The sequence below is a fragment of the Callospermophilus lateralis genome, chromosome 3, assembly GCF_048772815.1.
Source record: "Callospermophilus lateralis isolate mCalLat2 chromosome 3, mCalLat2.hap1, whole genome shotgun sequence".
In the NCBI taxonomy this organism is placed as follows: domain Eukaryota; kingdom Metazoa; phylum Chordata; class Mammalia; order Rodentia; family Sciuridae; genus Callospermophilus; species Callospermophilus lateralis.
The window spans coordinates 111,905,951-112,194,308 of record NC_135307.1 but is presented as its reverse complement, the minus strand read 5'-3'; the positions used below and the strand labels follow the sequence as shown (position 1 = coordinate 112,194,308).

Here is a 288,358-nt window from a genome sequence, read left to right as displayed (position 1 = left end):
ATTCTTCCTGGCCTCTCTGTGCAGCATTCCTTCCTTCCGGGTGTGGGGCAGGGCTCCTCTGGAATGAGGTCTTCAAGGGACAAGGAAGAGTGTGAGCTTTCTAGGTTTTGTGGCTTGATGTCGAGGGAAGGGCTCTAGTTTCTATGGCTTGCCTTGGGGAGGAGGAATTATGGTTCTGTTTCACTTCCAGGGAGAAAGAAGAATGGGAGAGAGGAGGACAGGAGAAGAGCAGGCGTTTGTTTGTGAGGGCTTCCAATCGTCTTTAGTTCAAAGTACTCAGCAAGCTAAAGTGGTTCTTTGGGGTAATATGTGAAGAGCTCCAACACTACCATCCCATAGAACAGCTATTACTACACCCGTTTTACAGATAAGGAAGCTTGAGCTCAGAGAAGTTAAATAATTTGCTCAGGGGCACACACATCCACAAATATAGCCAGGTCAGACAAACCTGGGCTTGAATCTCAACTATTCCACTGACAGGCTGGACAAGCCCTGTAATCTTCTGAGGCCCACTTCTTCATCTGTAGGCTAGATCACTATGGAAATCAACAGTACACATGATGACATAAGAGACCTGAACACAGAAGGCCCATAAAAATATGGAGGCCTCCCTGTGCCTCAGTTCATCTTTCCTTCCCCTCTTATTCTTTCCAGCTAGAGCAAAGTGGGCATCAGATGTTAGCTCTGAGGGCTTGGGATGTAGATTAGTGGTAGAGCACTTGCGTAGCATGCTCAAGGCCTGGGTTTAATCCCCAGCACCACACACACACACACACACACGTGCACATATGTTAACTCTGGGCTGGAGCATGGGCCACCATGCTGTCTCTGAACACTGACAGCTCTGGGCATTCATTGTCACATGCCCCCACTTCTTTCCTAGGTGGACAATAAAGTTTTTCATTGGATTCCTCTTGTTTTCCATTTAAAGCATATATGTTTATCTTCAACAGTCAATAATTGTAACTTTTTTTTCCTTTCAACTCAGAATTTTGTGTAAAAATATGTCTTTATGGTCAAAGACTTTATTTTATTTTATTTTACTGATTACCCTGTCACCTTATCTGTAACTAAAGTAGGCATCAGATGTTAGCTCTGAGAGGGGGTCAGCATTGGGCTTAAAACCTTTTCATTTCACATGACCATGAATCTCTAAATCTCTAACAACTTCTAGATTGGGTTATAGTTGCAGTTAATTATATCATTAATATATAATTAATTAAAATATCCTAATTATAAATTCTTATATTTATTCAACATAAAATGCTGAATTATGCTAACTACATTTTATTTAAATTAAATTATCTTAATGAGATGAGATGGGCTTGTTTTTCAGTTAGTTCATTTATCTATGGTAAATATTACCAATTATTAGAATCCCCCAATTAGGTGGGATTCAACACAGATTTTTATCCCTATTTTCCTTTCTGTATGTGTAAATATTTAGGAAACATTTACACACATCAGTAAGTGGAAATGGAAGGAATTTTATGTAATAACATTCAACTTTTGAAATCTTCTGAGTTACATTGTCAAAAGAACCATAAAGATCTACCGCCATGCTACATCCTTAATACACATATGTTTAGACAATAAAAACCATAAGCCCATGGCTTCAGTTCATGGTGTCTTTTTTTTTTCATGGTGTCTTGATTCATATTAATCATGAATATTTCAGAGTACCCTTTTTTTGGTGCTCCAGAAACCAAGAAGCATAGTAAGATGTGAAATGGGTGAGAAAGCTTCCTTTTATACAGGAGAGTACCAAGATTATAAAAGGGGAACAATACAAGAGCCTCGTGTAACTTGGGCTGCATCAGGCATATACAGGGGCTTCCTGTCTCCTGTGATGGCAAAATTAATAACATGGTCTTATAATACCCAAAGCAAAAGTGGACAGAATTTCAGTGATAGACAAATTCATAATTAGAATGGGAAATATTAATATCTTCATCTCTAGTTAATAGGACAAGCAGAACAAAAACTCAATAAAGGATATGGGTTTAAACAATATGGATAACACACTTATCATAATCAATAGTTAGGGGCCTGCAATAACCATTTGCAAAATATAAATCTTTCATGTCACATATGGAATAGGTACAAAAATTTACTGCGAACCCTATAGAAACAATAATAAAATCATCATGGGAAAATTCATTCTTCCCAGGGACATGTTGAAGAAGCACGGCTGATTACTTCCAAGATCATATCCAAGCTAACTTTTTCCCACTGGATGGTGTTGAGATGTCCCTGGGTATCTGTTCACTCAGATATATCCCAGAATTCTTAAGCTGTCCCCAATCCACATCAATAAGAAAAGGAGAATCCAGTAGAGAAATGGGCAAAGTCTTGAGGAAGTCTTCACAAAGGAGGAAATCATAAGGTCAATAAACACATCAAAAGGTTCCCAGCAAAATGCAAAGTAAAACCTCAATGAAATAGTCAAAACATCGCAGTTAGACTGGCAAACGTACAAACATCAACTCCAAATGCAAGTGGTAACATGGACTTCATATCTCATGCTGTTGGTGGGAAGGCCAACTGTAGTAACTACTTCATAAAACAGGGTAGCTCTGTGCTGTGATCTGAATGCCTATGTCTCCTCAATTCTGGGTTAAAAGCTTTATCCTCAAGGTGATGGTATTAGAAGGTAAAGCCTTTGGAAAGTGATTAGGTCATGGGGGGTGAAGTCCTCATTGATGGTAGTAATTCTTGAGAGAATCCCCTCTTCCCCTGCACTATGTGAGGACATCAAGAAGGTATCATTCATGAGCCAGAGAGTTGACCCTCACCAAATATTAAACTTAACAGTACCTTCATCTTAGACTTCTCAGCCTTCAGAATGTGATAATAAATTTCTGTTCTCTATAAACTACCCAGTTTATGGTATTTTGTTATAGCAGCCTGAATGGACTAAGACATACTATATAATAAATTTGTAATAACCAATGACTGCACTGCTTCCCTTCCAGAGACTCTCAACCTTATGTATCCCAGAATACACATACAAAGATATTCTGAACAGCCTAGTTCACAACTGCTCCATACTAGAAACAACCTAAATGCCCATTACTGGAGAAATGTGCAGATAAATTGTGATGTTTTCACATGACAAAATACTATGCTACATTCCTATCTCTGAAAATGTTCTTACAAACATAGGTTAAAAATGAATTCAATTTACAATGAATTTTCTGTAAACTCTTCATTGAACCTAGGACATATACAGAATAACACATATTCCACTGAATAGCTAGATGGAGTTCCATAAAGTGAGCATACCCATGAAATCAGCACCCAAGACTCTAATTCCTTATCTCACCAGGTCATGAGTTTCTTTAGTGCAGGGATCACCAGGTCTTTGTATCTTTCACACAGTTTAGTGGAAAGATTAGCTCTCTTGAGTCTGTTCAATTATATGCAGAGCTCTTGACTGGTGCCACCAAATAAGAAGAGAGGTGACTTTGGGTCTAGAGGACTTCAGTAGTATGTTTACTAATAATTCCTATGGTTTCATTATCTTTTGGCTTTACTAATACCTTTCATACCTTCTATCTTATTTCATCCTTGGGTGAAATAATTATCACAATTATGAAACTGGAGTTTCAAAACTGGTGGAAGTCTGGGCTAGTCAGCTGGGATACTGAATGGGCTAAGACAAGGGTGCACAGGTTTCCATTATCTGAACTCAGTATCATTTCTCTCTCATGATGATGGAACTGAACTCATCAGCCTCTATTATAGAAAACTGGATGGAGGCTCTTCAAACAATTCCAAATAGAACTATCATATTAAGCAGCATTCCACCATTGAGTCCATTATCCAAAAGTTAATGAAATCAGTATGTCAAAGAGATATCTACCCCTCCCATGTTTAATACAGAAATATTTGCAAGAACCAAGATATGGAATCCATCTAAGTGCTTCTTAGGGTTTGGGTCTTAAATGTCCTCCAAAGCCCATGTGTTGAAAGCTGGGTTGCCACCTGATGGCACTATTGAGAGGTGATGAAATATTTAGGATATGGGGCCTAGTGAAAGTAAGTTAGATCATTGGAGGTAGTCCCTTCCTGGGAGTACTGGGACTCCCTCCCCTTCCTCTCTCTCTCTTTTTTTTTTTTTTCTTTTTTTGTTTCCCAGCCATCAAGAGGTGAGCAGCTTTGCTCCACCACATGTTCCCTGCCATGATATCCTGCCTCACCACAGGCCCAAAGCAACCATGGACTGAGACCTCTGAATCATGAGCCAAAATAAACCTTTCCTCCTTCTAAATTATTTACCTCAGTGATCATGTCACAGCAACAGAAAGCTAACACAGTATGTGTCAACAGGTGAACAGATTTCAAAATGTGATCTGTATATACAATAGAATATTATTCCATCTCAAAAAGAAAGGAAATCCTGTCATTGGTAAAAACATGGGTGAAACTGGAGGTCATTATGTTAAGTGAAATTAGCCAGGTACAGAAGTAGGTACCACATCACCTCACATGTATGTGGAGTCTAAAAATGGCAAACTCACAGAAGAGGGGGTAGGATAGTCATTGCTAAGAGGAGGGAAGAGGGGAAGGCAGATTGAGCAGATGTTGGTCAAAGGATACAAAATTTCAGTTATAGTTGAGGAATGAGTTCAAGGGACCGATTGTACAACGTGGTGACTGTAGTTAATAAAATGTATTCCATTATTTAGTAAAGAGCTAAGAGTAGATTCTAAGTGTCCTTACCACACACACAAAAAGTTCATGAGGTAATACAGGTGCTGTGTAGCTCAGTTTAACTATTCCACAATGTATACATTTTCAAGATATCATGATATACAATTTTTTTTTGTCAAATTAAAAAAGAAATGTTAAAAAATGGACCAAAGACCTTGACAGACACCTGACTGAAGAAGATACACAGATGGAAATCAGCAAATGACAATGCTTAGCAACACACGTCATCAAAGAAATGCAAATAAAAATAGCAACAAGATACTGCCACACATCTACTAGAATGGCTGAAATCCAGAACTCTGAGACCAAATGCCAGCAAAGGTGTGGAGCAACAGGAACCCTCCCTCTCTCACTGGGAATGCAAAATGGCCTAGCCACTTTGGAAGATGGTGTGGTGGTTTCTTACAAATCTGAACATGCTCCTGCTCTACTCCAGCAATCACACTCCTTGGTACCGTTCCAAGAGTTGAAAATATGTCCACATAGAAACCTGCACACAGTTGTTTATTATTGCAGTTTTGTTTAAAGTTGCCAGAACTTGGAAACAACCAAGATGTCGTTCAGTAGGTGAATAAACAAATAAACTGTGGCACATCCAGACAATGGTATATTATTCTGTGCTAAAAAGAAATGTGCTGGCCAGGCATGAAAGTACCAGAAGGAACCTTAAGTGCACATTACTTGGTGAGAGAAGTCAGTCTAAAATGGCATGTACTGCGTGATTCCAACTATATGACTTTCTGGAAAAGGCAAAATGTATGGAGACAGTAAAAAGATCAGTGATTGCCAGGGGGTTGTCAGGGACAAGGTGAACAGACAGATCACACAGGCTTTTTTTAGGGCAGGGAAAATACTCTGTACAATACTGTAATGGTGAGCACATGTTATTATGCCTTTGGCCAAACCCATAGATTAGGAAACACCATGAGTGAAACTCTAATGAAAACCATGGATTTTGAGTGATAATGATGTGTTGATGGAGGTTCATCAGTTATAACAAATACTACATGGTAGGAGATGTGGATAATGAGGGAGGCTGTATATGCCGGTGGCTTGGGTGGCAGGGGGCATCTATGGACAAATCTCTGTACCTTCTTCTCAATGTTGCTGAGAACCTAACACTGTTCTAAAAATAGAATTTAAAAAAAAATCAGTTCTTCAAAGTTTATTTTTACTCCTTATTATGCTAATGAAATTTATCCATGTTGCTGATATCATTGTGATACATTTGTTGTCTCTGTTTTTTGGAGTCTTCACAATTATTGAGGCTCCTAGTGGCTTTTGCTTATGGAATTTATTTCTATCAATTCTTATATATTAAATCTGAGAATTTTGCTTATAGAAGTTATCTCTATCAATTCTTATATATTAAATCTGAGAATTTAGAAAACGTTTGTTAATTTGCTCTAAAATAACAAGAAACTGGGGCTGGAGATGTGGCTCAAGTGGTAGCGCGCTCGCCTGGCATGCGTGCGGCCCCGGTTCGATCCTCAGCACCACATACAGACAAAGATGTTGTGTCCGCCAAATACTAAAAAATAAATATTAAAATTCTCTCTCTCTCTCCCTCTTTCTCACTCTTTAAAAAAAAAATAAATAAATAAAATAACAAGAAACCATTAAATGTTAACATAAAAACACCTCTTACGGGAAATAACTTTATTTTTTGAAACACACAAAAAAATTCAGTAGGAAAACAAAACCATCACTTTGTCTTTTTACAAATATTCTTCATGTCTGGCCTAACAGAAGACAACCAGACAGCCTGTCCTGCATGCCATTTGTTGTGATCTGTTGTTTGGTAAGTAGGTGAAGATAATTCAATCTCACTTAGATGTGGAACTGAAAACAGGAGGAATATTTCAACAGCTTTTCCAGATGATGATGGCCAGTTTCGAAGCGTAATTGCAGGTAGAATCTGAAACTATAACAATAAACTTTCAGTACACTATAACATTAAAACCCTTCGGTCTATGTTGCAGTTTGAGTAAGTTTTAACCATGCGTGATTTTGTATAATCAAATTGACCCTCAAACTCATCCCACTATTCGATGACCACATGCTACCTGCGAAAAGCCCAGGAAGTTGAGGAACCAGAGGTGACTCCACGACTTGGAGGAGCTGACAAATGAGTTTCTGAGCTTTTTCTCTCCTCTTGCTGTGGCAATGCACTGAATGAGGTTCATGGGCACTAGATTATGAGAATTAACAGATGAAATTGAACTCTTTTTTTTTTTTTTTTGCAGGACTGGGGATTGAACCTGAGGGCATTCTATGGAGCCGCTGGGATTACAGATGTGCACCACCGCACCCAGATAAATTATCTCCTTTTAACTGAAGATATACAAATGTTATAAAATTGGACCTTCAAAGGGACCTTGGATCAAAGATAACACTAATAAAGCAAGCACAAGTGAACATGAAAATGGCCAGCTTGACACATCTCCTGCCAATTTACAAGGTTAGAAACAGCAACCATCAAATAATCAGGTCTGACAGGAAGTCAGCTAGAAAGACCTGAAAATATCAAGAAGACTATGGAGATACAGTACTTAACTCCCACTATCATTAACCATCAACAGCACCCCAAGTATCTGCGCAGCCTTAGCCTAAGACAGCAGCGAGGATTTAATAAGGGGTGTGTGTGTGTGTGTGTGTGTGTGTGTGTGAGAGAGAGAGAGAGAGAGAGAGAGAGAGAGAGTGAGTGAGTGTTTAGAAAGGAGGCAATTCCTTTTTTGTAAAATAAGTCCAAAATAGTCTTCCCTGTCAACAGGAAAATATAAATTATGCAGTCTTAATAGTATTTGACCTAAGTGTATACAAGACGTACAGAGATTGTTCTCCCAAGTAGCTGAACATTCCCTACTTTATTTCTAAGCATATATCTTGGTTTAAAATTCTTTTAAAAAAGCATTAGGAATTAATGCTAGGGTTTTCTGAGTATCTTGCATCTGATTAAGCAATAAAAACAACAAAAGGCTGTAGTTGTCTCTCAAAACTTGGTGCCAACATTATGTTTTCAATAATATACCTAGTATGCAGAAATTAGCACATAATTTATCATTAAGTATATAGCTGTTTATCACTGTTTGACAATAGGCTGTGAGCAGAAGGTGATGACAGGGACAATGATATGGTTGCTATTTTGAAAGCAATCAGGAATTATCTGAGATATATATATATATATATATATATATATATATATATATATATATATATATATTTTTTTTTTTTTTTTTTTTTTTTGTGGTTCCAGGGATTGAACCCAGGGCCTTGGGTGTGCAAGGAAAACACTCCACCAACTGAGCTTCCATCCCCAACCTCCTGTTATATTCTTTTTTAATTCCCCTTTTGCAAATGAGCAGAAAGTCATTCTATTGAATTTTTTTAGGATCAAACCCAGAAAAAAATGTATCTAATACATAAATTGCACACTTAGATGTTCCTAAGGGTCATGACATCCCAGAATAAAGAAATAGCTTAACATCTTTCATAGTTGGCCTGAATAAAATATTTCGGTTATTAAACTGACCAGTTGGCAGTTTCATACAATCCACTGGTGCTGACTCCTCCCGTCCAGCCCGGCAGGGGAAGGATGATTGCTCCCCACTTCTCCTTCACGGAGCCTCATTCATAAATACAATGTGGCACTGTTCACAAAGTGTCTGGCCCCTGTTTATGTTGCTATGTAGCTGAACAAACCAAATTTTTCAAAGAGTGAACTCATTTCTCATTTTCTCCATGCTTCTCCTGGAGTGACTAACATACAGTAGACATCAGTGTTTGTGGAACTAATGTGTTGATTGAACTATCGGTACAATCGCTGAGCTTCTTTGGACCTCAGAGGCTGCATATGGGCTGTGCTGCTCCATTCTATCTACCAACGAGACTGAGTTTTAAGTGGGGTCCACAGCAAGGCAGGTTCTGTAGTGGGTCCAGATTATGGTACAGGTCACCCTGCCCATGGCTCAGTCCTATATGCCCCAAGAGATCCAATGGCATTCAGAGCTATTTAGAACAGGGAAGTCCCCAAAAGAGAACCACGGCATAGTCCCACAGGGTCTTGAAGCAAAGCTGCGTGTTCCTGAGCTGACTATTCTTCCTTTGCAAAGTAGCGCCTGGCTTGCTATAAGGACTTTGTAGAGTCTCAACACTTGATTATTTGGTTGGTTCCCCAAGAAAGCTGACTCTGAGATGGGGTTCAGTGTACTGAGGACTGGATTTGGGAGCAACAATTTGTGAGAGAGTAAGAAAGTCAGGACTGGTGGAGAGGACGGTTGCACCATGATGCTGTTTCACTGAGGCCTCTGCTGCTGGCTCGAGGAGCTCTGCAGTTGGGATGTCCTACAGAGTTGTCCTGCCTTAAGAAGAAAAAGGCACCGGTATTGGCACAGTAGGCAGGTATGGGGTATAAGTTTCTCCCAAAGAGAAGGGGAAACCTTGGCAAAGCTGTCCACACGGGTTTTGAGAAATTTCCAGAGGAGGCTCAGCTGTGATGGTGCTCCTGCCAAAGGGGGTAATGAGAGGCTTAGTCCTGGATTGGAGGACATGAGCAGAGCGCCACAGTGTCCACTATACCATAGGGCTCCAAGTGATGATGTAGCTGCAGTTTCCCACCATGAGGAGAGGGTCCTCTGGTCCTTGAGCTATATGGATTGGTGTATGCAGAAACAGTCTCTTACTGCATGGAGGCGGGATCTCTGCAGTAAGTGTGGAAGCAGATGCAAGTTCATCTGCCACTTCCTGCTGCAGGTCTTAGCCTCCCTCGATTCAGCCCTTAGGAGCGCCTCCCATTGTCCAGTTGATAGAAGAAGACAGAACCTGAGTCTGGTCTACAAATGTTCTGTGTGACATGCTGGCTCTCCACCCTGCTTTAGTACCAGGGATTAAACCCAGGGCCTCATCCATGCTAGACAAGTCCTCATCCATGCTAGGCAAGTCCTCATCCATGCTAGGCAAGTCCTCTGCCAATAAGCTACATCCTCTGCCCTTTTTAAATTTGAGACAGATTCTCTTGCCTCAGTCCCCTGAGTAACTTGGATTATAGGCATTGCCACCATGCCCAGATGATATGCTGGCTTTTGCCAGAAGCAGATGCTGCCACATGATAGCCCCACTCAGGCATCATCCTGAAGGACAGTGGTGAAGGAATTCCAACCAGCATTATAGAACTGGTTGTAGGAATCCATCTGGTTGTCCATTGTTGATGAAAGAACCTGAAAAATGATTCTACACTGAGTTGTGGGCAGTGACTAATAATTTGGCCACCTAGTTAGGGACTTAGAACAGGATTTTGAGATTAGTGATAAGAAAGTCTAGGTGAGAGGAGAATGGATATCTAAAATAGACACAGAGTGTGGGAATATTTGTGTCCCATACAAACACATTATAGGCATCCATTGTAGTAGAGGCTCTTAAAATATGGTGGACATAGCAAGCAAACACAATCACAAATCAAGATTGGATCACCCAACAGCGGAAACTATGACTCAACACTAGTTTAAGGTGGACCTGTCAACTACCCACTTGTAGCTTTCTTACCTTGGACTCATCAATTTGTCCTAATTCAAACAGATACCTACTGGGGGTGGGGAAGTATTGGTTTATCTTCCTTGTGGAATTAGAGAAAACCATATTTACCATTATTAGATCTCATATAAAATTTAGTTTTTCTGTTACTGCAAGGAAACATCTGAGATTATCAACTTTTTTATTAACAAAAGAAGAAAGGTTCAGGATGCGAAGGCTGTCTGACTGTCAGCCTATTGATTACCAGCATTGATTTGGCTGATCTGGTGGCTAGACAGGTGTCCCCTTCCTCTCTCTCTGTTCTACATGCATCCCCCCTGAAGCTGTACTCTTCAGTCAGAGAAGACAACCTTTCCCTATACAGAGGGACTGCTCTTCAATCGAGGGTTTACAGTAGCTGCGCTCCCTGTTGGAACCTCCAGACAAACTCCCCAGAGGAAAGGGTTATTTTGAGGTTATCCCTGGTTGGTGGGCCCCATTGCTTTAGGGTCTGCGTGGTGAGGAGGGCTCGGAAGCAAGGCTGTTCACTGGCTGCTCATCAGGACAGGACAACGAGAGAGGAAGGGACCAGGGTCCCAGGATCCTCTTCAAAGACACATTCCTGATGACTTAAAGCCTCCCACTGGGCTCCACATCTTAAAATTTCCACTTCCTCCAGATAGCGCCAAGCTGGGGACCAACCCTGTGACACGTGGGCCTTTGGAGGACATTCTAGATCCAAACTATACCACCAACCAAAGAATGACCCCCTGAAGGCTTTCTGTGCTATCGTCCAGAAGATGATTTCTACAAAGTTAAAGTGGGTGGTGCAATAACAAAGTGATGAATGTCCATCATGGCCTTATGGCCAGTCGTGGAAATGAGAACTAAGGATCTTTGCATAGTTGTATGTACCATAGCCACTGACATCTTCTTTCTCCTCCCCCTCCCCTGGCCTTTCCCATGAGGACTGCTGTTGGGGCTTCACTTTACAAGTTCACCAAGGAGTAAAATTAGGAGTGGTCTCTCATTACACCTAATAAAATCACTGGAAGAAGTCTTGCTTCCCATCCCCCAAACATGGGCCCTACTGGTTGTGAAATCTAGATCAAGAGAGGTGTTATACTTCCTGGAGACACAAAAAACGGTTCCATGAAACTTAGAGTTGAGCCCTCCACCTGACCATTTAGGATTCTCCTATCACTAAATTGACAAGCTGAGGGAGGATAACCGTACTGTCTGGAAGTGGTGGTACTTATTATCAAGAGAAAAGTTTTACTGTTACCTTTTGGTGCAGAAAGGATCACCATATATAGAACCAAAGGAGTCACTGGGGTGCCACTTTGATTAGGAAAATGTTTAAAGGATAGTAATTGCTTGTCCAATATTAAAAGTCAATTAAAGTTGGATGCAGGGGCACACACCTGTAATTGCAGCTACTCGGGAGGCTGAGGCAGAAGGATCACAAATTGGAGGCAGGTTGGGCAATATAGTGAGATATTTGTCTCAAAATAAAATTTTTAAAGGGATGGGGATGTAGCTCAATAGTGAAGTGCTTGCTTAGCATGTGTGAAGCCCAAGGTTCAATCCCCAGTGCTGCAAAAAAACAAGTATAATAACAACAACAAAAAAAAAATAACAAAATGTTTAATCAATGCAATTAAAGACTAAAGGAACCCAATAGAGTCAAAGAACACCAAAGACAGATCATTCAGGAAATTTCTCACCAAGTAAATAACCCCAACTAGCCACGGTGCTGCCAAAAAGCCTGAGTAACAGAATGGGCAGTGGAATAACAAAGTGATGAGTGTCCATCATGGCCTTATGGCCAGTCGTGGAAGCGAGAACTGAAGGATCTTTGCATAGCTGTGTATACCATAACCATTGACATCTTCTTTCTCCTCCCCTCCCCCTGGCCTCTCCCATGAGGACTGCTGTTGGGGCTTCACTTTACAAGTTCACTAGACCGTGAGAAGCAACATTCACGCTAGATGGGAGGGACTGACAATCACCTAGAAGTCTTAGACCTGAGATGGATGAGATGACTGCTGGGATTTGCTCTTTCTCTTATTGGAGGGAAGAAGAAAACATCTTCATCTGTGTTGTTAGGTAGAGGTGGAAGGAGGAGAAGGAATCCGAATGGTAAAGGGTGGACTGTGCCATTCCGGTCTGTTTCTGTCAGATCCATCCCATTCAGCTCTAGTTCCCCTGCTCTGCTCTCTATCTCAAGGAGGCTGCTCCTAAAGACCCTCTCCCAGGATCCTGGATGGGTTTGGCTAATGGGAGATTCTGGGGATAGATAACAAAGTGGGAGGAAGGGACAACCAGAGTATTCTCCCCAGCCCCCTTTACCTTAAGGTGGCATTTCCAGAAGTAGTGGGACTTCCTGCAAGGTGTTATCTCTATCTGGAAAGGTCTGTCTGACTCTAGCTTCCCTCTAACTTGCCCTGGACTTGAGTTACATCAGTCCCCCTCCCCACACAAACCTAATGTGCTGGTGCTTTCTTGCTGTTGCTAATCTTTGGGCTGTTTATTTTTCCCTATTTAATTTCCCAGCTTTTCTATCATCTTTGTAACCAATTCTCTACAAAATTCCTTCCATTCTAAATAGTAACTCATGTGGTTCCTTTCTTTTCTTTTTCTTTTTCTTTTTTGATACTGGGAATTGACCTGAGGGACATTTTGCCACTGAGTTGAGTCTCCCTCTTTTTATTTTTTATTTTGAGATAGGGTCTCACTAAGTTGCTAAGGCTGCCTTGAACTTGGGATTCTCCTGCCTCAGCCTCCCAAGCCACAGGGATTATAGGTGTGTGCCTGGCTTGTTGTTTCTCGTTGACCTTGACATTAACTATTTAAGAATAGGGAAATTGATAAAGGATGTTAACAATCACAATAGTTTACATTTACTAAGTATGAACTGACTGTGATCCAGGCCCTATGCTAGAGATTTTATATGCAATAATTCATTTAATTCTCTCAAGGAGTCTAAAAGTTAAGTCCTTTCTTTATCTCCATTTTATGAAGAATTGGACAACTTGCCTGAAGTCACACAGCCAGTCAATGGCCCAAATGGGACTTGAATGCAGTTCTGTGTGACACCAAACTCATGCTCATCCTAGTCTTTCATCACCATAAAGCATTTTACACAAACATCAAATCAATATTTTAAAAAATATAGTATAAAAGTACCCATGGTATAATGACAAGTTTTAAAAGTAAAATACAAAAGCTTTTTATTAATCTCATATATATCTGTTTATCTCATTGATGTTACTGGATATGTCCAAACTAGCGACTTCTAGGTGACAGAAGTATGGGTCATTCTCATTTTCTTCCATATACACTTATATGCTTTACTGAATTGTCCAGTTTTTAAAAATGGATATGTGTGATCCTGTGTCAAACAAGATTAAATATGTGCTCTCCAGCTTCGTGGAAGACCCAGGCTTCCTCGCTAGTTGCTCAGTCAGTCACCAGTGACCCTTCCACCTTCACATCAGCCAGCAGGAGACAGGAGGGGTAGGGGTGTGCCCACTCTTTTAGGACACCTCTTGGAGATGTCCTATACTTCCTTTCCCTGGCAATGACCAGAGGCTAGGCACAGTGTCCCCCAGCTTCAAGGGAGGTAGGTACATGTAATCCTCTAGTGCCAACGGGGGTCCCGTTACTGAGAAATGGTCAGGGGCAAGTAATTGGCATTCTTTGCACAGACTATACAATTAACATAAAATAAAAATAAATTACATTGCTTTTAACTACTCAGTTCTACTACTGCTCAGCTCTACTACATAGAATTTATGTAATAAATTTTATTTGTATCCAGGTAGAGATGTTTGATCTTTTGGCCTTTACAGAGGGTGTAGTATCAGGGAGACTGTTTTTGTTTTTGTTTTTTAAATAAACTTTTCATTTGGGGATAATTTTAGGCTTACAGAAAAGTTTTAAATAAATACAGAGCATTCCCTCACCCAGTTTCAGTTTTCCCAAATATTATTTAAATTACCACAATGCGTTTGTCAAAGCTAAAAAGCCAACACTGTACATTGTTATTAACAAAACTCCCAACTTTACTCAGGTTTCACCAGTTTTTCCATTGCTGTCCTTTTGCTGTCCCAGGATCCAATCCAAGATCTCACATTACTTCCAGTGATCATGTCTCCATAGTCTTCTCAGTGTGTGGCAGTTTCTCAGTCTTTCCTTGGTCTATTTGTTTTGTTTTGTTTGTATTGTTTTGTTTTGTTTTTCTTAATGACCTCGACTGAGTGCTGGCATGTATGTGTAGAGTGTCCCTCCTTTGGGGCTGGTCAGATGTTTCCACATGGCTGTGGGTTTGGGGAAGAAGGCCACAGAGGCGAAGTTCCTTTCTCGTCCCATCATGCTGGGGCACGTGAAGTCTCTGTGACATCCCAGAAGACACTAACTCTCTTCACTGAAGGGAGTGTTGGCTGGGTTTCCGTCGCATAGGGCTATCATTTTCTTTTTCTATACTCTGGTCTTTGGAAGTGAGTTCTCCTCTGTCCCATACTTGAGATAGGGAGTGGCGGTATCTTCCTGTGCTATTTGGTATCTTAGGGACAGATCTACCTCTGCTCGGTGAGGGAGGAAAATCTTAAAACTCAAAATGCATTGTTTTTGCTTCAAGACAAACAACAAGTGATGAGAACATTTTATAAGCATTGTGGTCAGTGCTAGGGATACCCGGATATTGCCCTGGTTTTGAAGAACATACCATCTTGTCAGGGACACAAATATGTAAGCAAACAGTCATGATCCCAAGTCAGAGGTGCTGTGTGTTTCGGGGCCAGGGAGCCTCAACGGCCCTGGAAGAGAGCTTTATTTGCTGGAAGAGAGACAGGGGTTCAGGAAAGGCTTAGAGGAAGTGACATGTGAGAGCAGCTGTGTACACCTGTCTGAGTATATATCTGGAGATCATATTAACCATTACCAGAAAAAAAAAAAAAAAAACAGGGGGTGGGGGGTTTAAAAGCCGTAGGCTGTGAAGCTCTCAGAGTTGGCTGTGATGGGTTTGCTGGATTTGAGGGAACATCCAGTAGACATTTGGGTACTCTGGTCTGGGTCCTGGGAGACCAAGGAGTTTAAGAGGCAAATTTGGAAATCTACTCTCTGGAGGGATAGGGGAGGCCTCAGAGGGATTAGTCTTCATGTGGGGAGTGAGAAGGGCAGAACCTGAAAGCACAGAGTCCCCCCTCTTACTGCCTCTCTCTAGACACTCGCTCCCCTAGGCTCACACCTCTGAGCGCAAAGCAAGAGCTCAAGACCTACTCCTGGGCAGGAACCAAGCCTGTACCCAGCCTCAGAGAGAGCATCAGGAGTTCCCTAAGTGAAGATGCCTTGACTGAACTCCTCTAAGAAAGGGGTTTTGTTTTGTTTTGTTTTAATGGCTTGATGGCTGTGCTGATGGATAATTCTGAGAATGCCTTCTTTCTCTCTCCCTGAGCACTTCCGGTAAGTTCTCCATGGAGGATTTCTAAAAGGGAAAAACATCTTTTTCGTGACTTTAAAATGCTCAAGGTATGTTTGTTCTGTCTATGTGAGTCATCTCTGTTCAACAAAGCAAATAGATAAAATTAAGAAACAAATAGTAACAACTAGTTATAATCCCACCCCATGAAATAATTAACTACAATTAAAATTTATGTATGTGAATAGGTATTCGCATGAATAGACATCAAAACATAACAGATGAACATGATGGAAAATTACGAATTATAGATAACTATACAGAAAAATTATAGTCACCTATATAGCCTCCTGGAGATTTAAAAAATATGTTTGCATCTTTCTTTCTTTCTATGTCAACCAAAAAACGGGATTATACTGTGCACATTATTCTGTAACACTCCTTTAAAATAAGCTATTATTACCACTATCATTAGTGCTATTAATTATTGAAACATATACTTTTAGGGAGGTATCATTATTTCTATTTTACAGATGAAAAAATTGAGCATGACAGATGCTAAGTAAGTTGTGTTCTGAAGCAATTTTGGAGTCTTATACATGCTAAGCCCATGCAGTTAATCTATATCAATAAATACTCATTTAGAATGTTGGTTTTAAATTAATTGTTCAATTTACTAAAATTACAAATGCAAAACCTTGGCTCAATTTAAAATATTAATCGTTCTTTTATTCTCCTTATAAATCTAAAGAATTTTAATAATCATTGATAAGGAGCTTGGATTACTTTTGGTCCCATTTGCAAATTTAATTAAATGCTTTAATTATTTCAAATTGAATTTTGAAATTTAATATAGTCAGTTTCTTTTTTAAGTATTTCAATTATCTCATTAACAAAGAGACCCTTCCAGAGTATTTAAGTAATACTTGTAAATTTAATCAGCTAAATATAAATATGTCCCCAATGTCTTTAATTATTCCCCTGTTTATAAAATAAGGAAGATTCAGACATTAAATAACAAGTTTAAACCAATTACTTATTTACACAGTATAAGGTAGATGTGTAAACCTAACACACTAAATCCTATCAAACATTAGGAATATCTAAAGTACTAACCACAAACACATTTATTAACACGTAAATATTAATACTGGTTGCTTGATTTACCTCTTCATCATTTATACTTAATTCTAAGTATTTTGAATGAAAACATATTTCTCCAGTCCCGTTCATGTAATGAGGAGTAGCCTATATTAGATTAACTCTTCTACTAATAGCAAGGATGATGGAAAAAATATTTAAAAAACAACTGTGTGAAGCACTAGAGGGCAACTGAAACTAGGGAGCAGTGGGAGTGGGTTCTGTTCCTGAAGCAGGGAAGCTCAGTGGGCGTGGGCCACACTCATCAGCATGTCTCTCCAGCTGCAATGCCTGGGAACATTAGACCAAAGTAGAGAGTGGCATCTTTACTAAGCTGAGAAGACAAAAGTCAGAGTTTTAAAACAACCCAGAGGCTATGGAAATTGAGGAGTGCGGGGTACCTAGAAAGGAGACAAGCCTCAGATGAAAGAGATTCAATATATTCATATAAATTTCCCTTCTACCCTTGACTGGTTCATAATTTGTACAGGCACTGGGCAAGACACCAAGGAAGCCAGCAAAAAGAAGGAGTCTAAAGACTGAGATGCACTCAGGAGATAACATTTAAGTCCAACCAAAATAGCAGAATTTGCTAAGTGTGCTGGGCTTTCCGTTGATGGTGAAGAGCCCACACCTCGGGGTCAGAAGGCAGAGAACACATGTAGAGCCCAGAGCAATACTCAAGGCAACCGCGGAACAAAGCCCAAAACCAAGCACAATAAGCTGGTCTGCCAGTACTTTAGCTGCTGCTACAATACAATGCTGTCTTTCAGAAGAATATAACATAACCTAGGATTTCAACAACAAACTCTTCAGAACAACCAGCACAGGATTTTTAAAAAATACTGGACTTTCAAAGGAACAAAAAACAAATATGGCCCGTGATCAAATGGTCAGCAGAAATAAACCCACAAATGACTCAGATGTCAGAATTAGCTGAAAAGGACTTTAAAGTGTAAATGAATAATTTAAATAATCTCTAGAAAAAGATGCACAAAATAAACAAACAAGTTTGGAACAAGTATGGAATAGTGAAATGGGAAAACATTTTTAAGAACTAAACAGAAATTCTAGAATACTAGAAATCATACATGAAAAACCTAAACAAATCACAAGGAACTATTACTTAAAACCAGTTGAGTAACAAAGTATTAGAGCCACGGAAGTCAAAGAAACCTAAGAGACTGTTTTCTAATATCCAGCATGCATGTCCTGTACATTTTGTTTCATTTTTTCCATAGTCACTTATCACCACAATGCATTTGCACACACATTAAAACAATATTTTCAAAAAACAAATACATTGTAAAGTGCTCATGATATAATATTGTGTAAATGTAAGATGAAAAGCTCAAAGAATATGATCCTAAGAGCTTTATTTTTTAATCTAATATATATTCTCTGTCTGCCTCATAAATGATAATAGGAAAGCCCTTCTTTACACAAAAAGGCATGTACTTTGCCACTAACAAATGTAAAAGTAATTATAGAGAATTACCATTTTACTATGACTGGAAAACTATTGAAATGGAGTCAGCATTTGAAAAAAAATTGGTGGGGAACTGGCTATTCACATGTGCTATGTTTTGGATGGGTATCCCTCAAATGTCCACCTCGTAAAGGCCTGGTCCCAGGTTGGTACTATTGGGAGCTGCATATTTCTAAGAGGTAGGACCTAGTAGGAAGTTATTAAGTATTTGGAAGTATGCTCTTGAAAGAGATTATGGGATCCTAATCTCTTCCTCTCTGCCTCTCTGTTTTCTGATTCATGACATTAGCAGTCTCCTCCAACATGGGCTCCTCACGATTGCTAACTATTGTCCTCACTAGGGATCTAAACTAAGAGAGCCATTCAATCCTGAACTGTGACCTCTAGGGCTGTGAACTAAATAAATCTTTTCTCTTTATAAATTAATTGCCTCAGGTATTTCACTATAGTAACATGAAATAGACTAATACAACATAGTTCACAAGTCTCACATAACAGGTTACTTGATGATTACAAGAGGAAAAATAACCCCTTTTACATTGGAAGAATCAAGTTGTCAACACTTGAACTCAATAATCAATCTTATTATTCTTTATGGTAGATAAGAAATGTGCCTCCAAGTGTGCTGTAATTTAAACAATGCAGTATTTCCTGTTAATATTCTTGCCAAAAATGTTTAACCTGGTTTAAAATTGTGATTAATTTAAAATGCCAGTTGATATGGATTATGGGAGATGGAGGAACAGATTAAATGACAATAACCAGAAAAACCCAGAAGGTGGGAAATGTTACAGCACAGTTAGCCTAGTCTCTTTAAAAAAGCTACAATGAAAAAATGAAGGCTCTTGACCATCTTCAACTCAAAAAGACTTTCAGACAGGTAGCTATATTACATTGTTCCTTGATTAAATCCTGGAATAAAATAGATTTTAAATAGTGCTGGGGTTGTGGCTCAGTGACAGAGTGCTTGCCTCACATGTGTGAGACACTGGGTTCGATTCTCAGCACCACATATAAATAAATGAATAAAATAAAGGTCTATCAACAACTTAAAAGATATTTTTAAAAATATATTTTAAATAAATTTGAGGATAATTGGAAAATTTGAATATAGATTAGGTATTAAATAATATTAAGGAATTACTAGTAATTATGTCAGAGAGGACAATGAATTATGGAAGGATTATTTATTCTTGCCTCCCTTCATAATTTTGCCATAGGATTTACAGGGTTTCCTACAGGAGTGTATTTCCACACCCCACTGACATCGTGCTGGTTTTTGGTCAGTGAAATATGAGCAGAAGTGATAGTATACCAGTCCTGGCAGAAACTCGAGGTTAACACTGAAAGTTTCTGTTTGCTTTCTTATTCTTTTCCTCTTCCATGAGGATGGTATGGCCCGGATAGGGAATGCTTTTTTAGCCTGGGTCTCGGTATGAAGAGACAGGTGGAGTAGTCCACGGCCTATTCATAGGAAAAGTGTGAGCAGCAGCTTACATGAAGGTGAGGGGAAATAAAACTTGGTCTTAAAAGCTGCTAAGATTTGAGGATTACTTTTCGAAGCAGCATCACTTATGAAAGCTGACTAATACAGAAGTATATTATAGTATTAGGGGATGAAATGTTTTAAATGTTTAGCAAAAAAATAAAGAAATATGAGATGTAATAAAGAACCAAATGGAAATTTTAGAATTTGAAAGTGCGACAACCTAAATTAAAAAGAATAATAATAATAATAGAAGAAAGAACCAGTGAACCTAAAGTGAGAAGGATAGAAACATGCTAACCTAAGCAGCAGAAGAAAAATGGGCTGGAAAAAAAGAGAGAGAGAGAGAGAGAGAGAGAGAGAGAGAGAGAGAGACAGACTCAGGAACCTATAGTACAAAAACAAGATATTTAATGTGACATTATTAATGACCTAAATGGAGAGGAACAAAAAAGGTAGAGTTGAAAAACAATTTAAAATATGTTGGCTGAAAAATGTCCAAATTTAACAAAAGATATAAATGTACAGATTTTAAAAGGTGACAAAAATCCAAGCAGGATAAACCCATAGAATCCCACACAAGGCATATCATAGTGATATTTCTGAAAGTAAAGATCAAAAACGTCTCAAAAGTAGCAAGAGAGAAATGATCCATTAATTATAGAGGGATAGCAATTTGACTGACAATCAATTTTTCATCAGAAATTGTGGAAGCCAGAGGAAAGTGGAACAACTTTTTTTCAGAGCTGAAAGATAAGAATTGTCAACTAGAATTTTATACCTACCAACAATATCCTTTAGAAAAGAGGAGGAAATCAAGACATTCTTAAGTGGAAGGAAATTAACTGAATTTGATGCCTATGCTAAAGAAATGGACAGTCTGGACAACTTAGTGAGTTCCTGCCTCAAAACAAAACATAAGGGGCTGGGGCATGGCTAAGTGGCAGAACAGTTGCCTAGACTTACAAGGCCCTGGGTCCAATCCCAGTACCAGTAATAAACTACCCTCCTGCTGAGTTTTCTAAATTATATGTGATAATTGAAGCAAAAGTTATAATACTATACAACATGGCTCTCAATGTACATGTGTAAATATTTAACACAGTTATGAGGAGGGAGGAAACAAACCTGTAGGTTTCTACACTTGACTCAAAAGTGATAAAATAGTTGGTATTAGTGAGCACTGTTAAGTGATGCATGTATAATGCACTGAGCTACAGCGCATCTTCTCTCAGCCTTGTGCCAAGGAGATTTGGGTCTGGCATTGCACGGCTGTTTTGTGGCCCCTCCCACTTGATGGATTTCCCAATACATGTGGCCTCTACCTTCCACCTTCCAAGGCCAAGAAGTCTGCTTTCTCCTGGCTCTGGACCTGGGCGTTACCCATTGGGGCTTGGACAGCCCACCCCCGCCTTATTTCGAGAAGAACATTCTGTCGGAAAATCTTTTGTTAATCCCCCTATAAATAAAGGAAACACAGGTTCTCACTCTCTCTCTCCCCTTTCAGTGTGGAAGCAGGACCTTTAAGGTAGCCAAGGTGTCCCACTCTCCATTTAAAAATTATTTCTGTGTTGTGTGATTATTCATCTTTATGTACGGCCAGCACATTTCAAGCCAGGGAAACCCCAAATTCATAGCTTGCCTTGGAAGTGAGTAATGTAAAAATCGGCATGATACAACACCTAGAGCAACCTATGAAAGAGATCCCTTTAAAAAAACACTTAGATAAGTCATATGGAACTCTAAATATGTTTAAGTAGCACACAGGAAGGCAGGTAAGTTGAAAAGAGAGAGAGAGAGAGAGAGAGAGAGAGAGAGAAACCCAGGCTGAACAAGCAGAAGACAAACAATAAAATGGCAATCCTGCATTCTAACATATCAATAATCTCATTAAAGATAAATTATCTAAGTATACAAACTAAAAGAAAAAAATTAGCAGAATGGATTTTAGAAAAAACACTACCCTGGTATATTCTGTCTATAGAGATAATGATAGGTTAAAGAATGGAAAAGAAGATATCGTCCAAGTATCAATCAAAAGAAGCCAAGTGTGGCAATATTAATACCAGATAGAGTATTTTTTAGATTAAAGAATTTTACCGGGCTGGGGATGTGGCTCAAGCGGTAGCGCGCTCGCCTGGCATGCATGCGGACCGGGTTCGATTCTCAGCACCACATACAAACAAAGATGTTGTATCCGCCGATAACTAAAAAATAAATATTAAAAAAAAAATTCTCTCTCTCTCTCTCTCTCTCTCACACACTCTCTCTTAAAAAAAAAAAAAAAAAAAAAAAAAAAGAATTTTACCAGCGAAAAATGGTCATTACACAATGATAAAGGGGTCTAGCTACCAAGCAGCTATGGCAATCCTAAATGTTGATGCACACAACAATGGAGCTTCACACTTTTTACAAAGTAAAAATTTATCAAACTAAAAAAGTAAAAGGGAGAGAGGAAGAGAGAAGTCTACAATTACAGTTGAAGACATCAACACCCGTCTCTTAACAATTGGTAGAGCATCTGGATGGAAAAGCAGCAAAAGTAGAGAAGAGCTAAACCCCATTGACCAGCAGGATCTAGTTGACACTTACACAATATTCTAATCATGGAAACAGAATACACATCCTTTCAACAAGCCCATGAAACATTCACCAAAATAGACTATGTTCTGGGTCATAATACAGACCTCAACAAAATTTTTAAAAATTAAAATCAGAATATGTTCATGAACCACAAGGAATCAAACTAGAAATCAAAAATAGAAATGACAGGCAAAGATAGAGAATATATGAAATATAAAATTAAACCTAGAAAGTAAACACCACACTTTAATCCATAGATCAAGAAGATCTCAAGAGGAAATATAAACATGCATTGAACTTGAAAATAGAGCATATTAAAATGTGCAGGATGCAACATAAGTAGTAGATTTTAATTCTAATAAATCCCACATGAACAGAAAGAAAGATAATAAAAATAACATCAGAAAAGCAATAGAAAAAAGTGGTGAAACAAAGTCTAGTTCTTTGAAAAGATCAGTAGGTTGAGAACATTTAGTAGATTAGCAAAGAAAAAATTAGTGAAGGCACAAATGATTAATCTCAGGAATTAAACAGGACTATCACTACAAACCCTGCAGATGTAGAAAGGATAAAAGAGGGATACTGTGAACAACTCTATACACATACATAGATCTGACAGTTTAGAAGAAATGGACTAATTCATTGAAAAGGACCACTACTACAACTCATCCAGTATCAGGTCATTTAAATAGGTCCAAAACTAATAAGGAGATTGAATTTATACCTTTGTTATTGTTGTTGTTGTTGTTGAAGTCTGAGAAATCTTCAGGTCCAGATGGTGTCAAAGGATGATCCTACTGAAAGATGATTCTACTAAAGTATTAACACCAATTTCATAAATCTCTTATGGAAAACAGGAGAGGAAGGAACACTTTTCAGTTAATTTGTATCTGGCTAGCATCATCTGGATACCAAAAACAGACCCCCCAAAAAGTACCAAGGAGTGAAACAGCTGGATGCAGTGGTGCACACCTGTAATCCCAGCATTTTGGGAGGCTAAGGAAGGAGGTTCACAAGTTGGAGGCCAGCCTTAGCAATTTACCAAGACCCTGTCTCAAAATATGAAATAAAAAGTGTTAGGAATGTTGCTCAGTGATAGAGTGACCCTGGGTGCAATCCCCAGTACAAGTTAAAAAAAAAAAGTAAAACAGATCAATATCTCTCATGAACACACAAGCAAAAATTCTCAACAAAATATTAGCAAAGTGAATCTAAATATAAACACAGTATATAAAAGGGTTTTGTTCCAAGAATGCAAAGCTGGTTTAATATATAAAACTAATCGGTATAACCTACCCCATTAACAAGATGAAGATTAAATGTCACTTCATTTTATCAATCAGTTCAGAAAAAAACTCATTTGACAAAATCCAATATTCATTCATGAAAGAATCTGAGAAACAACAACAAAACACCTAAAAGCTTTCCCAGATTAAGAATAGAGGACTTTCTCAACTTGACAGCATCTGCTAAAAACCCACTGATCACACTGAGCTTATTTGCGAAAGTTTGAATGCTTTTTCCTTAAGATCTGGATCAAACAAGGGTGTCCCCTCTCACCACCGTTACTTTTTCTTTTTTTTAATTATTATTTTTTAAATTTATCACCACCCTTATTCAGTAGTACTGGAAATCCTCGCCAGAGCAAGGAGGAAGAGAATGAAACAAAAAATGTACAGATGGGAACGGTAAAAATAAAACTGTCTTATGAAATCTCATGATTGTCTATGTAGAAAATACCAAGGAGTCATTTAAAAAGAAAGAAAATGTCCTGGAATTAATAAGCAAGTTCAGAAAAACTTCAAAATAAAATATCAACACACAAAAATCACTCATATTTCTATATACTAGCAACAGGCATGCGGCAATTTAAAACACAATACTATTTAAATCACTCTCAAAAAATTCAGATATAAATCTAACAAAATATGCTGAAAAATTACAAAAGAATTCCTTGGCTTCCTGGCTTTGATACAAAATACCTGGCAGGTATTTTGTGGAATGTAGGTCAATTTGGGCTTGTCTGATGATTCCCCATGATTAGCTTCAGGGTATGCATCTTTGTCAGGAATGTCACTGTGATGGTTATCTTGATTGTCAACTTGATTAGATTGAGAGATGCCTAGGAAATTAGTAAAGCACATTTCTGGGAGTGTCTGTGAGGACGTTTCCAGACACGATCTCCATGAGGAACAGCAAATCAAGAGGGGAAAACCCACCCTGACTGTGGGTGGCACCATCCAGTAGGGGCCTGGGTGGAACAGAAGCAGAAGGAGGGAGACTGTTACTCTGTGTGAGCTCAGTTCTTCTAGAGTTCCTGTCTTTTGCTGCTGCTGTCGCGTATGGGCATGGGACTCCTCCACCTCCTTCAGGTTTTCAGTGTGGACTCATACCAGCATCTCTCCAGGGAGCATCCAGGCCTAGGACAGGGCTGTGACATTGCTACCTCTTGTTCTGAGACTGCTGCCTTCTTATACTGACCAACTGCTGGTTTCTCTGGCTCTCCAACTTGCAGATTGCTACTGTGGACCATCTGGCTTTAGATTGTGCAAGACAATCTAATAAATCTCCTTTATAATTATAAATACATTGTATTGGTTCTGTTCCTCTAGAGAACCCTGGCTGGTACAATCAGAGAAGCCAGCACTTTGCATGCTCTCAGCACAGTTACTAATGGTGTCCACTTTGATCATTTGGTTGAGCTATTGCTTAGCCTTTTCCACTATAAAGTTAAAAACAATTTTTTAAAAATTTACATATAGAGCTGGGGCTGTAGCTCAGTGGTAGAGCGTTTGCCTAACACATGTGATGCCCTGGGTTCAATCCTCAGCACCACATATAAATAAATAAATAAATAAATAAATAAATAAATAAAGGTAATGTGTTCGTGCACAACTAAAAAAAATTTTTTTAAAAAATTCACATGTAGGGCTGGGGATGTGGCTCAAGCGGTAGTGCGCTCGTCTGGCATGCGTGTGGCCCGGGTTCGATCCTCAGCACCACATACCAACAAAGATGTTGTGTCTGCCGATAACTAAAAAAATAAATAAATATTTTTTTTAAAAAAATTCACATATAATAAAATTCACTCTTTTTTGGTGTACAGTTCTATAAGTTTTGACAAATTTTGGAGAACCATGTTACCACCACTGCAGTTCAGATAAGGAACAATTCCATCCCCCCAGGATATATTCCTTCATGCTGCCCCTCTGTAGCCAAGCCCTCCCACTTCACCATCACCAAACCACCACTGATCTCCATCCCTATGGTTTTGCCTTTTCCAAAACATCTTTATGCTTTGGAGCAAAATGTTATATAAATAGAATTATTCAGCAGGAGCTAAAGTATGTATGTAAAATTGCCCATTGCAATCAATAAATTGCAAATTTATAGGAAAATAATTTTAAATCATGTCTATATCCTTACTCATCAAACTTAGAATTTATTTACCTTTTTAGATCAGTATGGACTCATGGCTTTCTATTTAGTTTAGTAGTCATAATCCATTACTATCATTAAATATTATTATGCTCAAATTATCCTGGATTTGGCTAGCAGGAGTCCCTTCAAGTTTGCTTCTGCGTCTTTTTGACATATTCCCATCATTTTTTGTTTGTTTGTTTTTGAGCACTTCCTGCCATTCACAAACAACAAGATGTCTCAGGCTTCCCTGCGGCTTTTCACTATTGGGTTGTTTCCTCTCCCAGGCCCTTCCAGTAGATGCAGCAAGGAAATAAGTCTGCATGCGAGTATATATATATATATATATATATATATATATATATATATATATATATATATATATATAGAGAGAGAGAGAGAGAGAGAGAGAGAGAGACATATATGTATATGTGCACACACATGTACACACATATGTTTTTCTACCTTCCACCTCTATGGTGAGAATTGTGCAAATGCCCTGACGTGAAAAACTATCAAGAATCTGGAAAACAACTCAGTGCAACTCCTCTTTCTCCAGGTTTTTGGTCCTTCAGGTCCCAGCAGCCTTGCTTACTCTTTCTCCACGGCTTTCAAACAACTTTTGTGAGACGAGAGCTCTTTAACCTAGTTTCATAATGGTTCCCACGAGGAGAGTAAATCTCATATCAACCACTCTGTCATAACTGAAAGCAGAAGTCATTTGAGGTTGGTTTTTTTTTTCCCCTGTTGTTAAACATTTCTCTGAGTTGGTAAGTCAACAGGGTCACTGTCAGGTTTGGGGAAGGGGGTATGATTGAAGTATGTGTGGACAACTCTTCTTCTAGAGTAATAGTCTATTTTGGTACAAGAAGAAATTAAGTATATTTGGTTCCTTTCTAGGAGCAGGAAACCAAACATCCTTATAGGGTCCTCTGCGCCTTGAGTAACTCAGGTGTGAATGGAAACTGTTTTCTCTCCATAGATAGCCCATTTCCTCCTTTTATCAAGCACATATTGTAAAATATAGGAATTTAAAGCAAGAGTTACAAAAGCTGGAATAGATTTATTTAAAGGTTTATATGCAATGAATGCGCCCCATTTGAAAAATACAAAAGAAACACAACCTTAACATATTACTAGAGAATTATAAGGATATTAATTCATAGTGCACTGGTGTCCAATAAAGGGCCACAAGTTTAAAACTGTAGGAACATCTTTTTCCTCCCCTTGCCTGTGCACCTTATGAATAGGGGTAGAACCTTATTTTCACACAACACTAACATTCCAAATGTGAATATTCTTCTGTGAAATGTGAGTCCCTGACCATGAAACACTCTAACTGGGAGATCTGTCACAAGTAAATAGAGTTCGAAGAAAGCCTTGATTGTGGGCTTGCCTCCAAGCATAAATTCAGAAGGAATAAAATTAAAGTATAAGAAATCACTAGTTTTTCAAGCATGTTGTAGGTTATTTTCATGCCAGAATGCATGTAGGTGATTAAATTAGCCTCTGGGCCTCACTATGAGCCATCCCAGTGGTTTCAGGACAAGGTAATCTAATGGGAAGGACATGAACTCTGGACAGACCAGGGTCTAACACCCAGCCTCACCCACCATCCACTAACTGTGTGACCCAAGATGGTTCTTTAACCTGAATGGGTTTGTTTACCCCAAAGTGACTTTCTAGACATCTCCTCGCCAGACTGTGGGGAAGCTTTGGAAGGGTCTGTAGTATTTACCAAGTAGGTGCCTAGTGTGAGCTCAGCACTACTGTGGGGCTGAGGAGAGAACACAGCAGGAACCTGCAGGGATCAGTGACCTGGCCCGGCAGACTCACAAGCAAGATAAGATAGATACGTATGGGCATAATCAACGAGGCAGGGAATGGCACTGGAAGACAAGTGACCCAACCTGGGCAGAAGGAGGTGACAGCAGCCTGCCAAGTCAGGACAGCAAAGATTTCTTGAAGGAGATGCAATTGACACCAGTCAGGGAAAGGCAAATGGGACTTCAATAGCCAGGCAAAAGAGGGGAGAACATTCTGAGAACGGCATGATGGGAAGTGCAAAGTAGGGGACTGAGGCGGGGTTGCTGCAGAAAGGTGGGAAAGTGGGGTTCAGCCTCGTAACAGAAAATACCCCCCCATAAAGCCCCAGCTCTATCAGGGCCTGAGTGGCAGGGAGAGCAAAAGGGGACTAATCTGGTCGTGTCTCAGAGGAAGGGCTGGGACACTTCAGGAGCAGAGATGACAGAACAGCCTTCCCTACAAGCCCAGGTGCTGTGGAAGTGGATGGCGTAGGTCTTTTCACGTTGCAAAGGCCAACGTGAAGGGAGGATCAGCAGGATCAGGGACATGCATGTCCCCTGCACACAAACACCTGAAGCAAATTGTATTATAAGCCAGTTCTGTGTTTAAGGATTTTTGACAAATATGAATAAAATTAGATTTTTTCCCCCAGTCTTAGCTCCACTCTCTTAACCTAAAGGCAAAAGTATCAGTTGCTTGATAGGTAAACAGAATTTTTCAGCCCTGGAAAAATTCCAGAATAAATGCAAATCAAAAGTACATATTAGGACAGTTCACTTTTTTAAATGTCACATTTGACACTGCTTATCCACGGCACCCTAACTTAATTTGATTTAGGTCCAGAATTTTTAGAGCCTCGCTGTTTAACATGACAGCCACAACCAAGCACTTGAAATGTGCCTGGTCCAGGTTGAGACCCACTGGAAGGGAAAATACATGATTTCAAAGACATAATGCAATAAAAGAATGTAAAATATTTCTATGGTCACTTTATATTGATTACTTATTCAAGTCATAATTTTTTGATATTTTGGCAAAAGTGAAATATTCAAATTAACTTTACCTTATTCCTTTTCTAGGTTTTTGTTGTTGTTGTTTTAGCATTTAACCTTTATTTATTTGTTTTTATATGGTGCTGAGGATCAAACCCAGTGCCTCACCCACACTAGGCAAGTGTTGTACCACTGAGTTGCAACCCCAGTCCTTTTTCCATGTTTGTACAATGACTGCTAAACTGATGTGTGGGAAATTGTATGTGGATCTGTGTTTGTGGCTCCTGCACCTCTGTTGGACAGTGCAATTTTAAAAGTTCCATTTTCTTTAGAAATATGGTATTACAGTTGCCTATACCACAGTTAATGCCATTAACAGGTGAAACGATTTTGCATGCCCAGTGAAATGAAAAATTGTTCCATACATTTCTATTTTCTTCCTAGGCTGAATCTGTGATTTAGTGATAAATCATATGTATATCTTGAAGCATGTGCTATACTGTTGGCTTTCAAGGACAGCCATTTATGTGATCATGGTCTCTTTTCCCACAGGGGAGGGAATATGAAAGAAAATGGCAATAAAAATCTCCATTCATTAAAAAGTTTTAATAATCAATATTTCAGGCGATCACTAAAGCATGACAAATTAACGTGCCCCCATTGTTTCAGCATTACTTTATAACATCTAAGTGCAGCTGGCAGGAGCGCTCACTGGACACGTGTGTTTGGTTGTTTCTGCTCTTTAATTAGGTCTCTCAAGTGTCTTCTTATCTACAGCAGCACCTCTGCTGCTCCTTCCTCTTCTCTTTCATGACATTGACTTTTCCAAGATTCCAGGTCAGTTGCCTAAACCTCCTGTGTGTGTGTTTAGGACATGTCCACTATTCCCCAAATTCCTGAAAAAATGGAGTTTAGTCCTAGAGAAGCTTGTTTGCTCACAGGGAACACATTTAGTCAGAGGTGGTGTTGTGTACTTGGTACACTGTCCTGGGAAACATGCACACCAAGGTTTCTACAATTCACAATGCTGAGTTTGACCATTTATTTAAGGTGGTGATTACAAGATTACTTCATTGCAAAAAAATGTATGTTTCCATTCGCAATTGGTAAATAACCTGTGGGATCACACCATGTAAATATTCGGTTTTCTAGTAATTGCTCATCTAATAGCTGTAACGTCTATTGCCAATCCTTACTTGAATCAAGTATGATATTAGGAGTTAGTTGCAAAGTGGTGATTTTTAAAGTCTATAATTCCTTTTACATTTACTAGCTAGCATTCTTCCATAACAAAATTGCATTTTTCCTCTCTGTCTCTCTCTTTTTATTACATCAAATCATGGATTGTAATTCATGCAAAGCTTCTAAGGTCATCATTCATTTGGATGTTCGAATTATCCCATATTTGGTGAGTGTTCTTTTAGTCATGCCTCACCGTTTGAGCACTTCCTTGGCTTTGTGGCACAGTGAAACATCCCAAGCTCTCCTTGAACTTTCTCTGCCCCAAATTGAAATCTCTTTCATAAAGAAAGATACTTAGAACCAAAATCTGGACACTAGGTGTGCTCAGTCTTTCAATGAATAGTTTTTTTTAAAAAAATATCTATTTCACATATAAAATTTACCCTTATAAATGTTCAATTCAAAGCCTAATCAAAACCACAATGAAATACCACTTCAGACCCATTAGGATCGTTATTATAAAGAACAACAATAGCAACAAATAACAAGTGCTGATGAAGATGTAGAGAAATCAGAGCTCTGTGTCCTGCCAGTGGAATGTAAAATGATACAGCTGCTATGGAAAACTGTGGTGGTTCCTCAAATAATTTAGTGAGACCCTGTCTCAAATCAAAATTCTAAAAAGGTCTGGAGATGTAGTTCAGTGGTACAGTGCTTGCCTAGCATGTGTGAGATCCTAGGATCAACCCTAAGTACTATAAAATTAAATAATATAAAGCAAATTCCTCTTCTGGGTATATAACTCAAAGAACTGAAACCAGACTTGCATGAATATCTGTGCATTCACATTCATAGCAACATTATTTACAATAGCCAAAAGGTGGAAGCAACCCAAGTGTCCATTAAGAGATGAATGGATAAACAAGACATGATTATATATATATATATAAAATATATATACACATTTATATATATATATTATATATATGCAATATAATGTTATTCAGCCTTAAGAAAGAAGGAAATCTGTCACCTCTCACAACACGGATGAACCTTGAAGACATTATGCTAAGTGAAAGAAGCCAGTTGTAAAAGCCTAAGTATTACAGGATTCAATTTCATGAGGTTCTGGAATAGTCCAACTCATTCTGCTCTGAAAGAGGAATGGTGGCTGCCAGGGAGACAGGGAGGCAGTTACTACTCAATGGTGTGGAGTTTTATTTGGGAAGATAAAATAGTTATGGAGGTGGGTAGTGACAACGGCACTATAACAAGTGAATATACTTCATGCCACTGACCTGTCAACAAAATGGATGTTTTATGCAGTGTACACTTTACCACAATAAAAAAATTTCAATGGTTTTTATATATTCAGAGTTGTGTAACCACTATCACTATCTAATTTGAGGGCAGTTTCATTCCCTACCCCAAGAGGCTGACTAGCAACCACTCTCTGTTTTCCCTCATCCAACCCTTGACAACCATTAGTCCACTTACTTTCTATGTATTTGCCTATTCTGGAGATTTCTTAAAATGAAATCATAAAATATGTAGCCCTGTGTCTTTCACTTAGCATAATGTTCTCAAGGGTCACCCACGTTACATCATACATCATTACTTTATTTTTCCTAGCCAAATAATATTTCATTAGACTATTTTGCTTATTCATTAGTTGGTGGAAATTTGTGTTGTATCACATTTCAACTCTTATGAATAATGCTGCCATAAACATTACCGTACAAGATTTTGTGTAAAGCAGTGTTTACCATCTTCCTGGATACATACTTAGGAGTAGAATTGCTAGGTTATATGATAACTCTACATTTAACCTTTTGAGGTACAGCCAAACTGTTTCCATGGTTGTTACACCATATTACATTCCCACCAATTTGTGAGTTTCATGTAAACAGTTTTTGAATGCTGTCATCTTCTAAACTTCTAAAAAGTTATATAACCTATATAGTTTTGTCTTGCTTTGCATATTTATAATAAGGTAAGCCGAGAATGTCACACATGAAAAATGAATGATTTCAGTAATAAAACGTAGAGTACAACTTCTGTTATCTATAATCCAGATTATTTTTCTGCTCAACCTGCCTCTGACAGGTAGGGATGGGGTCGGTTTCCAGACAGACCTGTTATGACTCGTTGGATGGACTGCTGTGGCTCTCACCACCATTCCCACCCCTCCTCGTCCATGCCCACAATGCCCTCCTCCAGGTTGGAATTCGCCTTCAGAAGAACCTGGGGAAATTTGGAAGGCAAAAGGGAAGGGGAGCCTGTTACTCTCCAGAGGCTGAGACATCCAGATGCTGAACAGATGTGAGATGAACCAGGCTTCCCAGCAAGTTCTCGTGCACCACCTGCTTCAGGCTGACATCTTCAGGGTCCACTTCTGTCTTCACAGCAGCTGTCCTGAGCGCCACTCTCCCCACTCTTCCAACAATCCCATAAGCCCCTTATGCTAGTTTAAACCCCTCAATTCCCAAAATACATAAAATGATCTGTTTTCCTGATCACACCTGGAAGGATACATAGGCATATATGCCTATGGGGGGAGGTGTTAAAACCCAACAAAGGAGGGGGAATGTAGTGTGCCTACAGATAGAGTTTTTCACCATCAGGAAATTTCTGTTTGGGAGCTAAACTGAAGTTCAGCCTTGCTATCCTTTATTTATCTTGAACATTTAAAAAATAAAGTAAAAGGATTTAAAAAAACATGTCATTAAAGTCTCATTGTAAACACTGTTTAATAGTATAATCATAATCCACCAGAGAGATATAACTTAATGAATTAATTCCACAATGATGACATTTAGGTTATTTTTATTATTTTGACTATCATGAATAATTCTGAAAATAGTGATTTTTCTTAGTATTTCCTTCAGACAGATTCCCAAAAGTAACATTTCTAGTTAAAAAATAAAAACCAGAGTTTAGCTATTGTGAATTGTGCTGCTATAAACATTGATGTGGCTGTGTCCCTGTAGTATGATGTTTTAAGTCCTTTGGGTACTAACCAAGGAGAGGATAGCTGTGTTGAATGGTAGTTCCATTCCCAGATTTCTAAGGAATCTCCATACTGCTTTCCATATTGGCTGCACTAATTTGCAGTCCCACCAGCAATGTGTGTGTGTTTCCCCCACATCCTCACCAACACTTATTGTTGTTTGTATTCTTAATAGCTGCCATTCTGACTGGAGTGAGATGAAATCTTAGGGTAGTAGTATTGGTTTGCATTTCTCTAATTGCTATAGATGTTGAACATTTTTTCATATTTTGTTCATTGATTATACATCATCTTCTGAGAACTGTCTGTTAATTTCCTTGGCCCATTTATTGATTGGATTATTTGTTTTTATGGTGTTAAGATTTTTCTCTGGAAACAACCTAGATCCCCTTCAGTAGATGAATAGATACAGAAACTGTGGGGTATATATACACAATTGAATATTCCTCAGCATTAAAAGAGAATAAAATCATGGCATTTGCAGGTAAATGATGGAGTTGAAGAATATCATGATAAGTGAAGTTAACCAAAGGCCAAATGTTTTCTCTTATTTAAGTATGCTGATTCATAATGTGGTTGAGGGGAGCATGGGAGGATTAGATGAACTCCAGATAGGGCAAAGGGGAGGGAGGGGAAGGGAGGGGGAACGGGGGTAGGAAAGGTGGGGGAATGAGATGGACATCATTACCCTAAGTACATGTATGAAGACATGTATGGTGTGACTCTACTTGGTGTACAACCAGAGACATGAAAAATTGTGCTCTGTATGTGTAATATGAGTTGTAATGCCTTTTCTGTCATGTATAACAAATTAAAATTAAAAATAGAAACTGTATTAAAGAATATCAATACACATACCAGTTTCCAGATATATAGCCATTTGCTCTCCTGCTCCTAGTGAACAAAAAAATCGTCTTGCAGCCCTGTGAACACTGTCATTTAACAATAATGCTGCCTAATTTGCTAGGAATTGTTTTTGTTTAAAAACCCAGGCTCCATTGTTGGTCACCTGATGGTTAGTCCTTCAGGTTTTCTCCCTTCCTTCCTTTCCTGCCTAACTCCTTTGCCTTTTTTTCCTTTCTTTCCTTTTTTTTCTCTCCCTCCCTCCTTTCCCTTCTTTCTTTCTAAAATTCATATCCTTTACCTAAAAGTCTGTCATATGCTGTTGGTTTTGCAAATTCTAACTTCTTGTTGTATTTAATTTGTGTATTTTATTATGTACTTTAACATTCTTATATAGCAAAAGTCTATTCCTTTATGGTTCCTAACATTGCTTTAATCTTTGTAAGTTTCTTTGTCATTTAGAAAACTGAGACATTTAACCTCTATTTTCCGCTATTTATGACTTGATTTAAAATTTATGGTTTGATTTTATACATAAACTCTGACTTATTTGAACACTTTGGGTGTATGTTAAAAGAGAATCTAACATAATCTCCGCTCCTTGAACTAACTAGTTGTTTGAGCATCTTTTGGACAAATCCTATCTTCATGTAATTATGTTTTTAAGTCCTCAGTGTGTTGAGGACTTGTGAAGAAAGCTCAATGTCTCAGAACTATAATATGGAAAGTGAAAAAAATTTCACCCACTGCTGGTGATTTGATGAATCTAAACTTTTGTCTTAAATATTCAGGTATGTTTTAGAAAAATAATATTCCTAGATTTTTAAGTGTTCAGCTTGATGAATTTTGACATATATATAATCAAGATGTGAAACATTTCTGCATTCAGAAACTTCCCTTCTATCCATCTACTCAATACCCATTCCCTCTCAGTAACAGTTATTCAATTTAAATAATTATCATTTAGTTTTGACTCCTCTTGAACTTCGTATCAATGGGATCATAAGCATGAACTCATTTGGGTCTGGCTTCTTTCCCTCAACGTGCTTTTGAGATCATCCAGGTTGTTCTGTGTGTATGCAGTTTACTCCTCTTTGTTGCTGAATAGCATTCCATTGGGTGGAATAACCACAACTTCTTAATCCATTTGAGCTCTTTCCCATTTGAGGCCATGTTGTCTAAGCCTGCTAAGAACATACAGACCTTTTGTGAGTCCTTCTAGGAGTAGAATTTCTAGATCCTAGGGTGAGTGAGAATACAGTTTCCCAAAGTGGCTGTTCCATTTAACTACCTACCTGTGTGATAGCACAGCTGCTCTGTGTCCTCATCAACACTTAGTATTATCTTTTTAGCCTATGAATATAATTTTAATAGGTTTTTAAAAGCTCAGCATAAGCACAAATCAAGAGCAAGTTGCAAGCACAATACAAAGAACATTTTTCCTGGACTATGTGATAATAGTTGCCAACCTGATGTTTCATTTTCCCCTAACTCATTAGTGTGCATTTCATACAATCAAGGACATTCTCACACATAAACACCCCACCACCATCAAAATTAGGAAACTAACACAACCATCTAATACTTAGACCTTGGTCAAACTTTAAAATTATCCCAAGACTCTTTTTCCCTATAATGATCTCTCTTATCAAAGGATACAGTTTAAAAGATACATGTTGTTAGGCTGGGGATGTGGCTCAAGCGGTAGCGCGCCCACCTGCCATGCATGGGTCACTGGGTTCAATCCTCAACACCACATAAAAAATAAAATTAAGATATTGTGTCCACCTAAAAAAACTAAAAAATAAATATTAAAAAAAAATACATGTTGTATTTAGCTGTCAAATCTCTTCAGTCTTGGGGTTGGGGCTGTGGCTCAGCAGTAGCGTACTTGCCTGGCATGTGTGAGGCACTGGGTTCAATTCTCAGCACCACATATAAAAATAAACAAATAAAGGTCTATCAACAACTATATATATATATATATATATATATATATATATATAGATAGATAGATAGATAGATCAGATCTTCAAAATATATTTTTAAAAAAATCTCTTCAGTCTCCATCAACCTGGAACCATCCTCAGGTTTCCTTGACTTTCATGATCTTGACACTTTTGAAGTTTACAGGCCAAACATTTTGCAGAACAGCCCCAAATTTGGGTTTGTCTAACCTTTATATTCAGATTTTACAGCTTTGGCAAGATTATCATAGAAAGCACATGACTTTAGTTTGATCCTTTATTGATCTATGTTGCAAATGCATTGGGTTATTTCTGGGAACTCTATTTTGTTTTATTTATCTATGTGTCTATTTTCATGCCAATACCATACCCTTTTGGTTATTATAGCTTTGCAGTCTATTTTGAAGTCAAAAATTATGATTCCTCCAGCTTCATTCTTTTTGCTCAAGATTGCTTTGGTTATTTGTGGTCTTTTGTTCTTTCATATGAATTTTAGGATTTTTTTTTCTGACTCTGCAAAGAATGTCATTATAACCCATCATTTTGGGTAGTAAAGACATTTTAACAATATTAAATCTTCTGGGGCTGGGGATGTGGCTCAAGCGGTAGCGCGCTCGCCTGGCATGCATGCGGCCCGGGTTCGATCCTCAGCACCACATGTAAAACAGAGATGTTGTGTCTGCTGAAAACTAAAAAATAAATATTAAAAATTCTCTCTCTCTCTCTCTCTCTCTCTCTCTCTCTGTCTCTGTCTCTCTCACCTCTCTCTTTAAAAAAAAAGAAAGAAAAGAAAGTTTAAAAAAAATATTAAATCTTCTAATTCATAAACTTAGGAGGTCTTCCATTTTTTTTTATGTCCTCTTTAATTTGTATCAACTTTGTAGTTTTCATTGTAGAGCGCTTCCACTTCCTTGGTTAAATTTATTCCTAGGTTTTTAAAATTTACTTATTTATTTATTTTTATATTTTATTAAATTTCAATAAATTAATAAAAACAGTATAATCATATTTTATTTAATTTTTATATTTAATTTGCTTATTTTTTAATATTTTTATTTGTTTTATAGCTAAATGGATGGGATTCCTTTCATGATTTTTTTTCTCAGCAATCTTGTCATTGGTGTATAAAATGCTACTGACTTTTGTGTGTTTATCTTTTTTTCCCACAGCTTTATTGAGGTAAAATTGAAATACAATAAAGTGCACATATTTGAAGTAGGCAATTTGATCAGTTTTGTAATGTATGTAACTAATACAATCAATATAAAATGCATTTCTATTAGTTTTTTTTTATTTGAAATCATGCAGACTGTTTCCTGCACAATTCATTACATTAGAAATCAATCACCTTAAGATATATAGAACCCCACCCCCACATGTCAACGATTTCAAAATCAAATGGCACACTTATAAATATCTCCAAGATCAAGGAAGAAAGCACAAGAAAAGTAAATAAAAAGTACTTTGAACTAAGTGACAATAAAAGCTTAAAATATCAGGATCTCTGGGATGAAACAGAACTCAGATGAACATTTATAACTTAAAGTACTTGTATCAGAAAGCAGCTAGAATAGCAATCAAATTAGTTTCAAATTATGTAGTAGAAAGGAAAAAATAAGAGTAGGAACAGAAATATATGAAATAGAAAAATAATACAGCTAAAATTTGATAAAAATCAAACAAGTTTAATCAAGAAAAAAGGAAGAACACAAAAATTAGTTTCAATGGAAAGGAAACTGTCAAAATAACCCTATAGATGCTAAAAATATATTAAGATAATATTACAACTGTATGCCAACATATGTGATAGCTTACATCACATGGTCTATATTAGAGAAGGATCCATGTGCTGTTGCGAAGAAAGCCTATTCAGTCATTGATGGATGAAATAGTCTATATATGTCTGTTAAGTGTGAATCATCAATTGTATTTTTTACTTCTATAGCTTCTTCATTTAGTTTTTGTTTGGAGGATTTATCCAGTGTTGACAAATGCATGTTAAAGTCACCCAGTATTATTGTGTTGTGGTCTATTTGATTCTTGAAATTGAGAAGGGTTTGTTTGATGTACATAGATGCTCCATTATTGGGGGCATTAATATTTACGATCATTACGTCTTGTTGATGCATGATTCCCTTAAGCAGTATGAAATGGCCTTCTTGGTCCCTTCTGATTAACTTTGGCTTGAAGTTCACTTTATCTGATATGAGAATAGACACTTCTGCTTGTGGATTCAAGATGACAGGCTAGAAGGAGGCTGCATTCTGTGTCACTCCATGACCTGGGATTTTAGCAGTGGAATGCTGTTTCTCTGCTAGTTTTTAGAGGACCCCTGACAGCTGCTCCCATGCAGAAATTCTGATTGCAGTGCCCAAACAGGTCTCCAGGCCTCCGTGTCAGCGTGGGACTCCTGGCTGCTGGCCCATGCAGGACCACTGGCCGCCATGCCAAGCAGGACCACTGGCATCAGCATCCACATGGAACCCCCAGCCACTGCTCCCCACACGCTGCCACTCCCTTGCAGACCCCTATCTACCAACGTGGGGCTCCCCCAGTTGCCTCCTTCTTGGGACACTGCAACCACTGCCATAGTTCCCTACATGTGGAGGCCTGCACCTGGGGAATACTGCACTGGGTCTGGAGACAGCCACCAGCCACAACACAGCATGCTACAGAGCTGTAGCTCTGAACACTCCACCCAACACCACCACCTGGCCCAACCTGAGCCGACATGCGATCTCTGAGAGAAGCTGCCTCCATCTTGGGACACCTTTGTCACCATCTTTAGTTGGGGCAACTCCCAGCTTGGGGCACCTGCTGGGACCTAGAAGCAATATCAAGGTACCTATAGTCTCCAACTCCCCCCTCTCCCCTGCAGCCACTAACCTGCAAGGTGCTTGTGGCTATGGAGCCGGTCCATAGTTCACAAAGCCTGGCCCTGAACTTCTCAATACAAAACAGCTCTACATGACAGGGGCACAGCTCACAAGTCCTCCAGAGAGAAAGAGAGAGAGATTCCTGATTGGGAAATAAAACGGGAAGGGGTGAGTGAGATACAGTTTATAGACTAAATTAGAGACCAGGAATTGTAAGGGCTATAGGCAATATAAGGAGATAAGACCAGGTGCCCACATCACACAAGCAGGCACCAAAGTAGATCCTTGGAGTACAGTCTCCCACTGGGGACTGGCAAGTGCTATACCCCACCTCCAGGAGCTCTGCCCCCAAGACCAACCCTCCCATTCTAATAACCTTCACTATCCTGAGGGTGGAGATACCAGCAAACAATAGACAACCCCACCTATTTGATGAGAAGGAAAGCAGGAAAGATGCTGAACTCCAACAAAAGTAATTCTTGTATTTTCCTTTGAGATTTTTATTTTATTTTATTCTTCTTTTATCTCTCTTTTTTCTCCTGCCCTCACATTCCCAACATTTGTGAAACCAAGTACTTTTCCTGGATTAGGCTACTGAGGACTGGGATATCTGAATAGTACATTGCAGTTGTGTTGTATATTCTTTTATCGTCTATTTTTATACTTTTATTTTTCTTAATTTTTATGTTTGTTTGTTTTGTACTCTAATTTCTTCCCATTTACTTGTCTCCCCCAAATCTCTCTTTTCTCCTGCTACTAACCAATTTCTTTAGGTCCCTCTTTCACACTTCCTAAGCTCTAATAACTTTATATGGTCACCTCCTACCTCCTTAAAATCTCATCCTACACCCCACCCCCAGTTCTCTTTTGTCCACCATCAGAAACTGTAGAACCTTTTGCAAACCTACTGATTATATTGTAGATAATAATTGACCTCACCATTTCTGTATATTATGACAAAATCATCAATATCTTAATAGGAGCTATTTGGTTTAAGGCTGCATATTGTTTGATTTGGGATCTGTTAATAGTATTCTCCACCTTAAAGGAGAGGTATTGGAACCCTACAGGGACACTATATGCCAATAGGATAAAAACTGGAAGACACACAAACAGCATGAAAAAAACTAGGGAAAAAAGTACCCCAAACAAATCAACATGCTACATTATTAGAGTCCATAGCCATCACAGCAGAAGAAATGATAGAGAAGGAGTTCAGGATGTATGTAATTAAAATGTTCTGTGAATTAAAGGATGACATAAGAAAGCAAATACAGAAAACAAAATATCATTTTGATAAAGAACTAAATAAGCAAGTACAGGAAGCAAAAGATTATTTCAATAAGGAGATAGAGGTTCTGAAAAAAAAAAAAAAAAACAACCAAAAACAGAAATCTTTGAAATAAAGGGAACAATAAACCAAATTAAAAACTCAATAGAAAGCATCACCAACAGATTAGATCACTTGGAAGACAGAGCTGAAGAAAAAATATATTATCTTGAAAATAAAGTTGACCACACAGTGAAGATGATAAGAAACTGTGAGCAGAACATTCAAGAATTATGGGATAACATGAAAAGACCAAATTTAAGAATTATTGGGATAGAGGAAGGCATACAGTTATAAACCAAAGGAATGAACATTTTATTCAATGAAGTAATGTCAGAAAACTTTCCAAATATGAAGAATAAATTGGAAAATCAAATACAAGAGGCTTACAGGACACCAAATGTACAAAATCACAACAGCTCTACACCAAGGCACATTATAATGAAAAGGCCCCCAGCATACAGAATAAGGAGAGAATTTTAAAAGCTACAAGAGAAAGGAATCAGTTTATATATAGGGGGAAACCAATTAGGATCTTTGCAGATTTTTGAACCCAGACCCTGAAAGCTAGAAGATTCTGGAACAACATAAAAGCTCTAAGAGAAAATGAATGCCAACCAAGAATCTTATATCCAGGAAAATTAAGCTTTAGATTTGATGAAAGATAAAAACCTTCCATGATAAACAAAAGTTAAATGAATTCTGCAACCAAAAAGCCTGCACTACAGAACATCCTTAGCAAAATATTCCATGAGGAGGAAATGAAAAACAACAAAGAAAATCAGCAAAGGGAGGTATTACATTAAAGGAAAAACTAATCAAAGGAGAAACTAAGTCAAGTTAAATTACCAAAATTAAACAAAAATTACCCAGAATACAAATCATGTCTCAATAATAACCCTGAATATTAATGGTCTAAACTTACCAAACAAAAGACATAGACTGGCAAGTTGGATTTAAAAACAAACAAAAGACCCAATAATATGCTGCATTAAAGAGACTCATTTCATAGGAAAAGACATCCAGAGACTGAAGGTGAAAGGTTGGGAAAAAACATACCATTCACATGGACTGTGGAAACACGCAGGAGTTTCCATTCTCATATCAAATAAAGTAGACTTTAAGCCAAAGTTAATCAAAGGAGATAAAGACAGATATTTAATACTGCTTAAAGGAATCATACACCAACAAGAAATAACAGTTATAAATATATATGCCCCAAACAATGGAGCATCTACATACATCAAACAAACTTTACTCAGGTTCAAGAGTCAAATAGATCACAACACAATAATTCTGAGAGACTTTAACACATTTCTTTCACCACTGGATAGATTTTCCAAACAAAAGCTAAACAGAGAAATTATGGAAATCAATAATACAATCAATAACTTACACTTAACAGACATCTATAGAATATTTCATCCATCAATGAGTGAATATACTTTCTTCTCAGCAGCACATGGATCCTTCTCTAAAATAGATCATATATTATGCCAAAAAGGACCTCTTAGCAAATTAAATAAGTAGAGATACTACCCTGCATTCTATAAGATAATAATAAAATGAAATTAGAATCAATGATAAAATAAAAAATAGAAGCTACTCCAACACCTGGAGACTAAATAATATGCTATTAAATGAACAATGGATTAAAGAAGACATTAAAGAGGAGATTAAAAAGTTCTTAGAGGTGAATGAGAACACTGATACAACATGTCAAAATCTCCGGGACACTAAGAAAGCAGTACTAAGAGGAAAGTTCATTGCATGGAGTTCATTCTTTAAAAGAAGAAAAATCAACAAATAAATGACCTAACATTACATCTCAAAGCCCTAGAAAAAGAAGAACAAATCAACACCAAAAACAGAAGACAGGAAATAATTAAATTCATAGCTGAAATCAATGAAATTGACACACACAAAAAATTGAAAAAATTGACAAAACAAAAACTGGTTCTTTGAAAAAAATAATAAAATTGATAAACACTTAGCCATGCTAACAAAGAGAAGGGGAGAGAAAACTCAAATTACTAACATCTGTGACAGATATACAGATAATTAGAAATTATTTTGAAAATTCGTACTCTAATAAAATAGAAAATATCAAAGGCATCAACAAATTTCTCGAGTCATATGATTTGCCCAAACTGAATCAGGATGATATAAACAACATAAACAGATCAGTTTTAAGCAATGAAATAGAAGACACCACCAGAAGATTACCAACCACAAAAAGCCCAGGACCAGATGGATACACAGCTGAGTTCTATAAGACCTTCAAAGAAAAACTAATACCAATACTCCTAAAATTATTCCATGAAATAGAAAAAGAGGGAACACTTCAAAACTCATTCTATGAGGCCAATATTGTTCTGATTCCAAAATCAGACAAAGACACATCAAAGAAAGAAAACTTCAGATAAATACTTCTAATGAACATAGATGCAAAAATTCCCAATACAATTCTGGCAAATTGAATACAAAAACATATTAAAAAGATAATGCACCCCAATCAAGTGGGGTTCATCCCAGGGATGCAAGGTTGGTTCAACATATGGAAATCAATAAATGGAATTCATCACACTAATAGATTTAAAGGTAAGAATCATATGATCATCTCAATAGATGCATAAAAAGCATTCAATGCAATAGAGCATGCCTTCATGTTCAAAACACTAGAAAAACTATGGATTACAGAAACACATCTCATCATTTAAAAGCTATCTATGCTAAGACCCAGGCCAACATCATTCTAAATGGAGAAAAAATGAAACATTCCCTCTAAAAACTGGAAGAAGACAGGATACCCTCTTTTTGTCACTTCTATTTAACATAGTTCTTGAAACTCTAACCAGAACAATCAGACAGATGAAAGAAATTAAAGGGATATGGGAAAAAAAAAAAAAAGAACTCAAACTATCACTATTTCCTGACAACATGAATCTGGAAAACAGTATGGAGATTCCTTGGAAAACTTGGAATGGAACCACCATCTGACCCAGTTGTCCCACTCCTTGGTTTATACCCAAGGACTTAAAAACAACATACTACAGTGACACAGCTACATCAATGTTTATAGCAGCAAAATTCACAATAGCTAAATTGTGGAACCAACCTAGATGCCCTTCAATAGTTAAGTGGATAAAGAAACTGTGGTATACATACACAATTGAATATCAACATTAAAAGAGAATAAAATCATGTAATTTGAGGTAAATGGATGGAGTTGTGGAGAATATCATGCTAAGTGAAGTAAGCCAATCCCATAAAACCAAAGGCCAAATGTTTTCTCTGATATGTGGATGTTGATCCATAATGGAGTTTGGGGGGAGCATGGGAGGAATGAAGGAACTTTAGATGGGGCAAAGGGGAGGGAGGGAAAGGGAGGGGGCATGGGAGTTAGGAAAGATGGAGGAATTAAATGGACATCGTTATCCTAAGTACATGTATGAAGACACTAATGGTGTGACTATTTTGTGTACAACCAGAGACAGGAAAAATTGTGTTCTATATATGTACTATAAATTGAAATGTATTTTGCTGTCATGTATAACAAATTAGAATAAATACATAATTTTTTTAAAAAAAGAAAAGAAACTGCTTCTTGCTTATGTGATCCATGTAATATGTTTTTTCCCATCCTTTCACCTTCAGTTTGTGGATGTCTCTGTCCATGAGGTGAGTCTCTTGGATTCAGCATATTGTTAGATCTTGTTTTTTAATCCAATACACTTGTCTGTGTCTTTTGATCAGTGAGTTTAGGCCATTAATGTTCAAGGTTATTATTGAGATATGATTTGTATTCCCAGTCATTTGGGTTTATTTCTAGATTTTAATTTGAATTAATTTCTCCTTTGAGGGACTATTCCTTTAGTGTAGTTCCTCTCTTTGCTGGTTTTTTCTTTTTTCATTTCATCTTCATGAAATATTTTGTTGAGAATGTTCTGTAGTATAGGCTTTCTAGTTGCATATTCTTTTAACTTTTATTTAGCATGGAAGATTTTTATTTCATCTTCAAATCTGAAGCTTAATTTTGCTGGACATAGAATTCTTGGTTGGCATCCATTTTCTTTCAGAGTTTGGTATATGTTATTCCAAGACCTCCTAGCTTTGAGGGTCTGGATTGAGAAATCAGTTGAGTTCTGAATTGGTTTTCTCCCATACATAGTCTGCTATTTTTCTCTCAGCCTTTAAAATTCTATCCTTATTCTGTATGTTACGCATTTTCATTATAATGTTCCTTGGTGTACGTCGGTTTTAATTTTGTACATTTGGGGTCCTGTAATTCTCTTGTATTTGATTTTCCATTTCATTCTTTAGGATTGGGAAATTTTCTGATATAATTTCATTGAAAATATTGGGCATTCCTTTGGTTTTTATCTCTGTGTCTTCATTTATCCCAATAAATCTTAAATTTTTTTTTTCATGTTATCCCATAGTTCTTGGAAGTTCTGTTCATGGATTCTTTTTTTTTTTTTTAGTTTTGTTTTTAGTTGTAGTTGGACACAATACCTTTTTATTTTATTTATTTATTTTTATGTGGTGCTGTGGATTGAACCCAGGGCCTTGTGTGTACTAGGCGAGTGCTCTATCACTGAGCCACAACCCCAGCCCTGTTCATGGATTCGTAACATCTCTCCATGGCCGCTCATTTTCAAGGTTTATATATTTTGTTTTCATTGCCTGAGATTCTGTCTTCCAAGTGGACTAGTCTGTTGGTGATGATTTCTATGGAATTCTATTGGTTTATTTCATTTTGAGGATTTCTGCTTGTTTTTGTTTTCTTTTTTTTTTTTTTTTCAGAATCTCTGCCTCTTTTTTAATATTTATTTTTTAGTTGTTGGACACACTGTCTTTATTTTATTTATTTATTTTTATGTGGTGCTGAGGATCAAACCCAGGGCCTCACACATGCTAGGCAAGCACTCTACCACTGAGCCACAGCCCCAACCCTTTGCCTCTTTATCGAAGTGATCTTTCACTTCCCATATTTTCTCTCTGATTTCATTTCTTATACCATCCTTTACTTCTCAGATCAGTTTAACTGTGTACATTCTGAAGACCTTCTCTTACATTTCTTCCACTGTGGTATCAGTGGATTCTGTTATTGGAGTATCTTGGTTGGTTTGGGATGATTTTTTTCCCTTGATTTTTCATGTTGTTTGTGTGTCTATCATCTAACAGTATGGATGTGAGGTAACAGAGTTTCTACCCTGTGGACTTATAGTGTCCCTAAAGGTTTTCAGTACCTCACTGTTTAGGGGGAGACAAATAATAACAACAACCAATGCAAACAATATACAACATTAATCCAAACAGTTCCTCCTATGATGTCTACAATGTTATCTATCACAATAAATGGAAATTATATGATTAGTTATTGCCTATAATAAAACAGCAAGTTTGCAAAAGTGTTTATAATATCAAATGGTAGACAAGGAGAGAACAGAAGTGATACAGGATGTGATGATTATGTGATGATTATTAAGGAGGAGAAGAAAAGAAAAAGTAAAAAAAAATAAAGGAAGAGTGAAAGAGAGAACAATAGAGATTGGCTATAAGCAGAAGAAAAGAGAGATCAAGAGAAACAGGTAGGAGAAAAATATATACAAAGAAAATTTTTTTTAGAATTTTTTTTAGTTGTCAATGGACCTTTATTTTATTTATTTATATGCAGTGCTGAGAATCAAACCCAGTGCCTCACACATTCTACACATGTGCTCTACCACTGAGTCACAATTCCAGTCCCTAAAGTAAAACATTTTAAAAAATTAAAAATAGTGGCTGGGGTTGTGGCTCAGTGGTAGAGCACGTGTCTAGCATGTGTGAGGCACTGGCTTCAATCCTCAGCATCACATATAATAAATAAATAAAATTAAAGTCCTTTGACAACTACAATAATATTTAAAAAGGGCTGGGAATGTGGCACAAGTGATTGAGTACCCCCAAGTTCAATTCCTGGTACAAAAAAAAAATTAAATTAAAAATAAAAACAAAAGAATATAAACCACAACTAAAGTATACTAATCAAACATCCTAATTCACAAATAATCCATGAAAAATAACTGGCTTCAAAAATGCTAGAAATGAGAAAAAACAAATATGAATATATATAAATGTCCATGTACCATTAAAGTCAAAATTAAATAGAGAAAAAGAATTTAAAAAAAAAAAAAGATCTTGATGAAAAGTTAAAGAATTCTTTCTGTTGGAGTTCAAAAGATTCTCAGTTTCTCTCCTCAGCAGTTTTAGGTGGGATCGTCTAGAGCATGATGCTCCACCCTCCAGATTGCTGGAGTGGGAGAGGTGATCCCATCCTAGGCAGAGTTCCTGGAGGCAGGGTTCAGACTTGGGTGAGCTCCATGTTCTCTGTTGAATGCCAGTTGGTCTGGAGATTTTAAATCAGCCCACCTTTTAGTGCCCATTACTTGCTGGTCCATGCTGAAAGTCTTTACCCCAGGAATCTCCACTGGGTTCCACTCATGTGGTGGGGGGGAACCTAATACTTAGTTCCCTGTGTCACATTTGGACCCCATGTTTCCTGGTCTCAGGTTCAGTATCCAAACAATCTGTCCCACCTGCCCGTCCTAGTCTCCAACTGGTCCTGCAAGCAGTCAGATTGGAGGGGGAGGGGTAGAGCTGGGTGGGTTTCCATGACCAGTTGTCCCCTGTGTAAACCTCTCTCCACATTTGATTTTCTCCTGGTCACGTAAGCACAATCTGTGGTGTGGTGTGTGTTTACTGGGCCTATATTTCAGCCAAACACAGGTTTGCCAAGATTTGGCCCCCTCAGCTGCCAGACCCTTCACAGCGGCTGCAAAATTGTTCCTTCTTTTGTCCTCTGCAGGCCACCTGGATAGATGGCAACTTCTTTCCCTGCACACGAATATTGTGCAGGGAGTCTTTCAGGTTTGCTAGGCAATTACCTTGATCTCTAAACACTCTGTACCCAGACATGCCTGGTGCCTTCCAAAAATGTGGGTTTCCTTAATTCCCTTATCCTCTACTGTGCTCAGGGGAGGATCACTCTGGCTGGTGCTTCCGACCCCTCTGTGGCAATGGCTGTGCCACTGGGGATTTCTTCCATATTTTATTATATCCAACCTACTGAGTCCCCAGTCTGTTTTGAATGTAGATTTAAATTCCAGTAAAGTCCCCTAGCTTTTTTTTTTTTAACCCACCTTGCTGAGAAGCTGCCTGTTTTCTATGTTGGTTTCACTCCATGGATAAGCCAAGAAAGCAGCCTCCTCTATTCTGCCATCTTGAAAACTCTATTGTCTTTCATTTTAATATTCAGATTATACCAGATTTGGCCCTGCATAATGGATTGTGTCATTTTGCATGTGTGTGTGTGATTGAACCCAGAGGTACTTTACCACTTCTCCAACCCTTTTTATTTTATTTTTTTGTTTTGAGACAGGTCTCACTAAGTTTCTGACACTGGCCTTAAACTTGTGATCCTCTTGCCTCAGCCTCCCAAGTCTCTGGGACTACAGATGTGGGTCACCACACCTGGCCTTTCCCTATTATTCCCGAATATCCAGAATCATCTTTGGTTTTCCTGTCCAGTTCTTGAGTCAGTCAATTCTCTGAAGAGCCTCCCTTTCTCTTTGTACAGAATGATATTTAGAAGCCAAAGTTTAGGCATTTGGTGTGCTCATTGTTTCTGACATATCCTTGCTTCTAGAGTCTCTCTCAGGACAGAGCAATGGAATGTACAGATTCACACGTGTACATGTGCTCACACACACCACACATACATTTACACCATCTATTTATATCTATACCTACCTATCTGTATTTTTAAAAGCCATGAGTCTACACTAGTATGTTCATTTCCAATCTAACTATATGATTCACTTTAGTTTCCCTCCTTTCCATATTTTTATCTCCTGTCTCTGATATGTTATCCTTATGTTTACTTATTTGTGTCAACATACTCAATGTCTGTTTTTCTTTCTTCCTTCCTTCCTTTCTTCTCTTGTGGCACTTGGGATTGAACCCTGGGCACTCTATCACTAAGCTGCATCTTCAGTTGGTTTTTTGTTTGTAGTTTTTTTTTTTTCTTTGAGACTTGTCAAGTTGTCAAGACTGGTCTCAAACATGTGATGCTCTGGCTTTAGCCTCTTGAGTAGCTGGGTTTACAGGTGTGTAAAACCATACCTGGCAATTCATTCAGTGTATCTAACGTCCCATGTTCATGGTCATTCACTCCCTGATGTGGTCACCCTTTACTATACTCACCTTCTGAGCCTCCACTCTAGGTCATTCCTCCACCAGGACACCCTCCTTAGCTTGCTCGGACTCTGAACTCTTCTTTGGGTTTCCTGTACAGTGGATGCCCTCCTTACTCCACCTGGGCTCTGACTCCCCACATGCGGCCATCCTCACATGGACACCCTTTCCACCCAGTTCAGGCCCTAACTCTCTACACTGAGCTGCCTCCAGCGTGGCCTCTGCTCTCTCAGCTCAGGCTCTGACATCTATTGCTGGGCTTCCCCTATTTGGACACCTATCTCACCCTTGGAAACATCTTTCTTTTCTGGAACAAAAATTTCCAGAATCATCTGTGTTTCTCCTGCTTAGCCCTGGAATAAGCCATTTCTCCCAGGAATCCTAGTTTTAGCATAGTTTTTAGAAATCAAGATTGAGGCACTTAGTGTACACATTGGAATACACCATGTTGGACTATCCCTGGTCATGTCTGCTTCCTTCCCTCTGCTCTAACCCACCATGTGCTCCTTCCACATAGGTGGCCTCTCACCATGCTTGGGTTCTGACACCCCATGTGGGGCTGCCTCCACAATGTCCCTCACCCTCCTCAGGCTCTGATACCCATGCAGGACCTCCCACCATGGATATGCTTTCCTTGCCCAGTTCAAATTCTGATTCATTGTTCTAACCCATGTGGCTGCCTCCCAATTCCCAGATCTCCCTGTGTGGCATGTTTTTATTGGCCAGTTATACATCTTTTATCAAGTGTCTATGTGAGGGTTTTTCCCCCCATTTATAACACTGTTTTTCTTGGCTCGTTGATTTGTAGAGGTGTTTTTTTTTAATATATTCTGGATGGAATTCCTTGTATTATTTTTTAATATATTTATTTTTTATTTAAGATAGAAGCTTTTAGAACTTTATAGTCATGTATAATAGTGGAATTCTTCTCAACAAAAGTACTTTTTCATTGGTTCTTTTTAGTTGTAAATAATAGTAGAATCCATTTTGATATAATTATACAAGCATGGACTATGTCTTATTTCTAGTTAGGATCTCACTCTTGTAGATACACATGATGGTGAGATTCACTGTAGTGTATTCATGTATGTACATAGGAAAGTTATGTGACATTTATTCTACTGTCTTTCCATTTGCTATCCCCCACACCTTCCTTTCATTCCCTAATGTCTAATCTACTGAATTTCTATTCTTCGTCTGTCCCTCATTGTGGGTTAGCCTCCACATGTCAGAAAACATTCAACCTTTGGCTTTTGGGATTGGCTTATTTCACTTAGCATGATAGTCTCCAAATCTATCCCCTTACTGGCAAATATCATAAAGTCATTCTCATTCTCCTTTATGTCCGAGTAATACTCCATTGGGTGTATGAATGAACAAATGAATATATATATATATCACATTTTCCTTAACCATTCATTTGTTCAAGGGCATCTAGGTTGTTTTCATAGCTTAGCTATTGTGAATTGAGCTCCTATAAACCTTGATGTGGCTGCATCACTGTAGTATGCTGATTTTAAATCCTTTAAATATATACTGAGGAGTGGGATAACTGGGTCAAATGGTGGTTCCATTCCTAGTTTTTTGAGTAATATCCATACTGCTTTCCAGAGTGGTTGCACCAGTTTGCAGTGCTATCATCAATGGATGAGTATACTTTTTACCCACATCCTCACCCCCATTTATTGTTACTTATATCCTTGATAATTGCCATTCTGACTGGAGAAAGATGGAATCTCAGTGTAGTTTTAATCTGTATTTCTCACATTGCTAGAAATGTTGAACATTTTTTTTCTTATATTTGTTGACCGATTGTATTTCTTCTGTGAAGTGTCTATTCAGTTCCTTTGCCCATTTATTAACCGGATTATTTGGGTTTTTTGTTTGTTTGTTTGTTTTTGGTGTTAAGTTTTTTGAGTTCTTTATATATCCTGGATATTGATGCTCTATCTAGGTGCAGGTAGCACAGATTTTCTCCCATTCTGTTGGCTCTCTTTTCATGCTCTTGATTATTTTCTTTGCTATGAAGAAGTTTTTTAGTTTGATGCCATTCATCTATTGATCACTGGTTTTAATTCTTGTGATTTAAGAGTCTTGTTAAGGAACTCAGTTCCCAAGCTGATATGTTAGGGTACTGGGCCTACATTTTCTTTTACTAGGTACAGGGTTTCTGGTCTACTGCCTAGGTCCTTGATCCACCTTGAGTTGAGTTTCGTGCAGGGTGAGAGATAGGGGTTAAACCTCATTCTACTACATATGGATTTCCAGTTTTCCCAGCACCATTTGTTGGAGAGGCTATCTTTTATCCAATGTATATTTTTGGCACCTTTGTCTAGTATGAGGTAACTATTTTGGAGGGATTTTTCTCTGTGTCTTCTATTCTGTTCCATTGGTCTTCCTTGCCTGTTTTGGTGCCAATACTGTGCTTTTTTTTTTTTTTTTTTTTTTTTTTTTGAGAGAGAGAGAGAGAGAGAGAGAATTTTTTAATATTTATTTATTTTTTTTAGTATTCGGTGGACACAACATCTTTGTTTGTATATGGTGCTGAGGATCGAACCCGGGCCGCACACATGCCAGGCGAGCACGCTACTGCTTGAGCCACATCTCCAGCCCAACTGTGCTATTTTTGTTACTATAGCTCTACACTATAATTTAAGGGCTGGTATTGTGATGCCTCCTGCTTTGCTTTTCCAAGGATTATTTTGGTTATTCTGGGTTTCTTGTTTTTCCAATGAATTTCATCCCTGCTTTTTCTATTTCCATGAAGAATGTCATTGAAATTTTGATGCAAATTGCATTGAATTTGTATAGTATTTTGGTAGTATGGCCATTTTGACAATACTAATTCTGCCTATCCAAAAACAAGGGAGATAGTTCCATCTTCTAAAGTCTTCCTCAATTCTCTCTTTAGTGTCTGTAGTTTTCATTGTAGAGGTCCTTCATCTCTTTTGTTAGATTGATTCTCAGGTTTTATTTATTTATTTATTTTTGAGACTATTGTGAATGGGATGGTTTTTCTAATTTCTCTTTTGGCATATTTTCATTGAAGTAAGGAATGCAATTAATTTATGAATGTTAATTTTGTATTCTTCTACTTTGCTGAATTCATCTATGAGTTCTATAAGTTTCCTGGTGGAGTTTTTTGGTTCTCCTAAATATAGAATCTTGTGGTTGGCAAACAGTTTAAGCTCTTCTTTTCTTATTTGTATCCCATACTTTCTTTTCCCTAAAGTGCTCTGGCTAGAGAGTCAAGGACTATGTTGAATAGAAGTTTTGTGAAATAGAGTATTCCTGTCTTGTTCTTGTCTTTAGAGGGAATATTCAGTTTTTGTTTAGAATGGTGTTGGCCTTGGGTTTATTGTATAAAGCTTTCACAGTGTTGAGATATGTTCCTTTTATCCCTATTTTTTTCTAAATGTATGCTGTATTTTGTCAGATGCTTTTCTTTATCTATTGAGATAATCATGTGATTCTTTAAGTCTATTTATGTGAATTACATTTATTGATTTCCACATGTTGAACCAACCTTGCATCCCTGGGATGAACCCCACTTGATTATGGTGAACTCTCTTTTTAATGTGCTTTTGGATGTGATTTGCCAGTATTTTATTGAGAATAGAAGTTGTGAAATAGGGAATATGTTCAGTTTTTCTGAACTATCTATGTTTGTTAAGGATATTGGTCTGAAGTTTTCTTTCTTTGGTGTGTCTTATCTGTTTTGGGTATCAGGGTGATATTAGCTTCATAGAATGTGTTTAGAAGAGTTCTTTCCTACAAAAGTTCTTTTAAAATACATGTGTTGAGAATGTTTTAGTCACCTGGGGTCTTGCCTTTTATTATCTTAATGGTACTGAGGAACAAACATTTTTACTTTTTTTTTTTTTTTTTTTGAGACAGGGTCTAAGTTGCTTAGCAGCTTACTAAGTTGCTGAGGCTGGCCTCAAACTTGCAATTTTGTTGGAATTATAGGCATGTGCCACCACACCTGGCATTTTTGCCCTTTATGAAGTCTAATTTTTGAATTTTTAATTTTATGGATAGTGTTTTTTGTGTCCCCTTAGAAATGTTTGCCTACCCCAAATTTGGGAAGATATTTTCCTATTTTTAAAAAAGAGCTTTAAAAGTTTAGATCTTTAAGAGTGGGTGTATGATTCATCTCAACTTAATTTTTGTGCACGCTGTGAAACAGAAGTCTAGGTTTTTCTCCATATAGTTTTCTAATGCCATTTTTTGAAAAAGTTATACATTTCTTAATAAATGACCTTGGATCTTTTATCAACCATCAACTGCCATATATTGGGGAATTATTTCTAGACTCTTTGCTGTTCCATTGATCTATGATCTGTCAATAGGCCAATACTCCACTGTACTTGTTTACGATAGCATAAGTCCAGTTGAATAAGTCCTCCAACTTTGTCCTTTTTTAAGATTGTTTTTTATTAGCCCTTCAAATTTCCATATGAATTTTAGTATCAGTTTGTTGATTCACTTCAGTAAATTCTCTTGGTTCTTTGAGATAATATTGAATCTATAGATCAAATTGGAGATATCCCCTTTCTCCTCAGCTGCAGATATTTTCATTATGAACTGATATTTACTTTTACCAAATATTTTTAAAGAATCTACAGAGAGAATGATATGGGGATTGATTCTTCATTATTGTGACAAAATTTTTAAATTGATTTTCTAATATCAACCTGCTCTTGCTATTGGATAAATCCCATTTGCTAAATTTTGTTTAAGATTGTACACCATATATTTTTAAAACTTTTGAAATTTGTTGAGATAGGCTTTATGAACTGAAGTAAATGTTATATGATAAATGTTACATGTATACTTAGGAAGAATGTATATTCTATGTTTGAGGGTGTGATAGTCTATAATTAACAACTAGATAAGTTGGTGGATAGTATTTACTTATGCAATATCTTGGGTTTTTCCCATTACTGAAAAAACTGAGCTGAATTTTCCAAATATGATTGTGAATTTGTCTATGATTTTATTCTGTTAACTTCTGATTTATGGATTTGGAACTAGGTTCTTAGCTGCATATAAATTTAGATAGCTTTATGGTGAATTATTAATATGAAAATTTGTTATTAATATGAAATCTCCCTTTTTAAGTAATACTCCTTGCCTTAAAGTCTGCCTTCTCTGATAATAATATAATCTATATGCTTTGTTTGGTTAGTTGTTTGCATGACGTAGTTAATCAAACTTCTCATACTATACTTACTTTTGCTCTCATATCTTTGTGTGTATCTTATAAGCAGTATATAATTGGATCATTTTTTTAAAAAAAATCTGACAGTCTATGTTTTTTAATAAGTGGTTTCATTTACCCAAAATAAGAAATAATTAAGTTGAGTTGAAGTCTATCATATTGCTATCTGTATTCTTTTTCCTTTCTTTTCTTCTTCCCTTCATGCCTTCATTTTTTTTAATTAATGATGAGTTTTAATATTCCATTTACCTTTTTTAATTTTCTTTTTACTATCAGACCTTTCAGTTAATAATAGAATTTACAAAATGTATAAATATCACTTTCACAAATAATACAAGAATCTTATAACAGCTAATATCCACTTAGCTCCACAAACATATTTCATTACTTTTACATATTTTATTTCCTACCTTTGTTACAAAGGTAAACATCTGTCATGATAGAAAAGACTAGAAAAAGTAGTTTTTTGTATTTACTCAGTACGATAACATGGGATTATTTTCTTTCACCCTGAATAAATCACTTTAGGATTTCTTACCATGTTGGTTTGCTAAGGATGAACTTCACAGTTCTTGTTTATCTGAGGATTTTCATATTTTCTCACTTTCATATTTTGAGGTGCTTTTTGTTGTTATTTTGTTTTTGTGCAGAATGCTAGGTGGATGGGATTTTTTGTCAGCTTTTAAAAAAATTTTCTTTCGGCAATTTAAAGATGTTAGTTATCCCATTGGCTTTCACTGTCCATAGAATTTTCAGAGATCAACTATCAACTTTATTGTTATTCACCAAGAGATATTAAATTCTTTTTTTCTAGCTGTTTTTAAGATTTTCTTCATATCTCGGGTTTTTAGAAGTTTGCTTATGATACATTTAGATATGGTTTTATTGTCCTGCTTGTGATTTGTGAAGCTTTTTGAATTTTAACTTTATTATTCATTAAATTAAGAAAATTCTCAGTTATTATTCTGGGGATTTTGCTTATCTCTTTTCTCTTTCTCTTCTCCTTCAAAAATACCCAATTGTACATATGTTAGACCTTTTGCCTGTGCCCCATATCTCTTACTGTGTTTTTTGCCTTTCTATTATTTTCCCCTTTTGAATTCAGTTTAAATATTTTCTATGACTATCTTTGAATCTAGATTGAATCCAATAGTTCTTAATTTCAGATATTTCAACTTGCAGCTATAGAATGTCCGTATGATTCATATTTGTAGATTCAAATTCTCTACTGAAGTACTCTTTTCATGTATTTTGTCTATCTTTTCCTCTAATTTAAAAACCATAATCATTAGAGTTATCTTGAAGTCCTTTCTCCAATATCTGGTAATCTCTGGGTCTGCTTCATTTATTGTTTTTTCTCATGGTTACTGGTAGTTTTTTTCTTTTTCTTTTCCTTATTATATGCATGTCCAGTGGGTTTTTGTTGTTATTTGTTTTGCTTTTGTCTACCAGATATGGTGGATAACACAGTGAAAGGGCTCCATATGATATTTCTCTGAGTGTTGAATCTTGTTCTGGTAATGTCTACTTAAATTTGTCCCTTCTCATATTGTGCAATGATAGGAGTTCATGGTCCTTAATCCTACTATTTGACCTTTTTGGAGTCTCCATTAAGTTCCTAGGCAGTCCTAAAGGTTTGTAATTCTACATTTGGCTAGGCCTAACTCTGTATCCCTATTCCTGGGCAAACTCTGTGATCTCTGACCAGTTCTCAGCCTTTCAGAAACTCATCTCAGCCTAATCTTTGCTGGAGTCTTCCCCGTATTTATATCAGGCTGCAGCACTGTGGGCTTTGGGCGCCCTGCAGGTTGGTCACACCTGCCTGGTGGCTGCTTGTCATGCCCAGCACCAGCTGGGGGAGAGGCTGTCTGGTTTGTGCATGGCTGCAGCAGGCGGCTGGGCTGGGCGGTCTGGGCCCTGGGCTGGGCACCAGCTGCTGTTTTTTCTCATGGTTACTGGTAGTTTTTTTTCCCCTCCTGAGGGAGGGGAAACAGCTTTGAGGCTGAGACTAAGGATGAGCTGCAGGTGCTCACAAGGAGGAAAACAACAGAGAGTTGGGAAAAACTAAAAGGGTTGTGAAGAGTGGAATAGCATATTGTTCACATCATTTAATTTTGACACATGCTTATGTTCACCATAAGTGAAAATGAGAATCGAAGTGCTTGGAATAAGTAGAGCTTATAGCAAAAACTCATTTAGTAAAAATCTTATTAAAATGTTATCAAAAGCTGGGGATGCTTTAAAATCTGATTAAGAAAGTTTGAACGATAATAATTAGGAGTGAAGTCCCAGAGATATTCTGTGTTGGTGCCCCTTCCCTTAAGGAAAGGGCCAAAATGAATTCCAGTGAAGTTGGTCCTTTTGTCTCCAAAATAAGAGCGGAAATTAATGACTTTGCCAATCTGCCATTGCCAACCACTGCAGCAATAGATGGACTTGCACAAGGTGGTGATCTTAAATTGGCTCAAGCCTGTGATACAGGAGTAGCAGCTTCCTCTGCAAAAATGGGCCTTGTTAAAACAAAATTGGCAATTATTCCTGGTGGAGGGGGAACTCAGCAATGATCACATGCCATCAGAATGTCCCTGGCCAAGGAGCTCACCTTCTTTGTGGGAGTCTTTGATGGCCAGGAACAGAACCAGGAGGCGGATGCTGTCTACAGAAAGACTCTGGACCTGGCAAGAGAGTTTCTACCTCAGGAACCTGTTGCAATGAGAGAGGCAAAATTAGCAATTAATCAAGGAATGGAAGTTTATTTAGTAACAGGATTAGCCATAGAATAAGCATGTTACGCTCAAACCATTCCAACAAAAGACAAACTTGAAGGTCTTCTTTCTTCTAAAGAGGAAAGGCCCCCTCACTATAAAGGAAAACAGAAAAAAAAACATTAGTTTTTACAATGTCACTGTGATAAAAGTACTTCTGAAAGTATCTTTCAGATCCACTCTGATGCTTCAGCACATGGAATCTCAATGACCAAAGTGAAGAGCAAGTAACTCATATAGTGTGTTAAGCATCTGGAATGGACCCATATGTGTACTTCATGCCAATGTGTATCGTGTTATATTCACTCAGATTTATAAAACTAGCAGTATATATTGTCAAAAACAAATTTAAAGTTTAGATAGATGGGGCCGGGGCTATAGCTCAGTTGGTAGAGTGCTTGCCCAGCATGTACAAGGCCCTGGGTTCAATCCCCAGCACCACCAAAAATAAATAAATAAAAAATTAGATGAATGTTTTAAAATAGTTCCTGCATATGAGGTTTTCCATTCTTAATTTTTTAATGTGAATAACGTATATATTGCACATTGTAGGGAATAATATTGATTATTGATTGTATGTCTATCTACTATACTGCATTAAGAAAATAAAATAACTTCCACATATCAAAAAATAATAAATTCACAAATTGATTTTCAGATTAATAGACTATTTCAGTGTGTGTGTTGGGGGGAGATCCCCTAGGTCAAAGACAGCATGAAAACACAAATGCTCAGATTTTCTTCAAATGTTAATTAAGAGTGGAATAGATAAGCCTTGTCATCTCATTCCTCCTTGAGTTTGTTTTGTTTTGTTTTCGGTACTGGAGATTGAACCCAGGGGTGCTTACCACTGAGCTATATCCCAGATCTTTTTATTTTTTATTTTGACCCATGCTGTTTACAGAAAGACCCTGGACCTGGCAAGAGAGTTTCTACCTCAGTTGTCCAGGCTGCTTTTGAACTAGTGATCCTCCTGCCTGAGCCTTCCATACAGGAATGTGCCCTGTGCCCAGCTCCTTCTTGTTTTTTGATGAATGTGAAAAACTAAAGGAATAAAAATTAGGTACCTTCACGAAAATGGACATACACATAAAATTAAAGTTAAGGAGTCCTATAATTCCTGTTTCTCCTACAAATTACCTTAAAAGCAATTCAAATATGAAGTAGGAAACTAAAATAAAATAAGACAATTCCTGGGTAGGAGCCTAAATTGAAATTTTCATGGTAGAAAAGCTGTTTTATGGTCTTAGAACCACAATTTATTTTTGTTTCCCTCATGTTAGAAGGAACAAAGAAGTTTTTAGCAAACTCTGATTCCCTAATACTTTATTGCTATTCACTTGACATTGAAGATAAAGTTATTAAAAAGTTTCTAAAGTACATGCATGTGGCGGGGGGAGTGCTGAGAATCTGTGAGGTACTTTTAAAATTGGGCTTATTATGGCCAAAACATTTATTACATCATTAAACATATATTGAATATTTAATGTTCAAATAATGGAGGGGTGATGAAAATCATTGTTCTTATATTCAAGGATTTATTTTAATTTTGTGGGAGGGGTAAATAAACATAATCATGAAAGAAAGCAGCCACTTGCTCCACTACAGTGTTAGGAAAGTTCAAGGAGAGGGATGATTTTATTTGTGTGGGTAGAATGAATCAAAGTTTTCAAGAAGGCAGTGGTGTCAAATTTGGTCTTAAATTTTAGGTAGAATTTTGACTATTGGAAGAAACAAAAGGATAGAGTGTACAAGATAGAAGAATCACATAGTCAAAGAAAAGGAAATAGAATAATAGAGGCCCAGTTTGCCTGGAAATTAGAAATAATATTGGGAAGGTAGTGTCAGTCTGTTTTTTGTGTCTGTAACAAAATACCCAAGACTTGGTAATTTACAAAGAATGAAAGTTTATTTAGCTCATGGTTCTGGAGGCCAGGAAGTCCAAAACATAATTCTGGCAACTACTCAGGGTCTGGTGGGGACTTCTCACTGCATCGTAAGATGGCAGAGGACACTACATGATAAGAAAGAGATAGCATGGTAGCTAGGGCCTCTCTCCCTCTTTTATAAAGCCACTAATCCAATCAAGGGGCCCTACCCTGATGACCTTATCTAATCCTAATAACAACCCAAAAATCCCATCTTCCCATGGGTCCCCATAAACACATTAATTTGGGGATTGTTTCCAACACATGAACTTTGGGGAGACACATTCAAAGCAGAGCAGTTATTGTGTGGGGTCTCCCTTTTGAGAACTTAATGCCAGATGGAGAATAAGCCAGAGGGGACCTATTGTTGATCAGAAAAGCACTGTAACTGGAGCTCAGGAGTATTCACCTGGCTGTAAAAGAAAATATCGAGACCTGAGGGTCAATACCACATGAGAGCTTCCAAACACCTGATCTTGGACAATGTAATAAGTTCTTGTAAAATTGTTTATTTAATCTAAAAGATTGTCCTGAATTCTGAAGTTGAGTACCTTACACATTATTACCATTGTTTAAATAGTCCACAGAAAAAAATATAAAGTTAAGGTGTGACTCAGCTGTCGAGTGCCTGCCCAGCACACATGAGGCCTGCCCAGCACACACACAGTGTTAGGTTTGATTCCTAACATTGAAAAATAAACAAATAAACAAATAAAAACCTTAAAATGTCTATAGAAAAATGAGTGATACTTGTGATCCTCCTGCCTTCAACCTCCTAAGTAGCTGGAATTTACAGGCATGTGCCACTGTGTCCACTCTGTCATCGATATTTTTTTTTAAAGAATGTTTTTGTCTGGCAAAATTTGAAGTTAGCAATCCCATATTGGTCCTCAAACCCTTTTTTTTTTTCTTCTTTTTTTTTTTTTTTTGAGAGAGTGAGAGAGAGAGAATTTTTAATATCTATTTTTTAGTTTTCGGCGGACACAACATCTTTGTTTGTATGTGGTGTTGAGGATTGAACCCGGGCAACACGCATGCCAGGCGAGCGCGCTACCGCTTGAGCCACATCCCCAGCCCTCAAACCCTTTTCTGAAATACCACAGGTGAGAAAACCAGAAACCTAGGAACTACTAGCACGGGGTAGGGATTTGGACATGGGGGGGATTGGAAATAATGTGAATAGTCTTAGATAGAGTGGTAAAAAGGGGGCTGAAAGGAGGAAAGATACTGGGAGGGAAATTAGAAGAAGAATAGAAGTTCATTGGATTAGACAAAGGGGAAGGAAGGAAGGGAACGATGGGAATAGGAAATACAGTAGATTGAATTGGACATAACTTTCCTCTGTTCATATATGAATACATCACCAGTGAAACTCCACATCCTGTATAATCACAAGAATGGGATCTTAATTAGAATAATTTATGCACCATGTATGTGTACTATGTAAAAATATGCTCTACTGTCATGTATGTCTAAAAAGAACAAGTTTTAAAAAATAGGAACAACCATTTGGCTATGGGAGTCAATGAAGGACAATTTCAAGGGTGCCACTGATAAAAAGAGGGAAATTGGGAGGATCATAGTCTGGTGGAGGCAGAATGGGCAGAGGCTGGTAAGGAAGATTAGTTTTGGAAATATCATGTGGATGACCCTGCAGGACAGCTATTTAGAAATGTCCAACAAGCAACCAAGCTACTAAATTGTTAGTCTAGAACTCATTAGGAGGAATCATTTATTAATAAAATAACAGACATTTATTTTATACTTCTATGAGCCAAGCACTAATTTTATGGTAAAGAGATATATTTACATGTCATTTCTATAGACTCCCTTAGAACTGTCTTCATTAAATATGTGTTATTTAATATTTTCATTAGATTATATTTTGTTTTGTGATGCTTTAAGCCTGTAATTCAAAGCAATACATTGCAGATTCAACAGTATTCAAATTTACAATTTATCCATAAGATTGCAAATGGAAGGAAAACAAAGGTTAAAAAAATAAGTTTATTAGTGTATTAGTTAGCAGAAGCTACAGTAACAAATAGACCAAATGTGTAATGGCACAGCACCATGAAAGTTTCTGTCTTGGTCACAGTTTCTCTCTTGATGGACACGTTAATAAGCTGGTGAGATGGCTCTCCTAAGGGACACAGGCTGAGAGAGTTTCCACCTCATGATTTCTAAGGTCATTCTGTCACATCCATCTCAACTGGCAAGCATGGGTGATTTGGGGCCTTGAAGTGCAACACATTTTTACTCACACTCTATTTGCTAGGACTCAGTCACATGAACAAATATAACTGCAATGGCAAGTGGGAAGCACTGCCAAGCTTTGTGTTCAGGAAGAAGAGGAAATGGATTTTGTTGAATAATTAGCAGTCTGACATAATTTGCATTAAATAATCTGAGAAAACAATTAAGTTCTACTCCATAAGACACTTAGTAATGAAGAACATTTTGATATCAATGAATAGAATCTTTAGCACTGCTCCTCTGGAAAGTAGTAATGGGCACTTAAAAAGAATTTCTATTCAAGTAACCAGTTGTGCCATGCTTTAATAGAAACAGAAAACTGTTGAACTCCTATAACATTGTTTAGAGTCCTTGCAAGGATATGATTTTTTTTTTTTTCCTAGCTGAAAAGCAATCTCAGCTAACTGACCTGAAATGGTGGGAGAGAGGAAACTATTCCAGTATTGATATGTTTTCTGTAAGCAAATCCTTGATGACCTTCATCTTTGTTTCTAGGAATATGTTCCTCTTTTATGTGTTTGTGGTCCTGAATTTCTTTTACTATCAGTTCTTTTTTCTTCAAAATGGTCCTAAAGTGACTGCATCCTTCCTTTAACCCTTACTTAGCCTAGGAATACTCATCTATTTCCAAAGACTTAGACTGTAAATCTCATACCCTTTAGCTGAGTTCTGCATTTGAGCCTGAATTGTGTACTTAGAGTAGCACATAGGAACTCATTTTCAGTAATACATCACTTGATATTTATATTTTATGCATGAAATATAACAAGTTGGTTATTCCTATCTTTTGATTACCCATTAAGACTAAATTCTTTTCAATTTAAGATCAAATATCTTTAGTGGGGATATTTTCCTCAAAGTCTTACGGTTATCAACAGCTCTGCTTTGATATTTCATTAAAACCAATATATTGTTTACTCTGACATAGGACTGGGAGAGGGATACCTTCAAAAAAAAACATTAGGATTCCATATTTTAGCTCTGCTTTAGGTTGTTCCTAGGTAAGTGGTGTAGTCTCTCCAGTAAGTAGTAGCAATCAGGAGAGAAGCTGAGGTGGAGGTAATAGGGATCATTAGAAAACTTTCACAGTGATACTGAATTAGCTCACTTTTGTGGAATTTTTTGCTTTGGTCTCCTAGCATCAGAACACTCTTTGGGCAGAATCCTAGAATAGCTAGGAGGCAGGGTTACACATCCCACTGTGGAAACTAAAGGGGGCACATAATCTTTTTCTCTGACAGCTGGGCCATCTGCAAATATTCTTGCTAAGGGCTTCCAACCTTAAGGGAGTGACACAAAAATGCAGGATGCATTTGCAGCAGTGGGGTTGGTGTAGGGGGCTATCCACCGTTTAGAAATGACTTCTCAGATGGGGGTCTCTGCAGAGTATCCTATAGTGTCCTCTTGGCTGTGCTCCAGGGTGCCCAGCATTCCATTTACTGCTCATTTTTTGGACCTTGTTCTTTGGTTCTGTAGTAGCCTTATTTAAAAACTGCTTTCTGCTTATCGGTCGGGGTAAATTTCTGTTGTTTTCATCCAAGAATTATGACTAACACAGACATCAACTACACCTAGATATTTCCATTAAAAACAACTGTTTTTCTTTTGAAAAAAAATTATTTGTCAACCAGAACACTTCAAAAATTAAGAAAAGCAACCCTCCCCCCTCAAAAAAATTATAACTTCATCACCCGTAATAAAACCATTGTAAAAACAATTTTAAAAAAACCATTTTGTTTGGGTACATACCCTCTGGCCTTTTTCATGGGCATATGAATATATTCTTTCTTTCTTTAGCTATAAAAAAGTAACATGATACTATGGTCAACGTGCTTGTCACACATGTTCACACACTTGCATCCTGAACTTGCCTGCTCTTCGGCTTTACCCTCAGCAGTACTTTCTCACATCAGCTCAGACATAGTGAGCTGGCCAGCTGAGTGAAAAGTATTTGTCACACTTTGTTTCTTTTCCTTTGAACTCTTTTCCTTTTTTTTTTTTTTTTTTTTTTTTTGGTGATACTGGGGATTGAACCCAGGGCTTTGTGCATGTGAGGCAACTGTTCCTCCACTGAGCTACATCCCAGCCTATTTATCACATTTATTAAAATTGCCTTGAGTAAGTAAATATATGTGAAAGTCATATAATTCTCAAACACAAGAATTTATGTAGAATGAGTTCAGGTAAATTATTGGGCCAGAACACCAATCTAGCAGAGTAAAACATATTCCTCTGCTGGGTAAGAGTCCTCAAACACCTACCAAGGCTATCTCATTTGGTCATATGCAAATAAATTAAAAATATTTATGTTAAAAGTGCTAGAATCCAGAATTTCCAGAGAAAGTTTAAGGTGGTGCATACTCTTCCAAAGGAACTCAACATTTGACTAGAAATACAATAATAATACTAATTCATGAAGAATTATAGAATATATGTTTGAAAATAGATCAATATATGTAAGAACAAAGGACAACTGCCATTACAAAGCAAAGAATCTGAGGGGACAATTTTGCATGCATGCTAAAGATTATGAATATCATTTGCAAATAGCAAATACATTGGAAATTCTTATAAAGTCTGATCTCTACCCTTCTATCCAAATATATTTAGTACCCTTTCTTTATAGAGGTGCAATACAACCCCAGATGAATTAAAACAAATTAGTACACTCTAAATTAATTGCTTTTTTTTCAATCTAAATTGTCTTTAGTCACATTCTTATTCTATGGCTCCTCATCCCATTATTTATCTTGAAGGCATTTTTTTAATACAGCTATATCTTAATACTAAAAATAAGACCTATACCTCTGGTTTTATTCCTGGTAAACTATAAACAAATTTTCCTCTTATTGCTACCTCCAAATTATTTTTAATAAATATATTTAAGGAGCTGACTCACAGAATTTTTAGTGATTCAAAACAAGTGTACAGGTGATACATTTATTTTCTCTTTCAAAATAAATCACCTTCATGCTGCTTTTAAGATTTCTGCGATTAGCTTAATTTTTAAAGTCACATATTATGGACATCTTCATCTGTCTTTTCTCTAAGACCAATCTATTGATATGGTACTATTCAATCAATATGTTTTTTAAAAAACGTTCAATGTTTTATTAAGGAAAAGAAAATTAGGAATAACTTTTTAGATCCTGGGTCTCAACATTCCTTTGCTCTTCAAATCAAAATTCATAGTATTCACATTTGTTACCATGGATTTCAAAAGAATAATCTACATTTCTAAAAGCTATTTATATAGGAGACAAAAGAGAGTATAATTAAGCTGGAGTCTTTCCATATCATTGTCTTTGGGGTCCAAGCAGCAGATCCATAGTGTAGGTGAAAGAGTACTATGGCTAGGCTCCAGTATATGTGCTTCAATTGAAGAACAAAAAAGTTGAACTATGAATACATTAGCTTGACTTATGAGAAAGTTGCTAACCAAAGGGTCTCCATCATTAGAGACCAGACAAGAGAAAACCATCTAAAATGGCAGTAGCAATAATGTCCATATTTATAAAAGAGTACTTTTCAACACATATCAAAAGAGACTAAGAACACACATTGCTTGTGTCTTTGAGAACAAAATGAGCTGCTCATTTGTCTGGAATGATTCTTGATGGAAAATATTTTGGAACATTTCCTTACTTGAAAGCCATCTTTTTTTTTTTTTTGAATTGTATCTCATTTATTCTCCTCAGTGGAAATCAAGCCATTTCAGAAGTTAGAGACTATATCTTTTATAATCTAACCTTCTATAATCTATATAGGGTCACTCATTGAGGAACTCCACCTGTTCCTATTACATATCAAAATTCTACCAAGATTCCTTGATATAGGGCTTCTTTTCTTACTATATTTTTTAAAATGCAGACTCACTCAGGACATTTGTTGACTACCATAGTATGCAATAGAATTTAATTTAAAAACTGTAAATTAAAGAGCACTTTTTTTTTGTTTAGTCAAGTCTTGTAGGACAATCAGTTAACTTTAGCTAATCTATATTACTATTTCTTTCTGATAATAAAAAATAGACAAAAAATCATATTAAAACTTTCTTAGGAATAAACAAGAAAATTTCTTCTTTCAAAATATGTTGGAAAATGGTCAGTACTCAAAAAATAATTTTGTGGCAGGGGGTGGGTAGGTGGGAACTTGATCAGAAGGACTTGACCACTGAGCCACAACCCCATCCTTATTTTGTATTTTATTTAGACACAGGGTCTCAGTTGCTTAGTGCTTTGCTTTTGCTAAGGCTGACTTTGAACTCACAATCCTCCTGCCTTAGCCTCCTGAGGCAAAAAATACTTTTGATGGTTCAGCTTCTGTGATGATTGACATTTAAGGAAGCCTTCCTTCAAATTTTCTAACACTAATACAAAAGCTGTTATCAAAATGTATAAAGATGCTTCTAAAACAAGTTAGATTTAATATTTTGATTTGGTGATCAGTTTATGATATTTTTTACAATTTTGTTTCCATACAATGTTCTTAATGAGGGTTTGGGCTTCCAAGTCATTCTCTTCACTCCTGGTACACCAATGTGAGCTCTTTGCTTCTGTTTAGCAATGCTGGAAGCCTGCACATCTCTGTACTTGATTGGTTGGCTTTAAAGGGGTTACTCCTCTGGAAAGGCACTGTCTCACATCATGTTGCCAGCAGTGTGGTCTCAACTGTGATTAAAAGTTTAGGTTGAAGATGAGCATTTATCCTGAAAAACTTTAGGATTCTTGTATTGTAGGGATTTCACACACCATATTGACTTAAAGTGTTTCTGTCATTAAAACCATCTTAAACATCATATCCAGAAATAACAACTGACTCAATGGCAAAGATGTAATTCCCTCTTGTTTTAAAAGAAGCGAATACAATTAAAAATTTTCAACTACACAAATAGCCTTCATCAAAATTAACAATATCTGAGGATGAGATGTCAGCTAATCCAAGAAATCATCCTATTTATACTTAGATGAAATAAAACAATGACTTTTAATTTTTATTTTGCATTTCCCAGCTACTCAAACATTTGTCAATTTTCAAATTCATTATTTTACCTGAATTTACTGAATAAAATGCTTGGTTGCAGTTTCATCAGCTTGCAATTATTAGTTACTACAGATTCTTCCCCAGTGTAAGGATTCTGTTTTATTTATGTTCGGTAGCTCTTTATTTCCTCCTAAACTTTTTGTTTGAGATCGACACTATATCAGTGTTATATAACCATATTTTAAATTTGTAACATGCATACATACATACACGTTTATCTCTCCCTTGAACCCATGATCCTGAAAATTAAACACAATGTGTCTAAAAAGAAAAAAGTACCTCGGTGTGTAGGGAAAGTGTAGACCTGTAGAAAGACACTAAAATAACAGTTGTATGGCATAAGAAGGTAAAGATGTTATCTGTCCTTGTTGATAACAATCCCCGTGATTTATTAACAGCACAGGCAGCCAATTTAGCAGACAAACCAGGTCCTAGGGTTGGCCATTAAGAAGCTGGCAACCCAAAGGAAATTAGGACTATTTTAGTTTCCTAAATTTAAATTTTAGTTTCCTAAAGCGTAAGGTGATTTAAAAAACAAAGCAACACCCCCCCCCCCACACACACACACACAAAAAATGGTAAACCGAAAAACCTGGAGAAAATACTCCAATTAGAGTCTCCTTGGCAACTCAGATGGAACCAAATGACTCAGGTGGACTATTAGAATAAACTGTGCGCCGTTCCCTTTCACTAAACCTATGAAGCCCATAAATTATGTTTGGCCCATAAAACTAAGAGTTACTAGCACCTTCCTTTTCTCCTTTTTAATATTCCATACATTCATCAACAGTTCTTAATCCGTGGTCTTCATTCATTTTTGCCTAAACGAGATCCTGAGTGACTTTGGTGACCACTCCTTTTAAGCTGGCCTTATCTGACAACGAAATTAAATGCCCTCGGCGGAGAGAGGGTCAAGACCAAGCGGTAAGTCATCCAAAGGTGGAAGCATCTTGCTCTTATTTACTTATTTATTCAAGAGGCGGCGATGGCGGCGACCAGGACTAGGACGGGGGGCGGGGGGAAGGGGTGCGCGGGCTGTAAGCTGCACCCGTGGGGTAGGTCTCTGCGGAGTGGGGTCAGCCACACTCCCCCAGCTAGACCCGCCGGACCCTGAAGACGACCAGCCCCTCCCCCACTGCACCCTTGACCCCTCCCCCTCTTTCCTGGGCCTTTCATCAGCCCGCCAGCTGCCCCCAGACCTCACTCCGCCCGCCTCCTTCCGCAGCTCCCGCCTACAGCGCGGGCAGGCCAGGGCAGCCCACCAAGCCCTCAGCCGGGCGGGGACCCTAACCCGACCCCTCCGGCCGCGCCTCCCCCTTGTATAATGCACCTGCGGCCCCGCCCCCGGCCAAACACTGAGGTGGCGGCGGATAGGCGAGATCCGGCAGCGGAGCCCTCGAGGTGCAATCACCTTCCCTTCCCCCGCCATTCCGCCCACCCCGCTGGCTCAGCCACCGAGCAGCCGCCGCGCTCCTCAGCCGCCCCGAAACCTAAAGGGGTCCGTCTCCGGCACCACAACCAAATGGCTGAGCCTCCCTGGCCGGCTGCGCAGCCCGCCCATTGGGCCCTTCCCCCCCCCATGCCGCCACAATTGGCTGTTGCCCGGAGACTCTCAGCAGCGATTGGCTCAAGCTGCTGCCCCTCATCCGCGAAGCCGCAGATCCCGCCTCCATGGTGATCAGGTTAGTGTGCGCCGCGGGTGCTGGGGGCTCGAGAACCGAGCGGAGCTGGTTGAGCCTTCAAAGTCCTAAAACGCGCGGCCGTGGGTTCGGGGTTTATTGATTGAATTCCGCCGGCGCGGGATCCTCTGCAGAGAGAGAGCGCGAGAGATGGACATGGACAAACGGATCCATTTAGAGCTGCGGAACAGGACGCCCTCTGATGTGAGCATTTGCCAAAAATATCTCTGTCGGTCCATTCTCCTACTTTGTGTGTGTATGTGTATGTGTGTGTGTGTGTGTGTGTGTGTGTGTACGCGCGCGCGCGCGTATTGGGGGGAGGCACTTTTTTTTGAGGAGGGCGACCCGGAGGTGTAGGCTTGGGGGTCCGACTGCAAATGAATTGCAGGATTGGGGGTTGCGATGCCATCCGAGCATGTTCCGGCTGCCGCCGCCGCTGCCCTTGGTGTGTGACTACCTGTGCGTGTGCGAGTGTGGGTTCGAGTGTGTGCGTGCGAGTGTGCACCCATCGGGGGCCAGCAGGCGCACGCGTTTGGGTCGGAGAGAATGGGGCGAAATAGCCCTTGGGGCTCCCTGCTCCCATGACTTCGTCTGGGGGAAAGATTAACAAGGGAGGAGGGAGGAGGAGGAGGAGAGGGGCTGCCTCCTGGATTTAACAACAAAAAGGGGGGGTGTTATATTTTATACATGTATCCCCTCCTTCCGCCCCCTCCCGCGCCTGCCCCCTCCCTTTCTCCCTCGCTCGCGCACACAATAAGTTTTGGGTTTCGCGAGTCCAGTTTAGTTTCTGATAAATGTGGGCCGAGGCCCCCAGGGAAAGCGCGTGGGGAGGGGGCTGCAGTGGAGTTGGGAATGGCTCGAGTTTAAAGTGCGTCTTCATTTCTTTGCAGTGATGAGGCGAGAGACGGGGGAGCCATATTTGTAACTTTGTAGTGTTCGTGAACGCGCCCTTTCTCTCCCTCCCTCCCTTTCTCTGCCTTCCTTCCTCTCCTCCTCTTTCTCCCTCACTCTTTCCACCCCACCTTTGGGCCAGATGCTGATGTTTCTTCCTTTCCTAACGAAAGGAGGATAAATTGGAGGGAGGGGGAGGGATTTTCGAACGTGCAAAGGCACAGATAATCCCCGCGCCTCCCCACCCGGAGCGATCGTTAGTGCAAGTTGCCCAAAGGCTACGTCCCGGTCCCCCTCGCCCAGCTCCCTCCTAAGATGCCAGCCTTTGGGCCCTGGTGCCCCTCAGCATTAGCCCCTGGCCCGTCCTTCTCCCGGGTGGGCTCCCTGGCAGCCATTCGGCACTTGGTTAATAAAGGGGCACGAGAAACTTTGTCAGGACGCGAGCTGCCCAGAGCCGGTGCCCGGGGTGGGTATTGGCTGGGTCCACATTTATGCGGGCATGGCAGACGCGCAGCTTCAGGATGGGAGTTTGCCCTCCCGTCGCCGTTATTGATTGGGCAGCGGCGGGAGTCCGGCCCGAGGAAACTTACACGGTTGGGAACTAGAAGGCTCGGGCGAAAGCCCACCTCCGAGGAGGAAGGTGAGGCTGGGTGACTTGAACACTCGTTTTTATTTGTTTCCCTCTTCCCCTTAAAACACCAGTGTTTTCTGCGAGTTGGCGCTCAGCGGAGGAAACCCCTGGGCCTGGGGCGGAGACGCTAGCTGACTCCCCTCTGGGCCCTCGGGGGCGCCAGGGGCGCGCAGGCAGGAAGACCCCACGTCCAGCCTCGGTGCCCGGGGTTGCGCGGAGTTGGGAGTCCGGGCAGCACCGACTTGTCGCCCCTCAGCGTGTTAGACCCGAGTCCTTGGCGGAGGCAGGCCTGGCTTCCTCTTTTCCCTAGTTCCTCCCCCAAACCTGAGTGAGACTTTTGAAAACAAGATCCTTTTTGTCCCCCCACCCCCAGCATAACGCAGCTGCGGACTGTAGACGTGCGAGTGCCTTATGGCGCGCAGGGCGGGGAGGAAGGGGTGCCGCCACAGAAGGCAGGAGTTTCCGCGAACAATTTGCCGGCAGCCCGCTTCTTCCCGGCTGGGACCCCGGGCCGAGCTTTCGGGGGCTGGGTGTGGTGATGGGGGAGGGGGCTCGAGCCGCGGTCTTCCCGCGTACTTTCCGGAAGCCCCCTGTGCGGAGGGGGAAGGGCGCCTAGTAGGGGGCCGGGGTCGTGGCCGGTGGGTGTGGAGGCGCGGTGGCGGGACCAACCCGACCAACGCTGCTGGCCAACTGGGAACGACGTCGAAAGCGGGTCGAACCGGCTCTTTAAACTTCCCCGAGTGTGTGCTGGGGGAGGGGAGCGCTCCGCGCCGAACTGGGAGCGATTTCTCACGCTTCGCCCCCTCGCCTCCGAGTCTCCGGCCCACACGCCTGCCCCCTGCCTCGAGGCGGGGTGGGGCGCGGGTGGCGGGGGAGGGGGCACTTTCTGCACATTTGGGGGGGGGAGGGAGAGAAAGCTCGCGGAAGAGGGACAAAAGGGGTGGGGGAGGAGGAACTGTTTTTTAAAAATAAACGTTTTTAAGACGAATAGCTCCCGGAGAGCGCCCCCTGCGCCCCTCCCCGCCGCGCTCCCACCCGGGCCCCCACACACCCACCTTTGGCACCTCTCCCAACTCGGATCCGGGGGCTGGTGGCCACGCCGCGACGCCGAACTAGGACGAGCAGCCATGTTTCCCGGGTCTCTCGCGGCCGCCCCGCCCCTCCCCCATGGCGCGGCCGGCGCGCGGCGCGGGGCTCGGAATGCGGGCTCGGGCTCGGGCTCCGGCTCCATGCGGCGCGGAGCGGCGGCTGGGCGGCGGGCGCGCGGGCCGGGAGGGTGCGCCGGCGGCCTGCGGCTTCCCGAGCTGGCTCCGAGCTCCAGTGTTTTGTTTGTGATTAGTATTTTAACGGCCAGGCCCGCCCGGGGCCGAGCTCGAGGACGCCAAGGCGTTATTGGGGGGCGGGGGCAGTCGCCAGGGCCCTGCGCGCCTGTGGCACGACTGCCGGGCGCCGGGCTGCCATTTTGTCACCGTGGCTGTTGTCGCTGGGGGCGGGGGGGAAGCGGAGTCTTGCGCCATTGCCCCGACGGCCTCTGGCTTGGGGAGCTGGCTCCAGGGACCCCCGTTGTGCTCTGCTCGCCTCTGGGGGTTTCCACCCCCCGCCCACAGCCTGAGGTCTGCTGGAGCGTTGCAGGGCGACGATCCTCTTCCGAGCCCCCCCCCACCACACACACCCAGTCGGGCTCCCTGTCCCCCGCCCTCTTCTCTGGTATTTCGCTGTTCCTCCTGCAGGCAGGCGTTCTAGACGTAGTTAAATGTGGCCTTGAGGACGAACCGATCGTCCTGGCGTTTGCTCCTTCAGCGGAAGTGATAGGGTGAGGGGAAATTAAACATGAGGTTTCTTTTGGCGGGCGGGAGGGTTTTGAGCGCGCGACTCTAGTGGCCCTGACTGAAGCCAAGGACAGCAAGCAGCCTCTTACCCGGGAGGGACGAGGTGTCGGGGATGCGCTGGGGAAACGCCCTCCGGGGCTGGGCTCTCCGGGAAGGTAGGTCGAGCTTCGTGTTTCAGGTGGGTGTCGCAGCACCCTACCGGCTGGCAGAGCCCCCTCGCTCTTTTTCCTCCCCTCATTTTTGCCGGGATAATGAAGTTAGCTACCATACCGAACATGACCCTAAACCGAAAGAAGAGTAAGGTTTGTTTTGCAAAAAGTAAACTGCCTTTCTCTGGCTGTTAAAGCCCAGGCAGTTTATATCTTCTAATGCTGTTGTCTCTGAGACTTTTAAAAAAGCAATGTAGACTCTGATGTCTGCCTAGATACTAACTTTCATGGCAGTGTCTGGCAAGAGCTGCCCTGGAAGCCAGCTTTGACCTTTGGAGTACATCGCATGATGTTTTCCAAGCTGACTATATACTGCCTAATTGGGTCTAAGTAGCTCGATATTAACTTCAGTGTATGCAGGCTAATCTGGGATTCATAGGCAGAAAATTGAGATCTCCTTATAGTTGTGATCAGTTGAATTTTGTTACTGGTGCTGTTGATGATGGCAGTTTGATTCTGGAGTATCCATGATGAAATTAAGCTGGGCTTTGGAAGCCCAGAGACCTGGGTTTGAATCCCCTGACATTGAGGTTGGAGGAGCAGTTACCCACCTTTCTGAAGCTTGATTTCTTGTAAAATGGGAATTGTAATCCTGTTTAATCAGTAAGTGGCAAAATTGGTTTGATCTAGCCCTCAGTAGGTGCTCAGTATATGATAATGTTATTCTCAGAAAGATATTGGGGTGCAGTGAGGCATAACTTGGTTTCTTCTTAGTTTAGAATAATAACAATAGTAATAGCTTATGTTTATATACCCCCACATGCTGGGTCTGACACATTGCTAAGTGGATTAGAGGTAGCAATTAATCTATCCCCACAACAGCACTATGAGATAGATACTTTGTTATCTTTACATTATGCTTAAGGAAATTGAAGCAGAGAGCAGTTATCATGTGACTAATAAGTGTCAGAATCAGGACTCAAAGTCAGCTAGTCAGTACTCAGCCTCAACCTTCTATAGCCTCCCTTGAAGCACCATTTTTACTTTTGTGTGTGTGTGTGGAGGGGGGTAAGGCACTATGGGGAAGAGCTTTTTCTTCTCCACCTTTGGAATGGTGCCACCTTATGAAGAGTTGAGTTTCTTGTTACTGAGGTATTGAAATGAAGACCATGTAGTCTCCTGGTTCTAGATACTGGGTATGAGGGGGTGTTCAACCATAGACCCTGTGCATTGACATTTTAAGTGAAGCCATTCAGAATTTGGTTTAGCACATCACATCTACTTAGGCTCAAATGAATCTGGCATTTTAGGTGTCAGGAGACACATTTTAGGTAACAAGATAAGCAGGAACCACTCTTAGGCAGTGGCTTATATGGGATCTTGCATGTAATGCATGAACAGAATTGGTATGTCCTTAGTATCTGGGACAGTATACTAATAACACCTCATGGATCATCTCACTTAATCCTCCCAACAACCCCTTAAGGGTAGGCCAAGCAGTGCAGCATCATCTGGCTGTCAGGATGAATCATCTAGGGTTTGGAAAGGTTAAATTGTGGCAGACAGCAGAGCTTGGTTCTCCACTATAAAACCAGAAATTAGGTGGACAACAACTTTGAGGGTTGTGTAGTCCTTTGGGACCCAACATTCTATTGCCAGAATCATTTGGAGAGCAAATGCAGATTTCCCAAACTCTACCCCTGGATGTAGGTTTACCATGGGGTCACCAAACCACAGCTGAGCTGCCTGGTTTAATAACTGCCATGAACTAAGAATAATTTGTACATGTAAACATTGTAATCAGTTTTATGATAAGGAGCACTGACTTTGAATCCCAGTTAAGCAAAATGTTATCTACCCTCCCAATTGTACCTGTCTCATTAGCAGAACTGTGTCCCCCCCCCAAAAAAAAAAATTGTATCCAATATATTTTGAATTTTATCAATAAAGGAATTGTGGAAATTTGTTTTCACGCTTGTTATAAAAGTGCCTGTGTATAGTCTTTTTAATTTTGCTTCCTGATTAAGTTTGTTATCTAGCCTTTTGCAGAAATCTGGCTTAATAGATTGAGGGGGTGACCCCAGGGATCTGGTGCTTGTTTCTTTAAACATATGGAAAGTCGTATATGTGGATCTTTCCAAGACCTTTTGTATGTGCCCTGAGCTAGTTTGAGCTTAGTTCTTGATCCAAGACCTTTGTAGGATGAGAAGTTGTCCAAGTACCACTCTTTGTCAAGATTCCCAGAGACAGGTGGAAGGAACTTTGCACTGCAAAGATGGTTTGAGGCCCAGTGGCTGGCATCAGGCTCAGGTCAGAGATTGCTGAAAACCACAAGTCATTTTGGGATCCTAGCTTGGGTTTCAGAGCCCTTATTTTTCCCACCAGCCTCTTGTGCCTGAGGTACTGAGAAGGAATGGATAGAAGATGCCAGGCTGAGGGGAGGAGGAAGTAAATTCAAGGGGACAAATCCTCATTCCTGTAAGGGCATCCTGTACTTTAAAGATGGCAAAACACAGACCCAGTTTCCTCGCTGTGCTGCTGCTGCACCACCAGCCTCTCAAGGCAATTTTCTTCTAGTCTTGGGGTGTTGATTTTTTTTTTCTGGAAATTGCGCACAACACTCATGAGATGTCTGCTATTCTGTCCTCTTTGTCTTGGTGTAGTCATTTCATAAAAGAACCAAGAGCTATTGCTCAGTGGAGATTGGGCCTTGGTTGAATGAACTTGGTAGAACTTTGGCCTGACTTCGTTTAAGAGGCAGCTCCTCACTTTGGTGTGCAGAAGGGGCACTATTAGAGACATTTGCTACTACATCTCCATTGTGGCCTGCTCACCCCTGCAGGACTAGCTAGCATTCTGGTCTTTGGGACCTATGTTCCACCAGTACCTAGCACACAGCAACACTGCTTCCCTTTCACAGGCAGGTAGAGAAATGTGGAGCTGACTCAGAATCTTATGTTACATTGGAATGTAACTATTTGGCAAATACTAAATGCCCAACAATGATGTTTTCATTAAAGAGTCTGGCAGGGATAGAGATTTGTGAAGGCGTCTGTTATTCAATTTAATAAAATTGGTTGAAACTAGATGAGCAAAGCACCCATGGCCCTGAGCCACCTTCCAAGACATGATAGTAGCCTTCTTGTATAGAAGCAGTTGTTCTGATGGTATTGGTAATTCAAAGTCCTAAAGGTAAGGTAAAATGTCTTTTTTCCTGCACTCTAATCCCTGCTCTGTACCGTGCCCTGCAATCCATGTGTTTTTTCCCAAATTGATTTTATTTTAGCTTCATGACTGCCCCCCTGCTTTTTCCTATCATTTCCTTTACCAAAACTTGCTCCAGGGAGCAGATCTAAAAGATCAGCTTACTCTACTATTACTCTGATGTGGATTAAAGTCCAGGCTGTGTTTCCCAGAGGTATTTACTTTTGGAGATTCCGGTTTGGTGAGGAAATTACCAGAGAACTATTAAAGACTTGAGTGCTGTTTTCAGCTTTGCTATTAACTAAGTTGGACAAGTTCTTCAACCTCTTGTTTTCTCCACATCTAAAGTGGGGGTGTTGTTGAATTAGATCAGTAGCATCCAAATCTTTTTTTTTTTTTTTTTTTTTAAAGAGTGTGAGAGAGAGAATTTTTTTAATATTTATTTTTTAGTTATCGGCAGGCACAACATCTTTGTATGTGGTGCTGAGAATCGAACCCGGGCCACACGCATGCCAGGCGAGCGCGCTACCGCTTGAGCCACATCCTCAGCCCCAGCATCCAAATCTTGATCCTAATAATAACATATGTTTAGCACTAACATGCATATATAGCATTAAAAAGAAAATGTGCTGGTTTGGGTGCATAAATTGATTTCATACCCTGTTGCTGTTGAAAGACATTTAAAAGATGGATATTAAGGTATTCTCAGATATTGTTGATTTAGTTTGGGGAAGAGAGTGCTTTTTTATAGCAGTCTTGTGAAATCTCCCTTACTTTAAACCAGCCCATCTCTTGGTCCCCTCTTCTCCTTACTTCTAGCTCTTTCCCACCCCAAATAGTCGCAGAATAAGGAATCATTGTAGCTTTCTACACCAGACAGATGCCTTCCAATATTCTTGGTTGTGCTAGTGGCCCTCAGCCAACCATATCCCCCCACCCCCTCCTGTATGTTCATCCCCTCTTGTCCCCCATTTTTAAGTGTGCCTTCACTATGGAGGTTTCTTGAGGGCCCCCGACACTTTGTAGCACCAAGTCAGAGGATTGTAGAGGGGTTATTGCCTAGGTGTACATTCTGTCTCCCCCACTTCCACCTGGGATGTCTGGGCAAATCCCTTCACCTCGTAGCACCTTCCCTTTTTGTCTCTATAAGATGAGGGTGTTATAATACTGATCAACAGTCTGGTACACTGTAAGCACTCAGGAAATGCTGGCTGTTATTGTTACAGTCTGTTCTGCTAGAAACCTTAGTTGGCATTCATTTAAAATTTTTTACATTATCAACAGGCACATTATATTAAAAGGTAGCATTTGTTCCCCTGGGAAAAGAGGTTGTAAGCTGGAGATTCAAATTTGCAGGAAGTTATATTTCCCTGGGAGCAGTTTAATGGTCGGTGTGCTGTTGTTTCTAGATCTGGGAATAGCTGGAGCATCCAGACAACTGGAGCAGCCCCAGTACTGTATCCAGGGTAGTTGCCATTTGAGATTCAGCTGCAGCTCCTTTTCTCCCTGCTGCTGCAGCTATTTCAAAGATATCCGTCCGCTCTGCAGACTTCCCACTGGCCTTACACCCTTCCCCTCCCAGCCTGGGACATCCTTCTCATGGAAAACTGAAATCTGCTTTCCTAAGAAATGCCTCATTCAAATATGCCCAAATCCCTTCCCAGCTCAGAGCTGATAGAGTACATGGGTAGCTTATTTCTACTTGAGTCTGGGCATAAGTAGGACGCAGCAGGATCTGCTGGGCTAGGAGAGTTGGGAGAGGGGCATAGTGAAGCTCAGGAGAGGAGAGACCTGCCAGCCCTGCTGTGCTCAGGTCTGGATTTCTGGATTCTGCTACCTTCTGCAGACATTATGAGAAGGGTTGAAGGGGATGAGAGTTTGTGTAGGAGGGATAGCAGGAGGGTGGAGGCAAGGACCTATGATAGTAAATTTAGAGGGCTCTTGCCTCTAGGGGAGGGACTCATCCCCACCTTATGTAACTAGCTCTCACCTTACCATTTATGATTGGCTTTCCTGGCAGGCAAAGCAGTATGATTGTGAGGGGAAGAATAAAGAGAGTGAGGGAACCACTTCCACTGACCTGTTTATCAGCCATAGCCTGTGCACAGCCTGGGCCCCAGCATCCAGAATGAAGCAGGGATTCTACTTAAATGAACTACTCTACTAAAGTATTTGTGTAGCAAATTTAATTGTTTGAGTTCAATACAAGTGAGAGAAGGACATGACAGGAATGGATTGCACAGGCTTGATATTATCTGGTTCCCATGTAGGAGTTGGAGTGATAAACAGGAGGAAGGAAGGGTGCGTAGTTAGTAAAGCAGATTTCAACCCCAGCTCTACATTAGAGCCACCAGGGAAGCATTTGAAGAGATTCCCAGGCTCTGCCCCAACTACTGAATCTGTTTCCAGGTGGTACCCCAGTGTGTGTATTTTTAGAAAGCTCAAAAGAGGACTCTAAAGCACAGTTGGAAACCTCCACATGGAGGGAGGGTGCAGAACTTCACAGCAGGTAGGAAGAATTATACTAAATCGATGTAAAAGAAGAGGAAGTGGAGCAAGGAAATAGAGAAAGGTAGGATGCGGAGTCTACTCCTTGGCCTGTCCCCCCATGCCACACAGAGCACACAGAATCTCCCCCTCACACGTCTACTCAACTGCATTTATAATCTCTCATGTACCCCTATTTCCTCAAGCTGTGGCTGGAAGTGTAATCAATTGGACTTGGCCCATCCTCAGTCTGAAGGGTTTGAGAGGCAGTGGGCCTTTTATGGAGCAGGAAGGCCATCAGGTGTAGTGGGTAGTGCCCTAGGACTGCTGAGTTTGAGGTTACTGGCAGATCTGAGCCTTGGTTGTTACCTTCATAAAATTGTAAATAACAGTAATGCTTTTTCTCCAGGAGTTGTGGCTTTTAAAGCAAGTGGGAAGCCTGGGCAGAGGACAGAGCCCTCGGCTTTTTGTTGAAGTGGGGCTGGAGGAACATTAGGCAAGCTGCTGGTGTCCTCTTCCCCAGGGCTTCCCTCGAGGTGGCACGTCCTCTGCCTGACTTGCCTTCCTGTGCTCTTGTCCTATGGCATCGGCCCTCCTGCCTCTCCACTCCTGGTCTGGCTGCCAAACTCTGGGTTTGCGACTTCCAGTCTTTCAAAGGGCTCTAAGAGGTTCCTTTTCCATGAAGTCCTCTTGGACCCACCAGGAGAAAAGGACTCAGCCAACTTATCAGGTGGTGTCCAGGTCATGCAGCAGCAATCTCCTTAGCTAATTCCAGTAGCACCTCATTTGGGTGTGTGTTTGTGGTTCCTTTCTCTTGACCTGGTCAATCAATGTCTCTTTGTATTCTAGCCAGAGGGCACATTAAGGGTATGTGGAGCCCTGGGTGACTCTTCCACAGCTGGGGACAAAGAAGTGCTCTGGTGACTACAGAGTTGTTTCTCAGGCTTCCCACCTGCTTACCTGTGGGAAGGGCCTGTTTGTTCTGGCCTAGGGGCCTGTTCTATGTGGATGGAAAGGCACTGGCCAGGATGGCCTCTTAGGCATCCCTTCCACTTTTGCATGTTTCCCCTTCGCTGTGGAGTTTGGGTGTACTCTAGAAGAGTGGGCTGTATGTACTCTGACGCCTCCTAGCTGTCTCCGGTAGGCCTGATGAAGCCTATCTGCAGAGGTTGGCCTGAAGCCATAATGAGCGGTTCTGCTCCTCTGAGCCCCAGTCTAGTTTGCAGCTCTGCAGACGTGCTTTTATGTATCTTGGTTGAGAACTAGTCTGTGAATCTAGAGAGGTTTCCTCTAGAGGAGAGCCCTCTGGGTCTGCTGTTGTGGGTAGGGGTAGCAGCAGCTGAAATGGAATGCTGATTGTCCTCTTAAAGCTACAGGGTACTTAATTCATTGCAAGTGTTTGGCCTATGTGGGTACTCAGGAACCTTCTGCCAATTCTAGTGCCAAGTGTGATCATTGTCAGGACACGGTCACATGTGGAAATGAGGATGTGCCTCTAAGTTTGATCAGTAGCCATAGGCCCCAGTGAAGTGTGGCTCTTGGTCTGAGAGGTGCCCACCATACCAGAAAGCAGACTTGAATTGGATTTAGTGTCATGTTAGCACCGGAGGCTTATTATGGACCTGGATGTCCTGATGAGGAACAGGGAGTGACTGATAAACTAGGGTTATAGGGATGGTTTTTTTCAAATAGAAAATACTGCAGAGGGCTACATAGCTTGACCAGAGTTATCTAGATGGTAAATTCAGGTAAGAATTAAAATCCTACCTTTCTGGCTGACCCCCAGCTTGGCTAACTCTTTTCATTCATTGTTTACAAACATTGATTGAATGCTTGCTGTGTAGTGGGTTCTGTTCTAGATATAGCAGTGAACTAGATAAGCACATCACCTGTGCTGCCCACTTGGGCCCTCCCTTCTTTGGAGGAAGCATCCATTAAATCACCAAACAAGGTGGTGCGGTAAGTACTATGAAGATTACAGAATATGACTATCCAGGAAAGCTTCTGGGGGCCTGAGATTTGAGCAGTATTGGTAACCTAAGCTGGGCTTGCATTGCTGTTAGCCAGAACCTTAAAATACCTATCTAAAAGTACCGTCTTCCCATTGAGCAAAGCTGAGGTCCAGCAAGATTAAGATGTGAACTCATGAGACCATTAATAGGATGCAAAACAGGGAGAAGTTGTAACAGTTGGCCAGAACTCTGCTCATCAACCTTAGGCACTGACCTCTGCCTCGTCATCCCAGAATGTCTTTTATTATCCTCTTGGGACTCATGCTTTAAACAATTTGGACTTCTAAATTGCATTTATTAACAATAGTAGATTTGAGACAGGGTCTCACTGAGTTGCTTAGCATCTGATTTTGCTGAGGCTGGCTTTGAACTCGTGATCCTACTGCCTCAGCCTCCCTAGCTGTTGGGATTATAGACATGTGCCACTGCACCCACTGCGTTTTTGATTCACTTGGACTTTTTCTGTCCTCCAGCCCTGGTTTGGAGGTCCAGGTGCTTTGGGTGGGCTGGGTAAGAACTTACCAATGCCTCTGATCCTAGAGTTTGTGAGGCAGAACTCAGGCCCAGGGCTTATTTTAGTGGGGGAAACAAGCTGCTCATCGTTAGGTAGAGATCACACATATGGCTGTTGACTCGCCTCTTCCAAGGAGCTGGATGAGCCATGGTTGGCTGATGGGTTCACATCTAGTAGCCGCCCACCTTGAGACTGTGAAAAGGGGGCTCTGGTTGAAGTTCATGAGGGCACTGCTTCCCAGTATGTGTTTTGTTTTTGACTGTTCTGTTCCTTTGTGCCAGGTAACATATTCTTATTTAATTTATATAGAAATGATGCAGGATGAATGAGATTGTTCCCATCGAGCAAATGAGAGAGAGCTGAGGCTCAGAAAGGTTGAGTAACTACCCCAGAGTCATGTACTGAGGAACTATGCTGGAGTGCAAAACCAGGTTTTCAGCCTCAGAGATAACGCATGGAATCTGGAACCTTAGCTCTGATCACCAAATCTCCTCCCAGCTACTGGGTGGTATATGCAAATACTCTAGATTCTTGACTTCTATTTCTTTCTCCTCTACATCCAAATCTGCTACCATTGTTTTCCTAGGAAAGTGAAGCAGGTTGAACCAAAATTTCTGGTTTAAAAAAAAAAAAAAGTTTTATTGCGGAATGGAACACATAAAAGTAAACAAAATGGTAAGGTTTAATGATTTTTTTCATTTAAGTGATTATTTTACACTTTCACAGATATCCCTATAAAATCAACTTTCCATATGCTTGCCCAGGTCTTTCTATGTAAGAGTCTTAAAAAATGCCTGGGTTTCCCCTCATGGCTCTGACATACTTCAGATACTAGGGCTTGTGCCTGCAGATGAAAAAACGTACCCTAGGGTCCTTAGAGATACTGAACTGGTCTGGAAAGTGGGAGAAGGGTGAATCACTTTCCAATAAAAGTAGGCTGACACAATTAGGGGCCTAGGTTTTACCTCAAAAAGGAAGTAGCTGTGTGTTCTAGCCTTCTGTAAGGAAAGAATGTGTGGTAGAATGAATGGGCATGGTGATGCTGCTTGATTTACTCAGGGCTCCTCCCTACCCTTGCCACAAGGAAGACCCCTCTGAGACTTGAGAGGGTTTGGAACCTCTTATTGAGCACCTAAAATGAGTTTTGCCTGGTACCTGCATGCTAGTACTTGGCAATCATTACTTTTTTGATTCATTAGAAAACCCCTAGGTGTAGGTACCCCATTTTGAGACAGGGAGACAGGCCCAGAGGTCAAATGCTTTCAAGGCCCAGCAGACTGCCTTTGTTTATTATAAAGGTCCCTTTGATTATCCTTCCCAGATGGGACAGACACTCTGGGGGCAGAAGACAAGGACACCTTCATCATTGCATCCCCAGAACCTGGAGTGGTACCTGGTATTTAGTAAGTTCTGAGTAGCATTTAATGAATGAAGGGAGGTTGACTTATTTATCCACACAGGTGGGCAGTGGTAAGCCCATTATATATTCACCCTATAATCAGAAGTGCGATCTGATTTCAGCACTTCTTTCAATAGTCTGGGTGAGTGCAAAATGACATGTTCCAGTTTACCTACATTGCAAATTATTTATTATAATAAAAAATAGAAGTAACCCAAATACCCATCATAAGGGACTGGATGAGAAGAATGATGGCACATCCACACAATGGAACACAACCAGTAGTTGCAAGTAAGAAACATGGGAGGTTTTTATGTGTCCTATTACATGAACTTCATGAAAAAACAAAGACAAGTAAAGATCAGTATGATATGTTGATTGGGTAAAAGGAGACAAAAGATTCTGTATTGCTTGTGCATGTCATGTATGAACAAACTTTGGCTCAGTAAGTAGTTAACTGGGCCAACAAATAATGGGATAGCAGAGAGGAATAACTGTATGTAGTCATCATCATCTCTGCTGATGCTGCTTCCTCTTCTCCCTCCTCTCTTTCTACCTCTTCCTCTTTATCTTCCTCCTCATCCCCTCCCCACTTCAGTACTGGAGAATGGGTTCAGGCGCACTTTGCCACTGAGCTACATCCCCAGCCCTTTTTATTTTAAATTAGAGTATTGCTAAATTGCCTAGTCTGGCCTGGAACTTATGATCCTCCTCCCTCAGCCTCCCAAACAGATCACTTGCAGACATGTGTTAATATAAGATTACAGTCACTGCCCTTACTGGGCTCAACCATTAACTCCATATCTGCTTGTACTTTCTGATTTAAAAACCTCAGTTTAAAAAAAAAAAATGGGAAACAACAAAACACAAAAGTGACTTTGAACTATCTATCCTACTTAATTTTCTGGACTTTGGACCAGATCAAGTCATCTTAATCTGGAAAGGAATGTTGTATACTCTGTGTATTTCCCTGGCTCTCATGGGCTTTCCCAGAATACTCCTGGCCATGTCCTAGGCAGATCTGTGGTCCCTTGTATTGATCTGGTCTGGCACTCTTGGGATGTTTGAGCAAGGAGCTGACCCCGAGGTGTGAGACCTTGTCCCCATTCCCATTTCTGGGTGTTTGTCCCCTGAACATACTGCCTTGATATGGCTCAGTTGATTCTTCTCTGAAAGTGAAGGATACAGTGAAGAGGGACTTCTGGAGCAGTGTGGCTGCGTGTAACAGGAAGGAAAAATGGCGGAACATTGTCCCAGGTTATTTTTAATGCTTTTCAATTCAGCAAACATTCACTGAAAGCTAAGTGCAAGGCAATATGGGGGAATTGGTGTTGTATAATACCTGGTCTCTGCTTTCTGGGTTGCAAAGTCCTGAGTAAGAAATACACTCATAAAATTTATTACGGTAACCTCCAGGACAGCAAGCTTACCAGGTGGTTTCATACCCATCTGGTCCCATGGAGATGTGGGGTTGGTGTGGTTTCTTCCCATTTTATAGATGAAGAAACTGGTTTCAGTGAAGTCTTGGCCAAAGACACCTGGTTCCTAAGTGGTAAAGCCTGGAACCAAACCATATTTTCTAATTTCTTCACAGGTGCCTACACAAAATTAAAACATTCTTCCATAGGATTTTCCCAAGTGTGTAGCTTAGGCCCATTTCTACCTAGAAGCATGGGATGGAAACAGTTCTTTCATCCCCCTCACCCCCCCCATACCCCGCTTTAGGGCAAGGCAAAGGAAATCTTGGGTAATCTCCTTTGTGGTGGTCCAAACAATTCTGTCTTCTGTTGCCTATGGATCCCCTGCTCTACCACGTGCTTGTGGAATGTGCTGTGGGTGTGTAAGAGTATGTTGCAGACAGCACCCTTTTCCATACCTCAGTCTCTTGCTACTGTCTCCTTTCCTTCCGTCCTCAAGTTTTGTTATAGCTACCTGGTTTCCTAGCTCTTCCCAAATAGGGTCAAGCGCGCTTTCTGCTCAGAGTCTGTGTGGTGGCTCTTCCTTTCCCCTTCCCAGATATTCATTTGGGTTCAAGTCTCTGCAGAAACCTTGCCTTGAATAGGCCTTTCCTGGTCACCCTTTTCTCTGTTATCTCTTGTCACATTTGCTTTTCTCCCATTTTCTTTCTTTGTAGCATTAATATTATAATATTAATATTATTTACATTAACTTATTTATTATCTGGTGCTCCCACTAGAATATAAACCTATGAGGGCAGAAGCCTAGTTTGTTTTGTATCTCTAATGCCTAGCTCAGTGCCTGGCATATAATGGCTACTCCACACAGCTTGTTGAATGGGTAAATTGAGCCTTTGGGCCAAGCAAGTAAGGTTGCTTTAAGAGAGAATCAAATCCTAGAGGTGAAAAGAGGGGCTGGGGTTGTAACTCAGTGGTGGAGCTCTTGCCTAGCACGAGTGAAGCACTGGGTTCGATTCTTGGCACCACTTTAAAAAAAATTTAATAAAATAAAGCTATTGTGTCCATCCGCAACTAAGAGAAATATTTAAAAAAAAAAAAAAAAAAGGGAAAAGACCCAGGACTGTCTCTTTGCAGAGCTTCATTATATAATATCATTTCATGTGATAATTGTTCCGCACTGTTTATGCATAATGCTTTGCAGACAGTCATTTAGCAGCCTCTGGTTCATGTTTACAGGACCAGGGAGTTCACCAGTTTTCAGAACAGCCCATTCTTCATGAGACAGCCACTGTGATCAAAAGACCCTCTTGGGTTTTACATTAGGCAGAAAACCTACCTCTTTATAAATCCTGCACATTGATTAATGGAACTGTTGGGGTAATGCAGAAAACTTAAATATACCTCTGTTTGCACATGACACTCCTTCAAATAGTTGGGGAAAGATAACTGTCGTGGTCTCCCCCACCCTCTGACCTAAACATCACTAGTTCCTTCAGTTGTTCTTTAATTGAAATTGCCTTTCCACCCTGGTTACCTTCTTCAAGTTTGCTCTTCAAGTTTCAGAATTTAAAGTTTGGGCTCGTCAGTGCAGAGTGTTTTGGGACCTTGGACCAAGGAACCTGCCCATCCCACTTGTTTCTGTCAACACAGTCTAGGATGACCTTCCTGGCTGCCATGGCAGAGGCCTTCTTAGGAGCTGTTAATGAGGACAATTTAGGGCCATTTCTACAGTCATCTAGCCCTTCCCAGACTCTTAAAATTCAAGAGTCAAAAATTGTAAGGTTTTTTTTTTTTCTCCTCCTGTTTTGTTTTTTAGCACTTTGAGATTAAAGCAGTGGTAGACCTGTGAACAATTAACTCAATCTATATTCTATTAAAAAGAGAGAATAAATCTAGTTGTATCACCAAAACCCAGGGGAACAGGTGGAACTCTAGAACTTAGGCAAAACATGTAACTTTTTCCTTTTCTTCCTTTTTTTTTCCTGCCTGTCTTAGTGTCAGTCTCTCCCTCTCTGCCATCTCCACATTGCTTTCTTGCTCTCCCTCAATCAATTGCTTAACTTATTCCCCTTCCAGTTAATAGAAATATGGAACTAATATTTACTTCCAGAATTTTTTGCACTTGATAGAAGTTAGGCAAGTTGTGCATTTTACATTTGTCTGAAGGAGAAAAAACTAAGATTAAATTGCTTCTTATTTGTAACCCTGGGCTACTTTGTTTTGTCGTCTTTGGAGGAAAAGAACTTTCAGCCCCAGTCTTAGGTTCTGCGAAATTGGTTCCCATTTCTGCCCAAATCAGTGGTTTCCCATTCGTGATTGGACACTAGGGCTTCAATGTCAAGAGATTTGCTTTGCTTCTGTCATTGCTGAGGTTAGTGTCATTTAGGGTAGAGGTGGCTAGGAAGGAAGAGCCAAGTTCAAGGAGGTTCGATTCTGAGGTCATTTGGGCTTCCCTGCCTCTTTGTACTCTTAACCCCCTGGGGGCTGAGGCTGGATGGAGGGCTGCACTCAAGCCTAGGGTCCTTCCCTGGCAGCCCTTTGTATTTGCCTCCTGTGTTGACTCTTTCTTAGAGGAGTTAGTTCATCAGGACAGACTTTGGGATGTGGGCCTTAGGCTAGGAGTTTGACTTCAGTGGCCACTCTAACCTTGGGTGAACCACTGCTTGTTTTCACCCAACTTTATAAACTGCTCAGAGCTGGATTAAGCACAGCAGTCCCTAGAGGTAGCACTGATGGGGTTCGTTAGTTATTTGAAACTTTTTTTTTTTTTTGGTATCAGGGATCGAACCCAGGAGCCCTTAATCCCTGAGCCATATCCCCAGCCCTTTTTTATTTTTATTTATTTATTTTTTTTAATTTTCAGACAGTCTCACTAAGTTGCTGAGGCTGGCTTTGAATTTGTGATCCTCTTGCCTCAGTCTCCCAAGTTTCTGGGGTTACAGGAGTGGCAATGAGCCCAGTTCGAAGCATTTTTTAAAAGCCAGTTGGGGCTGAGCATGCCTGTAATCCCAGCAATTCCAGAGGCTGAGACAGGAGAATTGCAAGTTGAAGGCCAGCCTCTGTATTTTAATAGACCCTGTCTCAAAGTAAAAAATGAAAAGTGCTGAGAATGTGACTCAGTGGTAAAAGTGTTTAATTCCCAGTAGGGGTGGAAGGGGGGCAGGGGGAGCCAACTGGAGGGCCTGGGGGTGTGTGGCTCAGTGGTAGTGTTGCATGGCATGTATGAGGCCCTGGGTTCTACCTCTAGCACTGCCCACCCCCTCCAAAAAAAAGCCAAATAGAAATGGGGCAAATGCCCACAGCAAGGCTGTGAGAAGTGTCCTGCCTGAGTCTGAATGGCTTGGTGCCTTCATAGCCACTGTGGGCTGGGCTGAACAACAACGGAATTGCCAGCTGAGTACTAAAACTGGGGAAATGAGTTCACTTCTGTTTTGCAGTCACGATCTAAACAAGGCAGAGAACCTAGGCCCTGGGCCCCAAGGTCTGTAGTGGGATTTCCTCAGCAGTTAGTTTCTGTAGTCCACAAGTGGGCCCAGCCCAGCTCTGCTTAAATGTCCTCAACTGGTTTCTAGAGCTAGTGTCAACCTGATCAGTCACTGGAGCAGTTGACTTACTTAAGAGTTGTTTTAGTGGGCTGCTTCGCCTCAGAAAGTGGAAAAAAGTGTTGGTTTTCTAGAAGCTGGATGGTTCTGCAGGGTCCCTGCCCACCTGCACCTTGACCCTTCCTCCAGCCTGACTGGCTTGTTCCATGTGACCGCTCAGTAAGCCATTACCGAGAGCCAGCTCCTCTGGGCAGGGGACCTGCGGGGACTCTGAGACCTGAAACCTTAGCAAGGCTGTGTTTGGAGAGAAGGAAGAAAGAAAGGCCTTGTAGCATTTATCAGGGCACTTGATGGGCATCGGCAATTTGCCTGGGAGGGTGGAAGGAGTGTTATTCCTGTTGACTGCTAACAGAGAGCTGAGAAGAGACTGACTGTCTGGGGGGGGGGGTGCCAGGTTTTTATGAGGGGGCATTAATGGATGGGGGGACATGGGAATCCTACTTTTTTACTTATCACCCAGGATACCAGCTCTGGGTTCGTTAGCCCTTGAAATCACCTCCTTTGGGGACTGAATTTGATGTGAAGTGGACACTCATAGATTCAAAGTATTTGGACCCACAGAATTTTGGAACTAGAAGTGGCCTCATCTCTACTCAAGCTCCATTGTCCAATATATGGGCTAGAGAACAGACAGAAGCCCAGAGAGTGTAGTGACTTCACACAGGGCACACAGCAAACTAGTGGCACAGAGAGGAGACTAGAGGCAGGTCATCAGACTGCTTGAGAAGCATCCTTTGCAGTGTACCTGAGTGCTGCTTGTCCCCCTTTCCTTCTCTGCTTACTTGCCTATTCACTTACACACACATCCCTGCTCAGACTAGTTGGGTGGATTCTTGCCTCATCTGGTATTCTGGCACCACCCCCCTAAGATAGGAAGGGAGGAGAGGCCACTTGTCTGTACCTGAACCCTGTCTCCTCATTACATCCCCCTCCCCCAGCAAATTCAGAACCCAGGCCCCCTCCTCTTCTTCAAAGCCCCCAAACTGCCCTCTGGGCCCTTTTCCTGTAACTCTAGAAAGGTTTTCCTGTACAGGCTCTTAAAATGCAGGAAATGCAGAGGCTGGGCAGTTGGGGAAGGCTTCCCACAGGAGGTGGTACCCATCAGGTCAGTGAAGTAGCATCATCTAGATTGGCTGAAATGAGGTTTAAGGGGAGGAAAGCAACAAAAGTACCACGTAGGGGGTGGGGCCCAGCAACGGTGCCTTAACTAGACAGGTACAAAGTGAGGTCCTACAACTACCGGCATCAAAATACTGCCCCAGCCTATCTGTAACTGGAGGGAGCTTTCGCAGTGGAACCAGCTCCCTCTGCTCAGGCAAAGCCGAGCCAAGTCCTCCCCACGCCCTGGGGAGGAGAGAGGAGCGGGTTCCAGTTCCCGGTGGCGCGAGCGAGTCACAGGGTTTATGTTAATGTGGGCCCTCCCCCGCCGCGGCTCAGCCTATGAGCCGGCCTGGCCGACAGCTTAATTACCGCTGCGGCGCCCTGGGCTCCCGAAAATAATAAGGATGGCGTCACCACTTTCTACGCCATGTGCTCCTCGCTGCCTTCCTAGCTCTATTGTAGGAACAACAACAAAAAAAATGCTTTTTTCTTGGAGAGATTTTTGTTTGTTTTTAAAGTAGCGTGGGGCCCTGCCCCTAGTTAAGATTTTGAAAGATCTTCGAGAAGTGTGGAGACCTAAAGCTTGGCTACCATGGAGGCTGCAGAATAGCCTCCTCCTGTTAGCAGAAGCTGGGAAGCTCCCTGGGTGATCCGTTAATTCCATGGCTTTCCACTAGGGACTGCAGTTTCTAATCCAGGGTGGCCATGTGTGTTGTAGTGAAAAAAAGAAAGGAAAAAAAAATCACCCGGCTATGGGGTCTGGGGCACTGGGTGCAACTCTGGACCTCACTGCTGCTTCTGGGAAAAAGTGATCTGAGCGGAATCAGTGTTTTGCAAACCGGGTCGTGTTTTTGTCTTGTTTTGCAATGCTGGGAATCAAGTCCAAGGCTTCATGATGCCAGGCAAGTGCTGTACCACTGAGCCGCATTCCCAAACCTCCCCCACCCCAAGTTCCCTTTTTTTTTTTTTTTTTTTTTTTTTTTAGTTTTAGGTGGACACAATATCTTTATTTTACATTTATGTGGTGCTGAGGATTGAACCCAGTGCCTCATGCTCTACCACTGAGCCACAACCCCAGTCCCCAAAGTTCTTTGAATAGAAAAAAGTAATTGTAAGTTTGTTTCAGGTGTATATGTCTATATTCCCAAAATGTGTGCACTTGAGTACATAGTGTAATTCTTGCTGTGGGGTGTGGTTAGAAAGCCACTGGCCTAGATGATCCCTAAGGCCCTTGTAGCTTTCAAAATGTCTAACTTTTCTCAAAGAACCTTAATACCCCCACCCCAACAGGCCTGACTTATTTTCTTCAGGTTTTGCCATTCTTGCTCTGAAACAAAACTATAGATTTTATGGTTAAAACAACAAAATCACATCTGTTATAGCTGTGTTAAATAATTTGGCCGTCTAGCTAGAAATGGGATCTGCAACAGGGGATGGCCCATTTAGAAGCTGACCTATTTAAAACCCATGAGCACCAAAAACACAGGGTCAATTTGATTTGAGTCTTCTCTGCTGTGCAAAGACTGGAACCTGGAAACTAAATTGCTCAGGGACTGACAAGGTTGAAACCAAACAAAACCATATGTAGGTATAAAAATCAAGAGGAGTATGTTTCTGAGCATGCTGCCTTGGTTCCCCAACAGGTTAGGCGGCCCGTGTTTTTCAGAGGAATTTCTCAGGCAGGTGGGTGATATGCATCTATAGCCTGCCCTTATTCTCACTGTCATGCCTTAACTACATACAGTAGAGAAGGCAGTGGATAAAGGGGAAGGCAAGTAGCTTTTTTCAAGCTGGAATGTTCTAAGTACATCATTTCATTTAATCCAGTCCAAGGTGATGGGCATTGAAGTCATTAGAGGAAAATTGGAAGCTCAGGGAGGTGAGATGGGCTAGTAAGTAGAAAATCTGGGCTTGAGCCAGGTCTGTCTGACTCTAGAGCCTGCCTGCCTTCTCTCCACATCTCCCTGTTGCCTCAGGAAGTACTGGAAGCATACCGAACAGTTCTTACTCTGAGCTTCCTTTTCTCTGGTTCTGCTCTTTAGAGAGCTCTGTTTTTAGGCCCAAGCTGTCCATTTTAATCAGGGCCAGCTTCACAGCTATGTGACCTGTGCTGCAAGAGCTGCTGTTACTACCTTAGAATTCTTCATGTTTTTCTAAACAAGGGACCCACATTTTCATTTTGCACTGGGCCTCTGATTTATGGAGCCTGTCCTGGCTGTGAGCATACATCTACTTTCTTGGGTTTTCTGGGTGCCTCTTGGCCGCCTCTGGGTTTCTGTCTTCTCTAGTGGAGACATTTGGAGCATGCACTCCGTCTCAGCCTCAGTCCTGCTACCTGGCACCCTGGGCTGGAGTTGTTTACTGGCTGACTGTCTCTTCCTTGCCAGTCACCAAACCTTGCTGGCAAGGACCCTGACCTTGGCTCACCATCGTCTCTGTGTCCCCTCAGCCAACAATGTTGCAGGAACACCCTGTGTGGAGAGGCCTAGAGGCCCATATACAGAGCACTGGGTCAAGTTGGGAGCAAACACAGCTGCCCTGCCTCTCAGGGGCACAAAGTACACACCCCAAAGCTGCTGCTGTTTATCAGAGGTAGGGCTTATCCAGTGCTTATTCTGCTGGCTACGCTGCAGCTCCCGTGGCAGTTTGCCTCTCTTGGTCTTCCTGGTACCTAGTATTGTGCCTGGCACAATAAAGAGGACATTTGTGAGGCAGTTGCTCTGGTGTCCGCTCCCTGCTAGGCTGATTACGGAGAAGGACAGTCCCTGACCTCTAGGAGGATCAGATGCTTAATACACGATTAAATGATTCATGTAGCAGCTGCCCTCAGAGCCCCAGGACGCCCAGAGCTGGATACAAGGAAGGCTTCCTGGGGAGGGGACTTGAACTAGATTTGTAGTGCAGGGTGAGAGGTGGGGAGTGGGGATTGGAGGGGGGGGGGCTTGTAGGTCATGTTTAGGAACGTGAATGTTTCTGAGGCATTGAAAAACAAGGTATATTTTCTAGGTTAGAGTTTGAGTTTTATAATTTAACAGATGTCATCCCCTTTCTAACAGGCAAAAGCTTAAGGTTTTGGGGACAGAGATAGGGTCAGTCAGCCCATGGAGTCCTTGGCCTCCAGCCTCCTAACTATAGCTGTCCCCGAGGTCACAGAGACCTCAGTTGGAGGCAAAAGCAGTGTTGAAGTAACTTGAGGTGACAGTGACCATGGCTGCAATGTTGGAAGTGGAGAGGAAAGGTCAAAAGGACTTCAGAGTTTTGAAACAAACAAGTTGTTCCTTTAGAGTAATAATGTTTGTGTTTATCATGGAAGTTTCAGCTCCCACTGGTGGGGAATGACTGAGGCCAGTGCTTTGGGGACAGTTTTTCAAGAAATGTGAGAACCAGGATAGTCTGTCTGACCTCTGGGAATCTTCAGTGCCCCTTCATGGACATCTCTTGAGGGCAGAATGTGAATGTGAGGCTCTTTCTGGGTATCACCACTTGAGCAGTGAAGTAGCAGGTCTTGTGGGGTTGAAAATTCCCATACCAGCAGAGTAGTTCCAGTTGTTGGGCTACAAAGAGTAACCACATTTGGATATTTTTAAATCACCGGTGGAACTGGGAGAGTCTAAACCCAAAGTACAAATTTTCAGTTTAATTTTAACTTTGCACTTTGCTCACACCCAGGACTTGGCAGGAAAATGGGCTTTTTTTTCCCCTCTCCTCTCCTTTTTAAAGCAAAACACACCATGGATGCAAAAGGGATGTTCTAGCGTGGAAAGGTTAGGGCCAAGGCCGCCAAGTTCCAGAGGAAGCTGATTGGAATTAGACCAGTTCAAGGAGGGGCCCGAGGCCTGGATATACTTTAGTCTGCCCTGGGGTACTACAACACTGGCCTGTGGAGACAGGTAGGAGGGTGACCAATGTAACTTCACAGGCCAGCAGCCAGGCTGGAGTTGTTTTGTTCTCTTTGGTCCATTTGAGACACTTCATGGGCAGCTCACTTGTTCTCCCACCCCCACCCCCACCCCACCCCACCCCACCCCTGCACCCGTGTGATATAACATGCTTTGGGCTTTTTGGTGATATCAGCAACTATAAGATCTAGGCCCTGACCCCTCCCTCTTCTCTTTGGTCTCACCCTAAACAGTGTGAACACCTTTACTTCCCACCCCTGCTAGGAGGGAGACAGGAACAGTGGGGATTCTGAGTCCCCCTGTCCCTTCAGAAGTTCCCAGGGAGCAGCCTCCTCTGTGATTTGGGAGAAAGACAAATAGTGGGATCCTAGGGCCCTCTGGATCTATGCTCCCTCTTGCAGCCCTCTGAGTCAGGGCTGGGTTAGGTTCTATGCTTTGGTGACCAGGAAAGTGTAGCCAGGGTGGGGAGCTCTGGAAGTGGCGCCCACGCAGCTGTTAGAGCAGTTAGAGGGGGGGCGGGGCTGAGAGAAAGCAGTTACAGAGCCAGGAGAGCCTGCAGAATTGAGGTGGGGTCTGGAGAGTGTGTACCCTACATTTAAGAATGTCAGAGAAGCTTCCAGGGGCCCCTCTGCATGTTGTGGACTACACAGACCACTGGGGTCCAGTGGACACTCTCCATGACTGTGTCCTGGGTTTTCAGGACAGGCAGTGCTACTGTGGCTACAAATAGAGGAGGATGCCTAGTGAGGGTTCAAGGAAGAGTGATGTTAATAAAAAAACATTAGGTGTCATGGCTTGTGTTATGTCCCTGAGAGAAGTGGCTGCAGTTTGGGTATGGTACTGGGAGCTGGAGACTGGCCTGGTCAACACTTTGAAACCCAGGTATCTGTAGAACCTCTAGGTGGTGTGTGCCCTGGTCTCTGCACGCCCCGCCCCCCCAACCAGTACTGAGGCCCTGTACTCCTTGGCTAATGGCAGTGAGAGGAGAGGCCATTGACCAGGAAAACCACGCCTGCAGTCTCCAGGGTAGACCAGAGTCTCTTCTCACATTTGTCTTTCCTTAGTGGAGCTTCAGGAATTCCCAGGCCTTCTAAGGAAACCAGCCGACAGGGGCCTCCTGACTCCTATAGAGGAGGTGGGGGTTACTCTTTCTCCATTTACTTGTCCCCTAAGGCCTGGCTTCCTGGCCCCACCCTGGTTTTCTGCCCGAGGGTAGAGGGCCTCCCAGGATTTACTCCCAGGCACTCTTGCCACTGACCTGGAGAAAGTAGCTTGCCCTGGACATCCGGCCTCTACTGGGGACTGAACTTGCCCACTCCCACGCCAGTGGGCAGGTGGGCCTTTATGACTAACACCTAGGCTGAGAGCTCATTAGCTCTGGGAGAGAGCTGCTGCTTCCAGGCTTTCCCTTCTATAGGAACCCATAAATTGCTGCTGTCATGGGCAGGGCAGTTGTCCTCCACCAGAAGGACAGCAGAACCCTGCTGGGCTCTGGCATCCAGCTGTCTCCCATTGTCCCCTGCTCTGCTCCCTGGCTTAATGTGGGCTATGTTCCTACTTTCCTGCAAACTTCCACCTGGCCCACAGATGGCTGAATAAAAGGGTTGCCTAGAAGACTGAAGCAAGTTGGCCAGCCTAGGAGATGGGGAATCCCTGGACAGGGTCCACTCTGCTTATCCAGGAGAGGCAAAGGCTCTGAGGGGCAGCAGTGATCCTGCAACAAATGCAGGAGTGCTGTGGAGAAGAGACAAGCCTATGCCATGTGACCCAGTGGTGAAAATTCAGGGCCATTAGGTGGGAGTCCCAGAGAGGGAGGTGGCATCTCGGTGGACATCATGTCCTGGAGGGCTTTAGGGAGCCAGCAGGTTGGGATGTTATGTCTGGGTCTGAAGGGACCCTCTCAAGTACCAGGTGCAGCCAGGAGATTCCTTCCGACCCTGGAAGGCCAGGTTCCCCAAGCAAGTGGCATTCACTGGGCAGGAGTAACTCGAGGGTAACCTCTTAGAGGCACCCTGGTGTCCCTTCTGGCTTCTTGGTCATTTCAGACCTGACATCTGCTTGCTCTTCCTCACCTTGTTGTCTGACCATGTCTACTGGTCATCTTGTTATCTGACCAGGTCACCCTTAGCCAGGTCTACCTTTTAACCACTCCTGAGGTGAATTTTGATCAGTTATTTCTACCTCATTAGAAATAAAGAATTTAGTACCGATATTTGGGTAAAGGGTGGGTGGGAAGCAGGGTCTCAGAGATGCTTCCAGAGACATCCTTGGGGATTTTGCCAGCCTCAGCCTTTCATTATAGATGGATCCTCGGTGGGAGGCATTCCGTTCCCTCCTTCCCCATCTGTGTGCAGGACCCTGGAGAGCAGAGCCAGGGCTAGTTGCAAATGCTCAGGGCTCACACGTGGTGAGCAGAACAGAATGTTTGCAGCCTCATGGAACTTTTATTGGACAGCACTGGTCTAGGGATGGGGACTTAGGAGTTCCTGTTCTGCCCCCTACCATGGGGCAGCAATAAGCGCCAGGGGCCAGATAAGCAAGCTCTGTGACAGCCGGAGAGAGTGAATGAGCATATGTGTGCTTCTTGGACACCATGAACAGAGGGTCGCAGAAATACGGAGAGGTAAAGGTGGGATGTGGCCTCTGTACTGCTGAGGCAGAAAGGTGGGGGCAGGGAGGAGATCTGTCCTCTGGGCAGCACAGTGATCAGGAAGTGACATTTTTGTGTAATGATGGACTGCCTCCAGGGAGCGTCTCCTCCTCCTCCTCTAAGGAGGCTTCCCTAACGCTCTTCCCCACTTATCCCCCTACCCCCTTCCATTCACGTGGTCCTTCCCTTTCCAGGTGAAAGAACTTGTCCTGGACAACTGTCGGTCGAATGAAGGCAAAATTGAAGGCCTCACAGACAAATTCGAAGAACTGGAATTCCTAAGTACAATCAACGTAGGCCTCACCTCAGTCGCCAACTTACCAAAGTTAAACAAACTTAAGAAGGTAAACAGCACGGGAGCCTGTGTACAGGGAGCTGGGCGGGCAGGAGGGGGGTGATTACTTTGTGTGCAGGCAGCGTAATTGAAGGTGAGGCCAGGTGCCTGCACCAACCTGCCTGCAGATCCCCTGAGACTGCTTTGCCTTTTTCCCTTCCTCACTGTTCTGGGAGAACCAGGAGGCCCTGAGCCGAGAACCTTTATTTTAAAAGCTCTTTCTGCTTTTTTGTCTGCCCGTTTAGCTCGAACTAAGCGATAACAGAATCTCAGGGGGCCTGGAAGTATTGGCAGAAAGGTGTCCGAACCTTACGCATCTAAATTTAAGTGGCAACAAAATTAAAGACCTCAGCACAATAGAGCCACTGGTAAGTCATTTGAATGCTCCCCTCTCTGCTGGGTTGAGAGATGGGGAGGAATTGGTATTAGAGAATACTGCCTTTGTATTTGTATAAGAACTTTTTTCATTTATCATAATTTCTTGGACTCTCATTATATGCTGTTAGGTAGAATAGGAGCTGCTTAGTCCATACATGAACTGAGGCCCAGAGTTGAAACAGCTGACCAAGGTTATACAGCCAGAATGGGCAGTTAGTGTGAAGGCAGGATGTGGACCCTGGCCTCGATTTCTGGTCTCAAGCTTTTCCCTCAGTTTCCACTCACTTTGGAAACCTGGACTGTACTTCAGGCTCTGTGCGTATTGCCCTTCTTTGAGCAAGAAGGAGTGACCCCAGTTGATGGACCAGGGTGGCAGAATAAGAAGCTGGCATTTCTTTCCCATGCTCAGACCTTACCTATGTCTTGGGGTCAGCCAATAGAATGTACTTCCCGCAGCACAGTTCTGTTCAGGTCTCCCACTCGTCTCCTGGGAGAAAGCAAAACTAGTTTGGTCTGCCCGGAGGTCTTCTTTTGAGTTTGGAAGTATGGAATCTTTTTTCTTGTAGTGTGTTTGGGGACTGAGTAAATGAAATCCTCATAAATGTTGCCATTCAGTCACCATGTACTGGACATACATGCTCCTCCCAGTGGCCCCACCCGTGTTTCAGCAGGCTCCCCTCCATTAGTAGTGTGATGAGTGCTACACTTCCCTGGTGCGGGAAACTGCTTTTGGTTGGGAGGTGGTGGCTCATCACATAGCACAGTCAAGATGCCATTGGCATCTCTGCTGAGAATGACCCAGGTCACAGGTGCCAGGTGTTCCAAGTATTAGAGAATCAATATTGACCCTGAGAGGCAGTGGCTTTCCTCCCCAGTTAGGCCGGCCCCCCTCCCAACAGGGGCTCACCTTGGGTCAAACTGCTTGAGTCAGGCAGGAGGTGAAGATGCAGCTCTCTTCTCACATGCAAGCTGTGGCCCCTTAGCTTCCTCAGCCATCCAACAGGGTTCATATGAGCTTAGGACCAAACCAGTACAAAGCTTTGACAAGCACGTCCTGCTAAGTACTGTGGACAGAATCTGGACCCTTCATCAGTTTTTCTCTTGTCCTTTTGGTCAAGTGCAAGATCACAGGTCTGTGCCTCTCATTTCCTGTAAAACTCACTAATAATTTCAACCTAAGCGGTTGCAGGAAGAATTGACTTCTATGTGAAGTGCTATGTTAACTGCCATGACAATCATGTAGATGCAGAAGTTAGTTCATGTTGCCTTTGAGTTCCTCAGTCTCTGTGGTCACAGGGGTACTCGGCAAAGCTGTTGGTTTGTGTACCAAGAAGGACCCAGGTTAATTTCAAGACCTGTTGCCTCTGTTAAGGCAACAGCTGGAATTGCAGAATAAAAGCATCAACATTAAATAAGGCTTTAAAAGTCCTCAAGTCCAACCCATTTTCCAGATGAGAACTTTTCTGGGGTGACCACTCCTGACCTATGCCACCTCCCATAACTTGCTCTCACTCTTAACTTTTTTTTACCACTTGCAGAAGAACTTAGAGAACCTCAAGAGCTTAGACCTTTTCAATTGTGAGGTAACCAATCTGAACGACTACCGAGAAAACGTGTTCAAGCTCCTCCCACAGCTCACGTATCTTGATGGCTATGACCAGGACGACAAGGAGGCCTCCGACTCCGATGCTGAGGGCTATGTGGAGGGTCTGGACGATGACGAGGAGGATGAGGATGGTGGGTGGTGATGAGGCGGAGGATGGGTGGCACAGGGCTGCAAGGGCTCAGCCTGAGGCCAGGGGCTTCCTCCTTGGCTTGAGGCAGGGTGGGCTAGCTGCTGGGAAGCCCCACCTGCTGCTGGGGGTGGGCTGTCTATTTCCAGAGGGCCTGTCTTCCCCCTCTCCCCCAGACCCTAATAGGTCTCATTGGTTATTTCCCCTAAAAGAACAGGATACAGACCCCAGAGGAACATCTTGAGATTGTGTAATTCCTTTAAAATTGAATCTTCACTTCAATTTTTGTCCCTTTTCTGAAGCCTCACAAGGAATGTGATTCTGTTTTCTCTTATATAGTTTGAACCCAGATCTAGACGCTTCCAGGTAGGGGGCAAAAGGATAGTAGAAGGAGGGGTGTAGCCTGAAGACCCTCTTTCTCCGGGAAGTGGAGACCAGGTCACCAGCCAGAGAGACTGTGGGGCCCCCTGGTGGCTATAGCCCACACACTGCTGGCCAGCCTTGGGGTGTGTAGGAGGCTGCAAGCACTGCAGAACCTTCAGGAAGGAAAGACTGGGAAAAGGAGTGCCTCCTTTTGACTTCCCACCTTCCCTGCTATGGGTACAGTGTGGTGTCTCCACTCCATTAATTCAGACACAAAATTCCTTGCTATATTAGAAATATTTTATAAGGTATTTAGATACCTCATTTGTCTTGGTGGATGATAAAATCCTCCTTCCTGAGGTGCATGTGGTGTTTTGGTACACAGAGGAGATCTGAGGGTGCAGCAGGATGGACCAGTCTTAAAACCAGGCTTCCAGACCTCTGCTTGGCTGCCCACCTCTGATTCCATGTGACCTTGAACAAGTCATTTGTCTCTACTTTAGATTTCTGACCTTTAAAAGTGAAGAGTTTGGCCTTGAAGTTTTGGGGTTTGTTTTTGGGGGGATTGAATCCAGGGGCTCTTTGACTTGCGATCCTCCTGCCTCACCCTCCTGAATCACTGGGATTATAGGCATATGCCACCACACACAGCTCCTGGGAGCTCTTTATAAATGAATCTACCTCCTTGCTTCCTCTGACTTGTGCTTGAATCTGGCAATCTGGCCTCGCATCCATAAGAGCTCTTTTGCTCTCATAAAACTTGAGAGGAGGGCTAACCTTGTGGATCCCTTTGAGATGTTTTTAATCATATCAGCACTGCTCTTGTGAGTGAGAGCACTTGGGCTTTGGGCTCCAGAGGGTGGGAGGGCTGTGGGACCCACACTAGACCTTGCTCACAGGGAGGTGGCAGCTCACCACCCCTTTTGTCTTTGTTTCCCATCCCAACTGAACAGAGGAGGAGTATGATGAAGATGCTCAGATAGTGGAAGATGAGGAAGACGAATATGAAGAGGAGGAAGGGGAAGAGGAGGATGTGAGTGGAGAGGAGGAGGTAAGGAGGCGGGACTGCAAGGGCGCCATGTCCTGGGTTCCCTGGTGCTGCCTCTGAGCCTGTCCTGCCAAACACCATGACCAACCTGGGCAGCCAGGGACCCTCGTGGGGAGCTACTCTCCCACGGGCAGGGGAAGGAGTGCCTTTCACCGGACTGTCTTTGGGGGATAAGACTTGCAATAGTTCTAGGGAAGTCGCATTAGGAGTGGGGAAGAAGATTCTGGAGCCAGGGACTCACCTGTTGGGGGAAGCCTGGCCCTCTTTTCTGTATGAAAATTAGTTCTTTTGGAAGTATAGAGTCCTGGCCCCATTTGCTGCTGTTTTGCATTCATATGTTAATTACGATACTGAGCACTTAAAAGTGTATCAGGGAAAATTAGGCAGCTTAGAACTGCTAAAAGGTAGGATAAGGTACTCCTGGGTCTCAAATCAGAGGAACAGGGATCATCTGCACACTGAGAAAGTAGTGTATCAAGAGTGGGCCATTAGCCTAGTGGATCTACTGATTCCCACTTTTTCAAAAAATAAGGTCTATGAAGGTGACAAGGGAGAGAGCAGTCTGAGGGGATATATCCCAGCTCTATTGTGTACTAGCTGTGCGTCCCTGGACAAGTTACTGACCTTCCTGAGCCTATTTCTTAGTCTGTAAATTACAGATCATGATGTATCTCTCACTGGGTTATTTAGAATATAAAATAAAGTGTAAGCAAAATGCTTGAGGACAGTGTCTGACAAGGGGTGAGTGAGTGTCTGACCAGTTAGTGTAGGCATTCACACCCTCCTTCAAGTTCTTGGCTCTGTTTGCTAGGTTTTGTGTTTTGGTGTTCCAGCTCTCCATAGCAGAAGCATTTTCTATGACTTGCTTAGAATTCCAAACCAACTCTTGCTGCTAGCAAGATAACAGTGTGGGCAAGGTGCCTGCCCCTGCCCCCTCCCTTACCATCATCCTCACTTCCTGTCTCCTTCACTTGGATGCAGACATCCACCTGCCATATACGTATATACTTTGTTCAGGCAGGGTCTCCCAGCTACTGCTTGGCCTAGGCCTGGAACAGGTGGGGGAAGGCCAGAAAAGCTGGTGAGAAGCCAGGTGCAGTGGCGCACACCTGTGATCCCAGTGGTTTGGAAGACTGAGGCAGGAGGATTGCAAGTTCAAAGCCTCTTCTCCCTAGGTCTAGGCTAGGCTCACTTCTATTGAGTACTGTGAGCTCTTTAAAAGTAAAGACTTAGGAAAGCAGGTCTCCTTAGGACAGGGCAGTAAGTAATGCTGGCTAATGGAGAGTTCATCTTGCCCTTCCTGTCACAAGAGGCGCAGCATTCGGGTTTTGTTTTGGTTTTTGTAATCTCATTGACCATCTGTACATTTCCAGCTTCCAATAATACACACACAAAAACAGTCCTACCAAACAAACCGAGGGGAACTATTTGGTGACATTATCAAAGGATATTTCCCTTGACAGAAAGAAGTCTGTCACCCAGTTCTTCTAGACAGTGGACTGCTTTAGAAGCAGTCCAGCATGCAGGGAGTCGGAGGGCATATAACGTCTTCAGGGACAGCACAGAGCAAGGGCCCTGTGTGGAAAAGGGAAATCACACTCCTGGCTCAGTCTCAAGCAATCAGTCTCAAGCAAGTTGGGAATGATATCCTCAGGGGGCCTTGAGTTTATCTTCCCTGCCCCTCCCCATCAGGTGGTCCAAGCTTGCAAGATAGTGAAAGAACTGGGTAGGGTGCAGTTTCACTTGCCCACACAATCTGGCTTTGCTGACCAGGGTCTTCCCTTGAAGCCAAAACTGGATTGAGGACAGATGAAAGAAAGGGTGGCCTACTTTACACGTCAGGAGTCTGCTTAGGGAGCCTAAGAGCTTGCGAACTGGAAAGCAGCCGGACTTCTGGGGACTTCTCATCAGGAGTTCTTTGCAGGGTGGAGTCCAGCCCCCTCCAGTTGTCTTGACAATGTTGTATCTGATGTGAGCAGTTTCTGGGGAAGGAGTTCAAAGCTTTCTGCAGATTCTCAAGTACATTCCTTGATCCAAAATAGATTCAGCACCTCCACTTGATGTTCATCCTGAGCTGGCAGGCCTTGGCATGGGACTCCGAGGGGTTGGGTAACATCCGTAGACCAGGTCATTTCTAACATTGCTTTTTCTCCCAGGAGGATGAAGAAGGTTATAACGACGGAGAAGTCGACGATGAGGAAGATGAGGAAGAACTTGGCGGTACAGTACCTCTTTATCTCAGCTGATAGCAGCCTGGCATGTGTAGTTTACATTGGCTTGCTTGGGCTCTGAGGAGCCTGCAGTGGGCAGAAGATGCCTATCTGAGGCCCCAGGTGCTTCCCTGCCTTGGTTTCCAAGATGGCAAGGTTTCTAGATATGGCTGCTTGCTAGGGGTGTGTTGAGTTAAAGAGGCGGGTTGGATAGCTAATCCAAATGTCTTTCCCTTACTCTTCCAGAAGAAGAAAGGGGTCAGAAGCGAAAACGAGAACCTGAAGATGAGGGAGAAGACGATGACTAAGTGGAATAACCTATTTTGAAAAATTCCTATTGTGATTTGACTGTTTTTACCCGTATCCCCTCCCCTCCTCCAAATCCTGTCCCCTGAAACTTATTTTTTTCTGATTGTAACGTTGCTGTGGGAATGAGAGGGGAAAAGTGTACTGGGGGTTGCTGGGGGAGGGAGGGCGGGAGGGGGTGGAATAAAATACTATTTTTACTGCCACTCTTTATTTTTTCCCCCTCCTTTTTCTTTGTGTCTGGTTTTGTCCCTGTAAATGCAATAGCTGAGTACACACCAAGTGAGCGTTTGTTCCTTACTCTCAAAGAGGATGGTTTGGAGGTCTCTTACATTTCCTGGTAGGTCCCAAGTCCCCAGAGTTGGTTTGAAAGCCATGCTGGCTTCAGTCTGGTCACTCAGATCCTGGGAGGGGCTGAATACCAGCTACACCGCTAACTTGCTTTGGCTCATGTGATTTCTGTGTTTCTTGGGCCTGCTAGAGGCATCCAGCGCCCTGGTTTGTAAATAGCAACCTAAAGGCGTATTTTGGCACTGGTTTGGGGACATTCCCCATCTCTCATCCCTTTTTCCCCTTCACACATGGTGGTGGGCTTCGCTTTTCAAAGAGGACTCGGTGGTACTCTTGAGCTGTGAGCCCTCGAGCGGAGAACAGCAGGCTTATGAATTATAAGTGAAATGGGTTTGGTGATTATAATTAGAAGAAACAAACCCTCAAACTTCAGCCTCTTTAAAAGAAAAAAAAAACTGTCCTATCTTGTTCTGTAAAATATTAGAACGCTTTGTTTTATGAAAATGACAGGATAATTCTTCCACGTGTACTTCCGTGCTTAGAACATTTTTACAGACCTGAGCGCTGGAGACGTGGCTGCATGTCGGCTGGGTTTTTTTCATACACCCGAGCACGGAAAAACTAATGCAAAATTGTATTTTCTTACCTAGTGGAAGTCTGAAATGACTGCAAATTCCTAGTGAATGTACAGGTTTGCTTTCGTGTCCCTCTTCTGGATTGCTTTAGAAGTGACTTGTTATTTCCTAACCCTTGTTTCATCTGTATAAAAGAACATCTGCACCAGTTTTTCTCCTGCCCCTCAGAAGAGCCAAACTTTGAGTTTTATGTCTGTTTGTCATTGATAAATTTCAATAAATCTTTTTATACAATTTTTGGGGATGGCTTCTTTGAGTTCAACAGGCCATTGATCTTTATAAATTGCGTTTTAGGTAAACTGCTCACTGACGGTGGAAGCATCACTGTTGTCACCTGATGAAATAGCTGAGTTCGAATACTTTTGATCATAAAGCAAGACTCATTAGAAGCTATATTTTAAAAAAATACAAAAAAGTTAAAGTTCAAAAAAAAATCACCAGAAAGTCAAACCAACCTTAGAGCCTTGTGTTAAATATCTTTTTTGTTTTCTTTTTCATGCTGTAAAAAGAATGTATGCTTGAAAACTCAGGAATGTATAAAACAAATTATTTCACAAACTCAGAGATTTACATATGGTGTTTTATTTTGTCCCTTTTTTTTACTTAATGTTATCATTTCTCTGTATTTCTAAATTGTTCTTAAAAGCATATATCTTAAATGGCTACGTAGTAGTCCATCAAATGTATTCTGATTTGTTTGTGACCACGTGGTTAGATTTTGTCATTACAGTGCACATTTTCATATATATAAGTACTTAACACTGTTTGTGGAGTCCTTAGCACAAAGTTTTATAAGATTGATTGACCCAAAAGTTGACTCACATTATAATGCTTGTATATGTAGTCCATTGTTTTCCAGAGTGATTGTAGCCATATCCACACATTTGTTTTCAGCCGTACGTTCTTGATCTCCACTGGAAGCTCTAGTTCCTTACAATGTCTTGGAATCATTGTGAATCCAGCAATTCACAGTGCATCCAAGAGAGCCTGTGACCTACCCAGTCTCTAGGCAGGTGCCAGGCTCAGTAATGGGGCAATGAGTATGAATCAGGCAGCCATGCTTTGAGCCTCAGAGCTTGTGAATGAGCCTGGGAGTGGGGAGAAATTGGGGAAAACATTGAGCCACTCTCAGGACTTTGGCCCTGACTCCCTTCGTGGAATCTTTAAGGATCAGTTCACTGATAAATACAAAAGTAGATGCTATAAAATGTAAAGTAGATGATAAATGGATGAAACTGATGAGCTTAAGGAAGGAAACCTCTTTCTAGATTTGGAAGGTAGAATATTCATGCCTCAGCTAATTTGATTTCAGTCAAGGGGCTGAATATTTCTTACTAATGAAATTATGAATATATCAATCATGCCATCCATTATCAACCACTGAGGAAGGTAATGCCCATTGTACAGACAAGGAGGCAGCTTGGTAACTTGGAAGAGGTGAAACCCAGGTCTATTATACTATTTTCATTTTATGGAATTCAGCCATGAACGGGGGAGGAAGCGCCACCTGGGTGGAAGAGCTGCCCTCTGCTGAGATCTTGCTATGTGCCTGGTCCAGTGCTTTAAACATCCCTTCTCAGAAATCGTACTGAGTCATCACAGCACCTTGTGTAGGTACATTACCCTTGTTACCCAGATGGCTGAGAGTGACTCACCAAGGTCATGCAACCAGAAGAGCACCATCAGGAATGGTCAGGTGTGTCAGTCTAGCTCTTGCCCTTACAGTGAAGTACCTCCAGCCTCCTAGCCTGTGATGGGCAACCACTTGATGGAGGCAGCTGTGTTCAGTTTCTCACCCTTGACCATCATGGATCAGGGAAGGAACTTCTCATACTTTGTGCTTACAAATGCTAAAGAGGACAAGTGATATGCCCAAGGTCATTCTGTAAGGGAGGGGCAGAGCAAAACCTGGAACCCAGGACTCCTGTTCCTGGGCTTAATATAATTCCTGCTGCTGTACTGCCAGTTGAGGGGAGGCCAGTCATAGTAAGGTCCACCTTGCAGTGCTAGAATGAAGCCTAGCTGTGTGTGGACAGCCAATGATGGGTTCTACGTATCTTTGGGACAAATTGCATTTTCCTCATATTCCCAGTGACTGGCTTCCTGATGCTGACTGATCACCATGGAAAGGGCTGTGCATTTACGGGTGCAGGCCCAGGCCTGGAGAGAACCACGTGCTGATTGGTGGCAATAATGAGCTCCTAATCTGGGCCATATTCTTTATATCCATTTCCTCCTCCAAACCTGGAGTGCACTGATGAAATCTGAGGCTCCAGGAGATGAGACAACTAGCCCAGCTAGTAAGTGACAGGCCTCAAACCTCCATCTCCCTGACACCAGGGACCCTGTTCTTATCCCCTGTTAAAAGAACCAGGCAGATGGAAAAAGGATGGAGCAGTTCCACTGGTCTCATTTGTTTTTTAGGTGTAGTTCACAGCACTCTACTGCTGAGCCTCTACCCCAGCCCCACAAAGGCTGTTTTTATCCTGGTTCAAAAACTAATTGTTCATGATTGGAAGGATTCCCACAGAGAGTCCCTAACAAGCAGCTTTGAGCAACAGCCACCATTATGTCCCTAAGCCAGTCTTTGGACATGCCCTGTAGCAGATTGGGTCCAGGGAACTGCAGACTGAGAAGGCTGGGGATGGTTGCACAGATGGGGACAGGTCTGAGGCTGAACCACCTGACAGGCCCTCAAGACCAGCCACAAAATTATGAGCCGAGACAAGATTAGGGAAAGTCAAACCTGAAGGGGCATCTGTCTACTACTAATGGTGACTTGGGGGCTTGTGCAGGGGACATCCGCAGGTGGCCTGCCAAGCATCAGTTTCAGTTAGTGTTGCAACACTGGGGCCACTGGAAGGACTCATGTGGGTATAGACAATTCTTCACTCCTGAAGTTCAGATGGGCTGACTCCCATCTGCCTCTCCAGCTCCCAGAGTCAGCATGTGGCTCAAATCTGGCCAATTAGCAAGCTCTACATCCTGCCCACAGTGATCTGTGCAAGCAAAGGCCCAGATCCAGACTGGCCAAGTGAGACTCAATCCCTGGGATTTGGGAAATGAGAATCTCCAGTTGGGGTCCTGGGCTGGGAGCACGGAGACTGGAATTGTGGAGACACTCCTCCTGGACAAAGCCTGCCTGAGCCTAAAGCCGGAGCCAGGAAGCAGAGCCAGCCAACCTCCTGTGAGTCTCAGCCTCAGAGTCTGACTAGTGCAATAAGTACAAACACTGACATCTAACTTAGAACTTCCTGTTTGCTGGACACAAGTGTTTTGCTTGTTGTCCTTTATAACTCCACTTGGTGGTCATTATTGTCCCCATTTCAAAGATTGAACACATATGAATGCTTAATAAATATTAGCTGCTTAGTGCCAGACTTCCACAATAAATGCTTAGTAAAAATCAACAGTATTCCCCAAGTTTCCTTGATAAGAATCCCTGGGGTTTGTCAGCTGGCCAGACCTCACCCTCTGGGAATTCTGACTCAGTAGCTCTGGATTGTTGCCCAGAATCTGTGTTTTTAACAATGCCCAAAGGATTCTCATTATGATGGAAGTTTGGGAGATGATGCATTAAACTCAACACCTACCACAGTCTAAAGAGAAAAGCATTAAAGCCTTACTCACTTGAAGCTGAAGAAAATGAGGCTCAGAGAGGTTAAGTGACCTGCCTAGGCACACACAGATGGCAGATGACAGAGCTGGGATTGAATCTAGGTCTGCATGACCTTCAGACTTCATGTAGGAAGGAAAAACAGCTGTGTGTCTCACCATTTCTGAGATGATGGGAAAGTTGGGAAAGAGCAAAAGGAAAGGGAAGAGAGAAAACTTTGACTTAAAAAAAAAAAAAAAAAAAAAAAGGATGGTGATTTTATGGTGAAGAAGTCCAAGCAACACAAATATCCTCTGTGACAAGAAGAAAGCCAAGTTCTAACTGCTACTTGGTTATTAAAACAATCTAAGCCGCACACCATGGCTCTGGGAGACTGAGGCCAGCCCAGGCCACACAGTGACAAACATAAAACAAACAAGGGACTGGGAGTACAGTTCAGTGCAGCTCATGTTTGAGGCCCTGGGTTCAATCCCCAGCCCCACAAGGAAAAAGAAAAAAGGTGGGGGAATAATCATGAAGACAATTTCCCCTTCCCTTTCAAAACTTAGCTACAGTAAGTTCACTCTTTGTATCAACCACTACAGTCATGATACAGACTCACTTTTTGGTCATAAAAAGAAATGCATTGCTCTCTGGGAATTTCCTAAACTCTGCTGACGGCTTCTGAAGGCGTAGCACACCGTGGCCAGGCCTTGGGAGTCGGGAGACCTGGATTTTCGTCCTAGCTCTGAAGCTGCCTAGCTGGGTAATCGCCCACGGGTCCCCTTTATGTCCTGGAGAAAGAGCGCGCAGACTGAATGCCTTCTGACAGCCTTGCCAGTTTGTTGTTGTGATCCCCTCACTGCCCGGAGGCCTCTGGTTGCCTTGATTTTGAACATGAAGTTTACCATCGCCCTGCACAGGCCCACAGCAGAGGTAGCAAGGGTCATCGTAGGAGCTCTGCTGGGATAGGAGCACTCTGAAGGGGAATCAATGAAATGCTTTTCTGCAGTCTCAGTCTGTAGACTGGTAGTCTGGCCTATGCACAGCCACGATTGCCTGGGTAACCCAGCTGGGCCAAGAAAGAAGGGGACTAAAATTGGCCTGGATCAAGTGCTTTTGATGTCCAAAGCTTGACACCGATCTTGTTCATTCTTGCAGCAGAATTCTCTTTGAGATAGTAAGCATCCCTACTCTCCAAGTGAAGGAACGGAGGTCCAGAGACATGATGTACATTGCTCAAGGACACATAGCCAGGTATGGCAGGATCTGGTATTAGAACCTGCTGCTTCTTGGTCTGAAGGATGGAGATGTGTCCTCAATTTTCAGGGCCCGTGCAGCCCACAGCTAATTGCAGCCAGATTCATCTCACCCAAATCTTGGCTTGACTAATTTCACACCTTCTCTCAAGATTCCAGCTCTCAGGCCCAGCACGGTCCTCCCACTCATCTCTGCAGTTCTCCGACTTCCACGCCTGTGACAAAACCAGTCTCTCCATAGTCCTTGGGAACAGATGTCTTGCAACAAAAATGTTTTGAACCTCATGAACAAGAGGAAAGGATCTCTGCTTTTGGGGAGGGGGACACTAAGATGTTTGCAAGGGTCAGGACCATCTTTTCTGATGCTTGAAAGTCAGAAGGAACAGTACAGTGGGTGGTGCCATCCTGGGCTAGAGCCAGGAGGTCTGTGTGGCTCAGGCAAGGCCCCTCTCTACTCTCTGCCAGGTGAGGCAGTACTCGTGGGTGCTGCTGGGACTGACTCTGGAGAAAGGGGGTCCTCTATGATGCAGGGAGATGGGGAGTCTTGGAGCAGAGGCAAGGTAGAGACAGGACACCTCATCCTTTGTAACAGGAAAGAAGAAGAAGGCTGTAGACATCGGCAGGCTGTAGACACAGGTAGGTGGGCTGTAGACACAGGTAGGTGATCTCTAGATACAGGTAGGCAGGCTGTAGACACAGGTAGGTGGACTGTAGTTACAGGTAAGTAGGCAGATTTGTTGGAGAGGAGATGGGAGAGATCCTGTTGGCCTTCGAAGGCATGTGGGAGGTGGAGGCCGAGAAGGCAGATGGCAACAGGGGTTTGAAGGGAGACAGCGGGCCTGGGCAGTTACCGTGGAGGGTGGGGATACAACTCTGGGGAAGTCTGGGAGGCCCGAATGTCCATTAGTTGAGCCCAGAGAGCATGGTTTTAAAAGAAGAGGAGTCAGTGTGGTTCAGCTGCTTGAGTGCAGATGTACAGGCAGATAGGTGGGTGGACCCATGCAGAAGACTGTAATGGACGAAGCATGGGGTGGGGAGGGCAGGGCATTCAGAAGGCTGTAAGGATGGACCAGGAATTCTAAGCTGGCTCAGGAGTCAGGACTGAGCATGAGAAAGTAGGAAAAGGTCGAGGTTCTGGACAAGTGCTAAGGCTGCAGGCTTGTTGGGGTGGGAGGATGGAGGGAGAGAGCTGAAAGAAGAGGGGAAGCAGTCCGAGGGGGGAGTGTGCACGTGGACAAGTCTTGGTGAGAAGGTTAAGGATATGGCTCTGGGAGCAGGTGTCTCATGGGCTAGGGTCATCATTGGTGATGAGGAATTTGCAGTTTGGAGAGGCCAAGGTATTAGATGGCTCATCCTTGAGATGGCTGAAATTTCCAGGAATGATAACAGGACTAATGATAGGGAGGGAAAAAAGATAATGAACCAATCTCTAAAGTCCTCACTAGTGAGGAGACAGAGCAGTAGTCACATCTCTGAAGGTGAAAGGGGGAGAAATGGGAGTGATAATGGGGAACAAGAGCAATTCTCCAGTCCCAGGCTCTGGGGTACGTGGAGGCAGGGGACGGCTTCTCCCGTGGTCCTCCTGGGACTATGGGGATAGTGGGGTCCTCAACAGGACCTAATGGGGTTATCACACAGCAGTGTGGGCCTTGGGCAGGGACAAGAGAAGAGCTCCTGCGCCTGCTTTCCAATGAGCTATACCTGCTTTCTGAAGGTCAAGGAGGTGACAGAGGTAAATAGCCCTGTTCCCAGGGCCATATCCTTGACCTTCTCACCAAGACTTGTCCACCTGGGCATCTCCCCGCTCTGTCTGCGCCCTTCTCTTCTTTCAGCTCACTCCCTCCATCCTCCCACCCCAACAAGCCTGCAACCTTGGCACTTGTCCAGGACAATGACCTTTTCTCACTTTCTCATGCTCAGTCCTGACTCCTGAGCCAGCTTAGAATTCCTGGTCCATCCTTACAGCCTTCTGAACGCCCTGTCCTCCCTACCCTATGCTGTGGGTGTCCATGGGGTGCCGCTTGTCTTGTGTTCTGCTTGTCCCCTCTGGATTTTTTGAGCTTGGTGGCCTTTCCTTCGGGGGGCTGTCCAGTTCCCTAGGACCCCACAACCCGCAAGTCTCTGTTCCAGCCAAGTACAGGGTTGGCCTTCACCCTTTGCTCAGGATCACCCCCTTCCAAGACCAGTTCTGGCAAGAAGTTCACTGACTGGGCACTCATGTGTGCACCCCTTTACCAAATACATGTCAGGGGTCCCTTCAACGGGCATATCTTTGACCAGGGCTCCAAACTTCATGGCTAGCATTCAGATGGCAGGGAGGGGATCAGGAAGCACCCCCACAGCAGCCTGGCTGTATAAACAGGATTGCTTGAGCCCAGGGGTTCCAGACCAGTGTGCGAGACATAGCAGGATCCTGTCTCTTTAACAACAACAACAACAAAGCAGGGGTAGGGCTGGGGGTGTAGCTCAGTGGTGGAGCACTGGCCTAGCCTGGGTGAGGCCCTGGTTTGATCCCCAAACATTGCAATAAATAAGTAAATAAAATGAACAGGGTTTTCAGCTTTCTAAGAAGAAAAAAGGCGGGGGTAGGGGTGGGGTGTGGTCATATGAAGCAATATGTATGGAAAAGAGCAGAAAATAAATGCATATACACGCAACTGATAACAGTATGAAACTTGCTGTCCATGAAAAGATAATATACTCTGTAATTCAAGAACATAAAAAAAATCCAATTTAAAAATGAGCAAAATATTTGCAGACCACTTCATAAAAGAAGATACAAAGGGCCTAAAAGCATGTGAATAATGACCTGCTGTCATTAATCATCAGAGAAACGCAAGCAATGTTACCATCACTCCCAGCAGACTGGTGGAATTACATAGACTGACAAACTGAAAGTGGATGAGGATTCGGAGCAACTGGAAGTCGCCCTGAGAGTCGGTGGGTGTGTGAAATGGCACAACTGCTAGGAAAAAAAGTCCCCCAAATTTCTTTTTATTTTATAATTATATGCCTACTTCTGATCTAGCCTAGAGATTTATCCAACAAAAAAATGCAATATGCTCACAAAAAGACTTACCTGAGCATGTTTATGGAAGTTCTCCTTGTAAATAGTCTTCAGATGGCCAATTGAATACCACCCCCCCAATGAAAATAGATGAATTACTGACAAACACAAGAACGCAGCAGCTCTCCAAAAGAAAGAAGAAATGATGCTGAGCAAAACCACACCATACCGTACGGTTCCGTTCTTGTGAAATTTAATAATAAGCAAAACTGATCTGCAGCGATGAAAGCCAAACACTGGTTTGCCTGCGGGAGCAAGGATATGAGGATGGGTTGGAAAGGGGCATGAGGGACCCACCCAAGGTAAGAGAATTATTCTGTACCTAAATGGGGGTGTGGATGCACACATGCATACATTTATCAAAATTCGTCCCTGAAGACTCGTACACTGTGTGTAAGGTAATAAGAAATACAGAACCAGAAATGTTGAACTGTTGCTAATGATATGTATGCAGAAGCATTTTCAAATGAAGTGCACTGATTTCTAGAATTTATTTAGAAATGCATAAAAACCGTGGATTAATGTATATGTGATAAAGTAAATATAGCAAAATGTTAATTATAGAATCTAGGTGGTAAATAGATTTTTCAGATTTTCTGTGTGTATGAAAACTTTCATGATGAAATAACAGTGTGAAGATAACATGAGAAACAGATATTACAGAATTAAGACTGTGACCAATTTTTTAAATCCTTTAAAATGTTAACTTTGTGATTTTACATTCAACTGAAATATTGTAACATAATTCTATGTTACCAAAGTAAAAAGAAAAAGCAAAGCTCACCATAGAAATTTTGGAAGATACAGAGAAATAAAAACAAAATGTTTTTAGTTTGTAATCTCATGACCCTAACAATATATTAGTATATTTCTTTTTTTCCTTTTTACTTAAAGTATCTTGAACATTTCCCTGTCTTTAAATTCTCTTCAAAAACATGATTTTTAGAGAGTAGTATGCTCCATTGTATGTACTTACTATATATAAATGGTTTAATCACTCCCTATTGTTAGATGTTGGCTTGTCTCCAAGTTTTTCTATCGCAAACAAAGCCAGGGTGAACTTACTGTTCCTACGTATTTGATCACATTTTGATTTTTCTGTAGGATGAATTCCTTGAATTCAGTTACTGGGTGAGAGGTTAGGAACTATTTTTAACATTTAATACTAGCATATTATTTTCCAGAAAGATTATACCAATTTATATGTCCCATATAGAGTCAGATAATGTTTGTTTTCTTGCAACTTGGTCATCTTTGGATATTTTTTATTCATATTTTAATTTTTTGCCAATTCTATGGGGTGAAGATTGTATCATATTATAGTTTTAAATCATATTCCTTTGAATAGTATTAAACATTTATTTTTCTAAATTCTTTTTAAAATTGTGTGTGTGTTTGTGTGTGTGTGAGTGTTGCTAGTGATTGAACCCACAGCCTTGTGCATGCTAAGCACATACTCTATGACTGAACCTCTGTGTTTTGTCTCTGAATTATCTGTTTTATATTCTTTTCCCTATCAATTCCTATCACTTGTGGGGAGAGAGCTGAACAATTTTTGTGTTGATTTGTCGAAGTTTTTTGTGAAATAAGGATATTAATCCCATGTTTAAGTGTTTGCTACAGCTAGTTTTCAAAAATACTAGTGTTACATTTATTTATTTATTTATTTATTTATTTATTTATTTATAGATGAGCACAATACCTTTATTTTATTTATTGGTTTTTATGCAGTGTTGATTGAACTCAGTGCCTCACATGTGCTAGACAAGTGATCTACCACTGAGATATAACCACAGCCCACTATTTTTTATTTTAGAAGTTCTTTTTGTGTGCTTGCTTGCCATCAGTATATTCTCTTTAGTGAAACACCTCTCTATAGATATTTGAAGTGAAATATCTTCTGGTATCCATTTCCTGATTGAATTTTTTTAAACTGTTGAATTTTTAGAGTTCTTTATGTATGTTAGATATTAGTTCTTTGTTGAATGCACAGTTGGCAAATTATTTTCTTCCAGTCTCTGGTTGTCTTTTCATCCTCATAACATGGTCTTTTCCAGCGCAAAAGATTTTGATTTTGATGAATTCCTATTCATCGGTTTTTCCTTTTATGGATGATCTTCTGGGTTTCAGGTCTAAGAACTCTTTGTTAAGCTCTGTGTCCAGACAATTGCTCCTTATTTTTTTTTTTCTCCTAAAAGTTCAATAGTTTAGCATTTCATTATTCTCATGATTCATTTCAAGTTAATTTTTGCCTGAAGTGTGAGGTTTCCTTTAGACTTTTTTTAAATCCATAGATTCCCAGTTTCCCCAGTATCATGTTTTGAAAAGGCTGTTTCTCCTTCACAGAATGAATTTTGCACCTTTATCAAAAATCAACTATGCATGTATAGGTAGATCTATTTCTGGGTTCTCTGTTCTGTTCTGTTGACCTACATGTCTGTTCCTCCACCAATAGCACACAGTCTTGATTACTATAGGTAAAAATAAGTCTTGAAATTGTGTATGCTGATTGATTGTATTTTATTATGATTTTTCAAAATTGTTCTAACTATTCTTGGGTGGTTTTTTTTGTTTTTGTTTTTTTTTTTTTTTGCCTTTCCATATAAATTTTAGAAAAATCTTGCCTATAATACAAAATCTTCCTGAGATTTTGAAAGAAATTGCACTAAACTTATACATAAATTTAGAGATAAGTGACATCCTTACTGTGTTGAATCTCTAAATCAGTTAACACAATTTCTATTTATTTATTTTCTTTTTTATAGTCTTTTTTATGAAATATCTTCTTGTATCCATTTTATGATTGAAAATGTTTCATTGATTTATTTCTACTTTGTTTTTAATTTTACTTATTTCTCCTGTATTTATTATTCTTTTCTTTTTCCTTTGAATTTATTTTGCTCATTATCTAGTTGCTTAAAGTGAAAACTTAGATTGTTAATTTGGGGCTTTCCTTCTTTTCAGAAGGAAAATGTATGCAACCAAGGCTAAAATTTCTCACTCAGTCCTGCTTTCACTGTAGTCACAAATTTTGATATCTTTATTTTCATTTTAATTCAATTTAATTTTTTTGAGATGACCTCTTTGATCCAAGGATCACGTATCAGTATGCTGTTGAGTTTCCAATTGTTTGAAAATATAACTGTTTTTGATATCTAATTTGATTTGAGTTTTAAAAAACTATATAATTCAATTTTTTTTTTTTTTTTTTTTTGGTGTTGGGGATTGAACCCAGGACCTCATGCATGCTAGGCAAGTAGTTCACAACTGAGCTACATCCCCAGCCCTGACTTAAATTTTTAAGTTTGTTGAGGCTTGTTTTATGGCCTAAGATATAGCTGATCTTGGTATATGCTATCTGAGTGCTCAAAAAAGAGTAAATGTTCTTTTTATAGTAACAGGGATTAAACCCAGGGGCACTTAAGCACTGAGCCACCTCCCAGCCCTTTTTAATATTTTATTTAGAGATAGTGTCTCCCTGATTTTCTTAAGGCCTCACTAAATCACTGAGGCTGCCTTTGAACTTGAGATCCTCCTGCCTCAGCCTCCCAAGCTGCTATGATTACAGGCCTGCTCTACCACGCCTCACCTATTTTCCTTTGTTGTTGAATGAGTGTTCTAAAAGTATCAGACAGATCCTATTGGTTAGTGGCATTGTTGAATTCTTCTCTGTCATTGCTGATTTTCTGTTTAGTGCTATCTGTTGTAAGAGGAATACTGATGACTTTATAATTGTGGATTTGTCAGTTTCTTCTTTCAGTTCTATTAATTTTTTTCTTCACTTATTTTGCAGTTTTGTTGCTAGTTGCACACAGATTTATGCACTGTCTTCTTGTTGGATAGGCCCGTTGTCATTAGGTAATGCCCTCACCGTCCCTGGTAAAAATCTTCGCTGACGTCTACTTTATTTGATATTAGTATAACCACTCCTACTTTCTTTTGGTTGATATTTGCAGGGGAACAATATTTTCTAAAGATCTTCTTTAAACTGGAAGATGGATGATGAGAAACTAGTTTAAAACTTTTTAAGATATAATAAATTCAGTTTCATAATAAAAAATAATCTAGAATGTGCAGAACAAGAAACATTGCTGAATTTACCTTATGTGCCTTCTTGTGGAAGAACAAATAAGTAAAAATAGAGAAATAAAACCTAGTTCTTTGCCATGCCTGATTCAAGCTGGCTTGTACCAGAGCCTGCATTCTTATGCCAAGGAGCAGAGCTATGCCAGGGTCTTCCCCTGACCTGCATTCGCAAGAACAGCCTCTCCAGCCTCTGGTGTTTGCTGGGTACCCCCAGATCTCATGCTTTCAGAAAATCTTGTGGAATTTTAATCCTATTTCCAAATAAGATAGCCATTCACCCAGAGATCCACCAACAAAACTGAATGAAGATGTTTATGAAGCCACTTTAAAAAATTGTTATAAATTCTGTAATTATCTCCTGATTAGAACAACTAGAATGCATTTTATTTTGTTTTGTTTTTATTTAAATGACCAGTTTAAAAAATGTAAATATTTAAAATATACCACAAGTTTTGTGACCCTATTTGGCATTTCTTCATTTTGCAACTTACCAGGAACTCTCAAAAGGTAGCATTAGCCACAGTCTCCCTGTGGCTTTCTCTTTTTTATTTATTTATTTATTGATTGATTGATTGATTGATTGATTGTTACCAGAGATTGAACCCAGGGGCTCTTAACTACTGAGCCACATCCTTAGCCCTTTTTATTGTATTTTTTGTTTTGAGACAGGGTCTTGCTAAATTGTTTAGGGCTTGCTAAGTTGCTGAGGCTGGCTTTGAATTTGCGATCCTCCTGTCTCAGCCTCCTAAGCTACTGGGATTTCATGCCCAGCAGTGGGGGTCTTTTTTGATGGCCCTAGAATGTTTGCAGTAGCTGTGAGCCTGGTGGGTCCAGTAAGCTCTGATCTCAGATGGCTGGATTCCCAGAGCTGACGATCTAGGCCTTGAAAATCTCTGGAAAGACAAGAATCCAGGTATTTCCCCGTTGTCCTGGAGCAGCACCCTGGGAAAATCCTCATTAGAAAGTTGGTTGCACAAACTAAATGAAAATGAAAAGCAAAAATTTATGATCTTCTCTTGAAAGCTGAAAGAGATTTGCCTTTCTTAAATTCACTTGATGACTGACGCCATGACTTATGTGCCTTCTTGTGGAAGAACAAATAAGTAAAAATATAAATACAGGTAGCCCAAAATCCAACCCAATAAGGTGGAATCTGGGGGGAATCTAGAGTCAGATGTCTCTGAATTATGAGGAAGATTCAACGGACTTACTAAACCAAGCTCTAGGGAGACAAAGGGCTTAAAAAGTAAATGCACCCCAGGTGCAGTGACACATGACTGTAATCCCAGCTGCTTGGGAGACTGAGGCAGGAGGATCGTGAGTTCAAAGCCAGACTCAGCAACTTAGTGAGGCTCTATTTCTAAATAAAATATGAAAAAGGGCTGGGGATGTTGCTCAGTGGTTAAGCACCTTGGGTTCAATTCCCAGTACCAAAAAAAAAAAAAAAAAAAAAAGCACACAAAACATTCCATTTTACAATATGAATATTTTATTATAAACCCCCCCCCCCTTGGGCTGGGGGTATGGCTCAAGCGGTAGCACGCTTGCCTGGCATGCGTGCGGCCTGGGTTCAATCCTCAGCACCTCATACAAACAAAGATGTTGGGTCCTCCAAAAATTAAAAATAAATATTAAAAAAAAATAAACTCCCCCCATTTTTTTTTTACACAAAAGGTGGCAAAAAGAGCATTAAGAATGTGGACTCTGAAGCCAAACTAGCAACGCTCACACCCCAGTTCTGTGACCCTTTAGTTGTTTTTATACATATTTCATAATCTCTCAGTTTTCTTTTTTTAGCGTGAGGATAGTAACAGCCTCTGTCTCATATTATTATTTGAGGATTAAGCAAGCTAATATATGGTGCATTTAGGACAGGGCCTGGTACACAGAGAGCCCTCTATAGCGGGGCACTTTTATTATAGGAAGGTGGGATGTGCTGAGACTAAGAGCATGGGCTGTGGACCAAGACTGCCTAACGTCAAGTCTCGTGTCCTTATCTGTAGAACGGAGAGCAGAACCAACCCTCATAGGGGTGTTGTGTGATTGAAACTATATTTAGAGAGATATAGTCTATGTACATTCACTATATATAATATATATGTGTGTTTGTGTATGGATGTGTATATGTCATTTCAGAAAGTGCCTTGCACTTGGTAAGCACTATTGTATTTCAGCAAATCCAAGATGGCATAGTTGTAAAATGCGTCATTATTTTATGTACTAAGAAAGAAAAGCCATTGCAATTAAATTATGACATGCCTTTGACTATAATCCATCCTCATTTCAAATATGATACAAAGTGAAAAAAATGCACATCTTGGAATTGATGAAACGTGGGATTTAAGTGTTGGCCATTCCACTCTTGTTTTTGCTTAAAAATATATCTTGGATATTGTTCCATATTGGTACAAAGAGAGCTTTTTCTTTCTGTTTTAAATGGTTATATAGTAATCCATTGTGTGGATGAGCCATAAATTATTTAACCAGCCCCCTATTAGTTTCCACCCTGTCACAGTTACAAATGATACCAAAATGAATAACCCTAGAGATATGTCATTTTGCAAGTTGGCTATGATATCTACAGGATCAAATCCCAGAAGAGACATTGCTGGGTCGAAGAGTATATGTATTTGGAACTTTTGTAGCTATTTTTAAGATCACGTTTTAAATTTCCAGACTTCTTCAAGCCAAGGAAAGCATGCGTCAAAAAAGTTTGAAAAGTATCAGCCTAACGAAAGAGGAGTGCTCCACTGGGAATTCCACCAGGAATATGGGGGAGACAATATTTTCATACACTGCTTGGGACCCCTTAAATTGGTCAGACATTTTGTGAGGAGGAGGAGGTACTGGGAATTGAACCCAGGGTGTTTACCACTGAGCTACATCCCAAGCCCTTTTTATTTTTTATTTTGAGACAAAGTCTTGCTAAATTGCTAAGAGTCTCACTAAGATGTTGAGGCTGGCCCCAAACTTGGGATCCTCCTGTCTCAGCCTCCCAAGTCACTGGGTCTACAGGCATGCATCATAGCACCCGGCATGGCCAGACTTTTTGAAAAATATTTTGGCACTGTCTTTTCAGTTCTACTTCTAGAAAGCTGTCTTACAAAAATACTAGCACAAGCTGCAAACACAAATATAATCCTCATAGCATACAATGTGGCAGTCGTGGTGTTCAGAGCTTATGGATATTAATCCACCTAATTCCCATGCTCTATGAGGTAAGGGCTACTAGCTCAATTTTATAGAGATGGAGAATTGTAATACAGAAAGGATAAAACTAATAAGCTGCAGAGATAGGCTTGGACCCAGCCAACCTGGCACGAGTTTGAACTTGTAAGTATACATATATACTATTTTGAAATAGTAAAAAAAAGAGAGAGACAGAGACAGAGACAGAGAGAGAGAAAGATGGCTAAATGTCACAAAGTGAGTTAGCTAATATTATTATAAATTCATGCTGCAGAAAGCAATGCAACATGATAAAGAATGAAGTAAGGGCTGGGGATGTGGCTCAAGCGGTAGCGCACTTACCTGGCATGCGTGCGGCCGGGGTTCGATCCTCAGCACCACATACAAACAAAGATGTTGTGTCCGCTGAAAACTGAAAAATAAATATTAAAAAAAAATTCTCTCTCTCTCTTAAAAAAAAAGAATGAAGTAAATCTTTATATACCAACATCAACATATGTCCATAACGTAGTGCCTTGTTTGAAAAAATCAAAAAGGGCCAAGTGTGGCGGTGCATGCCCATAACCCCAGCTACTAGGAAGGCTGAGGCAGGAGGATCACAAGTTCAAGGCCAGCCTCAGCAACTTAGTGAGGCCCTAAGCAACTTAGGGAAATCATGTCTCAAAATAAAAAATAAAAAAATCTGGGGATGTGGCTTAGTGGTTAAGTACCCATGGGTTCAATCCCTGGTAGGACCCCCCCCAAAAAAAAATCAATTAAATAAAAAGGAGAACTGGGATTGTGGCTCAGTGGTAGCACACTTTCCTAGCATATACAAGGCCATATATTTGATCCCTAGTACCATAAATAAATAAATAAATAAATACAAAAAGGAGAGTACAGGGCATCTTGGATAGCAAGAGTACATTTCACTACATGTGTGTATGTAATCTATCAAACACAGAGATGGATGGATGGATGGACAGATGGATCGATACATGCATATATAAATAAATAATAATAATAATGTTAAAGGAAAACGAAACAATAAAGGCTATTTACCACAACTACATCTGATTAAGAGAGAAAGTTAGAGAAGGAGGACTTTGTATACTTCCAAATTATTTGTCTCTTTACATAGATAATAATAAACCTGAGATCATTAAGAGACAGCAGTCATGTGGGCATTTAATTCCTGACTCCTTAGTTTTCACTTGGCCCTTGTACCAAATTTCATCAGAAACACCAAGAAAAAGAAATGGGGCAAAATCAAAAAACAAACACCTCCCCCCCCCAATTCAGAGATAAATAGCCCTAACCTAAGCTATTATATTGTTTGGAAATTTATTGAGCTTTATGACCTACAAAAGGCACCTATCAAAAATAAACCTTTTTTAAGTTATGAAAGCATAGTTGAGTTTTCTTTGGCACTTTTGGGTAATTCTTCCATTTCTAAGTTTTTTCCACTTCCTAGACTCTTCTCTTCTGTCTTAAATTTCCCTCTAGATACTTACTGTCTTAATTCACGTCTGTTGCTGTAATGAAATATTATAGACTGGGTGTTGTTTTGTTGTTTTTCCATCCTAGGGAGTGAACCCAGGGATGCTCTACTACTGAGCTACATCCCCAGCCACTACTACTACCCTGCTTTTTTTTTTTTTTTTTTCGTAAATTAAAAATTTTTTTTTCAGACAGGATTGCTAAGTTGCCCAGGCAGGACTCCAACTTGCAATTCTTTGGCCTCTGCCCAATAAGGCACTGGGATTCCAGGTTCGTTATAAAGCGAGTTCTTGTAGTTCTAGAGGCTAGGTAGTCCAAGATCAAGGTGCTGGCATTTGGTGCCTTGTGAGGGCTGCTCTCTGCTTCCAGTATGGTGCCTGTTGCTGTGTTCAATATGGTGGAAGGCAGAAGAGCAAGAGAGCATGCTCTTCAATCTTGAGCTCTTCCTGAGGGTAAGGATCCCATTCACCGGGACAGGGTAGCGGGGTGTGGGAGGCAATTCCTCATGACTTAATCACCTTCCAAAGACCACATCTTAATAACTGTTAATACTTAATACTGGGAATTCAGTTCTCCAGGGCAAACCATCATTCAAACAATAGCACCTAGGGATGAAAGTTATTTTACACTAGGACCTTCCTAGGAGTGATCGTAAAGAAAGCATCTTTATTTATTTTTTAAAGGTCTAGGCTAGGTTGAGTTGGTGGGGTAGTCCTGAGCATACTGGTGAAAACATGATCTCAGCTGCCTAAAGAGGGAAGCACTCTCCAATGAAGAGGCCCACGGTGAACAAACACTGCCATACCCACTTGGCACCAGTGGGTCACACCCTCCACTGCTTCTCAGGAAGAGACCTGATCTCAAGAAAAGAGCATAATTGCCAGGTGCAGTGGTGCACACCTGTAATCCTAGCTGCTTGGGAGGTTGAGGCAGGAGGATCACAAATTCAAGGCCAAACATGACAACTTAGCCAGGCCCTGTCTCAAAATAAAAAATAAAAGGACTGGTGGTAGAGTGCCTCTGGGTTCCATCCCTCGCACTTAATTAATTTTTTTTTTTTTTTTTTGGTGGGGGGACAGATCCTGCTAAGTTGCCCAGGTAGGACTCCAACTTGCAATCCTTTGGCCTTTGCCCCCTAAGGCACTGGGATTACAGGTGTGTGCAGCATGACTGCCTGGGTCATTTATAGTTGTAGAAGCTGGTAGTCCAAATCAAGGTGCTGGCATTTGGTGTGTGAGGGTTCTCCAGGAGAATCACTGAAAACGACAGTTGGATCTTTGGAGGCAGTCATCTGAGATCATATACACAGCATTATTAAGACATTGGTCCTTTACCAGGTAAACTGGGAGGAGAGGTTCTAAATGTCATGGTCTCATAGAGGACTTCTGTGCTGCTGAAGCAGGAAGCTAGAAGCATCTATTTCAGTATACCTGACCCTCTAAGGATGAAGTTATTAACTTGCTAGTTTCAGGCTCTGGATAAACTTCCCATATAACTATTCTAGTTTTCCAAGACTATTTTTATACTTTTTGAGGTATTCATCCTAGATTAGCTTTTTCTTCCTCCCTCCCTCCCTCCCTCCCTTCTTTCCTTCCTTCCTCCCTCCCTCCCTCCCTCCCTCCCTTCCTTCCTTCCTTCCTTCCTTCCTTCCTTCCTTCCTTCCTTCCTTCCTTCCTTTCTCCTGTTCTAATGAATATGGACAGTTTGGAAATCTTTTCTAGGAGAAGGATTCTTGGTGTGACTCCCTCTTTGCTGTTTATCCTCAGGTACGATATCTGTTGTGTCTTGCAGACCTTGTTTTACTGTCCTGTGACTCCCCCTTCCTGTTCATCATTCCTCCCTGGTGTCTTGTGGGTCTCTTGGAGAGCTTTCCTCCCAGTGGAGGATTCCTGAACTGATAAGGTCCCTTTTTGCCCAGAAACCAGAGGAATTTGCAGTCTCTGGTCATGGTAGGAGTCCCCAAGCTATATAAACCATATCCAGGGCCCAACAGCTAAAGTGACAGGATTTGTCTCCTTCTTTGAGCTCTTTCCTGGCAGGGCTCAGCCTCACTGTGAATATCTACATAACATGTAATCCCAGAGATTTAAAAGTCTGAGACAAGAGGATCACAAGTCAGAGGCCAGCCTGGGCAACTTAGTGAGACCTTATCTATGAATAAATAAATAAATAAATGGCCTCCATGGTAGTGCCTCCCTGGCTTCAATTCCCAGTACTGCGAAAGAGAGAGAAAAGACACACTCTTGTACATGCTTCATGGTACACATATGTGCAGGGTTTGGGTAGATCGGACAATGAGGAATGGGTCCAGAATGGTTCTGAAAATTACCTGTGTATCAGAATCATCTGGAAAACCAATAGGAAACCCAAATAAATGATGAAGGGCTTCAGCCTGGTTTTGTTTTGTTGGAATGGTGTTTTTTTGATTGTTTGATTTTGTTTGGGGGACCAGGGATTGAACTCAGGGGAATTTAACCACTGAGACACATCCCCAGCCCTTTTTAATTTTAATTTGAGACAGGGTCTCATTAAATTTCTTAGGATTTCCCTAAATTGCTAAGGCTTTGCCGCAGTCTGGCTGGGCACAAAATCACGAACCACTCAAGCAGAAACAAACTTTATTTCCAAAACTCCCGCGAATGCCATGCACGCGGCCTTCTCCCCGACACACTCCACCAAACGGAACTCCCTCCTCCAGAATTCCCTCCTACCACACTTCCCCAACCAATGGGAACTCTCCGGGAGTCCCTAGAGAGCTCCAAAGTAGCTGGCTGAGGTGGACAGCAGGGGTCTAATCTCCAATTGAATGCAAATCTCAACATAATCATTATCATCTCAATGGCTTGCTGGTGTCACCTTTCAACCAAAAATGCCATGCATTCCTACTTGGCTATGGCTCTCAGCAAGGCTTGCTTTGAACTTTGGATCCTCCTGCTTCAGCCTCCAGAGCCACTGGGATTACCGGTCTATGCTACGGTCTATGCTACGACACCCCAGCATGTTGGGATTTTTTTGGACCAAGTTTCCCAGGTGATTCTGAATCACATCCAAGTTCTGAGTCACACTACAGTCTAGGGTTTGGAAATATCACTCTTTACATGAAAATGACTATTCATTTAGTAAATGATTGCACCGGTTTACATTCTTACCTTTGGTGGAGGAGAGGTCTCATTCAACCACATTCCTTGCCACAGTGCATATTGTGAGATGTCTTTAATTTTACCAATCTTGAAAGTATAAAATGATATCTCATATCTCACTGAGATCTTAATTTGCATTTCCCTGTTGCTAACAATAACTAGCATCCTTTCATGTATTTAATAACTTTCTTTCTGTATTATATTTACTTCTTGTAGCATTTTACTTTTCTAGTGAGGTGGTATTTCTTATTGATTTATACGGCCTTTTCATTTCACTAAGTATTTCTTTCATTCACTATTATATATATTGAAAGACCACTTTTTTGGTCAGGTACATAGTTAATGAAACAAGGATCCCTTTGCAAAGTTTACATCCTAACAGGAGAAACACAATAAATGATATGATAAGTAAGTAAATCACAGTAATTTAGAAGGGGCTACATACGCGAGAAAAGGAAATGTGAGAAATGGAAAGTCAGAATATAGCTTTAATTGGATGCAATTGTAGCCATATTAATTATAGCCCTTCCCTTTGCCCACCCCAATTAGCCAATTGTGTAGATTGAAACCCTGAGCTCCTCCAATCAGGGTGAAGGACAGCGCTGCCTTAGGGATATATAAGCAGGCGGACCACCGGCTCAGGTGCACTCCCTAGCCAGGCGCCACAGCTCGCCCTTCGGGCAGGAGAAGTTTGCCTTGCACATCCACTGTGGAGCTCGTGTCTGCTTTGGGGGGGCAACTCAGTATTTCTAACAGAAGTGTGCCATTTAGTAGCCTACGGTCTCCACTGTTAAAAGAAAACCTTTAGACAAAGTAAATTTCACAGGGCTTAATTAAGAATGATTTGTGAAATTGGGTAGCCCCGAGAACCAAGGCAGAACCTCAGGGCTGCCACATGGCTGGACAACATTGATGGACAGAAAAAGGGAAGTGACATGCGGAAGGCAGAAGTGAAGTCTAGAGACAGCTCTGTGGATTAAAGCTTGGCGCTTGACTTGTTTGAAACTGGTTTGAATGGTTGGTCACCTGTAAGTGACTGAAGCTTGGCTGCTATGACTGGCTGAGACTCCACTATTTGTTAGGAAAGCAAAGGGGCTCCTGAATTAGGTTTTCAGTTTCTTTATGTACTGAGTTTGTTGCAGTTTGTTACACAAGGACTAGGATATTCAAATATGGAGGCTTTCTCAGGCCAAGTCTAACTTGATTTAACACAACTAATTGTTCTGCTTTTTGCTTCTTTCCTGTACCAGTAATTGAACCTAGGGCCTCAGACATGATAGCACTACCACTGAGCTACATCCCTAGTCTTTTATTTTATTTTAATCTTGACACAGAGTTTCCCTAAGTTGCCCAGACTGGCCTCAAAGGTAAGATCCTCCTGCCTCAGCCTTCCCAGTAGCTGAGACTTACAGGTGTGCCACTGAGCCTCACTTGTTCTGTTGTTTTTCACAGTATCTTAGTTCATAAATTGCTCTATGGTCTGACCCAGTTAAGGAGCCCCTTTGCCGTGGCAGGGTGTTTTATCAGGCTTTAAGGCTTACTGCTACCTGTCAGCCCAAAAGGACCCAACCAGACGCAACTACATGGATCAGCTCAGCATGATTTTTATTCAGGAATGGAGTTTTATTCAGAGTCATGCCTCTGATGGGCCCACTTTCCTGGTGGAAAGTGAGCCACTGGACAAAAGGAGGGGAGTGGGCTTAGCTAGATAATACTGAGAGGTGACTTAATTAGTGAGTGTGTCAGTTTGAGCACTCAAGAATTTGGGGTCTGCTTTACAAATTAATGAATGTGTCAGTTTGGGAACTCAGGATTTGGGGTTTGTTTTACTGGACGAAATGGGAGGGGTCTGGGTCAGTGGACAGTATCTGAGATTTATCTTACTGGGTCAGTGGTTGGTATCTGGGAAAGGATTTCTTTAGGGAAGTATCAATGCTTTGGCTTCTTCCTCGAGACTGTCATTCCAGACTTGATGGTTATCTCCTCCCTTGGGCCTGTCTTGTCTCTGGGAAGAATGTATTGGGGAAGGATCAATGAATTGGATCTGCCGCAGTCTGGCTGGGCACAAAATCACGAGCCACTCACAGCCTTGTAGATTCAAACAGCAATTCTTTATTCCCGAACTCACACCGCCACTCTACAAGCACGTTCTGGGGAAATCCACACTCTCCACCGGGCTCTGAATCCCAAATACTCTCTGAATCCCGTGAGAACTCAACGGGAAATCAAGGCGCCTGAGGCAGCAGGATACGCCCTATTCCCAGCAGGAATCACCTTAAACCTGGAACCGCCCTAAACCCTGATCCACCCTAAACCCGGATCCGCCCTGGTCCTTGAGCAAGGTCACCTTTCATGCAAAGTCACTGCAAATGACCTGGGTCCACCATGGAGAGTCCTTCCTCTAAGCAACATGGGGTCGGCTGACAAAGAAATTGCCATGCGTCATTCCTACTCGGCAATGGCTCTCAGCAGGATCAATCACTGTAGGGTTTCTTTCTAACTAACTCCCTTTCTCAGGCCTCACTGTTTGGGGGTTTGTCATTTTCCATATCTAATACTACCTATGAGGGTTCTTGGCTCTCTCTCACCTTGATTCTCTGTTAAATTTCTACTTGTACTTTATTCCCCTCTTTTGTGGTGGGGGGACAGTAGTGGGGAATCCCTGGGTCTCGTGTATGCTGGCAGGCTCTCTCCCACAGAGCTATATCCCCAGCACACTGCCCACCTCCTCGATTTCCTACTACCAAAATCTAAATTGTTTCCCACAATACTCTTAGGCATGAACTTCTCCAAACCTCATTCCAAATGAAGTCAGTCGTCTTCAGGAGAGCGGCTTAATTTTCTCTTCTTAGGGTCTTTCCTTTCCCTGGTAAGAACCTCTGTACCACGGCACTGGAACTGAGGGTGGGCACAGCAGTGCATTTCTTTCACATGGATATCCATTAGTCCCAACAGCATCTGTTGAGAAGACTGTCCTTCTTGCCATTAAATGTATTACTTTGGCACCTTTGTCAAAACCCCTTGCTGGTATACTCTTTCTCTGAATCCTCCATTGAGTTCCACTGATCTCAATAATGTCAATTATGTCAACACAGACTGTTGCGTTGACTGTAAATTCATCCTGTCTTGAAATGAAGCAGTGTTAAGTCCAGGTACTTTCTTGATACTGTTTTACTTACTATAAGTTCTTTGCATGTGTAGGTATATTTTCCAAAAAAATTATATTTATAAATAATATGCAAAAATGAATCTTGTGAGTTTAGATGCTTTTGGAATGTTGATCCAGATTAGGTTAAATCTGTAAAATGCAGAAAATAGGCATAAATATGTAGCTTTCTAATCCACAAACATAGTATATCTCTCCTTTTTTTTATGTCCTCTGTAGTTTCTCTCAACAATGTTTTGTAGTTTTCAGTACATAGGTCTTGTACAACTTTTATTAAAATATATCCCTAGTAATTGTAGTGATTCTTAACTTCTTTTTCTATTTTTTTGCATTCCATAAAAATATAATTGATATCTGTATGTTCACCTTGCACTCTGTAATTTTGCTAGACTTACTAGTTTGAGGAGTTTTCTAACACATTCATCTTGATTTTCTTTTTGTGTGTACTAGGATAATATCGGCACATAAAGGCAGAGTTGCTTCTTTTTCAATCTGCATGCCTTTATTCCTTGATATCTTGCCTAGACTAGTGTTATCCATACAATTCTAAACAGAAGTTGTAAGAATGGATGTTTTACCTTGCTCCCAATCTTAGGGAGAAAACACTGTCTTTCACCATGAAATATAATGATAGCTATAGATATTTTTTAAAGATACCCTTTACCAGAGAGAGTTTTTATTTTCAGTTTGATAAAAGTTTTAATTGTGAATGAGTATTGAATTTTGCCATTTACTATTTTAGCATCTACTAAAGTAGCCATAGGATTTTATCCTTTATTTTGTCAAATTAACCTTGAATTCTTGGAATAAAGCCCACTTGGTCATGATGTATTTCCTTTTTATATATTACTGCATTGAATTTGCTACAATCTTAAGGCTATTTTTTTTGCATCTATGTTCATGGAGTGTATTGGTATGTAATTTTTTTCTTGTAATGACTTTGTTCAATTTAGATATTGGGGCAAAGCTAGACTCAAAAACTTGTGTTGAAAAATACTCCCTTCATAGTTTAAGATTATTTTTAATAATATTTTTGTAGAATTGAGGGGGTTTTGTTTTGTTTTGCTTTGTTTCCCTTCTTAAATGTTCTCTAAAATATACCAGTTAAACCAAAGATTCTGGACTGTCCTTTGAGGAAAGACTTTTAAAGTATGGATTCAATGTTTTGAGTAATTGCTGGACTATTCAGATTTGCAGCGTTTTTTAGAGTAAGACTTGTACTCTGTGTCTTTTAAGGAATTTGTCCATTTTATCTATGTTTTACAACATATGGGCATCAGTTGTCTGTAATAGTCCCATATCCTTTTAACAGCTGCCATATCTCTGGTAATGTCCTCTTAATTTCCATTTTGTTGTTAATTTGACTCTCTTTCTTGATCAGTTTAGCTTTTGTCATTTTTATTCATCTTTCTTATTTTTGTTTGTTTGTTTTAGTTAGTTACACATGACAGTACAATGATCTTGACAAAGCATACATTTGAATCAGATGGGAAATAATTTCTCGTTTTTCTGAGTGTACAGGTTGCAGAATTACATTGGTCATGCAGTCATGTATATACCCACAGCAATAATGATGTCTATTTTATTCTGCTGTCCTTCCATTCTCCCCTTCCCCTCCCCTCCCCTCCCATCTCTTCTCTCTACCCTATCTAATATGACCCACTTCTTTTTTTTCCCCTCACATCTTCATAACTGTATTCTGTATAACGAAGGGGGTCTCCTTCCCTCTTCCATGCAATTTCCATTCTCCTTCCCTTTCTCTCCCACCTCTCTTCCCTATCTAGAGGTAACTTTCTTCTAAATGCTCTTCCTTCCTACCCCATTTTGAGTAACCTCCCTTTTATCAGAGAAGACATTCGGCATTTGTTTTTTTTGGGGGGATTGGAGAACTTCACTTAGCATAATCTGCTCTAATGCCACCCATTTCCCTGCAAATGCCATTATCTTATTATTTTTTTAGTGCTGAGTAATATTCCATTGTGTATAAATGCCACATTTTTTTTTTTATTCATTCATCCATTGAAGGGCATCTAGGTTGGCTCCACAGTCTAGTATTGTGAATTGTGTGGTTGTGCTGATGTGGCTGTGTCCCTGTAGTATGCTGTTTTTAGGTCTTTTGAGTATAGTCCGCAAAGAGGAATAGCTGGGTCAAATGGTGGTTCCATTCCCAGTTTTCCAAGGAATCTCCAAACTGCTTTCCAAATTGGCTGCACCAATTTGCAGTCCCACCAGCAACATATGAGTGTACCTTCCCCCACCCACCCTGCATCCTCACTAGCACTGGTTGTTTGACTTCATAATGGCTGCCATTCTTACTGGAGTGAGATGGTATCTTAGAGTAGTTTTAATTTACATTTCTCTGAATGCTAGAGATGATGAGCATATATTTGTTGATTGATTGTATATCCTCTTCTGAGAAGTGTCTGTTCAGGTCCTTGGCCCATTTGTTGATTGGGTTATTTGGATTTTTTTTTTTGTTGTTGTTGTTGTTTAACTTTTTGAGTTCTTTGCATATCCTTGAGATTAGAGCTCTATCTGATGTGTGAGGGGTAAAAATTTGATCCCAGGATGTAGGCTCCCTATTCACCTTACATATTATTTCTCTTGCTGAGAAAAAACTTTTTAGTTTGAATTTGTCCCAATTGTTGATTCTTGGTTTTAACTCATATGCTATAGGTGTTTTGTTAAGGAACTTGGGGCCTAACCCCACGTGATGGAGATTAGGGCCTACTTTTTCTTCTGTTAGACGCAGAATCTCTGGTTTGATTCCTAGGTCCTTGATCCATTTTGAATTAACTTTTGTGCATGGTGGGAGATAGGGATTCAATTTCATTTTGTTTTTTATTCATCTTTCTAAGATCAGTTTTGCAACAGCTTAATTGATATTCTCTATTGGTCCATTGGTCCATTTTCTATTTCATTGATTTTGCTCTGATTTTCTTCCTTCTGACTTTGGGCATAAATTGCTGGTTTTATTTTTTTCTTCCTAGCTTCTGGAAAAAGATACAGGCTTAGAATATTGTCTTTAGACATTTCTTATTTAATGTAAGTGTTTCAAGCCTATAAGTTTCCTTCTACGCTCAATTGTAGATGTGTATTATAAACTTGTTTGTTGCATTTTTATTTTTATTCAGTAATATTTTCTTTCTTTATTTATTTTCTTTCTTTCTTTCTTTTCTTTTCTCTGTGTGTGTGTGTGTGTGTGTGTGTGTGTGTGTTGCTGGGGATTGAACCCAGGGCTTTGTGCATGTGAGGCAAGCACTCTATCAACTGAGCCATATCCCCAGCCCAATATTTTCTATTTTTAATTGTAATTCCTTCATTAACTTGAGTTAAATAGACATGTGCTGTTTAATTTCTCTTAGAGAATTATCCAGATAGTTTTTGTTTTTATTTATTTTTGACATACTCAGATAACATAATTTTAATCCTTATAAATTTATGGAGATTATTTATATGTTAGTATATGGTCTGTACTTGTGAATATTCATGGGCACCTGAAAAGGACATGCATTCCGCTAATGTTGGGTATGTTTTATATCTACATATTAGGTGACGTTATTTAAAAGTAGTTCCAAGTTTTATATACTTACTAGTTTTATACATAATTGTTCTATCAATAAATGGAATAGGAACTGGGTATGATGGAGCATATTCTTGATCCCAGCAAGAGAGGAAGGTTGAAATCTATAACTGTAAGTGTACATTCTCTATTTTGTCTTTCAGTTACTTAGGTTTTTTTTCCTGTCATCTGAAGGTCTGTCACCCAGCACATGTACATTTAGTTATTTCTTTTTGATGACATGGTTCTTTTCTCATTTGCTTATAATCTTCCTGAAGCTTACTTTGCATAATAGTGATACACCCATTTCAGCTTTTTATGATTAATGTTTGCTTGGTATATCTTTTTTCTATCCTTTGATTTTTTAACCAATCAGTGTATTTATATTTAGTTTGTTCTCGTGGTCTTTTTATGTAGCCTGACACCTCTGCCTTTTAATTGGAGAGTTCAGGCCATTTATATTTAATGTAATAATGAATATAGTTGTATTTAAGCATACCATTTTGCTATTTGTTTTCTATTTGTTATATCTGTTCTTTATTCTGTTTTCTTTGTTTCTACTTTTTCAGTCTATATATATATATATATATATATATATATATATATATATATATATATTGTGTGTGTGTGTGTGTGTGTGTGTGTGTTGTTATTGTTTGCTGGAGATCAATTCCAGAGCCTGTGCATGCTAAGCAAGCATTCTATTACTGAGTTACACTCCCAGACCTTTAATTTGTTAAAGTCATTTAGTTAATTATTTTTTGGTACTGAAAATTGGACGCTGGGGTATTTTACCTCTAAGCTACAATTCCAGTGCTTTTTATTTTTTATCTATTTAATTTTTATTTATTTTTTGTACCGAGGATTTAACCCAGGGGTGCTTAACCACTGAGTCACATCCCAGCCCTTTTTAAATATTTTATTTAGAAACAGGTTCTTGCTGAGTTTCTTAGAGCCTCGCTAAGTTGCTGAATCTGGCTTTGAACTTGCAATCTCCTGCCACAGCTTTCTGAGCTGCAAGGATTATAGATTAAGCCACTGTGCCTGGCCTTTTTTTTTTTTTTTTTTTTGATACAGGGTTTTGCTAAGTTGTTGAGATTGTCCTTGAACTTGGGATTCTCCTGCCTCAGCTACTGAAGTAGCTATATAGGCATGTGCTACCATTCCTGGCTCCATTCAATATTTTAATGATTCCACTTTTTCTCTACATTTATCTTGTTAGCTATATTTCTGTTTTATTTTTCAATGGTTGCTCCTAAGTTAATCATATACATTTTTAAATTATCACAGTCTAGCTCCAAAGAATGGTATAAAATTTCATGCAAGAACCATGAAGATTCTGAGAAAACACCCTACTTGTAAACATACAATCTTAGCCTGCTAAGATTTCGTGGAGATTGGCAGAAGACTCAGGACCAACAAACAACCTTGTAACTTGACACAGTAGTAGGTAGATGCTATGCACACAGTGGGATGTGTGTCACAGATGATGAACCCTGAGCTTGGGAAATCTCAACCTTTCATAATGGTCTGCAAGCAAACCTGGTCACCCTGGGAGGACAAATACAAAGAGCTTTATGTTTTTTTCTCCCAGAAGATGATTCTTGCTAAGGTTTTTGTTTCTTAACCAACTCTTCTATCTTGAATATTGTATGTGTGGGAAAATACATGCTCACTGGGAAAAACTGAAGTGTAATATCTGGTGAGCAAAGGCCACACTTCTCAGGCTCCTTGTGAAGGCTTGAGGGTATAGCCAATAGATTCCAGCCCCACTGAGCTGGCATCCGTGGCAGGTCTGAGTCTGTCTGTTTCACTTCTCAGTTCTGCTCCCCGCTGCTATAAAGCCTTGCCCAACTGTAAATGCCCTCTCGGTCTTGATTTCCCCAGAAGTCAGTAACCCTGAATTTGTTAGCACCTTTTTATCACTTCCAATTTTCATTTAATTTCATACTTATCAAAGGGCTCTTCTAGACTTATTTAGACCAAAAGTTTCTTTTTATCATATATCTCTCATTAAAAAAAAATAAGCAAAGCAAATTGGTTGTGGCATCCCTAAAACTTCACCTCTGGCTCTTCACCAGGGCTCAGCATTATCAACATCTGTGTTTTTGACATAGGATTGCACTCTGGGTCCACAGGAGGTTGAAATGGCAGCACTTCTTCAGAGGAAACTTCACTGTTGTCTTGGCAGTTTCCTCCTAACCATTGACACTGACTCTAGCAATAGAGGGCCTCAGGGCTGCTTCCTGGATGATCGGCTAGGAGACCCTCACTAGCTAAGGCGTTTGAGCGGGGGAGATGAGGGTCTTTGACTTGGAGTATAGCATGGGCTGTAGTTCTGTTCATGTGGCATGATGGTCAATAACCTGCCCACTGTGTCTTCGAAACCCTTTGTATAAACTATCTATTTTTTAGTTTTGGAAACTGAACTGCAGAAAGGTAAAATAACTCATGCAAACAGTCAGAGCAAGGGATCGTACCCAGCTGCGTCTGACTCAAAACCATCCCTTCTGTTTCCCTTCCTCGTCCACCATGTTCCTCCTTTCTGACCCATTGCCCTGGGGCTACAGACTTTGAGCACTCTGCTTCTCCAGGACATACCAGCTTGGGGGGTAGGGCATCAGTACATTACCAATAATACGAATAAAGCACTATTTCTGTGACTCAGCCTCTCCCACTGAACTAAATGCGTCTTGGAGTCTCTCAGATACCTCCAGCCAGTTCAGAGAATTGGGGGAGAAAGCAGGCCTCCCATGTACTTCCCAAAGAGTCCATCTGGCCCTTACTCAGTAGGTTTCTCTTCCCTCCCCTGTCCTTCTATAGGGCGGGGGCTGCTGACCAGAAGTTCCTGGGGGAAGGCCTTCCAGCCTGTGCCCCATTATGTTCTGTGTGCCTTGCACGTGTGATGGGTGGTTCCTTCTGTTCCCCACCCTCAGGGATGGGTCCTTGTCCCAGGGTGGGTCTCTCTCTTGGGAGTAGCTCTTCTGACCTCCATGAGGAATGATTCCACCTCCTTCAGTCTTCCTGTCTCTGGCCTTCCCCTTGCCCCACCCCAATTCTCCAGTCGGGCTCAGATATACAAGAATTACAACTGTGGCAGCTGAGGGCTAAGGTCTGTGTTTACGGACCCCAATAAATGGGCCTTATCTCCCCATATTAGTTTTCAGTTGCTGTAATAAAAGTTACTGTCTTAAAGCAACACTCTTTTTTAAAAAATATATTGTTTAGTTGTCAATGGATCTTTATTTTATTTATTTAAATGTGGTGCTGAGAATCGATCCCAGTGCCTAACAGATACTAGGCAATAGCTCTACATACTGAGCCACAACCCCAGCCCCAACAATCACTTATTAATCTTTCAGTTCTGTAAGTCAGGCCAGGTAAGCCTGGGTCCTCTGCTGACAGGTCTTGTGGGATTCTTACATAGAGAGACAAGGTACCTGGGCATCCAGCAGGAAGCAGCATTTATTAGTGCCAGCGCTGGCCCAGTGGATTTGTATCCTAAGGCTAGCCCCAAGTGCAGGAGGTGTTGCTTTATATGCCTTTTGTTAGTTGCTCCCCACTTGCTAGCTCTGTCTCCCATATAAGGTAATACACATCCAGATTGGGCATTCTATTTCTATAGTCTAGAGTGCAACAGTGTTACAACAGAGGGGTGGAATGTTCACCTTTATACTAATGGTGCCAGGTTATCTTTCCTTTGTTCTGAGAAAGTCCCTACCACACGCTCAGAAAGCTGAAATCACCATGTCAGCAGGAATAGGCTCTCCTCTGAAGGCTTTAGGGAAGAATCCACTTCCAGTTCATTTGGATTGTTGGTAGCATTCAGTTCCTTGGGGTTGCAGGACTGAGGTTCCTGCGTTCTCACTGGTGCCTGTCAGGGGCCAGTCTTTCCTCTTAGAGGCTGCCCTTGTTCTGTCTCATGCTTTCCATGTTCCCCTTCTCCTGTCCCTAGAAGATTGTTCCCTACTTTTAAGGGCTCATATATTTTAGGTGTCCTCCCACTTGGAAAGTTCAGGACAAAACTGTAACCATGTCTGCAAAGACCATTTTACAGTGTATCAGAATATATCTGTAAGAGCCAGATGTGGTGGCTGTAATCCAACTAGGGAGGCAGAGGCAATAGGATTGCAAGTTCTAGGGCAGCCTTGGTAACCTAGAAAGACTCTCTCTCAAATAAAATGTAAATAAGGTAGTTCAAGGGAATAGCTCTTGAATAGCATGTGCAAAGCTGGAGAAGGGTGTTACTTAGCTGGGTTTGATCCTCAGTACTGGGGGGGAAAAGCACACATACATATATATTTATCCATAGGTTTCAGGGATAGTGCACAGCAGCTTTGGGGAGCCATTACTTGACCTGACATATCTGCCAGCTGATTCAAAATCTCCTTGAGGAGTTAGGGTGCTGGCTTAGCCCTTGAAGGGAAACTGAGGAACGAAGGACAGGTAAGCGAGAAATGAAAGACGGAGACCAGGCAGAGATACACATGAGAGTTTATTTGTCAGAGCTGAGAGAGACTAGGAGAGAGAGGCAAAACAGGCTTGAGTTCTGGGACTTTTATGGGGCAGGCTCAGGAACCAGAGCCAGGTGGGTCCTAATGCAGGCGGTTAGGGGTTGGGTTGGGATGAGGGAGTGGTGAGCCTTTCTCAGAAACGCCTTAGGGAGGGAAAGTGAAGTTTTTTCCTTAAAATGGGGGCTGTCACTTAAGATAGCCGTCCAGATGCTAAGCAAGGACCTTCTATTCCCCCCTTTTTGTTTTTATTGGGCCCCTTAGGGAACAGGGACGTAGGTTGATCTGTAACTGCTTCCTGCTGGGAAGGGGCAGCATTTGAATCCGGCCTGGGAGAAACGCAGCTTGAGGGCCTGTGGGTGTCACAATATAAAAGAACAGAAAAAAACATTTTAAATGGGAGTTATGAACCCAATATGTGATCCCCTCAAGGCGGGCCACCGAAGGAGTGGTAAGAATGACCCAATAGCGTCCAGTCCATTTTGTGGAATTTGTGGAGAGAGGAGAAGGGAGGCCTGTGGGGGGGTGGGGGTGGGGGGGTGGGGGGGTTGGGTTAAAAATTACCAGGTCTCCAGGAGACAGAGTGGGAGAAGGGAGAAGGGGAAGAGGCAGAACGAGGCTTTGCCAGAACAGCATTACTGTATTGCCAAAGAAGGTTCCTAATGTATGCAAGAAGGGGCCAGAAAAGATGAGGAGTAAGGGGTAGTGGAGAATCAGAGGGTGGTGAGCTGAGCAGGGAGATGGGCTGATCTTAGTTTATACAGAAGCTCAAAAGGGGGGATGTTGAGTGGCTTCTTTGGGAGGGCACGTAACCTAGGAAGAGCTAAGGAAAGGATTTAGTCCAATCTAAGTGTAATTCAAGGGATAGTTTAGTGAGACTGTTCTTCAAGGTCCAGTTGGTACATTCTACTGTGCCAGAGGACTGGGGATGGTAGGGGATATGAAAATGCCAGAAGATGTTGAGTGCCTTAGCTACAGACTGTGAAACATGGGAAGTAAATCCAGGACCATTATCAGACTGGAGCAAGGAGGAGAGGCCAAATCAGGAAAGAATGGGTTCAACGAGGATGTTGGCCACTGTAGGGGCACATGTATTGATGGTAGGAAAAGCTTCGACCCATCTCAAGGTGGTATCAACAAGTACCAAGAGAAATTTGTACTGCTTGACCAGGGGCATATGAAATCCAGCTGCCAATCAGAGCAAGGGAGATGTCCTCTTCCCTGGTGTAAAGGGAGGGCAGGTGGAAGGAGATGGAGGTGGGACTGGTTTTTTGGCAGATTTCACAGGAGGCAGAGAGGGTAGAAAAAAATTGTAGGTCCTCGAGAGTGAGTTTAAGGTAGGAAGTGAGAAATTATTTTAAAGATGTGGTGTTAGGGTCAAAGAGGTTGTGAAGGAAGGTAAGCATCTGTTGGGTGTCAGGACTAGCAAGGCAGAGGACCACAGGCGGAGTACCCTGTTAGAGGGCGGCGGCCCTTGCCTCAGAGTCTGCCTTGTTGTTGCTGAGTGTCACAAAGGAGGTGTCTGTCTGAAGGGATTTACAATGTGGTATTCCAATGGCAGTGGGAAGCTTGGAGGCCTGAAGGAGATGGGAGATAAAGGGGGCATTAGTAATTGAGGTTCCCTTGGTGGTAAGGAATCCACGCTCCTTCCAAATAGCAGAGTGGGAGAGAAGTATGTGGAAAGCGAATTTAGAGTCAGTGTAGGTCCCCTTTGCCAAAGTGGAGGCTCTGATGAGGGCAACAAGTTCAGCCTGCTGATTGGATGTACTACAAGGGAGGGGAGCTGCAACCGAGGTTAGAGAGACTAGAGCATACCCTGCCCCATGAACTCCCTCCCTCCTGAAGGAGGAGCATCTGTGAACCCTGTGTATGTCGCCTGGAGCAAGGGGCCTTCCTATATGTGGGAGGGATGGAAGAAGCTCCTCCAGAGTTTCAATGCCTGAATGGGTAAGAGGAGAAGAGGTGGAAGAGTCCTGAGGAGCCTGGAGGAGAGTAGCAGGGTTTAAAGGTGAGCATGTGTGGAAAGTAAGACTGGGATCTTCCACCAGGGAAACCTGTAGAGATAAAAGGTGATGAAGGGTAAGTATTGTAAGCCCCTGTAGAAGAGGAGTTTCTTTAGGGTATGGGGAGCCAGGATGGTGAGTGGGACCCCAAAGGTGAGTTTGTTTGACTCAGCTAATGAGTAGTGAGACTGCAGCCAACGTTATTAGGCAAGGGGCCCTTCCCTGAACGGTAGGGTCAAGACCCTTCAATAGATAAGCCACAGGGGCAAAGGTTGGCCCCAGCATGTGTTCAAGGACCCCTAGAGTAAATCCCTAGTTTTCAGCCACACAAAGGTGAAATGGGCCTGTGAGATCAGGGAGATGGAGAGCAGGGGCCTGGAGGAGGGCCTGCTGGAGCCTGGGGAAGGGCTTTGTAACAGAGTGCAATAGGGGTTCAGAGAGTGGGCCCCGGGCCGCACCATATAGAGGCTTAGCCAACATAGAGTAGTTAGGAATCCAAGCTCTGAGGAATCCTGCCCTACCTAGGAAGGAGAGAATTTCTTCCTTAGTAGAGGGCGTTGGTATATTAGCGATAGGGCCCTTTCTATCAACCGTGATGCCTTTGTGTGCAGGGGTCAGGAGCAGGCCTAGGTGGGTTACCATTGCCAAGGAATGCCGCAGTCTCTGGCTGGGCACAAATCACGAGTCTCCACACAGCTTGTAGATTCAAACAGCAGTTCTTTATTCCCGAACTCACACGGCCGTCTACAAACACGCTCTGGGGGAATCCACGTTCTCTTCCCAAATCCACTCTCCCAAATCCACACTCTGCCCAAATCCTCTCCGCATGGGCTTCTGTCTCCCAAAATATACTGTCTGACCCTAAGCACTCAAGAGGAACTCAGCAGCAGGATACGCCCTATTCTAAAGGGGGAACACCCTAATCTCCTATTATGCTAAACCGCCCTATTCTAAAGGGGGAACACCCTAAACACGGATCCCGCCCTGGTCCTTGAGCAAGGTCACCTTTCAGAAGTCCTTCCACTAGACAGCATGGGAGTAAGCTGGCAAGGAATTTGTCATACCTACTTGGCTGATGGCTCCCAGCAAAGGAAAGCTGTACCTTGGATGGAGAAACCCCCTAGCCATGAAGAGAAAGGAAGTGAAGAAGTTCACAGGTGTCCTGATGACTGACCTCAAAGGAGGGACTGCTAGGAAGGAGGTCATCAACATACTGTAGCACCCTAGACCGAGTGAGATGTGTGGATGCTAGGTCCTTAGCCAAGGCCTGTCTGAAGATATGAGGGCTGTCCCGGAACCCTTGGGGGAGAACTTCCCACGTCAGCTGAGTGGAGTTATAAGACTCAGGGTCTGTCCATGTAAAGGTGAAAATGTCTTGAGAGTCAGAATGGAGGGGAGTAGAGAAGAAGGCATCTCTCAGGTCTAGCACTGAGAAGTAAGAGGTCCCGGAAGGAGTGGTGGACAGAAGGGTATAAGCATTGGTGACCACGGGTTGGATTGGGACCGCAGAGTTGATGGAATGGAGGTCTTGGACCAGTAGGAACCACTGGGCTTTTTTAACCACCAAGATGGGGCTGTTATAAGGGGAATGAGTGGTCTAAGGAATCCCTTTTGCAAGAGGTCTTGAATGATAGGCTGTATTGTGATTGGGCCAGAAAATGGAGGGGGTCTTTGAGACAGATGTGAATGGGCTCGTGGTGTTAGGCGGTAGAAGGACTTGAAACATCCCAGACAGAGGGGTCCACCTTGGAAGGGGGTAGTGGGAAGGCACTGGCAGATGGGATAGGGGACGGTCCTAAGGTAAGGGTGAGGATCAGGGTAGTGGCAGGTGAGTCTGGGTGGAAGCGTGTATGAGGGGAGAAAGGAAGCATAGCCCCCAACTTTGTGAGGATGTCCCTTCCCATAAGGGGAACAGGGCACTGTGGAATGACCAAAAAGGAGTGGGTAAAAATTAGAGAGCCAAAAGCACAAACAAGGCTAGGTGTCTGCAGGGGTTGGTAGGGTTGACCCTGTACCCCAACAGTAGAGGTCACAGAAGGAGTAGTAGGCCCCCAGAACTCCTTGAGGACTGAATATGTAGCCCCAGTGTCCAGGAGGAAGGAGACAGGCCTACCTGAAATACGCAGAGTTACCCTAAGGATGGAAGCGGTCAGGTGATGGGGACCTGGGCCTCATCAGTCCTCTGCAGCCAGTCCTAAGAGTTGGAAAGGGGAACCAGAGGCCAGATGGCCAGGGGCCTCTATGGGATAAGGGCTTGGGGACAGTCAACAGCCCAGTGTCCCTTCTAATGGCATTTAGGACAAGGGCCCAGAGGCTTGCGAGGCTTAGGACATGTATGAGCCCAGTGACCCTTCTGACCACATTTAAAACATGGTCCAGGAGGTCCCAAGAGACCCTTCCATGGACCAATGGAACCAGGAACAGATGCTAAGGACAGACAGATGGACAGCTTGAGCGAGCATCTGATATTTATGCTTCAGAGCCTTCTCGTCTCTCCTGTTATACACCTTAAAGGCCATTCCCAGAACCTCAGCTTGGGGAGTTAGGGGCCCCCTCTCAAGATGCCTTAGTTTGGCCTTAATACCAGGGAAACTCTAGGAGAAAAAGTAGGTCATTAGTAGTTGTCTCCCATCTGGAGTCTCAGGGTCAAGATTACTATATTGTAATAAAGCCTTGGTCAGGTGATCTAAAAATGCTGAAGGGGTTTCATTCTTACCTTGAAAGATTTCCTGGAGCCTTTCATAATTGATAGCCTTATGGGCTGCCTTTCTAAGCCCTGCCATGAGGCAAGTAGTGAATTGGCTACTACTAGTTACTCCTCCAGGAGAATTATAATCCCAGTTGGGGTCCCGATCAGGGACTGCTTTGGTGCCAATCAGATGGGCAGGGGAGGTCTGATGTACCTCATCAGCATAATTTCTAGCTTGCTCCCAAACTCGCCTGCATTCCTCAGGCAAGAGGGTGTTAGACAAGATCATATGGACACCATGGAAGGTCAAACCGTATGATTGAGTCAGATATTGAAACTCTTTGATATATGTGGTAGGGCTTGAAGTATAGGACCCAAGCCTCTTTTCTATCTGTGAAAGATCTGACAAAGAGAAAGGCACATGAACCCAGATTACACCATCGACCCCAGCCACCTCGTGTAGAGAACCCAGAGATGTGGTTTGGGCAGCAGCTGCCTATGAGCGTGTGGTAGGAGGAGAGAAGGGCGGAGGGGCTGAGGGGACTGTGGCTGCAGAGGCTTCATCAGAGAGGAAATTGTGATATGGTGGGGGCTCATCCTCTGGGTTGAAGGAGGAGGAGTCCTGGGGTAGGATCTTCTGTCCCTCAGGAAGCAGGTATAGGGGAGGTGAGAGCTAAGAGGACTTGTGCGGAAGAGCAAGAGTTGCAGAGAGAGGGCTTATAATGTAGAAGAGAAGGCCTGAACGTATGATGTCTCTTTGCATTTTCCCAAAGGTTTACAAGAGTTGAAAAGATCCCTTATAATATTGGGATCTAGAGTGCTGTTAAGCGGCCATTTAGAGTCATTCAAAGGATATTGAGGCCAGATCTGATTCTGATTGCACTACTGATAAGTTTTTTTTGGGGGGTTAGGTCTAGGGTGAGAGAGAGAGAGAGAGAGAGAGAGAGAGAGAGAGAGACCCTAGGTTAGCCAGGAGGCAGCCTAGAGGACTGTGGGAGGGAATGGATGAGGAGCCACCCTCAGTGAGACGTAGTAGATGAGTTTAGAGGTGAGTCTAGTATCACCTAGTTGAGAGGACGGTTACGCACAGGGGGTCGTCACCACCACTGTGTAAGCATTGGTGCAGGAGCCTGTAGAGGCACTTGGGCACCTGGCCAGGACTACGTATAAGGGGCAGAAGCCTGTAGAGATTAACCCAAGGCTGAGAAGTAGTCTCACCAGGAGCAACTCCCAATCACCCTCGGTGTTTTTTTCTCAAAACCCAGGACCCAAATAAAAGATCACCAATAGACCCAGTCAACAGTAGGGGTCAGCTATAGCAGTGAAAGCTGTGGCTGGGGATGCTCCCGACCACAAGGTAACCCTGGGAGTGCCCGACAATCAATGGTCACTTCCTGGGACCCATAGGTCCTTTAGGTCAACCAGAGTCAGGGGTCTAACCTGGACTGTCCAGTGGTGGGTGCGGAGAGGGCGTTCTGCATAATGGAGGGACTGGTCCCACAATGGAATCTGGATTGGGGCCCAGGGATTCTCAGTGACCCTTGAAGAGGGGGACGGGCACACCAGGGAACCCGATCCCGGGTTTCCGCACCAAAATGAAGGGAAAGCAAGGAACAAGAGACGGGTAAGCGAGAAATGAAAGACGGAGACAAGGCCGAGGTTGATACACATGAGTTTATTTGTCAGAACTGACAAATAAAGACATCTCTTTATAAGAAAGAGGCAAAGCCGGCTTGAGTTCTGGGGCTTTTATGGGGCAGGCTCAGGAATCAGAGCCGGGTGGGTCCTAATGCAGGCGGTTAGGAGTTGGGTTGGGATGAGGGAGTGGTGAGCCTTTCTCAGAAACACCCTTGGGTGGGAAAGCAAAGCTTTTCCCGTAAAATGACTGCTGTCACTTAAGATGGCCGTCCAGATGCTAAGCAAGGACTTTATAGCCCTGACCCGACAGGTACCTAAAACGTCCTGTGGCTGGGGAAATTTGAGGGTCTTGCTGTTTGACACAGGAGATTAAAGGGAAGAGTTAAAATTCCCAAGAATTTAATTTTAAAAATATTCATTTTTCAAAAATTGACAAGGGCAGAGATATTACCTCCTTGTGAGAGGTAAATGCCTTCATATGGGTGAGTCTGGCAGGAGGTACTCTTCAGAACTTGGTACTGCTAGGTGTGAGGAAGGCTGTGGGTGCTTCTGCTATTTTTGATGTTATAGTTTAGCTATGAGGTGTCCCCCCAAATCTCATGTGTGAGACAAGCAAGAACATTCAGAGGTGAAATGATTATAGACTATGAAAGTTATAACCTAATCAGTGCATTAATCCACTGATAGGGATTAACTGGGTGATAACTATAGGGTATGCCTGGAGGAGGTGGGCTCTGGGGCCATGTCTTTGGGGTTTATATTTTGTGCCTGGTGAGCAGGGCTCTCTCTGCTTCCTGGTCCTGTGGCCTGGCTTCTTTCCTCTTCAGCCATGATATGCTGCCTCACCTCAGGCCAGAGCAATGGAGTTGGCCATCTACGGGCTGAAACTGGGAGCCAAAATAAAGCTTTCCTCTACTATATTGTTCTTGTCAGGTCTTCTGATCACAGTGGTGAAAAAGATGACTAAAATGGCTGGGGTACTTGGACAACACGGCCCATGGAACTGGAAAGGGTGGGCTTGCTCAGGGCCAGAGTGGGTTGAGAGCTGCAGGTTTTCCCCAGGCTGCCTTTCAGCCAATGCCCTGGAAACATACCAGGTGGTTGTTGTTTTTGGTGCTGGGAGTTGAACCTAGTGCCCCATGAAGTCTGAACACATGCTCTACCACTATGCTACATCCTCAGTCCCTAGTTTTATATTCTACTTCTTCAATAATACTGTCTTTTCATGCATTTGTATTTTATCCCTCCCGTGTACCTTGACACCAGACATTGTCCCTCACAACTATCCATATTTGGTTTTTTGATTCCTTGGGCCTCCATTTCCTCATCCCTAACATGAGAAATGCACGCCTTTCCTGCTTTGCAGGGTTATTGGAAGATCCAGTATCCAACGAGATGAGATGCTGAAGAAACTTTAAAACAGCAGGCAGATGCAATAGATTACCATTAAGGAGTCACCTGTCAGGTAAGCACTGCTTACACTGGCTGTTGGCCGGGAGACAGTCAGAAAGAGGGGAAAGGAAACATAAAAATAGAAAAGAAAAGCTGATGTCCTTTTTCTTATGTGGTTGATTTTTTTTTTTTTTTTTTTTTTTTACAGTACAGGGAATGGAACCCAGGGTTACTCCCCGACTGAACTGTATCCCAGCTCTTTTTTTATTTTTATTTTGAATTTGTGATCCTTCTGTTTCAGGCTCCCAAGTCACAGGGGTGTTCCATTGCAATTGGCTTTATATGGTTGGTTCTTAATTTATGACTGAAGTTCAATCACTAATAGCCAAAGAGTACTGACTTCACAGAGAAAAACTTGGAGAAAATGTTTACCCTGATGACAGATAAGAAGTGGACAGTCAGCACTTTCGGTTGTCTCCTGGGGTGATCCTACACTGTGACTCTACAGGTGATTGGTTTGAACTCCATCTTAAAGCTAGGGGAACCCCATGCTTTCCCCGAAGAATTCTGGGAATTCCCTGGAGTTGGGTTTCTGCAGGTCAACTCTGACTCTAAATTTCCTTCTTGGTTGTCTAGTGGCCACACCTTTATTCCTATCTCAAAATTGCCTCAAATGTTGAAGACAGCCCCCTCTCTTTGATACTCCTTATAGTTCACCTACTCCAAGGCGGCCTGTACAAAAAACAATTATTGGAATTTTAGGAATAGATTATACTGGGAAGAAAGGTTGGATTGCAGAATCATGGTCCAGATAATTGAAAACAAAATCTTTTTTTTAAAAATATTTATTTCTTTGGAGTAGATGGACACAACACAATGCCTTTATTTTTTATGTGGTGCTAAGGATCGAACCTGAGTCCCACCTGTGCTAAGCGAGCGCTCTACCGCTGAGCCACAATCCCAGCCCCCAAAATCTTTTTTTTTTAATATTTATTTTTTTAGTTGTAGTTGGACACAATGCCTTTATTTTATTTATTTATTTTTATGTGGTGCTGAGTATCGAACCCAGGGCCTCGCACGTGCTCGACAAACGCTCTACCTCTGAGCCACAACCCCAGCCCTAAAACAAAACCTTAAAACAAAATCTGTTCTTTAGAGCTTCCCCAATTTCCCACCTAATAGGGCGTTAGCTTCTGGCCTTATTGCTTAGTATTCTGGTTTCTTCTTTGTTCTTCTCCTCTCCAAATTCCTGTTCATTTCTTAGAGATTTTTAGCAATCTTTGTTTTTTTCCTCCTAACCCATATCCTCTGGGCCTCACCTTCTACCCTCAGGGGGCCTATCAAGGTATTTGCCTAAACAAAGACACTTCCTTCCCTAAAAAGAACTCTTGTGCTACCAGATAAAATAATAGCTTCTCTGGTCTGCTACAACAATGACAAAATGGCCAAATTGTGCTTATTCTTTGGGAAATCTGACTGAGAAACTGATGTGACTCCATTTTTGAAAACAGCTTCTACCTTAAGGCCTGTCCAGAGGGAGGGGGCATGAGCCTTGTCCTTGGAAAAATCCACAGAGCACTCCTAGGCAGATAGCCGCCCTGCTGAGTTGTTTGTCTGTAAATAACAGGAGAGATCCTCGGAGCCAGGTGTCCCTGACCCAATCAGGCTAGGTGGGACCCATAGCAACCCCCTAGCAACGACCAATCAGCATGAGACAGGGAAAAATACCTGGGATGCCAGAAGACCCTCCAGTAGTTTATGGTAGTTGATAACATCTTGGGAAACCACGTACTCCCCTCGTGGTGGCCTAAACCAATCAGTTCAAAGGAATCCCCCTCTTGTACTGACCAATCACCCCTACCCAACTTGTTCCCGCCAGTGAATGTGCTAATCAATGTTAAGAGTTATTGTTGGCTTTCTCGAGGTATGGAATGATTTGCTGTGTGATGCTGTGACGCATAGAGTATCCCCACAAAACCTATAAAATCTCACTGAACAAAGGACCAGGACTCACTCCCTGGGACCGCTGCATCGGAAACAGTTGTGAGTGCAGGCTCCAGCTTGCAATAAAAACTCTTGTGTGATTGCATCGGATTCGGCTCCTGGAGGTCTATTGGGGTCCCACGAATCTAGCATTACATGACAATATATGGGCCTTCTGGCCAACGGAAAAGTCAACAATTCTCCTGATGAGGGAGTTTTTACCCAGGGTCTATCTGCACCTGATGCTCACAAGTTTGTGGGGGGAACCTAGGTGATTCTATTTTATGATGAACAAAAGCAGGGTTAAGGAACTGGATCAAAGAAGTTCTGAGCTAGCACTTGAACCCAGATCCCAGGTCATTCAATAATCTCTGTTTGGGGAATTTTTACAAAAATGGGTAATGTGTTTTAGCATGAATTTGGTGTCCCAGTATGGAAGGTCAAAAGAGACATGGGTTATTTGTTAGGTAGGTTTTACATAAGGGTTGGAGGAAAAGATGAGCTGTCAGCAGATGCTTTTCTGTGTTGAGACTGAAATGTTATCTCACCAAGATAACCATCTTGAAGCTGTTAGGGAAGATCCAGCAGGGCAGCCTTGGAAGCTACCTCCTAAATCCCTTTCTCCCCAGTCATTCCCTCTCCCCTCCCCTCACCCACATCCTGTCCTCTCCGAGGCCCAGTTCCCATTCCCCACTGTCCTCTGGGAAGCCATCCGTGACAGCACACGCTGACTGAGTTCTCTCTCCTGGGAATCTCCTTGACAATTACTCTCTGCTTTGCACCATTAGTATGTTCTAGACCAGTGGCTTTCAGATGTTGTTGACTGCAGCCCATAGTCAGAAACATTTTACCTTGTCTCCCCACCATATTCCCTCTCTCTCTCTCTCTCTCTCTCTCTCTCTCTCTCCTTTTTCCTTTGGTACCAGTGATTGAACCCAGGGACGCTTAACCACTAACCCTCATCCCCAGCCCATTTTAAATTTTTAATCTAGAGACAGGGTCTCGCTAAGTTGCTTAGGGCCTAAATTGCTGTGGCTGGCTTTAAACTCGTGATCCTCCTGCCTCAGCCTCCTGAGCTTCTGGGATTACAGGTGTGTGCCACCATGCTGAGCCACATTCTCTTCCTAGACACAGAAATATACATGTGATAAAAATGTCTCATTCTGATGCTTTCACGCCCCACATTCCCAGCAGACAGCCAGATACAAGGCTCTGCACACTTGCTGGTCCCTTCCCAGCCTCTCTTGGCTTCAGCAGCCCAAGGCCCTCTGTGCTCCCCACCACATCATACCAGCTGTTGCCCTTCTCCTTGACTTTGGACCTGCTGTTGTTCCCTCAAGGCCTTTCTCCCTCTGAGGGGGGAAGCTGGATCCACTTCAGGACCTCAGCGGTCCTTCTTCTGCCCTATGCAATTTGGGTTGCTCTGAGACAGTACTCACCACACTGAGCTGGATTTCCTGACCCACACATCGTTTGCTTCCCTCACTCACCCAAGCTCCTGAGGCCAGTCTCTCAATCGGTTTTATATCATTGGCATCTACAGGAGCGTCATTGTCCAGCGGATGTTAATTGAAAATTAACAAAAGAATGCTGTTCTCTAGTCTCATGTCCTCATTAATTAAAATTCTTCCATTCCATATGCTCCTAATCTCTCTGGCTATTTTAATGATCCAGTTATATATGTGTGTGGTGGGGGGAGGTGGAGAAGGTGGACTTGGGAAATCATAACAGTTGTTCATCCCATAGTTCCTGAAGTACCGCCTTTCTAATATAGTCAGTGGTATTCATTGTCGCAGGGAGGATGAGGATTCTGATAGCTGGAATGCATAAGTAAGCAAATAGTCAATGCTCAACTTATGAGTTTTGAGGCAGATTTTCAAAACTCCACAGTGGGTTAGGAGTGTAGCTTCGTGGGGGAGCACTGACTTAGCACGTGCAACACCTTGAGTTGGATCCCCAGCACCACAAAAAGATTAAATAGATAACAAATAAAACTTCATGGCAGAGATAATAGTCTTGAAAAACCAATGCATTTGATTTGAAGAGAAGAGCCTGATGCCCAAGAAAGTAGGCCCAAGGGGTTAGGTCTCAAGCTATGGGTTAGAATAGGGTGGGTGAGGAGCCAGCATATTCCCCAAAGACAAGATTAGAGATGGGGACACCAGGTGGAGCTGGATCAGGTCAGTGGGTGGGACCAAACCTGGACAGGTCAGGAAAGCAGAGTCAGCATCACGAAGACCCAGGAGAGGCTGAGGCAGCTCCCACTGAGCATCTGCGGCCACCTTGGCCTGTGTCCATATTCACATGAACTGTCAGCTCACTGGGGGAGCAGGAGCTTCTGGCAGGGCCCTCTCTGCCAAGGTCCAACAGAAGTGACACCTGGCCAGCCCTGAGTTTGCTCTCTCCATCCACTACCCACGTGTTCTATAGCTCTTCTGGTCCAGAGGGCAGTGGTGATGTGGGAAGGAAGCCCCAGCATCTGCGCCTGGTGAATTAGACAGAAAAAGCCCAGGATTCTGCCCCAAGGAAAGCAGTCATGGCAGGTCCTAAGGCTTTACATGGGTTTAGAGTCTTTTTAAAATTACAGAATAGGCCAGGCGGGGTGGTGCACACCTGTAATCCCAGCAGCTTGGGAGGCTGAGGCAGGAGGATCGCGAGTTTAAGGATAGCCTGGGCAACTTAACAAGAGCCTGTCTCAAAACATAAAAAAGGGCTGGAAATGTAGCTTCATGATATAGCACTTGCCTAGCATGTACAAGGCCCTGGTTTGAATTCCCAGCACATTAAAAAAAAAAAAAAAAAAAAGCCCCATGGGGCAGGTAGGCAATATCATTTCAGTGATAAAAGGACACAGATTTTCTAAGACAGCCCTTCCTCCTTCAGGTAGCCCAAAGGGCATTTGCTAAATAAGGTGCAGCCAACATGGTTCCAAGTCCCCAGTTAGTGGTGATTTATAAGAAAAGCATAAAGTGCTGTCCCTGCCTCTGTGGAGCACTCCTAGAGGTTCTCCTGATGTGTGCCTGCCCACTCCCTTTTCCCTGCTCTTTTCCTCCCTCCCCTGACCACTGCCAGGCACTTGCCATCTCCCACCTGGGTCACTAGCCCCACAACCAGACCTAGTTTCCCTGCTTGACTCTTGCCCTCCAGTTCCCTTCAGTCAAATCAGCCAGAGGGAGGTGTCCATTTCTGCTTCAAGCCCTCCAGGGCTCCTTAACAGAGTCCAGCTTCCCTTGGGCAAGGATTCAGGGCTCCCCTGGGCTCCCCTAGGCTGGCCCCACCTTCGTCCTCTGTGCCCTGAGCCATACCAGTGCTTGGGAAGCAGAGAGCTGGGCAGATTGCTCCTGGTTCTCTCATCAGTGGCTTCCTGAAGACTGTGTGGGCTGCAGCTGGTGAGCCCCAGGGCTGGGCTGCCCTGGGCTCTGACCACCAGCTGCAGAGGTCTGGCCGGGACCCCTGTCCCTTTCTTCCCCTTTGCTTTCCAGCTTTCTCTTCCCTCGCCTCCTCCTCAGTCCCCAACCTCATCAAATTTCAGACTCTCCAGGCAGAAAAGGCCCCTCCCTGTCATTGTCCCTGTGGGAAACTGGTCAAGGTCATGGAACAGGTCAGCGTTGGTCTGAGACGGGAAGTCAGAGGAAGCCTCAGTCACACATCCTGCCGTGTCTGCAGCCCCCTAGGGAAGGAGAGGCAAGCCCCCTCCTCCGGCTCCCTCCAATGCTCCCTGAGGACAAGTGACCTCCAGGCCAGCAGAAGGCTTGGTGCCTCCTGAGAGCTTCCCTCCTCCTACACCTGGGGTGTTTTGGATCCTGGCTGCTCTGGGTGTCTGCTTTGTCATGAGGCCTGGTGCCTGTGGTTGGGCCATTAATTCTGGGGTGGGTGGGAGGTGGCAGAAGGGACTCAGCTCAGAACAAATAAGCTGGATAGAAAGACCATCATCTGCCACCTGCTGGCTGGATTCAAGTTTCTAGCAAATTCTTCCTGATCTTTAAATCTTGCTGTAATTACGGTGACCTTGAAATCCAAGATCTCTGTCCTTAGTATCCCTTCCTCCATCCTCCCACCTGAGGCCCAGTCTGTTAACTTGGTGCACACCAGCAGCCTACCCACCCCAGGGGGTTTATCTATGAAGGTGGCTCTGGCAAGGGCAGTGCTTAATCCAAAGGGACTACATGCTAAGGGCGGGGAATTCCAGGCAGGGTCACAAGCCAGATGTGGGGAGGGGACAGGGTGCTCCAGGACAGTCGCTTCCTAGAGCCTCAGGCTCTACCCTGTAACTGCTCACCTTCTGTCTCTGAGTAAGGCTGACCCATTTGTGCTTGTTAACGAATTGAAATTCCAAGGAAAGACAGGCGGCAGGCTGATCCCAAATAGGAAACACAAGTACATGAGGGAACAAGGAGGTTCTGCCGGCATCCCAGACAGAGGGATCAGCTAGTGCTTCCTGTGGCCGAGGTGAGTGAAGAGTCTGCCTCTGCTCCAGGCAGCCCCGTCACGGTCACCACCGATTTCGAGCTGGAGAACAGGGTGGAGCTGGGGGAGTGTTTTCAGTATGAAGTCATTTCCCACAGTGAAGGAGCAGCCACGTTCTACATGGTCCACTGGCAGTCTGGGATACTTGCCCAGTAGCAGGAGAGTCTAAAAATGCCCAAACCCATCTTGGGATCTCAGGAAACTGGCTGGAAGACAAGCAGGGAGTCAGCAAACTCCAAAACAACTGCCCATTCCAAGCTGAGCCCAGCCAAGAGCAAAGCTCATCCTAGCTCTAGGGTAACTCTGCCTGGAGATGTGATGGTGCCCACAGACAGACCACCGGCCGGAGCCACTCAGGGGCAGGCCCAGCACCCAGTATTGAGTAGGTTCAGCTGCTTGGTATGTGTTAATAAACTAAGTTGGAAAACCAATTGGGTATCAGGGGGCTGGATAAGGAATTCTAGGCATGCCCAGGAAGGCACCCTTGCTAATAGCAGGGGTAATAGGGGCCTCTCCATAGATGGGATGGGTCTGGAGTTGAGCCTACAATATCTTTACCTAGGGAAAAGAAGGAGCAAACACCTCGGAGGGAGCATGGCTATAGAGATGGTTCAAAAAGCCACAAAGGGCTTGCTTGCTTACATCTTTAAAGATATATGGTGGGCAAGGCCATCAATGGCAGAGGGATCAGTGTAACAGACCAGGCAAGGAATATATCCTACCATATGAAGAATTTAAGGACAAGGTGCAACCACTGGGAAACCAACGAGTTTTTCAATAAATGCAGAAATGTCGTTGGGAAAATGAACTACTGAGGGGAGAGGGAGAACAAGTTCAACTCTGACCCTGGACAGTCTAATAAGTGAGGATTATCTAGGTGCTGTGGTGCATGCCTTCAATCCCAGCAACTCAGGAGGCTGAGGCAGAAGGATTGTAATTTCCAAGCCAGCCTCAGCAACTGATGGAGACCCTGTCTCAAATAAGAAGGGCTGCAATGTAGCTCAATGGTAAAGTGTCCCTGGGATAAATCCCCAGTAATAAAATTAAATAAATGAGTTACCCAATTGGGCTCAGATTTGGGGAAAAGGTGGGACCGGTCAAGAAGACAGATTACCTGTCCATATATTCACTTGTTCCCCTGGGCCCAGATTGGGGGAAGCCTGTCAAGGGACTATCTCCATCCTCCCCAACATCTAAGGAGAAGGAGCTTATGAGGGCCAGATTTCCACTGGACTCAAAATTGCTTTCAAATCCAGATTTTGTCAATCAATTTCAAGCAGAACCTCTAGGAGTGTCTTTGTTCACATTTATGTTCAGCAGAAGTGCTTTCTGGCACCTAAGCCCGTGGGAAGCTCCCCGTCTGCTTCCCTCTTCCTGATACAGTTGTTTGTACCACCTGATCCGGGCAATGGGTGGATTTGGGGATTTGTCCCATCCTCTCAACTGCTGGTATACTGGAAACCAGATGTAGACCAGGAAGGGACCCTAGGAAATTGTCCACATCCCTTATTCTGTAGATGAAAAATAAATGTTGTCCAGAAAGAAAAAGTGACTTAACATCACACAGCTAGTCAGGACCAGGACTGGGCCTGGACTTCTGCTTGGTGTCCTGCCCAAGACTCCTCTGCATCCCTCTATCATCTCCTCCTTGACCCTCTTCTTTAAGACTGACACTGCTTTCTTCTGGCTCCTTTGAGTTTCCTGTGGTGGCTTTGCACCTATCTTCTGCCAGACAACCCTGGCAGAGTGTCACCAGTCTCATGATATGATGGCACCCAGAGAGGGGGGCCTCCAGAACAGCTGTATCCAGCTCTGGGCCTGACTGGGGACACGGCATGTCTCCTTTGGTCCTGGACCCAGGAGATCCATGTCCCCAGGCCTCTCACCCCCTACGATGGCTGAATGACCTTGAACATGTCACTGTTCAGCCTGACTGTCCTTGAAAATGGGAATGATAGAACATATCCTGTTCATCTGCTGTGAGAATAACGTGTGTTGAGTGTATGGAATTTGCTTTGTAAACTGTGAAGTGCTGTTCCAGTGTAAGACACTGGTCTCCCCAGAGCCCAAGACAGAGCAGAATAACTATGGAACTACTGAGTAACTCTAGGATGATAGTTCTCAACTGGGGGCGATTTTTACTCCCCTGGGGGCATTGGGCAGTTTCTGGGAACATTCAAATTTTCACAACTGGGTAGGGGTTTCTGTGGCATCGGTGGGTGGAGGTGGGGCTGACTGCCGAACATTTTCCAATGTACAAGACAGCCCCCACGGCCAGGGCTTGTGTGGCCCCCCCAAACCTGTGAGGAATGAAGATGCAAAAGCACATCTGTTGACATAGACCTGGGCTCTTATTCCAGAAGGGCAAAGGAGCTGTGCGTGGGGAGTTGACCATTGAGGTACCACCTGACCGAGAGCAGGAACCACCCAGGGTTAAATGAGGTGGCCACGCCCAGCTTTGATACATTGAAAACATTTTATTTCAACTCTATCCTTGGGAGGCAGCATAAATAATCACAGAAGACCACAAAGGTCGATGGGAGAGAAAAAAAAGCTCCAGAAGTGTGAGGCGAGATGAGCTGATGCTGCCTGGCGGTGAGGAGGGACCAGGAGACCCTGCTTCAGCTCTGGGAGGGTGGGGGGTGTCAAGGAGAGGCCCAGGGCTGGGGGCTCACCCCTCCCAGCCCCCTGGAGGGCCAGTGGACAGGATGTTCTGCAGGGTGGCTGAGGAAAAGCAGGTGGAATGTCCTGGATCTAGCAGATCCTAGCCAGTGGGAAAAGAGTGGACACCCATGTCTTGATCCCCAGATCTCACCCCCAAGCTGTGACTTTTCTGAGAACAGTGCTTTGGGGCTCTGTGGGTGGTGGACCATGAGAGGAGAAAGGAGGAAAAGGAAAAAAGAAAATGTGCAGAAGACCAAGTGAAATGTGGCATCCCAGAGTGGTGTGCCCTCGGGCCACCGCCCGGTACCCATGTCTGCACAATGGAGCCTGTGAGGATGGCGGGATCCTATGTGTGAAAGGATGGTGGCGACTTGAAAGTTCGGCACTGATGTGAGCGGCTGTGGTCGGCTGTGGTCGTTCTACGTGCGTAAGGCTGAGAGTGGCTGAGAGAGCGGTGGGGAGAAACACAAGCAGAACATCCCCAGAAGCCATTGGACCCCTGCTCCGCCTGCCCCAGGATAAGCTCCACCCTTCTCAGCCTTGGCTTCCTCCAGGAAAGAGGCCTCATCTCAGATGGAGTCCCCTGAGGGCAGGGTGAGAGCAAGGGGGGTCTGGGGCCCCCAGCACGGGGGTCTCCGCCGGGCAGTGTGGCACATTGGCACTACTGGTGTGGGACAGACGGTAGAAGTGGCTTCCGGTTCTCCTTCTGGAGAAGCCTACAATGGGATTGGCATTCGATGCAGTGGGAAGGGCCCTGGCCTTGGGGCCTGGACACCAAGGGTCCTGGTCCTGGGTACACTGTTGACCTGCTGGGTGATTTAGTAGGTCTCGTCCCCATTGCAACCCTCAGTGCTTTCTTTGACAAATGGGGACACTAATCCCTACCCTGGCTGACTCAAATTAACTGGGAAAAGGGTGTGCAAGAGCTTTGAAGAGACTCACGGGGCAGGCAAGGGGTCATTATGGCCTTGGAGAGCATCCTCTTCATTCCCTGAAGACAAGGGGCAGGGGGAGGGGAGGAGACAGAAGGGAGCCTGCCGCGGCTGCCCATGTCAGGTGAGCCAGGGCTGCTGGGACTGCAGGAGGAGCCTGCAACCCAGCCCTCACTCTGTGCTTCCAGCCGTGATCCTGGGCAGGCCTCTATTGAGTGCTGACATGTCCTGACAGCCCCCTTGGCAGGGGAAAAGTTCAAGTTCTAAGTCAATCAGGGATTCTGCTTCCCCCTCTGCTCCCTCGTCTGAGGAAGACACCTCTCAAGGAGTCTGTGGCCCTGACCCAGAGGAGAAGCTTGGCTCCTGGGTGGCAGGAAAAGGGGCTGTCAGCTGGGGGAAGGGGTCTCCAGGAGAAGCTGGGGCTAGTGTTAGCGTGAGGTCAGGAGGTCAAGGGTCAGCTTCCAGTTCTTGAGGCAGTAGATGGGGGTCTTCAGGCTGGCCCCCCAACTCCAGCCCTGGCTCTGTCTCTGGGGTCACTGGATAAAGGGAAGTTAAGGGATGAGTAGAAACAACGGAGAGATCGGCTTAGAAATCAGCCCAGCTGAGGAGCTAACAGTTTTTGGGGCTGTTGCGTAAGTTTTTCAGTTCCAGCTGTAGCTGCCGGATGCGGATGTCCTTCTGGGCCAGCTCCTCTTTCAATCGTCGAATCTCGTCCTGTTGCCGGAAGAACATTCGGAGGAGCTGGGGTGGAAGAAGAAGAAACAGGGCCACGGAGGGCCCGGGAGAGAGCAGGTGAGAAGGGATTTGGCAAGTGGGTCTCCAGATCCCCTGCCTCCCAGGCTTCCACTGCTCTCAGTCTGGGCAGCCCGCATCCATCCCCATCCACCTTTCACCCTCCAAGCTCAGCCATGGCTCCTAGCTTCCTTGTGACCTAAGAGAAAGGCAGGCAGGCGCTCACCGATAAGGTCTGGGTCCAGCCCAGCAGTCCAAATGTGAACCTAATGCTTTTCTTTATCATCCTGGATGGAAACCTTTCTAAGATCTTTTTCATCCTTCTCTTCTTAAGGAGGCTCAGGATTCAGAACGGAAACTAGTTTTTGGTTTGATTGTGGTGCTAAGGAGGGAACCAGCTCCTCATGCATGCTAGGGAAGCTCACTACCATTGAGCTATACCCCAGCCTTGGAATTTTGCTTTTAAAATATGGGACTATGACAAGGTACCAAAGTTTTCACTGAGAGGTGATTCCTTCACTGGGTGGGCACGGGCCCAGCATCAGGTATGTTGGCAGACCTTCACTCAATTGACTCCCTGGATTGACCACTTTCTTCATTTCCTCTATAAAACATACTGACAGATGCCCACAAAACACTGAGCCCTGGAAAACAGCAGACTACTCCTGGACCCTGCCCACTAGAGATGAAGGCCATCCATGGTCACTTGTGTTTGTGTAATTCTGATGTGAGTTACATTTACTATTGTAATGGCATACTTTAGTTAAATATGATATACACTGATGAAATGAGTATAAAAAAATTTTAAAAAGAATTTAGCTAAGTGCTTTATAAAATCTTACTAAAGGTGATGCTAAAAAAGTACAGTTAAGGGCTGGGGTCATGGCTCAGCCGTGGAGCGCTCACCTAGCATGTGAGAGGCACTGAGTTCAATCCATAGCACCACAAAAAAACAAATAAATAAAATAAAGGTATTGTGCCCAACTACAAGTTTAAAAAATGTTTAAAAAATATATAGTTTTCTGGGTATGGTGATTCATAACTGTAATCCCAGCAACTTGGGAAACTGAGGCAGGAGGATTACAAGTTTGAGGCTAACCTGGGCGATTTAGTGAGACTATTCCAAAAAAAAAGGGCTGGCGGTGGATGAGGATGTACCTCAGTGGTAAAGTGCACCTGGGTTCAATCCCAGGTACTTAAAAAAAAAAACTGTAGCTGAGTTAGGCATGGGTGATATAACCATAGAGATTGGGAGATAGGCTATCTCTTGCTGTGTAGTGGTGGCACAACTGTGTGTGTTTGTCAAACCTCATAGGGCTACACACTACAAATGAGGAAATTTATACCCTAATTCACCTGTTTTAAAAACAGATTAGTGAAAACAAGGGCTTTGCTTTCAGAATGACTTTAAATTTTTGTCCCACCCAAATGAAATTAAAACAGGAAATTGGAGGTAGGATGTGATTTATGTGAGAAAGAAATGGCAGATTCCAGCCAGGGGAGAACTCATCAGATAAAACACCAAAATATGTTGAATATTTGTATGTTTTAAATGAAAATCAAAAGTGATCAAATTATACTATTTTATTGTGTGCATGTATGAATATAACAAATCTCACTGTTAATAATTATAATGAGCCAATAAAAAGAGGAAAAATGAAAATCAATTATTTAAGCAATGTCTGCATTATTTTTGATTCCCTCCCTAACCTACTTTTTTCTTTTCTTTTTAAAATTTTATTAACCAACAAACCACTGATCCTGACTATATCTTCTCTGAAGGACAATATGCTATTTTTCTTTTTTTAAATTTTTTTATTTTTATTTATTTTTTTTAAAGAGAGAGAGAGAGAGAGAGAGAGAGAGAGAGGATTTTTTTCTAATATTTATTTTTTTTAGTTCTCGGCAGACACAACATCTTTGTATGTGGTGCTAAGGATCCAACCAGGGCCGCATGCATGCCAGGTGAGCGTGCTACCGCTTCAGCCACATCCCCAGCCCTGCTATTTTTCTTTATAGTAAATGATTCTGCACAATGTTGCATCTTCCACATTCTCAAAACTTCTTTGCAGGGTTGGGGTTGTGGCTCAGCGGTAGAGCAATCACCTTGCATGTGCGAGACCTGGGTTCGATCGTCAGCACCACATAAAAATAAATAAGTGAAATAAAGGTATTGTGTCCAACTACAACTAAAAAATAAATATTTAAAAAAAAAAAATACAAAAACTTCTTTGCAGCCGGCGCACACCTGCAATCCCAGCAGCTCTGGAGACTGAGGCAGGAGGATTGTGAGTTCAAAACCAGCCTCAGCAACTTAACAAGACCCTGTCTCAAAATAAAATATAAAGAAGGGCTGGGGATGTGGCTCAGTAGTTAAGTGCCCCTGAGTTCCATCCCTGCACCAAAAAGAAAACAAAACAAAAAACTTCCTTGCAGATATTAGGTCCACTTTTGTCAAAAACAGCTTTATTGAAGTATAATTCTCATACCATAAATTCACCCATTTCAGGTGTATAATTCAGTGTTACTGAGTTGTACGACCTACGTCTCCTCTGCCGTGTCAAGCTATCAGTTGGTCTTTACGCTTAGATCCATGTGTCTATCTTTTGCAGTCCCTCTTTCTCTTGGGTTGCTTCCAATCCTCTGTGACAATTAGAACTGTGAGGGGAACCAGAGTCTGCAGGCTCTGAGCAACTTCCTCCCAAGGAAGATGCACAGCTTTGGAACAGAGAGATCATGGCATCAGTTTGGTCTGCTCAGATACCTTTGAAGTTTTCCTCCGTGTTCTCAGTTCTGATCTCACAGGCAAGTCTATAGCTAAATGTTACTTGATTGGACACTACTCTACCCTGCCTGCTCCAGACCCAGGGCCAGACCTGAGTTCAGGCCCTTGCCACTGCCCACCTGGGCAAACTGCAGCCACCTGTGTATCACTACCTTTGAAAGTAGGGCATCTTTCCAAAAACCTTTTCTTAAAAGGGAAAATGTTAAATATTTACAAAAATAGGAAGAACAGCACCACAAACCCCCAAGTATGGATCACCCAGCTTCAACAAATAACACGTAATCATTCTTGCTTCATCTCTGCTCCCTACTTCCCTTCCACCACACCCCTCAGGAATTATTTTGAAGCAAATCCATTTATCGTAAGATTTCATCCAGGGCTGGGGATGTGGCTCAAGCGGTAGTGCGCTCGCCTGGCATGCGTGCGGCCCGGGTTTGATCCTCAGCACCACATACAAACAAAGATGTTGTGTCCGCCGAGAACTAAAAAATAAATATTAAAAATTCTCTCTCCTCTCTCTCTCTCACTCTCTCTTAAAAAAAAAAAAAAAAAGATTTCATCCAACCCTAGAAAACTGAAAATCCCTCTACAACGGCACACAAACATACTTCACAGTAAACATATTATCAGGGATCCTGTCCATCTCCCCTTTTAAGACTGTGAGATCCCAGAGGTCAAAGATATTCTGATTTTTATTAATTATAGCAATAATGTAAGTTAGTGGGCCTCCTCTAAAATGGCCATGTCATCCTCCCCCGTCAAGAGTGGGCTGGATCTAATAGGTTGGTTCAAACAAACAGAATATGGAAGAATTTATGTAATGTCATTTCTTTTTTTTTTTGCATCAGGGATTGAACTCAGGGGCACTCGACCACTGAGTCACATCCCCAGCCCTGTGTTGTATTTTATTTAGAGATAGGGTCTCACTCAGTTGCTTAGGGCCTTGCTTTTGCTGAGACTGGCTTTGAACTTGTGATCCTCCTGCCTCATCCTCCTGAGCCACTGGGATTACAGGCAGGCACCACAGCTATTCTAAGAATAGATTAAAAGTCTGTAGCTTCCATCCTGGTGACTCTCTCTTGTACCCAGGCTCTGAGGAAAGCCAGCAGCCATGTGTGTGGCAAAGTCCATATGGAAAGGACCTGAGGAAGCCTCTGGCCAACATCCCATGAGGAACTGGGGCCTTCAATCCAGTTATAGTGAGTGAATGTGGAAGTAGATCTTTCCTCAGTCCAGCCTTTAGAAGTGACCACAGTCCCAGCGGACAGTGTAACCACAGCCTCACCAAAGCCACAGCACCCTCAGAAACTGTGAGATGATAAACATTTGTAAGTCACTTAAGTTCTGGGGAAATTTGTTACACAGTGATAGATAGCTATTACAGTTGGCCTCTTTCCTTGAGCATTTAGTACAAACTGGAAAGAGCAGTACAGATTATCTCGTTAATGCTCATGGCATCGCATACCCCTATTTTTTCCATGAAAAAATGGACTTAGATCAAGAAACTTGCTTAGTCACCCAGGAAATAGCAGGGCCAGGATTCAAATGCAGATGGTTCCATGCAACTACTTCAGCTGCACCAGGCCCAGTGCCTGGCACATGGCAGGCCCCTCTGACTGGTGGCTGAGCTGAGCTGTACTGACCCCTGGGTTGGCGGTGGAGGGTGCCTTCAGAGGGTATGGACAAAGCTCAGCTCTAGCTGTCCCTAAAGGAGCTTTCTCCCATTCCAAATGACACAAAGAGCACTTTCATAACTAGCCAGCCCTTTCCACGGTCCAGGAAGTGTCTAAGCCCGTCACTGCCTCAGCGCCCAGAGGGAGGCAGGGCTGCCATGCACCAGGCCAGGCAGCATCCTGAAATGGATTCAGGAGAAGATGCACACCTCCATGCACTAGTAAATGTGAGGCGGGGCAGGGGCAATTATCTCCCCACCATCCCAGCCTCTGTTTATTGGGGTCAGAGGCCATGGAAGCCACAGCAGGCTACTTATAGTGTTTGTCACAGGAAGAAAAAATGCTTCCAAGTGGAGCTGGCACATGGGGGCCTGAAGCCCATGATTGAAATGTAAAGGTCTTGCTATTCCAGGGCCCGTGGAGGTAATAACTTACATTCCTTACCTCGTTCTCTGTCCTGGGTGGGACATTTTCTAATAAATCTATTCCGTTGACCACAACGCTCTTCTTTTCTCTGATGGGAGCCTTAAATACCACTTTTGAGGACTTCTTATAGCCTTCCTTCAGGGACATCAGCACGGGATCTAAGGAAGGCAGGGGAGGCGTCTCACTGACTGGTTGCTGTCAAGTGACGTGCATCTCACTGTCATGCTTGACAGCAGGCAGGTGTGAGGGCGAGCAGGTGGAGGGTGTGCCAGGGGCGCCAGGCAGGCCAGGCTGAAAATGGAGTCGCAGCCTCGTGGCCTCCTCTGAGAAGTCGACCCACAGCGGTACCTCGGTTGATGCCTCCCAGCCATTCATCCGGGGTCAGAGCTGGCTCCGTGCCCGGCGTCATGGGGTAAATGTCTTCCTGGTAGGAATCCGACTGTAGTGGAGGAAGCGCAGGGGAGTGGACCGCTGGGGGCTGCCGAGGAAGCCCCTGCCGTGCAGCAGACTTCTCCTCTCAGACCTCCCACCATGCTGACTGCTTTCCTGCTCCAGGTCTTGGCTCTTGCCATACCAGCTGCCTGGACCTGCCCTTGTACTCAGCAGGCCCAATTGTCCCCACCTGAGCATGTCTCTCTCTACTCTGTACCCGGAGTCTGAAGATCCCAACCCACTGTACCTCCTTCATCTGGGCTCCTCCAGGCTTATGGGCAGTGGTGAGCAAGCTATGATTCAACACAGGGGCCCTCTGGTGTCCATCCAGTCCCACTCACCCTGCGGGGCACGATCATGGAGATGGGCTCAATCAGGCCCTTGAGAGTCACCAGCTTGTAGAAGCGGAACACCTCACAGGCCGACACATCCAGCCCGTGTTTGGGCATAACCCCTGTGGAGAGGTGCACACCAGTCCATGGGGGCCCAGATATCCAGCCCCCTCCGTGCATTTACCCCTGCCTAGTGTTCTCAGCCAGGGATCAGGAAGAGGTTTGGAGACAACAACCCATGCAGAGTGCAGCTGGGTCATTGCCTCAGGCAATGTACTGCGGATCCAGGGTCTCCAGGTCTACTATTGAGTTATATCTCCAGCCCTTTTTATTTTGAGACAGGGTTTTGCTAGTTGCCCAAGCTGGCCTTGAACTTGTGATCCTCCTGCCTCAGCCTCCAGAATAGCTGGGATCACGGGCGTGTGCCACTGCACCCAGCAGAATATAACTCCTGCTGGTCACTTTTCAAATAAGTCCCTTGGACCAGACATGTCTCATCATGTGCACACTTTAGAACCTGGGCCTTGTAGAACCTGAAGAGACTGCAGAAATATTTGAATCTAGTTAACTCCTTTATTTATGAGGCCCCTGAGGGGCAGAGGGGCAGGGTTTATCCAAGATAACAGGGTCCCAGAGCCCATCACCTTCTGAAATGAACTGTCTTCCCTAAGCCTCCGTGTCCTCCAAGAGCGAGGAGGGCAAAGCCACCCCGCTCCCCTAGAGGTTAAACACAGCCTCAGATGTTTTTCTGTTGTATGTCTTTCAGAATAAGTGGTGCTTGCAGGTGACATCTGTGTTTCACAATGTCCCTAACCACCAAGTCTCCTGAATACCTACTAGGAGGGGACAGTGTGGTGTTAGCACAGCTCAAGCCAGGTTTGATTCTGCCCCTCTATCTGCCTCTCTGAGCTCTCTTTCCTCGGACAGAAGCAGCTCCATGAGAGGTGGGGTAGGGATCAAGTGCAAAGATGCCCACTGCCAGCCTGGCACCATGAGGAGCGTGGGTGAATGGCACTCCTGTCTTTCCCTGTGACGTAAGCGGGAGGTAGGCTCTAGGTCTACCTCCCCACCCCTGGAACAGAAGCTCCTTTTCCAGATGGTGCAATTCCAGGAGGTGGAGGGGTTGGAGCACTGGGTACCCCCTTGGGATTTGGAGCTAGCAACCCTAAGTTTGAACGTTTCTGCCACTTCACAGCTCCAGGACCTGCCAGGCATGAGTTACGTAATGTATTTCAGCCTGAGAAAAATACCTGGCTCATGGTCAATGCTCAGTGGTGGCCAAGGTGAGGAGGATGAGGACAAGGAGGCAGTTACTCTTAGCTCCTCCCCAGCCAGCACATCCCATGCCTTAGCCAGTGCTTCCGACCTTATGCCCAAACTTCTCCAGGAATCTCCTCCTCCTCCCCATTTGCATACTACCCACCTAATTATCAGACTCTCTTGTCTACAATCTACAACTGCTTGCTAACTGGTCTCCATGCCTCCTAGTGGCCCTTACCATGTTCTGCTCCCCCACAGAAGCTAGAGCAATCTTACACTAATATTCAAACCGCAAGGTGTTGCCCCACCCCTCACCCAAGAAAAAGAAAGTCCTCCAATGAGTTCCAATAAATTCCAAACTCCTTCTCCTAGTTAGTGCTTTCCCCCATCTCCTCTCCATCCCTGCTATATCATAGTCTATGCTTCTGATCCTAGAACATGACAGGCTCCTTCTGGCCAGAGGGCCTTTGCATTAACTGTTTCTCCTCCTAGGACTACTCTATTCCTTCCCACCAGGGTTAAGCGCTCAGGTGAGCCAGAATGTACGCTCAGGCCTGACTCCAAAGTCCAGGCTGCTTTCCGTGCTACTTGGTGAAGGGGTGTCCCTGAAGGAGGTGGGGCAGGTGGAATGGTCATTAGGACTTCAGATATCTCTGGGCTTCCATTCTTTTGTTTGCCATTGAATTGGGCTCTTGGGCCCTTTTCAGCCCTGATGATCCTGAAGCTGGTCCTCAGGCCCTGTCCATGATACAAGATCCTCTGAGGGAAAAAGCCAGACTCAGGCCCCAAGAGGAGAGTCACCTATAGAGGCAGGATCTGGGACTCTGAAGAGATTTGTTCCACTGGATGATTCAGACCTCAGACACTGAATTGCTGGGTCATAAGCACTGGTGTTAGTTAACAGGGATGTCACCTTCAGACTTCCGTGGTAGGAGAATGTGGTGTCTGAGATCAGCTTGCCTGACTCACACGCTGCCAAGTCTGGGCTCTCTGAGACCCTGGGCAACTTGGGGCCGAGTGAGGGGACACACCTGGAATGACTTCCTGCCCTATCAGGCAGGGACAGACCGGCTGCTGGGGTTGGGGTTCTGGCTTCCCAGCACCTCAGGAAGGGGCTTGCCTCTAGTCCCTGCCTTGGACCTTAGTTACTGAACCACCTTCCACGCATGTCAGACCCACTTAGGGCTCCGTCTCCTCATCTGCCGTCGGGAATGAAGACATAGCAGCCCGAAGGCTGCTGCTCAGCACGGATGCCAGTGGACGCAATGCCATGGAATGACTGAGCTGGTCGATGGGGCAGTGACCGGCTGGCTGAGGAAGGACCAGCTGACCCTCCCAATTGCCAGCACCTGCAGGTTCCACTCTGACTTGTCCGAGACGGTGGCCTTCTGAGTCTGGTTTTTCCTTTTTAAGGAAGAGGGTGATCCACGAGGCAAATGTCCAGGCAGCCTCTGGGCCCCCTTACCTAGGCCTTTCTGTGGGGCTGGTGAGCGGAACTCCATGAGGTAACTCAGGTAGGGCTTCTCTGTGCTGATCTCATAGTACCGGATGTTTCCGTCCCCCTGGGGGCAGGAGAGAGGGTGGTGAGCACGGTATGGCAGAGAGGGGGCTGAGCAGGCCCTGGTCCCAGGGTCTGCTGAAGAGAGCTGCCCTCGATGTGCATCAGAGCTCATCTAAGACCAGAGAGATCTGTGCTCTCCACTGGGTGGTCCTACCATGGGGACTGACTGGAGGTGGAGGCCGGAGGTGGGATGGGGTGGAGCGCGTGCGCGCAGGGCAGCATTTTTTGGACAAGTAAGACTATTGACCAGGGGCCTGTAGGTGTTTCGAATCCCACCGTTCCTCACCATCTCTGCACTCCGGGCTCTGAGCTTGACTCCCACATACAACCCGCACCCCTCACCTTCCAGGGAATTCTCACTCACTGCCAATTGGGTAGGAGTCTCCCACAGGTTGCCCTCCCCCCCCTCTACCTTTCCAGCCAGGTAGAGCATGTGGGTGTCGGCATCGTAGAAGGGGAACAGGAGGCCAGAGAGCCCATCAATTTCTTCCTCAATCAGTGGCATGGACAGGTCCTCCTGTGGGGAGGCAGGGACAGGTCAGCCTACGTCTAGACAAGACGGTACATCACTTCTTGAATCTCAGCAAAGCCCTCAGAGTCACAACCCTTTCATGCCAGGTCCCCCTCAGATGATAAAAATCTTGTCCTGTGAGTGGGGGGACAAGGATGCATTCCTGTCATAAAAAGCAGCCAGGGCAGGGGCTGGGGATGTGGCTCAAGCAGTAGTGCGCTCGCCTGGCATGCGTGCGGCCCGGGTTCGATCCTCAGCACCACACACAAACAAAGATGTTGTGTCGGCCGAAAACTAAAAATAAATAAATATTAAAAAAAAAAAAAGACAAGAAATAGTATCCAGAACTTAGAGACTCTGTTAGCAGTCTTATTTGTTTTAAAAAAAAAAAAAAAAAAAAAAAACAGCCAGGGCAGTAGGAAAGCCCAGCAAGAGGTAAGGACTCGTTCTCAGTGTTCCCTCTGCACACCCACTACTTGCTGTGTGCCCCCAGGCAAGTCTCCAGATCTCTCTGGAGCTCAACCCCAACTCAGGAAAAAGAAGTCAAGCATCTTGCAGTTGTGGGCAGGCATTGTCCCAAAGCCCTCTGAGCCCAGTGCCAGCTCCAAAATCTCTGACTCGCTGGTGATGTTGTCAGAGCTGGCTGTGTGGGGACAGGCACCTGACTTCCTGAGGAAGTGGCCTCTGATGGAAGCCAAATGCTTCCTTTAGCCCAAACCCAGCTAGTTCTCATTCTCTGGCCTTCCTGCCCTCTGGCCCAGAACGCTCTGTCCTGCTGAGCCTTAGCAGCTTTTCTTAGCCTGAGACTTTATTTTATTTTATTTTTAAAAATTTGTTCTTTTTAGTTATACATGATAGTAGAGAGTATTTTGATACATTATAAATACATGGAGTACGACTTCTCATTCTTCTGGTTGTACATGATGTAGAACCACATTGGTCATGTGATCATATATGAGCATAGGATAATAGTGTCCGATTCATTCTACTGTCTTTCCTATTCCCACTCCCCCCTCTCCCTCCCATCATCTTTTGTATCCGAGACAATAGGTCTTGTCTCAAGTGGCACAGAGAGTTGAAGCCACTCCCTTACTCCCTGCCCACCTCCGGGGCCTGCTTACGGGCCTGTGCCACTGCTCTGGGCCAGGCGGTAGGTGAGGAGAGGATGTGCAAAAGGACTGGACACACAAGTCCCCATGACCCCGCAGACCCATCTAGGAGACCGGCAAGGCCTGGCTGGAGGTCACAGTTGGACGTGGGCACATGTGCAAACAGATGGAGGCAGCGCTGGGCAGGGGAGACATGCTCTGCTCCCACTCCCAGTGTGAAAATGCTGACCTGGTTCCCCGGAGGTTCTGTGGGCCTTGGCCCAGTGCACCCATGTCCCACTGCAGGATGGAATCCCAGCACATGCTGGGGGTGCGCGTGGAATGTGAGCCTGTGTCTGGGCTGATCAGCAGCACATCCAGGCTCCAGCCAGGTGGCACTGCCTGATCCACTCTCCACCAGAGGATGGGCCACAGCCTTGGCCCTGTCCAGGTACCATCTATGGGTCCATTCCCCAGGACCACATGAGCCTCATCCAGCCCTTCCCTTCTCTTATATCTCGTCCCCTCTTCCACATGGAGCGGAGACCCCAGGAACCCAAGTCATAAACCTCTATTCTTGCTCCATCTGGGAAACAGAGACCCCAGGTGCTCAGGCCTAGGTGACCTGCTCCCTTCCTGCCCACCACCTGGCCTCCCTGTACTGACCTGGTCCCAGAGGGCGATCTGTCTTGTGTTCCACCTGGAGACCCCTGTCGTGAGGAGCCGCTTCATGTTTCCTAGGAACACCACCCGGTTCACTCGGTGGTTTTTGCAGTTGGCCTCCTGGTGGGACAGGCAGCGAGTGAGCCAGGGACCCCAACTTTCAGGCACTATAGTGGCTGAATTGCGCCCACAGGAGATATCATCCTAATCCCAGGATACTATGGATGTTGGCTTATTTGGAGAAAGGATCCTCTTTTTAAAAAAATACAGGGGCTTGAACCCAGGGGCACTTAACCGCTGAGCCACATCCCCAGCCCTATTTTATATTTTATTTAGAGACAGGGTCTCACTGAGTTGCTTAGGGCCTTGCTAAATTGCTGAGGCTGTCTTTGAACTCACGATCTTCCTGTCTCAGCCTCCCAAGCCGCTGGGATTACAGGTGCGCGCCACCACGCCCAGCTGCAAAAAGGGTCCTTGCAGACGTAATTGGGTTAAGGATCCTGAGATGAGGGGTACCCCGGATTATATAGGTGGGCCCCAAATGCCACCACAAGTGTCCTTGTAAGAGAAAGATGAGTACACAGACGCGAGGGGAGGCCAGGTGACCACGGCAACGGATACCAGAGTGCTGCAGCCACAGTCAAGGCAGCCAGCAGGCGCAGAAGCTGGAAGAGGTCAGAATGGATCCTCCCCCACAGCCTCTGGAGCGCGTTTGGCCCCGCTGACATCTCGATCTGGGGCATCTGGCCTCCAGAGCTGCGAAAGAACACAGTTCTGTTGTTTTAAGCCACCTCATCTGTGGTGAGTTTTTGTAGCAGCGACAGGAAATGAACACAGGTGCTGTGGAGCAAGGGAACCCCGGGAACCAGAAAGCCAGGCCTCTGCGGGCAGGAACAGGGCAGGGAGGGGTGAACTTCCACCAAGCCTCCTCCCCCAGGTCGGGGGGGACACAGGTATCAGGTGCTCCCACCAGGGCATCTCTTAAACCTGACACTTGTTAGAAGGACTCATTATCCCCATTTTGAGGACAAGGAAACTGAGGCTCAGGAGGACACAGGACACTGCTGCTTCAATGTACAGTAACCTGGTTTCAACAGGAGGCTCCTTCTTAACTGAGCACGCTCCTTCCTGCTCCTACCACACTGAGTTCCTCCTGACTCACCACAGTCCTTCGCCAGGTGAGTCAGCACCAGGTTGGAAAGGAGCAGGGGGCAGCCCAAAGGTCCAGGCTGGCTGCACTTGATCTGGGCTTTAGTCCCAGTTCTGCCAAAAAAAGAAAAAAAAAGCATATCCTGGGAGAACCTTTGGCCTCCCTGGGCTTGGATCCTCATCTGCGAGTTGCAGGCCGGTCCTCTGTGCTCCAGCACCCTTTCTGTTCGGTGTGGGTGCTGGGCTTGAATTCTAGCCCCACCCCACGGACGGTGAAATTTGTTTCTCAACCTCCCTAAGGATCAGTGTTGTCATGTGTAAAACGGAAAGAGCAACAGTACCCACCTGGGAGGGCTGTCCTGAGGACTAACAGCAGAAACAATGCAGAGGCCTGACAAGTGTCTGTCACTCAGCAACCCCCAGTAAATGTTGGTGAATACTGATGATACTAACAACTAGGATTATTTTATCTGTAGTCCCAGTAGAAGATGACTTTCTGGTGTTGCAATATTGGATTCTTCCAAGATTAACACACCCAGGTCAAGCACTGATCTCTCTTATATGGTAGGCAAACCTTCAATGGCTTCCATATTTTCCATGCTATGCAGCCCAGTGAATGGCATATAGTGGGTGCTCAAGAAATGTTCATTTGTTACTCCTGAATGGAACCTACTCCCTTCCTCACACTTAAGACTCAGGACATTCAAAGACCAAAAGTAGAGCTAAGGCCACCACCAACCTCCCCACTTGGAGCCTTCTGTGGGGATGGTTCCCTGAGCCATTTCCCCAGCTCATCCCAGGCAGGTGGCCGGGCAGTGAGTCCAAAGTCTCCTCCTTCTATGCCCAGGATGGGAGTTGGTTGACACCTGGGGATTCATGTGCTAAAGATGTCATCCCAGCAGGCCAGAAGAATCCCATCTGGAGGAGGCAGGTGAAGTGGGAACAGGAAAAGGTACTGGGTCCCTTCCCACCCAGAACAAGGCAGGGCTCCTACAAGCAGAGAAGCTGCCAGAGCAGATGGGCTGGAACAGGTGACCACCAGAGTGTGAGAGGACGGCCCCGGCACAACCTCTTCCTCCAGGCCTGGTAGAAAGCAGAGCCCCAGGCCCAACACCTTCTCCCTCCACCTCAAAAAAAATGTGGGGTTCCACCTGCAGAACGCGGCCAGAGCGGGGCTCGATCACGCGCAGCTTCTTGTCCTTGCAGGTGGTGGTGAGCAGGCTGCCGTCAGTGTTGAAGGACATGCAGAGGATCACATCAGTGTGGCAGTCGATCATCTTCACTGGCTCGCCCACGTCCAGGTTCCAGATGAGGACCTGAGAAGGCAGAAACGCAGCAGGGGGGTCAGCCGCTGCTCTAGTGTGGGCGTCTGTCCTCGATCCACCCCTGGTTGCCCTGGGAGAAACACCTCGTGCAGAGGCTGCCGTGTGCTGGGCTGCAGCCTGGTGACATTGAGTTCTATTCAGAAAAACTGACGCGTCTGGTTATACAGATGTACTAATATCCCTTGCCTGGTCCCAGGTGGCTGGCACCCCTCTGTGGAGGGCATGCTTGGAGTCAGGGGATGGGGCTCTATTTTCTTCCCTCCAGTTCATCAACCACCAGAGAAGGCAGGAAAGATGCCTCTAGCCCCTGTGGACCCCAGGAACAATGGGGTGCACGTGAGATGCTCAGTCATGTGTAGTGAATGAATGAGAGAATGAATGAATGAGACCACAGTAGTGAACAGGCTTCGGAAAAGGCCTCCCTATAGATCCTCAAGCATCCCCTTCTCTCTCCCTACCCCTTCCCGCTGATTGACTCTGCCCCACTGCCCCGCCCTGCTGTGCACCTTGTAGTCATAGCCCGCGCTGAACAGGATGTTGTTGGTGGTGGGGTGCCACTCGACCAGCCCCACGCGCCGGCTGTGTCCATGGAGCTCCAGGAGCGCCTCCGTCATGTTCCGCTTCAGCCCACCCTCAGGGATCTCCCAGATCCGCACCTGCAGAGGGGAACCAAGGGCTTTGGCTGGGCGGACAGGGAGAGGAGTTGATAATGAGGGTTCTTTTCCTGGGATATCCAGCTTTCCAAGGCTGGCCAAGTGAGGCACCTCCTGGTTCTGGGCAATAGGTGAAGCCCGACCAGAGGCCTCTGGGAAGGTGCCAGGAGTGGCCAGAGAGGAGATCAGCTCCCCTTTCCCTTTGGGAGTTTTACTCTAAGAAGTCTCTGCAGACCTACAAAGATGATTCCTGGCATGCAGATGTTGCTGGGGTCAGCCAGGTTCAGGAACATGTGCATGCAGCTTTTAGCAAGCGCTGGAGTAGAAAGACTATCTTCACCTCCACCTCACAGCCTTCCATGAGAATCTGCCTTCCTTCTTCTCTCCTCAGCCCCAGCTCCTGATGGTTACTCATGGCCTGGGACCCCACTCTGTGCCCAACCCAGTAGGGACACTTGAGTGGGGGGAAATGCATCTGGGAGGCTGGGAGGTCCCAGTCTGTCCTGAGAGGTGATGGACTCGGGGGAGTGACTTGGCTTGGAGTCACTGAGCCCAAAACATGGGCAGAGCCTAGAATGGAGTTGCTATTTTCAGTCTTGTGGATGCTGAAAAGAGGCAGAAAAAGGTGATCTGCTAAGAGGAGGTTGGGACATGCAGAGAACAGTGGAGAAGAGAGACCACGTAGCCACAGAGAGACGAGTTAAGCCCCTTCTCTGCAAATAACCCCCTGCACCCTGGGACTCCTGACATTACCCTGGTGGGCTTCTGTCACTCACTGTGTCATCTATATCGCGGGGGTGGGGAGGGTGGGTGCCCCTGGCTTTGTCTTGTGTACTGGTGGTATAACATGAGACAAGGTTGCAACTATTTGTGAAGGTGCTCTGAACAGACCTGTGGAGTAACAGTTCTTGTTATTATCATCATTAATTTTATGTATTAGAATCTAACCAGGTGGAAAGGAAAGAGCAGGTGGGATTACAATTTGGACATCTTTAAAGCAACTCTTTTGAAAACCTGAACTCCACCCTTGCTAGTAAGGAGAAAACAGGAAAACTGGCTTTGAGATACCATTTGAAATCCACTAAAATAGCCAACTGGGCGGGGGAGGGGGGGAGTCAGTGTTGGCAAGATTATGCTGGAACTTGTAGATACCATTGGGGTTGGCAGTATATAAATCAGAGGAGCTCTTTTGGATGCAATTTGGCAAACTTTAGGAGGAACCATAAAGACATTTATAGTAGACTCTTTGACTCTATAACTTCACTCTAAAAATTCAATGTGCACATGAAGATGTTCATTGCAACATCATCTAAACAGAAAATGTAGAAACACTCTAGGTAACTGACAATTTAATATGCTGTATGTCCTAGTAGCCATTGGTTATAATCGTGAAGGCTGCTGATAATCACAAAGAGCATGATAAGGCAGCCAAAGGCTGACTCTGGGCCTGAGGAGTAAGACCAGGAATGGGTACCTCCAGGGAATTCCTTTAAGTCTCCTATGCAAGAAGGCACTTCCTCCCGAGTCCTCAGAAGTGAGGTTTCCCGACACTTGTGTCCCCCAGGACTCACGCACAGTCGACTGGGAGGTTTTCAGATAAGAAAGTCAGGTTCAAGCAAGACTGGGGGTCACCCCATATGCACCCTTCTCAGTTTCAGAAAATCATCTTCAAATGTACACTTCAGAAAAAGTTGATAATTAGGGGACAGTTGCAAATGTTCTTTTGTCCCCATTTCCCCACTCTCATCCCTTTTGGTGGCTCCAGCCCTCCAGTAAAGCCCAACATTTCTGTTGGGGAGGGAAGCAAACTTGAAGAGGGACCTGCCATGCCCCACAGTCTTCCTTGACAGTTGCTACGCAAGGGTGTGCAGGCATGAGGGCAGATCTGGATACGGCGGGAAGAGGGCTGGGGACAGCTGCTAGATACAACCACCTGGCCCTCAACTGGTACGCATGTTTCTTTGTCCCTAAGATGTAACACAGGAAAGTGACTCTTGAAACAGGAAGACTAATGCTTGTATTAGACACATGTACAACACACACACACACACACACACACACACACACACTTACTTCTTTCCTTTTTACCAAAAAGAAACTATATCATATGTTCTTCAGCTTGACTTTTTCATGTAACTATAGCCACTCAGCCACGTCCCCAGCCTGTTTTTAATTTTAGTTTTTCAGTTTTGAGATAGGACCTTGCTGAGGCTGGCTTTGAATTTGGGATCTGCCTGTCTCAGCCTCCTGAGTTGCTGGGATTACAGGTGTGCACCACTGTGCCCAGTTTACCTTATCTTTTTAAATGGCCAGAGTGACATCTGTTATATGACTGTCCCAAGGTGAATTTGCTCAGTCTCTATTAACTGACACCTGGGTTCTGAGCATTACTTTTTCACGATTGCAATTCATTGTATGGTGATGAACACACAAGTGTGTTCATGGTGTGAATATTCTTGAAGGACAAATGCCTAGGTATGCATCATCTTTTTAAAATAGTTATGGTAAAATTGTTCCCCAAAGTCATCCTTACTTCTACCCTCAGAGTCTGAGGACACTTCTTCACCTATTCCTCTAAATAATACTTTCTTTGCAGGTGTGGCACTGGTGTCAAACTCCATGGCAGGGCATGTTACCACTCAGCTACACCTAGGACCTTTATTTTTTATTTTTTTGAGACAGGATTTTGCTAAGTTGATGAGGCTGACCTTGAACTTCTGATCTTCTCACCCTCCCAAGTTGCTGATTTTGCAGGCTAGTAATGTTTGGGGTCAGTGGTAGAGTGCCTAGCACCTAGTACTGCAGACAAAAAAATTTTAAAAGACTGATTTTTACCCATCTGAAAGGTCAAAAATACCATCTGGTTGTTGTTTGGCTTTTCATTTCCTTGACTCTTAGAAATACCAGGCATCCTTCCTGGTGTTATTGGCCATACTTGTCTATGCTTGGGTTGGAAGGTCCCAAAGGCTTTTGGACTCAGATTGATGAGACTTTGAGAGGTGGAATCACAGGGGTGTTGGGGTGAGGACTCCGTCTAGGGACTTGCCTTACTTGAGCATGGTAGGCAGTCTGTGCACATGGTGATGAGGGCAGGAAATTCTTCCTTGCCAATGAGAGGGATCTTTAAAGCCTCCTATAAGTCAACAGGACCCATGTTGAGCTTATCCCATGCTGTTCTTGATGTTAGGGGACAGACAGATGATGATATGGGAACATGAAGTTAAGAGAATAATTCTATAAAATGGCCATAGTGCTGACCCCACATGCTTTCATTTCCAAGAAGCAATTTACCTGCAGCCCTGCCAGGCCTAAGTGGACAGGATATCTCACATTCCTTAGCAAATTACCTGTTCACTGCAGGAGAAATGCAGGCCCAAAATAATGTCGATGGGTAGAACCCAAGAGATTTTTGTGACCAGATCTGAAACTCTGAGAGATAAGGATAGTTCCTCCCAACCATAAAATTCATAAGAATGTATGGTTAAGAATCCAATTAGGGGGCTGGGGATGTGGCTCAAGGGATAGCGCGCTCGCCTGGCATGCGTGCGGCCCGGGTTCGATCCTCAGCACCACATACAAACAAAGATGTTGTGTCCGCAGAAAACTAAAAAATAAATATTAAAAAATTCTCTCTCTCTCTCTCTTTCTCTCTTTAAAAAAAAAAAAAAAGAAGAAGAATCTAATTAGAACCAGGCCTAAAGATGCTCTGCTTGAGCCTGCAGTCTCAGGAAAGGAACACTTGCTCAGGACAACCTCACTCATGAGCAGCCAACTGAGGTGAGCCTGGGTTGTCCCTGTGTGCTGGCCCAAGGCAGGGACATCAGGACATGTGTGATGCTCCTTCCACCGGGTGCCAATCCCACACACTAGGAGAGTGACAGGATGAGCCAGTTACCTCTGCTGCTCTGGCTCTTGGTTTAGGAAATAGAGACCTGAGTGCAGGTCCATGCATGGGTTATCTACACTGCACTTTGGGTCACAAGAGCTGATTTGCTGGGGTGACAGCTCTGCTTGGGAGCCTGGGGATGGAGGAGGGGCTGCAGCAGGGCAGGTGGTGCTCAGGTGGCAGGCCCTGCCTGGATCCAAGACTCATGGATCAAAGGGCTACAGGTAGGAAGCCAACAGAGTTGTTTTCTCTGACAGTTGTTAGATGTAGGATCCCAGACGGGAGTTGGGGGACCAGGATGAATAAATATAACAGAAAGAGGTACTTTGCCTTGTCACCATTTGATACCAGCCACTTCCCTTCCTGGGCCCTGGTTTCCTCATCCACCCATCGAGACGTTATTAGTTCATCCCCCAAACTTTTCTGCTTTTGACACCACTGAATGCGTTCGTGGGAAGGAGGCTGTTCTGCTTTAACTACAGCAACCACAAACAGTTGGTGCCAGATGCTCTTGAAGCTCAGAGGCAGCGCTGGAGTTCCCAGTGGGCCTGAGTCACTGAGAAAGGACCTCCTAGCCTTGCCTTTAGTATTTAAGGGATTCTCTAGAAACTAAGAATGGGAGGAGCAGTGTGAATCTGCCCAGAGGTTGCTCTGGGAGGTCACTTGGATTGGACAGGAAAGTCAATAGTCTGCCAAACAGGATTTCAGGGAGGAAGGGGTGGGGAGGAGAAGTGGCAAAACAACCAATCTCTGCTGCAGGCCAGCGGTGCCTGGGGCTGCCCCTTGGTGAGTGCCTGGGTCAGAGCCGGTTTAACTGTTCTGTTCCATCCAAGAGAATATTCCACCCCGCCCTGTGCCTCCAAGGGACAGTCCAGGGTCTCAGGGAGCCCAGGGTCTTTTGAGGAGACAGTAGACAGACGCAGTAAAGGCAGCTGACAGGGTGGCCTAGAGACCAAACACCCACACGTGGGGAGTGGGGGTGGGGCAGAGCTGCTGGTCAACAAAGAAAGAGCTCTGTGCTCTCCCGCGCTGTTCCAGACCAGGCTCTGACCTTACTGGCAGGAGACTTTGGCCAAGTCACTTAGCCTGAGTGTCAGTCTTTTCATCTGAAGGATAATTATACCCATACAACAAAGTTGTCGTGGAGACCTAATAAAGACAAAATATATGCACTACCAGATTACCAAGGACTTGATAATTCCTAAGGATGCTTACTTAATATTAATTAAGGGTTATATACAACTTTTCATATGGGTCAAACTTAGATGTGATTTTTATTTTTCATGTGCATTTTTTTTTTGCCCCCTGTATGGTCAGTACATTTGGTGTGAAGTTTCTTTCTTTCCTTCCTTCCTTCCTTTCTTTTTTCTGTCCTTTCTTTCAGTAGTGGGGATTGAACCCTATCTTGCCCAAGATATGCAGATACTCTATCACTGAGTTACATCTCCCGCCCTTTCAATTTTATTTTGGGAAAAGTCTTGCTAAGTTGCCCAGGTTGGCCTCGAACTTGCCATCCTCCTGTCTCAACTACCCAAGTAGCTGGGATTACAGGAGTGCTCCACCAGGCCTGGCTATAAGTTGCATCTTTAAAATGTTAGGCCAGGGGCTGGGGCTGGGGCTCAGTGGTAAGCACTTGCCTGCCACATGTGAGGCACTGGGTTCAATCCTCAGCACCACATAAAAATAAATAAATAAATAAATAAAGGTATGTGTCCACCTACAACTAAAAATATTTTTTTAAAAAAAGTTAGGCCAAGGGCATTGTTCAGTGGTGGAGTGCTTATTTAGCATGTGTGAGATCCTAGATTCAATGCTCAGCACCACAAAAACAACAAACAAACAAAAAACTTTCATGATTTCAGATTGGAGGTATTTGGTTGTATCTCTGTTTTCTGACACTTTGCGGGGGATGACTTAGGGCCAGGACCTAGTGAGGGCCTCCAAAAGACACAGTTCCTAAGGGAAACCATGCTCCATTTAAAGGACCTGCTTGTTACACGACTGCAGCAAACAGATACTATTTACTTTACTGTATTTACTATATACTATTTACACTTATGTTGTAAATGCAGCATAGGAGCTCATAAGAAAAGCTGGAGTTCACAGTGGGCCAAAGTATGTGGAGTAAGATTTAAATTTAAACTTCTTATTATCAACTTTTTTGGAAAAACAATAATGACAACAACAAAACCCCTCTTTAGTGTTGAGAGGAACAAGAAAGTGAAAAACCCTGTGTAAGCATCCAGTTAAGCTGTACTCTAGTATGCAGACATTGATCCCAGGTTTTGCAACTAACCATTACTGGGGTTTAACCTTGCCTGGGGTCAAGAGCATAGCAGCAGTTCCACATCCCACAGGGAGAAGAGAGCAGCTGGAGGATCTTGCTCAGAGCCAGGAGGGTCCTGAAATTCTGACCTACTCAGTTCTTGTCCACTGTTCTGCTTAGTACTAGAGATTGAGTTCATTGTCGCTCACGTAAACCAGGGGTAGAATCTCAAGTCTTCTGACCACCTCACTGTTTCCCAACCACGTGAGACAAATCACATCAAACCCCAGGAGGCAGGAGACACTAACTGGGACCTGGAGAAAGAAGCATGCTTGAACATCTGCTGCCAGAGTCCTGGGAGGGGGTTGCTACAAGTCCCTGCTGCCCTGGATCAGATCCAACCACCTCAAGAGGGACGGATCTGTCCTTCTGCTTATCTATCCCAGGAAATGGAGCAGCTGCCCAGCCCCAAATGGATCACGTCTCACTCGTGAGACCTGCATTGTTCGGCGATTTCCTCATCATGCAAACATCGCAGAGTGCCCTTACACACCCTTGGATGGGGGGCACTCTTCACACTGTGGGCCCTGTGGGGAAGCTGCTGCTCCCCCGGCCAGCCTGTGCGGCTTGCTCCTGTACCGAATGCCGTGGGCAATCAGAGCACAAGTATCTGTGTATGTGAACATACCTAAATATAGAAAAGGCAAGGTAAAAATATGGTGTAAAAGATTAAAAACCAGTGCGCCTGCACAGGGCCCTCACTATGGCAGGAGCGCGGAGCTGGAGTTGCTGGGGTGGGGGTGGGGTGGGGGTGGGGTGGGGTAGTCAGGGAGCCAGTGGTGAGAGTCAAGGCCTTGGCTTTGCTCTACCGTGGACATAGCCAGCGCTGCACACTGGGGCTGCACTCAGTTCACTGAAAGATAATTTCTTAGCCTAGCACAGTGACGCACACCTGTGATCCCAGGGGCTCTGGAGGCCGAGGCAGGAGGATTGCAAGTTCACAGTTAGCCTCAGCAATTTAGAGAAGCCCTGAGCAATCCAGTGAGACCCTGTCTCTAAGAAAAATATTTTAAAAATGGCTGGGGATGTGGGTCGGTGGTTTAGCACCCCTGGGTTCAATCCCCAGTACCAAAAACAGAAAAAAAAAAAAAAAAGATAATTTCCTCTTTTCAATAATAAACTAGAAGACAGGCTTAAGCAAGCTTCATATCAATTATAAACTTTTCTATTTTTAAAGTTCTCTCTCTTTTTTTTAATTTCTAAACTTTTTGTGTTGAAAGGTAAGACAGGACACACGCACCAGCCTCAGAACACACAGGGGCAGGATCATCACAATCATTGACTTCCACTCCAGATCTCCACCCCCCCACACACCCAGGGTCTCCAGGGGAAGTGACACCAGCGAGCTGTCACCTCCTGTGGTGACAATGCCTCTTCAGGAATCCCTGCTGAATGATCTGCCCGGGGCTGTTTTACAGGGAACTTTTAATTTCATTAGTAGAAGGAGTACACACTGAAATAACATGTGCAATTGAATAAATATGTAAACCAGTACTACAGTTGTCTGCTGTCATATCAAGTATCAGGTCCGGTGCTAATAGCAGGTGCTGTACTTTCCACATGACTGGCAGGGCAGTAGGTTTGTTTACACCACAGACACCACAGACACGTGAGGAATGCTTTGACATTATGACAGCCTTGCTGGCCAATACGCATTTTCCAGTCCAATTGTAATTTTATGGGACCAGGGCTGCAAATGTGATCCTTCTTCAATGGAAATGTCGTTATGCACGCAGCGCATGACTGTATCTCAAAATCACCTTCCTGAACTTGGGATGGTCAGCTCCACCCTACAGGGGTAGGTTCTTTTGATTCATGCTGTCTGAGCCGCATACAGTGGCACATGCCTGTGATCCCAGGGACTCAGGAGGCTGAGGCAGGAGGATCACAAGTTCAAGGTCAGACTCAGCAACTTGGTAAGACCTGGTCTCAAAATAAACAATAAAAAAGGGATGTAGCCTGTGGTAAAGTGCTCCTGGGTTAAATCCCCAGTACCAAAAATAAAATAAAATAAAATTCGTGTGTGTCCTGGCACTTCCAGAATGAGTGAAAAAATGGAAGAATCCAGGAGTCCAGAATGCTACTGAAAAACCAGCCTCTTCCTCAGAGCAAAGCCTGTCCAAGGAAGGGGGCCTGACCCTTGTCCTTGGAAAGACACAGAGAGCACTCCTAGGCACATACCCACCCTGCTGAGCTGTTTATCTACAAATACCAGGAGAGATCTGCTGCGCCAGGTATCCCTGACTCAGTCAGGCTAGGTGGGGCCCATAGCAATCTCCTAGCAACCACCAATCAGCATGAGACAGGGAAATACCTGGGATGCCAGATGACCCTCCCAGTAGTTCATGGTGGTTGATAACATGTTGGGAAACCATGTAGTTCAGCACGTACACCCCTCTTGGCTTAAACCAATCAGTTCAAACAAATCCCCCTCTTGTCCTAACCAATCACCCCTACCCAACTTGTTCCCGCCAGTGAATGTGCTAATCATGTTTTAGAGTTGTTTTATGTTTTTCCCGCAGTGTGTGATGATTTGCTAAGAGATGCTATGATGTATGTGAAGTCCCTGCCTTCCCCAAAGAGTGTATAAAACTGCTGCAAACCCTGGGCTCGGGGCCTCTCAGCGTCACCAGTTGCTGTGTGCACGCGGAGGACCGAGCTAGCTCTCAATAAACACCTCTTTGCTGTTTACATCGATCTTGGTCTCTGGTGGTCTTTTGGGGGTCCCGAATTCGAGCATAACACTACCTATGATCACTAAGTCCAGCAGTAGATCACCTCCAACCTGGGGGAGCAGGCGATGGTGGGCTGGGTAGATGGATCACCCCTTTAATCCTGAGTTGGGAGGTAGACTTGGTGGGGACTTCTCTCCTGAATTGCAAGACTCAGCATTCGGTTGGGCTTTTGGGGAAACTAGCAAAGGAAGCTCCACAAATAAAGAATGAGGTGTGTGGGGCAGAGCGCTGGCCTGGGAGTCCGGATCTCTGACTCCCACCCAGCCTTCTGGCCACCCACGACTGGAGTGAGTTATTTAAACTCTTATGTCCCTACTTGAGGAGAAGAGAGTCACAGTTATTATTGATGAGACTCTTAGTAGCCGAGAATCACATTCACATGTATTTAGTTTTCCCTGTGAGCCCAGTATGAGCCCACTTTATAGTAGGGCAGCTGGTTCCCAGAGGGGTTAAAAAAAAAAAAAAAAAAACTAGTCCAAGGTCATAGACCTGGGAAGTGGCAGAGCCAGGATTTGAACCTGTGGACTCCTGAGCCTGGTTGCTTAACCAGGGCCACATTGCTGCTTTCTCTGAGGCTATCAGAGTTTCCCTCTCATCTCTGAGTCTCCTTCACCCCTCTCTCTCTGTCACTCTGGTGTGGCAGGAGGCAGGATGGGTGACTTCCTGCAGGACTGACATGCTGCCCCATCCCATCGAGCTCCTGGGGAGGGGCGGTCTCCACTGGATGGAGGAGCTTGAAGACAAGGCAAAAGAAAGATGCTGAGCTGGGCCCACCAGGAAGACCCTCCCTCTCCCTACTCCCCCCTTCTCCTTGAGATGTCAGAAACCTTTCTCTCTCTCTCTCTCTCTCTCTCTCTCTCCCCTCCTGCTGCTGGCCCCCCAGAGAAGAGGGAGCACGAGGCTTGGAAAGCGATAGCGCCTTTCCCTGCCGCCTGCCAGCCGCCCTCCCTAGCTGCAGCAGCAGCTATAAAAAGCACAGCCCTTCAACAATAGGTGACATCACCCAGCAGCAGAAAGAACTGGATTCTGCCAGATGCCAGGGAGAGTTATGGCTCCCATCCTTCCCTCAGGACGAGGCCCCCTGGGAAGGGGCTCAGCTCTGTGCCACACATCCTGCAGGGAAGGAGGTTAGATTCCAAGGCCCTCCTCCTGCCCTGGTGGACATGGGGACCCAGGCCATAGGCGATTTCTCAGGGCTGGGAGAGGAGCTAGGGAGCAGGGGGGCTGGCTGGAACCCTTCATTGTCCTCTGAATGCTCAGTGTTGGGGTGCAAGAGGAGTTGAGGGCTGGGAGCAGCTCCTGGCTCTCCCGGGGGAGGCTGTGGCTGCTGCAAGGGCTTTTCTGGCCCCGTTGGGCCGGAGCCTCCCCAGCCCTGGTTCGGGGCCCAGTGCCTTCCTGACAGGCCTCCCGACCCTGGCTCTGGATGTTGTGTTTGGTGCACAGTGAATTGACCATCCTGGCTAGAATGGGTCACAGGAGGTGTCTCAGGGACCCATCAAAGGATCCCAGCCAGGAGCACAGCTTGGCTCTCCCACTGCGCCCAGGCCTGGGGCAGGGTGGCCTCCCCTGCATGAGTCCCCAGTGACCAGAGCGGCCCCTGCACAGAGGCGAGGCTGTGCTTAAATCCTGGGTGTGTGCTGGAGCTGAGCTCTCAGTCTGCCGTGGCTCCGAGCCTCAGTTTCCTCTCCTGTAAAACCAGGGCTGTTGGTGGCGTGGTAGGAGGGCAGGTCGGGGACCTGCGTGGCAAAGACCCTGTCCTTCTTCAGGAGCCGCTGGGCTCCAGCCTCAGGGCTACCGTGACAAGACCCTTGCCTGAGGCTCGGGAGCAGACACCTGAGGGGTAAGAGGGGCTCTGAGCCTGGCTCTGGGAGCAGCTGGCCTGGCAGCTGGAGTGAAAGCTCAGCTCCTCTGGGTCAGAGGACCTCATCTCCTAGTCTCCATCAGCAGCCCCCACGAGCCCCTCCCTGCCTGGCCGCTCCCCTCCGGTCCACAGATCCAAATCCCAGTCTGCAGGGGCTCCTCCACAGAGCCGCCAAGACCCCGCCCTCCTCCTAACCCCCTCCCCTGGCCCCTGGGCCCTGGTTTGGGCTCAGATGGCTTGAGAAGCACAGGCGTCCCTTCCAAGTTCAGCTGATGGCTGCGTCCACACCTTCTCTCCAGTCCCTGTGTCCCCTTCCATCCTGCTGTCTGACCACTCTCTTCACTGTGTACCACCCCAGGGCTCCAGCCACACCAGGTGACTCTTGTTTTCCAAGCCACCATATGCATTCCCTCCAGGCCTTCTGTGCCAAATCTCTTCCTGGGACACCTGTAACCTGTTTCCTGCTTGTGAAAGTCCTGCTTCTCCCAGGTCTACCTCTCGAAACCTACTTTCCTCCCTGCACCTTGGTCAAGATTAATCCTCTCCCTTGCCAGTGTGTTTGGCCCCAGGGACACAGTGCCCTCCTTTTGTATTGCATTTCGGTGAGTGGGGTGAATGGCAGCAGAGGGCTCCCCAGTGTCTCTGAAGCAGCCTGAGATTAGCAGAAACTTATGAGGTGCTAGGCAGAGTGCTGGGTGCAGACACCCTTGCACCCTTTTCCCACATGCTCAAGGTGAGGGTGGCTGTTATGATTACAGTTTCAGAGATGAGCAAAACCAAGGCCCAGAGAGGTTAAATCATATGCCCTCGTCCACCCAGCTGGTAAGTGGTAAAACTGAGATCTAAGCCCAGGTCCATCAGATCCCACAGTTAAGCTCTCTTTGGACCTCAGTATCCAGGAGGGTGTCAGGTACAGTGTGATCTATAGGTGTGTACAAAACTGAAGAGGTGTTGTGGCTCCTATGGCCAGGGTGGAGCCTCATGCATGTTTGAACACACACCCTGGGTATTCTGTTCATCAGCCGGGATCTCTGCATGGGAGGTAGGTGCTGAGCTAGAACCAGGCAGGTCCATGTTGTCCTGATTCAGGCAAAAGAAGTGGTAACCTGTGGGCAAGGTGATGCATGACTGTAATCCCAGAGACTAGGAGGCTGAGGCAGGAGGATCATAAGTTCAAAGCCAGGCCTTAGCAATTCAATGAGGCCCTATCTCAAAATAAAAAATAAAAAGGGCTAGGGATGTGTCTCAATGGTTAAGTGGGTTAAGAGCCCTTGGTTTCAATTTCCAGTACCAAAAAGAAGGAGGTGGGGGAGGAGGAGGAGGGAGAGGAGGAGGAGGGGGAGAGGTAACCTGGGAAGAGCCAGGGGATGAGCAATTCTAAGAGCTGAGGCTGAATGTGCCCCTCTCCTGCACCAAGGTGGTCACTGCTCTTCTCTTAGGGCAGCTGGATCCCTTGGGGAGACTCACTGAGCTCCCAGCAAACATGCTCTGCTGAATCCTGTGGCAGAGGAACTCGGTGGGGCAGCAAGAACACAGCTGGAAGCGGCCCAGGGGAAGACAGGCTCCTCCACTCCCTAGCTGGGTGCTCGAGCTGCCCTCAGACCCTCAGTTTGAAGGTGGCAGAGACTGTCTCATTTGTCAAGTGCTCAGCCAACAGTGGGTGGGGAGCCCAGAGGTTTAGGAAAGTCTGCTCCCTGCTGGCTGCTGACAGTCACTCAATACCCCAGTGCAGTCACTGCACTCCTTCTAGGCACTGCAGCTTCCCATATCCAGGGGAGAAGGGGGGGGGGCAGTGCCTTTGCCTGCCCTCTCCAGCTGAGCCTTGCTCTTTCTGGCACTGACCACTGAGCTCTCCAGCCCCAACCAGGTCTTCTGCCTCTTTCCTAGCCACGAAGCAACCAGTGTCCCCCTGGCTTCATCACCTTTCCTGGGCTCTATCACCTCATGCCTGCCCTTCAGTAGCTCTGTCTTTCTCTGGTCTGGCCTCTGGTTGATGTCCCATAACCCCCATGGTTCCGAGGCTGCTAAAGACAGTAATAAAACCTGACAATCTTCAAACCTCCTTCTTCTGTCCATCCACAGAGACCCTGCCCTTACTGCTGCTGCTTTCAGGGATCTTCTCCAGCTGACTTAGGCTTTGACATCAGGAGCTGGTCAAGCCCACTCACCCAGCCCCCTTCCCACCATTCGCCCATGTCCAGCTATGTCAGCTGACCACAGCCCCACTTTATGGACAGATGGAGACTCTTTACTGTGAATCAATCAATCTCTCTCTCTCTCTCTCCCCCCTCCCTCTTTTTTCCCTCTGGTTCTAGGGATTGAAGGGGGGGATAGCAAGGTGCTCTACCACTGAGCCCCATCCCCAGCCCTATTTTGTATTTTATTTAGGAACAGGGTCTCACCGAGTTGCTTAGAGCCTTGCTTTTGCTGAGGCTGGCTTTGAACTTGCTTTGAACTTTGAACTGCCTCAGCCTCCCAAAGTGCTGAGATTATAGGCATGTGCCACCATGACTGGCATGAAACTCTCTCTCTCTTTATTTGGATGATTAATTATTTAAACCATATCCATTCATTTATTCTTTTATCTTTCCATTCATCCATCTCTCCATTACCCATTATCCTTCCTTTTATGCATTCATTTATCTATCCATCATCCATCCATTCAATCATCTCTTTATCCATCAGTGAAGTCATCCATCCAATCATCCATCCATCCATGCATCCATCCATCCATCCACCCACCTATCCATCCATCCATGCATCCATCCACCCATCCATCCAATACACAATAAGCATTTATTAGGTCCCGGGCCCTAGGCTGGTCTCTACCTTCAGGAGCTCACAGTCCAACCTATAAAGATAGAAAGACAAAAGCTCCAAAGTTCCTTCCAGTTCCAGTGTCCTGGGGATGTGGTCTGTCCCCGTCCTGCCAGTGAGCACCAGGTAGATGCTTGTGGCCTGGCTGGGAGGCTGCTCCTTCATTGGGAGCCCCGGCTCCACTGGGGCTATGGAATCCCCTCCTGCTTGCCTCTTATGGATGTGCTCAGGGGCAGTGTGGGGACAGTAAAACCCCTTTCCAGGAACCTGGAGGCCACCCCAGCCTCTCTGACTCTACCCTACCTGTGAGAGGCAACAGAGTCTGAGCCAAGGGTAGACACAGGCAGTTGTGACTGTCACTCTCCCTGGTTCCTTGCCTCCCCAATGATCTCCTCCTCCCTTTCCTCCCATCTCCACCTCTGACCCCGCCTCCCCTGGGCTCTACCCTGCTCTCTTCCTGATTATTTCTTCTCTCTTCCCATGAGTGGGGGCACACATGGAGTGGGTCTCACCAGGGTGGGTCCTAGGATAAGTCACAATAGTCCCCACCCAGTGTCCTTGCCTAGACACCAGGGTTCCCAGAGCACTAACCAGGGCACATGCCATGCCAGGCCCAGAGACCAGAGCTCTTGTCCTGGACACTCAGCATTTCCATCCCCGGCTTCCTAGCGCTCAGCCCAGGGCTGAAGCCCACACCTAATTTTTTTTTGTTGTTGTTGTTCTAATTCTCACCTCCAAAATCAACACCTCCAAACTCGATCACACTAAAGCCACGAGATCAGTCCCAAGTGCCCTGGACTCATTCCCTCAGCCTATTTGACTTCCTCCCCACACTGTGGTCCCTGAGAAGGCAGGAGAGGAAGGAGGGGGCTTCAGGGGCCCTCCTGGGGAGCACCCTCCCGGGGAGCACCCTCCCGCTCACCGAAGTGTCCTCAGAGCAGGAGGCGATGATGTTGTCGATGAACGGGTTCCACTTGATGTCCAGCACGTTGCCCTGGTGGCCGCACACCTTGGGGTAGTTGGGCTCAATCCTTCCTGTCTGCAGAGGAGAAAGACGGAGGAAAGGGGTTAGTTGGGTGGCTCCAGGGTGGCCCTGAGAGGAAAGCCTTTTTTCTGGGTTTCTCAAATGAGGGAGCCCCCCAGGGCTCCCTACTTCCTTCCTGACCCCAAATCAAAGCTCTTTGACAGCCGCAGGTTCTCCCAGCAGCTTGAACCTGTGCCAGGGCTTTTGACATTCCCAGGCATGAAGGAGGTCGCCTGGCACTTATTGCCTCCAGGTGGTTTGGGCCACTCCCTTGTGGGATTCTCCTGCTGCTCTTTTCAGGGCAACTTTAGTCGTGGGTTTGATGAGACTGGACGGTCTCTGAGGACCCACCAGCCATGTTCTGTCTCTTTGCTGGGCATCGCCCTGAGGCCGTGTCCTCCCTGACAGACGCTCTCAGTGGTGGTGGAGGCTACAGAGCAGGTAGGACACCCCTGTGCAAGTCACCCCTTCCTCAAGTGAAAGCACCTGAAGATCAGATCACGACCCTCCGGGGCCACCGAGTCCAGCAGCCTGGCTCCTTCTCACCCACTCACACACCCGGACACCTACTGTTCCCTCGGCACCCCGGGGACGCTGACAGGCTCAGCTTGGGGTCAGGAGGAGGCTCCTTCCTGCTGCTCCGGGACCCAGCAGAGAGGCCCAATCTCGGGTCCACCCACACACTCATTGGTATAAGTTATTCCATCTTCACTGTCAATGGGCCCCCTGTGCAGTACGCACCCTGAGCACCTGTGCCCAGTGCCCTGTGGCTGAAGGCACAGTCTTTGGAGTAAACAGGCCTGTGTTGAATCTCAGTTCTGATACATTTTAAATGTGCATCCTTGGGAAAGCCAAGCAGTTTCTCTCCATTCAGAAGTTCATTTCTAAAATGAGGGCTGGCAACAACCTATTTCTTCGCATCGCCACGCAGATGAAATAAATTAATGTGCTTAGCAAAGAGCTTGGTGCAGTGCTAATCACCACAGCAAATGTTCAGTCCATGGGAGTGGTCTGTCTTGTGCAGGTGAGATGACACCTCCTCCAGGAAGTCCACCTGACTCCTCAGTGGGTAACAAGCTCCCTGCCACGCTCTCTCGGTGCCTCCCTGCAACATAACCCAGGGGCGTCTGGTTTGCAGTCTGTCTGTCTTTGTCTCTGGATCTGCAGCTCCCTATAGGCCTCACACACGGTAGGTGCCCAGTAGGTGACTGAAAGACATCCTGGGGGCAGGAGGAGTCCCCAGAAAGATGGAACAAGGGGTGGGAAGATCTGGTCTCCCAAGGAAGACTGCCAAGGTGGCAGAGAAAGAGGCAGAGGCCGCCTCCATTCCCTAGGTCTTCCCGCATGACTGTCTTGGGAGGACTCAGAGGGGAGAAGACAGGGTTTCTCCTCTCACTGCCCCACTGCTAATGGGGTCAGGGGTCAGGGCCTTACCCTCCTGTAGTCTTCTTGTCTGAAAAACTAAGAGGAAGACAATAGACTGGCTGCTCCTAGGTGCTCAGGCAAGAGTGGTTCCAGATGAGGGCCCTGCGGCACCACCCTCTTCCTGCCCGTGTTATCAGGTCTAGATATGACCTTCTGGGATGCAGCAGTGGCAGGATCCCTAGACAAAAGCAGGCTGGAGCAGAGCATTGAGGCCCACACCTGTGATCCCAGTAACTCGGGAGGCTGAGGCAGGAGGATCTCAAGTTCCAGGCTAGCCTTAACAACTGAGCAAGGCCCCGTCTCAAAATGAAAACTAAAAAGGGCTGGGGATGTGGCTCAGGGGTAAAGTGCCCCTGGGTTCAATTCCAGTGCAAAGAAACAAAACAAAATAAACCATGTCTGGAGTGGTGTGAGAGAGAGGAGAAACCTCCTGAATTGGGCCAGGAGGGCATTATCATACTGTATGTTTTGGGAAAATTCAAGAATGGAAGAAAGATGTTGGGGAGTTTTACCCTCCATTATGATGAGATCCTTTTCCATATTCCATAAGGGATGCATGCAGTTAGGATTGGAATATTTTTCCAAATACTGTTGGGCTGTTAGACTATGCTATTTTTTTTTTTTTTTTTTTTTGGTACTGGGGATTGAACCCAGGGGCACTTAACCACTGAGCCACATCTTCAGCCCTTTTTTATATTTTATTTAGAGGTTAGAGATAGGGTCTTGCTGAGTTGCTTAGGGCCTAGCTAAATTGTTGAGGCTGGCTTTGAACTCCCAATCTTCCTGCCTCAGCCTTCCAAGCTGCTGGTATTATAGGCATGTGCTGCCACATCTGGCAGACCATGACTTTTTAAATGTGACTTGAAGCAGAGACAGAGCCACATGTGACGCTGGGATTTATTAGAGTAGTGCATTTTCTTTAACTCTCACAACAAACCTGTGAATTAGGCACAAGGAAAGTTAAGGCCCAGAGAGGTTCAGTAACTTTCCCAAGATCCACCAGCTGAAAGCAAAGTTGGGACTCCCACACAGGTGTGATTTTCCAAAGTGAGCTTTTCAAACTCCACTGCTCATATTGGCCAGCTCCCCTCCTCCAGCTCTGACTTGCCACAACCAGACAGATATTGCATCATCTCCTTCCAGAGCTTACTTACTTTCGCAGAGCCATTCCTTATGCTTTTGAGTGCTCTCCGAGCTAAACTGTCTGCAATAAGCTTTTGGCACCCAGCCCAGCCCAGGCAAATCTGAGGGGCACCGACTCAGTCGATAGGTGGCCATCAGCTAACAGGAGCGTCAAGCCAGCAGCCTGCGGGTGATGCACTGGAGGGGCAGACTCAGCAACGTTACTGGAACCAATGCAGAAGCAGGAGCAGAGAGGCCAGAGCCCCACGCTGGGGGGCGGGGAGAGCAAGACTTCCTAAAGCAGAAAATGAGCCTGGCACCGTGCTACTTTACACAGTGGACGCATTCCCTAATGAGGCAGTGCAGGGGACTCTCGCTTCTTGCTCAGGGGAGCAGCATCCCTAAGAGTTCTGCAGCCCTGTCTGCTTGGCTATAACTGGCAGCCTGAAGGGAAGGACCCCTTTTCCACCTGGCGGCTCTGAATTTCCTGTTTATTACAGCAGGTAATACATTTTGTTTGGAAGATGAGTTCTACTGCTGAAAAGAAAAGTTAGAAAACCGTTTTTTTTTTTTTCATAAAGAAACCAAGCAAATTTAAAAATGTAATTATTAACTTCAGGGGGAAAATGTCTACAAAAGCTAATGTAATCATAGAGCATAATGATTCGTGTACAATATTTACATAGTTGAAATAATGTAAATCCTGAATATTTATTTAAACAAGAGTTGTGCTCTACTGTGCTGGAAACACAGCATCAGGAAGGTGAGCCTGTGTACGGTGGAGGGTGGCCGAGCAGGAGAAGACCAGGTCTCATTTCCCATAATAGGAAGTCAATAAGCAATGCTTAAGTTAAAAAAAAATAAAAATCTACACACAGGGGTAAAGGCACCTAATCAAGAAATAGGGGAGCTGGGTGTGGTGGCGCACGCCTATAATCCTAGTGGCTCTGGAGGCTGAGGCCGGAGGATCAGGAGTTCAAACCCAGCCTCAGCAGTTTAGGAAGGCCCTAAGCAACTCAGCAAGACCCTCTCATTTCTAAATAAAATATAAAAAAGTCTGGAGATGTGGCTCAGTGGTTAAGTGCCCCTGAGTTCAATCCCCAGTACCAAGAAAAAGAAAGAAATCGGGGAGTAATAAAAAAGGAATAGTTAAGGCAAATGAAAGCCACTATCTTTAAGAAATAGGGATTGTGGGTTCAGCACAGTGAACAGGAGCTGAGGCTCCAGGCAGGGGTGACAGAGATGTTTAACAACTCCGTCTCCAGGGGAAAGACCTGAATTTGTAGTGGTCGCCATTTTCAGTAGCGTAAATATTCCCACCCTCACTAATCTCAGGCTAAAGAACTGATGTCAGGAAATACAGAGTTAGAAGAGACTCTTAGCAGCAAGCACACCATTATATAATATTTCCTCTCTACAGACATCATTGACATAAATAACTGCAAGGACACAGACTGTATCAAAACAATTAGGAAGTGATGAATTTTTAATATTTAGTACCTCTGTTTTTACTCTATTTAAGTTAATGCAATGGAATTTTTAATAAAAGTGGTGTTTAACAACTGGCTCTCAAAATTCCTAAAAATTTAACAGTAGGCTCTCACAAGCCAGTACAAGCCAACTCTAGCACCTCACCTGCAGAACCGCAGGCCTTGGAATGCCAGCAGATGTCCTGAACGCTGCATGTTTGAAACTTTGATTGACGTAAAAATTAAAAAGCAATCAAGTAAAACACCTGGGCCAGATGTTCCAAAGGAAGCTCATTCTTAATTATTAAAAAAACGTGGACAGTGCTCTCCCTGGACTCCACAAATCTCTCTGTTGTATGATTCCTATTCTGTACAGGGGCTGTGAAGAAAGGCCACCCCCAGTCTGGCTCTTGCTCGCTCTCCAACCCTGCCTCCTCACACTCACTACTACACGAATCACTATCCTCAATACACAAATTTATTTTGATTTATATGATCAAATGTCATCCTCATGACAATCCCATTTTACAGCTGAGAAAGAGGCTCAGGAGCTTCTGAGTGCAGTCTTGTTTTCCACTGTGACAGAACATTAGAAGGGCTGTCCAGATGGTCAGCTCACGAACCACCCCAGGGACAGGTCCGCCTGGGTCAGGGCCTAACCTGCCCTCTGATCTCCAGCCTCGGCTACTCTGGCTCCGCAGGGCTGGGCAAGGACTTAGCTATGTGGGCGGGGGTGGGGAGGCCTGTTCCTTGGATCTCAGGGATCTCAGGGAGCCCTTCCCGCTGCTGATGTGGGCCGGAGCCGGGAGGGCTGGAAACACAAGGCCAGTCCTCCTTCCATGTCAAATGTTGGCTGGTAGCTGCCGCCACTTTTCCAGAGGTCTGCTTGACAAGCTCTCTCCAAAACTTTCACAAGGTCATGGCAGCTTGGGGAATTTACCCCAGGGTAATCAACAGAGAAGCACACTAAGACACTTCTGTGTTAACAGGGAGCAATGCAATAAATGCCTAACTAAAGGCACCACCTGAAGGAATTGCAACATGCCAATATAGCAGAATACTAACAGGTCACTTAAAACCACGTTCAAAGCACGTTTAGTGGCATGGGAATTGCTAAAGACCCAACATCTAACATTTAGTAAAACAGAAACAAATCATATATATACACATACACATGTATATGTATATATGCATATATATTACCTATATGATTCCTATATAGGAGATACATATTATTAAAAATACACCATCTGCAAGAAAATACATCAAAATGTTAATAGTGGTAACCTTGGCTAGTTGCAAATTATTAGTGGCTTCCAATTCTTTTATAATGAATATTTAACCTTTTATTTCCCCAATGATGCTGGGGACGAAATTCAGGCCTTGAAATGATAGGCAAGCTCTCTACCATTGAGACACAGCCCCAGCATCAATATTTAACATTTTTATTTTAAAAAAGAAACCCAATCACCTTGATTGGTTTCAGGCAAACAGGTTTTAAAGAAATGAGATGCAGACGGCTGTTTCCCAGGATCCCTGTTGCACGAGTTCCATGGAGCATAAGTGTACTGGTTTGTACAGGCTTCTCTACTCCCCTGTTGCCCCCTGCATGGTCTGGAGGGAAAAAACTCCTTGAAACTGAATACAATTAAATAATTAATTGCAAGTGGGATTCAGAGTGTCTATGGATGTGCACGGGCAGTGGAGGCCAGACCTCCCCCAGGAAGGCTGGCGGTGTGGTGATGCCCTGATGCCCTGGGAGCAGCTCGTCCGGCAGACTGCCCGGGGAGCAGCATGGGCTCTGGGCCCCTGCCCAGGCTTTATCTGAACTCAGTGAACTGACCAACGATGAGATGCTTCCAAAACAACCCGCACTGCAGCTTCAGCTTCCTGGAATCTCCCATGGCTGCAGAGTTGAATTTTGTACACAGAAGCAAAATGTTTTCTTACCTGCAGAATCAGCTTAGCATGGCAGAAAACACTGGGCAGGAGGTAGTGTTTCCATGCGTGGTTCTGGCACTCACCAGCTAGGTGACCTTGAACATCGCCCCTGGTCACTCCAAACCTCCAAGATCTCTAGACCCTGGCCTATGCCCTTCCTGATACTCTGCGGCTGCCCTCTCTACTCTATGGAGCAGGGCACCTGAACAAACACAGAGCACCTTGCTTTGAGTATACCAGGACAGAATGCAGGGTCTGCCTCGAGTTCACTGTCAATGATCAAAGACCTGAGTGTTTACCAGGTGCCACCTGCGCTGGGCAATTCATAGACATTATTTTATTTACTCTTTGTTAACAACCCTATAAAGTTTTATTAAGTCTTTATAGCCCTCTTGTATCAACCCATTTTTTGGATGAGAAAACTGAGCTCTGGGAAGAGCCTTGTAGGAGGTGATGTCAGTAGGAATTGAACAGTTGCCACCTCAACTTGACCTCTAAGTCTCCCTGCTAGGCTGGTGCCTGTTTCAGGATTGAGCGAGACAGCAGGTAACTCAGGGGAAGAGTCAGAAATCAGAAGTAGAACCTCAACATTTCCAGTGTGGTTCTCCACAGGGTCTGGTGGCAACTCAGTTGTAAAGTCCCTTAAATTCTTCTTGGAGACCCTCCCACCTTCACTCCTCTCTCTCCTGGTTTCTCTGCTCTAAACTTAGGGTTCCCAAACCTTTCCAGAGTTTAGTGGGAAGTTTGAAAAACCCCAGTACCCAGGTTGCATCCCATATCAATTAGATCACCATTTTGAGAGGCAGGAGTTAGACACCAGCAGGTTTTAAAGATTCCCCAGGTGATTCTAGCGGCTAGCAAGTGTTTAAAAAGCACTCTCCTAGAGATTCCATATTCTTCCAAGGGCTAGGTCTCCAGCTCAGGGAAATCTACATGTGGGGACAGGACCAGCAGCAAATCAGTCTTACCCGATGGGGGAGGGTGAGCAGCTAACAAGCATAATCACACATTATCACGCTTAACATTTAATACGGTCTTATTTTAGAAACCACAGATAAAGCAAACAGGAAGGTAAAAGTCATATGAAGTGATGGCGTTTGAAGTAGAACTCAGGGCAGAGGAGAATGCTGAGCCCAGGAGAGGGGGGGTCGAATGGTGGGACCCCAGGCCCCAGTGGGAGATGTCTAAGGATGGGCCACCCGTCTGAGTGCTGCCCCTGCATCTCAGACCACCCCCTCAGGCTGCCTGCAGACTTCTCAGCTGTCTCCACAGCTGGAAGTTCACATTGAAAGGCAGAGTCATACCAAGGGCACTACCATCCATGTCTCCAAAGCTCTCAGCACAGGTCAGGCCCCCTGTATGTTAGGCACTGGGCCCAAAGGAAGCTGTGCCCCAATTTAGATTTATACAGCCCTCGACACTCCAAATGTGTGATTTTTCTTAGTATTACCTAGGAAGGAGATTTACAAATGAGGAAACTGGTCCCTGGTTGCAGCATCAGCAGTGAAAACCTGAGGAAGCTCTGGGTGTCACCATGGGAAGCATCTCAAACCACTTGAGTCACCACTAGGGTGTCTGTCATCCAGTGCTGGCTGCCCACCCCAGGTGTGCCCTGCTGTGGTTCCTGGAGAAACGCCCTCTTCCACGTCCAGGAGGAGAGGTGCAGAGGCCACCTTAGTCCTTGGTCCTGGGCAGTGTCTGTTCACAGACGCCAGAAGGGAGAAGAGGCTTCTGAGCCTAGAACCGGAAGATGCTGAGCGGTTGCGAGGGAGTTCACATGTGTCGGAAGGACCTGGGACCTAGGTCTCTGGGACCTGGGGACTCTGGCCACCCTGCAGACGTCAGAGTTCACGCTTGCCTCTGCAATGTCCTAATTACTGGCCCTGCTAAAACAGAGATGATAAGAAGTCTCCAAACTGCCTGAACCTGACAAATCCACAGGAGGGTTCTTTATGGGTGTGTAGGGAGAGCTACGGCTCCCTCCTGGCTGCTCACAGCCAACTGAGCAAGAAAGATGAAGAGTGAGACAAGCCAGCCCCGGGGTGGGGCTGGGTTCTGGTGGAGGCAATGCTGAGGGCTGTGCGAGGACAGAGGGGCAGGCGTGGGGACAGGGAAGTCAGGAGGGCCTTTGCAGAGGAGGAGGAGGCCTACAGACAGGGAACAGGGGAGGCATAGCGGGTGCCTGGGGTGCTGAAGTACCCACACCTACGAAGGCCCAGATCTTGAATAGGTAGAGATGGACAAGACCACAGCGGAAGGCCCAGAGCAGACTGCTGAGGAAGCTGCAGGCCAAGTGTAGGAATCAGGACTTGTCCCCATGGGCAATGGGGAGCCATTGGGGGCTTAACACAGGAGAACGCACTGGACCCAGAAGTGTGCCGGGTAGTTGCTGCCCAGCAAGGACTGTGATGCGTGGTGAGCCTAGAGACGGCAGGGAGGGCAGGAGTCAGCCCAGGGAACATGTCCTTGAGGGAGGGAGGCGTGCTGGGCAAGGCTTCCCCGGGGAAAGCCTTTGTGTCCCCTGCCATGGATGATGGCTCCCTCACCCACCCATTTAGCCAACCTCTCCTGCGCTCTTTCTTCAGGAGCCACAGATCAGTAGTACGGTTCTCCAATAAACCCCAGGCGGCTTTTGCAGACATCTTCTTTGGTCCCAGTTATACAGGTGGAAACAGGCTCAGAGAAGTTGAGGTTTGGAATCCCAAAGAGCCCATCCTCTCTCCACCACCCCTGGCAGGGCTTGAGGACAATGTTTCCATTGCTCACGTCTTCTTCCACCGACCTGACCAGCCCTGCTCCAACAGGACAGGTGGGGTGGTGAGGTTAAACACCTCTTCCCTATTTTACAGATAAGAAACCCTGAGACTGAGAGCCAGCAGCTACCTTGTCCAAGGTCATGTGATAACACAGGTTGTGGCATGGTGACCAGGTCCTGCCTGGGGCCTTAAAGCCACTCTGCATCCCTGGGAGATGAAACAAGTTCTACAAAAAGGGGTGTGAGGCCATGTCTTGAGACACCGAACTGCACTCCAGGCCTTTGGTTTGATAGTGCAGGGGGACCACAGAGGAAAGCACGTCTCCTGACGTCCCAGCCCTGCCATTACGTCCCAGAGGCCCACGGTGGAGCAGGAAGGTGCACAGAACTCTGTAAAAGTGTTTAAGAAGTGACTGCAAAGAACTGACAGCCTCTATGCCAATTGTGGGGGTGAAAGCCCTCGAGTTGTTTGTTTTACTACAAACAGGAAAGGACATTTCTGGCTCAGGCAGAAAAATCACACGAAAAAAGTGCTGGCATCATCTGCAGTCTGTCATCACAAGCGGACTCCAAGCAGGCAGGGCATGCTGGGAACTTGTGGTCTGGACCGATAGGGAGTGAACTTAGGGTCTTTAGGGTCTTCTCATTTCTTGGACCCAAGCTGCCTTCCTCCTCAGGCTCCTCAGTGCAGCCCAGGGCAAGCCTCCCCACGTGGGAACCGCCTGGAGGGATGTGGACATGGAGGATCCTGTGCAGGTGAAACCTTGTCAAGGTCAGGAGCCAGTCCCCAAGTCTCTGTTTCCAGCCCAGAAGCCTGGCCGTCTGCTGTACAGGGGCCATCCCAAGACAGGATCCCTCAGACGGTTCCAGGTTGCCAAAAGTATGAAAATCTCTTCTTCCATTACTCCTCTGGCCCAGGGAAGGAGAAGGAGAAGAGGGTTCCTCTGTCTGAAGCCCTTCCTGAGATACCCCAACTCTACACACATCTCCTGCAGGACGGGAGGAAACTCATTTAGGATTATCTTTGCTGGCCCACCTGGGATCTGCAGAGCAGTAGCAATCCATGTTCGTTGGAAAGAGATGCTCACTGGCTGTACCTCCCTGGGCAAGTCTGCCTCTCCGGGTCTGAGTTTGAAAAGTGGAACCAGTGTTGAGGGAAAGAGGTCACACACACCTGGTATACTGGTTGCCCCTGGGGGCTTCTGTGTCTCTAGCAGGCATTGATAATCGCTCACTGAGCTTTGCCTGAGTCTTGCAACCCGGGGACTCCCGGCCAGTCGACCAGAGTGGGCAAAAGAGATGAAGTCTGACTGTCAGCCTGGCGCCATGTGATCCCTAGGGCTCTGACAGCTGCTAACATCTGAGCCCCTTGCTAAGCCTCTGAGATGCCCCGTACCTCTCTGTATTCAGAGAGGATCCCTAGAGACCTCTGAGAACATAATCCCCACAAATGCCCTTACATCTGCCCCTTCCTCCAGGCCCACAGCCCTGGGAGGGGCTCCAGCTGCCTTCTAATTGGTCTCCATGGAGCCAGTCTGCCCTTAAACCCCAGTGTGAGGCTGACCTTCTATAATTACTACTTCCATTCTGCAGCTTCTCCAGAATCTTCCATGGTAGGTGTAACCACTTGTAGGATTTTTTTTAACAGGTTGGGCATCCAAGCCTCATTCTGGATTTGGAGGACTCTTCACAGCATCCAGTACTGGCGGGACACAGGGCCTTCCACACAGGAGCCGCAGTGGGGCTCCTCCTACCCAGAGTCCTTTGCGGCCTGAGTTGGACACATGACTGGGTTTGGCCAATCAGACTCTTCCCCCCCTGGGCAGCCCAGTGCCGGTGCTGACTCAGGCTGGTTCCCCACCACTCCCCGCCTTGGCCCCTTAAATCTGTGAATGCACCAAATCCTCCTACAGAAGGGGCTCGGGGTGATTTCTGTCATTAGCAGCCAGGACTCCTGAGGGAGCTCCCTCTTCTCTGCCCCAGACCCAGCTGATTCATTTGACCTTTGAGGGACCACACACCTCATTTCCACCCCACAGCCCCCTAACCTTGCCATTCAGTTTGTGCCACTCTTTGGGGGTCACACTTAAAGAGACAGTTTTTAATGTTATGTTTCAGGGTCTAATAAAATATTGAAATTTCCACAAGCCTCAAAATTTTGAAGACCACATCTTTGCTTGAATGCTTCTCAAATATGGAAGAAACACAGACCTTTGCCAGATCATGGGTCTCACTCTCAGTTTGGAAAAATACGGTCCCCAAATTAGGGTCCTCACTGGACCAAAATGATCTCACCCTACTACCACCGCCTGCCACCCATCCTGCTCCTGCAGGCTTCTGCAAACTTAGCTGTCCTTAAAGGCCACTGCAGCTCCTGCTTAGGCTGGGCCACCTCTGGCTCCTCCATGTCTCCTGATCCCTCTTCTCCCTCAGCATTTACAAGCCTTTCTCCCTGTAGCTTGCTGTGTCTTGTCGAGGGGCCTTCCATGTGTCAGACTTGAAACCAAGTGTTGCTTTAGTCATTCTTCACAATGATCCTGAAGCACACATTGCTGTGTCCATTTTATAGATGGGGAGACTGAAGCTTAGTGAGATTAATTAACACCGTAGCAAAGCCAGGACTTATGTCTTTCTTGCCAACTGAAATATAAGCTATATAAAATGGATAGTACTTTGTCTTGTCCTCTGCTGTAACCCCCGCATCTGGAATAATGCTTGACACATGGTAACGTCTCAGTAAAATTTTGTTGCATTAACCACACCACAAACTGTGAACCTAATCAGGATCCTCTATACAGTTGTATGAACTGTGCACTGTACAAGGTGGAGGGTACCATTCACCTCGTGTGCAGCCTTCTGTGATTCTCAGGGCCTAACTGTGCTGCCGCTCTAATTCTTCATTCAGCAAGGTCTTGTCTTGTTTGCTTTATTTCACTGGTGTTGGTTGCTTTCCCTGAGAGATTTATCAGCACTTTCATCTTAAATGAGATAGTCATGGAAGGCTTCCAGCAGAGTAGGGGACACAGATGAAAGCTGAGAGGGCTAAGACATGCTTCTTTTGCCCTCTGGCCCCAGACCCAATGTCAGTCTATCTCCAGGATCAGACGATTCCCACATCTGCCAGATGCACAGGTGTTGTTTGGGCGACTGTGGGAGAGGGTCCTAGGGCACATGTGTACCCTTCGGGCTGGGCCACCGCTCCGTCTTGCCTCTTTGGGACATCACCAGGAACACGCCCATCCACGGGGCGTGTGGACTCGCAGAGGCCCTGGGCCCACACCATGGAGACTCAGCCCTGGGCCGTTGCTGCGCCTGCAGAAGCCATGGGAGCTGTGATTACAACATTCAGGGACATCTAAGAGGCCAGAGAAGGGGCTGGCCACCAGGGAGGTGATGGCCTTGACAATCTCCTTCACACTGCAGGTGAACAGCCCACGACTGGGCCGGCCTCCCACCCATCTCTCTGCTGAAGCTGCTGAGACTGACTTGCGCTTCAGGGTAGCGGGGTAGGAGAAGGAACGCCATGTGCTTCTAGAACTCCCAGTCTAGTTCTGGCTTTGCTGATGAGTAACTGTGCCAGCTCCCTCCTCTATGGGCTTCAGTTTCCTCATGTGCCAACAAATATAAGGTCACTGGGCACAGGGCCTGGCATGGAATAAGCACTCAACGAGCATTAGCCATTACTGTGTCATCATCCCGGAAATGCAGGTTAGCTGCCCCTGCACTGCGTCTGCACCCGTCCCAGCTCTCAGCCTGCTCTGCGCCTGCCTGCTGTCTCATGGGCTGTCTCCCTCGCTGGCAGTGACGCTCCAAGGCTGGGGCATGTATCCAGCCCAACTTAGGATTTCAGATCTAGCTCAGCCACTGGAACATGGATGCAGAAAGTGCCAGATGGGCACCAGCAGGGTTCCAGCACCCAGACGCCCTGCTTCTGACTGAGCCATACCCCGGTGCTCACCCATGCTCATTCAGCACAGACAGGGACCCGCCCTCCCACCAGCCCCTGGCTTGGCCACCAAGAGACCAGTAAGGTGGGACTCTTCCCTTAAACATCAGCTCTGCGACACTGTGTCTGCTTGGCCACTGCCGAATGCCCAACCCTGAGTGCAGGGCCAGGCTCACAACGGACTGGGTCAGTACTTCTGCGATGAATGCACGCGCGAGGGGCAGGGCCGTTTTCAGGAGGCCTCCACTCTCCTCCCAGCCCAGCACAGGCACTGTCCTGTTGTCAAGCAGAGCTGGGCGGCAGGAGGGGGCAGGGAGGTGAACCCAGCCCCTGGTACGGCTGCCACCTGGCCTCTAGCCAGATCCATTATCTTTCCAGTGACCTGTGGCTACATTTTCTACTCTAATTGTCAAACGATAAAAGGGACGTGTGGCCTGCCTGCCCTGTTTGAGCACAGGGATGCAGTCACGAAGGCTGGGGGCGGGGCACACAGTGCCTGTGTGTCTGGGAGGCCCCCGGGGACATGGTGTGGGCAGCTCCTCTGAGTTGGGCCCTGGCTGCCCCACCTGCCAGTCCCAAGGACAGCCAGCGCCTGTCTTTCTTCGTTATTGTCCAATGGCCCTGCAGCTATCTCCCGGGGGCTCCCACTGGTGCAGAAATTGAGGGATTCTTCATCCTCCAGAACACCCCCTCTGCACTGCGGGGCCCTAGACAGTCCCGCCAATGGCTCCCTGGGCAGCACCTGGCCCAAGGTCTTCCCAGAGGGGTGGGAAGGCCCTGTAAAGGGAGCACTCTCAGTGGGTGGAGAAGGCAGGGCTGCCTCCTGGACTGAGGCTGGACTGCACTGGCCCCGAGGCAGGATTTTCAGAGGCCTGACTGTTAGTAAGAACAGGAAATGCTCAGCCCCACCCAGTCGCTCTTCTCCCACAGCTGCAGACAACCTGGGGCCTGTGGGGCCAAGGGGATCTGAATTCTCTCTGGATATGCCACTGGAGGGGACCTGGCTGCCCAGCCATGGCAGGATTCACAGAAAAACGGGGCTGGACTGCGGGAGAGGGGCCCCTCAGACCCAGCAGAGCTCCTCATCCGCAGAGGGGCAGAGGCTGGCCCAGGGTGGTCAACCCCCCAACACGGCCACCGGTGCCTACAGCAAGCACCGCTATCTCCTTTCTGCCCAGGGAGACTTTGAAGGTCGATTTCAAGTTAGCTCTGCCTCAGCAAGCAAAGCCAGATAGCCCTGGGGTGAAGCCTGGTATCTCCCCCAGAGGACTTCCCTGGCCTGAAGAGGCCTTTCCCGAGGCAGTGGGGACTTTGCTCCTCAGCCCCGTCCACTGTCGCCTGGCCTTGAGCCAGCGCCCCCTCTGAGCCTCACTGGTGCCATCTGTACAGTGGGGCTTGGTGCCCGGTGACCTCTGTGGCTTGTCATCTTCTGACCTGTGTTTTCCTCACTGGGCTCTGTGGGGAGGGCAGCAGCACAGCCTCGAGGTACAGATTGAGGGGTTCTGTTGGGAGTGAGGACCCTGAAGCCCGGCTGTGTGAGAGCAGAGGTGAGGTGCCAGCAGATGGCCCGGGAGCCGGAGGGAGTCTGCACGGCTGCCGTCCTGGAGGCTCTGTTCAAAACAGATCCCTGCCTCCTCTAAGCCTCTGACTCAGGCCTCGGGGGAGAAGCGTGTTCAGCGCATCCTTAGGTGGTGCCCGCGCACTGCGGCAGCAGAGGTGGCAGGGAGGGCCTGAGCACCCACTGGACGTCTCAGGGACCTGGACTCAAGTTGGCCTCTGAGGCTTGCTAGGAACAGCAGCCCCATGTCACAGGAACAGGGGCACTGAGGAGGAGTCCAGCCCCCGGTGGGCTTCTCCATATGGTTATCCTTGCTAACAAAGGAGACCCTCCACCCCCTAGCCCCCCAGTCCTGACAGCTGAGGGAAATGACCTTCAGCTAGTTGGGCCTAGGAAGTCCAAGGCCACAGTGAGCCTGAGAGAGGAGGAAGAAGAGGAGAGGAGGAAGAGGAAGAGGTCCTGCTTGAATTCACAGTTCCCTGGAGTTTCAGTTCACAAATGGCCCCCAAACTAGGCCCTGCCAGCTGCCCAGGCTAGCAGCTGTTGGCACCACAAGCAGAGGCCACCCCAACACGCATGTGCGCACACACACACTCACACACACCCTCACACACACACACACACTCATGCGCACACACACACATGCGCGCACACTCACACACACTCACACGCACACACACATACACTCACACACACTCCCCCACCCATGCTAACCAGATCAGGATGTGCATCCAATTCAAGCCTGTCAGATCTTGAGCCGCCCCACCCTTCCCTCTCACATAGCCTCAGAGCGGATTGGACCAGGGTGAACATCCAAAGCAAAGAGAACCAATCAGATCCCCTCCACCCTGTTTAAAGTTCTAACTGCCCTCATCCTCTTCCCTAATTAATTTCTCTTCCTAGCATTCTTTGCCTTCTATTGTGCACTGCGATCTACTTACTTTACTGTCTGCCTCTCACAGCATTGTAGGCCTGACAAAGGCTGAGATTATTGGGTTTTGTTCACTGCTGGGTCCTTAGTGCCTGACACATAGTAGGTGCTCAGTGAAAATCAGATGAATGAATAAGTTCTCTCTTCCTGGAGATGCAGTAACAGCTAACATTTACAGAATATCCAGTATGCATTCGGATTTTCTGAACATTTTAAATATTTGCCAACTTGTTATCTCTATTTTACAGATGACTTGTCTCCGGTCCCTGGGAGGAGAGGCAGAATTCAAAGCTGAGGCGTCTCACAGGGCCAGGGTAGGCACAGTATTCTACCAATGACCTTGGTTTTATGGCTCACAAGCATGTTTGTAATCATCTTATTCAAGTCTTCCCATTCTTCTGGGGGGAGGTGTGATTTCCCTAATTTCAGGGATTAGAGACACGAGGCTCAGAAGGGCTAATGGGCTTGCTCAAGTTCACACAGCAGGGAAATGCCAGAACTAAGAGCAAAACCTATGACACCACCTGCCACCTGCCCAAGTCCCCAGCTCTCTCCAGGCCCCTGGAGGCCCTGCTCTGTGTGGAGATGGTGCACTGGCCCTTCCTTTCTCTGGGGAGGTGAGCTGGAGGAAGGGCCGTCTGGGGGCCCCAGGAGGCTGACTGACTGAGAAAGGGAAATCCTCACCAATGATTGACAGCAGAGCCAGAGGCTCTGCTGAGAGGGGACCCAAACACCCCAATGCATGCTAGACCAGAAGTATTTCCGCCATCATGGCTGTCTTCTTCAGATTACCTTCTGCTCTATTTCCCAATTAAAGTGTGGCTCACGGAGCTGAGAACAATACTGTACTTCCAGCCTGCGCTCTGGCTGGCTACAAAAAGGGAGAGGGAAGATTTTTCCTCCTTCTTCCCCGACCTCGAGGTCTTGCTGCCTTATGAAAGGATCTCTGAGTCTATAATTGACTGTCACCTGAAATCCCACCATTAGAGATTCATTCCTTTGGTGTTTCATTTTGCTGCTTTTAACACACAAACGCTGCTGAGGAGAGCCTAGGGGGAGATGTTATTGGTTCCTGTCAACTCGTTCTAAGTGACGGAAACTTTCCTGGTGCTGTGTTCCAAGAGGATCTCACCCTTCAGTACCCCACCATCAGCACAAGGCCCCAGCAGGGCAGGTGCTGCCTCAAGGTCACCTAGGGAATAAGTGGGAGATGGCTAGGCCAGGGCCACACTAAGGTCCTGGCCACATCTGTGCAAGGGACCCCACAGCCTTTCCCCAGTCCTCCAGTGGGAAGCTCTCAGACGGCAGACCCCAAGGTTTGCCACCTTTCAGGGAAGCCCTGCCTGGCCAGACGGCACTGCGCCAAGAGGGAAGCTGTGCTACCGCCATGCCACCAGCAGAGGGCAGTGGCCGCACTGCTCTCAGCCACATCCTGAAGTCTGGAGCAGGAGGGAGTTTCGCAGACCAGCCCTCGGGAGGCTGGGGTTCCTGTGGCCCTCACAGCAGCCACTGCTGGAACGCTCCCAGTTCAACGAAGCTCACAACTGTGCCCAACTCACCCAGAAAATTCTTCTGTATGTTGAGACGGAAATCCGCTTCCTGCTGACTTGGGCCACGGGCGCCTGTGCCCGTCCTGCTGTCTCCTCACTCCCTCTTTCTTATCGCCCCCTCTCTCCTGCTTCTGGGGCCACAGGAAAAAGTCAGTCGGGTTTCTATTGCCAGCTCTCAGAAGCTGCAGTCCCTCTTCCGACTGGGCACCCGCAGTGGAGTGTGACAGAGGCTGTCATTCTTATTTTTCCTATAAGAGGTTTTATTTCTTATCTCTAAGAGGATGCCATGAATCCTGATAAAGTCTGAGCCTCCAACCAGGGCTTTCCATACAGCTCCCTTTCACAGCGGCCATGGAGAGAATGGGGGAGATGCTGCAGCCCCACTCCACTCCCCAGCTGGGGTTTCTGCATCCACAGGGGCTCCCCTGCGCTGTTTACCCCCCTTCAAGCCACTGCCTTTCCTGGGGGTGTGGGCTGTCCTGGTTGCAGGGTCCTCCATCCACCCCAACTGCCAAGCACACACGCCTGGCCCTAGCTATCTCACCTTCAGCCCCTGGCCATGTGGTAGGGACAGTTTCCTGGGTTGGTAGGTCCCTGCCTCACGACTTGGAGGGTCTGGTTTGTTGCCTTGACTTAATTGGTTACCCCTCCACCTCTTCTGAGGCCTCTCCGGCCTAGACCAGGATTCTCCCTGATTCTCACGGCACCAGCATGGTTTTTTCTCGCTTCCAAGGCTGGGCCAGTGCATCACTGTGAGTTCTTTTGAGAGTCAGATAAATTCACTGTCCTTAGATACTTTTGCTTTCACTTCAAAAATTAGACATCCTCCGCCAGGTATGATGGCACATGCCCGTAATCCCAGTGGCTCAGGAGGCTGAGGCAGGAAGATCCCAAGTTCAAAGCCAGCCTCAGCAACTTAGCAACTTAACAAGACCCTAATCAACTCGGTGAGATCCTGTCTCTAAATAAAAAGAAATACAAAGGGCTGGGGATGTGGCTCAGTGGTTAAGCACCCTTGGATTCAAACCCGGGTACGGGGTCGGGGGGAATATACATGCTCAAAGAAGATAATTTGAAACACACACACACAAAAAATACACAACTCTAAATTATTAAGTTGTACTACCATCCCTGGGTAGTAATCACTATTAATTTGCTCCAAGTCTTCCCCAACCTGTACTCATTGAACGAGTGGAATAGGGTCCTTTTGTCCCTGTTCACTATCCTGGTGGTCCTCACCACGCTCTCCAGGGTTTCCAAGAGTCAGGTGCAATCAGAATGTTGTAGGTGGACACACAGCCCCTCCCCACGCTGCCTGCCTTTCCTTGCTGGCATTTTGACCCTGGGATCCCCCTCCTGCTATGGACACCCCTGAGCCATCCTGCCCACGGGGTGCCAGGGCTGGGCTGTTACCAATAAGGCATGGGGGCTGTGAACGAGCCTGGTCTCTGCTCTACCCGCGGTCAGTACTGGGACCCCAGCTGCCAGAAGTGAGGACATGTGGCCTGAGAGGAGGCCCAATGGTGAGGAGCTGGGTGTCAGCTGAGGTCTCCTGCCAACAGCCACAGGCAGTGGGGAAGCCCATGTCCCCCCCAGTTTAGGTTGCAGACGATCGCAGCCCCAGCATGGCTGTAAGTACAACCTCGTGAGAGACCCTCAGCCAGAACCGCCCAGCTGCATTGGGGACACTTGCAATAGTAGAGAGTGAGCCAACTTTCCGTTCCTTGTGAGAGAGGGGGAGCAGGTGCCATCATCTAAGATTCTGAGATGGGAAACTGAGGCTGGGAGCAAGCAAGGCCATCCCCCTTGTGGATCCACAGCCCACAAGGAGTGGGTGGGTTGTACCAGTTATCCTGGGTCCCAAACTGCGAGCACAATTCCTGATATCTCAGAGGGTCCCTCCACACTTTTAAAAAAAGAACCAAGAAAATGGGGAAGAAAAAAAAAGGGAAATTGGGAAATACAGATGAGGGATAAGTACTATTCTGTCCTGGTGAAAACCAACTCCATTTTATGCCTAGCTAGAGAGAACCATTGTTTGGCTTTCCTTTCAACAGAACCATTTTTATGCCTATATTGTATTCCACAGTGGAGCTGTACTGATAATCTCTACTTTTGGATCCATAAGTGGTTTACAGTTTCCAGTGCTCTAAAAGGCTGCAGTAAATGTCACAGCTGAATCTTTGCATATACTTGTGCATTCTTTTAAAGATAGATTCTTATAAGTGAAAAGGCTGGGATTAACAGGCCCACTTTAAAGACAGGCTTTGTTCTGAATTTTAAAATGTCCTTCATAAAAGTTGTACTGATTTGTACTCCCATCAGCACATCAAGAGAATGATCCTTTCCCCACACTCCTGGCAGCACAGGATATTATCATGTTTTGTTTATTTTTAGATGAAAAATAACATCTCTTTGTTTTCCTATGCAAGCCTTGAATACCTAGTAAGGCTGATTCTGGGTTCATTTGCTAGTTGTACATATGCATTTATTTGCTTGTGAATTTTCTGATTATGTGAAATACCCTAGTTCTTTCTAGTGGGGTAACATTATGGTCTCGATCTGGAGGGTCCCCCAGAGGCACATGTGTTGAGGGCTTGGTCCCCAGTGCAGCAGTGTTCAGAGGCGGGGCTTTGGGAAGTGACTGGATCCCAGGACTTGGACCTCGTGGGTGGGTTGATAACTTGATGGCATGATGGGAGGTGGCAGACACTGCAGGGCGTGGATCTGGTTGTAGGCCCTTGGAGGTGTGCCTTGGGGACAGTATCTCGTCCCCAGCCACGTCCTCCCCTGCTTCCCAGCCACCAAGAACTGAGCAGCTCTCCTCCAAATTGCCAGGGACTGAGACCTCTGAAACCCGGAGCCAGGATAAACCCTTCCACCTTTAAGTTGCTATTTTGTCACACTGATGAACAGCTGCATAACACAAGGGTTTATCTTCCAGCAATTTATAGGTACTTTTTGTAATTAGAGATATTAACTCTGTAGGTTAATTCTTCATCACATTTATTGTTCCTTTCCACTCTTTTTTTTTTAATGCTGGGGATTGAACTCAGGGGCACTTGACCACTGAGCCACATCCAGGACTATTTTGAATTTTATTTAGAGACAGGGTCTCATGGAGTTGCTTAGGGCCTCACTAAGTTGCTGAGACTGGCTTTAAACTCGAAATCCTCCTGCTTCAGCCTCTCAAGCCGCTGGGATTACCATGCCTGGCTCCTTTCCACTCTTGATCCATCTACAAAAACTAACAACTGTAAATATCCCTCCTTTTCCTTCTTCTTGGTCCTCTATCTATAAAAATTGTTTTATTAGCAGGAAACTTAGAGATTACTTTGTTTAGAACAAAACCCACCTCTAGAATAATCTCTACAGTCAATGCAGATTTATTTCTGAAGCTCAGGGACATACATCACAGCTAATTCAGAGACGCTTCACCCATTTCTCTTGAAGAAAATGGGCCCCAAGTTCAGGGTCAGTGGCAGGAATGGATTCCTCGAGTTGGCGCCCCCAGTCTTCGCCTGCACCCCCACACGCCTGAAAATCTACCACTCTCGTTGCCCACTTCCGCATTTGCCCTGGACAGAGAGAGGGCCTGTGTGGGTCCCACTAGGGAACCCGGCCATCTGCAGACAGGCAAAGGCATCTTAGGATAAAGGCCTGAGCTAGACTGTTCTACAGCACAGGGGCCAACTCGGGTCTCAGGTCGAAGGACGGCTGCCTCGGGCTTTCTGCGGGATGTTATTATGCGTATTTCTTTGTTTAGCTCAAGTAAGACTTAGAAGAAAATCTGCTCAGATTTTCTTAGCCTAGAAGAAAATCCACACCTCAGCGTGGTCTCTCCCCGGGGCTCTGAGTGATGTGGCCCGACCCTGCTCCCTGCTCCCCTTGCAGCTCCACCTTCTTGGGCCTTCTTCAGGCCCTGGGCCCTGGAACACGTGACCTCTCTTCCTGAGACTTTTCGCACCTCCGTCCATGGCTGGCTCCTTCCCACTCAGGTTCTCAGGGAGGCCCCTTCTGACGTCTTACCTCATCTGTCCCCCACGACTCTCTCATTACAAGTTGATTTCCACAGCATTTATTACTGTCAGGAAGGCCTCCTGACTGGTCCACACAGCTCCCCAGAACAGGGGCCTTGTCGGGGATGGTTCATCTCTGCAGTCTGCCTGATCCATAAGCTTCCCTGGTCTCCGCACTCTCCCCACTGGCCCCAGGTATGCGCTAGGCGTGAGAGATGACCATCCTCACAACGACTCTGCCAGGTAGGACAAGGAAGAAGACCAGGCTACGGGTCCTCACTTAGCTGGGAAAGTGGGGGCTTCTGATTCTAAGCCCCCCAGCCTGTGATCTTCAGGACCATATTCCATTTACAGACGTGGAGGAAACTGGGCTCGAGTCTCTCCCTTTCCGGGGACTCCTTCCCCACAAATAAAGAACAAGCCTCTTCCTCATTCCTTCAGTCACCCCAGTCTTCAGTGCTGCCCCCACCCACCCACCCATATCACAGATGGGGCCAACAGGCTGAGGAGGACCTGGGTTTGGAGGAAGCCCAGTGCAAACCTGGCTGCTAGACTCCCCAGTTTGCAGGGTGCTGGCCACAGACACCCAATCAGGCTGCCTGGCTGCGGGGGCCCTAGCAGGGTCTGCAGGCCTTGCCCTGACCCAGGTCTTAAACCCAAAGCTCTCTCATCAAGCAGACCTGGGGCTTGACCAAGACTCATCCGCACCCCGAGCCTCCAGTTCTCCTGTCCAGTGTCCCGGTGAAACCTGACTGTTGAGAAGGGAAAGATGGATGGGCATGCTTATCGGGTGTGGAAAGAGATCTGAACCGCTCTCCAAACATAGAGGGGTGCTGTGGGAGCAGAACCTGGTGGCAGAGCAGAAGAAGAAAGAGGGGGAACAGGCCAGAGGGCGGGGAGGGGAGAAAGCCCAGGATAGCTCAGGTCTGAGCAGAGGCCCGGGAGAGGCAGGTGGATCCATCTGGAGTGCACTCCATTTGGAAGGGAGCAGAAGCCTTGGGGGCTTTCTTGGGACCCCATGAGAGTGACGGGAGACCCAGGAGGGCCAGGCTGGGGAGAGGAAATCTGAGGCTCTCCTCCAACAGGGGCAGTACCTGTGCTTCTGCTGAGACAGTGCACCTCTGGCTGCCCTGAGGGGCAGTGGAGAGCCTGTAACTCACCAAGGTGCTGCTTGGCTTCGGGCAGTGCCGACTTCTAACCCAAGTCTGCCTATGAACCTGCGGGCTTTCTTTTCTACTTTTTTTCCCCCTAACTCAATGTGGTGACTCATAGTACAGATAAAACTGACACCACTGAGACCCCCTGCAGAGTCGAGAGAGGCACACAGCTCCCTTGGTGCCTTCCATATCCATCCTCCAACACCAATATCCTAAACCCCAGGCTGCACCACTTTCCACTGCCCCCAGCTGGAAGGAAGCACCTTCTCCTGTCGTTTTTTATCTTTGGTGGCTCTGCCAGGAGGAATCAGCAGGGCAGGAGGAGGAGACAGAAAAAGAAAAGGAGAAGGGCAATCCCTAGTATTTGTTAAGGAAGAGCCCCTCCCTGGGCCCCACAGGAGCTGGGAACATTGTGGGATGAGGCTGCTGTCCTTTGCCTCTTCTCCTCTGAGCATTACCCCACCTTCCTCACGTCCTAAACCTGGGCTCCTCTTTACTTCTGATACCATGGGGTCCCTTGGGCAAGGCATGACATTTCCCAGGGTCTCATTCTCAGTTGTACATTTGAGCATCACCTGATGATTTAGCCATAAATCATTGCTGCATAGCATTGTACACGGAACGTCTCCAAGGATTTTTCTGTTTGAAGACCCTTCTTCACCTCCAACAATGGGACTTCCAACATTGCCAAGAGGAGTGAGCTGTTCCTAGTAGAATCTAGGTGGTGTTCAGTGCAAAAATCATTTAACTTTTGAAGTATGTTTAAAAAGTTTAATAATAAAATGTTGGGGGGAATCTATCTTTCTCAGCTGAAAGTATTTAATAAGTTAATACTTGATGCATTGCTATCAAAGTTAGGAACAAGACACCACTATCATTGAACACTTTGCTGGAGGTACTAGCCAAGGCAATTAGAAAAAAAAAAAAAGGTATTGGGGGATGTGGCTTAATGATAAATCTCCTACCTAGCATGCACAAGGCCCCAGAGTTGATCGCCAGCACTGCTAAAAACCAAACAATATAACAACAGCACCAACAACAAGATTGGAGGTCTAAATATATAAACGAAAAGGTACAAGTATCGGGGCTGGGGTTGTGGCTCAGTGGTAGTGCACTTGCCTAGCATGCATGAGGCACTGAGTTCAATTCTCAGCACCACAAACAAATAAATAAAATAAAGGTTCATCAACAACTTAAAGAAAAAAAGAAAAGGTACAAGCATCACTATTTGCCAATGTCAATATCCCTAGAAAATGCAAAAGAAACACAGAAAAACGACTTCAAACAATTGGTAAATTTAGGAAGATGGTGATTATTATTAACATATAGAAATCTGTGGCTTTCAAGTATACAATCACCAAGTAGTGTATATTAGGGAAGAGGAGTTCTATGTACAATGCAACAAAAATGGTAAGTGTGTGTAACAAGAAGTGTATAAGAGCTCAATGAAAAAAAATAATTTTATGAAAGGAAAAGACTAGAAAAAGTAAACTATGTTCATAGATAGACTCAACATCATACAATCTCCATTCTCTTTAATCTATAGATTTAACTTAATCTCAACAAAAATATCAAGAAAGCCAGGCATGGTGGTGCATTCCTGTGATCTCAGGAACTCAAGAAGGGGAGGCAAGAGGGACACAAGCTTGAGGCTAGCATGGGCAATTCAGTGAGTCCTTGTTTCAAAGTAAAAAAAATTTTTAAAGAAGGGCGGAGGGTGTAACTCAGTGGTAGAACACCTCTGGTTTAAATCCCCACTACCCCACCACCCACACGAAACTCAAAGATTGAAACATAAAATTGGTATTATAAAAGAACTGAAAGGCCTGGTGGAAAATTTGCTTTATAACCTCAGAGAAAAGATCTTTCTAATGATGGCCCAAGATAGAGCCATAAAAGAAAAGACTAACAAACTAAACTACTTGAAATTTATCTTATTTTGCTTTTTGGTGTTAAGGACTGAACCCAGGGTCTCTCACATGCTTGGCAGGAGATTTACCACTGGGCTACTCCCCAATCCTTGAAATTTAAACTAAGAAATCTGGATTGCAAAAGTCACCATTTGAAAGGTATATCTATAATGCAGACTCTACACAAAGGGCGACTCTCACTAATACATAAAGGACTTCTTAAATCAAGGAAAAAAGCACAGGCCTTATAGAACAATGAGCAAAGGACATGGATGGACAGTTCACATAAATAGGAGAGGCAAATAGATTTTAAGCATATAAAAATACTTTTGACCTCATTTAAAAATATAAACTATTCTGAGAAAGTTTTCCAATCTATCAGTATGACAAAAATAAAACCATGGGGCTGGGGATGTAGCTCAGTGGTAGAATACTTGCTGAGCACACGCTAGGAACCTGGCTCAATCTACAGTACTGCAGCAGGGGAAAAAGTATAACATTCAATTTTCAAGGGAGTAAGAAAACGGGCATACTTCTATTTTGCTGGTGAGAATGTGACTTGTTATATTTATTTTTGTTTTTGTTGGTACCGGAGATTGAACCCAGGGGTACTTACCCCCTGGACCACATCCCCTTCCCTTTTTATTTTTTATTTTGAGACAATTTGAGAGAGACTCTCACTAAGTTGCTTAGAGCCTCACTACTGGCCTTGAACTTGTGATCCTTCCTCAACTTCCTGAGTCACTGGAATTACAGGCATGTGCCACTGCACTGGGAAACAATTGCATTAATATTTATCAACATCTCAGAAGCATGCCTTGTGCAGTGGTGCATGCCTGTAATCCCAGCGATTCAGGAGGATGAAGCAGGAGGACGACAAGTTCAAGGTCAACTTCAGCAATTTAGTGACAGTGTCTCAAGAAAAAGAAAAGAAAAAAATTTCTATTCTGGAAATTTGAACTGAGGTCTATTTGTATTCACTAAAATTCAGAGATCTTAGTTGTTAGCCTCATTGAATTTTTACATGTATGTACAACACCATCACGATCAGGACACAGACCATTTCTGTTATCCTAAATGAAGTTTCCTTATGCTCACACACCCACTATGCTGACCTCCATCACTGTAGACCAATTTTGCCAGCTCTTGAACTACAAATGAGTGGACTGATACAGTGAATACTGTTTGGCCTCTGGCATGTATTGCTCAAAAGGACTTAAAGATTCATCAGGCTGCTGTGTGTATTGGTAGTTATTTTTTCTATTGGTGCATACTAGTCCATTTTATAAATCTACCACAATTTGTATATTCTGTTGATACACGTTTGGGTTATTTCTGGTTTGGATCTATTGTAAATAAAGCTGCTGGGAACCATTTTCCTGTAGTCTTGAGTGTGTGAGTGTGTGTGTGTGTATTCATTTTTCTTGGGTGTAAATCTACAAGTGGAGTTGCTTGATCACATTGGGGTACAAATTTGTTTAACTTTATTAGAAACACCCAGTTTTCTAAAATGGTTATAACATTGTACATTCCCACCAGCTGGGTGTGGGCTTTCTAGTTATTCCTCATCCTCAACAACGCTCAATACTGTCAGTCTTAAATCTTAGCCATTCTGGAGGGTATGACTCGTGGTTTTAATTTGCATTTTCCTGGTAAATAATGCTGTGTGAAGGACATGAACAATGCGCACACACAAGAAATGCAAATAGATCTGAGATGCGCTAATGAAAATGCTAGTTGAAACTCCTCTGAGGAAGCAGCACCCTTCCACAGGCTCACTGGCTACCCGGACATCTGCTTGCATGCAAAGCACGTCCTGCCCCCTCACTCCCATCTTTAAATGCAGTCCTGTTAGGGATTACAGTCCTTTTCAGACATGGGCTATGCAAACACCGCCCCCTGCCTGTGGCTTGCCTTCTTCCTCATTAGATCTTTGGGTGTGCAAAAGTTTTCAAACATGATCAATTTATCAATTGTTTTTATGGTCATGGCTCTCTGTGTCTTGCTAGCAATCTTTACCTATGACAAGTCAGAAAGAAATCCTGCTCTGAGCGTGTTTCCCGGTAGGAAGCACATTCCCCTGGAACTATCATTTCAACCTGTGGAAGTCCAGCCTGCAGATGCCCCTGCCACAAAGGCCAGTCACCAACCATTCTCTGCCACATCTTTTATAATAGTGAAAGTTGGGAGGCAATCTAAATGCCCATCTACAGATAATATGTGGCTCAGTGAATGACTGAGACCCGGCAATACTGTGAGGAAACTCTGTACTGATGATGTTGAAGATATGTAATTACATTAAAAAGGCAAGATGCAGAGAGAACGATGCAGGTGGGAGGCTGTCTCTGTATAATATACACATGGTCCTCAGCCTCCCCTGGGCGGGGTTATGTCCCGAGAAACTCATCTTAAGTTGAAATTGTGGATGCAACCTCTTGACCCTCAGAGCCCAGCAGCACAGCACCCCCCAGAGTGGATGCTGGTGATCACGGGGCTGCCTGGAGCGCGGCCCTGCAGCCAGCATCACAAAGAAGTATCAGAACAAAGTGGTAGCCTGGGAAGAGTCAAGATCTAAAATTTGAAAATTCAGTTTCTCCTGAATGTGCACCACTTTCTCATCCTTCTGAAGTTGGGAAAAGATGCAACTTGAACCACCCTAAATTGGGGACCATCTGTGTGCACACCACATATGTGTGTGTGTGTGTGTGTGTGTGTGTGTGTGTGTGTAAGAACTTTGGGGAGGACACGAGAGCTCTGGTTGCCTCCTAGTGGAGGAAGGGAGCAACTGGAAACTGGGTGTGACAGGCAGGCTTTTCACTTGCGTCCTCGGTGAACATAACTTTTGAAGTTCAAGTGCCTGAAGGCTTTGCCTGTCTGGAACAAGCACTTGTTTGTAAATAGGTGAGTAACTCTAGGTGGACGGGAGTGTCTGTGTGGGGGCACTGGTGGGTAAGGGCAGCAAGAGTGAGGGAAGAGTGGGAGCAAAGGCCGGAGGGCAAGGCGGCTGGACTGCTCACATACCGGGGTGCACAGGACTCTCCACTGCACCCCAACCAGCGGGGCATTTACAGCTCACAGGAAACACCTACTGCTGTCAGCACGCTGGGGGAGTTTATCTCTTCCGTGTCCTTTAAACCTTGATCTGGTCCTTAGGAATGATGTCTGTTAGAAGGGGAGAGGGAATGTGGAGAGGTTCAAGGTAGCACAGCCGTGAAGTACATAACTGGACCTAAGTCTGTGCACCTTTCCTCTGCAGAGCTCTCTAAGATCAGGGTGGGAAAGCGAGGGTGGAGGGAGCTAAGCACCCAGGAGTGAGCACGCAGCTCTTCCCTGGCTCTCTGGCCAGCCCTGCCCGACTCCATCCAGGTTCCTGCTGGCCCCAGCCCCATGGCCACTCCCACCAGCAACCCCCACCAGCGTGCGGGCAGGAAGGAGGCACAGATGGCAGGCGAGGCCCAGGCCCCCAGCCAGGATCCCCCAGCTGTCGCTCTGGAGAGCACCCTGCGCCTCGTCCTCCTCTAGCTCCCTTGAACAATTGGGAGCCTGCCAGCCTGGCCCCAGCTGTTCCCTCTCCCTGGTCCAGGGCGCTGCAGACCCAGACTCCTGGGCCTTTGTCTCCAGGGAGGCAGGAACACAGACTCCCAGAGTATCGGCTGGCAAGATCTCGAATGACAACGGGACCAACGTCTCATTTTATAGATGGGGAAACTGAGGCCCAAAGGGCCAGCAGATTTGCCTGAGGTCACAAAGAGCCAACAGAAGCCAGGCCTCCTGACTTCCAGGGAGGCTGGGGATGTGGGTGGGGTGCACCAGGGGCAAGGGGTGCAGGCAGGTTGCCTCACCCCTCCCCACCAGCCTCAACCAGGGCAGCTCAGCTCATTGGGATTTTGAACAATGATTTTCCCCCTGATTTTGTTCTTGGAGTCTTTAACCTGATGGTCCACAGACCATTTCCAGGAGGTCTGTGAACATGGATGGGAGAAAGGTTGGGTCTCTGTTTTCCCTCTCATCTATCTAAGATTTCACCCTATGTTCCTTCATCAGTGCAGTCAGCGAATCCCCTTAGGATCAGCCGAACCTGTCATGTTCTCATCCCGAACATCACAGATGTTCTCAGATCACATCTGTTACTTCAGAATGCTGTCCACGCTCATCACTATTTGGAGATTAGAGTCATTATTAGGCCCCCACTGGATCCTGTTATTCAGTGCAGAGATATAAAGCCTTTCCACTCCCTTACCCCATCCTGCCACTCTTATTGACAGCTAGAGTTCAACAGAATCAGTTTCTTTGTAATTCTTTGAATTTCATTTATGTACCTAAAAACTTTATCCTATGAAGGGATCCCTGGGCTTTTCTGGACTTCAAAGGGGTCTCCCTACCCCCCAAAGTTAAAGAGCCTGTTTGACGTGATCAAGTCTCCAGTATTAGAGACAAAAGTGTGAAATCTTTTGTACCACACCTGTGGCCTAGTTAAACTGAGGCCGGATCCCACCAGAGGGATGGTGTGCTGGGGTGGGGGTGGCGCCCTGTGGGGCTGCACCTGGGTCATGGGAGCCGGAGGGTCCCCAGGCTCCAGCACCTTCCAGGCCATGAACCTCCCCACCCGACCCTCAGAACAGTCTTGGACTCTGCAATAGCATTTCTCCCACTTTGTCACCGAGGAAACTGCGAGGTACAAGCTAGTTTAGGCAATGGGCCCACAGCACACGGTTAGTAAATGGTGGAGCTGGGATTTGAACCCAGGACATCCGATGCCAGATCCTGCCCGCCTAATCACCAGACACACTGCCTCCCTGCCCGGCTGGATGGCTGTCTCTCGTGGATTGTCCCTAAGGTGTTGCTGCTTCCTGGGTGCTTCTCTTGGTAAGAGTGGGGGGGTGGAGAGGATGGAATCCTGGAGAGTTCACTGTCCTGACAAATGTGGACTGATGAGCTATGCAGCCTTGACCAAGTCCCTTGCCCTCTCTGGGCCCCCGCGCCTCCATCTATAAATCACATAGTTCAAAGCATTGCCACTCCCTATCTTTCCCCTCCCATGTTCACCTGATGACCCACTTGGAGACATAGGCACAGGTTGCTTAGCAACTAAAATCAAGGTCGCAGCTGAGTGGAAGGAAAAGTGGGGAAGACGGATGAGAAGCAGAGCGCTCTGTGAGCCGGATGCGGCAGAGCTGGCTCTTGATCTAAGAGGCCGGGAATGCCACGGCCAGCACGCCCCATCATGATGAACTATAAGAGCCCTGGGAGGGACAGGGAGCGGGGAGGCCCTCCAGAGGTGGAAACTGCCCTTAGACCACGCCAGGCCTGGAGCCTGCCAGGCGATGCCAAGAGCGGGTGGTTGTTCTGGAAGCTGTGATGAGAAGTTCAGGGCAGGAGTCTCGGTCAAGGTCTCCAGGCCCCGTGGGCCCCCAGAGATGGTCTGCCTCAAGCCGGGTCACTCCAGTCCTCATCCCCGCAGACTCACGCACCCTCTGTCTCTTCTGTTCCCTGAAGGGGTGGCCTCACAGCCCTGTGCAGTGGAGCTTCCAGAGCTGGGCTCGACCTGGTGAGGCGGTGGGTCTCCCTCCACCTGGTCCCTCTTGAGCGGCTTGAAGGCGGCTGCCCTGTGTGGCAGGTCTCGCTGCCCACTGAAATCCCCTAGCAACACACTCCTTTGGGTCACCATAACCTTCGCCATGTACACATTGGGAGGGACGAGCCACTGTCAAGTGGCTGAGTGCAAGGACCCTGGGAAGAGGCCATGGGTGCAACCTGGGACAGGACACTTCTCCACTTCCTGGGGCCAGGATCTGTCACGGCACAGTGAGGTGCTTAGAGGATGTGGGTGCCGGGGCGCTGGCTTCAAAGGGGCTCAGAGCATAGAATCGCAGACCCACGCCCATCAATGGCCTCGTGCTAACATCTGAGCCCGCCAGACCCCAGAAAGCCCCTGTCCCTGGTTCCTAGCATCCCTTTCCTCCCAACCTGGAGCTTACTAGAGTAATAATCATGGAAACAGCCCAGCTCTCATTTATTGAGCACTTGCTGTATGTCAGCGGCTGCAGTGAAGCTTTCTCATGCCTTATTTCATTTTACCTGGCAGAAGCCCAACCTTAGGAAGCAGGCAGGCCCACTTCAGGGGGACTCGGAAGAGCCCAGCCTCCTCCCCACTCTCTCCCTCCTCCAGGCACTCAGCACGGAGCAGCCCAATTAGTCACAGCTCCCGGGAGGCCCTGGGCCACCCTCTCTGTTCCTTTTAGGCAAAAATGGCTTTACTTTGCAGGCCCTCCCTCTAGGCAGGGTGAGGCTCATCTCCAAGGACACAGACAGCTGCACACAGGCCAGAGACAAGCCTGGTCCTTACTGAATGCAGGTTCCAAAGCCCACAGGCCCATCCTGGGATGGGAAGAAATGGGGGAGAGGGTGGGCAAAAGGTGACATACCACATCCTGGGTGTCACCACAGCTCCCAGTACAGAGCACATGATCTGTGCCAGGCTGCGAGCTCAGTGTTCTCAACAGCACCCCACTGAATCATCATAGCACCCCGAGACATGAGTCCCGTCAGAGTTTCATAAGAGGGACACTGAGGCACGGAGTTTTGGTTGTGAGCCTGGAACGGTGCCACTGAGGGATACACTATTAGTCCCCAACTCTGTGGGGCTGTGGGCCTTGGAAGGAAAATGGGGGGCATATAGTGACTGGCAGGCTGCTTCAGAGTCCCGACCAGTGCTGCTGGCTGGAGTTAGGACCTGAATTCAGAGTCCTGAGGCAGGTGCCACTGTCCCCAGCCTCTGGTTCTGTGAGGAAGGAGGGTAATGGAGGCAGGGGACAGCTCAGCTGAGGCCGGACCCAGGCGGAGGGATGGATTCTCCTACCTCCCACGATGCCCACCAACCAGGCATCCCCGGCCTCCGGGACCCCAAATCCGGACAACAGCCCATCCCATAAGCTTGAAATAAATTAAGGCAGCGACATTGCATTTCTGCTGAAGACTTGCCTTCGCTCTTCTCAAAAATAAGCAGCCCATTCTTCCAAAAATGGGAAAGACACAAAGTGAGGCTGTCAATCTCAGGCCTCAGACAAATGGAATAAAGTTGCGACTTTCCTCTCTCTCTGAGCACAATTCTTCCCTTCCCAAAGTCACTTACTGTACATTCAGGCTGTCACCGGCTTTGAGATGCAAATTGCACCCGTGGAAGGCAGAACAAAGAGCAATTGAGGAAGGAGCTGAAAAATGGATTTGGAAAAGGCTCTCTGAACCCGGAGCAGAGGGGGACCTCATGGCAGACGGGCAACGACAAGATTCAGGGCTTTTCTATGAGGAGATGAGGCTTGAGAAGCTCCATGCTGAGTGCAGGGCAGGGATTACAGGTTGGAATGGAAGCAAAGTCTTTGGACCAGCAAGGAAGCCTGACTTTACCACAGTCCCCTGCACTGGGCTGGGCACCTTCCTCCCCACTCTTCTGTTAATATTAGGCCTCAAACATCCCACAAGCCATGAAGCTAACTAGTCACCAATTTCTGGAGTAAGAAAGGCGAGACTTCTAGAAGGGCTTTCAGGAGAGGGTGCAGCCCCCACAGGACACACATTCCCCCCAAGCCCAGGAGAGAGAGGCTGCCAGTTCTGGGGTGATGGGACTGGGACTCTGGGAATTGGCTCAAGTCTGCCTGATGCTCCCCTGCTGAGCACCCCCCACCTGCCTTTGGCCAGTTACCCCACTCCTGGGCTCTCAGTCCAAGAGAGGCAGCTTGTCAAGCATGGTAATGCACGCCTGTAATCCTAGTGGCTCAGGAGGCTGAGGCAGGAGGATTGTGAGTTCAAAGCCAGCCTCAGCAAAAGTGAGGTGCTAAGCAACTCAGTGAGACCCTGTCTCTAAGTAAAATACAAAATAGGGCTGGGGATGTGGCTTAGTGGTGGAGTGTCCCTGAGTTCAATCCTGGTACCAAACAAATAAACAAAAAAGCAAGGAGGTCGGGCTCACTGGAATGTAAACTCCATGTGAACAAGGACTTGGTCTTGTTTCCTGTTGCATCCCTGGTCCAGGAGCGCTGAGTGAAATAGTAGGTGCTTAATAAACCTTATGTTGTATGGATGGATAGGTGAGTAAGTGGGTGGATGGGTGGAAGGATGGACTAACCACTGAGCATGTAGGAAGGGCTTTAACCGTGGCAGACACAAGCTACCTCCAGATGGGCCCTGGAATGGGAAGGCGTCCCGGAGCTGGCAGCATTTGAGATGGGCCTTGAGGGAGGAGGAGAAGGAGCCATTCTTGTGTCCTACACAGTGCCTACCCGCATATTCGTGAGGACACATTTGAATAAAATGGCATTAGAAGGGAACAGAATGTGAGAGCTAAAAGGAGCCTTAGAAATCATGTGGTCCAACCTCGTCATCTCGCAGAAGGGAAAACTGGGACACAGGAGGGTAAAGTGACTCATGCAAAGTCACACAGCACCTGAGTGGCAGTGCAGAGATTCACTGGAGGTCTGTCTGTTCCTGGAGGCTGCGTTCCTAGTCACTGTCCTGAGCTGCTCTCCTGACCCACGCTCTGCTCTCCTAAGACTGCCTTGCTGACTTTGACTTCCAATCTTGCCCCAGTGAGGCTCCACCGACCCCAGAACTGCAGCGACCGTCCAGGCCTGGTTAGGTCTCCGGCCTCAGAGACATCAGAGATGACAGAGAAGGCAAGAGGAGGCCACTGGCTGGGTGAAGGAGGAGGATGCGTCTCCTCATCCCAGAGACCAGGGGAAATGTTCTGTCTCCAGGCTGAGACTGGGCAAGGTCGGGGAAGGTGGGGAGTGGCAGGGATGACCCTCACCTGGAGGCCGAACCCAGCATCCCAACCCCAGGACTGGGCGCTGCTTTAAAGCAGAGGTACCAGCTACCTGTGTCCTAGATGGCTACATCTAAGCATAAAGTAGGTGGGACCCCAGCTTCCAGGAAAGGCGGGAGTGGCCCGTCGGTTGTCATTGCTGGCAGGGTGCACGGAGGACACATGTGTTCAAAAGCTCGCCTGCCCCACATGGAGCTGGTTCCTGGAGCAAGACACAGGACTAACCCCGCAGGGAACACCCACCAGCCCAGCCCACAATAGGATGCCCACCGGGTCCCTCAGAGACCAGCCCAATGGCACTGGGGGCCAGGCCCTTGCCCACTAACTGCAGGAATGATGCTCTCGTGGGTCTCTCAGTGCAGAACCTCTCCCCTGCCTGTTCTGCTGACAAGGACAGCTGCCTCAGTTCTACAACCTGCCACACCTGTCGGAGTTTAGGAAACACCTGTTCTCCTGGGTGCCAGGAGACACGTCCACGTGTTGGCACATGGGAGGAGGTCACCAAGGTATCCCTGTTCAAGGCACATCAATGGAAATGCTGCTCCTTAACTCTCTGTGAGGTGGGCGGGCATGTGGCTGAGAGAGCCTTGGTCTTAAACTCTGGCTCTGCCACTTGTATGTAGTGCAGTCAAGTGACTTCTCTGAGCCTCTGTTTCTTCATCTGTAAAATGGAGAGAATAACTACTTTTGCTGTGGGGCTTAGTGAGAGTCCAAAAGAGCAGGCGTGTTAGACCCCTGAAAGCTCCCAGGTGACTCAAGCCTACAGCCTAGGCTGGGTTACGGGAGAAGCCAGACTCCTGACATCCACGCCCTGATTCCTCTTTCCTGCCAGGTGCCCGTCGGGGTACCAGTAGCAATGACTCCAGCCCTGGTCTTGCAGCCTCGCTCTGGAGGTGGCAGGCAGTGCTGACGGGGTGCAGCAGGAAAGTGGGTGCACCTGGGGAGGCCCCTGTGGATAATCAGGCTGCTGGAACATTCATAAGGCCCCTCCAGCTGTGCCAGGCAATCCGGGTGCCGACTGCACCCCCCTGGAGTTTAACATTCCACTCCAGAGGCAAGAGCACGTAGCTGCATGTTAACTATGGAAAAAATGGGCTCTGGCCTTCACAGCAGCGGCCTCAACAAGAGCCCGGAGGAAGTCACATCCTCTCCTTCAGGATCTAAACAGATCCTTGGGGACCTGCCGACCACCAGGACTGCCGCGTCCACCAGTGTCTAGGCAGTGGAAAAAGTCTCAGACTGGGAAACAAGGAAGTGGGCTTTGGGTGCAGCTCCTGCACTGACCAGTGAGCTGGCCCAGGTGTGGCTCCTGCCTGTCTCTGCAGCCTCAGTTTCCCCAATTATGAGATGAGGACAGACGGCTCTACCCACCTGCTGAGAGCATCAATTAAGAGAGTCTGCTGCCCTTGGCGTTCACAGGCCCAGCATTGTTAGAGCTGTTTGTTCTCATTGTGGACAGGGCTTCCTACCCTGGGAAGATATTGAAACCTCAGTATTGAAACCTCAAGTGAGCTGGCTGTAAGGGAGTCTCAACAAAAGCAGAAAGGCTTTCTGGAAGATTCTGAGCCTCCCTCACAAGGCTTGGCTTCGGGGCAGAGATTCGGAAGTCCTGGGCAAGTTCTACCCTCTTCTGCTCAAACCTCTCAGAGAAGCAAGAAAGGGATGGAAGAGACCCCTGACGGCGGGGGAGGAGGTGGTCAGAACTGCTAATGCAGACAACCCATGGCCTGCTGGTGGCTCAGGACAATGACCTGGAGCCATTCAGTACAGGGACAGCCATGCACCACTGTGTCCACAGCTCATAAGGACCATGCAAAGCCACGACCAGGAGTCACCAAGAAATGGCCACAGTCTTTTCTGTGTTTATGTATTGAGTAATATACAAACTGTTTGAGGAGAGATTTCTACCAAACTGGGAGAAAGAAAACTGAAGTTAAAATAATTGGCCTTCTCTTTCCTAAAGTTGGCTGACAGGGAGCAGCTCTGCCTGATACACCAGGGGTCTGCATTTGCCATTGTTGTGACCGTTCCTAGCCCTGCCTTCTCTGGCTCCCCCAGCACCAGCCAGGCAGTCCTGTGCCTCAGAAGTCCCACTGAGTCATATCCCCTTCATGCCTGAAGGCCCAGCTCTGACCTCAGGGGACTGCAGATGTGGCCCAGGCCCTGAGGCCAGGGCTGCCCTGATTTCTGAGCAGCCCTTTCGTTGGGGGTGCCACCCTGCTCCATATAGTTCCCAGACCCCAGGTCCTGCTTCAAACTAAATAAAGCCCCCCGATCCTTAGTCAGGACCCCCATCATGCCTTCACCCTGGGCATTCAGCTCTGTGTGAACTTTCTACAGTGAGCAGGTGTCACGTGTGAATTGAGAAAACATTGCTGCACACACATCTATCCATGTCGGAGCACGGGGGGTGCTCATGTTCCAGGTAGAGGAGTGGGCAGCTGGCAAAGCCAGGGGTGGCCTCATGGTGCCCAGATGAGGATGTTGGGGGGCTCTGAAACCCTAGCCCCTCCCCCAACCAGGTACACAGGTCACATTCATAACTTTTTCCTAAAGCCCATGATATTAAGTATTCCCTGTTAAAAAAAATTTAGAATATATGCTAAACAAAAAGGAGAAAGAGAACACCGTGCTTCCCAGGGTGGAGAGAACCAACCACCTTTAACATTTGAAATGCCTTTTTCCAGACAAATCAGATAGATATTTTTTAATGTGATTAATCATATATTTCCCCTCCCTTATTTTTTTTATTTATTTATTATTTTGCTTGACAGTATATCATCATTTCTCATTGAACACGCCTCTGTGTCAGCAATTCTCAAATGAGTCTGGGGACCTCGATAGATCTTCAAGACCTTTTCAAGGAGTCCATTGAGTTGAAACATTCTCATAATGACACTAAAGACCTTGGTAGCTTTTCCACTCATTCTCTCCCAAGTGGGTTTTCCAGAGGCTGTCTGATGGGCCGCAGGGCAACAGCTGGATGCAGAAGCAGATGTAGAATCTGGCATCCTTATCAAGCCAGACACTCATTAAAGAGATTGCAAAAGCATGAAATTGTGCTAGTTTTCTTGTTAATTTCTTTTTCTTTTTTTTGGTTTGGGAAAGTATAGTTATATTTCATGAAAGTATGTCCTCCAGGACTATATAAAATAGGCTATCTTTTTTTTTTTTTTTTAAGTACCAGAGATTGAGCCTGGGAGTACTTTACCACTGAGCCATATCCCCCACCAATTTTTTTTTTTTTTTTTTTTTTTTTTTTTTTTTTTTTAGAGAGACAGGGTCTCACTGAGTTGCTTAGGGCCGCACAAAGTTCCTGAGGCTGAGTTTGAACTCACCATCCCCCTGCCTCAGCCTCCCAAGTCACTGGGATTATAAGTGTGCACCACCTCATCTGACTGTTATCGTTATTTTAAGTGAATTAATAAATACATATTTTATGATTCTTTCATTTTTATTCTGAATATGCTAAAAATTGATAGTTATATTAAAAAAAACTCTTCACACCCCTTAATAATTTTTAAGACTTGAAAAGTGATCCTGAGACTGAGTGTTTGAGAAGGACTGATTCACAAAATCAGGTTTTGTTGTTGTTGTTTTATTTTGGTACTAGGAATTGAACCCAAGGGCATGTTACCACTGAGCCATGTCCCCAGTCCTTTTAATTTTTTATTTTGAGACAGGGTCTTGCTAAATTGCTTAGGGTCTCTCTAAATTGCTGAGGCTAGCTTTGAACTAGCAATCTTCCTGCTTCAGCCTCATGAGTTGCTGGGATTATAGACATGCACCTCTTCTTGGTCACAAGATCAGTTTTGATGACTGCATAGAGTCCACACAAAGAGAAATTTGTTTACCTGTTTCCTTATTGATGGACTTGCAATTTTTCTCTATTATAAAATGTTGCACAAATTATTGAATACTTACATAAAGTGAAAACTTCTTGAAATGAGAGAAAACAAAAGGAATCAACTGGTAGTAGGAGCCATCATTATCATGATTGATCAAGTTACACAAACTGCATCACAGAACATGAACAAATAAAGGAAAATGTGCATATAAAAATACATGCATAGTTACCTATGTATTACATATTTCTAAATTGGGCAACTTATCCTTGTAAAGAATACTATGCTGTCTTTTCTGTTTTCTGCAAAGTGCTTACAATATCTGATTGTATTCTAGACCAGGGTTACCAACAATATAAAATGTTTTGTTACCATTACAGAAATTAGGGAGAAGAGTTGAGAAATTAATCAATCTGACAGAAATTTTATTTCTATTAGAAAGAATTTGAAATTGAGGTTTGCTTTTAAAAAATCAAATACTACAAAATGCTGCAAACATTTTTCTTTTTAAAATACACTTGAGAATAGCTCTGCAGGACAAACTCCCAATGTGGCATTGCTGGGCCAGTGGACATGAACCTTTAAATGCAATGGACACCACTGGTTGCCTCACTGGTATCTCCCCAAGAGCATACTGGAGCACTCCTGGAGCACCGGCTCTCTCACACCTTTGGCAACACTGAGGATCCTGACTCTTCAATCTTTTCCAATTAGTAGCTAAAAGATGTATTTTGTCTTCTGTGAATTGCTTATGAATCTCTCATGCTCACTTTTGAATTTTTTCTTATTGATTTTTCTGGAGCTCTTTATATACTCTGGACATAAATCTTTGGTCGTTACACACTGCACAGATTGTGCCCAAGTGTGTAGCTTTTCTTTTTCTGTAATCAATAGGTTTTTATCAAAAACATTCTAATTTATATAGGAGGACACTAATGGTTTTTAATAAAATAAGTGAATATTCTTTTTTTGCTTTTTTTTTTTTTTCCCCTCGATACAGGGGATTGAACCCAGGGGCACTTAACCACTGAGCCCCATCCCCAGCCCTTTTTAACATTTTATTTAGAGACAGGGTCCCTCTGACTTACTTAGGGCCTCCCTGATTTGCAGAGGCTGACTTTGAACTCACAATCCTCCTGCCCCAGCCTCTAAGGCTGCTGGGATTACAGGCATGTGCCACCACACCTGGCTACAAGTGAGCATTTTTGACCTTTAGTCATAGCTGTATTATTGAATGTCTCATCCAATTCCTAATACATGCAAAAAATGTCCTCAGGTTTAATGCAAAATACAAGATAAGCAGACGTTGGGTATTTCTACAATGTGAATTCAATGTTATCTTTTATTGTGTGTTAAAAACTGTGTACTAAACTGAGAGGATGTTTATATAAAAAATACAGCTGTCTTGATTTTAAAAACACTCTAAATATTTAAGAGCACTATGGCTTTTTATTTTTTAATTCATAGTAAAAACATTTTGAGAGAGGTCACAGTTTTCTGTGACCTCTGCTTTTTATAAGGAGCTAGGACTTCCCTAATTACTTATTTTTTATTGAGACATGATATTTGGACATCTTTTTGCAGGGGCTTTCCTTTTAATTTTGTTTAGGAATATTGTAGTACAGAAACTATTATTAACAAAGTTTATTCTAATCTATTAATCATTTCTTTATTGATTTGGGAGATCTTGTCTTGCTTCAGAAGCCTTTTTACTTTGCATGATTTAAAAAATATTCCCCATTTTTCTCTAACATACTAACAGTCTCCTTCCTCCCTCCCTCCCTCCTTCCCTTCCTTCCTTCCTCCCTTCCTTCCTTCTTTTCTAATGTTTAGATCTTTAATCCACCTGGAATTCATTTGTGTTATGGGGGTTGACTTGACCCTTGCCAGCCATAATAAAGTGGAGAGTGGCAGAATGTCTGCAATGGGCTTATGCCCCCCAAAAAACCAGCTGGGAGCAGTTGCGGTGGCGCATGCCTATAATCCCAGCAGCTTGGGAGGCTGAGGCAGGAGGATCACAAGCACAAAGACAGCCTCAGCAATTTAGCAAGGCCCTGAGCAACTTAGCAAGACCATGTCTCTAAATAAAATATCAAAAGGGCTGGGGATGGGGCTCAGTGGTTTAGCACCCCTGGGTTCAATCCCCTGTACACACACACACACACACACACACACACACACAGACCCAGCCAGGTTCCTGGAGCTGTGCTATCTCAAGGCAGACAGAGAGCCGAGGCCATCTGTCCCGGGAGGGGGGACAGACTACATCTCAGAAGCCCACCAGCAGAGCTGACAAGTTTTCCAAGAAAGTAACAAAACATCTTTAGCCTGGCATGTGGCTCACGAGCAGCTTTCCTGTCCTGTCCTACTTGAGGCCAAGGCAGATGCAGACAGGGGAGGACTCAGGATCCCTGCTGGACCGTCACAGGGAAACAAGGGCAGAGGTTGAGAAATACCCAAGCCTGCGGCCAGCAAGGGCACTCACTGCTCCAGGGACATCTCTGTGTATCAGGCCCTGCCTCGGGGTCCTCGAAGCTGCCTCCTCACTGGGAAAGAGAACCTGAGGCTTTTCTAGAACTTTGACACCCCGCTGTGGGTAGGAGAGACTAAAAAAAATCCATCCCCCCGCACCAGCCAGCAGAAGCAGGGCTTCCTTCCTTCCACAGGGGAGCGGTCTGGTGGGAGTGGGGATGAGTCAGGCCAGGAAGGGGCGCTCAGCCATAAACAAGCAGGACTGACAGCGAGCACTTTCCCTGAGGCGGTGACCTCCCACAGGCCCCCAGGGCCTCCGCCCAAATGGCTGCAACTTAAAAATTTCATGATCTAGGCTTTGCAGACTTAACCTGCTGTATCCACATCAACATCCACGGAAGGCAGAGGACCTTTAGCTGGCGGCGGAGACGAGGGGGAGGTACGCAATGGCCAGGCTCTCGGTGGAGGGCCATGATTTTTTAGAGTGGGATATTTTTGCAGATGCCCATGCACCTGTGGCTGGGTCTTCACCCGCTCCAGCTCCAAACCAAAAGGATGCCCAGGGAGCTGATCTGAGAGCCGGGCGGTCTTGGAGACAGTGTTCCAGTCCCTCAGGAAGGGAACCCCATGGACACCGAGGGCAGTGGCTTGTCCAAGTGCACACCTCTGGGAAAGTTCTGGAAAGAAATCTCAGGTCTCCTGGCTCCCCGGCCTGCACTTGTTCTGTTGTGTCTCATGAAGACCCCAGGGCCACCTACCTGCTCCAGGGGGATGACAAGGAAGGAGCCACCTCCCGCGCTCTCGGTGACGATGGCCAGGAAGCGGGCATTGACGGCACAGAAGTGGTTGTCGTGCACATTCTTGGTGATGGGGATCCCATCGAAGCAGTGCTCCCGGTTGGCCACCTTCCCATAGACGTTCCGGAACTTGGAGCTGCGGTACTGCGGACGCCAGGACATCTGTGAGGGGCCAGGAGAGATGAGGGTCAGGCAGGTCCCTGCTCTGTGAAGGGTCTGGGCTGGGAACCAGGGAGTTAGGGGTGCAGGAGGTGAGCAAGCCCTGGGGCCTGCGCTCAGGGAGTTGTGGGGGCAGGGTAGAGCCTCCACCAATTCAGGGCCCACGATGTGCCAGCCCTGTGCCTACCAAAGTCCTGTGGGAGCAGAGACTGGCATGGGGCGGGCACACACTTCCTGCTTTAGGTGCCCATGCCCATCCCACCTTCCAGAAAGATGGTAGGGTTCTTTCATTACCAAGGACCATGCCAAGTGAGGGAGCAAACCAACCACACGTGGACTGCCACCTGGGGTCCAAATTCAGTATGGGAAGACAGGCTGGGGGCTGGGTGATCACAGAGGTTGAAACAATGCTGATGGCCAGGGGTCAGGGGGGTGTTCATTTATGCACAACCCCCTGACCCCCTCCTCTTGTTAGAGCTTCTAGATTCTTTCTAAAGTTTCTAATCCACAAGGGCATCCTCAGAAACCTCTTAGTCCCACATGTCATCAACATTGCCATCATTACCATTATCATCATCATCAGGCACAGAGAGGTTAAGTGACTGTTCAAGGCCACAGAGCAGAGTAGAGGCCTAAGCATAGGTTTTTTTCCTATGCCAGATTACCTTTTGGAGCAAGATTCTTAATGTGAGGCCCAAGAATCACCTGTATCAAACTCTCTCGGGGTGGAGGAGATCTCTGAGCCTCCCACGCCACCTACTACAAACACAAACTCCAGTGCAGGCCTGCGGAATCCAATATTTTATAGATGGGGCCCAGAAATCAGCACTTGGATCCGGTTTCCTTGCCCTCCCCCACTCTCCCCCAGCAAGACAGCCACACACACTGAAGTTCCCCAGGGGAGGAAAAGCAAAAGGGAACACCCCCCAGGACCAGGAAGCCAACTCTGGGAACTGGCCTTTTGCACTTGGTTTAAGCAAAGCCAGGAGCTGGGCCACAAGGGCCTCCGGAAGGAAGGGGAAGCTCAGAACCCAAGGGCAGTCCCAGGGAGGACTCCTCACCGTGGGCAAGCTGCTTCCCCCGCTCTCGGCCCCCTCCTCCCTGCCCCTCTCCGCTTCCCCAGGGTGCCTCCATCCCAGCGGGCCCGTCTCCCACTGTCCACGGCTCCGCACCTCCAGCCTTGGCTGCGCTGGACCCTCTCCCACCTCCTGCTCTCTCTGCTGGCCATATGGACGTGGCCATCTGAACAGTCATGCTGGAGAGCCCAGGATGGGCACCTTATGGGCCACTGCTGCCCTGAGGCCTTCCCCTCTCTGGTGTCCAGTTCCTTATCTGGGCGACATCATCCATCCCCAAAGTGGAACCCCAGGTGGTCACTCAAGGTCCCTTCACATGGCACAGAGATGGAGTTTCTAATTTCAATAGTTGTGTGTTTATTTTCTTTTGCATTAAAAAAAAAAAAAAACATAACATACATGCCAATTCCATAGTGTCACAGATACTATTGTTAGTGAGATTTTTCATTTTTGTTTCTTTGATTTTTTTTTTTTTAGTTGTTGACGGACCTTTATTTCATCCACTTATTTATTTGTGGTGCTGAGAACCGAGCCCAGTGCCTCCCACATGTGAGGCAAGTGCTCGACCACTGAGTCACAACCCCAGCCCGATGAGGTTGATTTTTCAGAATCGATTCAAAAGTATGAAAAATATAGGATGGGTGGTTTGTGGATCTGGTAAAAGTTCAATGGGAGGGGAAAAAGCTGGGACTCACTCTGTCTCTTCCAGGTAGAACATTCTAGATTCCACAGTTCCCATGGAAGAGAGGTGTTGAGCTTGCTCCTACCAACCCCCAGCCCCTTGCTGAAGCCTGCTGGCCTGCAAAGCCTTTTCCTCCCGGTCTGCCCAGCCCAACCTCGGCCTTCAGGACCTGACTCGGATCTGACTCTGGCCCCCAGAGGCCTCCTCAGAGCCCAAGACAGCCAGGGCCTCTCCTGGGCTCCTGCCCCAGGTTCTCCCTCCCTGCTCTGTGACGTCAGGAGGTGACACCAAGGTCTTCCGAGCAGAACTGAACTCTGGTTTGTGCTCTTTCTGGACAGTTGGTCCCTCTCTGGAAGGAGTCCACCCTAGTGAGGGACAACACCTCAGCTTCCACCAGAACCCAAATAGTCCAGGTGTGGCAGTTGGGGACTTTGACAAGTTCTCCTTTAGTCCAGCATAGCCACAGCTGGGCCCTGGGGAGGGGGCAGGTGGCCTCATTAGAGGCAGAGTGGCCCAGCTCTGTGCTCCTTCCTCCCACAGGGTCTCCCGAGGGCTGTGAGGAAATCGTCACAAGCAAAGGACTGGGAGCCACCCCCAGCTGAGTTCAACTTCCATCTCTGCTACAGACTAGCTGTGCGACATGAGGGGGCTACTTAACCTCTCTGTGCCACCTCCATCTGCTCCTATATAAAGGAGGCTAATATCTGCACCACCTCTGAGGGCTGGGAGGAGTCAATGCCAAGCTGCCACCATGTGCCCAGCACAGGGCACACTGACCTGATGGGATCTCCTGGGCTCCCCTGACAGCACCCACATTTACCCTGATGCCCTGGGGGAGCCCTCAGCTGCCCTGTCCCTGTGTCTGCTATTGTGTCTGACATCACTCCTCCTCCTCCTCCTCTTCCTCCACTCTCCCTCTTCCTCTGCAACCCCTGCTCTCTCTCTGTCTCCCACTTCCTGCCCTTTTCCCTCCCTCCCACCGCCCCAGTTCAGCTGTGGTAGAGGCTCCAGGTGGGCACCTCGTATGCTTCTTGATGATCCATTGGCCAGTTCTGATGGTTGTCCCCGTGCCCAGCTGGTGCTTCTGAACTGGACCCTGTGTCATGGGAGACCTCAGTCCCCAGCCTGGGAGCTGCACTCAGCAGGCAATTCTTCCACTGAGCATGTCCCCCAGAGTGGGCCTGGGAGGTTCTAGACGGTGGACGGCCTGCTTCCCAGGATGTTGGTGTGGGGGGTCTTTCCAGGGCTGGTTCACAGCACGTCCTGGCTGGCCTCTTGCCAGTGGCTGGTAGACTGAGAGCCATCTCATCTGGGCTTTGGGAGGGCCCTTCCTGACCCACAGGCCACCTCATTGGGCCTGCAGGTGTAGTGCACATGCGCCCAGGCCAAGTGTTTACAGCAGAGCCCTGGACTGGAGCCTGCAGAGCCCAGGTTCTCCCACCAACTTCAAGCAAAGAGACCCTTTGCCTCCCGAGCACCAGCTGCTTCTCTCCCCCTCGCTCCCCCCAAGTCCCTTTCTTTCTTCTTTTGTGGAATTACTGGAAAGGAATTTGCAAAAATCATGACTCCTGCCTCCTTATTACTGCTGCACACATTTCCCACAAAGGAGGGCAATATCCTCCTCAATCCCAGCACCACTGTCACATCTAAGGAACTGAAAATCCCTCCATGCCACCTAACATACAGTCCATATTCAAATTTCCCTCAAAATGTCTTTTGCAGCTATTTTATTTTGTGACTTCAACAAAAGTCCACGGAACCAGGCATGGTGGCACATGCCTGTAATCCCAGCAGCTCTGGAGGCTGAGGCATGTTCAAGGCCAGCCTCAGCAACTAAAGGAGGACCTTAGCAACTTGGCAAGACCCTGTCTCAAAATGAAAAACAAAAAGAGTATAGACTAAGTAATAGGACCAAGGGGTCAATGGTGGTTCCATTCCAAGATTTTTAATGAATCCTCATACTACTTTCCAGATTGGCCGCACCAATTTGCAGTCCTACCAGCAATGTATGAGTGTGCCTTTCCCCCCACATTCTTGTGAACACTTATTGTTTTTTGCATTTTTTATAACTGCCATTCGGACAGTGACACAGCCACATCAATGTTCATAGCAGCTCAATTCACAATAGCCAAACTGTGGAGCCAACCTAGATGCCCTTCAGTAGATGAATGGATGAAGAAACTGTGGTATATATGGAACACAATGGAACATTACTCAGCAATACAAGAGCACGAAATCACGACATTTGCAGGTAAATGGATAGAGTTGGAGAATGTCATGCTAAGCGAAGTAAGCCAATCCCCCAAAAAACAAAGGCTGAATGTTTGATAAGTGGATGCTAATCCATAATGGGAGGCAGGCATGGGATGAGTGGAGGAACTCTGGATTAGGCAAAGAGAAGGGAGGGGAGGGGAGCGGGGGCATGGGGGCAGGAAAGATGGTGGAATGAGATGGACATCATTACCCTAGGTACATGTATGACTACACATATGGTGTGATGCTACTTTGTGTACAACCAGAGAAGTAAAAAATTGTGCTCCATTTGTGTACAATGAATCAAAGAACAATCTGCTGTCATAACTGATTATAACAAATAAATAAATTTTTTAAAAAGGACTGGGGAAGTGGCTCAGTGGTTAAGTGCCGGGTTCCATCCCTGGTACCAAACAACAACAAGAAAAGGGCATGGGCTGCGTTTGGTTGTGACCTTGCCTTTGCCTCTTTAATCTAGAACACTCACATCCCCTGGTTTTTTAAGTGTCATTGTCTGTTTCCGGACACCAGGTCAGCGTTGCATAAAAATGTCCCAGCAATTTGTCACATGTTGCCTCATGGCATCCTCAAAGTTGTTCCTTTATCCCCTGTAAACTTGTGTCCCCTCTGTCTCAGGACTCCATAGCCGGTAAGAAAAGAGAGGAGGGAAGGGATGGGGGACAGGAGGGGAGGAGAGGACAGGCCACAGGGGAGGCGAGAGCAGGTAGCACCTGGCTGGGGCCAGCAAGGGGCCAGCTGGCCAGTGCCAAAGGTTTATTCTGGAGGGTGCAGGCCAGAGGCTGAAGGCCTGGCAGTCGGCTTAGGCCCAGCTCGCACTGTGAAGGTCTGCACTTTGCGCACGCATGTGCACACACACACACACACACACACACAACTCACCCGCCCCCCATTCCTAAGGGGCTGAGCTCACTCTGAGATCAGAGGCCTGGGTGTGCAGGCAGCAGGCAGAGGAGCCTCCTCCCTGTGCTGGGGAGGCTGTGGCCACGCAGGGCTGCAGCTGGAGCAGCTGCGGGGCCTCAAAGGGAAATCATGGGGCAGTGAAGAAGGGATCTGAAAATGGGCCCTTCGCCTCTGACGCCCAAAGCCAGATCCCGGGGTCCCGGCTAGTTCCAGTGAGGGCAAGCCATCACTCTCTTCCGATCCCTGGGAGGGGACATTCGAGATTTAAGGGGATGACCTCTGGTCAAGGGCAATGTGGAACACGGAATGGGACTAGTTGGCCTCTCCTGAGACTGCAGGGCTCCTCCACTTTATTAAAGCCTTGGTGTCATAGCAGACAGGAGCTTCCCGGTCATCCTGGTCCTGCAGCCCCAGCTCGGGACCGTCCTTCTTTAATAACCCTCCCTCAATTGGGCTGCTGTGACCCTGAGTGACAATGGCTCTCCCAAGGCGGTGGCCACTCCTCCAGGGCGTCCCACAGAGATGATTAGTGCTGTAGGTCTGTAGGTTTCCTCTCTCCAGTTACTTGCTGTCAGTTCCCAGCTCATCCAACTTTTGGCCCCTGCTAGTCCCAGCCCAACCCATGCCTGGCCCAGGGCTCCCTGGGGAGGGGACTCTGTGATGCTGGGGGGAGGGGAAGATCTCTCAGCTTAGTGGGAAAGCAAGAGCCAAGGTCAGGCCCAGGAGGCTCCCCTTCTGGGACTGCAGCCAGAGCTGGACCTTCAGCTTACTGAGGTTCTGAGTTCTGCTTTCCGGCAGGATGGGGGTCTGACCTCCTGCTAGGACCTGCTCCTCTGGGTTCTTGCTTCAGACATGAAGCCCTGGCTTCTCTGGGCCCCTCGTTACCAGGACGTCAGGGCCTCTAAACCCAGTGTTGCTCTTGGGCTGGGGACTAGTGAGTCCTGTGCTGCTGGTAGTACCATATCAGCAAGGGACCAGGAATCCACAGAACCACCTCAAAGTTTGGCCATGACCCACCTACACCCTAGTTCTCTCTGAGACCACCTTGCTCAGCCCTCCAGCTGTTCAGTGGGCAGAGCTGGGCAGATACTGCCATCCCATTTACAATCTATAGTACACAAGTGACGAATTAGAGCTCAGAGAGGTTTGCCCCAAATCACAGGTGGGCAAAGTGGCAGAGCCAGCATGTCAGCCAAGAGCTTCTCTTAGTCTCCTTCTTTCCAGTATCATATGCATCTTGTCCTTTTTCAGCCTCTCCACTCAATCTCTTCCCCTCTCTGTTTGCTCCATAAATGTAAAGTACTACACAAATGCATAAAGAAATCATAGTAGTCAGGGTTTGTAGAGTCAGAAAAAAGTCCAATGGTTTCTACCTCGTCTCTGCCACTTGTTAGCTCTGAGACTTTAGACTAATTACTCAACCTCTCTGAGTATGTGTCTCCTTATCGATAAAATGAGAATAAGGTCACCCTGCTCACTGGATACAATGAAACAACCAAATGCAAGGTCCTGGAAAGGTGTCTGGCACAGGATGGGTGTTTCCAAACACTAGTTCTACCCTCTTCCCTTCTGCTGTAAGGGAGGGGCTCTGACCTCAGGAAACCGGGTGTTTACCTGGTGAGGTGAGTCTTTGCCAGGAGGAAGAGGAGGAGGCTGGGCTAGGCTGGCCCAAGGTCAGGAAGAGGCAGGGAAAGGCTCTGCCTCCAGATGTTCACAGCTGCTGGGCCTGCTCCCTGGCAGCCTCCCCTGGGCCCAGGACCACACTGCTCTCCCTCTGCGAGGGGAAGGCCCGGAAGGAAGATGCTCTCATTTCACAGATGAGTGGCCCTTGTAGCCTCTCAAGAAATGGAAGCTGGCCCCCTTCCTCTGAGATAATCACTATGTACACCCCACATGGAAGCAAACTGCATCTGTCCTTGGCTCTCAAAAGTGACTTATTGTGGCCAGCGGGTGCATTTTTTTGATGACGATGATGAAAATGTAGTTCTTTAACTGGAACACAAAAACTTGTTTGGTGGCTTTGTTTTTTCCCTGTCTTTGGCTCAAGTGGGGCAAGCTCAGGGCTCCATCCATAGCAAAGGGCCGGGAGGAAGGCCCACGGGCCGCTTGATCTGCCAGGGTGGCTGCTGGCACTTGTTCCCACCGGCAGCCCATCCAGATGGACGGCGATTCCCATTCACCTCCCTGGGCTGTCAGAAAGAGTGGCATTTCTCTGTGGTTTGGACAAGTCACCTTCCTTCTCCAGCTCAGGGTTGTCATTTGTGAAATGTGGGAATCAAGGCACAGGGTCCTGGAAACAGTAGGAGGTGGAGCACTGAGCCCAGGGACGGAGGGGTGAACGGAAGGCGCTGTCACCCACGGCTCCACCTCTGTCACCCACGGCTCCATCTCCGTCACCCATGGCTCCATCTCTGTCACCCATGGCATTCTGGGGCTATGGATGAGAGCTGCTCACCTGGTCCTCCTCCATCTGAGTCTGCTCTGCTTTCCCAAGTCCAGGAAGATTGGACACATAGGAGGGACACAGGGAAACGTGGAGGAAACACAGGGTCCTAAGATGCATGTCAGGCTGAACTCGTCCCCAAGGGGACGTTAAGCTTCAACTTCCTTCTCTAAGAAATGAAGTGAGATCCTATTGTGTTTTTTGGCTTCTCACTGACTTCCAGGATTTTTGAGGAGAGGCTATGGCTGTTTAAGAAATTCCCAACAGAGAAGCTGGACCACACATCTTCCTTGAGTCCTCTGAGATCAATGTATGGCACTTGGCCTTGGGGGGTCAGGGCACACTGGGAGCGGCCTGGATTCTCTGCCCCCTACAGCACAGCCAATGGCAGCAAGCTGCAAAGCACAGGGCGGAGTCAAAGACCCCAGCCCACCTCCAGCTGGGCATTGCAGTGGCCCAGAGGGCAGGCTCTGCCACCAGGTGACCCTTATCTGAATCCAGACTCCACATCCCCCAGGTAGAGTCCCCAGACCTCTCTGAGGCAGCACCTTTGTCTATAATATGATGCTCTACTCCACGGTGTGTGTGTGTGTGTGGGAGGGGTGCTGGGGATTGAACCCAGGGCCTTGTGCATGCGAGGCAAGCTCTCTACCACCTGAGTGATATCCCCAGTCCCCCCATGATGCACCACGTTCTTAACTCGCTTCCTTCAGGTCTCAGTTGCATCCCCACCACCCTGAGTAAGCACAGGCCACCAGGGATTTCTGTCTTTTGTTCACGGCTGATTCCACAATGCCTAAAATAGAGCCTGGTGCACAGTAAACGCTCAAAGAATGTACAAGCCAGTGGCTCCAGGGCAATGACGTACTGGTAAATGTATAGCTACCAATGTTGAGGTGGGTGGGTGGCCCAGGGGGTGTTTTTTTCTGTCAATATTCACGGTGTATATGCTCCCACCATGAGCATTTCAAGGAATCACGTGATGTCCCTGAATGTGTAGTTGATCTAACAGTAATGGTAATAAGAAAAAGAGGGAGAGGCCTTGCAGACAGATGGACAATGAGAGGCTACACCAATGGGGTGGGGTTTGCTACCTCCCTCAGCATGGCATCTGCCAGACCCCTGACCCAGTCACTCCCAAAGCCGCCCATGCACCCACATCATCTGAGGAGCGTGCCAGGAAGGCACAAATCGGTGGACACCAACATTGGAGAACGCTCCCCCACCCAGCCCATGTGCTGAGAGCAGGCTAAGCTGCACTGCCCCCTACAGCACCCACTAGCCACAGGTGACCATTTCAATTCAGATGAATTACATTTCAATCAAATTAAAAATGAATTCCTTGGTTAGACGCACATTTCAAGTGCTCAATGGCCACAGGTGTGTAGCGGTTATCATAGTGGACAGATCCCAGAGCATGTCCATCATGCTCTGTCTGGACAGCACTGGCAAAACATCAATTAACCTCCCCAAAGTCACCTCCTAGAAAAAAAGAACCAAACCACGCCTCCACACCTAGCAGCTCCTGGATGGGATGAACAGGGACAAAGGAAGGCTGTGATATGGAGTCACCCCAGAAGACTCCTCTCCACCCCAACAAACATGCAATTCCTGACCAGGCCAGCGCGGCTACCAGCCCACAGGGACTCTTCTCATTTCCTCCTTCTTCTCAGCCATGGATGGGGTGCCTCCCCTCTGCCCAGCCCCATTCTGCTGCCCTCAGGCTCTCAAGAAGGGGCCCAAGTCCAGGGGGCATGCGTATGCTGGGAGGCACCTTCTCAGCAGTCTGCAGATGGGAGGAGACAGATCCCTCCACCAAAGGCGCTGGGTGCCCGTCACCCACCACAAGGCCAGCCAGACAAAATCTATTCCTGGACCAGGCTTCCGCTTGAATCCTGCAGCCCTTGCTGCTCTGCTGCACTGGGCTGTACATGGCAGGAGAAGACTTCGGGCCTCCTCTGCCTCTGGCTCAGGAGGAGAGCTGCCCACGTCCCCCAAGGCGGCCCGCGTGGGGAACCCAGGCCCTGGGTTCTGAACTGGGCTCCTGGCTCACCCCACTACCTCCAGCAGCCAAGGTACATTCGGTGCTTTCTGTGAGTGAAGCACTCCGCACTCGTTCCATACTGGAACTGGGTTTGTCCCAGGTCACCAGTGGGGGAGTGGGATTCCAGAGTTCAGCTTGGATCTGACACTGGAGTTTCATTTTCTTTGTCTGCTCCCTAGCTGCACTGGATGCCTCGGAGGGCAGGGCCTGTGTTTCTTCCTATCTTCCCAGGGCTTCGCTTTGGGCTCCAAACTGTGCTGATAAATGTTCACTCCACACACAAGAGAGTGAAGGGACAGGAGGGCAGGGAAAAGGGACAGTGACCAGCCTCCTCCCCTCAAAGCCTTCCAACACCCTAGGTGCGCCCCACCACAAGTCTTATCCATCCCATTCCCGCATGACTGCATCCCAGGACTTCCGACCTGGGCAGAGAGCTGGCGGGGGCAATGTCCGCCTCCCTCCAGCCCCACTTCCCTACGTGGTCCTGACACTAAACGGCTTTCAAGGAGCCAGAACCTGCCAGAACAGAAAAGGACCCCCCCCTGCCTTGAAAATCCAGCCTCTCATAGGACCGACTGAGGCCCTGAGTGGGGAAGTGACGTCCCCAGGGTCACACAGCAAGACCACCTGGCAACCAGTCCGTACTGCAGGCCTCCTTTCCTGGGACCGCAGGAGCTGGTGCTGCCCCCTTGCCTCTGCAGGGGGCCCAGTGGAGGTGTCAGGGCAGACAGTAGCAGGGCAGGCCCGCCCAGGGAACCCCCTACCCCTTCACTGGGGTTCTGAGCTCTGTGTTCCTCTTGCTGGGGGAGGGGCAGGGGTGTTCAAAGCACAGGGCCCACAGATGGTTTCTATTTGCAGCCATGGAGCCTGGTGTGTGCCAGGCTCCTGACCTATTTTGAGGAACTGAGGGTCCCGCTGGCTCAGAGATGGCCTCCCACTCACACCCCTTCACCCTTCATCTGGCAGGAAATCAGATGAGTGATTCAAGGCCAAAAGGGAAAACCTTTGAAAATGAGGCTGGGTGGCCGGTCTGCAAGCTTGAACAACCTGGATAAGGAATCCTCAGATTGAGTCGCCTGCTTCAGAATCACCGGAGATGTTTGGGGAATGCAGGTTTCTAGGCCCCACCTCCAGCCTGCAGAGCACAGTGTTTGGGAGTGGGCAGGGAGTGTGCATTGTAACCAAGCCCCCAGACAGGTCCTGGTTTGAGATCTTTGCTGTTCTACCCATTGTCTATGGACTAAGCACCCACATCCCCCAGAGCTGCTTAGAAATGCAGAATCCCAGGCCCCGCCCTGACCTGGACCCTCTATCAAGATCCCAGGTGAAGTGCATACCCTGCTCCAGTCCAGCCCTTCTCCAGCTCAGGTACACCAGCCTCCTCCAGCAGTCCTAGTCCTGTTAGAACACAGGTAGCTGGGCCCCACCTGCAGCTTGCAGATGCAGGCATCTGGGGGTGGGGCCTGAGAATTTGCATCCCAAACACTGTGTTCTGCAACAGAAGCCACCGGCCCCAGAACCAGACTCTGGTCCCTGAGCTGCAGGGCGAGGGACGCTGTGCCTCTGAACCTTTAGCCCTGCAGCCTTGAAGATGCCCCTGACTTCTCTGAGTCTCAGTTTCTCCACCTGTAAAATAGACATGAGTCATGCTTTATTCTTAGGACAGTTTGAAGATCCAGTGAAATAATTAATCATTTGTGTGAAAGAGCTTCCTGAGTGGTCACTACCCCATAAAAATCTGTACATAAATTTATTTGTATCTTTTAGTGTGTTCTAGGTGATTCCATCAGCCTGGACACCCACCCTGACCCAGAGTACAAGTGGTGGTCCACAACACTGCCTTACATTGCCATGCACATGACTGCACCCAGTAGGTGCTCAATAAGGGCTGTGATTCAACCCAGTCTCTTGTTCTCAGTCCAGTTCTCTTTCTACTCTAGTCCCTATTTTTCACACCCTCTTCCCTGGCCCCCAGTCTCTTGGTAATGAGGTTAAGCAAGTTTTTTTAAAAGGCTGTGTCACAGTCAAAGGCTGAGCTGGGGAAAGGCCAGGTCCCAGCTGCTGCCGCCACCTCCAAAGGGTTGCCAGCTGTGAAATGCCCTCCTGACTCTCAGCATGATTTGGGATCCCACGATCAGAGAGCCCCCAATGCCCAGGTCATTCCCCTGAGGGATGTCATCGCAAGCCAGGGCACAGCAGGGTTATGTGTTCACCATCATGCAGACCTAGCCAGGGTGGACGCTGCTATGTCAAGTGTGCCTACTGGGGAAGGGGACATCTGAGATGCTGGGGTAGAGTCCCTGGGCCTCCCTCTGGCCCTCAGATTCTGCAGAGAGGTCCTTCTATTGGCTGCTCCTTGTAGCCAAGGGACCTTCAAGCTGCTGTCTCTCAAAGATCTTGGCTTCCCTTGTCTGCTATGCTGTCCCTGTGGTAATATAGTTTGGGCCTCCCCTTGCCCTTCCCAAGAGATAAGAGGTCTAAATTGCCATGGGGACAGGGAGATGGGGGGATGGGCAAGGAAGAGAAGGCTGGGTTGCTGGCTGAGTCCTTTTGTCTCTGTTGAAGAAATGAGGAAGCCTATTGCTCAGTGCCCGGAAATAAGAAAGGAAAAGTTGAAATTCTTTATGTGACTGTCACTTTGGGTATAAAAGAGGGCAGCGCATTGATTTCCCCGCAGAGCAGCCAATGCCAGGCCACAGGCGCAGAGCTTATTTGGAGATAAACTCTTTGTATCGTCATCCCCTTCTGTCCTATTTCCTCCTGGACTTTAGAGACAATTCAGGGGGCCTCACCAGCTGAGGGCCTAGAAACTAGAGCAGGAACTTTTTGATTAAACTTCACGTTACTGAGGAAATAAAAGGGTTTTTGTTTGAACACCCCTCTGATGACTGTCTCATGACGCTCTCCATTTGGCGCTGTCTGCCTTACACAAAGGACCTACAAGTCTCTGTAGGTCCCAGCAAAGAAAGGGGCTCTTCCTGGCTCTTCAGCCATCAAGTCCCCTGCACATCCTCTGCTCCCAAAACTCACAAGGGACACAACTCCATTCTAGGTGGCTGCATGGGGTCCTGCCTTGCTCCTCCAGCCAGAGCCCTGCTCAAGAGGAGCGACCTGGCCCTGCACTCCAAGGTGACAGCAAATTAGCCCCTACTCCCCAGGAGGAAGGTCCACTTGTGACAGACCCAGCAAGTTGATGGAAGAGGCTGGAGCCACCCTATGGGAAGGGGCCAGGAGGAGGGGGTCAGGGAGGGTCATAAAGGGCCTGACTTGTTTTACTGTGCTTTGCTCTTTTGCATTTACTAACTGCGACCTTCTCTCTCTAAATAGCATCCATTTACCCAGAAAAGATTAGGACTACTAAAGTCAGATTCAAAACAATTCAGGTTCTGACATCTTTTATAGCAACACAACAGTCTTAGGAGCCAGGCATGTTAAGAAAAGGCTTTTTTCTCAATTAGGTTTCCCTGTGTGAATTGATGAGGACTCCCACCTGGACAACACCATCCTGCAGGGGTCCTGGTCAGGCACCAGGGCCAGGGAAGGCCACCCCGTACAGCCTGAAGGACTGAGAAGCAGAGACAGGGAAGTGAGGGTCCCTCCAGAGATGTGCCTGGATTCTGTGTAGTTTGAGCCAAAATCTAAAGGGAAGGGAGGCTGTGAAGGTTGAAGGTGGTCTGAGAATATAGGAGTCTCTCTCTAACTTCCTGGTTGGGATTCTGGAAGGAGAGAGGGCACTGCTCTGAACAGTAGGCCAAAGAAAAGATGGCTCTACACAGTGAGGATGCCAAGGGGCGTGGTCAGGGAGGGGCGTGACCAGAGGAGTGTGCCTAGATGGGGGCGTGGCCAGATGGGGGCGTGGAGCACACTCCAGAGCCTGCTCGGCTCCTGGCTCCTGCCTGCTGGGGAGGACACGGCACACACCCCTGAGGAAGGGCCTGGAAGGTCTGAGCGATGCAGTTGCCTCCTGAGTGACAGGCGCCTGCATCAGAGGCTGTTGGGGAGCCAGTCTGGTACTGGGGCAAGATGGCGAGTGAGACTTGGATTCATAACTTGCAAGCCTGGCCATGGCCCAACTAGGTATGGAATCCACCAACAGGGCCAAGAAAAACACGGACCACATGCCCAGAGAATGCTCTGGGATAGGACCCACCAGACACACCTCTGTGCATGTCGGCCAGAGCATTAAGAACCAGTGCAGAGCCAGGGTCCCTTTCCCCTGCAACACTAGAGGCCACATCAGCCAGGTCAGCTATACCCCAGATTCCAGAGAAGGAGCTCTGAAAGATGAGGCTTTGGGAATCATTCTAGCAGAAGCCAAATCACCCCAAAGAGACCGAGCTTTGATGTCATAATTATGGAATCAGACCTGCAGCTGGAGCTCTGGAATGAGAGCCATCAGGTCTGTACCTTCTCTGCACACCCAAGTTGTGAGGGCTGCCAGGTAAGGCCGTGAAGGCAGTGCACTGCAGAGACAGACCAGGTGAGAGGCACCCCTGGAGTCGCGCAGCCTGGGAGCACAGGTGCAGGGGGCAGGGTGAGGGCATCATCACCCTCCCAGAGGCCTGGCTTGAGAGACAAGATAACCGGGGGGGTGGGGCACTTTCTATCTCTGAAACATTATTTCAGGCTTCTGGGGCTCAGGGGACCTGGCTGCCTGTCATTCTCTGGCCATCCATTACTAAAGATCAACAGAAAGTATGCCTCTAGCAATATCTGCGAGCCCACCCCAGTGATGCTGAGGGACATGTGGGGCCCTCCCTGGCAGCCACCCCAAGCCATTCCAGTAGGCTGTCTCTACTGGCCCATGAAGCGTCTCATTCCTGGCAGTTTAAGGGGCAGGCTCTCCTTGCCCAGGTGTGGGAGCACTTTCTCCCATGCGGTTGCTGGTGTTAACAGAGGTTAATGAATGGGTCCCCTGGGGTCTCTGACCATCCTGTGCCTGAGACCTACCCTCCTTGAGCCCCTGCAGTATTGCCTGACTGTGGGCTGCAGCCGGCACGTGGTGTCCACTGCCTGGTCTGATTGGTACTCTTCACATGAGCAGGGTTTAGCTTCTCTAGCAGGCTGTAAGCTGGATCCATCTGTCAGTTTCGAGAATAGCAAAGAGCAGGGGATCTAAAGCCAAAACCACTTACTAACTAGGTACACACCGCACAAACCTTTCAGAGCTGGGTTCTCATCTATAAAGATGGGGTATAACAGAGTCCACTGCTCAGGGCATTTCCTCTTAGTGTCTTAGTGTCCCTTAGGGTGCCCTGCACAGGCAGACAGTCCAGAACCAAGTGACTGACTTTTGGGGAGGTGGGAAGTCACACACAGCTTCAGAACTCTGTCATCTGGGTGTTCTTTGGGAGCAGTGGGACACACTCCTGGAGAAGGGAGGTGTGCCAGGTGCTTTTGACTGGCCCCAAAGCAGCCATCCCCACTTCTGCCTGCCCATCTCTGCCACAAGAGGGGTACTCACTGTGCCAACATCCCTCACTCTTAGAAGAGGTTCCATGACCCAGGGTTGGCCGGTGAGACTTAAGAGGAAATCTGCTGGGGTGGGGGTGCTTCTGGGAAAGATTTTTCTTTTTTCTTATTAAAGAAAAGAGATGAACACGAGAAAAAGTCTTTCTTGGCACATTATCTAATGCACAGCTTTCTGTCTTTGCTTGTAGGTGAGGATAGAAAGTCTGGGGCTGTGGCAGCCTTCTTGAAGCCGGGAGGTAACAAGCCCCAAATCAAAAAGCCAACATGATGAGAGGGCAGACCAAAAGGATGGAAAAATCATGGGTCTTTGAGGACACTGTTAAACCACCACACCAAACCCAGGACCCCTTTCCTCCAAATGGTTAGGGTTCAATAAACCATAAATATCCCCAGAGCTTGAGTCATTCTTGTTTGGCTTCTTTGTTGTTGTTACTTGCATCCAAAAGCATCCTAACTGAGAGAAATAAAGAAGAAAGGGAGGAGGGTGGCAGATGGCTAAGTCCTTGGACATAGCCCGTGAGGGGTACCCATGAGATCTCTCTGCTATCACAGCCAAGAAACCAGAGAGAATGTGGAGGCCCCAGGACCACTCAGCCCAGCCCCAGGCCTAGCAGACCCACCCTGCAGGGGTGAAGAAAACCAAGGGCCTCTGTTTCCCTTCCAGGTTTTCTCTTATCCCTCAGAGGAGTCCTCAGGCTGGGCTGCTGCAGTGGCCCACGCAGCTGGGAAAGTCGCACAGCTCAGGGGATAATGATGACCAGGGAGGGGAAAGCAACAATCAGATGTGCCCAGCCCGTGGGTGCCCAGCCACCCACCCTGCACCTCCCAGTGCAGCAACATTGCTGAACCTTAAAAGATTTCCCCCTTTTCCCTTTATTCTACTGAAAGCTGTCATTACCACAGAACCCATGAGCAAGAGGGCGGAGGTGGAAATGTGGTTGTGTATGCAAAATACCTGGCACAGCGCCTGGTGGGCACTGAGCAAACCCCACCACCCTCCTTCCCTTTCATCACAATGGCAACGCCCGGGAACGGAGCAGGGCCATCGGGCAGCTCTTAAGGGCGGCGGTGCCTCTGGCAGGGTGGCACCTGTCTCCTTTGAATTCTTGGTTTGAGACATGCTCTTGCTCCCGGGGGCTCTGCCCTCACGAGGTCTGCTCAGGTCTACAGGAGGGCACATGTGGAGGTTCAGGAGCCCAATCTCCTGGCTCCACAGAGTGGGGGCCCTGGTCTCGGGGTCAGGGTTCTCAATTAGCTTCTTCCTCAGCCTCCTCTGCATCCTCCTGGTCTGAGCCTCTGTGGGGTTGACCCTTCCTCTGGTTCCCTGTCCATTTTGTAAGCCCACTAAGAAGCACAGAGAGTTGTCCTGCTCAGCTTTTCCACGCACAGCACTTCATCCATGTCCTGGTCCCAGGCTGTGCTCTTTGCTTCAGGACCTCCTGGTCACCATGGAAACCAAATAGGTGGTTGTCCAAGTGTCAAACCCTTGGCGTTGCCTGCCTCTGCAGACTCACCTCTGCAAATAAAGTCTCTCCGCTCACCCTTCCATGGAGTCAGGGCCACCCCAGTCTTTAGGGCACTTGTGTGAGAACAAAAAAAGAGCCTTCCTCTGGCAGCTGCAGGCCATGGCCTACAGCTCAGTAAGCGGAACATGGATTTCAGCCCCTACCTACTCCCTTGCCCAGTGGCTCTGGTGCAGCACACAACTTGCACAACCGTACTTGGCAGACCTACGTGGACTCTTACCATTTACCCTCCTGTGTTTCTGACCGAGGAGCTTTTCTCAGGCATTGACTACTCCAGACTTCCAAGGTGGAGCAGCCCAGCTTGGGAGCAGCTATCTAAGCAGACATCACAAGGGAAATTCTAAGACCCCCTCAGAGGTCCCCTGAGGCTTCCCCAGCATCTCCTTGCTGCTCTCATCTCTGGGCTCTTTGCTGTTAACACTGGATCCAGTCAGAACATCTCCGCTGTCCACTCACAATTCATTCCCCACCGTCCCCAGAGCATGGCGGCCCCTCCCTCTCCCATTCTCATTTTGCCCTTTTCCAGCCTCCCTATCCTCGGGCCTCTTCTCTCGGAGCAGGGTCTCCTGGACCCAGCAACTCTCAGGTAAGGCTGGGGATGTACGGAGAGACCAAGGGTCTGGGTGGCATGGGGTGGGCAGGAGGAAGTGTGCGAACTCTGGAGGAGGATGGATGGACCCTGGTTAGCGGCCTCTCTGGGCCACTAGTCAGCTACTGTCCCGAGCAGGTTGCTTCACTTCTTGGGCCTCAGCTGTCCGTCCAATGAGGACAACAATGGTGCTCCCTCACTGCAGTGACATGGGGATTGAGGGAGGACATCACGTGACATCACGTGGCTTCATCCAGTTGTTATGTCCTTCACTCTGTGACTTCCGTCTCCTTGTTGATGGTCGGGCCTGCAGCTTTCCCTTCCCTTTCCCTCCCCCTGCCCCCTCCCCATCCTAGGGTGGCCATGGGTGGAGACTTTTCACTTGGCTGAAGAGACCCAGCCCTTAAATTTGGCCCCTAAACTTTGCTGGGCCAACCTGATAACGGTGACCACAATTTAGTTGGCCTAGGCCCTCCTGCCTCTAGTGACCTATATGGGCCTTGTTCTCCCCTGGAGCAAGCCCAAGTCCACTTCTCCAGCCCTCACCCCTTCTTGGACTGGTGAACCTCCTTCCCAATAATGAGAAACTGATGTGACTCCATTTTTGAAAATAAATAAATAACAGCAGCTTCTACCTCAAGGCCTGTCCTAAGGAAGGGGGCGAGACATTTGTCCTTGGAAAAACCCACAGAGCACTCCTAAGTAGACAGCCACCCTGCTGAGATGTTTGTCTGTAAATAACAGGAGAGATCTGCAGCGCTAGGTGTTCCAGACTCAGTTAGGCTAGGTGGGGACCCATAGCAACCCCCCTAGCAACCTCCAATCAGCATGAGACAGGGAAAATACCTGGGTTGCCAGATGACCCCCCAGTAGTTTATGGTGGTTGATAACATGTTGGGAAACCATGTAGTTCAGCACGTACACCCCTCATGGCCTAAATCAATCAGTTCAAACGAATCCCCCTCTTGTACTAGCCAATCACCCCTACCCAACTTGTTCCTGCCATTGAATGTGCTAATCAATGTTAAGAGTTGTTGTTTGACTTTCCTGTGGTATGGAATGATTTGCTGTGTGATGCTGTGACGCATAGAGTATCCCCGAAAAACCTATAAGATCTCACTGGACAAAGGACCAGGACTCACTCCCTGGGACCACTGCATCGGGAACAGTTGTGAGTCCAGGCTCGAGCTTGCAATAAAGACTCTTGTGTGATTGCATCGAATTCAGCTCCTGGAGGTCTATTGGGGTCCCATGAATCTGGCATTACAATAAAACTCCTTTTGGGGCCTTATTCCTGTTCTGTGGTTCCTGGCCTCCTGCGCCCTGTTCTGCTTTACGTGGATAAGATGAATACCACAATATGTTCCAAGTTTCAATGTATTTGATACTTAGTATTGTACTTGCTACATATCAGGTACTAGGCTAAGCACTTTGCCAATGTTGACTGACTACATTTTCAAAGCAACCTGGTGAAGTAGGTGCCATTACCTTTTCCTTATTATAGGGAAAGAAACTGAGGCACAGATTGCTATCAGGGGAAAAAAATAAACACTTGCTCTTCACTGACTTTCAAATCACCGACTTTGGAGGTCACACGACCGGTCACACAGCCAGGCAATGCGATCTCAGTCTCCCACTAGCTTTGCTGTAGATCACACCTCTTGCATATGGGTTATGATGATAACTGTTGCCTAGGTAACTCTTCAGGGACCCAAGATCACTTTGGCTGAAGATACTAACTCTTCACTGCAGGTATGCCATGGTGGTGGGGTTGGGATGAAAGGTTTGGCATCTCTGTCTCCACATTATGTCTGTCTCCTTTGCTGCCTTAACCTCTGGGTCAAATTCCCCTCAGCACTGTGCATAGATAAGTTGATCATTTGAAAAATGTTTTGTCCAAAACTATCATATGGAGCTAACTTGACCTAGACCTGCCTAGTCTCCCTCCCTCCCTCTCCATCCCATGCTTTAAGGTTAAAGACATGAGCAGCTGCCATGATCAGAAATGCCCAACCACAAAAGGAGCGAAAGAGGGTGGCATCCAAGTTCCTGAGAGATCTCCACCTACCCCTAGGAAAGACATGGCATTCCTCCCCTTTATTAGCCCTTTCCTGTCCCCCTATCATTCCCACCCTGTACTTGCAACCCTCAACACACCCTGGGTTGAGAAGCTGACCTGTAAGCAAGTTGTGAGACACTGTTTTTCCTGTAGGGTGGATTTCGAAACCTGCATTTAACAAGATGTTAAGTAACTTGCCCGAGATCACCCAGGGAAGTTGCAGAGGAAGGATCCTAACCCAGGCCTAGGAGCTCCAGTGGGTATGTGCTTAACAGTGGGGATGCAGCCTCTAGGCTATTGTGAGAGATGAGATCACAGGGTGCAATGTGCTTGGCTCCTAGAAGGCACTCAATATACAGTCCTTATGTTAATGTCCCCTGATGGTTGAATGTTTGTCATTGTCATGACTAATACATGCAAAGCACTCAGCAAAGCTAAGCTGGCCTTTCTTCCCTTTGCTCTCTCCCTCCAGCACTGATGTCACTGGGTTTGATGGTGGTGAAGGGGGGGTCTCTGCCCTCTGTAGAAGCTTCCTGCTGGGCTTCCAGCTTGCAGGCAGGAAGGGCGGGTGATCTGGGTTACTGAGGGAGAGTAAATAAATCCCTCAGCAGGGAGCCTTAAGAAACTGGTGCCCCAGAAGTTCAGCAAGCCAAGTTGGCTATAATAGGGGAAAGGCAAGAGATGGGGGAATGCAAGACGTGGGGCAGGCAGGGGGCTGAGTCCTGTGCCCAGGGGTCCATGGTGGGGAAGCAGCTGGAGGGAGGAGAGGCTGCCCCTGCAAGATTCAACTCCACAAATGATAACTGAGCCACCTAACACAATCCCCAAGGCCCAATGCAAATGCCACTTCTTGTTGCCATCATCCCATTTCCTTACCCTGCAGATACACATCAGACTTGGGGCAGTGCCTCTCACCAACCATGACTCTGGGGCTTGTTGTCAGACTCTCCTCACTGTCCCAGGCAGGAGGGACCTCTCGCAACCCAGCCCCAAGACAACACAAAGAGATGTTAGCTTCCTTCTCTGTCCTGGAATCCCACCCATGTCTACCCTGGCACACACCTTCGCGGAACACCCCCACCAACATATTCTTTCTTCTCAGGACCCACCTGCACTTGAAGGCCACCACCCCACTCTGGGCACTTAGGTTAAGGTGCCTGCCTGGGGCATTACCTCTCCTGCATTAAGACTTTACCTGGAAGATTATCCCCAACTCCCCCACGAAATGCCCACAGGGTAAAGAGAATAGTGAACACACAAAAATAAAGCAAATAATACACAGGAGGGGCTGAGGATGTAGCTCAGTGGTAGAGCACTTCTCTAGCACCGTGAGGCCTTGGATTCCATTCCCAGTACAATAGGAAGGAAGGAGGAAATTTTATAAGTAATGCACAAATCACATGTATTCTGCATTCGATGTGCCAGGAAGTACTGGAAGCAGGTTATAGGAATTAACTATTCTAGTCCTTATTATCCCTAAGAAGCCAACATTACAGTGTTCCTTTGCAGATGCAGGAAGAAGGTGAGTCTCCTGCTAAGTCCATGGTAGCTCTTAGTGGTGGTGGGCCTGGGAGTCTCCCAGGAACTGGCCCCCAGGGCCTGTGCTCAGAGCTGCTCACTGCAGTCTCCTCAGCAATTGCTGAGTAACTCAATGACAGACCTGTGGTCTGCTCTTCCAACTCCTGACTTGCCTTCTGAGACTGGCAGTGAGTGCCGTTGGGGAGCTGGGCCCCCGCAACCTCCGACCAGATCTCCTGCTCCTCTCCACAGCACTTAAAATCCACGGGGGGGATTTTTTTTTTTTTTTTTTGCCTAAGTACTGACCCCTGCCAGCCCCCCTCCCCCAGGAAATGGAGTCCTGATGACAGGCCTGGCCATAGGCATTCCTGAGAGCTCCCCACTGAAGAACCCCCAGCCTCTGAGCTGCAAGCAGCAATTCCCTGACTCCTCTTACTGCCTCCTCCCCTCCCTCGGAGGCTGGCAGTTGCGCAGCTTCTCCTCCAGGCCCCTGCTCCTCTCTCCGGTCCACCTCACTTCCCCAGAGGGCGCACAGGAGCAAGCAGAGAGTGCTGACCCAGCCCACCTCACACAGGCTGCAGGGTCCCCGCCAGGGATCCAGAGCAGGCCTCGGCAGGCCGCGTGGCTCTGCAGCAGCCCTGGCAGTCTCTCCCCTCCCTAGGCCCCTGAATATCCCCCCAAAGTGTCCACCCCAGGCGTGACTGAGTAACTCCCCTCCCCGCCACTGCTGCTGTCCTGCGGCTCTCACACAGTGCAGTGGCCTTCGGCTCCCTGGCACTCACTGAGGGGATGACTTGCAGGGCCCCTGTGACCTTCACATCTGCCAAGTGCCTGGTGGGGAGGGGCAGAGAGCCCAGGGCTCCCAGACACAGGAATGAGCCGCTTGAGGCAAGGCCAAAACTGAGTCACCAAGGGGTGCAGCGGGACTTCCAGGACAGTGGACACTTAGGCCTTTGGAAGAGCATAAGAGCAAAACAAGCCTCGATTTCCTCAGGGGCCAGGCCATGAAAGAAATCTGTGTCACAAATCAACACGTGTACCAAAGTGCCCAGCACGCCCACCGGTTTCCCATTTGCAGAGGCTGGACTCTCCTCATCCGCATCCCCTGTCCATGCTGAACCTTCTGGATGTCCCTCAGGGTGTGCAACGTCCTCCTTACTCAGCAAGGCCCAATGTTATGGTTGGGACATTCAGTGGTAAAATGATCAGATCCTGGGAGCTGTGGCCTAATCAGTCCATCCTACTTTGAATGGGCTGACTGGGTGGTAACTGTAGGAGGCGGGGTGTGGCTGGAGGCGGTGGGTCTCTGGAAGGATGCATCTTCCTTTCAGCCCCTCTCTTTCCCTCCCTCCCTCCCTTCCTCTTTCTGGGCTGCCAGGAGGGGAGCAGCACTTCCCCACTAGGCCGCTCCACCATAATGTTCTGCTTCATCTTGGGCCCAGAGCAATGGATTCTGCAGTCTATGGACTGAGACCTGTGAAACCATGAGCCCCCAAATAAACTGCCCTCTTCTGAGTTGTCCCTGTGGGGTATTTTGATCACAGTGACAGGAAACTAACACACCCACGTCAAGCCCCCTCGTCTGCGAGCCTTTCCCAGTAGCTGCGGACACAGCTCTGTCTGCTCAGAACATCTTTGCATAGCTCACGGAGCCCTCACCCCGTGTGACGCGTTGGTTCCTCTCATCAGAGTGTGATTCCCTGGGCAAGACAGCTGCCTGTCTGCAGGTATAGAACTTAGTACCACATAAACCTTAAGTCATGAGACAGACGTCCCAGGACCCAATCTTGCCAGCAGGTGTAGGTTTTGAGGGACTGAAAAATGTTCTGATGGAGTTGCCCACTTTAAGGAAATCAGGGCACCAACATACAGACCCAGATTTCTTTCCTCTTGAAAAATCAGAACCAGAAACTCCAGCCCCTGTGGGCTCACCCACCCACTGCCGCCCCTTCTGTTCTGCTCAAATCACCTCCTTCATTAGGACTCTTGTCCCATCCCTGTAATTCTTGGAGGAGGGGCCTGGTGGGGAAGTGCTGCTCCCCTCCTGGCAGCCAGGAAGGAGGAAGGGAGGGAGGGAGGAGAAGTGGGTGGGGAGAAGAGAGAGAGAAGGGGCTGAAAGGAAGATGCATCCTTCCAGGCACACCCCCAGAGACCACCCCACCTGCCTACAGTTACCACCCAGTCAGCCCACTGGGCATTCCTGGGGTGATGGAGACGTTTTCTATCCTGATGGAGATGGTGGTTACAAAGTTGTACACATTTGTGAAACACATACAACTGGACACTAAAAAGGGTGACTTTTACTGCATGTGAATTATACCTCAATAAACCTAACTTTAAAAGAGAATTGCCTGGGCTATGCAAGGCCCTGGGTTTCATCTCCAGCACCGCAAAAGAAAAAAAAAACAACAACGACCACCCTTATCCTGTATCCTGGCTCTTGATAGAGAAAGCTGCATTATAAACACTGTGGACAGCTGGGTGCGATGGTGTAGGCATGTAATCTCGGGAGGATCACAAGTTCAAAGCCAGCCTCAGCAACTCAGCAAGGCCCTAAGCAACTCAGTGAGACCCTGTCTCTAAATAAAATACAAAATAGGTCTGGGGATGTGGCTCAGTGGTTGAGTGCCCCAGAGGTCAATCACCAGTACAAAAAAAAAAATAGCCACTGTAGACAAACTTCAGGTTTATAGATTCCTAATCCCACCTGGCAGACTCTGGGTGGGAGTCCCTTCACCATTGATAGAATATTCTGGACACTCCCAGCAAAGAGCCTAGTAATAGATGAGCACAGCGCAGAGGAAAGGTACCTGGTCACACTGCCACTTGTCTAATTTGGACTCTGGGAAGGGGTGGCCTTCAACCACTAACATTGGGGTCAAAAATAGTGGCACCTGTCTGTAATCCCAGTGACTCAGGAGGCTAAGGCAGGAGGATTGCAAGTTTGAGGTCAGCCTGGAAAGCTTAGTGAGAGCCTGTCTCAAAATAAAAATGTCTGAGAATATAGCTCAGTTAACACTGAGGTCCCCTGATTTCAATCCTAATGCTGTAAAAACACAAATAAATAAGTTAGAGTCTCTTGGCTGTATCCCATACCCACTGAACTAGAATCTCTGGGAGTAAACCCCAGGAACCTGGGGTCTGATGTTCAAATAGCCCCTCAGGTAATTTGAACACATAACTAGTATATCACATACTGGTTTTAGGTCCTAAGGACAATGGCAGTTCCGGATACCAGCTCCAGGCTGGGGACACATTGCAACAGCACCTCTCGAAGTCAGCCTTCCATGTTCTGTGCATCATTATCATTTTTGCTAGTAGCCGTGCTGTGTTCACTGTTGATCTCAGTATCTGACATTGGCAGGGTGCTTGAAGCATACAGGTCACCTGGACATGAGCTATTTCATTCAAGTTGGGCAGTCGGCCTCATTTTATCCTCATTCATTTGGGGGAGGAACTGGAGTTGAAGAGGTCAGGTCACCTCCTCCAGTTGGCGCCCCAGTCCTCTGACTCTGACTCTCTCATCACCCTGTCTCTTTGCTCTCAGTGGCTGAGCTGAGGAGGGCTGTGCAGAAGGCAGGGGGACACAGTGCTCCCTCTCAATACAGTGGTCCAGGCACCTGTTCGTGTTCCCTACTCCCTGGTGTGAAGGACGGAGGGACCAAGTGCTCAAACACACTCCTCTAACTGCATGTTTGGAGGTGGCACAAGTGAGGGCCGCCCAGGAGTAGGGGTCCCATCCAGCCTGCCTGCCTGCCACTACCATATCCTGGGAGCACCAGGGTCCTTGGTGATAGGGGGAAGATGTCTGGCAGGATTTCTGGACTTCCTTGGCTTCCCCAGCCAGGAGTCCACCCCGCTGCCCTGAGACGACTCCTGGTCCTCCTGCAGTGCCTCAGTGCACCTGGAGCTGGGAGAGGCTGGCCACACCCACTCTGTCCCTTTGGGATGGGGTGGGGTGGGGTGAGGCGGTGGAGTAAGCACAGCTGTGAGTGGGGTGGGTGGACTGGAGGTTACTCGTGTCCGGCTTCTGCCTGTGTGGACACTGCCAAGTTCCTCACACGAGCTTCTGATGGTGGTACAAGGGACAGATCCGGCAGATTCAGTCTGGCCCCTGCTCTGCCGTTCTGGCAAGTCTCTCTGTGCCTTGACTCAAAAGGCAATCCAGATGGGGTCTGTGTTGCTACCTCCTTGCTGTGCGGCCCTAAGCGGTGTCACTTCTCTGAGCCTCCACTCTTGGTGTGAAGATTGGATTTCCTGAGACATCCAAAGCACCTGACACATCTTAAGCATCTAAAATAAAAGCCATCACCATCATCACCCACAACCTGTTTCTGCTACATGGAAGCAGTTCTAAGCCCTGTCCTGCCGCCTCACAGGGGAATTGTGAGTCGCCATAAGGTTAGTAAGACTGGAGACTCCCTGAGGACAGGCTTGTGTCTGCCTTCTTCCTTCCACATCCCCAGGATTCGGAACAGTATCTGCCAAGAGAGGTGCTCAGCAAATACCCGTGAATGAAGGGAGGGAGGGTGTGGCTGCATTGGGGGACCGACCCTGAAGCACTGTGCAGGGTGAGCTGTGACATCCAACGGCAGGATGGGCTCTGTGGGGAAGTGGTGAGTTCCCTGTCACTGAAAGCAATTAAAGACATTGGAAGGACCCTCAGGGCAGGTGTCAGAGATGGGGTGCACAGAGCAGGTTCAGGATGACACTCTAGAGTCCTTTCCACCTCGGGGCGAAGACAGGCGGCATCACCCCACTCCCGAGCCACCAGCAGCCCTCAAGTTCTTCAGGCCCAGGCGGCCCACACTCAAGCCAATGTAAAATCAGCCCTCGCAGCCTCATGCTGCGGTCACGGACTCCACCTGGGACAGTCTCAAGACACATCCACATCCACCTCCCACAGGCGGCCACTGCGTTGCCATCCTCATCCCTGAAGACCTGAGTGCTCACTACAAACCAGACCCCCGGTTGCGTCCATGTCTACCGTGGTCCTGCCCACTTTATGGGGACTGCTCAGAGGAAGGGGTCATTATCCTCATTTTAAAGATGGAACGTCATGGCTCAGCAGTGGAGATTCTTCCTGAGGTTACGTGGCTGCGAGGAGCAGAGCAGGCCTGGAACACAGGTGGGTCTGCCTCCAGAGTCTGTCCCCTGGAGTCACACTGTTTCCCTGGCACAAACCAACAACCAAACCAAAATGGCCCAGCTGGCTCCAGCCCAGACATCACCCCAACCTCAATAGAGAGCCCACCAAGTGGCTGGCCCACCTGGAAAGGCAGAACCGTGAAGCCAGAGGCACCCGGGTACAGGGCACAGGTGGTGTCTTGGGTTCTTGCAAATGTGGGGCTTCGGGCACGTGCCCCTGTCAGGAAAGCTGGCTCCTCTCCTCCTCCAGTGAATCCGTCCAACAGAGCAAGCACGGCTCCAATGTCCCTGCGTGCGGAGCCTCTGAACCCCAAGAAAGAACTCAGTGCTCCCTGGTCTCGCTGGTCCAGCCCTCCATCCCAGCACCTACGGCATCCACCTCCTTCTCTGGTCACTGTTTATGGGTCTGCCTCCCCTGCAGGACTGAGTGCCCTGGGGCTGGAGGCCAGGTCTGACTCACCTGAGCCTCCATCCCACAGGGGCCTGGCAGCTCCCAGATACCCAGGTGCTCAATGAACCCTGCAGCTCGACTGCTGATAGCCCCAGGGTCCCTGCACAGGCCCCAGCGGGGTGCACGGTGGTCACAGGGTCAAGAGTGTTCACTGATGGCCTCATCTGTCCACACCAAGCCGAGGCACGCGGCTCATTAAGCAGGGAGGGGCTGCATTTGTCTGTCTTAACTTAGTCCTAACTTCCTGGACGTGGAGGGACAGGTCACTGGCCAAGGACGGTTTGCTACGGCTCCCCAGTGGAGCACGGCCAGCTGGCTCCTGCACTCCCCACAGCACACTGTCTACTGCCATTTTCGGAGGGTTTCATCACAGAGACCAGCTCCCCACCCAAGCCTGCCTGACACTCACAGTGAAAGGGCCTGGAACATTCTATGGCTGTGCCCGGGCTGGCTGAGTGACAGCAGCCCCACCGTTCTCTGCCCCTCAGTTTGGTCATCCTCAAAAGAGACCAGTAACCACCCAGTCGTGTCTGCCTGGCGAGGCTCGGGCAAAGAGGGAAAGACTGAGTAAAGGAGAGGAGACATTTTAGAGATACCAAAGTGATTCCAAAGTAAGATCCAGGCAGGTGACCCCGGTGCTTAGGCTTTCAAACCAGGTGGGAAGGGGAAGGTCCTCCTCACCACGGTGGCTTCAGGTAACCCACAAGACTCACGGGAAAGTGTTCTGTCCCTCCTGGGCCATTTCTAGAAATCATACAGATCATATTAATTTTTTTCTTTTGTTTTTGCAGTGCTGGGGATTGAACCTAGGGCTTTGTTGTTACAAGGCAAATGCTCTACCTGTGAGCAACACCCCAACCGTTAAATTTTTCTTTAAATTGACTCTTGCTAAAATGTAAATGTTTCTATGAGCTGCATTCTGAGCAAGTTTAGACAAGACACTGTCACGTGCTAGTTGCCTTTTCCTCTAAGACATGTTTAAAAAATATACAATTACACCAGACCAGGTTCACCCAGGCCCCATGAGACAGTCCTATGCCTCACCGTTGGTCCCTGTCCTTCTTTGGGTCGCAGGGGGAGAGAGGACACTTTGGGACAAGGACCACATCTACATGATGCACTCACCTGGCACCCAGCCCTGGAACAGAAGCCCCCAAAGGTGGTGAGACAATCCCACCCTCCAAGGCCTTCTGATCTTTCCTGGGGAAAATGCTTTCCAGTTGTTTCCAGGTGTTTATTGCATTTTATTTGCAGCCTTCTCTTAGGCATTGTGCAGGGTGGAAAACTAAGTGATGCAATTCAGACTAAAGGAAGGTGGAGGTAGGAGAACTCAGGCAAAGCAAAACAAGTACATCAAAGGCCTACTTTCTCTACTGCTCCCGGGAATAGCAACAAGATTGGGGCTCTGAGCTTCCTAGCAGTCAAAGTGAAAAAGGAAATATGATTCGCCCTCCTTTCATTCTCATCAGCATGTGATATATGATCCCTGTGATAAATAAGATCTCTGGTCTGTGGGCCTGGCCAGCAAGATGCTGCTCCCGTCTCCAACAGGTGGCCTGCCTTCTTTGAGCCCATCTCCTATGGCAATGCCACGGTGATCAGCCCCCAAAGCAAGCTTTGATCGTGCTGCTTCTTTCCTCCGAAATGCACCGTGTTGTCCTCTCACCTACAGAATGAAATTCAAAATTTCAGGCCTGTATACATACTTGCCCTTGAATCCTTTAGGGCCACATCCCAGGAACTGCTTATTTAGATCACAGTGTAGCTGCCTGAATTCAAATCCTGGCTCAGCCACTTGTGACTCAGGGCAAGTTACACAACTTCTCAGAGTCTCCACGTCCTGATTTGTACATGGAGACCTGAAGAGGCCCGTCCCCAGGGATGGCTGCAGGTAGGACGCGGCCACCCAGGAAGCACCGCTCAGATGCCAGCCAGGCACCCCAAAGGCACCCCAGGAGCCCCTCCCACTGCTCTCTCCCCAGACTCTGCTTCTACTGTGGCTTCCTATCACACATCGGGGTCTGGCTCAAGTGCCACCTGAGCTGCCACCTTCTCTGATTTTCCTAGTTAAAGTCACCTGCCCTTGCTCTCTTTTTTTCCCACCCAGAACTAACATGCAACACATGATGTGCCATCGATGCAACACTGGGCCAGCGTTGCTCATGCCAGAGGGTCACCGCCTACCAGGAGGTTCTGAAACCAAAAAGGGGGGTTGATACCAGCATTCAAAGAAGCAGCAGGGGCTGGGGATGTGGCTCAAACGGTGGCGCACTCGCCTGGCATGCGTGCGGACCGGGTTCGAGCCTCAGCACCACATACAAACAAAGATGTTGTGTCCGCCAAGAACTAAAAAATAAATATTAAAAATTCTCTCTCTCTCTCTCTCAAAAAAAAAAAAAAAAAAATTAAAAAAAAAAAAAAAAAAAGCATCAACCGAGCAGAAAGCTTGGAAAATATTGACGTGCGCAGGGTAACTTTTGATTTGGTTTTATATACGTAACACATATCGTGTGTGTATTGTGTGTGGTGTGGGTGTGTACGCATTTGCTCATGCTGGACCACAAGAAATGACTTTCTTACTAAGGCTGTGGTCCAAAATGCCTGAAAGCCATAGCATTAACAGGGGATTCCTGAAGGACAACAACCAAGTCTCATTCACATCTGTCCCCAGCACCTAGCAGAGCCTGGCACACCTGTAAATATTTGCAAAGAGAACTAAAATCCAGTAATCAAGACCAGCATATCTATGAGGGCAGCTGAGATACCTGAGATGCAACTGTCAACCCCTATGTTCAGGCTCAACTTCCAAGGGCCCCCTTCAGGCACAGGGCCCACCCAGTGGGATGGCAGGTACCCAGCGTGGATTTCAAAATGCTCAAAGTTTCTAGAAGTGAATGGAAGAATAAAGCTCAGTCCTTGCTTATCCCAGATCCACTCTGAGACTCCACTTTCATTGCCTGTAAGATGGGAGTGACCACGACTCTGTGTCCATCCCACAGGGAGGGAACACAGTGAGGAGAGGCCTAGGCACTTCTAGTTCTACTCTGCACACTGGATGCTGAGAATGAGCCCGACACTCACACCCGTGTGTAGGTGTGCACATACACACTCTCACACATGTGCACCACTATTCTCTTTGGAGGTGGGATCCTGGAGGCCCAGCACGGGCCAGTGAGTTGCTCAAGACCTGGGGCAGGTTGGGAGCGAACTGGGACTAGAACCAAGTGCCTGGGTCCCTAGATAAAGAGGACAAAGAGGAAAGGGAGGGTGAATGACATGCTAAACAGGAACGTGCTCAGTGTGCAGGGCCCTCAAAAGACTGCAGGCAAGGCCAGTGCCGGCCCCAGGGTCTGCACACACAAGGGGCTGCAGTGTTGGCATGCCATCCCTGGCCACCAGTCTCGGCTGCCCCAGTGCCAGACATCACCCATCCTGCTCCATGGAGTTGGAGAGAGCCAGTGTCACTGGAAAGCACAGTGGGCGTGAAGGCGGATGGACTGATGGCCGAAGATCAGTCCCCAAAAATTCCTGGGCCATTTTCCCCCTCCCCCAACCTAGTCTTCCAGTGCCTCATCTGGTAACCAGGGTTACTTCTCTGCACTCACATGGCTCTGGGGAGGATTTAAAGAGACAAGGAAAAGTTAAATACCAGCTGGGCACAGTGGTACAAGCCTGTAATCCCAGCTACTCAGGAGGATCTCAAGTTGGAGGCCAGACTCAGCAACTTAGCAAAACCTGCTTCAGAATAAAAGAAGTAAAAAGGGCTGGGGAGCCAGGCATGGTGGCACACACCTGTAATCCTAGCAGCTTGGGAGCCTGAGGCAGGAGGATCACAAATTCAAGGCCAGCCTCAGCAATTTAGTGAGGCCCTAAGCAATTTAGCAAGATAAAATAAAACAAAAAGGGCTGGGGCTGGGGCTCAGTGGTTAAATGACCCTGGGTTCAATCCCTGGTACAAAAAGAAAAAAGGAAATCAAATACCTAGTAAGTGTTTGCACACGTGAGTCCTGCCGTCCCTCCCCCTTTTCCTTGAAATCCGTTTTTTTTTTTAATCTCAGAAATTTCTTCCCAATAAAAACAAAACACATCTGACCATTACCCTTTTTACTCTAACACCTTCAACATCTCCACACTGAAAGAATTAAGTTCAGCTCCCCAAATCCTTCATCAATTAGATCTTACCTCCCTCTTTAACTCTTTTGTCCACTTGTGATGAACCAGTCACCTGGGATCACTGAGCTAGCTGACAATGAGCGTATGCACATGTGCGTGCACATACACACACACACACACACACACACACACACACACACACACACACGCTCATTCGCCCTCAGACCTGCCTTCCCCACATCCCACATCCTCCCTTTCAAAACCTCGATTCTGACAGGCTTCTCAGATCCATGCAGTGGGGGTTGGTCTGGCTGTGAGTCAGTTCCAGGCCCCAGGCGGTTAGGCACGCTACGGAACTGCCCCGTGCCCCCATGCCTCCTCCCAGAGTGTCCACCTGTCCCTGCCATGGAACCATGAGTGCTCAGAGTCCAGACCCAGCTCCCTGGCCCTTGGGTAAGGACAGGCCTCTCCTGTGGGATATGTCACAGATGACGGCAGCCTGGGAGTCCCTGCACATGCTGACACTCAGGTGCTGACGGCACACTGGCCTGTCAGAACCAGTGGACCACAGTGGACCACGGCCTGGAAGACTCGCCCGCTGCGCTCGTCGGCACCAGCAGGCGGGCTGAATCTGGCTCCCACAGAGCTCCTGCTTGAAGGGAGTGTCGAGCCGCTGAGAGGCCAGCAGGACAGGCAGCAAGAGACCCTGGGGGGCCAAGTGACCTTGAGCAAGATCTTCCCCTTCTGTGGGAGTCATAGCAAAAGTTTGAAATCTACAAATAAGACAATTAGCTCTCTGAGAAGAAATTAGGATGAGTGGCTGGAATTCTTTTCTAGTTATGGACACCCTGCCTGAGATCCTTGATCCTCCTTCCCACAAAAAGTGCATACAAGAATCTGGGATGGTGGAGAAGAGGCAGAGGTAGTGTTTTGAAAAGGAGCCTGAGGTAATTCTGATGGGCCCTGTCTCCAGTGGCAACCCAATTACGTCCATCTTACACGGTTGCCCATGAACACTCACGCTACAGGGTCAGTCCCCGGGGAACTACATCTGAGTGGGGCTCTTCCCCCTGGGAATGGAGGACAGGCCTCAGGTGGACAGGGCCACTGGCAGGAAGGAATGAGTCCTACATGTAGCCCATCCAGCAGCTGGCCTCTGTCACCCATGGGGCTCTGTCACCCGCAGCCTCCTGCACCCTTCTCCTTTGGAGTAGTTCACATCTTCTGTCAAGTGGAACACATCTAGCAGGAGGGCTACCATATTCCTTCTCGCTCTCCTCCACGCAGGTGTTTAGCACAGACCGTACACCGGGGGGCTTATCAACCACAGAGATTCACTCCTCACAGTGTGTCAGCTGGGAAGCCCAAGGTCAAGGTGCTGGTATACTCAGTGTCCAGCGGGCCCACTTTCTGCTGCACACGTGTAACTTGTAACTCCATCCTCATCCTCACGTGATAGAAGGAACAAGAGTCTTCTCTGGCCTCTTAGAAGGGAGCTAATGCCATTAGAAGGCTCCACCCTCATCATGCGATCCTGAAAGTCCCACCTCCTAATACCATTTCCTTGGGGTGGAGATTTCAACATAAGAATTTATGGGGGGACACACCCAGATCATAGCACAGGTGCTTCTCATTTGAGCCTGAGCCACCAGCTAAGCCTCCGGCACCGGGCAAAGGTTTGGAAACCCTTTCACCTTCCACCAACATGCACTATGTGGATGCCCTGCACCAGGCCCCAGGGCTAGGGGTTCAGAGGATCAAGACCCTGCTGCACCCCTCAAGGGCTCCTAGTAGAGAGGGAATGACTGATTCTCTGGCCCCTCTGATTAGGGGTGTCAGCATGAGTCTTGTCCCCACTTGAGGCCCCCAGGACATACTGTGAGTGCCCCAGGGAGTTACTGGCTCCTTGGGATCAGGAGCCACAGAGTATTCCCTGTTAATGACCAAACAGTGTGTCCTGCGCAGGCCTTGGAGCCCTGGGAGGTGAAGGGACTGTTTCCAGGCTTCCCTGAGCTTGCACCCAGCTGTCCTTCATCAGCCAGGAAGGCCTGCAGCAGTGCCCACCATGCCCTGCCTCTCCTCTCAGGGACCCCATCAAAAAGCCCGTTCCTGTGCACAGAACCCCATCCCACCCTCTCCCTCCCAGTGCCTGGTAAACAGGACCGTGGGGGGGATGGGCCCCCACTCCCCCCGACTCCCACACACAGCAGCTTTGTCTGGGCTGCTGCTGCATAATACATGGGCACAGGCCCGGGCTAGCCTCAGGCCCATCTTGGACAACAGACCCGTCACTAAGAGGCTGTGAGGGGCACAGTCAGGACACAATGCGCTCCAGTCACAGCTGAGAGGACTGGACAAAGGGCCCCTCCCCCAGCACACAGTGCAGGGATGGAAAAGAGGCCAGTCTCCAGAGGGCCCTGGGGAGTTCTGAAACCCTCCTATTTCACAGCACAGCTTCCAGCCACATCCTTGACCTCAAGGGCTTCCATGCTTTCTGCTCTCGATCCTGAGGAGAGCCATCCAGGACCCCTCCTTGCCTTAGCCCTCATGTTCCCTCTGTGAGAATTTTTCCAGCAGGTGTTACTGCCCAGGGAGGCTGCCCAGGGAGCTCCTTGGTGTCTAAGTGTCTAAGTGGTTTCTGATCTTACCCGGTCCACAGGCTCCTCGCCCACCCCAACCCACGAATCAGTGCAAAAACCAAAGTGGGGATAAAGAATAAGGCAGCAGTGCCATGAATCACCTATTATGGTTCTTCCTAAAAGAAGCTATGCACAATCTTACATGTTAATATAGCACCAGTTCTCTGGCAAGAAATTCGAGCAGAACAAACGACATGCAACCCGCCCCTACAAAAGCAGGATAGGGGATTATGTGTACATCTGCTTCAGCAATAAGGGCCTGGGAGATTTGTTTTCAACCACTCTGCAAACACATTAAAAGATGTGTTTCAGAGGTTCTCACTGGCACAGCGACACTTATTCTGGGGCCCACTCCCAAAGATTCTGATTCAGGAGGTTGAGAGCCAGGAATCTTCATTTTAACAAGCATTTGAGAGATTCCTATGCAGGTGGTAGCCAGATGACACCTTCAGCACCCAGTGGTTATTGAAAAATCACAGGTTTCAACTGTGCAAATGGGTTCTACACACTGGTGGTTAACTAAACAACCCACGACACATTAAATCTGTGACGACGAAAAGAAACTCACAGTAATTTATAATTAAAAAGCAGGGATGTCATGGAGGGCAGAGTGTTCACTCTGAGAATTTTAGGAGTTCCAACCATCTATATAGGGACAGTAGGAGTTTTGCCAGCGCCTGGAATACTGACTTCAAAGCCCCAATGAGCTCTCTAGAGATCTGCTCATTTTGAGTGTCATGGTTTGGTAACCCCTGTTTAATTCAGGAGGACATTTATAAGTAGCTTTTGGATGGATATTAAAATATAAATTTACGGCACTGTGCATCATTGGCTTTGTTTGTTTGTTTTTCTTGTGATACTGGGGATTAAATCCACAGGCAATCCACCACTGAGCTATATCCCTTGCCCTACTTATTTATTTTCTTACTTAGAGACAAGACACTAACTTTACCAGGCTGGCCTTGAACTTGCATCTCCTACCTTAACCTCCCCAGTCACTGGATTACAGGTATGTACCACCATGCTCAGAGAATCACTGGCTTTTAAGAAGCCAAAACAGAGCTTGTGATTCCAAATCTGTTCTCAGCCTTCAGAGAGAACCTTGCCACCTACAAACGGGCTGCAGATTGGTTCTTCAAGATTTGCTGCACAGAAAAAAGGAAAGGCTTGAGGGGTTGAGAAGGGGAAGGACTCTGGCGGCATCTATTCTGATAAACCTCAATCTGGTAAGCCATTTTAATAAGCTGTTGCTATCATCACACAGCTATTTGGAGCCCTGAAGTGCTGAGTATGAAGATTTCATTCTTGGCGAGATTGCTCATTTCCCTCACTTTTGTTCTATTCTTTCTCACAGAAAGAGCCTTAGGTCTTCAGCTGAAAAGAGGACTATGTTTCCCAAGAGCCTTTGCAACCTAGCTTGTGGTCATGTGATAAGGTTCTGGCCAATCAGATAAGCAGTAATAACTTGAGGCAACTCCTGGTCATTGTCGAAGGGAAGCCCTCTCCTCTTTCCCTTCTTCCCTTCTCACAGGAAGGCTTAGATGCCATCTTAGATACACAGCAATATTCTTCTTTCTAGAAGGGACCTGGGCCCCTAACAACTTTAAAAAGGAGTGTCATATTCCAGACACTTGCATCTAGATTGTGATGTGAGAGAAAAATAGTCCTCATTTTGTTTGTGCCATTTTGGGTCTTTATGAGAACAACCAAAATCATATCCTCACCAAAGCACCGTTTCTAATTCCTTTTTCTCATGCTTTCACGACCCTGGCATGACGGGTAGAGATGAGGAGTGCATCTGGCCCCTGATTTTGAGAGGAGCCAGTTAAGATAAAAAGCATACAAGCGAAGACTAAAATCTGCTTCCATCACCTGACTCCTCTTGCAGCAGCTATCTCTGAAGGGCCCTCAGGGCCCCAAAGTTAGTGGGGGAAGTCCCATATCATGCTAAACAGCCATACCGATTACCTGTGCCATCCAGGGAATTAATGGCTCTGACATTCTGGACCTGGATAAGAGATTTGAGGAAGTTGTTCCAAGCACCAAAGAACAATGAGCCACAAAAGGAAGGGGAGCCGGGGTCAGTAATAAACCAGGTACATCATGTCTCTCCCCAGATGCTGGGAACTCCAAAGCTGCAGACCTGCAGAGCTGGAGGAAACCTAAATGCCATTTAATCCCACTCTCATTTACGGAGGAGGAAACAGGTGTGAGGATGTGAAGCCATACATTCAAGGTCATTTATAGGGCAAGTGTCAGGCCAAGGCTTAAACCCAGATGGCCTGCCCTGCTCAGTTCAGTGCTCTTTCTAGACTTTGCAGTCCAACTGCTGCAAGAGCCCAGCTCCCAGGAAGTAGAGAGTTTGCAAATCTCACCAAACAACTCCTCAGCCTCAACAGTTCCCGGCCTCCTACTCCAACCCAGACCTCAGAGCACTCTTTCCACATCACCCATTCCAGCATTCCAAGGCTCTCCGCGGTACTGGGTGTATCTCAATCTAGACCTTTGTTAGAGTTTAGATCAGGAATGTCCTCCACAGCCTCATGTGTTGAAGTCCTAGTCCTCAGTACAGCAATATTTGGAGGTGTAGCTTTAGGGAAGTGATTAGATGATGAGGGCTCTGACCTCATCAATGGATTTATCTACTGATAGGTTCATAATTGAACGGACTAAAAGGGAAGTGGTGGAAGCTTCAGGAGATAGGGCTGAAACGGAGGAAGCAGATCACTAGGGACATGTCCCCAGCCCTTTCCTCACACACACACATACTCTCTGTATATCTGTTTCCTTGTCGCTAAGAGGTGAGCACCTCTCCTCTGCCATGCCCTTCCGCCATGTCTCTGCCTCCCCGGAGGCCTAAAAGCAATGGAGCTGGCTGAGCGTGGATTGAAACCTCTGGAACCAGGAGCCAAGATAAATATTTCCCCATTTGAGAGCACCATGTGACAAAATGCACTCTACTGTCATGTGTAACTAATTAGAACAAATTAAAATTTAAAAAAATACATCTTTCCTCCCTTAAGTTTTTTTCCTGAGGTATTTTGTCACAGTGCCAAAAGGTAACACACACAGTCCCCCTCCACACACTCTTATAAATAAATGGTGTTCTATCTACTACTGACTGTCCTTTTGATCATCATTTCAAAGTCAATACATAAAACAATGAGTTAACGAATGTAATGCCCATCTTCACCCCTCTGTATTCACATTGTTATGGGCCAGGCTATATGGGCAATGACCAAACAGACTCCATTTTGCCCTGAGATGCCACGTCATGTAAGAAACACTTCTCCCATGGGAAAACTCCGCCTCTGCCATCCTGACCCTGCTTAGCACTACAAATGTTTCTGTTCTTCTTATACAGTGTAAAATTGCTCTCTTTTTGGTTCTCATTTTTCTTGGGCAATATACTGCCAAAGAATGTTTGTCTAGATGTTAATAACCATTAAGTTACTTTTGGTCCTTGTCAACATATACATACATCTGCATCCAGACCCTTAAGATGCATTTTGTCTCGTTATACCTATATATCTCATTTTATCTATTCCTGGGACTCTCACCCAATAAACAATGAGAAGTGTGGACACATTTCACATATAGGGATGTTTCTTAGGAACAGAAAGTTGAGGCAGGCGTGGTGGCATACCCCTGTTACTCCAGCGGCTTTGGAGGCTGAGGTAGGGGGATCACCAAGTTCAAGCAATTTAGCAAGACCCAGCCTCAAAAAACCCAGTGGTTAAATTTTCCAGGTTTAATCCCCAGTACCAAAAAAAAAAAAAAAAAAAAAAAAAAAAAAAAGGCAGGGGGGGAGAAAGTTAAAACCATGAAATGTTCAATAATAAGAGGCCCATAAAATAACATTTGCTTGTACTCATATGATAACGTCTTATACAGACCTTAGAAGGATGCTTTTGAAGCACACACCATAATTAATCCAATATAATTCAACTATAGAACTGACCATTATTTTATGTTCCCCTGGGAAAGAAAAAAAAACATGTAATAATTTATGACATGCTACTGATGGAAGATACAACCCAATTTCAGAGATCACAAAATGTGAAATATTATAACCAACGAAACGTGGTAGAAATACCACCATGGGGAAATGCTCCTGATACAAGGTTGTAATAGTAAATGCAAAAGATAGAGAGTATTCACCCCTCCTCATGGGAAAACAAACAAACAAACAAACAAAAAACCAAGTAGAAAGGACAGTGTCCAATGCAGAGCGTGGCGTTTGGGGAGAAGAGCCCACAGGGCAACTTTTTAATTTTATCTTTGCATTTTTCTGATTTTCCAAGTTTTCTAGAATGAACATATTTCATTGTTATAACCTGAAAAAGACATTGCTATTTGAGAAGTAAATGTAAAATGGAAACAGTGGAACAGGTGAAATCACAGGAAGCACATTACTCGGGTCTTGGTTGGAGTTCTTTCCCATCATCCCTGAGGGGCCTGTCCTCATTGAGAGCCACTCCCACCAGTCACCCTGAGGGGTGGGGCACTTTCCTCCCCATGATGAACCGAGGTTGACTCCGCCTAGTTGGTCAATATGTGGCCTGTTTCCCGGTTTCTTATTAACACAAATAAAGCTTTGTGCAGAGAGCTTCTTTTCTCTTCCCCCTTGGATTCTTTCCTTGGCTGCCTCCAGGCTATGACACGGAAGGTACTACCTGACATCTCTGGGTGTCCACTGACGACTCTGTGAGCTGGAGTCAAGGTGTCTCAGGGCAATGTCCACTCTGACAGTCTATTTTTATATATGAACATTATAGGCTTGCCTGATGCTGTGTTGGCCTCCCAAACCTGCCTCATAGAAGCTGAAATTCATCAGAGAATTTAATTCTGTGAGGTGATAAATTATTTTAATAAGTGAAATAAACACATCAATTCCTTAGGAGATGAGACTGTGGGAGAAACAGCCACTTAGGTATAGAAGATGGACATAGGATTTAGTCCTATTGGCCTGTTTTTTCTTTATTGCTGTAACAAAATACCTGAAGCTGGGTAACTAGGAAGAAAAGAGATTTATTTAAGCTCACAGTTCTGGAGACCCTGCATCTGGAGATGGCTTCTTCTTACTGACAGTTCCAAAGTAGTGCAGCCATGACACAGCAGGAGACAGGAAGTGCATACACTCGTGGGTCCTGGTCTCTGTCCCTTTTCTTTTAAAGTCACCAATGTCAGTCATGGGGACTCCACCCTGACGACCTTATCTACTCTGAATCACCTTTCAATGGCCACACCTCTAAACACCAGTCAGATTATGTTTCCAGTCCCTAAATATGGCAGCAAGGGGTCTTAGCTGTCAAATGAAGGAGTCAGTGAAGGGACCAGCCCCAGCCCCACCCCCCCATGAAGGAAAATGCCGAACTTCAGGATGGGAGGTGGCTCAGCCACTTGCTTCATAAACCAGGCACTGGGGATGTGGTCCCCTGCGTCCCAGGAAGTCCTGCCTCCTCCTCTAGGCTGCACCCATCAGCTTGGAGTGAGGGCTGCTGGCACTGGGGCCTGAGGACTGCAGGATCCCTGGGGCAGAACCTATTTCCCACAGATCTCTGCACCCCTCAATGGCCCCCCCAGGAGGTGCTCCCTCCCGAAAAACAAATGGCATCATTGCCTTGTCCTCTCCCTGTGCCTGAGTCTGGGGCCATTTTTCACCAAGAAAACTGAGGCGGCGGGGGGGGGGGGAGGTTGGGGGGTCTGACTGCACAGTTGCAGGGTCCCCTGGGGACAGGCTAGCGGCCCATCTGGATGATTCAGGCAGATTCTAGGTCAGGCTAGGGTACTAAATGGCTCACACTCTCCCATCCCTTCCCGCCCCGTCTGCCATCATAGCCAGTGATGGGGTCCAGAGGCCCGACACGCTGCGTAGTGGAGAGCAGCCCTCCAGCCCAGCCTACTGACTGACCCCGGGGGGCCAGGGCAGCCTGGGCAGCAGCTTTCCTCCTGTAGCTTTGTGCCTCTGGTTAAGTCACAGGACATTCTGGGAACACAATAATAGGGAGTGAAAAGGAGTTCAGTGGGCCTAGGCCTGGAGTCCCCGGAGGCGTTGGGAGACCCACAGCAAAGAGGAAAGGGAAAGCCACTGCTCCCCGACTCCAGGGAAGAAGCTAATGTGGGGGGTGGCTGAGGCCCTGCCCCCAGCTCAGAGATTTCCTTCCTTTCCCTCGCCATTGGCCCAAGTCTGACCCAGACCCTCATGACCACACACTGTCCCTAAGCTTACACAGCTATGGACCTCTTCTAAAATAGGGACCCCACCAGGAGAAGGGCAGTTCCCAGCAGCCCCATGTGGTCACTTCACCACCCTCTTTTCCTCTTCCAGAAAAGGCTCAGAGAGGGAGTAACAGGGAGTAACGGAGGATGAGGGCCAATTCTCTTGACCTTGCAAATGTGCTCCATTGGGGCTTCTGTAGCCTCAGACCCTCACAAGGTCCCAGGGTGCTGTGGACCTCCCTGTCCCATCTGTGGAATGGACGGATGGAGGGCTAAATCAGGGACACAGGGAGGGAAATGCTGAAGAATGTCATATCCCCTCCTGGAGTCCCTTAACTCTTCCCAAGCCAGCTGTGAGTGGCCAGAGAAAGGGCATCCAGGAGAGCCTGAGAGCAAAGCCACGAGGCTCCAGCCACGCAGGATTCAGGAATTCTGGTTGGGGGAGTCCCTTCCTGGGAGAGGGGAAGAGGGGAGGAGAAGGCAGCCAGCTCCCTGACCCCCGGGCCTCACATCGTTCTCCAACGAATCCCTTCACCGCATAGAGCCAAGTCCTGGAAGAACAAAAACCTCCCCTCACACACACACACTCACACACGTGTGCACACACCCACTGAGCAATTCCAGGAAGTGGCTGGGGGCTCCCGGGGGAGAGAGCGGGGCTCCCAGCCAGCTGTAGGTCAGCCCGTGCTGACTGGCCTGGCCCAGGAGAGGCCGGAACACAGTCCTCCAGAGGACTGGAGTGTCTGGGAGGGAGGACCTGCAAACTGGCGCTCCTCCCAGGAAGCCTGGAGACAGGGAACACCACTGCACAGGTCTGGCTGTGTGCAGCCCAGCCCTTCACAAAGGAAGACTCAGGCCTGCAGGAGTCCTGGTCAGCCACCAGTTCTGGTTTGAGTGGCCTGGGTCCGCAGGAAGGAAACCTGGCCCAGAGCTGGGTTGCAGGAAAAGTGTGATCAGTCCTCTCTCACAGGTATCATTTCATAGTCTGCAGAGGCCTTGGCAAAGCTGTGTCTGGCAGCTGCGATTGAGCCCTGGAGTGCACGCAGCCCACACTCCCAGGCCTCTATTCAGGAGGTGCTATGCCCGAGGGCAGCTGATTTGACTGAAAGATGATAAAGAGACTGGGGTCTGAGGAGAAGCCAGGGGCAGGAACTCCAGATGGCATCTGTTCCCAGAGGCCTGGTCTGACCTTAGAGAGGAGCAGGAAGTGAGAGGCCAGGCAGCTCTTTCTGAGAAGGACTCTGAGGTGACTTCCCTGTCTCCCCTCTGGGATCCGGGTGGAGAAGTGGCAGTTACTTGACTTGGGAGGCTAGGTCGTAAGAAGTCCCCCACCCTCCGCCTTGGTTGGTGACTCGTTTGCTCTGGAGCCCTGAGACCTCACACAGACCATGACGGAGCTTCTCAGGAACTGCTGTGCCTTGAGGAAACCTACACCCCCGAGATGTCCCGTGTGGAGGTTCCAGTTGCAGTCCCAGCCACGTCCAGCTTAGAGTCCTCCCAGTCCAGTCCAGGCATCAGTATGAAAAGACCTCCAGATGATTCCAGCCCCTGAGAGGTCAGCCCTAGCCACCCCAGCCTTCCTAGCTGAGACCCCCAACACCGTGGATCACATTTAATCTATTATTCCCTCTTTGCCTGATGCACAGAACACATGAGGCCCTTTAGAAGGCAAGGATCTGTCCTGACTCCCCAGGGACTAAGCCAGAGAGATCTGAGATGACTGGGAAAGGCTCCTGATGATGGTGGCTGGCGCGTGGGACACCAAGGCACTGCCTGGTACAAGTCAATGGAGGACACCTTGAGCACCTCCAAAGTGACTGCCCCGTGCACAGCTCCAGGAGCTGACCACCTCTCTGTGCCCAAGAAGCTTACCCTTTATCTGCAGCCATCGGAGGCTGGCCCGAGAACCATCAGTTACAAACTTTTCTGTATCTGTTCCAGGTCCGAACATTCTGCCACTGTATCCATGAGCTATCAAAACACCCTCATCAATTCAGGGTTTCTGTGCCTAAACTGCATTTTCTACATGGCCTCCTTCACTAGAAACAGCTCAAAAATCCTGTTAGACTCTGTGCCAGAATGTGGGGTATGGAAAATGTTTACTTTAAGGAGAGAAACTACCAACAAGGATCCATTCAGTCCCATATAACAGACGCAGCCTGCTGCCTACGCGTTAAGCCCTACTCCGGGCACCACGGGGCCATCAGTGCAGCTCTAGATTCATCCAGTCCCCGGGCCGGAAGGGTCTGACCCATCCATGCTGCTAAATCCAGAGGCCGACGCTTTCCCATGCTTGCCTGCTAGACCTGCAGATGACCATTCCCTTCTCCTTAACCTTCCCATGGCCACGCCTTCTTGGTCATCTGGATGGCTCTTTCCCTCAAACCCAGCTGCTCCCCTTCACTCTAACCTAGCACTCCCCTTCATGGTGCTGGAATTACCTGGGGACACTCGAGTACATGCTGATGCCCAACCACACCCCAGGGTTCTCATCCCGCTGCCTGGACTCTCCTTGTGGGAGGCCATCCACACTCAGGGATTCAAACACCATCTACAAGCTGAGGGCTCCAGAATTCCCCACCTGGGCCTGGGCTTTCCTGAGCTCCACACCCATCCAGCTGGATTCATGCAGACACCTTTGACCTGATGTGCCAAACTATTTCTCTCTCCTGCCTTCACTCCCAGGACATGGAACTTTCACTCTCAGCCACCTCTAGATCCTGTCATCCTTTCTTTACTTTCCGGTCTTGGCCCCTCTAAACTTCCCAAGAAATTTCTACACAGTTACAAACACGGTGTGCATAAACCTTTGTATAACGCCTTTTGTGCTCAGCATGAACATTTTTCCACCTCACCATATCATTTTGGCATTATGATTTTAATAGCTGCAGAATGTTCCACTGAATAACTGCTGCCTAGTTTATTTAGCCCGTCTTGTTTTTGTTAGGTCCTTATTTTGCTTCCAATTGTTCACCGTATGTGCTGAGCATCTTGATGTACAGCATCTTTTCTGCCTTTGGATCACTTCCTTTGGACAGATTCCCAGAAGTGGGATCACCAGGTCACAGGATATAGACATTTTTATGGCTTGTGACAGACACATGTTGCCAAACGGCTCTCCAAAAGAATGACACTACTTGACTTTATGTGTCTTTGATAATAGCTTATACAAACTTGGATTGTGCTGCCCCAGGACCCTGGTGGGTGGAGGGAGGCTGAGAGTTAGTAGTTTGTTCTCTTTTTTTAGAAACTTCCTAAAAGTCTGCCTAGTTTTCTCCTAGTTATCAAGGTGATCACTGCACAATATGGCATGACAATATAAAAGTAGATGATACCAATAATACCATAATCAGGCTTCATCTTTCTATAAGTTTTCAAAAGGTGAGATTTCTGATGTTGGAAGCTAGGCTGAGGCATTTGGGCTGAATTCCACCTAACAGAGGTGAAGTAGTTGTTTTCAATCACAGTGCACAGAGAGGACCCCTGCCTTGCCAAGTAGTCCCTGGGGAGGACAGGCACACACTCTGGCCACACTGCTGACATCAGATCAGTTTTTTTGTTTGTTTGTTTTTGTTTTAAATAATAACTTTTAAACTGCTGGTATGAAACCCTGCCGAGGACTGGCAAGGTCTAGGGACCGCTTCGGTGCATATGTGTCTTCGCCCCTCATTAATCACACTAAGAATAGCCATAATGCAGCCTTAGCCACAAGCCTGGTCGCTCATGGTGGGTCAGATGGTTTGGAAGTGGGGGGCACGAAAACCCAAATCTATTTCCTGACCTTAAAGGCTGGTAATGAAATGATGTCCCAGAACATCCTGAGCATGCTGGAAACCTGTGATGACCTATGTTGAGAGAAAGGGGTCCCCCAAAGTGACAAAGTTGACATGTAAATATCAAAAGGAGGAGGAGGGTCAGCTCTGTGCTGAGGGCTTTGTGTATTTAAGCACATATAGTGCGCACAGCACTTCTGTGGGGTGAGTTTCGTTATTCTCCCCATTGACAGATGGGGAAACCGAGGGCTCAAGGTATGTCCAGGACCTCAGAGCTAGAGGATGGGAAGAGCTAGGATCTGGACCCACAGTCTGGCCCCACATCCTGGGCTCTTGGGTGCAGGAGCTTGAGGATCAGCCTTGGGGAAACCAGCAGCCCTTCTGTGTTCTGTGACGCGGCACATCTGCAGCCCCTTATTCTGTCACCTGGAACTCCCAACTCAGACCAGAGTCCCCCTGCCTCAGTCTGATCCAGCTGCAGTAACAGAATGTCCTTCACTGGGTGGCTTGAACAACGGATCTTCATTTTCTCACAGTTCTGGAGGCCAGAGTCTAAGGTCATGGCCAGCACGGGTGGTGCCTGGTGAGGCCTCTCTTCCTGGCGTGATGACAGCCACCTTCTCACTATGTCCTCACATGGCCTCTTCTCTGTGCACACATCTTTTTCTTCTCTCCCCTTGGGTTAGGGCTCCATTTTTATGACCTTGTTTAACCCTAATTACCTCATTAAATGCATGATCTCCAAACATGTTGGAGGTTAGGGCTTCCACATATGAACCTGGGAGACACACTTAAGTCCATAGCACATGTCAACCTAACTCTGTCCTGAAAAACATAGGGGTGCAGTGACTCAGGAGGCTGAGACAGGACGATTGCAAGCTCAAGGCCAACCTTGGCAACTCAGCAAGGCCCTAAGCAACTCAGTGAGACCCTGTCTCAAAATAAAATGAAAAGGGCTGGGCATGTGGCTCAGTGGTGGAGCGCACATGCATGGGGCCCTGCGTTCAATCCCCAGAACTATTCAACAAATAACCAAAAACAAAAACCCACAGGCTCCCTGACCTCTGCTGATGACCTGGCAATATTACTGCAGCTTGCCACCATGAAGGCTCTTCGGCCACCACGCCTCTGATCAGTGTCATGGAAGAGCATGCTTTTTCTTTTACACTAGGTTATGATTATTTGGAGGTTACAGGCTAACTTTCGTTCATCTGTTCATTCATTCAATTCATCCATTCACTTTGTGGCCACTGGGCTATCCAGCAACTAGCTCAGTAAGCAACTTCTAGAAGGGAGCCACTGTATGGGTCCTTGATGTCAACAATGCACAGCTACAGCAGATCATGAGCATCCTGACCCAGCCAGCCTGCCCACTTCTCCCTTCCCTCTGTCCTCCCTAACACCGCCTACTGACCTCCCTCAACATCCCAACAGACCCTTGACAACCCTGTGCTGGGGCAGAGGGCTCTCTGACAACTTTCTGCTCAGGGAAAATGGATGGTGCTAATCCAAGGTGGTGGCTGTTTCCAGGCAAGGGGATGCACATCTCCCAGAAAATAAAATGACACAGGTGCCAAGAAGGGAAAGCAATGTGCTTGCAAGACTCGTACAAGCAGTCCCTCTTTGCCCAGGAAACCGGCGTGCTTCCATCAAACACTGCCATTCCAACAGAAGGGGACAGTGTGGGCGCTGCTTGTCCCAGGGAGCCTCCTACCCTGCAGGAGAGACTATGATACTGGCTGTCATACCTCGTATCCACCACTCCACCTCAGAGGGGCACTAACAGGAGGGGAGACCCCAGAGCAGACAGAGCCACCGGGCTCCCACCAGCGAGACCCACTGGAGTCCTGGGAGCCATGGAAGTTACAACTGGACCCTGTTTAGCCTGGACATGATAAGGGAGGAGCTCACAGACACAGCGAGACCCTTTTTTACCATCCCTCTTTGTGGCAGAAATGTTCCATTATTGAGGTGAATCAGAGCATCTCAGTAAAGTGTGTGTGTGTGTGTGTGTGTGTGTGTATGTGTGTGTGTGTGTGTGTGTGTGTGTGTGTCCAAGGCCAGTCCACAATCTGGGCAGATCTAAATATCCCAATCCTAAATCCTTCCTGCCCCTCATCTGTTCCCTTCTATAGCAACAAGAGTGACTACAAAGAACACTTAGAATGTTCTTATATTTATCATTAAAAAACACAGACCAGAGTGTTCTTTTATTATGTTTGTTTATGAATGTATTTATTGCGGTAATGGAGACTAAACCCGGGAGGCACTCTACCACTCAGTTGCATGCCCAGCCCTTCTTGTTTTTTTATTTTGAGCCAGGATCTCACAAAGTTGTCCATCTGGCCTGAAACTTGTGATCCTCCGATGTTGAGAGCCACAGCCTCCCAAGGCAGAGCGGTCTTAAAACATAAATTTGGAGACCCTCCCTTGCATTCTGCCAGCAAACAGTTTCCTGCAGGATAAGTCCATGGTCCCTGTGAGTTAGAGTACGGTGGCCCTCCCTGGCCTGAGCTCTGTCACCGCACAAGTAGGCTGGCTGCATTCAGCTCTTTACATTCCTCAGAGCCCCTGGTTCTCTTCCAGGGGCTCTGCACAATCTGCTGTTCCTCTACGTTGGTCACCTGTCCTCCTTCAGGTCTCTGTCAATGCCACCACCTCAGACAAGCCTTCCAGTTCCTCTAACAGCTGCAGCTGCTCCTCCTGCACCGTCCGCACCGCGTGCCTGTTCCCCCAGCATTCCTCGCACAGTGCGGAGCTGGCGTCCTAGTCAGGCCTGCCTGACCCACCCCACGCGGTCCTTCACTGTGAGCTCCTCACCGGTGGAGACCTCTGCCGCACTCACTGTGATCCCCAGTGTCTACCCAAAGCCGTGGCATGGGCCATCCAGGGAGGCTGACTGCATGACCCACAGGCCCCTCCACCTCTCAGTCTCCCACCCCACCTCACCCCACCTGCCCAGCAGCCCTGGGGCCAAGGCCACATCTCATCCACCCCTGCACCCCCAGGGCCTGGCTCTGCACTTGCCCAGCTGGCACTCAGGAAATGCTGGCTGCACCAAAGGGTGTGGAGGAGCCTCGGTCTCTGGATAGACAGCCCAGCCTCCGCCCTGGCCTGTTGGCCACCCTCGCCCACACACCAGCACACTGCCCAGTGCCCCTCAGTGGAGACACACACACCACAGGAATGCCAGTCGGGAGGTGTCCTGTCCCTTTTAATTAAAAGTCAGACAGATAGCCTCCTCCCTGCCCTTTCTCTCTCCAGGCCATTTCTAGAAGCCAAATCGGCAGGACAGCCAAGAGGGCAGAGTGGCGGCCTTGGGGAATGCTGGGTGTGTGCCTCTCGCGCCCACCTGCTCCCACTGTGCAGGGTCTTCCTGCAGCTCCGCAGGCTAAGGCCTGAAGGGCAGGGCTGGGGCCCAGAAGCAGGAGGGGAGGCTGGGCCAGGGCCATCCCCACTGACTGCCAGCATGTCCCTGGGTCCTTGTCTTCTCCACTCCTTCCCCAGAGGCCTGGTTTTAGGGCACCCCTTTATCTTCCAGCAGCCACCTCCTGCCATCACCATGTCGTGGGAGGCAGCAGGGTCCCTGGGGGCCTCAGGAGCCACACCAACAAGGAGGCCTCCAGGCCTGGACCCAGGGGTGAGTCTGAGGCCTGAGAGGGGCTGCTGGCAAAGACCCCTTTCTCCTGCAGACTGAGCACCGGGGAGCCAGTCTGGCTCTCCAGAAAGGACGCGGGGGTGCGGGGCTGTGCGGGGGAGCCTGTGACCTGGTGGGAAGGAAGCACAGTGTGTACCAGCGGAGACCACACCTGGACAGACTGTGCTGAAAAATCCCCTTGGGGCATGAACCAGCCAAGCATGGTCCCAGGAGGGGCTGGCAGAGAGACAGGCATTCCAGGAAGGCTTCCTGGAGAAAGGGGCACTGAAGCCAGCCTCCAAGGAAGTCTGCAACTTGCGCAGTTTAGGAAGAGTGGCCAAAGGAGCAGAGCTTCAGCTCCTAGAATTTGGTGTGTGTGTGTGCATGTGTGTGTGTGAGTGTGTTTGTGTGTGAGTGTGTGTGTGTGAGAGTCTGAGTGTGTTTGTGTGTGTGTGTGTGAGTCTGAGTGTGTGTGTGTGTGTGAGTCTGAGTGTGTGTGTGTGTGAGTCTGAGTGTGTGTGTGTGTGTGCGTGTGTGTGTGTGTGAGAGTCTGAGTGTGTGTTTGTGTATGTGTGTGTGTGTGCTGGCTAAAGGGCTGTTTGTTTTGTTTATTGAGGAAACCCATGGCGAGTGAAGAGGCTGTGGATCCTCTGTGAATATCTTCCCCTCCTCATGCTGGGGCCACATGCTGGGGCGGCCTGCATGCCCTCTCTTCAGTCGAAGTCCCCCTCTGGAGAGGACCTTGCTCAATAGCAGGGACCACAAAAGCAGTCCTTATGAAGACAGGCGGGAGGAGCCCCCTAGAGAGTCTCCAAGGAGGCAGTTCATTAGGAGGCTTCCTCGGTTGCCATGGCGATTCAGGGCCGGGGAGCCTGGCTAACAGTGCCTGAATTCACTCAGGCCCCCAGCACAATTAGACAAGATGAATTTTTGAGTCAGAGCATAATGAAACCCGGACATCCGGAAAGCGTATGGCAGTCTCCCAGGGGAGGGCAGAGCCTGGGAGGGCACATGGCTGTCACAGGGTCACCAGGGTGAGTCTCTCCAGGGCAGGAGGTCTGGGAGCCCTGGGGAGCATCTGTCCTCCTTTAGAATTCTTCCAGGCAGCCTGGCCTCTGTGCAGCTGGGGGAGGGTGGGGGTGGGGAGCTGGAAGCCCAAGCTGGCCATGGCTGTCCCAGGCCCTTCCGCCACAGGGTGGGGAGGCTCCTCTGCACCTCTGATGAATGTGCCAACAAATGCACGTCACATGACTGAAACTCTGCTGCACACACAGAATGCACTCCTCTACCCAGGCAAACTCGTCACGCCACATCCTCTGAGGGAACATCGGCAGGGCCAGGCACTGAGGGGCAGCACTGGGATCTGGGGCATCCCACACTGGCATGTCCTTGGGTCCTTGTCTTCTCCACGCCTTCCCCAGAGGCCTGGTTTTAGGGCACCCCTTTGTCTCCCCGCAGGGCACAGGCTCACCCTCTGGCAGGGGAGACAAGGCATGTGTAGACATAATGATGTCATCCCAGCAGTGACACCAGAAGGACAGAGTTCAGGGAGGAAGAGACCAGAGAAGGACCCTGGCTGGGGTGGTGTTTTGACTTGGTCTTGAAAGTACGGATCAAGTCAAAGGGCACCGACAAGCACAGGCTGAGTGTGGAGGCAGCAAGCAGACCAGGTCTGGTGTGGCCAGAGAGGGGAGGCCTCCAGTGTCCCGCTGAGTGGCCAGGGGCAGTAGGAAGCCAAAGAACAGGGCAACCGGCTCCAGGAGTACTGGCCGGCAGCTCCCCACTGCTCCCGGCTCCCCTAGCAGCCTGGCCCAGCTGGGACCTGTACCCAGGGCAGGGCCACAACACAGCCCATCCCACCAGCTCCCTCCAGCAGAATCCCCCTCCCAGACTTCCGAGGCGCTGATCAGAAGGACTCTTTCTTTAGCCAAGGCTCCTGCGTGGCCACCACCCCCACCTCTCCACACTGACCAGCTCAGCCTGTGGCACCCAGAGAAGAGCACAGCAGGGAGATGGGAAGGGGCGGAGGAGCATGAAGTCTGCTCTTGAGTTAAAGAATGGGGAGAGGGGACCGCCCCCCAGGGCCTTGCTGACCGCCTGTGGGTTCCAGGACAGAATGGGGCCTGGAGACAAGTGGTCCTTGCTCAGGGACTGTCCTCCCTGGGCCACTAAGGTTCCCATGGTGGCTCTGAGGCTGGCTTTTTCAGAAAGCAGACCTACTGTGCAGAGAAAACCAGACTGCTGTCCTTGAATTAGCTGCTTTCCAGGAGGCCGCTATGAGCAAAGCTCACTCACCACCGCGCAAGGTAAGGGGGTGACTTGGCCACCGCCCCCCCCCCCACTCCATTCGGCAGTTCCAGGAGGGCTTAGTGTTGTTAACACCCTGGAATCAACAATGCTTGGGCCAGGACAGGCCTGCTCTGTCCCTGGGAGCCATGACACTCCACTGGCCCAGGGGCCACTCCTTCCCTCCCAGAGCTGCCTGCAGACCAGCAGGCACCCAGTTAGTTCTCTCCTCTGCGGGATCTGATTTTCTGATTTTCAGCCCAAACCTGTGGAGCAAGGAAGGTGAGGGGCTCGGGGAGGGGCCTGGAGCAGCGCAAGGTCACCTGGGTCACCTGGCCTCCTCCCCCAGGCTCACCTCCAGGACTCCCCAACTTTCAAAGCGTCACACCCCCACGGTCCTCTCCAGCCCTCCCTGCTTCCGCCTGGCCAGCTCAGGCCACCACAGGACCCTGGAACTGCCTGCAGGGCTGCCAAGGGCCAGGGGTCCAACGGTGCAGGCCCGGGCGGCCAGCAGGGAGGTAGCCACAGACTGGACCTTTGCCGATGCCCTCCCTCTGTCCTGGTTCACCACAGCGACTCTGGCGATGCCTCTGAGTTCCATAGCAACAGGGTTTGTTTGTCAGGCCTTTCCTCTCCCGGCTCCCTCTCTTTCTTTCTGAGGGGAGGGAAACAAAAATGGGATGTGATTGACTAAAAGCAACGCTTTCTAGAACAAAATGTCAGGTACTTAAGGGCACAGGCTCTGGAGAACATCAGGGACGTGACAGACGCGGTGCGCTCTTGGTCCGCTAGCTGTGTGACCTGGGGCCTGTTACCTAGCCCCTCTGAACCTCAGTTTCCTCGTTCTCAAAATGGACACGATGGAACACACCTCCTCGTGCTTCTGGGGCCACAGGAAGGGTGGCGGCAGGTGTGCGTGGGGCGCTGGGCACGGTCCCTGGGCGTGGGAAGCGCTGGCGAGTGTCGCCTTAGCGTCCGTGCTTTGTTACTGGTGGGCTGAAACCCCTCAGCGTCTCCCCCTCCACTCCCCAGAACCAGGCCAGACTGGAAAAGCCGTGCCCAGCGGCCAGGCAGGAGGCACAGCCACGGCTCTGTGTCATTTCTCCTTGACCGAGAAGGCTGCGCCTCTTAATTGCTCTTTGGTTTTACTCAATTTGAAACGAGCAGGGCACCAATTCCCTGCAGGAAAAAAATAAATATGCTTCTGCTCAAAATACTAATGAGGTGAGGCTGGCAGGGGAAGGCGGCCCCCAAGGACTTCCCCGAACCCCGCTGGCCCTGCAGCGAGAGGCGGCCCAGTTTGGAGCATCCTCAGGAGGGCAGGCAGCCTGTGAGGATCTGGGTTTGCTCCTTGGGCCCAGGCCAGGTGGCTGGGTGGGCTCTGATGACCCATGGGAGAGGAGGGGTGTCCCTCTGTGGTAATGCCCAGCCAACCAGTCCCAAAGATTGGTGGACCCAGTTCTTCTCCCAAGAGCTCCAGGGAAATCCTAGCTGTTTTGTGGTATCCCTGTCCTCTCACTCCTGTATCTTCTCCCCCTGCACACAGCCCTCTACCCTGGCCCAGACCCTCATCAGCTCAACATGGCTGCTGGGCTCCAGGCCTCCAGTCATCCTCCTCCTAGCACTCCTTCCCACAGCTCCTGGAGCAGTCATTCAGTCACTCAACAAACAGCAGTGAGCAGCTGGTATGTGCCAGCCTCCTGGGAGGCAGGACCCAGCTTCCTCTTCAGTCTCCTTTCGGACCCTCTCGGCACGCGGCCCCTAACAGGGGCCTCCTGGCGGGCAGGCTCCTCCCAGGCTCTCAGTCCTGCTCCCTCAGCCAAAAAGCTGTTCCCAGATTTCACGTGGCTCCACTCCTCCCCTCAGTCCACGCCAGCCGCACGTCCCTCACCCCCGATCAGAACTGCCCATCCGCCTGCCCTCTGCCCCTCACCAGCTGCATTTTTCATAATGGCATCTGCCCCCACCTGACGTCACCGTGTTTGTGCTCAGTGCTGTCTCCCCACCCTCGGGGCCTGCTGGGGGAGGGACTTGTTCTGTTTTGCCCACTGACGTGGACGTGTCCCATCACCTAGAATCATCACCACAGGGTGCAGACTCTGACACCTTGGATCCCTCTCTCCCACCCACAGCTCTTCGCTGATGTGACCCACTGTCCGGAGCAGCACCCACCACAACCAGCTCCTCTGCAGCCTGGGCCCTGCCCGCTCCAACCTCCTGGTTCAGGGTCACCCCAGAAGCACTGTGGCCCTCACCTGCACACAAACCGCTCCCTCAGCCCCAGCCTGTCCCCAAGGCCATCGTACCATCCAAAGTCCAACAACCTCAGCCCCTCCCAGGAGCCTGCCGACCTCCCCATGTTCCCCGTGGGGCACAGGCAGTCCCCCCACCCAGTCACCAGCTCCCGGGCAGAATAACCCCCTCAAAGGCTGGGGAAGTCGCCCCCTCTCTCTCGGGATCCCTGATGCAGAGCCGTGCCTGGCACAGAGCAGGTGCTTAATGGGTGGTAGTCTGCATCGAGGTACGGATTGTTCTAATGAAACCAACTGTTATTAACCTGACCACGTGCAAGTCCCACCCTGGGAAACGGAACAGCAGGCCGTCACGGAGTTGAGAACAGAACTCTGGCCCTGGGAGAAGCCCCGGTGGCTGGGTGGGATCCCAGTGCCTTATGTGGGGACAGCAGGTGATCTGCAGCCTGGCCAGGGCTCAGGGAGCGGAGCCACAGCTTCACATCTGAAGACAAGGCCGTCCCACCATCAGGAGGAAGCACTGCATTGCTGAGACTCCCAGGGGACGAAACCGGACACCATGTTCCCTTCCTGGGAGGAAATCCTGCCAGCATTCTCAGGGACATGGGACACCAAGGCTTAGCTAAAGGAGGAAGGAGGGAAGGGGCCCCTCTGCCCAACCCCTGAGGCAGAGTAGGGCCTGGGTGGAGGACGGACTCCCTTAGTCTGGACCCAAGTGCCAGCAGGGACATCTAGCTCACCTGGCTCTCCTAACACTACAAAGGGGCAGACAGAACTGGGTTGACACCTTTGTACTTTCAGAGTTAGCAATAAAAACCCTGAGAGGTTAAGCAACTTGCCCAAGGTCACACAGCATGTCAGAGGCAGAGCCCAGGACAGAAGCCAGGCTGAGATTTCAGGAAAGCATCAAGTTTTCCCAGGACTGGAGGCAGGAGGGTGAAAGGACATTCTGACCTCTCCAGAAATCCCACCCGCTTCCTCCTGCAAAGCACACTTCAAACCCAGAGAAATCCCCCCGCCACACTGGCTCTGAGGCACGGGAAGTGGCCTGTTCCCTCTGGCGTCTTCCCTGGAGGATGAGATCAATAAACAGAGCAACTTTCTCATCTTCTTGCATGAATATTTCAGGAGACACAAACAAACAGATTTGCTTTTGATCTGTTGCTGGTAATTCAGAAACGGGGCTCCTCTATCCCAGGACACCTCCACCCGGCCCCGCAGCAGTGTCCACCAGACCGTGCAGGAAGGCGACAGCAGGGATGGCGTGCTGCCCTGGGGGACCTGGAGAGCCAAGCTCGGTTCCTGCCAGAAGCACCCCCACCTACCAACCCGCCCACGGCCTGCGTTCCTAGAAGTGGGAGGAAATGGTCTGCTCCAGGTCTGCTATTCCTGGGGACACTTCAGTCGCTGCTGCCCAAGACCACACTCCGGGGACACTTGGCTCCTGCACAGACAGGCACTGCCTATGGGGAGAGGCGCAGAGCCTCCAGAACAAGCCCGTCGGAGGTCTCGCTGCAAACCTCGGCAACATGGAGAGCAGCCCTCCGAGACGCCCCCAAACTCCCCTCTTGTTTATTCGTTCAACCAGTTACATGTACATGTATCTGTACATGTTCTTGGATCCAGAACATTCAACAGCTCCCCTTGGCTGTCAGGATTCCAATGCGCAGACGGTCATTTCCTGTGCTTCCCAATCTAGCCCCACCCCACCTTCCCAGCCACATGGCTCTCTGCTGAGGTTCCTCCCTCCACAAACGAGTCCCTCCCTTTCCAAAAGGCTCTTCTTCCCTTCTCCTCTCTCGTCCTTCTCTTGCGCCACCTCCTCCAGGAAGACTTCTTTGACTGCCCCGTGGTGCAGGATCCTCCTTCTCCCTGAGGTCCCTCCTGGCTCTCTGCCCCTTGCCACCTAAGCACCAGGTCTTATCGCTCCAGTGTCTAGAGAGCCAGGCTCTAGGTTCTGTCTCAGCTGCTGTTCCAGGATTAGGGCCACCTCTGGACCTGGCTGTTCCAAGAAGGGAGCTTTGAGAAATACACATGCTCCTCAGGACAACCACAAGTTCAAGGCCAGCCTCAGCCTCAGCAACTTAATGAGACCCTGTCTCAAAAATAAATGAAAAGGGCTGGGGGTGTAGTTCAGTGGCAAAGCACCCCTGAGATCAATCCCCAGTACCGAGAAAGAAAGGAATACAGATGCGTTGGCCCCACCTCCAGAGATTTTCCTCTATTGTATGAACCAAAGGAGACAAGAGGGACCACCTATATAATTTTCAGGAGCCCTTTTTCAAAAACCACAAGGAACTTCAAAACAGTGATAGTAGAACCAAGCTCCACGCAGGTCTCCTGCACATGATCCAGCCCTGGAGACTGGCATTTAAACCTCACTGGGTATTTGCATGCAGCAAATTACCATGGGCAATGGGGAGCCACTGAAGGTTCTATACTTCTGAGTTCCCACGACAGTATCCAAACCTATATCACCTTGTCCTGAGCAGCCTGGAGTACAAACAAATATTTATGGAGGGAATGGATACATGAAAGCTGGGAAGGAGCTCTGTCCCACTTATGTTTTTAATCAAGGTGTAAAAACACATACTACGTGCTGACAGTGCACCACCCTACACAGTCAGCCTGATAAGTTTCTACACACATAACCGTTGAGGAAGCCACCCCGGAGTCGCTCTGTCCTACACCCCGCCCCACAGAACGGGATAGAATTTCATCCAGGTCTCCTCCACTGAAGGAGGCAGAGGCAGCACAGAGATGCAGCCTGAGAGGATCCTCCTGGGTGTCAGTGGCCGGTACTTGGGCCAAAGGCACTGGAGCACACAGGAAGCCTGAAAGAGGCCACAAAGCCTCCTTCAGTCACAGGACAGGCTGGCCCAGGACTGGAGCCCGGGCCCACCACCTGCAAGCCTCAGGAACTCAGCAATCTGGATACACCAGGGTCGGGGGTCACTGCTCAGAGCCACTGGCTGCAGGTGTGGGACGAGGTGGGGGAGGAGGTGGGCCGCCACAGGGTGTCAGATCAGCCCTGCACCCAGCCTCTGACCAGGTGATGTTACCCTAAGACAGTTGGGGAGACCGGATTCCATCCAGAAGGGGAAAGGGGCCAAGGCCAACCTGAGATCACAGAGACAGGGAATGTGAAGGCTGGATTTAGGAATTTCTGGAATCACACTCGAGTGCTCTTGTTACAGGCTCTAAGGAGCATCCCTAGAAGGAGCCTCCTGGCCCTCTGCCCACCACCCCCACCCCCGCCACCCCAGCTCAACCACTGGATCCACCATCCCAGCAACCCAGGCAGCTGGGAACAGCTGGTACCAGGGAATGGGTCTGGCCAGGGCCGTCTCCTTCGGGGAGAGGGGCATGTGCAGCATTCAATGCCTGGACTCAGGGAGGTGCCTTTGGTAAACATGGACGGGGGCCTGGAGACCCTCCCCCACCTCACTACACGCGGCCCTGTGAGTGTCCACCACCTCCTGGCCTCAAGGGCAATGTGAGCCGGGGTGTGGTTCCCAAGTGCAGAGAGGACCATGATATTTGCTTAGAACTCCTCTCAGGCCCCCCAACACAACCACAGGATGCGGCTCAAGTGTCCTGGCTTGGATCCTCAGGTTCCCAGGCCCCTGCCCGCCTCCCCGGCCCTGTGTCCCCCACCTGCCCACTCCCTGCAGCCCAGCAGCTCCCAGCTCTGCTCTCACCTAGAAGGTCCCACCAGCCACACTGCCGCTCGGGGCCCAGGCCCAACCCAGCCAGTGACAGCCTCCTAAGGCATTACCCCCTCCAGGAGGTTCTATGGTAACACCATGCAAAAGGCACACGGGAACTGAATTCTCCAGTGGGCTCCAGACTGGCAGACTGGGAGGACATTCTGGAAAAAAAGCAACCACACAGACCATCTGCCACCACCACCCCTGGCCCGTGGGTCACTCAGCTTCTGCATGTCCAGGCAGCTGTCCAGCCAGACAAACCAGGGTCAGGTCTCCCCTCTTCCCATGCCATCCTCCTTGCGGCTCAGCTTTCCCACCTGAAAAGTGGGTACGACAGCAGAGTTGGGGGGCCATCATGTGAGATAACAATGGTGCTGAGCCTCCTGCTTTTTGTAAAGTGGGGTCCACACAGCCTGCAGCTCCCCGCTCCTCCTCTGTCCTGGTTCTTCAAGGCCCCTCCAGGGGTGGCTTCGTTTATGGCTCCTGACGGCCCCCCCTTTCCCACCACAGCTCTCTCTTCCCCCCTCCAGGCCAGAGTTCCAGGGAAGACTTGGCCAGGAGGTTCTGAAGCGCACGGTGAGGGCCGGCCAGGGGAAAGCTCTCAGCAACCCAGGCTCCCAACCCAGCCGTCCTTCTCAGGGTTTCAGAAACAAAAGAGGCAGCCCCGTGTGCCAGTAGGCTGGCGTCCAGGAGGGAGGGCTGGGGCACGGGTCACTGCAGAGGCCACGGTGGCATCCTGGCACATAGACTGGTGGCTGCCAGACCTCGGTCAGTAATCACAGCCTGGTGACTGAATGGGAAGAACTCAGGAGTTACCCCTCCTCTCTCTGCCTCTGCCAGCACCAGACTTCAGGCAGGGCACAGCTGGTCACTCAGAGCCTTCTCCTATCTAGGTTAAGTTTTCCAAGTCTCCTTTCTGGAACTTTCCTCCACTCTCCACTTTCCAATCAGTCCTGGGCCTGCCAACTTCAGGCCTAGAAAAACCCACTGAGCTCCAACCCACTCATCCCAAGCCCACCGTTCACAGGGGAGAGGGGAGCCCTGGTCCCCACTGAACCACACCACCCTGTCCCCTCCCCGGCAAAGTTTCTGGGCTTCCATGGTCTCCTCTGCAGGATGCGGGAGTCCACGATACGTCTTTAGGGATCCTCTGGCTCCAGCAGTCCAAGAATCAATTAAATTAAGGATTTAGCCCAAGCATCTGGCGGGTATTTGAGGTTTGCCCCAAATCCTGGTGAACCTTGTATGTCTGGTCCTCGGGGTCTATAACAGGCCCCGTGGTGGGCACCATGAGAGGCACCGAGAAGGAATCAGACACAAGCCCTGACCTCAGCAAGCTCACAGCTCGGGGGCCATGGATCACGCTCAGGAATTAATCAGCCAACGACACAACAAGCGAGGCTGCTACCTGCTGGCTGGGGACACTGGACATTGGGCCTCCCAGGAGCTCCCAGGACTGAAAACTCACACGGACCCAGATCGTGGAAGGGCCCGCTGAGCAGAACGAGTCAAACCCTGACCAGCCTCAAGCCACCGCAGCGTGAGTTTGCGCCGGGACATGACGACTACCCCAGGGCCTTCTGAAGAGAGATCTGTGACAATGAAAAGTTCTGGGATGGTCCCTCAGGTAGAGAAATCCCCTTCCCCACAATTCCAGAATTCTCGGAATCCCAGATGTCCCCGTACATTCCTGCACACTGATCTTTCACCAGGAGGTCAGCCGGGTGGCAAGACGGCATTTTCTTCCTGAGCTTGAAAAGAAAAAAAAAAAAAAATGCAGGAATTAAATCCCTTTGTTTTCTTCTACTATCACCTTCCTTTCTGTCCTGGAAATTCCATGAGCTTCGGGGACATAAAGCTATTTAGTTAAAAAATCAAATGCAAGGTGTGTAAGTGCTGCTCCTGTCTTAGGCTACTAGAGGATATTCCTTGCGTGTCTGAGCCCTGGGGCCTCGAGATGGACCTGCAACAAAGGCCAAGGCCAAGTGATCACTGGGCTGCAGACCTCAGCACGGGCCCTGGGACCCATCTTCCCGCCCTCCACGGCGAGCTGGGACCCATCCATGTTTCATTGCTTTATTGGGCTACTTTTCAAATAAAAGCAGGACACCAAATTTTTATAGTCAGATGATCTGTCTCCAACATATTAAAACAGCCCAAAGAGACAGAGCAGGAAGAGAAGAACAGCAACTCTCATCTGTAGCAAGCTGGCTTGACAGAGTAAAAGCAGAAGAGGCTGTTGGAAGAGACGAACTTTTCCACCCACAGAATATGAATCAATTCAGTTAAAGTCAGGACTACAGCAGGGGAGAGTGGGCTAGTTACAGGAGGGAACCGCCTAAATCTGAAGGCCAGGAAGCACGGGCACGGGGAAGGGGAAGAGCAAGGCACAAATTCGACATGACAATAAACTCTCCCCTTCCACGACATCTATAAAGTGCCTTACTTTCCATATTACTGACACACTATAGCGCCTAGTAAGATTGAGCCCTACAAGAAAACGGACTCAGAGATGTTCAGTAACTAGCCCAAGGTCACACAGGAAAGAGTGAAGACAAGGATAGGACCTCCGACTTCTGCCTCCAAGTCCCCTGCCCTGACTCTGACAGAGCAGCAAGACACAGAGCCTGGGAGGCAGCTGCGTGACTGGTAAGTTATTCACCTCCCTCCCTTCTCCTGGCTTGTTTCTGCCACTGTGGAAAGGGGACTGATAATAGCATCAACCTCACGGGTTCTCATGAAGACTCATAGGAACTTAATAGGAAACACTGTTTTTAAGTACTGGAGGTTGAATCCAAGGCCCCACATTATCTAGGCAAGCTCTCTACCACTGAGTTACGTCCCCAGCCCATAAAACACTTTTTATATGCATGACGTAAGCTGCGTGCCCTGAAATCATTAGCTGCTTCTACTTTTGTTACTATTACTTTTCTTTTCTTTGGTACTGGGGTTGATGCTGGGGTACGGGGGCCCACATGTGCTGGGAAAGCCCTGAGCTACATCCCGACGAGCCCTCCAGGGTGATCAGTATCGTCTGCCAGGCCCCCAGCGCCTGGTAAAGGTCTGGGAACTGCCCACAGAGACGTTTGTATTTAACGAGCTCATCTAAATGAAGATTGGAGCCGTTCTCACATTTCCAGAGTGTGAAGTGCGATGGACAGATGCGCAGGCCTGGACCCCAGGGACCTCTGGAGTTAGCACTGACTCTGGGCCAGTGAGTTGAAGCCCCTGGCGTGAATCCTGCATAAAACAGCCGCCTCCTCTGCGCTCTCTAGGGCGGAAGGCAAACTGCAGACCAGTGGCCTTTTAATATCACACACAGGCACGCAAACACACGAATATTCCTATAGTTTCACTGGAAAGGCCAAGGCCTAGTTGAGCTAAGAAGAAGGATTCAAAGAAAAAAAAAAAATGGTCGTGACTAAAGCCACTAAAAATATAAGGTGGAAATTTTCCTGCCAGAGCAGTTTTCCTTTTGGAAAAATTAACAACCTCTTGCCACTGCCCAAGAGCCAGGAAGGCCCCGGGCCTCCCTATTCAGTCCAGGAGGCTGGGAGAGGCAGAGAGCCGGGCAATGGTGTCTGGCACATCCACAGCCTCCTTGCCTGGTTTTGAAGAAGCAGCCCAGGCTCCAGCCACAGAGCATCAGGGGCGGGGATGGAAAGGGTGCTGGAGAAAGGAGGCCCACTTGTGGGCCAGCCTCCATTCTGCCTTACTGGGTGACCTTGTGCAGGTTACTTGGCCTCTCTGTGCCTGTTTCCTCATTGGTAAAGTGGAGATAATAATGGTAACCGAGGCCGTGATGCTGCCTGAGGGTCACGTGAGCTCATACATGTGGCACACACCCTTCACTGCCTGGCATGCAGGAAGTCATTGCGGTAAGTTGATTTTTGACTCCAGACATCTGTGCACCCCATGGCCTACCTGTTACCCTCCTTGGTGCCCCTTCTTTCACCTTCCACCTCCTCCTCCTTCATGACTCAGCTTAAAAGCCACTCTGAGTGCCCCTGACTAGGTCGGCCCCTCCCTGTCCTCCTCCATCATTGGAGGCTGGTCTGGACCCAGGCCTCTTTGAACTATTCATTTGTAGCCCCCTGACACCCATTAGACCTGCCTTCCCGCTCTATTAACAGCTAGCCCTGCCTGCAGGCCTGTGGTGAATGCCTCCTGTGGATCAGCTCCATAGTCTTAATGATAATCCTTTTAAGTGCTCCCATTACCAATCTCCAACTAATAGATGGGGAAATAGATGTTCAGAGAGGTTAGGCAACTTGCCCAGGAACACAGAGCAAGTAAACGATAACGCGCCATCTGTCTTGACTCCAAAGCCTGCATTCTTAGTCATGGCACCTTTTCATCATTAGGGGTCACTGGAGAGACCAGGCTGCTTCTGGTAAGGACCACAGGCCTGGATCCAAGACCTGCATTCTCTCCACAAAGCCCACTTCACGGAAATGGGGAAGGTGGCCCTGCCTCTGTGACACCTTGTTTTGTGGGGGCAGGGTGGGGGCTGGCTGCCCTGCCTGACAGCTCAATGTCACATCCCCCATGCAGGACACTCCCCACCCTGCCCAGTACCATTCCTCTGGTCGCTTCTGTGGTTCCCCGCTCCAGCAAGGGGACAGGCAAGTCTGAGCAAGACATCCACGGTCGTCACCCCTATAGGCCACCAACCTATGACCAGCACAGGCTCGCTGGCAGGGATGCAGACACCTGGACACCTCGGGGTGGGAGAAGCAGAGTGCACCTAACAGTCACTACTATGGGCCTGAGAATCCGTCTTCCTGGGAGGGGGACCTCGATGAAGGGATTGAAACAGTTCTGGCTCCAGGTCAGAAGATCTGGGGTACATCCCACCTTTGACCCACGTCAGCTCTGCAACTAGGGTGCGGTCATCTCTCCCCCAGTGGAGGCTCTGTTTATTCATCAGCACAGAGGGGACGGTGCACGGTGCACCCGGGCGGGTACTCTGTAAATGGAGGGCCTGGGCAAACTTGAGAGCCTCCTAGGGCTTCCTTAATTAATTGGAAGGGGGTGCCAGCCAGAAAGCAATTACAAAATCCCTCCAGGGGCCTCTGCAGGAGCGAGAGGGAGGGGAAGGGGAAGGGGGAGGTGGAGGAAGGGCCGGGTGGCAGCCACTCCCCCGCTTGCTCCCCACTCCTCCGCCCCCTCCTGCCTCCTTAGCAGCTGGTCCCACACTCCAGGCCCACAAAGGAAAGGCTCATTCCGAACAGCTTCTTTTCATGTGGAAGCCACTGGATTTGCATCTGTCCTTCCCTGGCAGGGCCTGCCTCGTGACAGCTGCTCCAAGCTTCCCAAGCTGCAGGCTGCTCAGGGGCCTGGGCCTGAGCCACGGGGTCCAGGGGCAAGGACAGGGAACTCAAGGAGCTGCTCAGAGAGGGAAGAAGGCAGGCTGGGCACACAGGGATCTGCATATTCTCTCCTCTCCTGCACACCAGACAAGTCCTGTGGTCAGGCATATCCAAACCCAACTCTGCGCTGCTCCTAGGCCAGGAGCTGAGACACTGCCCGGTGCTGGCTGGGGCGGCGTCGGCTCCAGCTAGCCAGCCCCCAAAGCAGTGGAAAAACTCACTCCACATGGAGCCGCCAGCACTAAGGCTGCCAACCATTGGTCCCGCCAGCGAGGTCCCAACCAGCCGAGTTCAAGTCTGCACAATCCTCCCAGATGCCTCTGAGAGCTGTCATAGGTGCCCGGGAACAATGTCTCACCTCTGGGCACCATCAGGAACAAAGTGACAGCTTTTCAGGATAGTGGGTCTCATGGAGGAGAGGGACAGACAGGAGGGCAGGAGGAGCCTGCGCTGACCCAGCAGGACAGCACCTGGGCGAGGCAGGCCACAGCTGGCTTGGAATCCCTGGACCTTGAGACTCCTGGCTCAGGGCTCTGGCACCTCCCCATCATCTCCTTCTCCTTTAAGGTCCCAGGTGGCAGAATCTGTGGCTTGAGTTCTTGTCCCTAATGCCCAACACAGGACCTGGCCCCACGCAGGTGTTCCAAGAGGGCTGGCTGAACCAAGGAATGACCGCCAGTCACGCATTTCCAGCACCAGAATCCCAGATCCTTGAGAGAAGAACTGAGGAGGAGGAGGAGGCATGGGGAGCCGTGAGCAGGGGTGGCAGAGACCCTTCCAGCCCCAGACTGGGAGCTGAGTGTGGGAGCTGGTACCTCTGTGCCATTGATGCCAGGCTCTGTGACCCGCTGGCTCTTCCCCTCCTCTCCCAGTAAGAGCCAGACAGGAACGAAGACTGGGAAGTGGAATTGGGAGTCCAGGCATCTCCACGTAGAGGAGAATGTGGGTCAGGGAATTGGAGGCAGGGGCCTTGCGATCCCCCTTCACCCTCCTGATGCTGGGTGTAGCCAGGGCACCTCTGTCCCCTTGCCCACTCCCTTTTGCTTCTCCAGGGAAGAAGTCCGGATCAGCAGCCCGGCAGAGGGGACACCCAGGGGTAACTGGAGTGGACCTCAAACACCTGTGCCTGCTCAGGCTTCCTGCTCGGGTCCCCTTCATGGGGCAACCAGGCACACAGAGCGCCAACTGGGGGTCCAGGATCCAGTTCTGGCCCCTTCAGCCTCAAACCTGCTGGGTGGCTCTATGCGGACGAGCGACGTCCACTCCCAGGATCTCAGTTCCCTCATTTCCCAGGGAAAGGGCTGGACAGTTTGACTTCTCCAACATTCTATTCCCCTGTGGGTGATTCTACAGGTGCCCTGGGGACATGTGGTCTTTGCTAAACTCAGGCTGGACAGGACAACACCATCCTTGACCCATTCACTTTCAGCAGCAGCCAGGATCCCAACAGCATGCTGAGCCTGCAGGACAGGGAAGAAGACTGACCTGCAGAGGGGGGCTGGGGGCAGTTGGAATCGACTGCTTGGTGGGGAGGAGGAGGCTGGCATCTGAGGTCTTCTCCATGCCCACATGCCCTCTCCTGTCCCTTCAGGGCCCTTTGCTCCTGGACTAGCACTTAGCTCGCTAGCATCTAACCTATCATGGCACAACCTGAGAAGAGGGGCACCTGTTTGCTGTAAGCCACCTTCTTTACCTAGAAGCCCCACCCCTGGTCACATCACAGTCGACAGCCAGGAAACCACTCCAAAGGAACTCTGAGCAGCAAACAGGGGTACAAACCCCTGCATCCCAGCTCGCAGGCTGGTCCTACAGCCTGGTAACCTGCACTTTACACACAATCCTAGTGCACGCCGGTCTCTGTTATTCCAGTGGACAGTAGTTTAGAAACATATTTCAAAGTTGGGAAGCATGGCTCAACTGGCATGTGACTGAGATGGAAGAGATAAAAAAAAAAATTGTAAAAAATGCAGGCACGAGCAAAATCACCAGGAGCTGCTAGTCACCGGAAGCATCCTTCATTCCTCATCCCTGACTTGCCTCCAGGGAAGCATCATGGACCAAAACGGGGAGGGGGTGTACCCTTGACTTCCTGTGGCGGAGGTTTGTGGCCTGGGAAACTACATCTGCTTCTTCCTCTGCTCTTCCTCTTTTTGCTTCCATTCTTCTTCTCCTTCCACAAGGAAATGAAGGAAGCTGACTAAAATCCAGACCAAAAAAAGAGTTTCAAACATCATGACCAGGAAAATGTCATCAGGGTAGAAGGCCACAGTCCAGAGACCAGCATGGCGGCATTCCTAACTCTAGTCAAGGCAGAAATCCCTCCAGGACAGCGTCCCTCCAGGTTTTCGGTGTCTTTCACAAGGAAGGGCGCTAAGTGTGCTTAGAAGAGAGAGTGCTGCTGAAGATCTAGCTACTTCTCTCTGCTTTCCAGGCCTCTCAGAGCTCTTCGCTGCTGCAATCTGCACTGCGGTCTGACACAAAGGGGCAGGGGACCCTGCACCGCCTACCTACCACCTCCCGGCTCCTTTTAGGGTTCTCCTCCATACCTGCCAGGGGATCAGATCACCCCAGACAACAACAAACCCTGATCTCCGTGGGAGATGACTTCACCAGAGCCGAAGCCATTCCAAACCTCAGACCAGGGGCCTAGAGGTCACCAGAACCCGTTCCTGCATCTACAGATGGCCAAGGGCAGAAGTGACTGATCCACGGTTGCACAGCCTGTAGGTGGCAGATTCAGGACTAGAGGCCAGGCCTTCTAGCTTGAGGGGCTGGTGAACTCTCCTAGCCCAAGGGGAAGGAGTCCTTCCAGCAGGGCTGGCAGGCAGCAGGAGGTCCCCAGGTCCCCACCTGTGTGGCTCCTGCCCTCTCTGTGCCCCACAGGAGCACTGCTGGTCTGTGAAGGGTCAGCACGGCACCGGGGGAGAAGACAGGGTTAATTGGTGGTGGGGATTTTCATTAATCCTCTGAGCAGGCTTAATCTCAGGCCACACTGGTTGGAGCAGAGGTGAGAGACTGGAAAGGCTTGCTGGGGGCTGGGCACAGGGTGGTGAGTGAATAATCCCTGGAGGCAAAGAAGCCAGGTCTGCCAGTGGCTTATCAGGCAACTGAGCCACCTTCATGGACTCCTGTCCCATTCCTGCCTAGGGTTCAGGCCTCCAAGCAGTGCCCCTCCACTGTGAAAGTCCCCCAATCCCAGGGTGCTCAACAGTGCAGAGCAATGGGAAGATGACTGGCTATAGATTGGGACAGACCTGAGAGCAAACCCTACTTGCTGGGTGACTTAGGCAAGTCACTTCACCTCTCTGAGCTTCACCTTCTTCCTCAGCTAAAGGGAGCTGTGCACACCTTTGTTGAAAGCCTTCTGGGAAGGAAGGCTGTGTGAATTCAAGTACATCAAGAGACACAAGAAGTGCCAAACCAACCCTCTGTTATTTCTCTATCCAGGCCCATTCTTTACTCTTCTGCCCTAGCCCTCTAGCATCTTCAGCATTAATAACCTTGATGACAATAATCTAGTCCAGCTGAACAACATTTGTATCATTTCAAAACACTAAGCATCCTATCCCCTGTGGGTCACAACAGTGCCGCCAGAAGCAGCCAGAGCTGAAGTAGCCCCTTGGCCTTCAAGCGTATCTTCCCACAATGCTCCCAAGTCTCAGAACCAGGGACAATGGCAAAGTCTGGAGTTGAGTCCAAGCACCCTGAGCAAGCATACTGTCCCAGGATACATATCATGAGAGCCTGGGTAGCCTCTGGCTTATAAGAAGGAGCAGAACTGCCCCTCCCCATTGCCTGTACTCCTGGCCTGCAATCTGGCCCCACTGCTCTGGCCACAAGCAGACTGCCTGCCTGGCTTTACTCTTGGACTCCCCAGCGGTGAAGGCCAGCTAAACAGCTGGAAAAGATGGAGTCTGGCCTTGGTGCATGGATCACTAAACCCAAGGCCAAGCCCAAGACCAAAGCCAAACTGTGAGCTCTGTACCCTGACAGAACCTTTTGGAAAGTGTGGGTTCACACCCTGATCTCTCTGGTTCTCCAACTGACTCATCATTCTCACATTACACAAGAGGAAACTGAGGCCCAAAGTAGAACCCCCCCCCCCACGGTCACCCAAAGGATCTGGGGTAGAGCTGAGCTGGGGTCTCCCCTGATGGCTTAACCCTGGGTACTTTTCACTGCCCTAGCTGCTTTATCCTCCCTACACCAGGAAGCCCCCAAAGTTCTCCAATAAACCTGGGTCCCATGCAAGTCCTGAGAATCCTCTTCAAACATGGGGGCTGCCAGGGTACCCACTTTCCCCTTCCCTGACACACTCCCTCCCTGTATCGTCCAGCTGCCCACAGCCTGAGCTTCCCCACCACTGGTAGTTACTGGGGGGACAGGGCAGCGCCTTGGTCAGAGGATGGCCTTGGAGTGGGGCAGGCCTCCTGGGATGGGGGCAGAGGCCGGCAGGTGGGGTGGGGCTTCCTCTCCACGGGCCACTCAGGGTGGCAAGACCATTCCTACACCACTTTTCACCCCAGTCTCTGCCAGCGACGCTCCTGCCGGCGGGCTCCACTGAGGGACCTCAGGGAGCCTGCAGCTCCACAAGGCTCTCCAGGGGTTAAAAATGCAGCATCCTAAACAAGGGTTAAAAATGCAGTCCCGGGGCTGGGCCGGGAGCTGAGGGATGTTGTCCAAATCACAAGGGCTGCCAAAGCGGCATCCTCCCCCTACCTCCGCAGTCCTCGGGCTGAGTGACTCGAGCGACTACTGGGGGAGCAAGTGAGGCGCGCGCCGCACCTTCCCGGCCCCGCCGCCCACTCCCCACGCCCACACCCGCGCCCTCGCCTGGGGGCTGCAGCGCCTGCGGGTCCCGGGCGCGGCAGGCGATCTGCCTTACCTTTGTGACAGTCATGCAGAAAGTCGGCGGCAGTGCGGGCGCGGGCGCGGCGTGCGGGGGCGGCGGCGGGAAGGGTCCCGCGCTGCCAGGCAGCTCTCGGCGCGCTCCCCGCACCCCGCCGGCGGCCCGCAGAGCTGGGCCCCGAGCTCCGGGCTGGCAGCGCGCAGGGACCGCTCGTCCGCGCTCAGCTGCCGCTCGTCGCTGATGTCAGCCCCGACTGTGCATTTATAATAGATGAGCCTCCTTCGCCGCAGGAAGGCGAGGCAGGAAGAAAGGCGGCGAGGGAGAGGGCCCGGGTTGGGGGCGGGGAGGAAGAGGGGCCGGGAACTCGCTACAAAGGAGGAGGCGGAGGGAGAGGCGGAGGAAGCGCAGCCCGCTGCCGCCGGCCCCGCGCTTCCCGGCTCGGTCGCCCGCCGCCGGGCACTGGTGATCCCGGGGCAGGCGCCCAGGCCCGCGGCTTAACCCCTTAGGGCCCGCGACGCAGCGCGGCTGGCGAGGGCGGCTCCTGGCACCTGCCAGCTAGGGGAGTGGGCGGCGACCCGGCTCTCGGGTGCCCCGTTGGCTCGGGGACGCTGGTGAAGTCACAAGCTGGACGGCCGAGGCGCTGGGCGCGGGCCACGAAGACAGTCGGGCTCGCCCCCTGCAGGTCCGAAAAGTCTGCCCGGGGCCGGGAGCTAGGCGCGGCGGGTGAGAGGCGTGGCGGCCTCCAGCCCCGACCCTGCCAGCACCCTGCAGCGTGCAGACCCCCGCGCGCACGGTCGCACACGGTCGCCAGACGGACCGTGTAAGCAGATCTTTGAATCTAATTCCTGTAGCAGGTAGCTCGCTCCAAGGCACTCGTGGTCAGTTTACCAAGGACCAGAGTGGGAAGTGACTCGTAAAGGTGCACATGACTGTGCCAGCCCAAGCCATCTCTCCTGGCGCCCTCTCTCAACTTCGTCGCAAGTTCCCTAAGGAACCCTGGTAATAAAAGCTGGATTTTAGGGACTGGACGGGCCCTGCCCAGGGGAGTCTGCAGTACTCTGGAGGGCCGCGCTGCTCGGAGCACCCACAGGTGAGTCTGTAGAGAGAGAATCCTGACCCAGTCACCCGTACCCTGGAGCAGCTGCAGGGATTTGAGGGGCAGTCACCAACCGGAGGGTGACCTCGCCAAGTCTTAAGGAAGAAGTCTCCCTCCTGAGTACCTGGGCAGATAGTGAGCCCGCTGGCAGTGAGGAGGGAAGGAGTGGGCAGCGTGGAGGGAGGGGGCGTCCTCCTCGCCTCGCCTCGCCTAACTCCCCTCCCCCTGGCAAGCCAAAGCGCTGCCCCTGGCTATTCTACCCAGCAGTTCACAGGGACCTCGATGGCCACGTTATGTGAGCACGTGCAGTGAGGAGGGTGCTGGGAAGGCGAGGAGACCAAGTCCATACTAGAGCAATGGTAATAGAAGATCATAGAGTGATGTCATCTGCAAAGAGCTTTGTAGATCCGCTGATTTCTTTTACATTTGCTTGGGTAGCTCCAAATGCAATAATGTGAGGAGAGAGTGGCCATCCCCTTTTGGCTGACCAGTAAACAGATTTGCAGAGGGGAGAGACTTGGTCACCCTCATACAGAGACAGACCCAGGACTTGAACCAAACTCTTCCTAAATCCATCCCAGGGTTGTGCTTTGAGCCTCTGAATTGTATACCCACTGCCTTATTTGAGCTTCCCAGGAGTCTGGGGAGGTAGGTGGGCAACTGCTAGTCCTCAGCCAAGTCTCGGGGACTTATTAAATCTCTGTAGCAGCTGTGGCCATAGGCCCTAGACATCTCCTCTGGGCCAGACCCTTCCTGGGCTATTTCCATGTTGAATCTCATGCCTTTGACCACAGTTACCCCCTGCCTGGAATGCCCTCTTTATTCTCTGCACCAACCAGATGCCCTCACCTAGGACAGCCCCTCCTCCTTGCCTCCTCACCTGACAACTCTAACCCCCACACCTCTGTGCTGCTCCATTTAGTTCTGAGGAGCTTCCATCAGTATCCATAGTGAGCCCCTAGCCTCTGGACACAAGGGCCCGCCTTCTCTTACAGTGTACCCCTGGGCATGCATTCAGCACTGAGCAAATATTTAATACCACCAAGAACAAAATTAACCTTCAACCAGCAGAAGAAATGTAAATTAAGTCCACAAAATCATTTCCCACCCGGTAGCTGTGTGGCATTTGGAAGTGGTCAGGTTCCGTGTCTAGATTGGGATAATCTTGGATAAGTCAGCCTCAGGACAGGACACTTCAACCCCAGGACCCCATTGGAAACCACTAAAGGGCAACTCAAGAACACCAGCCGCTCTGCACCCACGGCTGTGGCTTGTCCACTTTTATCTCATGGATATTTCAAATTCCAGTTTGTCATCCTTGGCTACCCAGCATGCCTCTTGGCACCATCCCTGCCATCCGCTGTTGCTGTGGGCTCTGGGAATGAGACAGATACTTAATATCAGCTTGAGCCAAATGTAATTAGGAACATCAATCTGCTGCCCCCAGTCCACGTGACAGGCTCCGAGAAGAAATGTTTCTGATCTCTTATGTGCTGCCGGTTTGCCCCTTCTGTCACATTTCCCCAGTGAGCATGGAGGTCTGGATGAGCAAGGGCCTTCCCAAAGAACTCTGGTCCCCTCGTGTCAGGTCAAGGGGTCAGCCCAAAGTGGAAACTCAAATGTGTGCAATTTCCATGGCGCCTCCTTCCGTGGGCGTCCAGCATACAGCCCATCACAGCTGGGGCACCCAAAACAGAGTCTGAGAAAGGAGATGGATACAGGGGATTTAACTGGAAGGTGATCCCAGGAGTTGAAAAGGGGTGGGGTGGGGTGGGCCGTGAGATTGGAAAAAAGGGAAAGCCAGCATGAAGCTGTGTTCTCAAGGTCACTTGTGGGGGGGGGGCCCAGGGTAGAGGGCTCAGTTCCCCCCCACCCCCGAGACCTCCAGGACAGGTGCAGAATAGCCTGGCAGGCGTGGGTCATGGAGAGCAGCGTGTTCCTCTGTGCTCCTCTCGCCCTCTGTTTGAGAGCTGTGCTTGAGAGCACTCCCGCGTACTGCAGGGCTGTGCTGTGAGGTGGGCAGTGCTGGCCCCTCAGCTTCAGAGACTGCCCTGGGGAAGCAAGTAAGGAGTTCCCAGCTCTTCCTTGAGGTGGATGCTGTCAGCTGTCAGCTCTCAGATCATCCACTGGGCTTCAGGAGGAATCAGAAGTAGGCTAGGCTGAGTGCATTTGTTACATATGGTGGAGTAAATAAGCCCCTGCAATGCCAGCTTTGATCTCTTCTAGATGCTGTCGTGCCTCAATGCTTTGCCATGCTTTTTCCTCAGCCTCTAGTCCTTTACCCCCTGTTAGCTCTGCAAACTCCTATTCATCCTTCAAAGCCCAGCACAAACATTACCTTCTTTATGTAGCTCTCCTGATGCTACCGCCACAGTAGTCTGATTGACACTATATTATATATCCTGATGAAACATATTTGTTCTTTTCTCTTTTTATGGGCTGTGACCATATGTGCCCCCTCCCCCCCCAGTATTAGATTGACACAGAGGAAATACTGGATAACTGCCCAACCGATCCAACAAGGCCGCCATGGGCACCTTTAGTATCTTCCTTAATGAATGACCCTCTGGTCCAGGTCCCAGCTCTGCACAGCCAGGCACCAGGGCCTCTCCGCAAGAGCCTCTGCCCTGCCTCATGTGTCCATTTGCCCAGGCCTCCTACTAGGTGCCACTGTACAGAGTGAGGAGGGCTTGGTTCTTGTCTGCAAGAAGCTCACAATCTCTTAGGAAAGACCCACAGATGTGGGCACCCATCCCAGATTATGGGTGGGCACTGCTTTGCTGCAGGGACTGAGGGAGATTCCAAAAGCCATGGAACCATAGGGGGAGGTGCTTCTCTAGCCCTGGCTGGCTGCCTGGTGCATGCCACTCATGACGCAGGTGCACATGCTGGCCACCCTCAGCTACAGGGTCTTCCAAGCCCCGCAGGTCTCAGTCCCTGGAGTCTTCGAATCCTTCCCCTCCTGTCCATCTCCACTGTACGGCGCAGGCTTTTCTCTTGCTTGGGCCACTGGATCAACCCTCCTGCGTCCTACCTTGTGCTGACCTCTCACTCCCCACCCAGCCACTCCTGCGCTCCTGCTCAGAACACACAGGTCTGCCCACAGGAAACCCGCCTAGGGCTCCCCACTGTCCTCAGGAAGAGGCGCCACCCCTTGTGTCTAGGTTCCCCGTCTCCCCTTGCCCTTCTCCCCCACGCCTCGCCGGCCCTTCATTCTTCCCTCCACGTCATCTCCTCAGCCGCCTTCCTGGACAGGGCTGTGACATTTCCTGTTGTGTGCTTGACATCCTCCTGGGGAAGGTGCTGCTTGAGGGTGTCTGGCTCCTCCTCTTGGGAATGAGGCACACACGGGTGCCTGCCCTGTCAGCTTCTGGTCCCTGTCCTTCCCTGTCTTCCAGCCTCTCTTCCCCAGCACACGTCTCTGCTCCCACCCACCCGTGTTTCTCTGGGGCTGTCGCCTTTCTGACTTCAGACCTCCATGTCTGTGTCTTCCTCACTGTGGCTCACTGACACCCCTCCACCTGCTGCACCCCTTCCACCCACAGCCACTGCCGTCAGGCTGGGTACCAGGCTGTCCTCTCTCCACCTTCATGTCAGGGTATCAGGGTTTCTCTCTTCCTCCTGGCTCCCCTCTGGCTCTGTCCCCTCCACCATACCAGCTTATTTGCACTCCTGCCCTCTCCTTGTGTTTCTGTCTCCATCTCCCTGTCTCTGTGGCTGGGTCTGTCTCTCTTCTTTGTCTTGTCTGTGGTCTGTCTTTGTCTTTCTCCACTGTCTCTAGACCACATGCACAACGCTGACTTTGGCAATGGGGAGCACTGAGACAGGTGGGGGCCCTCCCTGGGGTGTCATCTTTCCTTCACCCCATATCTGAGGGATGATGAGTGATGGGCCCTGGCAGCAGGCACATGTGGGGCCTCTGGGGCTGCATCGTTGACTGTGGGACACCCTCACTTGAGCAAGGTCTTCTCCTTGACCATTCTGTGAGTGTTGAACAGTGTATGTATGTGTGTATGTGCATGTGCGTGTGTGTGCTCGTGTATATGTGTATGTGCGTGTGTGTGTGTGTGCATGCGTGCATGGGTGTATATGCACCCACGATGTTGAAAATGGACTAAGGAGGGAGGAATCACAGTACTGGGCTCATGGAGGGAAGCTCTGAGCCAGTTCCTCCCAGAGGTCTGCTCTCCCAAGCTGTCCCTGGGTCCTGATGGCAAACAGGCACATGGAGCTATAGGGAGCAGATGGGGGCCCTGGAGGGCTCCTCTCAGCCGTCACTCATGCAGCCCAGGGGCTGGCTGCTCC

At 47.0% G+C, this 288,358-nt stretch overlaps 2 protein-coding genes, 1 long non-coding RNA gene and 1 pseudogene across 5 annotated transcripts; 2 read left to right on the top strand and 2 right to left on the bottom strand.

The window, feature by feature from the left end:
• The first annotated feature begins 55,447 nt into the window (after positions 1–55,447).
• On the top strand, positions 55,448–56,123 carry LOC143394780 (methylglutaconyl-CoA hydratase, mitochondrial pseudogene; annotated as a pseudogene).
• Positions 56,124–66,900: 10,777 nt separating this feature from the next.
• Anp32a (acidic nuclear phosphoprotein 32 family member A) lies at positions 66,901–100,223 on the top strand. Of its 3 annotated transcripts, none has more exons than XM_076851005.2 (7): positions 66,902–67,107; positions 92,884–93,033; positions 93,269–93,391; positions 94,940–95,138; positions 96,451–96,548; positions 98,702–98,765; positions 99,002–100,223. In XM_076851005.2, exons 1-7 carry the CDS (start codon positions 67,054–67,056, stop codon positions 99,061–99,063), a joined length of 750 nt encoding a protein of 249 aa, XP_076707120.1. In that variant the 5' UTR covers positions 66,902–67,053; the 3' UTR covers positions 99,064–100,223. The 3 variants fall into 3 exon arrangements, with proteins under 3 accessions (XP_076707122.1, XP_076707120.1, XP_076707121.1); XM_076851006.2 differs by lacking the exon at positions 66,902–67,107 and adding an exon at positions 92,307–92,662; XM_076851007.1 differs by lacking the exons at positions 96,451–96,548; positions 99,002–100,223 and having other exon boundaries at positions 66,901–67,107.
• LOC143641550 (uncharacterized) lies at positions 68,446–69,767 on the bottom strand. Its single transcript, XR_013155373.1, has 2 exons — positions 69,481–69,767; positions 68,446–69,311 (listed from the first exon to the last, which is right to left on the bottom strand). It is a non-coding gene; the product is annotated as an uncharacterized LOC143641550 (long non-coding RNA).
• Positions 100,224–147,712: 47,489 nt separating the features above from the next.
• Positions 147,713–283,495, bottom strand: Coro2b (coronin 2B). Its single transcript, XM_076851004.2, has 12 exons — positions 282,994–283,495; positions 217,725–217,925; positions 177,947–178,063; positions 163,253–163,402; positions 162,573–162,737; positions 160,276–160,392; positions 158,423–158,527; positions 157,915–158,011; positions 155,199–155,311; positions 154,774–154,864; positions 154,444–154,583; positions 147,713–149,550 (listed from the first exon to the last, which is right to left on the bottom strand). Exons 1-12 carry the CDS (start codon positions 283,006–283,008, stop codon positions 149,419–149,421), a joined length of 1,443 nt encoding a protein of 480 aa, XP_076707119.1. The 5' UTR covers positions 283,009–283,495; the 3' UTR covers positions 147,713–149,418.
• Positions 283,496–288,358: the final 4,863 nt, after the last annotated feature.

Bases quoted from the DNA above. Each gene is read 5' to 3' on its own strand.
- Anp32a (XM_076851005.2), top strand. From the start codon at position 67,054: ATGGACATGGACAAACGGATCCATTTAGAGCTGCGGAACAGGACGCCC. The intron at 67,108-92,883 runs GTGAGCATTTGC...TTCCCTTTCCAG, and splicing joins GGAACAGGACGCCCTCTGAT to GTGAAAGAACTTGTCCTGGA. The intron at 96,549-98,701 runs GTAAGGAGGCGG...TTTTTCTCCCAG, and splicing joins ATGTGAGTGGAGAGGAGGAG to GAGGATGAAGAAGGTTATAA.
- Coro2b (XM_076851004.2), bottom strand. The intron at 160,393-162,572 runs GTGGAACCCCAC...CTGTCCCACCAG, and splicing joins GCTCTGGCCGCGTTCTGCAG to GAGGCCAACTGCAAAAACCA. The intron at 158,528-160,275 runs GTCAGTACAGGG...GCCTCCCCACAG, and splicing joins AGATCGCCCTCTGGGACCAG to GAGGACCTGTCCATGCCACT.